Consider the following 288,358-nt stretch of genomic DNA (forward strand, 5'->3'; position numbering starts at 1 on the left):
GGCCTTGTAGGAGATGGTTGAGAATAGAGGTTGTTCCATCTACTTGCTGCAGCTGCATTGACATGCCTGGTAAGCGCGTGGAGGGGTTCTGCATAATGCAAGTGACTCTACATACAACACATACAGCCCAGAGGCTATTTGTAGGTGGTCTGACATAGGTACAGCATAGCCAGGGGAAATTAACCTGCTCTCTTCATAACACAATTTGTCCTCCCTATGAGGTTCTATCATCATTGGGAACATTATCATGGAAGCCCCTGACCCTTTGCATCCTTCTGGGGGGACTTTTTGTGGCACTGTTATATATATATATATATATATATATATATATATATATATATATATATATATATATATACACACACACACACATACATATATACATATACACACACATTTCATTAATTTTACTCTGCAAATTTATTTCCAATTGCAGCCTGCAGGATTTATCTGTATTTTAATACAACAGTGGAGAGCCTTTAGAGATAAGATCTATTGGTATCTCTTTTATACCTATGTTATTTGTAATTTATATGCACAAAGGTTCTTAGAACATTGCTCATGCATATTTTCACTATCAGTAAAGATAAGATATTTTGGTATCTCTTTTATACCATTGTATGAGTGATTTATATGTATGCACATACATTTATCTTGCAGGCGCTGAACATTTATTATGAATATTTGAATTGACTATGCACATTGTATACAGTGTCTCTGCTTATTCTGGACATGGATTTACAAGCATCTAATGTGTATATGTTGGTCTATATATGTGCTGCTCCTTTAGTCAGGAAGGTCACAAAACTAGGTCTAAATATGTGCAAATGCTTAAGCAGGTACATGTATACTAGATCTGATGCTTATGTCATGTACAGATTTATTAAAAGCTTTATATAAAAACTTATGTATAAGTTTCTACATTTTTGGATTCATCCGGAAAAATAGTTCCGTTATATGGACTGATTCTCTTTGACCTTCAAGAGATTGTTATCTTTAAAGAAGAGTCCTCTTTATTGGCTAACGGTCCCATCTAAAAGTTGCGAATGATCCTTCAGAGGCAGCAACCTTTATAAAAGGATTTGGAGAATAGGGGAATAATGTATCACAATATACACTAAGTTTATTAGGGAGAAGGTATCAAAAATCTGCTTATTAATGATTATTATTTGGGTGCAGACGCTGTAACACACATACATTTTCTTCAAATATCTAGAGAGAACTATTGAAGAGGACACAGTAGTGTTCTCTCCAAAAAAAGACAAGGAATTCAGCACTCCATAAAGTTATAAAATAATTAAGTCATTCGACACATTCAAAAGAATTTATTAGATTTATTAAGACCAAGTGTTCAAACGGCTTTTGCGCAACCAAACAATTTCTGGGTCCCCTAAACCAAAACCACACAAGATTAAATAAAATAAAATTTATTATCTCTGCAAACAAAAAGAACCAAAAACACATACATTTAAAAATACAATATGTACATTAAATGCATAGATAAAGCTGGCCAGCTCACTCTGAGTAAATACGATGCAGATAGAAACCTAAGAATAGGCTACAGAATTATCAAGCAACACCCCTACCAGCGGGTAGCCCTGTATATCTACAGGAATCTGCTACCATGGATAATATTGGGGATCCTTGCAAGATAACTCTAAGAATACACAAATGAAAATGGCAACACCTCACTCAGAGGGTAACCCAAACAAACTTGGAAAACTTGTTACCTTGAGAAAAATCTGAGGATCTATACCAGTCACTTGTATACTAAGCAATTAAAGTGAAACAAAGGTTACATGCTTAAAAGGGACAGTCTACACCCAGTATATTTTTTGTTAACTTACTGTTGAATGCCATTTAAACACTGTTTAACATGTCCCTCATCTCTCTGCTTCTATGATGTGCAGGAAAAATTTAAATATCCACTGCTCGTTTGCAGTTAAAAATGGAGGTTAAGCTCCGCCCACCGCTTGGTGTATAGTTTGCTATCTCTAGTGTTACCAATCATGAGCGACTCGTAAATAAGTTTTAACTACCTTGATGTGCATGCGCAGCTGTTATAGAGGAGTGTTTCTGCCTAATCATTCCCCAGAAACTGTATGTTAAGATTTTGTTCCGGCTCTGCATAGTGCTATGCTGTCATAGCGGACGGTAAATGCAGAGCCGCATCAGCTGTGGATAAAGTGAGCAGAGGTAGAACTCTTTGCTGAATCTGCTGCTGGTAGCAAAAATGTTTGGAGGTGAGGGGGATTTCTGTATCACTGTCCCTATCGCTGGCATACCCTGTTATATGTTTCCTGAACGCTCCTGTCCTCAAGCAGCTACGCACAGAAAGCCTTTTGTGAAGGGAGCTGCTGTTACATCTGATCCTTTCTCTTGAAATTCCTATGCCTGTCTCTCGTCACAGCAAACACACACGCTGCTCCAGCTTGCCCTCTGCTTCCTACAACCTCAGTTGTCCGGCTTCACTTAAAGTGGAATAACAAAAATAGGGCTTAGTGTTGACCCTCAAATAATAAATCACCAAACCTACAGACAAGGTTCTGAATCTGTATGAGCACGTTATTGCTGGGGGAGAGATCGAACAGGAGCTTTTAAACAGTCTGGCTAGGATAGTGAGGGGGAGGAGGGGGGTATTAAAATTAAAGGGCTGACAGTGTATTAGATGGTTTGAATCTCCTCATACACTTGATCCATAAGAAATGTGTACTGACTTCAAATTTCCATATGCTGTTAATATATGTTGTGTCTTACACAACTGCAGTGTTGCAAGTATTGTCTTTACAGTTGTGACCTCCTTTCTATCAGGGGTGATATTATCTATCCCATAGATGCAACACTAAGGACTGCCTGCCTTTAAAAAAAAGTCATGTTATTTGTGGGCATAGTTTCTGGAGTTTGCCAGAGTAAACCAAATGTTTATTAAACATGTTACATTCTCCTATCTGAATTGATTCTGCTAATACTAAGCACCTCTGTGTGCATCAAAGTGTGTGTGTGTGTATATTTATGTCTATGTGTGTGTATCTGTATATGTGTGTATGTATTTATGTCTATGTGTGTGTGTATATGTGTGTGTATATGTCTATGTGTGTATCTGTATATGTGTGTGTATAATTATGTCTGTGTATCTGTATATATGTGTGTGTGTATGTATTTATGTCTGTGTGTGTGTATCTGTATATGTGTGTGTATATGTCTATGTGTGTATCTGTATATGTGTGTGTGTATATTTATGTCTATGTGTGTGTAGCTGTATATATGCGTGTGTGTATATTTATGTCTATGTGTGTGTGTGTATCTGTATGTGTGTGTGTGTATATTTATGTGTGTGTATATCTGTATATGTCTATGTGTATCTGTATATGTGTGTGTATATTTATGTCTGTGTGTGTAGCTGCATGTGTGTGTATATTTATGTCTGTGTGTGTATCTGTATATGTGTGTGTGTATATTTATATCTGTGTGTGTATCTTTATATATATATGTGTGTGTGTGTATATGTATGTCTCTGTGTATATGTATGTCTCTGTATCTGTCTGTGTGTGTGTATATATATATATATATATATGTGTGTTATACATACACACATAAAAATGCATTATTTGGATGCATCTACAAGAACAATGCATAGAATGGAAAAAAGAAAACAATGTGTATGTGGTTAAAACTACTGCAGTAATAAACCCTGTAGCATATACGCTATATACATATATACAGACACACATATATATTTACATACACTCACAGATATCTGTAGATACACACATGTATATACTTACACACACATACAAACACAGACATAAACATATATACACATACACGCAGATATATATATATATATATATATATATATATATATCTGCGTGTATGTGTATATATGTTTATGTCTGTGTTTGTATGTGTGTGTAAGTATATACATGTGTGTATCTACAGATATCTGTGAGTGTATGTAAATATATATGTGTGTCTGTATATATGTATATAGCGTATATGCTACAGGGTTTATTACTGCAGTAGTTTTAACCACATACACATTGTTTTCTTTTTTCCATTCTATGCATTGTTCTTGTAGATGCATCCAAATAATGCATTTTTATGTGTGTATGTATAACACACATATATATATATACACACACAGTATATATATATATATATATATATATATATATATATATATATATATATATATATATATATATATATATATATATATATATATATATATATATATATATATATATATATATATATATATATATATATATAAGAAGTCCTGACTGACTGACTCATCATCGCCCAGCTCAAACCATTTAACCTAGAAACGTGAAATTTGGAAGTTACTTTGTTTTTATAACATAGGCACCCACTAAGGAAGGATTTTTGGAAATGACGTCCCTAAGGGAGTGAAAAAGGGGGGTGAACTTTTTCATGAGGATACCAATATTTTAAAAACCGACAATGTTACAGACATGAAAATTGGTATTTAGATTCTCCTTGAAAATAAAGAAACAAGTGTTTTACCATTTCCCAAACATCCACTTAAGGGGGGGGTCAAAAGAGGGGGCGATTTATGAGGATACCTACTGTATATCTCAAAATCAAAGATGTTACAGACATGAATATTTTTATTTAGATTACAAGAATTAACAAAAACACAAGAAGTTCATGTCAGCGAGTGTGCAACATGAAATGGCACACATGTGAGGGCACATGTCGTTGAGAGTGGTTGTTTTTGTTTTTTATATATACAAATCACAAAATCCACGCGAGTGAAGCCACAGGCAACAGCTAGTGTGTGTGTATATATATATATATATATATATATATATATATATATATATATATATATATATATATATATATATATATATATTCTATACACTTAGGTTAATAAAAGCAAATTAAATCCAATGAAGGGTTGAATGGTTGCCTTTGGGCCTGAGAATCCTCCTTTGTCACAGGGTCTCATCCACTTAAGGTGTAATAGTCCTATTACAGCTGAGGGGAGCAAAATAACCCCAGAGCAAGCCACACAGAAATGTAAGCACCATGTTTTACAAACAGTGCGGGGTGATCACAGAGCAGGACCGCTGACAAGCTTGCATTTAATGTATTGTAAGAAGGGTTACTGCCCATTACTAGAGGATCTCACTATCCCTCTAACCAGATTGTGCTCCTGCTCCTCACAGCAGCAGTGTTTACTGAAGCATTTCTAATCTCTGTCCTGAGGGATGCATAATGTTATCAATGGACAGTAGCTACCGACTCAACTATACACTAAATGAGGGGGAGGTTCAAACTGTGTTAAACTTTCATTAGACTTTATTAACAATAATATAATACAATAATATAAATCAATTTTACCAGAGAGATTTTTTTATATGGAAAAAAAATCACAAGTAAAAAGCAAACAGCACTGCCACTAGACAACCACAATAACTATCAATAGTTCTTAGAACTGATGTCGGTGCGGCTACAATAAATGTCCCCTGCATTTCCATCTGAGGCAAAAAACTAAGCATGCACAATTTGAAATAGCTAACTGAAAAATATTAAACGTGCACTGCTAAACTGTCACACAAGAAAAGGACTAACTGGACAAGAAGAAAGCAGTGGGTGGAGCTTGGTGGCCATTTTCAGTTGCTAACAAACGATGATTATTTAAAAGCTTCATGTACTTCTTACAAACCTATAAATGTTTAGACCGTTGCAAAATGCTTGTCTGGTATGTAACAATAAGTATTAAAGAATAAATATTGGGTCTAGACTGTCCCTTTAACATTTTACACTCTGTGTTCGAGAGACAACACCCTGACCAGAGGGTAGCACCAATATTGCAAAAAGGTTCCAGCTACCTTGGTACTAATTAGGGATCTATGTTTCTCTAATAGTAGATGTGTAATCACAGCATTTATAGAAACCACAATTATAGTGCAAGCAATATGGGCTGTTAAGAAATTTGTTAATAGTAAACTCTTCACATCCGCTGTAGCCTTGTTCAAGCTCTAATATGTACAATTTAGTACATTTTCCAGACAGTACATTCCATTATAGAGACTCGTAGGTCCGTGAATACTTTACAGATCACTTCTTGTGCTTGAAATCCTCCTCCTTTTTAGGGTGATGAAAATCCGGATGCGGTGCCTGCTTGCTGCTGCGGTTAGAAAGCTGTGTGCTGCATCGAATACCACTCAGGGGCTGGTTCTCAGCTGTGCAAATGACGTCACATGGCGTATAGTTAGCAACCCCATATGCGTTCTATTTAAACTCAGCCCATAATTCGGATTGGTGAAAGTATCTTAGGTGAAATTGAAACAATGTTTGTTATTGCTCAGATGTAACGAATAGAGCCATTAGTTCTCACATTAGCCATAGTGACAGCAACTTTGTGGTAACATATTATAACCATTTAGGTAGTTTCAAATACAAAAAATTGTTTGCACATATTTAAAGAATATTTACCTCCAGCAAGGCGGATCCAGCGCAAAATAAGCAATGAGAGGCAGAAACCTATTGGTGGTTACTATTAAAATTAACAGCTCAGAGGGAATGACGTCCCATTTTCTACACCATTTCTAAGTTAATACCTTAATGTTATTATACAAATTTTATCCTTTATAAGAAGGGGGCAAAATCTAATTTTTCGTTCAAGCCATTTGGTGACAATGTTTTTAATCTAAATATCCATGCTACTTCTTTCCTAAGCAGCAAATTGTCTATATCGCCACCCCTGCCATGTAAAGAGCATCTTTCAATGCCTATTACTTTTAAATCATCTGTAGAACAGTTGTGGCAAAGTTCGAAATGCAAGGCTATATTACTATTTATAATACCATCTTTTGCATTAGCAATATCATTGCGATGTTCTGTCACTCTGTCCTTCAAAATTCTCTTAGTTTTCCTTGTATAGTAAAGGGGACATACATTATCAGATTTACAGTTAATAAATTGTCTGATTTCATATATTTTCTCACCTGTACTAAACTGTCTAGTTTTTACCATGAATTTACAAAAGACACAGTTACCACATTGAAAACAACCTTGTAACTTCTGTTGTTTTTCAAGCCAATTTTGTGCTTTAGGATTGCGTGAAAAATCGCTCTTAACCAATTTATCTTTTAGATTGGGAGCCCTACGTGCAACTAGTGATGGAAAATCACCCACCACACTTTTAACATTCTCATCTGAGAGTAAAAAATTGCCATTTACTTTTTAGAATATTACGAACTTGGTTCCAGTGTCCATTATATTCAGTAATAAACCTTACCCTATTATCTACTTTTTTCTCCTTTTTGTCAAATAACAGGGAATCTCTATTGGCTTTTAAGGCTTGATTCATCGCAAATTTTACGTTACGTTTTGAATACCCTCTCGCTATAAATCGATTGGCCATTTCTTGTGCATGTATCTTATATTTATTCCTGCTGGAACAATTTCTCTGAAGTCTGAGATATTGTCCAGTAGGGATTCCTCTAATAAGGGACGGTGGATGGTGACTGGAAGCAATTAATGTATTAGTTGCAGTACTTTTTCTATAAATTTCTGTAGTGAGCTTATTACCTTCTTTTTTTATTGTAATATCCAAAAACGGTAACTCTGATGCACTGTACTCATGTGAGAAAAATATATAATTTATTTTTATTCAAATTGGATACAAATTCTTTCAAGAGATCTACAGACCCTCTCCAAAGTATGAATATGTCGTCCACTTATCGACGCCACATTAGTACTGAGGAGGCTATCAGTTCATTAAAATCTTCAAAAGACAGTAAGGAGTTCCCATAAGCCTAGATGTAGGCAGGCATATGAAGGGACGCATGTCGCCCCCATCGCTGTGCCTCTTATTTGTTTATAAAATTTATTATCAAATTTAAACACATTATTTTCCAAGATAAACTTTAGGAGGTAGTCAATTTGATACGCATACTGAATTTCTAATTATACTTTTAGATTCTAGAAAATGTTGTGCTGCTGCAATCCCTAATGGATGGGGGATTGAAGAGTAGCGTGCCTCTACATCTAGGGATACTAGAAGTGTTTCTTCATCAACCTCTATCCCCTCTAGTTGCCTTAATAAATCAGTAGTATCTTGTACAAATGTGGGTAAAGACGAAACAAAGGGTTTTAAATAGCTATCCACATAATTACCAATGTGTTCAGTAACACTACCAATCCCCGAAATTATGGGGCGTCCGGGGGGATCCTGCATATTTTTATGTAACTTTGGAATGCAGTAGAACACTGGTATTTTTGGAAATTTTATGTAAAGATAGTCAAACTCTTTTTTTACTGATGCCATATTTTCTTGCTTTGTTAAGTATATGTAATAATTCACCTTGTATTTTAGTGATGGGACTCTCTTGAATAGGTTGATACTGTTCTTTATTATTAAGTTGTTTTCTCTTGTAAGGTGTATCCAGTCCACGGATCATCCATTACATGTGGGTTATTCTCCTTCCCAACAGGAAGTTGCAAGAGGACACCCACATCAGAGCTGCTATATAGCTCCTCCCCTAACTGCCATATCCAGTCATTCTCTTGCAACTCTCAACAAAGATGGAGGTAGTAAGAGGAAAGTGGTGAAATAGTTTTTTCTTCAATCAAAAGTTTGTTTTTAAATGGTACCGGAGTTGTACTATTTTATCTCAGGCATTTAGAAGAAGAATCTGCCTGCGTTTTCTATGATCTTAGCAGCAGTAACTAAGATCCACTGCTGTTCTCACATATGTCTGAGGAGTGAGGTAACTTCAGAGGGAGAATGGCGTGCAGGTTATCCTGCAATGAGGTATGTGCAGGGATGGAATTGCTAGAAAATGCTGCTGATACCCGATTAATGTAAGTTAAGCCTAAATACAGTGATTTAATAGCGACTAGTATCAGGCTTACTATCAGAGATATATACTCTTATAAATGTGCAATATAAAACGTTTGCTGGCATGTTTAATCGTTTTTATATATGCTTTGGTGATAAAACTTATTGGGGCCTAGTTTTTTCCACATGGCTGGCTTGATTTTTGACTAGAAACAGTTTCCTGAGGCTTTCCACTGTTGTAGTATGAGTGGGAGGAGCCTATTTTAGCACTTTTTTGCGCAGTTAAAATTACAGACAGAGACATTCAGCTTCCCTCAGCAGTACCCTGCATGCTATAGGACATCTGTGAAGGGCTCTAAAGGCTTCAAAAGTTGTGTATTGAGGAAGGTAGGGCCACAGCAGAGCTGTGGCAGTTGTTGTGACTGTTTAAAAAACGTATTTTTCATTTTTTTGATCCGTTTTTTGTATTAAGGGGTTAATCATCCATTTGCAAGTGGGTTCAATGCTCTGCTAACTTATTACATACACTGTAAAAATTTCGTTTGATTTACTGCCTTTTTTCACTGTTTTTCAAATTTTGACAAAATTTGTTTCTCTTAAAGGCACAGTACTGTTTTTTATATTTGCTTGTTAACTTGATTTAAAGTGTTTTCCAAGCTTGCTAGTCTCATTGCTAGTCTGTACAAACATGTCTGACAGAGGAAACTCCTTGTTCATTATGTTTAAAAGCCATGGTGGAACCCCATATGAGAATGTGTACTAAATGTATTGATTTCACTTTAAACAATAAAGATCAGTATATAATGCATATGTGCTGTACAAAATAACAGGCAAAACATACTTTTTTGGAATTTGTGTTAAATGTAACATCTGATATTTTGTTTAACCAGACCCCTAATCCTCCCACTGTTCAATCTGAAAATGTCGAGCGACTCTGTGGCAGGCATTTTCCCACTAGGATCCCCCCCACTGCCTGCAAATTAACACCCTAGAAAAGATGCAGAGTCTGCTATAAAAAAGGAGGGAGGAGGGATTCTAGTTACCATTGCCCTGACTGCCCCTCTCAATCCGGCCTCTGTATCACTGATTGCTTTCGAATATATCACACAGAGTTAAACTTTTAATTTGAAAGCAATCTGTATGTGTTCCTAATTTATTTTATTATTCTGTATTCCTAACTTCATAAATACCCTGACCTTGTCCTGTACCTTTATATGTTAAGCCCATCCACTCTAAGGCCATTATAAGTTATACAAAACAACTAAAATACTCCTTTTAGAATATCCTGAGTTATCCACTTTTGCAAATGGTATGTCATGAGGGGGGTAATTTTCATTCCTGGGCTGCCATACTGTCTCAAAGGCAACATAGGTCCAGAAAATCAATGTGCCAAATTTCTATGCAGACCCAATACTGGGCCCTGTAACTTCCTAAAACCACATAAAACCTGTGCATAGGGGGTATTGTTGCACTCATGGGAGATCACTGAACACAGATATGGGTTTATTATAGCAGTAAAAAATATAATGATGTTGATCTAAATAGAAAAAAGGCAAAGTCTGTGTGAAAAAAAGCAAATAAAAAAAATATGACCACTAAATTTGACCAGGTTTTGTGACTAAGTGGCTACAAAAAAAGACTAAACATAGTCCTTTTTCAATACCCTGGGTTGTCTACTTTTGCAAATGGTATGCCATGGTGGGGTAATTTTCATTCCTGCGCTGCCATGCTGTTTCAAAAGCAACAAAAGGTCCATAAAATCAATGTGCCCAATTTCCATGCAAATTGGCAGACCCTATATTGGGCACTGTAACTTCCTGAAACCACATAAAACCTGTACATAGGGGGTATTGTTGTACTCATGGGACATCGCTGAACACAAAGATGGGTGTATTATAGCAGTAAAACATACAAGGATGATATAAACAGCAAAAAGGCAGTGTTTTTGTGATAAACTAAAACTGAAATATGAATATTACCTTTGGCCAGATGTTGTGACTAAGTGGCTACAAACAAAGACTAAACATAGTCCTTTTTCAATACCCTGGGTTGTCTACTTTTATAAATGGTATGCCATGATGGGGTAATTTTCATTCCTGGGCTGCTATAATGTCTCAAAGAGGACAAATGCCCATAAAATGAATGTGCCAATTTTCCATGTAAATGGGCAGATCCCATATTTGGCCCTGTAACATCTGTAAACCACATAAAACCTGTACATGGGGGGTACTGTTTTACTCTTAGGACATTGACAAACACAAATATGTGTGTTTTATAGCAGTAAAACATAAAAGCTTGATGACAGAAACAGCCAAAGTGCAGTGTTTGTGCAAAAAACGCATTAAAAATAAATGAGCACTACATTTGGCCAGATGTTATGCCTAAGGGGCTTCACAAAAAGATGTGACATGGCCCTTTTGGAATACCCTGGGGTGTCTTCTTTTGAAAATGGTATGCCATGATGGGGTAATTTTCATTCCTGGGCTGCTATAATGTCTCAAAGAGGACATAGGCACAGAAAATTAAGGTGCCAAATTTCCATGCATAAAGACTGAAATGGGCAGACCCCATATTTGGCCCAGTAACTCCTGTAAACCCCGTGAAACCTGTACATGGAAGGTACTGTTGTACTCGTAGGACATTGACAAACACAAATATGTGTGTTTTATAGCAGTAAAACATAAAAGCTTGATGACAGAAACAGCCAAAGTGCAGTGTTTGTGTAAAAAACGCATACAACAAAAATGACCACTACATTTGGCCAGGTGTTGTGACTAAGGGGCTTCACAAAAAGACGTCACATGGTCCTTTTGGAATACCATAGGGTGTCTACTTTTGTAAATGGTATGCCAAGATGGGGTTATTTTCATTCTTGGGCTGCTATAATGTATGAAAGGCAACTTAAGCCCAGAAAATGAATGTGCCAGATTGCTATGTAAATGGGTAGGCCGTATGTTGGGCCTTGTAAATTCCAGAAAACCTGTACAAGGGGGGTATCGTTATACTCATGGGACATCACTTAACACAAGTATGGGTATTTTATTGCAGTAACATATCAGGATGATGATATTCACAATAAAATCATTTGGAAAGCTTCAAATTTCTTAATTTCTCACACTTACTTTGATTTTTTTTTATATAAAATTATAGTTGAGAAATAAATCTTTTATGCCAAAAGAAAGCCCTATCTGTCCTCTAAAAAACAATATATAATTAGTGTGGGTGCACTTAATGTGAAAGGGGTAAATTATGGTTGAAAAGACATAGCTGAAATTCAAGGTTTTGTTTACGTTCAGAACTTGAACAATTGCCTATGTCATGAAAGGGTTAAAAGCAACAATCCCCCACTTTCAAATAATGACAAATACAATACAGCATTGGTTCTATTTTCGGGATTCTGGCAACTCTATAAAGGTGCAATATATTAAAGTGACACTGAACCCAAATTTATTCTTTCGTGATTCAGATAGAATATGCAATTTTAAGCAACTTTCTGATTTACTCCTATTATCAATTTTTCTTCGTTCTCTTGCTATCTTTATTTGAAAAAAGCATCTAAGCTAAGGAGCCAGACAATTTTTGGTTCAGACCTCTGGACAGCACTTCTTTATTGGTGGGTGAATTTATCCACCAATCAGCAAGAACAACCCAGATTGTTCACCCAAAAAAGGGGGGAATTAGAAGGTGGGCACCATAATTAGTGATCACTACAGAATATTTTTTTTTTAAAATTGTGATGACTACACTGAGGACAATAATAATAATAATACAACAACTAAAGCACATACTGGCAGGCCTTCTGCCAGTACCTAAGATGGTGGTGACGGGGGGGAGGGAGAGAGCTGTTTGGGAGGGATCAGGGAGTGGAAGGTGTCCGGTAGGAGGGTAATCTTTACTCTGCAACAAAAGTTAACCTTACAAGCAAATTGATTATCACCTTCTCTATTAGAAATTTCACAGAAGGTGCACAGCTGCAAGTAGTGGCATTCTAATTGACAAAAAACAATGGCAAAGCCATGCATGTCTGCTATTTCTGAGCATAGGGGATTCTAGAACAGCTTTTATAACAATTTGTCATATGACTGCAGTAGTTGTGTATAAATTTCAGTGAGAAACAAAGTTTGCGAAAGTTTTTTATTATTTTATATGAGCTTACCTGGCAGTCAAATAGTAACATCAAACATATCAAAATGGGCCTAGATCAATACCTTGGGTTGTGTGCTTTAGAATTATATATACATTTTCATAGGTAAAATCAAAGGTTCTGTTTAATCAGTGATAGCAAAAATTATAAAAAAAAAAAAAAAAAAAAATCCAGCACTTTGGGCAAGTTTTTTGCTGAGATTCCAGGTAGAGAAGGGGTTAAAATGTTCAATATTTTTATAGTTATTTTGTTCCTACTATTTAAAAAAAAGTGTAAGATGATGCAAAGCGATTTTTTTTAATATAAATTGAAACAGAATTACATACTGAATGTCGGTGCTTTGGGAAGATGAACTAATGAGATATATATAGATAAATAAATGTTTGAAATATAAAAGTATGTCCATGCTATCTATGTACGTTATAGAAAATGACGACCTTTAATGTTATATGATGGAAGTTCTTCATAATCGTGTATTCAGCAACTTCAAGTTATTTACTAAAAGTGCCTGGTCTGCTGATGGGGAAAAAAAAACAAAATATAATTTATAAGGCTATCTTTACAGAAAAAATGGAATTCATCTTTAATAAGTGTAGTATAGTTTAATTACAGCCGTAGAAACTATCTCAGCACGTCCCAATATTTATATGCAAATAGTTTGTATTCTAAATATAGCAGCAGTCACTGCGTTGGAAACGCTATACATACATACAAAGTGATCTTTATCTTACCTTATTTGCGGTGGTAAGGTAGGAACAGGATGACAAATAAGTTCCTGCATGAAGCATGTTGCAGAGTCAATATCAACTGAGAGGGTTTTCCTCTGGGTCTGACTGATAATGTTTGAGTAATATTTTCTGCCATCTGCTATGTTGCAGTACTACTGCCCACATTGTTTCAAATAACTTCCACTCGAAAAATCTAATTATTTACAATATTCGCCCTTTAGTTGTAATGATAGCTAAGGAAAACATATTAGCGTTTGTTCGTAAATTACATTAAAGTATGTGAATTCAAATATTATTTTATATCATATTCTAGTACAAATAATCAGTTATGCATTGCAAACTACCCTTACAACAGTGCTAGTGTAGCTTCAAGACCGATACTCGACTATGCAAATACAGCGGAGCGAAACAACCACTCCCCCTACCAGACTGACACAACAAGGCGCACTGCCCTCTGTGCAATGCATTAGAGTGAATGACTTCACTGAGCACAGTCCGCGCAAGTTCAGGGTGTCAGAGCTCTCGTCGATTGGCTAGGTGAAGTGTATCGTCAGAAGAGACAGCCAATCGAGTCACTGCTCTAGTTTTTCGCCACGAATTTGAAAAAAATAATCTGTTGGATGAGAGAAACGGTCGCAGGGTTTGAGTGTGACACAGCCCGGAGACTGCTATAGAGAACCGGGAGCTATTGGGTGGGAGCAGGCGGTCGTCATGAGGAGAAGGTGAGGTTGCCTAGACTGCGTTAATTAATTAATTCCAGTTGACAGCAATTAAGGTTTTAATTTGTAGTCATCAAGAGATTATGCCGCGGTGCACTTTTCTGAGCCGGACTATCATAGTGACAAACATTCCTTGGCTATTTCAGCAAACCAATATAGCAATATTTTCTGGAATTCATATGATTGCAAAATTGTAATTTGTAAATGTTTAATGGATTCTCTCATTTATATCTAGCAAGCACTAAGCAATAACGTGATTAATTTACTGATTAGTGTTGGGTAGTTCGAGATGCGTTTCTAGTTAGGTAGACAGTTGTCTTGGGGTGCTGGTCACGTGATGCATGCAACACAACACCCAATTTCCTGTGTTTTATTTTCTGCAATGTGACTGGGCCAGTACACCCAATCAGAAACTGTGCTGGATGATTGTTATTGGACATGTGCGGGTGAGTGGACACTAATGTGTAAGAGAGAAATATGGTCTGGCTAACATGTTTAGGGGAACGTGAAATACAACCCAGGGTAGTATGTATCTAAGTAACATTTAGGTTAAATGGTTATTTTTATTATCTCTTCCCAAGAGGAACATGACAACTTTTTTTTTTTTTACACCTACTTGATTCTGTGAAGAGAAGTTGACAAAATATGTAGATGTCAGATTGAAATAATATTTAAAGGCAGGGAGGAACATTATACCTATTGCAATGAGCAAGTGCCTTATAATTGTATACATGAATTGGGATTTATGACATTAATTTGTGTATATGTAATTGTCGGGGATCTTTTCAATAAAGGTGTCTCTTTTACCTGGCAATGAAGAGGTTGATACCCCATTACTGTAATTTCCAATGTGGTTATATTAAATGTAAGCTTTGTATGTGTCAACCTGAAGCTACAATTACATCAACATGGTAGAAGCATACTGGTTCATTCATTTCCAGGATATTTGTATCTGGCACAATGCCACCTGTCTGTAAACCTCCCTAGCTGTGGAATCCGAAACCTGCTGAGATAATGTAGCTCACATTCCTGGGAAGGTAGAACTGGTTTAGTGGAGGGATTGCTGCCTTGTACAAGGGAATGGAAAGCTAATGTTTTAACAAGTGGTGTTATTTTGACCCTTCCTATTCTGCAAGTACAGATCCTACTCATCCTTGTGTGTGTGTTTTAGCCATGTGTTATTGTCAAGAATTATTAGGTGCAGCACAGTACAGATCATGTAAATACCACACATTACGTTCTATGCTTCAGTTAAAAGTAATTTATTAGGAGCCTGGACTACTATCTTACCAAATTTCTTGATGTTTTGATCTAACATGCATGGGGATCAAGTTTTAAATAAAACAAAGGGAGGATTTCTAACCTAATTTTCTCTCAAATTCTCACAGATTTTGTATATTTTATGAGATTTGACACTTTTTTTCATGTGAGGTTTGCTGAAGTTGTAAGATTGTTAAACAAAAGATGAGTTGTACGTTTATAAGAATTCAGAATAGTTGTTCTTTATGGGGAAATATTTACATTTTCTGACCATTTTAAAACTAAAAAAATCTGTTAGAATATTTTATTTTGCATTGCTGCATGCATATTCCTATGTGTTTTTATGTTTGCAGCTCCTTTAATACAGAACTTGACAACTCTTGAGTCAGGAAACCAGACCTACTAAAGTATTATTTCTGGCTCCCCACATTTTAGATTATTTTACTCATGTCTTTATATAAAATCCTACCCTTGTCCTGGAAAAATGTCTGGAGCGCAGTTTAAAGGGACAGTATACACTCATTTTCATATATCTGCATGTAATAGACACTACTATAAAGAATAAGATGCACAAATACTGATATAAAAATCCAGTATAAAACTGTTTAAAAACTTACTTAGAAGCTTTCCGTTTGGCTCTGTTGAAAAGGTAGCTGGAAAGCCCACTGCAAGTGAGAAATAAGACTCCCCCCCTCCCCCTTCTTTTACATATGAAAAGACCCTTTACACAAACAGGAGCAAGCTGAAGTAGATATCCGACGGTATTCACATAAAACTTTGGGGCTTGGTTAGGAGTCTGAAAATCAGAGCAATGTTATTTAAAAATACGCAAAACTTAACATTTATTTAAAATAATAAACTTTATAGGCTATATAAATAGATCATCGACAAAACATTTATGCAAAGAAAAAATGAGTGTATAATGTCCCTTTAAGGACAGCTTGCATGGTTCCAGATGCGTGTTCAGGGGCAATGCAGAGACAAAATCGGATTTGTATGTGGGAGTGCAAATTACCATTGAAAGGCAGCAGAAAGCACCACAAGTAATTTTAAACAATTTTCCAATTTACTTATATTATCAAATTTGCTTCATTATTTTGTTATCCTTTGCTGCAGGACCAACATTGCACTACTGGCAGCTAGCTGAACACAACAAGTTAGCCAATCATATGTGTGCAGGCACCAATCAACAGCTAGCTCCCACTAATGTAGGATATGTGTGTATTAATTTTCAACAAGGGATGCCAAGAGAACGGAGCACATTTGAAAACCGAAGTGAATTTCAAAGTGTCTTAAAATGACATGCTCTATCTGAATCATTCAAATTTAATTTTGACTTTCCTATCCCTTTAAACACTAAATACATTTTATAAGCATAGTATTGAGGTTATTCACGGCCTCCTAATCATGGGTGCCACCATGTTGAAATCTAGCTTTCACTACATTTCAGTGCTGACGTGTTTGCATATGTGAGGTAACTCTTCTTCAGATACCTGCAGCGAAACCTAGGTTCCAAAATGGTGGCACCTCATAATAAGAGGCAGGTCTATGCATTGTATTTAGCGTTTAAAAGCACAATCAACTCCATTTAGCCACCAATCAGCAAGCGCTACCCATGTGCTGAACCAAAGATGGGCCAGTTTGTAAGCTTACATTGATGCTTTTTCAAATAAAGATACAAAGAAATTGATAATAGGAGTAAATTGAAAGTTGCTTAAAATGGCATGCTCTATCTGAATCATGAAAGAAAAAAATTGGGTTCAGTATCCCTTTAACTAATGCTATGAGCCTCTTACTTTTTTGAAAAAGTCTTTCTCTACTTCTGTTCAATCCAGATCTCCTCCATTGACAAAGAAAAACCCCTCCTGGCTGGAGCAGCTTTTTGTTATTATTGTATATAAAAAAAATAATAAAAGAAAAAAAACACAACAGGATTGTTTTGTTTTAATAATCACAACTAGGGTTGCACCGATACTGATACTAGTATCAGTGCCGATACCAAGTATTTGCATGAGTACTTGTACTCGTGCAAATGCACCGATACTTAAACCGATACCTCCAATTCCTACCCATACGCCATCTTGTGGCATTTTTCAAACTGCATGTTCCCATTTCATTTTAAGCTGGAGTGGAGACTTAACTAAAAATTGTTCTGCCAATACAAATTGCTGTTATTTGTATTATTGTACATCAGAGCAGTCATTCAGACAAACCCCTGAAGTACTGGGCAGTTAATAAACTGAGATTTAATGGCCCAAAAATATCTTTCTAACCCATGCAGTAGTGTGAAAAGTGAAAGACTGTTCAGCTTAACGTCAAACGTCCTTGCTGTTAGCAGAAACAGACTTATAGCTGAACATGCAGATATGCTTCTGTACTTGCCACTAACTTTTAAAAAAATATTCTAATTGCTAGATTGCCTGTTATACTACTAGTTCTCCTCTTGCACAATTATGCTCAAAACATACTGTACTCTGAGGAACAACCTTAGCCAGGGCTGGACTGGGGGGGAAAAAAGCAGCCCTGGAAAAATATGAAGACCAGCCCTATTTTCTGTTGAGTCAGTAGAATGCAAATGCCCCATTTTTCTCAAAGAGAATTACTGGGATACTCCTTCCTCAATATTATTTTCAGAATTAAATTATATTACTTTGTATTAAATACAAATGTTAGATTGATGAGTTATATAGGCACCCTACAACCCAATTGCATCCAGTAATCCCCCCCTTTAAATTGTAGCTTTCCAGCCCTAGCTGCTGCAGCTGTTATTTATTGTTGTTATCATTAATATGTTATTGAAATATTTTTATTTATAAACATGTTCTGTAAACTTTGTGACCACAAGCACATAAAACTTTTATTATTTCAAAATGTCTTTTGAGATACAGTTCATAATTATAAAGAAGTGATCTTAAATCATTGCTCTGTAATGTGCTAGGTAAACTGTCATGACATAAAAAAAGTATCGGTAATTGGTATCGGTGAGTATTTGAAAAAAAGTATCGGTACTTGTACTCGGTCTTAAAAAATGGTATCAGTGCAACCCTAATCACAACCCGCTAGATCTCAACGTTGCAGTAAATGTAGCATGCTCTCGGCATCAGCTTTATCCAGCTCAAAAGCAAGCTAAATTTCCTCAATGGATTAATCCAGTGCTTTGTGATTAGTGAACAACCTTGTGACACAGTTTTTAAAAACAAAAAAACGCTGCACCAGCCAGGAGGGGTTTTCCTTTGTCAACGGAGGAGATCTGGATTCAACAGAAGTAGAGAGAGACGTATTTTCAAGGTAAGAGGCTTATTGTACTAATTGTGCACATCCTGCATAATTATGATTTAATACGTTTTTATGTTTACTGTCCCTTTAAGTGCTACCCAGAGAACCTAAAGGGACAATCTACACCAATTTTCATATAACTGCATGTAATATACACTAATGTAAAGAATACTATGCACAGATACTGATCTAAAAATTCAATATAAAACTTTTTAAAAACTTCTTAGAAGTTCCCAGTTTAACACTGTGGATGAGGTTAGGCTGGGACACCTAGTGAAAGGGGCTGGGAATAGCAGAATAGCGCCCCTCCTTCCCTGCATATATAAAGACAGACAACACAAACAAAAGCCAACAGGAGTCTGTAAATGCACGTATATATATATGTGTGTGTGTGTGTGTTTATACACACACACACACACACACTAAAAAAACTAAATCTGGCTCCTAGAATAAAGTTGTTAAGCCCAGACTTACCTTTTCTGCAATGTGCTGTTACTCTGTACCGCACTGGAGTTCAGGAAGGGGGAGGAAATTGAAAAAAGAGGAACATAGCAAATATTTACACTGAGAACGGAACAGTGACACCTGCAGGTAGAAATTAAAAGTGCAGGCAATTTTTTTTTTTTTTTTTTAACTTGCACGGCCGGTCTTTCTCCAGACACACTACAGTTTCTGCAATGAGATCGCACAGTGTTCTGCCTTAGGGTTTGTAGACCTATCTATATGACACTATATAGATATCCTGTTTGCTTTATCTGTCTTCAACAAAAAAAAGCGTGCTCTCGTAAGTATATAATGGAGAAAATCATGCAATGGGGTCAATTTATCAAGCTGCGGCGTACAGGGGTGTACATACGCTCCTCTGTCTGTCGATGCTCGCCTTTGGCGGCTGAATTCCGCTGCCAGAATTTAGCATTGCACAAGAACACAATTTTGTGCTCTTGTGCAACGCCACCCCCTGCCTACGCACAGCCAATCACGGACGAGACCGGGAAGATTTAAATTCACCACCTAAGAGGTGGCTAAGAAGTTACTGAGGCAGCGGTCGGATGAACGCTGCTTCATAAATACGGAGTGCAGGTTCTCACAATTGTAGGGGGCGAAGGCTGGCGAAGCCTTTAAAAATGGACCCCAATATATTATATATATATATTATATTGAGAAAAAGGGGTGGGGTGTGGGCAGGGTTCTTGCCAAAATTCAGTAGATTGCTTCATTAGCTTGAGTATAGAGCTGCAACAACTAATCGGCATAATCGATTATTAAAATAGTTGTCAACAAATTTAATAATCAATTAGTTGGTTTGCAATTAGTTGGTCTGTGCACAGCACCAGCTGCTTTACTTCAATGAGCTCCTTCACATGGTATTGTGTTTTATGGTTATGTCATTAGCCTAAAGGACGTCTACAGACATTTTACTTTTCACTTTTTTAGGACACTAAGTTTTTATTTTTAAGTTTACAACTACCCCTGTCGTATGTGCAACCCAGAAATAAAATAGGAGTCATAATTTGTATTGTTTATATTAAATTCACGGGATTTGGGACTATACTTTTCATGATATAGTGCCGAGCTTGTTATTTACACCTAGCCCTAGATTGATGGCATTTGTTATATGTATTGATGTCACTATTACCTGTTTGCACAATTTTTAGCAGATCCCTTGCTATTGCTGATATGTACTCTATAGATAAATTTGCAAGGCTGTGTCCTTTTACTGATATATAGTCTTTAGCCGTTTTGCCTTTTTTTTTCTCTTCAACCTCTGTAAGTATATGTCTGTTATTTTAAGAGTGGACTATATATTTTTCCTCCTAACCTTATAGATGGTTGACATTTGTGTGTTTAAATGCAAAGTTTCTGAAAGAGTGAATAACAGAATGTTATAAACAGTAATACCTCTTAATTACTAGTTCTACCTCTTTTCAAACAGTTTGTGGTTTTGTTTTGCTTAAAGGGACAGTAAACCTTAAAAATAATGTTATATAATTCTGCACATAGTGCAGAATTATATAACATTACATTAGCCAAACTTTTTAAATCATAATATTCCCTTTTTATTTTGTAAAAATACCGCTGTTTTACAGACCCGCTCTCTGTACTCTGCTGAGCGGGTCTGTTGTTTTTACTGAGCGCATCGGGCCAGCTGTATAGTCACAGCCCGGCCCGACCGCGCCATTAGACACAGTGCAGCTTGCTCCTGTTGTCAGACAGAGCAGGAGCGAGCTGCACTGTGTCTAATGGCGCGGTCGGGCCGGGCTGTGACTATACAGCTGGCCCGATGCGCTCAGTAAAAACAACAGACCCGCTCAGCAGAGTACAGAGAGCGGGTCTGTAAAACAGCTATATTTTTACAAAATAAAAAGGGAATATTATGATTTTAAAAGTTTGGCTAATGTAATGTTATATAATTCTGCACTATGTGCAGAATTATATAACATTATTTTTAAGGTTTACTGACCCTTTAATTATAAAAATGTGCTCTGCTGCTTAAAAAATTGGACCAACAGTTGTTTTAATGTAAAGTTTTAGTCGGAAGTTTATATTTTTAACACTCAGTATGTGGATTTTTTTTTAAATATAGGAAAAAAAATTATTTATTTTTTATCCGATTAATCGAAAAAATTATCGGCTGATTAATCTATTTATGAAAATAATCATTAGTTGCAGCCCTACTTGAGTATATATTCTTTTACATTGTATTTGCTGTTATTTTTTATTAACTGTAAATTGTGGGAAGCTTTCTCTGTTTCAGGACATACAGGTGAAACTCGAAAAATTAGAAAATTGTGCAAAAGTTCATTTATTTCACTAATGCAACCTAAAAGGTGAAACTAATATATGAAAGACTCATTACATGCAAAGCAAGATAGTTCAAGCTGTGATTTGTTGTCATTGTGATGATTATGGCTTACAGCTCATGAAAACCCCAAATCAACAATCTCAGAAAATTAGAATATTACATGCAATCAATAAAACAGGGATTGTACATAAAACAATATCGGACCTCTGAAAAGTATAAGCATGCATACTGTATGTACTCAGTACTTGGTTTGGGCCCCTTTTGCAGCAATTACTGCCTCAATGTGGCGTGGCGTGGAAGCTATCATCCTGTGGCACTGCTGAGGTGTTATGGAAGACCAGGATACTTCAATAGCGGCCTTCAACTCTTCTGCATTGTTCGGTCTCATGTCTCATCTTTCTTTTGGCAATGCCCCATAGATTCTCTATGGGGTTCAGGTCAGGCGAGTTTGCTGGCCAATCAAGCACAGTAATCCCACGGTCATTGAACCAGGTATTGGTGCTTTCTGCAGTGTGGGCAGGTGCCAAGTCCTGGTGGAAAATTAAGTCAGCATCCCCATAGAATTTGTCTGCGGAAGGAAGCATGAAGTGCTCCAAAATCTCCTGGTAGACAGCTGCGTTGACCCTGGACTTAATGAAGCACAGTGGACCAACACCAGCAGATGAGATGACATGGTTCCCTAAATCAACACAGACTGTGGAAACTTCACACTGGACTTCAAGCATCTTGCCGTGTGTGCCTCTCCATTCTTCCTCCATACTCTGGGTCCTTGGTTTCCAAATGAGATGCAAAATTTGCTTTCATCATAAAAGAGGACTTTGGACCACTGAGCAACAGACTAGGTCTGTTTTTCTTTAGCCCAGATAAGACGCTTCTGATGTTGTTTGTTCAGGAGTGGCTTGACAAGAGGAATACGACATTTGAAGCCCATGTCCAGGATCTGTCTGTGTGTGGTGGCTCTTGATGCACTGACTCCAGCCTCAGTCCACTCCTTCTAAAAGTCCCCAACACTTTTGAATGGCCTTTTCCTGACAATCCTCTCCGGGCTGCCGTCATCCCTGCTGCTTGTGCACCTTTTTCTTCCACACTTTTCCCTTCCACATAACTTTCTATTAATGTGCTTTGATACAGCACTTTGGGAACATCCAACTTCTTTTGCAATTACCTTTTGAGACATTTGGTTTTCTGCACAACTGTCAAGTCAGCAGTCTTCCCCATGATTGTGATTCCTACTGAACCAGACTGAGAGACCATTTAAAGGCTCAGGAACCCTTTGCAGGTGTTATGCCTTAATAAGCTGATTAGAGTGGGACACTTTGAGCCTAGAATATTGCACCTTTTCATAATATTCTAATTTTTGTGAGATTGTGGATTTTGGGTTTTCATGAGCTGTAAGCTATAATCATCACAATTATGACAAATCACGTCTCGAACTATCTTGCTTTGCATGTAATGAGTCTTTCATATATTAGTTTCACCTTTTAGGTTGCATTGGTGAAATAAATAAACTTTTGCACGATATTCTAATTTTTCGAGTTTCACCTGTAAGGAATAAAAATAGCAGTAATGCAATGATAATAATTTGCCTTCTAGTGCTGAAAGATTGTGGGAAATTAATTTTGTATGGTATTCCCAAAACTTTGTGTCTTCTCGTATCGCATCTGCTCTATAAGCAGGGCCCTTTAAACTAAAGTTCTATATGTTTTAGATTGTAAGCTTACTTGTATAACCCTTTGCTCATGTTTATGTGTTTTAAAAGTGGGGCTTGACAAATCCTGGAAGTGAGGAGATGATGGTTCCTAACGTTTTGGATTATTCTACACATCTCTATGTACAATATCTTTTATTGGCCCTAATTATTTAAATGGCTGGGTCATCAATATTCTTGCAAACTTGTTAATACAGTGAGTGCAGCAGTGCATATCTGCAGTGAGTAAAATGCACACTAAGTTATTAATCTAGTAGTCATGTATTTTTTATTTTTTATTTTTTTTTAACAAAAGCATTTTTTTAAGTATGTGTTTAACACCATTTCAGGGGTTAAAGGGACAGTCTAGTATTAATTAAACTTTCATTATTCAGATAGGACTTTTAATTTTAATCAACTTTCCAATTTACTTTTACCTTAAAATTTCTTTTGTCTCTTGGTATTCTTAGTTTAAACTAAACCTAGGTAGGCTCATATGCTAATTTCTAAGCCTTTGAGGGCTGCCTATTATCACATGCTTTTTAAATCTCTTTTCAACACAAAGAGACAGAAAGTACACATGGGCCATATAGATAACACTGTGTTCAGGCACAGGGAGTTATTTAAGATATAGCACAAAACAATGCTAAATGCAAGACAATAGATAATAAACAGTCACAGTCATGTGATCAGGGGGCTGGAAGAAGGTTCCTAGATACAAGGTAATCACAGAGGTAAAAAGTATATTAATATAACTGTGTTGGTTATGCAAAACTGGGGAATGGGTAATAAAGGGATTATCTATCTTTTAAAAATATAACAATTCGATGGTAGACTGTCCCTTTAAACAAATAGGTTTGCGTTGTTGCTAATGATGAAATGGCATGCTCTAAAACCTGACTACTTTATAATGCTCCTCATCTGACGCAATTTTCTGTGGAGAACATTAATAGCTTGTTTAATCATATTGGACAAGCTGTATATTGAAAAATGTCAGCTATAAATCAATAGTTTTTGATTGTCTGAATTTCAATAGCTTATAGACAAGATGGTATATTAACTTATTAATTTTACCATGATTTCTTACATCTTTAGATGTTCGTATGTGATCGGGCTTCCAAATCCAGGCAGATACAACTCTTAGAACACTACTCCTGGCTTATAATTTCTACGTATATTTTTATACTTTTTAGCTTGTTGTAAAATTATATATTTGACTCCCCAATTCCGTCAGTCTCTTAAAGGGTCAGTAAAATCAAAATGAATCTCTTTCATGATTGAGAGTGCATGCTTTTTATAGACGACTTTCCAATTTATTTCTATTTAATTTTGCTTCATGCTCTTGGTATCCTTTTGTTGACAAGCATAGATAAGTAGGCTCAGGAGCAGCAATGCACTACTGGGAGCTGGCTGCTGATTGGTAGCTGTTCATATGTGCCTCTTATGATTGTCTCTCCTTATGTGTTCAACTAGTTCCCAATGGTACACTGCTGCTCCTTCAACCAAGAGAATGACGCAAATAGTAATAGAAGTAAATTGGAAACTTGTTTAAAATTGCATGCACTTTTAAAGGGACGGTCTAGTCCAAAAAAAACTTTCATGATTCAGATAGGGCATGTAATTTTAAACAATTTTCCAATTTACTTTGATCACCAATTTTTCTTTGTTCTCTTGGTATTCTTAGTTGAAAGCTTAAAGGGACATGCCACCCACATTTTTTCTTTTATGATTTAGAAAGAGAATGCAATTTTAAACATCTTTCTAATTTACTTATATTATCTAATTTGTTTTATTCTCTTGATATTCTTTGATGAAAAGCATATCTAGATATGCTCACTAGCTGCTGATTGGTTGCTGCACATAGAAACATCGTGTGATTGGCTCACCATGTGCATTGCTTTTTCTTCAAATAAGGATATTTAAAAAATGAAGCAAAATAAATAATGGAAGTAAATTGTAATGTTGTTTAAATTTCTATTCTCTATCTGAATCATGAAAGAAAGATTTTGGGTTTAGTGGCCCTTTAACCTAGGAGGTTCATATGCTAATTTCTTAGACCTTGAAGGCCGCCTCTTAAGAATGCATTTTAACAGGTTTTTCACCACTAGAGGGTGTTAGTTCATGTTTTTCATATAGATAACACTGTGCTCGTGCATGTGAAGTTACCTGGGAGCCATCACTGATTGGCTAAACTGCACGTCTGTCAAAAGAACAAATAAAGGGGTAGTCAGCAGAGGCTTAGATACAAGATAATCACAGAGGTAAAAAATATATAAATATAACTGTGTTGGTTATGCAAAACTAGGTAAGGGGTAAACAAGGGATTATCTATCTTTTAAAACAATAACAATTCTGGTGTAGACTGTCCCTTTAAGTTTGTTAAGCCCTGATCATCATCCATTCCTCAAAAGCTTTTTCTTCAAATTTATATAAAAAATTCATGGAATAAATAACACGCTATGAGATCATCTTGTCTTTAAAAAAACAAGGTGTCTGTGGGTGTGGCCACATAGTATTTACGTCTTTTATTTCTTAACTGCTGCATTCCAATATGACATAGTCATACAGATTTAGTCTAAACCTTGATCCTTTGGAATTATATTTTTGAAAGTTTGTAGAGCAATCCTTTTCAATTTATTTATTCAATAATTGTAATTATTATAGATGTAGAGTAGGGTCCTAAACCATGTTTTGTGGGTTGTTTGTTTTTTAAGCAGAACATGCTGTGATTTGAGATGTCATTGCAGAAAATGCATTATGTCTGCAGAAAGAACAGGACACATTCAGGAACTGTTAGTGCTTTAACTTTGCAGCGCTGCTCCAAACAGACCTTTGCTCTGGCTGCACTGTGTAAGTTTCCCTTAACGCAGCGCATCCACACCAAAGTGCTGTTGGAAGTGACAGTCAAATATGCAGTTGTGCTGCAAAGCAGCATCACATTGATTGTTGACTCCCTAGCCTTTCCCAGTCTGCAAAGCTGTTTTTTTCTGAATGTAAGACGTTCGTATGAGCAATGCACCTTTTTTATCACTACATTTCTCTTAGACCAAGAGAAAAGGAAACAAATTTATTCAAGAGACATTTTACCATTTCTTTTTTTTTTTTTGTCTGCAGTTAATTTGAAATCAAATTTTCAACTGCTGCAATATATTATAAAACTTGAACAATTAATTTATTTCCCAGTTATTCAACACATTGGTGTAACTGCCTAATTTTAAAATTGAATTTCCATCTTAATATGGGAAGAGTCCACAGCTGCATTCCTTACTTGTGGGAAATTCTGAACCTGGCCACCAGGAGGAGGCAAAGACACCCCAGCCAAAGGCTTAAATATCTCCCCCACTTCATCATAACCCCAGTCATTCTTTGCCTTTCGTCACAGGAGGTTGGCAGAGAAGTGTTAGAAGATTTCGGAGTAGTCTCTTATGGAGGGTAGTATTCTTCGAGATGGGACTGGAGTTTTAAGTAGTCCTGTCAGCCTCTCAGTGAGATCATGGATGAATGTTAGAGTCTGGAGAAACCATCCTGACTCATATTAACAACTCCATAGGCAATCAGCCTGTATAGAATCAAGGGTTAATATCTCATTAGGGGGATTATTGAACAGGGGGGGTAATCTTATGTTTATTTGATTTTATGCTGCTTTTATGTGTGAGATGTTATGGGCTTATAGGCTGTTATGGAGGAGTTGTCGTCCAGTGAGGTGCGCACCCTACATATCTCTACACATGCAGTTTACCCGTGGCAATCATCCGTTTAGCATAGAGACGGCAGGACATAAGCCTCCTCTGAGGATTACGGCTCATTCTACGAGAGCAGTGGTTTCCTCTTGGGCCTTCAAAAATGAGGCCTCTATGGATCAGATTTGTAAGGCGGGTACCTGGTTCTCCTTACATACTTTTTAATTATTATTTTTTTTGCAAATTTGATGTTTTTGCTTATGCTGAAGCAGCCTTCTGGGGAGAGGTTTTGCAGGCTGTGGTGTCCTCAGATTAGGGTCTGCTTCTTTTTTCCTTACTGTTAGCATTCTGTGTACTCTAGAGCTTGGGTATATGTTTCCAACAAGTAAGGAATGTAGCTGTGTACTCTTCCCATATTAAGATGGAAAACATAAATTATGCTTACCTGATAATTTCATTTCCATCTGTATGAGAAGAGTCCACCTACCAGCTCAACCCATTTTATTAGGTTGTGATTTCAAAACACAAAATCGGCCAATTCATATACACAAATAAGCCTTAAAAAGCAGATCTCATACATTGTATACTCCTGCAGCTGGTAAAACATGTAATTGGAAAAACAATTTTATAGTATACTGTCCCTTTTAACTTGTCTGCAAATGATAAGTCAGGATCTCTGTATAATAATTTTCCCCATTTGACTGTGTTTTCCCTGACATTAGCAGGGCACTCTTTCAGCAGAGATTGTGGCAAGCACAAAGTTTCATGCATCACACAAGGTGTTAACGCCCTCTACAGTATGGGTGTGTCTACATTTTGGGCTCCCAGGCACTTGCACATTATATTTGTTTACTCTTACTGTCTGGTTAAATCTGCTAGTGTATTACTAATGATTAGTGGGCAAGTGGCATCTCCATTATCAGAGACCCCAAATATTTTCCTCTCTGCTTTCACTCACAGCCCTCTTAAATGCACTTGCGCAGCCATCACTGTCACATCTGTTTTAAATCAACAAACTTCAGAGAATGCGGGAAACAGAAAAAAAGTGACGGGGGAAGCGCTGCTGCTGTTTGTGAAGTATGAGATTAGGGTGAAAGTTTCATTCTGTCAGTTTCACACAAACTCTTCATTGCTGCCCAGGATACACATAGTAATAGAAGCAGGGCTCTGGTGTCCTGTTTTAGGAGCTACTAGCTGCTGATGGATGCCCCTCACTCAGAGAACTAATGTAACAGTATAGATGGTGCCACTAGAGAAATGTGTTAGCTGGGGTTGAGAAGTCTGTGTGCAAGGGACCAGGGTGGATTTGATTTAAATCACAAGTCAGTAAGACCGATTTTTAAATCATGGTTTTCCTTTTTAGAATAATAACTTTTCAGATTACTTTTCTAGTTATATCAGACCATTATATATCAATAGATAGGCATAGATAGATCCTTGAAATGAATGAAATTATTGGGAGGTGAACTTTCTCCAGTTTAATAGATTAATCATTTATATTTGATCAACTTTTAAACTGTACTTTATTGGAAGGAGAAAAATTATGACCTTAAAGGGATACTAAACCCAATTTTTTTTCTTTCATGATTCAGATAAACCATGCAATTTTAAGCAACTTTCTAATTTTCTCCTATTATCACTTTTTCTTCATTCTTTTGCTATCTTTATTTGAAAATCAGGATTGTAAAGCTTCGGCCCATTTTTGGTTTAGCACCTGGGTAATGCTTGCTTGATTGGTGGTTAAATGTAGCCACCATTAAGCAAGAGCTATCCACGGAGCTGAACCAAAAATGGGCTGGCTCTGGAGCTTTACACTCTTGCTTTTCAATTAAAGATAGCAAGAGAACGAATAAAAATTGATAATAGGAGTAAATTTAGAAAGTTGCTTAAAATTGCATGCTTTATATGAATCGTGAAAGAAAAAAATTGGGTTTAGTATCCCTTTAATAATTTAAACAAAACCCTTTGTATAGTTTTTACAAAAACAATAACATTATTTCTCTTGTTAAGTGTATCCAGTCCACGGATCATCCATTACTTATGGGATATTAACTCCTCCCCAACAGGAAGTGCAAGAGGATTCACCCAGCAGAGCTGCTATATAGCTCCTCCCCTAACTGCCATTACCAGTCATTCTCTTGCACCCAACGACTAGATAGGATGTGTGAGAGGACTATGGTGATTATATTTAGTTTTATACCTTCAATCAAAAGTTTGTTATTTTATAATAGCACCGGAGTGTGTTATTCCTTCTCTGGTAGAATTTGAAGAAGAATTTACCTGAGTTTTTACTATGATTTTAGCCGGCGTAGTTAAGATCATATTGCTGTTCCTCGGCCATCTGAGGAGAGGTAAACTTCAGATCAGGGGACAGCGGGCAGATTAATCTGCAAAGAGGTATGTAGCAGCTTATTATTTTCTGACAATGGAATTGATGAGAAAATTCTGCCATACCGATATAATGTAAACTCAGCCTTAAATGCAGTAGCAGCAACTGGTATCAGGCTGTCATGTATGTATATTTTACACTTCAGTATTCTGGGGAATGGCACTTCACTGGAATTATACTGTGTGCATAAGACTTTAGCCTAATTTGCAGGGACTGGCAACAGGCTCTTTAATAACACTTAATTTATGTTAAACGTTTTTTGCTGGCATGTAAAATCGTTTCATTTTCTGAGGTACTGGGTGAATAAAATGTTTTGGGCATTATGTTTTCCACTTGGCAGTTGTTTTATTTAATTTATGACAGTTTACTGATCTCTCTCACTGTTGTGTGTGAGGGGGAGGTCAAAAAATTCAGTCAGAAGCTCATTGTATTTCCTGCATGATCCGGTTCATCTCTACAGAACTCAGGGGTCTTCAAAACTTGTTTTGAGGGAGGTAATCATTCACAGCAGAGCTGTGAGATTGTAGTTGACTGTGATAAAAAACGTTTATTTCTGTAACTTTTTTTTCTGCTATCAGGGTTAGTTATCCTTCGCTAATGGGAACAAGCCTTTGCTAAAATTGTGTTTTTTACAAAGATTTGATGCTATAACCTTTCAGTTTATTAACTTTCAACTGTCATAACTCTTTCTGTGCTTCTTATAGGCACAGTACGTTTTCATATTATAGTAAATTACTTGAAAAGTATTTCCAAGTTGCTAGTTTATTTGCTAGTGTGTTAAACATGTCTGATTCAGAGGAAGACATCTGTGCTATATGTGCTAATGCCAAAGTGGAGCCCAATAGAAATTTATGTACTAACTGTATTGATGCTACTTTAAATAAAAGTCAATCTGTACAAATTGAACACATTTCACCAAACAACGAGGGGAGAGTTATGCCGACTAACTCGCCTCACGTGTCAGTACCTGCATCTCCCGCTCGGGGGGTGCGTGATATTGTGGTGCCGAGTACATCTGGGCGGCCATTACAAATCACATTACAGGATATGGCTACTGTTATGACTGAAGTTTTGGCTAAATTACCAGAACTAAGCGGTAAGCGTGATCACTCTGGGGTGAGAACAGAGTGCGCTGATAATGTTAGGGCCATGTCAGATACTGCGTCACAACTTGCAGAACATGAGGACGGAGAGCTTCATTCTGCGGCTGACGGTTCTGATCCAAACAGATTGGATTCAGATATTTCAAATTTTAAATTTAAGCTGGAAAACCTCCGTGTATTACTAGGGGAGGTGTTAGCGGCTCTGAATGATTGTAACACAGTTGCAATACCAGAAAAAATGTGTAGGTTGGATAAATATTTTGCAGTACTGACGTTTTTTCCTATACCTAAGAGACTTACTGAAATTGTTACTAAGGAGTGGGATAGACCCGGTGTGCCGTTCTCACCCCCTCCGATATTTAGAAAGATGTTTCCAATAGACACCACACGGGACTTATGGCAAACGATCCCTAAGGTGGAGGGAGCAGTTTCTACTTTAGCTAAGCGTACCACTATCCCGGTGGAGGATAGCTGTGCCTTTTCAGATCCAATGGATAAAAAGTTAGAGGGTTACCTTAAGAAAATGTTTGTTCAACAAGGTTTTATATTGCAACCCCTTGCATGCATTGCGCCTGTCACGGCTGCAGCAGCATTTTGGTTTGAGTCTCTGGAAGGGACACTTGAATCGGCTCCATTAGATGAGATTACACACAGGCTTAAAGCTCTTAAGTTAGCTAACTCATTTATTTCAGATGCCGTAGTACATTTAACTAAGCTTACGGCTAAGAATGCCGGATTCGCCATTCAGGCACGCAGAGCACTGTGGCAAGGGCAGACCTTATTCGGGCCCGGATTGAAAGAAATTATCGCTGACATTACAGGAGGTAAAGGCCATGCCCTGCCTCAAGACAGAGCCAAACCTAAGGCTAGACAATCTAATTTTCGTTCCTTTCGGAATTTCAAAGCAGGAGCAGCATCAACTTCCTCTGCTCCAAAACAAGAAGGATCTGTTGCTCGCTACAGACAAGGCTGGAGACCTAACCAGTCCTGGAACAAGGGCAAGCAGGCCAGGAAACCTGCTGGTGCCCCTAAAACAGCATGAATTGAGGGCCCCCGATCCGGAAACAGATCTAGTGGGGGGCAGACTTTCTCTCTTCGCCCAGGCTTGGGCAAGAGATGTCCAGGATCCCTGGGCGCTAGAGATATCTCAGGGATACCTTCTGGACTTCAAATACTCTCCCCCAAGAGAGAGATTTCATCTGTCAAGGTTGTCAACAAACCAAATAAAGAAAGAGGCATTTCTACACTGCGTACAAGAGCTTTTATTAATGGAGTAATCCATCCAGTTCCACGGTCGGAACAGGGACAAGGGTTTTACTCAAATCTGTTTGTGGTTCCCAAAAAATAGGGAACTTTCAGGCCAATCCTGGATTTAAAGATCCTTAACAAATTCCTAAGAGTTCCATCGTTCAAAATGGAGACTATTCGGACAATTTTACCCATGATCCAAAAGGGTCAGTACATGACCACAGTGGATTTAAAGGATGCTTACCTTCACATACCGATTCACAAAGATCATTACCGGTATCTAAGGTTTGCCTTTCTAGACAGGCATTACCAGTTTGTAGCTCTTCCATTCGGATTGGCTACGGCTCCGAGAATCTTCACAAAGGTTCTGGGTGCTCTTCTGGCGGTACTAAGACCGCGAGGAATTGCGATAGCTCCGTACCTAGACGACATTCTGATACAAGCTTCAAGCTTTCAAACTGCCAAGTCTCATACAGAGTTAGTACTGGCATTTCTAAGGTCGCATGGATGGAAGGTGAACGAAAAGAAGAGTTCTCTCTTTCCACTCACAAGAGTTCCCTTCTTGGGGACTCTTATAGATTCTGTAGAAATGAAGATTTACCTGACAGAAGACAGGTTAACAAAGCTTCAAAATGCATGCCGTGTCCTTCATTCCATTCAACACCCGTCAGTAGCTCAATGCATGGAGGTGATCGGCTTAATGGTAGCAGCAATGGACATAAAACCCTTTGCACGCCTACATCTCAGACCGCTGCAATTGTGCATGCTAAGTCAGTGGAATGGGGATTACTCAGACTTGTCCCCTACTCTGAATCTGGATCAAGAGACAAGAAATTCTCTTCTATGGTGGCTTTCTCGGCCACATCTGTCCAGGGGGATGCCATTCAGCAGGCCGGACTGGACAATTGTAACAACAGACGCCAGCCTACTAGGTTGGGGCGCTGTCTGGAATTCTCTGAAGGCTCAGGGACAATGGAATCAGGAGGAGAGTCTCCTACCAATAAACATTCTGGAATTGAGAGCAGTTCTCAATGCCCTTCTGGCTTGGCCCCAGTTAGCAACTCGGGGGTTCATCAGGTTTCAGTCGGACAACATCACGACTGTAGCTTACATCAACCATCAGGGAGGGACAAGAAGCTCCCTAGCAATGATGGAAGTATCAAAGATAATTCGCTGGGCAGAGTCTCACTCTTGCCACCTGTCAGCAATCCACATCCCGGGAGTGGAGAACTGGGAGGCGGATTTCTTAAGTCGTCAAACTTTTCATCCGGGGGAGTGGGAACTTCATCCGGAGGTCTTTGCCCAAATACTTCGACGTTGGGGCAAACCAGAGATAGATCTCATGGCGTCTCGACAGAACGCCAAGCTTCCTCGTTACGGGTCCAGGTCCAGGGATCCGGGAGCGGTTCTGATAGATGCTTTGACAGCACCTTGGACCTTCGGGATGGCTTATGTGTTTCCACCCTTCCCGATGCTTCCTCGATTGATTGCCAGAATCAAACAGGAGAGAGCATCAGTGATTCTAATAGCGCCTGCATGGCCACGCAGGACTTGGTATGCAGATCTAGTGGACATGTCATCCTGTCCACCTTGGTCGCTACCTCTGAAACAGGACCTTCTGATCCAGGGTCCCTTCAAACATCAAAATCTAATTTCTCTGAAGCTGACTGCTTGGAAATTGAACGCTTGATTTTATCAAAACGTGGTTTTTCTGAGTCAGTTATTGATACCTTAATACAGGCTAGGAAGCCTGTTACCAGAAAGATTTACCATAAGATATGGCGCAAATACTTATATTGGTGCGAATCCAAGAGTTACTCATGGAGTAAGGTTAGGATTCCGAGGATATTGTCTTTTCTCCAACATAGGTGTGTCCGGTCCACGGCGTCATCCTTACTTGTGGGATATTCTCTTCCCCAACAGGAAATGGCAAAGAGCCCAGCAAAGCTGGTCACATGATCCCTCCTAGGCTCCGCCTACCCCAGTCATTCTCTTTGCCGTTGTACAGGCAACATCTCCACGGAGATGGCTTAGAGTTTTTTAGTGTTTAACTGTAGTTTTTATTATTCAATCAAGAGTTTGTTATTTTGAAATAGTGCTGGTATGTACTATTTACTCAGAAACAGAAAAGAGATGAAGATTTCTGTTTGTATGAGGAAAATGATTTTAGCAACCGTCACTAAAATCCATGGCTGTTCCACACAGGACTGTTGAGAGCAATTAACTTCAGTTGGGGGAACAGTGAGCAGTCTCTTGCTGCTTGAGGTATGACACATTCTAACAAGACGATGTAATGCTGGAAGCTGTCATTTTCCCTATGGGATCCGGTAAGCCATGTTTATTACGATCGTAAATAAGGGCTTCACAAGGGCTTATTAAGACTGTAGACTTTTTCTGGGCTAAATCGATTCATTATTAACACATATTTAGCCTTGAGGAATCATTTTATCTGGGTATTTTGATATAATAATAACGGCAGGCACTGTTTTAGACACCTTATTCTTTAGGGGCTTTCCCAAAGCATAGGCAGAGCCTCATTTTCGCGCCGGTGTTGCGCACTTGTTTTTGAGAGGCATGGCATGCAGTCGCATGTGAGAGGAGCTCTGATACTTAGAAAAGACTTTCTGAAGGCGTCATTTGGTATCGTATTCCCCTTTGGGCTTGGTTGGGTCTCAGCAAAGCAGATACCAGGGACTGTAAAGGGGTTAAAGTTCAAAACGGCTCCGGTTCCGTTATTTTAAGGGTTAAAGCTTCCAAATTTGGTGTGCAATACTTTTAAGGCTTTAAGACACTGTGGTGAAAATTTGGTGAATTTTGAACAATTCCTTCATGTTTTTTCGCAATTGCAGTAATAAAGTGTGTTCAGTTTAAAATTTAAAGTGACAGTAACGGTTTTATTTTAAAACGTTTTTTGTACTTTGTTATCAAGTTTATGCCTGTTTAACATGTCTGAACTACCAGATAGACTGTGTTCTGAATGTGGGGAAGCCAGAATTCCTATTCATTTAAATAAATGTGATTTATGTGATAATGACAATGATGCCCAAGATGATTCCTCAAGTGAGGGGAGTAAGCATGGTACTGCATCATTCCCTCCTTCGTCTACACGAGTCTTGCCCACTCAGGAGGCCCCTAGTACATCTAGCGCGCCAATACTCCTTACTATGCAACAATTAACGGCTGTAATGGATAATTCTGTCAAAAACATTTTAGCCAAAATGAACACTTATCAGCGTAAGCGCGACTGCTCTGTTTTAGATACTGAAGAGCATGACGACGCTGATATTAATGTTTCTGAAGGGCCCCTAACCCAGTCTGATGGGGCCAGGGAGGTTTTGTCTGAGGGAGAAATTACTGATTCAGGGAACATTTCTCAACAAGCTGAACCTGATGTGATTACATTTAAATTTAAGTTGGAACATCTCCGCATTCTGCTTAAGGAGGTATTATCCACTCTGGATGATTGTGACAAGTTGGTCATCCCAGAGAAACTATGTAAAATGGACAAGTTCCTAGAGGTGCCGGGGCTCCCAGAAGCTTTTCCTATACCCAAGCGGGTGGCGGACATTGTTAATAAAGAATGGGAAAGGCCCGGTATTCCTTTCGTCCCTCCCCCCATATTTAAAAAATTGTTTCCTATGGTCGACCCCAGAAAGGACTTATGGCAGACAGTCCCCAAGGTCGAGGGAGCGGTTTCCACTTTAAACAAACGCACCACTATACCCATAGAGGATAGTTGTGCTTTCAAAGATCCTATGGATAAAAAATTAGAAGGTTTGCTTAAAAAGATGTTTGTTCAGCAGGGTTACCTTCTACAACCAATTTCATGCATTGTCCCTGTCGCTACAGCCGCATGTTTCTGGTTCGATGAGCTGATAAAGGCGGTCGATAGTGATTCTCCTCCTTATGAGGAGATTATGGACAGAATCAATGCTCTCAAATTGGCTAATTCTTTCACCCTAGACGCCACTTTGCAATTGGCTAGGTTAGCGGCTAAGAATTCTGGGTTTGCTATTGTGGCGCGCAGAGCGCTTTGGTTGAAATCTTGGTCGGCTGATGCGTCTTCCAAGAACAAGCTACTTAACATTCCTTTCAAGGGGAAAACGCTGTTTGGCCCTGACTTGAAAGAGATTATCTCTGATATCACTGGGGGTAAGGGCCACGCCCTTCCTCAGGATCGGCCTTTCAAGGCGAAAAATAAACCTAATTTTCGTCCCTTTCGTAGAAACGGACCAGCCCAAAGTGCTACGTCCTCTAAGCAAGAGGGTAATACTTCTCAAGCCAAGCCAGCTTGGAGACCAATGCAAGGCTGGAACAAGGGAAAGCAGGCCAAGAAACCTGCCACTGCTACCAAGACAGCATGAAATGTTGGCCCCCGATCCGGGACCGGATCTGGTGGGGGGCAGACTCTCTCTCTTCGCTCAGGCTTGGGCAAGAGATGTTCTGGATCCTTGGGCGCTAGAAATAGTCTCCCAAGGTTATCTTCTGGAATTCAAGGGACTTCCCCCAAGGGGGAGGTTCCACAGGTCTCAGTTGTCTTCAGACCACATAAAAAGACAGGCATTCTTACATTGTGTAGAAGACCTGTTAAAAATGGGAGTGATTCATCCTGTTCCATTAAGAGAACAAGGGATGGGGTTCTACTCCAATCTGTTCATAGTTCCCAAAAAAGAGGGAACGTTCAGACCAATCTTAGATCTCAAGATCTTAAACAAGTTTCTCAAGGTTCCATCGTTCAAGATGGAAACCATTCGAACTATTCTTCCTTCCATCCAGGAAGGTCAATTCATGACCACGGTGGATTTAAAGGATGCGTATCTACATATTCCTATCCACAAGGAACATCATCGGTTCCTAAGGTTCGCATTCCTGGACAAGCATTACCAGTTCGTGGCGCTTCCTTTCGGATTAGCCACTGCTCCAAGGATTTTCACAAAGGTACTAGGGTCCCTTCTAGCTGTGCTAAGACCAAGGGGCATTGCTGTAGTACCTTACTTGGACGACATTCTGATTCAAGCGTCGTCCCTTCCTCAAGCAAAGGCTCACACGGACATTGTCCTGGCCTTTCTCAGATCTCACGGATGGAAAGTGAACGTGGAAAAGAGTTCTCTATCTCCGTCAACAAGGGTTCCCTTCTTGGGAACAATAATAGACTCCTTAGAAATGAGGATTTTTCTGACAGAGGCCAGAAAAACAAAACTTCTAGACTCTTGTCGGATACTTCATTCCGTTCCTCTTCCTTCCATAGCTCAGTGCATGGAAGTGATCGGGTTGATGGTAGCGGCAATGGACATAGTTCCTTTTGCGCGCATTCATCTGAGACCATTACAACTGTGCATGCTCAGTCAGTGGAATGGGGACTATACAGACTTGTCTCCGAAGATACAAGTAAATCAGAGGACCAGAGACTCACTCCGTTGGTGGCTGTCCCTGGACAACCTGTCACAAGGGATGACATTCCGCAGACCAGAGTGGGTCATTGTCACGACCGACGCCAGTCTGATGGGCTGGGGCGCGGTCTGGGGATCCCTGAAAGCTCAGGGTCTTTGGTCTCGGGAAGAATCTCTTCTACCGATAAATATTCTGGAACTGAGAGCGATATTCAATGCTCTCAAGGCTTGGCCTCAGCTAGCGAGGACCAAGTTCATACGGTTTCAATCAGACAACATGACAACTGTTGCGTACATCAACCATCAGGGGGGAACAAGGAGTTCCCTAGCGATGGAAGAAGTGACCAAAATCATTCTATGGGCGGAGTCTCACTCCTGCCACCTGTCTGCTATCCACATCCCAGGAGTGGAAAATTGGGAAGCGGATTTTCTGAGTCGTCAGACATTGCATCCGGGGGAGTGGGAACTCCATCCGGAAATCTTTGCCCAAGTCACTCAGCTGTGGGGCATTCCAGACATGGATCTGATGGCCTCTCGTCAGAACTTCAAAGTTCCTTGCTACGGGTCCAGATCCAGGGATCCCAAGGCGGCTCTAGTGGATGCACTAGTAGCACCTTGGACCTTCAAACTAGCTTATGTGTTCCCGCCGTTTCCTCTCATCCCCAGGCTGGTAGCCAGGATCAATCAGGAGAGGGCGTCGGTGATCTTGATAGCTCCTGCGTGGCCACGCAGGACTTGGTATGCAACCTTTGAGACGAGACCTTCTTGTTCAGGGTCCGTTCGAACATCCGAATCTGGTTTCACTCCAGCTGACTGCTTGGAGATTGAACGCTTGATCTTATCGAAGCGAGGGTTCTCGGATTCTGTTATCGATACTCTTGTTCAGGCCAGAAAGCCTGTAACTAGAAAGATTTACCACAAAATTTGGAAAAAATATATCTGTTGGTGTGAATCTAAAGGATTCCCTTGGGACAAGGTTAAGATTCCTAAGATTCTATCCTTCCTTCAAGAAGGATTGGAAAAAGGATTATCTGCAAGTTCCCTGAAGGGACAGATTTCTGCCTTGTCTGTGTTACTTCACAAAAAGCTGGCAGCTGTGCCAGATGTTCAAGCCTTTGTTCAGGCTCTGGTTAGAATTAAGCCTGTTTACAAACCTTTGACTCCTCCTTGGAGTCTCAATTTAGTTCTTTCAGTTCTTCAGGGGGTTCCGTTTGAACCCTTACATTCCGTTGATATTAAGTTATTATCTTGGAAAGTTTTGTTTTTAGTTGCAATTTCTTCTGCTAGAAGAGTTTCAGAATTATCTGCTCTGCAGTGTTCTCCTCCTTATCTGGTGTTCCATGCAGATAAGGTGGTTTTACGTACTAAACCTGGTTTCCTTCCAAAAGTTGTTTCTAACAAAAACATTAACCAGGAGATTATCGTACCTTCTCTGTGTCCGAAACCAGTTTCAAAGAAGGAACGTTTGTTGCACAATTTGGATGTTGTTCGCGCTCTAAAATTCTATTTAGATGCTACAAAGGATTTTAGACAAACATCTTCCTTGTTTGTTGTTTATTCCGGTAAAAGGAGAGGTCAAAAAGCAACTTCTACCTCTCTCTCTTTTTGGATTAAAAGCATCATCAGATTGGCTTACGAGACTGCCGGACGGCAGCCTCCCGAAAGAATCACAGCTCATTCCACTAGGGCTGTGGCTTCCACATGGGCCTTCAAGAACGAGGCTTCTGTTGATCAGATATGTAGGGCAGCGACTTGGTCTTCACTGCACACTTTTACCAAATTTTACAAGTTTGATACTTTTGCTTCTTCTGAGGCTATTTTTGGGAGAAAGGTTTTGCAAGCCGTGGTGCCTTCCATTTAGGTGACCTGATTTGCTCCCTCCCTTCATCCGTGTCCTAAAGCTTTGGTATTGGTTCCCACAAGTAAGGATGACGCCGTGGACCGGACACACCTATGTTGGAGAAAACAGAATTTATGTTTACCTGATAAATTACTTTCTCCAACGGTGTGTCCGGTCCACGGCCCGCCCTGGTTTTTTTAATCAGGTCTGATAATTTATTTTCTTTAACTACAGTCACCACGGTACCATATGGTTTCTCCTATGCAAATATTCCTCCTTAACGTCGGTCGAATGACTGGGGTAGGCGGAGCCTAGGAGGGATCATGTGACCAGCTTTGCTGGGCTCTTTGCCATTTCCTGTTGGGGAAGAGAATATCCCACAAGTAAGGATGACGCCGTGGACCGGACACACCGTTGGAGAAAGTAATTTATCAGGTAAACATAAATTCTGTTTTCTACAAGAAGGTTTAGAAAAGGGTTTATCCGCTAGTTCCTTAAAGGGACAGATTTCAGCTCTGTCCATTCTTTTACACAAACGTCTGTCAGAAGTTCCGGACGTTCAAGCTTTTTGTCAGGCTTTAGCTAGGATCAAGCCTGTGTTTAAAACTGTTGCTCCACCATGGAGTTTGAACTTAGTTCTTAATGTTTTACAGGGGGTTCCGTTTGAACCCCTTCATTCCATTGATATCAAGTTGTTATCTTGGAAAGTTCTGTTTTTAATGGCGATTTCCTCGGCTCGAAGAGTCTCTGAGTTATCTGCCTTACATTGTGATTCTCCTTATCTGATTTTTCATTCAGACAAGGTAGTTCTGCGTACTAAACCTGGGTTCCTACCTAAGGTGGTCACTAACAGGAATATCAATCAAGAGATTGTGGTTCCATCTTTGTGTCCTAATCCTTCTTCGAAAAAGGAACGTCTGCTACACAATCTAGATGTAGTCCGTGCCCTGAAGTTTTATCTACAGGCAACTAAGGATTTTCGACAAACGTCTTCCCTGTTTGTCGTTTATTCTGGTCAGAGGAGAGGTCAAAAAGCTTCGGCTACCTCTCTCTCCTTTTGGCTTCGTAGCATAATACGGTTAGCCTATGAGACTGCTGGACAGCAGCCTCCTGAAAGAATTACAGCACATTCTACTAGAGCTGTGGCTTCCACTTGGGCCTTTAAGAATGAGGCTTCTGTTGAACAGATTTGCAAGGCTGCAACTTGGTCTTCTCTTCATACTTTTTCCAAATTTTACAAATTTGACACTTTTGCTTCTTCGGAGGCTGTTTTTGGGAGAAAGGTTCTTCAGGCAGTGGTTCCTTCCGTATAAAGAGCCTGCCTGTCCCTCCCGTCATCCGTGTACTTTAGCTTTGGTATTGGTATCCCATAAGTAATGGATGATCCGTGGACTGGATACACTTAACAAGAGAAAACATAATTTATGCTTACCTGATAAATTTATTTCTCTTGTAGTGTATCCAGTCCACGGCCCGCCCTGTCACTTTAAGGCAGGTAATTTTTCCATTAAACTCCAGTCACCACTGCACCCTATGGTTTTCCTTTCTCTGCATGTTTTCGGTCGAATGACTGGTAATGGCAGTTAGGGGAGGAGCTATATAGCAGCTCTGCTGGGTGAATCCTCTTGCACTTCCTGTTGGGGAGGAGTTAATATCCCATAAGTAATGGATGATCCGTGGACTGGATACACTACAAGAGAAATAAATTTATCAGGTAAGCATAAATTATGTTTTTTCATTTTTATTGGTTGCCCCTCCCTCCTCACACTTAGGTCCTTGTGTAGATCTAGTCCATTTCAAACAATCTTCTATTCATTGAGCTTCTAGATATTTAGGGTTGCACCGATACCATTTTTTTAAGACCGAGTATAAGTACCAATACTTTTTTCCCCCCAAATACTCACTGATACCAATTACAATTTTTTTTATGTCATGTGACTGTTTCTCAAGCCCAATACAAACTAAGAACTGTAACTCAAAAGACATTATGAAATAATAAAACAGTTTTATTTGCTTGTTGTCACAAAGTTGTAAAAACTCAAAGAAATTTCCCAGAACATGTTTATAAATAAATATATTACAATAAAATATATTAAAGTGAATGTCAAGTTACTAATAGTGCCCCACAGCATTATAGACTTTTTTTTTTATAAATTAACAAGGGTTTATTTCATGAAACTTTTTATATGTATATATTTTGCAGAATTTTTACCTATTTACAGCTGCGACAATAAGCGCAGCTCTCCTGCCCGCCCGCCATATTATCAAATTGATTGACAGATGACGATTTGTAAAATAACCAATCCTTTCAAAAGTTAATGGCAAGTTCTTTTTAAAGAACAGAAGAATCTCGGCATGTTCAGCTATAAGTCTGTGTTTCTTTTATCAGTAAGGACATTTGACGCTAAGCCGAACAGTCTTTCACTTTCCACAATACTGCATGGGGCAGAAATATATTTTTGGGTCATTAAATCTGTTTATTAACTGCCCAGTACTTCAGGGGTTTGTCTGAATGTGGTACAGTGATCACTCCCAGGTAGGCTTCCAGCTGTTTAGTAGCAGCTTTTGGAGCACTGCTTTCAGGCGTAAAATAATACAAATAATGGCATTTTTTATTGGCAGAACAGAAGTTACCAATTTTAAAGGGACATTAAACCCAAAAAAATTATTTCATGGTTCAGATAGAAAATACAATTTTAATCAACATTCCAATTTACTTCTATTATCTAATTTCCTTCATTCTTTAGATATCTTTTGTTAAAGAAATAGCAATGCACATGGGTGAGCCAATCACATGAGGCATCTGTGCAGCCACCAATCAGAAGCTACTGAGCCTATCTAGATATGCTTTTCAGGAAAGAATATCAAGAGAATGAAGCAAATTAGTTAATAGAAGTAAATTAGAAAGTTGTTTAAAATGGTATTCTCCATCTGAATCATGAAAGAAAATTTTGGGTTTAATGTCCCTTTAAGTCTCCACTCCAGCTTAAAAACTTGAAGTTTGAAAAAACGCCACAAGATGGCGTATGGGTAAGATCTGGGGGTATCAGTTTAAAGGGACAGTATACCCCAATTTTCATATAACTGCATGTAATAGACACCTATAAAGAATAATATGCACAGATACTGATATAAAAATCCAGTATATGTTATTTAAAAATAAGCAAAACTATATACATTTAAAAAAAAAACTGTATGGGCTATATAAATGGATCATCTACAAAACATTTAGTGTATAATGTCCCTTTAAGTATAGGAGCTTTTGCACGAGTACAAGTACTGGTGCAAGTACTTAGTACTGGTGCAACCCTAAAAGTTAGTATGGGTTGATTCTGTGTACAAAAATTTGCAGGGGAGCTATGGCATTAAAAGGCCAGTAAAATCAAAATTTAGTTTTCATGATTCAGAAAAACCTGCAATTCTCCAATGTTTTGCTTCTTATCTAATTTGCTTCATTCTTTTGGGGTTGGTATCCATAGCTGAACAGTATACATAGGCTCAGAAGCAATGCATTACTTTGAGCTAGCTGCTTTTCACGGTCTTACCCAATATGTTCAGCTAGGCCCCAGTAGAGCATTACTCTCCTTCAACAGGAGATTGAAGCAAATTTGATCTAAGTAAATCTGAAAATTGTATACTTTATCTAAAACCCAAAAGTTTTTTTCTTTCTTTTATGATTATGTCCCATTAAAGGGACACTAACCCAAAGTTTTTCTTTCATGATTCAGACAGAGCATGCAATTTTAAGCAACTTTCTAATTTACTCCTTTTATCAATTTTTCTTCATACTCTTGCTATCTTTATTTAAAAATTAGGAATGTGATGCATAGCAGGCGGCCCATTTTTGGTTGAGAACCTGGGTTATGCTTGCTTATTGGTGAGTAAATATAAGCCTCCATTAAGCAAGCGCTATCCATTGTGCTGAACCTTAAATGGGCTGGCTGCTAAGATTTACATTCCTGCTTTTAAAATAAAGATATCAAGAGAATGAAGAAAAATTGATAATAGGAATAAATTAGAAAGTTGCTTAAAATTTCATGCTCTATCAGAATCACAAAAGAAAAAAATTGGGTTCAGTGTCCCTTTAAGGTCTTTTTTCTCAACTCTGTATGTTCATTTTGTAACATTTTTGCAGTGTGTCTCGCAAAGGGGCGTATACTGCATTTTCATATGGGAAAGAAATGCATACATTACAAAAGTGTAAAATGAAAATCATAATTTAAAAATCAAGCAAAAGGAATAACCATTCACACAGGAAATTTTTTTATTGTTAAGGTGCAAAAATTATTACAAAATTGTTCACCAAAAATTGCACAGGAATACATTGTTTTAAATATCCACAGAAATTTGTAGTTGTAAGAAAAAAAAAATTTGCTCATATGCTAATTTCTAAGCTATTTAAGGCCACCCTCTTTTGACAGTTTATTTACACCTAGACAGCGCTAGTTAATGTGTCATATTGATAACATTGCGCTCACTCCCATGGAATTACCTAGGATTCGGCACTGATTGGCTAAAATCCAGGTCTGTCAAAAGAACTGAAAAAAGTGGTCAGTTTGCAGAGGTTTAGATACAAGGTAATCAGAGGTAAAATATAACAGTGTTGGTTATGCAAAACTGGGGAATTCTATAATATAAAAAGCCAAGTGTGTTTGTCCAAACTACTAGCTGCTGGGAATGATGGACATTGCGCAAAACTATTTACGAGTTAATGGAAACGAGCCCTAAGCCAGTATATGCTGGGTTATGATGCCATCAGCTCTGCATCAGACAGAGTTGTGCTCTTTTAAAAGCGGTGCTGTGTGTTAAGCAGTGGAGAAATCTGCACGTTTAATTTACTTTATTATATATATTTTTAGTTATATTTAATTGCAGCTCCATGCTGCAATCTCATCTTGGGCTATGGATTAAACCAGATACAGTGGTTATTTACATTTAAAAAATACAAGCTAAAGCTGCGGTTTTAAAAACACTGGGAACACACTATCTGCTAATCCACATGTATAAGCTTGTAAGAAGTACATGAAGCAGCCACAAATGGCCGCCAAGCTCCGCCAACGGCTTTCTTCTTGTTTAGTTAGCTGTTTTCTTGTATGACAGTTTAGCAATGCACGCTTTTAATACTTTTCAGTTAGCTATTTCACATGCACAAATCAGCATGTGCAAGTAGGAAAACGTATATAGAATGTGATTGTAGAAACTTAACACACCAAAATTATACACGCAATAGGTGAGCAGATCTTGGTGGCCATTTTCAGCTCCTAACAAACAATGAAAATTTTAATTGTTTCATGCACTACTTACAAACTTGTAGAGGTGGGACCGTTTGCTTCTCTGGTATGTAACAATAAGTAATTAAAATTATGTATTGGGTCTAGACTGTCCCTTTTAAGTGTTAAAGGGACAGTCTACACTAAAATTATTGTCGTTTAAAAAGAGGGATTCTGAGGCCCATTTATCAAGCTCTGTATGGAGCTTGTGGGCCCGTGTTTCTGGCGAGCCTTCAGACTCGCCAGAAACGCAAGTTATGGAGCAGCGGTCTAAAGACCGCTGCTCCATAACCCTATCCGCCTGCTCTGAGAGATCGTACTCAATCGGGTTGATTTGTGGCGATCGGGTTGATTTACACCTCCCTGCTGGCGGCCGTGAGTCTGCAGGGGGCGGCGTTGCACCAGCAGCTCTCCGTATTGCTCTCCGCATTCAGCGATGTCTGTCGGACATGATCCACACTGTCGGATCAGGTCCGACAGACATTTGGTAAATAGGCCTCAATGCCTTTACTAACCGTTCCCTTACTTTGCTCAATCAACATTTATATATTAATAACATTTACACCTCTAAATTTCTGCCTGTTTCAACGCCACTATAGACAGCCTCTTAATCACATGCTTTTGTATTTGCTTTTCACAACAGGAGTCTGCTAGTTCATGTGGGCCATATAGATAACACTGTGTTCATGTACAAGGGGTTATTTAAGATTTAGCACAACACAGTACTAAATGCAAGTCATTGGATAATAAATTAACCATTTGATGACCGGATTAATTTGTCTACATCGGAACAATGTTCCGATGTAATCAAATTGAAATCCTGCGATTGTGCACGCGATTGCAAGATTTCAATGATGGGATCCGGTCGGGGGGGGGGGGGGGGCGCGTCCCTGTGACGCTAGGCACGCCCTCCAGGCCGCGATCACATCATCTGAAGCGCAGTTGGCTTTGGGACAGCTAACGGTTATGACGTTCTATTTCATCGTAACGGCACTGAAGCCCAGTGTAATTATGATGGAATAGAGCGGCGTTAAAAGGTTGTTATGTGATCAGGGGGCTGTCAGAAGATGCTTAGATACAAGGTAATCACAGAGGTAAAACGTATAATAATATAACTGTTGGTTATGCAAAACTGTGTAAAGGATAATAAAAGGATTATCTATCTTTTAAAACAATAAAAAATTATATTGTAGACTGTCCCTTTAAATGTCCCTTTTAAGGGAATATTAACGTTACACACCTCTTTCTTTAGTTTAAAAATGGTGTTTGACCCACGCCCCTAGAGAAGCCTAAAAGCCGGTTGTGGGTTTAGGCAATTTGCAGCATTGGAAAAATCTAAATTACATATTTAGCTTTTTGGCTTCTCTGGGGAGCATGGGACAAGCATAATATTTATGAAAAAATAGAGAGCAAAGAGAGAGAGCGCCTGATAGTGTAATATCGTCAAGGTCAAGCAAGGTACAGGTATAAAAAAATCTCTGCCAAATGGATACTCACAAAGAGCTTGGCACTCGCAAGTAGTGCATGTAGGCGGGCTGACCTTTATACAGTAGTCAGTACACTGAATCTATGGTGGTCGTATCAGAAATCTGTAGTGATAGAAGCAGAAAACACAGAAGACCAATAGTGCAATATCGTCTGGAACCAAAATGGACACAGCATAGGATACAGGGTCAGCAGGGTGTATACTCACAATGGAGTTGGCACTCCCAAGTAGTGCATTAAGGCAGGCTGACCTTCATACAGCAGTCAGCGCGCTGATGGTTAATAGCTGTAATTGGTGGCTGTAGCTGTTATCGGTCTAGGCTTGTCCTCTGCTCACCGGCGTGTGTGTTTGAATATTCAGCTATAGCTGGGCTGTTTAGCTGTAGAAAGTGGATCTTTAAGGTATGCTGTGAACACACCCAAATATGCACCTGCGGCACGTCACAGGCCTCAGGAGACACGGTGCATATAAAATAGTAAGCCACTAAAAATGAGTGACTGAAAAGTATTTATAAAAGAAAATAAAATAAAATAAATTTAAAATAAGGAAGTCAGCGGACAAACTGTTAAGTAAAAATAATAAAAAGGGCTTTTATTTAAGAGCTATAACAACGCGTTTCTCGGCCGATAAAAGCTCACTGGCCGTTTCATCAGGTAAGTGTATAGGTATAGCGGGAAAACCACATTTAAAAATACATAGGAAGGTCACGATTGGTTAAAACATCCACCTATAGCTGACCCAACATATCGTTACATTTAAAATACAATATTTCGCTGACTTCCTAACAAAATAATTTCGTTACATATAATAAGAAAAAGCAAAAATAGTGTATACATGGAAACAATGTTAAAAAATATGATTTAAAAACCACGAACAAAAAACATTTTGTTCTTTAGCTGATTGATGAGCAACTCGTTATTATCCTGTCTTAGAGATGGTCAAAAAATTGTGGGGACAAATGAGGCCACATAAACCATAGAAAATATCCAATTTGTAATTCTACTGCTTTGATAGTATATTAAAATAATACCAGTTTTGATAGAGTCTTAAAAGTCATGTACTGATGTAAGTCGTTGTATTAAGAATGACCATAATAGTGTGTTATGTGAGATAGAATTCTTGTACCTTTCATACATGGTACAATATAACTGATTCTATGTGTTATTGAAAATAAAAATGGTATATATTTATTGTGTTTAATTTGAAAACATCACATTGCAGAGAAAAATATAATATATTATGCCTGTGTAGAATATGCAGATGATAGTGTAGGTAATTTAATAGAATATGTTTATTAGTTAAATGCTGCCAAATCCAAGTTAGAATTAAGCCCTGAAGGCCACAGAGTATTCAACTTGTGAATCCAAAAGGTTTCACGTTGTCTTAATTTAATAATTCTGTTGTAATCTGTTGAAGGGGGTATATAGTCTATGGGATAAAATTTAAAAATTTCAGGATTGCCCTGATGTTTGTTAAGGCAATGTTCTGGTATACTATGTTTGATTTTTTTCTTTTTGCAATTTTTGCAATTGCGTAGATGTTCCCCCCACCTAGTTCTTGCTTTTCTTGAGGTGCGACCCACGTATTGGGCCCCACATATACATTCAAGGACATAAATTACAAAGATGGAATTGCAATTTAAGAATTTTTTGATAGGAAAAATTTCCCCAGTTATTTTTGAGGTAAAATTTTTCATACCAGATGGTATATATTTGCAAGTATTACAGCCTCTTTTTCCACATTTGTAGACTCCTATATGACTAAGAAAATTCGTGTTATTATTGGAATTTTTGTTGCAAAAAATGTGTTTCACTTTTTTACTGGGAGCTAGCTTACCCCTCAGAGTAGGAGCCCGGTTTGGAGTGAAGCAGCCTGCCAGAATTATTGATTTCAACAATTGCATCTATCTATCAATGACTCTGCACTATATGTGAAATCGTTTGTATTGTTTTTTATATATTTTCTGATTTTATTCCACCTATTTTATTTCATCTATTTTAAATAGAAATAACATTGTATCACTTGATTTATATCGTACATTTTTTAGGAGTTGAAGTTTTTGTGAAATACACGTCATTGTTTATGTAAAGTCACTTATCTATTTTTCCTGAACTATACAGTTCCTTAGGTACACTCTTGTGAAAGGATATCCTATATACTTTTTTGTACGAATTTTTATACCATTTTGCACCATCCATTCCACATATATTTTTTTGCACATAATAGTATATTAATATAGCGCACCCTATTGTATGATTTTATATCGTACATTTTTTTCTTCTTCTATAATATTTATGAAACCCAAACTTTTTCTTTCATGATTCAGATAGAGAATACAATTTTAAACAACTTTCCAATTTACTTCTCTATTATAATAATTTAATTCTTTCTCTTGTCATCCTTCATGAAAGGTTTATCTAGGAAAGCTCAAGAGCAGCAAAGAGAACCTAGGTTCTAGCTGCTGATTGGTGGATTCATATATATACAAATTGTCATTGGCTCACCCATGTGTTCAGTTTGAAACTGGTAGTGCATTGCTGCTCATTCAACAAAGCATACAAAGAGAGCTAAAAAAAATGATAATATGAGTAAATTAGAAAGTTGCTTAAAATTGCATGCTCTATCTGAATAACAAAATAAAAAAGTGGGTTTCATATCCCTTTAAAGCAAGGTGTGTGTAAAGTCTCTGTAAGGAGAAACATTTTATTTTCAATTAGCCCTCAAAATGGTGTAAACCAGGAGCTTGTTAAAAAAGAATAAATACCAAAAAAAACGAACTGAATACTAAAATATGTTTCTTTTGTATCCTTTTAGCCAGGTGATAGCTGCAGAGTCTGTGGCATGTTTAAATACAGCGTTGGCTCGCCTGCGAGATATCTGGGAAGAAATAGGAATACCAGAGGACCAACGGCTGCAAAGAACTGATGCCGTGAGAACCCATGTGAATGTAAGCAATTAATCAAGCATACTGCTGTTGTGCATTTGTGTGATTTAGGTGTCAATTTCTGTTTCTTTGGTAACGGTTGCAGTTTGTTTACTTAATTCTGCATATCTTTTCCTGCTTACACAGAATCTTCTTTCAAGCATGATTGAAGAAGAAGAAAACTTGAGGGAGCGTCTTCTTAAAAGTATAGCTGTTTGTCGCAAAGAATTGGACACACTCTGTCTAGAGCTAAGACTTGCTCCCTTTGAGGTGAGAGATTTTTTTTTTATTTTTAATAAGCTGTTTCAGTCAAGGATGCTGGACATTTACAATTTAAAACAAAGGCACCAGAAACACTGTAGAAACCAGGAGAAGTGATCATTCAGTATTTTGTACTGCACAATAGAGAAAAGTTTAGAGAGAGGAAAAAAACAGACCTTGAAAAATGTAAGTTGATTTTTAGGAATCTTTCATCCCAAACCACAATACATTTTTAATGAGTGCATTTACTAAACCATTGGAAAACCCTTCAAATATTTGTTGTCCATCTCCATAAGATAATCTATAGGAAATGCAAATCTTTGTGACAGTGTACTGTAAAATTGTTGCCAATGACTTATACTAGTTGCATAGCTGAAAATGTATGGGAAATGATTCCTTTAGTTATATTTCTTTTGTTTGATGAGGTTAGTCCATAATGATACATAACATGTGGGATATACTTCCCGCCACTAGAAGGAGGCAGAAAACACACAAAAGCTTTAATCCCTCCCACTTATCTCCTCATTTCGTCCTAAGATGATAGGGAGAGTCCACGGCTTCATTCCTTGCTGTTGGGAAATACAACACCTGGCCACCAGGAGGAGGCAAAGACACCCCAGGCAAAGGCTTAAATATCCCTCCCACTTCCTCATTACCCCAGTCATTCTTTGCCTTTCGTCACGTTAGGAGGTGGCAGAGAAGTGTCAGAAAATTCGGAGAGTCCTGAAAAATGGTATCTGCCCTTCTAAATAGGACTGGAGTTTTGAGTAGTCATGACAACCTCTCAGTGAGAGTATTGATGATAGCTAGAGTCTGGATATGCAGGGAAAGTTTTTCTGCGAAACCATCCAGACTACTGCTAACAGCTCCTAAGCAATCAGTGTTGACGAGTTTCACTGCCTGCTTTCTCTCACTCGAATCCATGTCAGGAGCACTGCTATAAGACTGTCACACTTGAGAGGCTGTGTTCTGTTCCACAGCATGGATCCTGGAGGTAAGATCGTTTCAATTTTTACACATAAAACGCTATAACAGGGTCACAGTGTGGCTCCTTTATACCTTGATAGGATCCAGGGTTAATATCCTCTGAAGGGGGTTTATTGAACAGTTGCGGTTAATTAATCAGTGTATTAATTATTTACATGCTGCTTTGTGTGTTTTTTTTCCCCCTGGGCTGATAAAGACTATGTGTTTTTGGCTGGAACAAACAGGTTTCACTTTTAAGTTTCACTTTCGTTTTTGAAAGTGTTGAACAGCTCCTATTACTTGCTGTACTTGTTATAACAGGGGAAGTACTGTCTTGCACTCAATGTGACCGGGTGTTGTCTATGTTCATTTCCTCCATTCCGGTTGAGACTTGAACCTGAGGAGAACGTTTCCTCTGTTAACTGTCTGGGTCTAGGAGGTGGCGAGTGCCTCAGCCATTCGGAGTATGATGGTGCAGTTTTCTATAATAAAAAACATTTTTTATTTGTGTCCTTCTGTGGGTATAACCTGAGCTATGGAGGACTCTGACATGTAAGACGGTTCTCCTTCTGTACTAAACATACCTGTTAATATTGTGAGGAGGCCGTGGTTTTCCTGCCCACTCAATTATGTTCCACATGCCTTAACACCGTTATAAAGTCTAATAATGGAGACAAGCCTGCTAAGGCTCTTAGTTCCTCTAAACTGTCGACCTATCAGGACTCGGCGTCCCATGAGATTTCTACATACGTGCAGTTCCCCATAGCACATCTAATCCTCCATCCGGAGGGGGCCTTCTTCCTGCAGACTTTGTCGTGCAGTTACAAATGGCGGTGTCTGCTGCCCTCAGTGCATTACCTTGCTCTTACAAACGCAAGAGAAAGGTTAAACATATCTCTCTTAACCCGGAGTCATCTAAATATTCATCAGATTTAGCTATTATGTCCCAGTTATCCGATGATGAGTTGACCTCTGTAGCTTCAGAGGGTGAAATGTCTGGGTCGGAGTCCCTAGCGTCTAAACCTCCTGCTGTGGAGGAGCTGTCCTTTTAGATTTAAAATTGAGCACTTGCGTTTTTTATTAACGGAGGTTCTGTCTACATTAGAGGTTTCAGAGGCCGCCCTGCCTGAAGTACCTGTGATACCTAAATTAGACAGAGTTTACGAAGACAGGAAAGTTCCTTTTGACTTTTCCTGTCCTGGTTAAGATGGCTAACATTATTAAGAACGAATGGGAAAGAATTGATTTTTCCTTTTCCCCCCTCATCTACTTTTAAAAAGTTGTTCCCGGACTCTCAACTCGATTTGTGGGGCTCCATTCCGAAGGTTTATGGTGCCATCTCTACGCTTGCTAAACGTACTACTACACCCCTTGAGGGTAGTTCTTCGTTCAGAGAGCCGATGGATAGAAAAATGGAAACTTTTCTGAGAAAGATGTTCCAACATACGGGATTTTAGTTTCAACCGGCGGCTGCAGTAGCCGCGTTTGCTGGAGCGGCTACCTACTGGTGCGACTCTTTGTCCGAACTCATTGAGGTGGAGTCTCCCATCGAGGATATTCAAGACAGAATTAAAGCTCTGAAAATTGCTTATTCTTTTATCTGTGATATGAACATGCAAATTATTCACCTAAATGCAAAGGCCTCTGGCTTTGCAGTCCTAGCCCTCCGGGGCGCTCTGGACTCCGTTATTTCTATGGTTACCGGAGGCAAAGGTGCCTTCCTACCGCAAGATAAGAACAAGTCTGACGACAATCTTCTAATTTTTGTTCTGACAAATCCCAACGACAACAATCCTCCTCCAAACCCGACCAGCCCAAGAGTACTTGTAAGCCGGCACAGTCCTGGAATAAATCCAAGCAGAATAAGAAGCCTGCCGAAAACAAATCGGCATGAAGGGGCAGCCCCCCGATCTGGGACCGGATCGTGTAGGGGGCAGACTGTCTTTTTTTCAGATGCCTGGTTCAGGGACATACAGGATCTGTGGGTCCTGGAGGTGGTATCAAAGGGATACAAGATAGGCAAGGGGCAGATTTCTTCTCTCAAATCTGTCTACCCAGACCAGGGTGAGTTCGGGATCTATCCTACTTAGGAGTTTTTGTCCCGGTGCCTATCGAAGAAAGAAGTTTTATTCAAATGTTTTCGTGGTCCCAAGAAGGAGGGAACTTTCCGCCCAATTCTGGACCTAATGTGCTTAAACAAATTTCTCAGTGTCCCTTCCTTCAAGGTGTGAGACAATAAGGTCCATCCTTCCTTTAATTCACGAAGGCCAGTTTATGACCACTATAGATCTGAAGGACGCTTGCCTTCATGTTTCAATCCACAGGGAACACTTTCAGTTCCTTGCATTCCTGGACCAGCACCTCCAGTTCATTGCCCTTCCGTTTGGCCTAGCTACTGCTCCAAGAATCTTTATAAAGGTTCTGGGGGCTCTTCTAGCCATTGCCAGAACTCAGGATATTGCAGTAGCCCCATACCTGAACGATATTCTGGTGCAAGCACCATCCTTACGTCTTGTGGAAGAATTCTCAGAGTCTCTTCTCAGTCTTCTTCGATCACATGGATGGAAGATAAACTTGGAAAAGAGTTCTCTTATCCCAAGTACCAGGGTGGAATTCCTGGGTACTATAATAGACTCAATATCCATGAGGATATTTCTAACAGACCAGAGACCTTGCAAGCTAACTTCGGCATGTCTTGCCCTTCCGGACCTTCTTGAGTCCCTCTGTGGCTCAGTGTATGGAGGTGATTGGTCTCATGGTGTCCTGCATGGACATCATTCCTTTTGCCAGGTTCCGTCTCAGACCTTTTACAACTGTGCATGCTGAGGCAGTGGAACGGCAATCATTCAGATCTGTCTCAACAGATTGTATTAGACAGCCAGTCGACAGAATCGCTCTCTTCGTGGTTCTGTCCAGATCATCTTCTTAAGACTATCCTGGGAGATTGTGACTACGGACGCTAGCCTATCCGGATGATGAGCTGTTTGGGGTGCCAGGAAGGCACAGGGGTTGTGGACTCAGGAAGAGTCCTTCCTCCTGATCAATATTTTGGAACTACGGGAAATCTTGAAGGCTTGGCCACTTCTGGGTTTCGTCCCAGTTTATCAGATTCCATTCAGACAATATAACCTTGGTGGCTTATATCAACCATCAGGGGGGAATGAGAAGTTCCTTGGCGATGAAGGAAGTATCTCAGATTCTGGAGTGGGCGGAGGCCCACAGCTTTTCGCTGTCAGCGATCCACATTCCGGGTGTGGACAACTGGGAGGCAGATTTTCACAGTAGGCAATCCTTCCATCCAGGTGAATGGTCTCTCCATCCGAGGTGTTTGCAGAGATATGCAGCAAGTGGGGGACGCCGGAGATGGATCTCATGGTGTCTCATTTCAATACCAAGCTACCCAGGTACGGGTCGATGTCAAGGGATCCCCAAGCGGATTTAATAGATGCTCTAGCAGTGCCCAGGAGGTTCAAACTCCTATCTTTTTTTTCCTCCATTACCACTTCTTCTTCGAGTGGTGGCCCGCATCAAGCAGGAGCGGGTATCAGTAATCCTGATTGCTCCATCGTGGCCGCGAAGGACGTGGTTCGCTGATCTAGTGGGGATGTCCTCATTTCCTCCGTGGAAGTTACCTTGTTGCAGAGACCTGCTGATACAAGGTCCATTTGTTCATCAAAATCTAGATTCTCTGAGGCTGACTGCATGGAGATTGAACGCTTAGTCTTAGCCAAGAGAGGTTTCTCTGATCATGTCATTGATACTTTTATTCAAGCTCGTAAACCAGTTACTCAGCGTATCCACCACAAGGTGTGGAGGAATGTGGTTTTTCCTGTCATAGAGTTAAGGTTGCCAGGATCTTATCTTTTCTCCAGGATGGGCTGGAGAAGGGCCTTTCTGCTAGTTCCCTGAGGGGACAGATTTCGTCCCTGTCGGTTTTATTGCACAAGAGACTGGCTGAGCTTCCAGACGTGCAGTCCTTTTTGTTAAGGCTCTGATTAGGATCAGACCTGTGTTTAAATCTGGGGCTCCTCCTTGGAGCCTAAATCTTGTTCTTGTCTTGGAAGGGTCTCTTTTTATTGGCTATTTCCTCTCCTTTTTTTCTTTTTTTTTCATGCAGATAAGGCAGTTTTACGTACTAAATTTAAGTTTTCTTCCTAAGGTTTTGTCAGATCGCAACATCAATCAGGAGATTGCAGTTCCTTCCTTGTGTACTAATCCTTCATCGAAGGAACGCTTACTTCACAATTTGGATGTGGTTTGTCCTATTTTATTTTTCTAGCACCATTTATACCCTAATGTTTCTCTTTTTTTTTTTTTTCCTTGTTCCCTCGGCAGAATGACTGGGGTAATGAGGAAGTGGGAGGGATATTTAAGCCTTTGGCTAGGGTGTCTTTGCCTCCTCCTGGTGGCCAGGTGTTATTTTTCCCAACAGTAAGGAATGAAGCCGTGGAATCTCCCTATCCGGAAGGAAAGGAATTTATCTGGTAAGCATAAATGAGGTTTTCTTCTTAAAACAGGGAGAGTCCACAGCTGCATTCATTACTTTTGGGAAATACAGAACCTGGCCACCAGGAGGAGGCAAAGACACCCCAGCCAAAAGGCTTTAATACTTCCCCAACCTTCCTCATCCTCCAGTGATTCTTTGCCTTTTGTCACAGGAGGTTGGCAGAGAAGTGTCAGAAGATTAGAGTAGTCTCTTATGGAGGTTAGTACTCTTCGAGATGGGACTGGAGTTTTAAGTAGTCCTGTCAGCCTCTCAGTGAGAGCATGGATGAAAGTTAGAGTCTGGAGATGCTAGAGTCCGGAGATGCTAGAGAACCCAAGCTAGTCTCTCTGGGCGTCCTCCTTTTCCTTTAGAAATTGTGGCTGGAGATTCGTTATCTGATCTCCGGGCCTTCTCGATGCTGGGATTTTTTAATCTCTCTTGTCCTTTGGACCTTGCCAGTCGCTCTGTGGTAGTCAGTTCGATTGGTGTAGGGGTCAGGAATTCTGACTGCTCTATTTGGGCATCGACTTGTCTCCCGAGTGATTTTTTCCTTAGGTGGGAGACCTTTCAGTTGGTTGGGAACCTTCCCTTAGCGAGTAGTTGGTTCTTCCTTTATTGGTCAAGGTGTTGTCCACCCCATTCCCCGTTTTCTAGTAGGGGGAAGTTGGTCTGCCCTGCCTTCTGAGTTTTTTCTCTTGTTCCTTTCCTGGAATGTCCTGGTGCAAGTTTGCTAGCTACTCGGTTGGATAGTTCTTTTGGTTTGATGTTTAGTCTAACTGCCTATCCGATTGAAGCCTGCAGCTTTTGTTTGGGGCGTAAATAGATATTACTATTCTGTTCCTGTGCTGCTCCCGTTTTTTGTTTTGTTTTTTGGACCTATAGGTGTTCAGTTTCTCTGTACCAGAAAACTGTCTATGGTAAGATAGTTTTGTTCTACTTTTGTCCTTCCGGGACCTCGGTTCTGGTTAGTTTTACATTGGTTCCTTTTGGATCCATGTAAGTGGTGGTCTGGAATATTTCTTTTCTTTGCTCTCCTCCGTCGGTAGGGTATTCCCCACGGGGCTTTGTCCTCTTGCAGCTCAAACCAATGTGAGACCCTTAACCCCTGATGTAGATTCATTCATTAAGAGGAGATCAGCAGAAAGAAGCTTTGAGCTCACTGAATGAGATATTGGTATAGCAATATCTTGTTATGCCCACAGTTTCCCCCTATGGGATTTCAGCCATAACTACCCTCAGGCATCGCAGAGAACTTGTCCTTTAGCCTCCTGTGTGATTATGATTCTTTATCTAAACTGGCTGCAGAGCTATTCTTGGCAGAGGATCTTCAGAATTGTTTTAAAATCCCTTAAAATGGTTAATGCTTTAATTTGTGATGTAGTTAGTGACATTATCAAAATTGATTTTAAGATTATGTCCATGGCAGTCCTAGCAAGAAGGGCTTTACGGCTAAAGTCGTGATCAGCAGACTTGTTGCCTTAAGACCGTTACTGGAGGAAAAGGGGCTTTTCTCCCTCAAGACAAGAAATTTAAAAAAAATAGAACAAATCGGGTAGCCGTTTTCGTTCCTTTCTTTCTTCAGGAGATCACAAGCCTTCCTCCTCTCAAAAGTCTAAATCCTCCACGTCTGCCTGGAAACCTTTTTCTTCCTGGGCCAAAAACAAGCAGTCCAAGAAGTCCAACTCCAACCCCAAATTTGCATGTAGCTGCGGCCCCCAAACCAGAATCTGTTCTTGTAGGGGGCAGATTGAGTCTTTTTTCAGAAGGCCTGGTTTCATTCGGTTAGAGACCCTTGTGTTCAAAACATCCATATCCCAGGGTTACTAGATAGGCTTTTGATCCAGGCCTCCGCAAGGACGAATTTCATCACTCATGTCCCCAAAAATCCATGTGAAGGCGCACACCTTCATTCAATTTTGTCAAGATCTAGAGGATAATGGGAGTAATTGTTCCAGTACCTGTCTCTCAAAGGGGTCAATGGTTTTATTCCAGCCTTTTCATTATCCCAAAGAAGGAATTAACTTTCAGACCCATCTTAGACTTGAAAACTCTGAACAAGTTTCTTAGGATCCCTACTTTCAACATGGAAACAATCCGCACAATTTTACACTTAATTCAACAGGGTCAATTCTTGTCTATAATAAACCTCAAGGATGCATATCTTCATATTCCTAATCACAGGCATCATCCTCAATTTCTATGATTTGCCTTCCTCAACAAACTGTTCCTTGCCTTTCCTTTTGGTCTAACCACAGCTCCACACATCTCTACAAAATATCTGGCCTGTTAAGGGTTCCGAGGACTGGAGTTGGGAAACATTGCATTAGATCATCAGGCCCATAGATACACATACTAAAATGTTAATTTTCCATTGTTCTATGCTGGGGGCTTGATTTCATCTAAACATTTTAGCTTTTCTATACCCAGTACTTAAAGGGAAATAAAACCAATAATTTTTATTTCATGATTTAGATAGAGCACACAATTTTAAACAATTTTCCAATGTACTTCTATGATCAAATATTTCTTTTTTTCTTGTTATCCTTTGTTGAAAAGCAGGAAGGTAAGTTCAGGAGTGTGCACGTGTCTGCAGTACTATATGGCAGCAGTTTTGCAATAATGTTATAGTGACAGCACTATTTCCTGTCATGTACTGCTCCAGGCGTGCATGCTACCTATCTAGATATTGCTTAAACAAAGAATAACATGAGTACAAAGCAAATTATATAATAGAAGTAAATTAGAAACTTTTTGTATGCTCTATCTGAATCGTGAAGGAAAAATTTTGGGTTTCATATCCCTTTAAATTACTGACATTTTCAGTATTGGTTGTGGGGATGAAACATGATATAACTAGAAAATCAACTATTTAAAATGACAAAATAAAAGGAGCTGTATGTAAACTATTTAACACACTCCAGCAGGTAGAATATATAATTGGGAACACATTTAAAGGGACATGAAACCCACATTTTTTATTTCATGATTTAGAAAGAGCATGTGATTTTAAACAAATTTCTAATTTACTTCTATTATCTAATTTGCTTCATTTTCTTTATAACCTTTGCTGAAAAGCATATCTAGATAGGCTTAGTAGCTGCTGATTGGTAGCTGCACATAGGTGCCTCTTGTGATTGGCTCACCCATGTTCATTGCTATTTCTTCAACACAGGATAACTAAAGATTGAAGCAAATTAGATAATAGAAGTAAATTGGAATGTTGTTTAAAATTGTATTTTCTATCTGAATCGTGAAATAAATATTTTGGGTTTAGTATCCCTTTAAAGGATTACTTTCTGTTATAATTTTTAAGCTAAACAACTAACATATTAAAGTTAATAAACATTAATTAAAACCTACTGACCTATATTTTCTCCAAAACAAAGTTTCATAACATTCTAAAAGTTATATCTTTTATTCCCCGATGATGTCACGTTATCCTGCCCACTATTTTCAGCACTGCATGTTCAAAATACTTAAACCAATAGCTTTGTGTTTAAAGCGCCATTTTGAAACCTAGGTATTGTAAACGGATTGGTACAGAGCAAAGGATACCCACGGAGTGGGTTTGGAAAACTATTAAATTTGCAGACAAGATTTCTGATTTACGGTAGAGATATGTTAATGAAATGCTATTGATAAAAAGCGTGTTTGGGGTAGTTAGTTAGTAACAGGCATAGAAAATATTTACTTACAGTGGCCCTTTAAGGAGAGAAAAAAATTAAGTATTCACGCATCTCCCTCTAGTTCTTTAAAAGCAACGTAGAAAAAATAGGTTTTAGTGGCCCTTTAGTAGTAAAAAAGATTAAATATATTTTAAAATATCTTCTTTTTTTTTTAATCCAGAAATGAAAAGCTGAATCAAATTTCCCTTTAGGGCTAGATTATAAACTAAAGCGATATTTTCGCTCCACTGAGTAATACCAGCACATACTTTCATAGGCTCCAATGGTAGCCTTGTTCTCATGCCATGAGACATGGCATGAGAACGGGGATAGAGTATCCCCTTCCTCAGACCTCTACTCTATCTCCAAAACGTTACATTAAAAAGTGTGGGGGGGTTTTTGAGGAAAAGACCAGTGAGTGCAAGTTCTTGCTACCTATATTCATTGTTTACTAGCACCCTGGCATTTTGACTTTGAAGTGAGAGTGCTCTTCTGTGGGTATATATATATATATATATATATATATATATATATATATATATATATATATATATATATATATATATATATATATATATATATATATATATATATATAGTGTGTTTATACATATATGTATAAAAATTATACTGGAAGAGTAAAGAACGGTACTCACATTCTCTAGAGCTTTGTAGCTCTAGAGAATGTGAGTGCCATTCTTTACTCTTCCAATTTTTTTTTTATTTTTTTTTTAAACCTCCGGACTTCACTATATGTGTTTCTCTTTTTTTCCCTGAGGTTCACCTGCTGTTTGTTACCATCGTGATTACCTACGCTGGGACATTTATCCTTTTTTTGTGCACTATCACATTTGTTTGTTTTGTTTATGTATATAAGCATATACAAATACATTCACCGGCCACTTTATTAGGTACACCTGTTCAATTTCTTGGTAACACAAATTGCTAATCAGCCAATCACATGACAGCAACTCAATGCATTTAGGCATCTAGACATGGTGAAGACGACTTGCTGAAGTTCAAACCGAGCATCAGAATGGGGAAGAAAGGGGATTTATGTGACTTTGAACGTAGCATGGTTGTTGGTGCCAGGAGGGCTGGTCTGAGTTTCAAAAACTGCTGATCTACTGGAATTTTAACGTACAGCCATCTCTAGGGTTTACAGAGAATGGTCCGAAAAAGAGAAAATATCCAGTGAGCGTCAGTTGTGTGAACAAAATGCCTTGAGAATGGGCAGACTGGTTTTAGATTATAGAAAGGCAACAGTAACTCAAATAACCACTCGTTACAACCAAAGTATGCAGAATACCATCTCTGAACGCACAACACGTTGAACTTTGAAGCAGATGGGCTACAGCAGCAGAAGACCACACCAGGTCTCACTCCTGTCAGCTAAACACAGGAAACTGGGGCTACAGTTCACACAGGCTCACCAAACTTGGACAATAGAAGATTGGAAAAACATTGCCAGGTCTGATGAACCTCGATTTCAGCTGCGACATTCAGATGGTAGGGTCAGAATTTGGTGTAGACAACATGAAAGCATGGATCCATCCTGCCTTGTATCAACGGTTCAGGCTGGTTGTGGTGGTGTAATGGTGGGGGGGGGGGGGGATTTTCTTGGCACACTTTGGGCCCCTTAGTACCAATTGAGCATCATTTAAATGCCACGGCCTACCTGAGTATTGTTGCTGACCTTCTGATGGCTACTTTCAGCAGGATAATGCACCATGACAATGAGTTCACTGTACTCCAATGGCCTCCACAGTCATCAGATATCAATCCAATAGAGCACCTTTGAGATGTGGTGGAACAGGAGATTTGCAATATGGATGTGTAGCGGACAACTGCGTGATGCTATCATGTCAATTGGGACCAAAATCTCTGAGAAATGTTTCCAACACCTTGTTCAATCTATGCCATGAAGAATAAAGGCAGTTATGAAGGCAAAAGGAGGTCCAACCCGGTACTAGCAAGGTGTACCTCATAAAGTGGCCGTATATCTACAGGGAACACAGTCCCCATAGACCGCAATGTAAAGGCACGTTTCAGTGTCATTTTTTTTCTAACAGCCACCAGCTTTAGCCCCAAAATACTGCCTAGTCCAGTTATATTTTTTTCGTAAAACAAAAATAAAAAAATACAAATATTTCTCCAACATAGGTGTGTCCGGTCCACGGCGTCATCCTTACTTGTGGGATATTCTCCTCCCCAACAGGAAATGGCAAAGAGCCCAGCAAAGCTGGTCACATGATCCCTCCTAGGCTCCGCCTACCCCAGTCATTCTCTTTGCCGTTGTACAGGCAACATCTCCACGGAGATGGCTTAGAGTTTTTTAGTGTTTAACAAAAACATTAACCAGGAGATTATCGTACCTTCTCTGTGTCCGAAACCAGTTTCAAAGAAGGAACGTTTGTTGCACAATTTGGATGTTGTTCGCGCTCTAAAATTCTATTTAGATGCTACAAAGGATTTTAGACAAACATCTTCCTTGTTTGTTGTTTATTCTGGTAAAAGGAGAGGTCAAAAAGCAACTTCTACCTCTCTCTCTTTTTGGATTAAAAGCATCATCAGATTGGCTTACGAGACTGCCGGACGGCAGCCTCCCGAAAGAATCACAGCTCATTCCACTAGGGCTGTGGCTTCCACATGGGCCTTCAAGAACGAGGCTTCTGTTGATCAGATATGTAGGGCAGCGACTTGGTCTTCACTGCACACTTTTACCAAATTTTACAAGTTTGATACTTTTGCTTCTTCTGAGGCTATTTTTGGGAGAAGGGTTTTGCAAGCCGTGGTGCCTTCCATTTAGGTGACCTGATTTGCTCCCTCCCTTCATCCGTGTCCTAAAGCTTTGGTATTGGTTCCCACAAGTAAGGATGACGCCGTGGACCGGACACACCTATGTTGGAGAAAACAGAATTTATGTTTACCTGATAAATTACTTTCTCCAACGGTGTGTCCGGTCCACGGCCCGCCCTGGTTTTTTTTTAATCAGGTCTGATAATTTATTTTCTTTAACTACAGTCACCACGGTACCATATGGTTTCTCCTATGCAAATATTCCTCCTTAACGTCGGTCGAATGACTGGGGTAGGCGGAGCCTAGGAGGGATCATGTGACCAGCTTTGCTGGGCTCTTTGCCATTTCCTGTTGGGGAGGAGAATATCCCACAAGTAAGGATGACGCCGTGGACCGGACACACCGTTGGAGAAAGTAATTTATCAGGTAAACATAAATTCTGTTTCTCCAACATAGGTGTGTCCGGTCCACGGCGTCATCCTTACTTGTGGGATATTCTCTTCCCCAACAGGAAATGGCAAAGAGCCCAGCAAAGCTGGTCACATGATCCCTCCTAGGCTCCGCCTACCCCAGTCATTCTCTTTGCCGTTGTACAGGCAACATCTCCACGGAGATGGCTTAGAGTTTTTTAGTGTTTAACTGTAGTGTTTCATTATTCAATCAAGAGTTTGTTATTTTCAAATAGTGCTGGTACGTACTATTTACTCAGAAACAGAAAAGAGATGAAGAATTCTGTTTGTATGAGGAAAATGATTTTAGCAACCGTAACTAAAATCCATGGCTGTTCCACACAGGACTGTTGAGAGCAATTAACTTCAGTTGGGGGAACAGTTTGCAGTCCTTTGCTGCTTGAGGTATGACACATTCTAACAAGACGATGTAATGCTGGAAGCTGTCATTTTCCCTATGGGATCCGGTAAGCCATGTTTATTACGATTGTAAATAAGGGCTTCACAAGGGCTTATTTAGACTGTAGACCTTTTTTGGGCTAAATCGATTGATATTAACACTTATTTAGCCTTGAGGAATCATTTATTCTGGGTATTTTGATATAATAATATCGGCAGGCACTGTTTTAGACACCTTATTCTTTAGGGGCTTTCCCAAAGCATAGGCAGAGTCTCATTTTCGCGCCGGTGTTGCGCACTTGTTTTTGAGAGGCATGGCATGCAGTCGCATGTGAGAGGAGCTCTGATACTTATAAAAGACTTCTGAAGGCGTCATTTGGTATCGTATTCCCCTTTGGGTTTGGTTGGGTCTCAGCAAAGCAGATACCAGGGACTGTAAAGGGGTTAAAGCTTAAAACGGCTCCGGTTCCGTTATTTTAAGGGTTAAAGCTTCCAAAGTTGGTGTGCAATATTTTCAAGGCTTTAAGACACTGTGGTGAAAGTTTGGTGAATTTTGAACAATTCCTTCATGTTTTTTCGCAATTGCAGTAATAAAGTGTGTTCAGTTTAAAATTTAAAGTGACAGTAACGGTTTTATTTCAAAACGTTTTTTGTACTTTCTTATCAAGTTTATGCCTGTTTAACATGTCTGAACTACCAGATAGACTGTGTTCTGAATGTGGGGAAGCCAGAATTCCTATTCATTTAAATAAATGTGATTTATGTGATAATGACAATGATGCCCAAGATGATTCCTCAAGTGAGGGGAGTAAGCATGGTACTGCATCATTCCCTCCTTCGTCTACACGAGTCTTGCCCACTCAGGAGGCCCCTAGTACATCTAGCGCGCCAATACTCCTTACTATGCAACAATTAACGGCTGTAATGGATAATTCTGTCAAAAACATTTTAGCCAAAATGAACCCTTGTCAGCGTAAGCGTGGATGCTCTGTTTTAGTTACTGAAGAGCATGACGACGCTGATATTAATATCTCTGAAGGGCCCCTAACCCAATCTGAGGGGGCCAGGGAGGTTTTGTCTGAGGGAGAAATTACTGATTTAGGGAACATTTCTCAGCAGGCTGAATCTGATGTGATTACTTTTAAATTTAAATTGGAACATCTCCGCATTTTGCTTAAGGAGGTATTATCCACTCTGGATGATTGTGAAAATTTGGTCATCCCAGAGAAACTATGTAAAATGGACAAGTTCCTAGAGGTGCCGGGGCTCCCAGAAGCTTTTCCTATACCCAAGCGGGTGGCGGACATTGTTAATAAAGAATGGGAAAGGCCCGGTATTCCTTTCGTCCCTCCCCCCATATTTAAAAAATTGTTTCCTATGGTCGACCCCAGAAAGGACTTATGGCAGTCAGTCCCCAAGGTCGAGGGAGCGGTTTCTACTTTAAACAAACGCACCACTATTCCCATAGAGGATAGTTGTGCTTTCAAAGATCCTATGGATAAAAAATTAGAAGGTTTGCTTAAAAAGATGTTTGTTCAGCAGGGTTACCTTCTACAACCCATTTCATGCATTGTCCCTGTCACTACAGCCGCATATTTCTGGTTTGATGAACTGATTAAGGTGCTCGATAGTGACTCTCCTCCTTATGAGGAGATTATGGACAGAGTCAATGCTCTCAAATTGGCTAATTCTTTCACTCTAGACGCCTCTTTGCAATTGGCTAAGTTAGCGGCTAAGAATTCTGGGTTTGCTATTGTGGCGCGCAGAGCGCTTTGGTTGAAATCTTGGTCGGCTGATGCGTCTTCCAAGAACAAGCTACTAAACATTCCTTTCAAGGGGAAAACGCTGTTTGGTCCTGACTTGAAAGAGATTATCTCTGATATCACTGGGGGTAAGGGCCATGCCCTTCCTCAGGATCGGCCTTTCAAGGCAAAAAATAGACCTAATTTTCGTCCCTTTCGTAAAAACGGACCAGCCCAAGGTGCTACGTCCTCTAAGCAAGAGGGTAATACTTCTCAGGCCAAGCCAGCTTGGAGACCAATGCAAGGCTGGAACAAGGGAAAGCAGGCCAAGAAACCTGCCACTGCTACCAAGACAGCATGAAATATCGGCCCCCGATCCGGGACCGGATCTGGTGGGGGGCAGACTCTCTCTCTTCGCTCAGGCTTGGGCAAGAGATGTTCTGGATCCTTGGGCGCTAGAAATAGTCTCCCAGGGTTATCTTCTGGAATTCAAGGGACTTCCCCCAAGGGGGAGGTTCCACAGGTCTCAGTTGTCTTCAGACCACATAAAAAGACAGGCGTTCTTACATTGTGTAGAAGACCTGTTAAAAATGGGAGTGATTCATCCTGTTCCATTGAGAGAACAAGGGATGGGGTTCTACTCCAATCTGTTCATAGTTCCCAAAAAAGAGGGAACGTTCAGACCAATCCTAGATCTCAAGATCTTAAACAAATTTCTCAAGGTCCCATCGTTCAAGATGGAAACCATTCGAACTATCCTTCCTTCCATCCAGGAAGGTCAATTCATGACCACGGTGGATTTAAAGGATGCGTATCTACATATTCCTATCCACAAGGAACATCATCGGTTCCTAAGGTTTGCATTCCTGGACAAACATTACCAGTTCGTGGCGCTTCCTTTCGGATTAGCCACTGCTCCAAGGATTTTCACAAAGGTACTAGGGTCCCTTCTAGCGGCGCTAAGACCAAGGGGCATTGCAGTAGTACCTTACCTGGACGACATTCTGATTCAAGCGTCGTCCCTCCCTCGAGCAAAGGCTCACACGGACATCGTCCTGGCCTTTCTCAGATCGCACGGCTGGAAAGTGAACGTGGAAAAGAGTTCTCTATCCCCGTCAACAAGGGTTCCCTTCTTGGGAACAATTATAGACTCCTCAGAAATGAGGATTTTTCTAACAGAGGCCAGAAAGACAAAACTTCTGGACTCTTGTCGAATACTTCATTCCGTTCCTCTTCCTTCTGTAGCTCAGTGCATGGAAGTGATCGGGTTGATGGTAGCGGCAATGGACATAGTTCCTTTTGCGCGCATTCATCTAAGACCATTACAACTGTGCATGCTCAGTCAGTGGAATGGGGACTATACAGACTTGTCTCCAAAGATACAAGTAAATCAGAGGACCAGAGACTCACTCCGTTGGTGGCTGTCCCTGGACAACCTGTCACGAGGGATGACATTCCGCAGACCAGAGTGGGTCATTGTCACGACCGACGCCAGTCTGATGGGCTGGGGCGCGGTCTGGGGATCCCTGAAAGCTCAGGGTCTTTGGTCTCGGGAAGAATCTCTTCTACCGATAAATATTCTGGAACTGAGAGCGATATTCAATGCTCTCAAGGCTTGGCCTCAGCTAGCGAGGACCAAGTTCATACGGTTTCAATCAGACAACATGACGACTGTTGCGTACATCAACCATCAGGGGGGAACAAGGAGTTCCCTAGCGATGGAAGAAGTGACCAAGATTATTCTATGGGCGGAGTCTCACTCCTGCCACCTGTCTGCTATCCACATCCCGGGAGTGGAAAATTGGGAAGCGGATTTTCTGAGTCGTCAGACATTGCATCCGGGGGAGTGGGAACTCCATCCGGAAATCTTTGCCCAAATCACTCAACTATGGGGCATTCCAGACATGGATCTGATGGCCTCTCGTCAGAACTTCAAAGTTCCTTGCTACGGGTCCAGATCCAGGGATCCCAAGGCGGCTCTAGTGGATGCACTAGTAGCACCTTGGACCTTCAAACTTGCTTATGTGTTCCCGCCGTTTCCTCTCATCCCCAGGCTGGTAGCCAGGATCAATCAGGAGAGGGCATCGGTGATCTTGATAGCTCCTGCGTGGCCACGCAGGACTTGGTATGCAGATCTGGTGAATATGTCATCGGCTCCACCTTGGAAGCTACCTTTGAGACGAGACCTTCTTGTTCAGGGTCCGTTCGAACATCCGAATCTGGTTTCACTCCAGCTGACTGCTTGGAGATTGAACGCTTGATTTTATCGAAGCGAGGTTTCTCAGATTCTGTTATCAATACTCTTGTTCAGGCCAGAAAGCCTGTAACTAGAAAGATTTACCACAAAATTTGGAAAAAATATATCTGTTGGTGTGAATCTAAAGGATTCCCTTGGGACAAGGTTAAGATTCCTAGGATTCTATCCTTCCTTCAAGAAGGATTGGAAAAAGGATTATCGGCAAGTTCCCTGAAGGGACAGATTTCTGCCTTGTCGGTGTTACTTCACAAAAAACTGGCAGCTGTGCCAGATGTTCAAGCCTTTGTTCAGGCTCTGGTTAGAATCAAGCCTGTTTACAAACCTTTGACTCCTCCTTGGAGTCTCAATTTAGTTCTTTCAGTTCTTCAGGGGGTTCCGTTTGAACCCTTACATTCCGTTGATATTAAGTTATTATCTTGGAAAGTTTTGTTTTTAGTTGCAATTTCTTCTGCTAGAAGAGTTTCAGAATTATCTGCTCTGCAGTGTTCTCCTCCTTATCTGGTGTTCCATGCAGATAAGGTGGTTTTACGTACTAAACCTGGTTTTCTTCCAAAAGTTGTTTCTAACAAAAACATTAACCAGGAGATTATCGTACCTTCTCTGTGTCCGAAACCAGTTTCAAAGAAGGAACGCTTGTTGCACAATTTGGATGTTGTTCGCGCTCTAAAATTCTATTTAGATGCTACAAAGGATTTTAGACAAACATCTTCCTTGTTTGTTGTTTATTCAGGTAAAAGGAGAGGTCAAAAAGCAACTTCTACCTCTCTCTCTTTTTGGATTAAAAGCATCATCAGATTGGCTTACGAGACTGCCGGACGGCAGCCTCCCGAAAGAATCACAGCTCATTCCACTAGGGCTGTGGCTTCCACATGGGCCTTCAAGAACGAGGCTTCTGTTGATCAGATATGTAGAGCAGCGACTTGGTCTTCACTGCACACTTTTACCAAATTTTACAAGTTTGATACTTTTGCTTCTTCTGAGGCTATTTTTGGGAGAAAGGTTTTGCAAGCCGTGGTGCCTTCCATTTAGGTGACCTGATTTGCTCCCTCCCTTCATCCGTGTCCTAAAGCTTTGGTATTGGTTCCCACAAGTAAGGATGACGCCGTGGACCGGACACACCTATGTTGGAGAAAACAGAATTTATGTTTACCTGATAAATTTCTTTCTCCAACGGTGTGTCCGGTCCACGGCCCGCCCTGGTTTTTTAATCAGGTCTGATAATTTATTTTCTTTAACTACAGTCACCACGGTACCATATGGTTTCTCCTATGCTATTATTCCTCCTTAACGTCGGTCGAATGACTGGGGTAGGCGGAGCCTAGGAGGGATCATGTGACCAGCTTTGCTGGGCTCTTTGCCATTTCCTGTTGGGGAAGAGAATATCCCACAAGTAAGGATGACGCCGTGGACCGGACACACCGTTGGAGAAAGAAATTTATCAGGTAAACATAAATTCTGTTTTTTTAAAATGGACTACATATATTTAGGGCCAGTTGGGGCACATTAAAAAAAATAACCAGAGGACTGATCTCTAGTTAAATTTCTGAGCGCTAAATGCTACCGCGACCTCGGGCAAACGATGGCGCAATAATTTAGCGTTTCACTTGTAATCCAGCCCTTAAAGAGATATTCTGGTCAAAACTGAAATGCACATAGATGAATTATATCTTTTAATAGAAACATATTTACTAGAAGCATTTTTTTCCCAATACATTTATATTGCAAACGTTATCACTGTTTTACTGTTGGCATTTTTCTCTGCACGTGCATGTGAGGCATAGCTAGATATTCTCAGTACACCAGCATTTTAAATATTGCAGCTGCTCAGAGCACCAGTGGGGGTTGTATCATATCAACAATGAACAAATTGAGTCATTACCAGATGGTACAAGCACCTTAGACTCTCTGAGCAAGTGCTGGGTTTAAAATCCTTGTGCACGGGGCATACTTAAATACACTTTTGAAACACCTATAGCTTTTGTTAGAAGCATTTTTGCAAATACATGTATATTACAGAAATGCTTCTATTCAAAACTGAAATGACTATATGGTGTGCAATTACGGCTGGTATGTCACTTTTTATTGGGTACAGCATGTTGTTGTTGTTGTTGTTGCTTCTGTAAAGATATATATTATTAATTTTTTTTTAAATTTTTTTTTTTTATTTGAAATTACAGGAGGATGAAGACAGCACAATTTTGCAACTAGAGAAAGATTTAAGAACACGTGTTGAAGTCATGTTAAAGCAAAAAAAGGAAAGAATGCAGGAGCTTAAATCATTAAAGGAACGAGATAATGATTTATGTGATATTCTTTGCGCAACTCCCTTCTACATAGAAACTACCTGCGTTCCAAGCCTGGAGGAACTTGACCAGTTTAGGAGGCATTTGGCGGGGCTATCTGCTGAAAAGGTATGCGAAATGATTACTTTCATTAAAGTGAATGTGAAGTTAAGCTGACTCGGTCACGCCGTTGGATACTTTATTAAAAATTAGCGGTACTTTAATTAATAATTTCTTTCCTAAGAGTCCATGGCTTGAGTAATTACTGTTAGGAATATCACTCCTGGCCAGCAGGAGGAGGCAAAGAGCACCACAGTTAAATTGCTAATTATCATTCCCTTACCCACAACCCCCAGTCATTCTCTTTGCCTTCGGTGCATGGAGGAGGTGGTTTAGGTGTCTGAAATATTTTGATTTAATCTACAAGCAAGTTTTGGGGTATTGCCGTATTTCACGTCATTCCTTGCAGTTGGGTAGTAGTGGCTTTAAAGCAGTTAGGAAAACGCAGTAAGTACCTCTTTACAAGTTCCTAACAATTGCTGCCCTGGGTTAGAAAGCCAGAGTTGGCTACTCTGTTCTATCTTTTTCAAAGGTCTCTGTGAAGAACTGTCTTCTCATACCTTGTAACTGTCTACATGCCGGACAGCGGAGCAGGTAAGTGCTTTTTCTTCCAGTTGGGGAGACCATGCACTTAACACATTAAAAGACACTGCTTTTTTATTGGGACATAGATAATCCTGTTGTATGGGTTACACTCTGGCATGAAGTAGGCATTGTAGCATTTGTGAGACTAACCTTTAAACTCTTTTAAAAAGTAAGTGTAAAATGTTTTTATTATGCTTTATTTTCTGACACACATTTACTTGATACAACAATACAAGTTTAAACTGAAAGTAAGGCTGAATTTTCTATTTCAGCAGCTTATTCATTTCCCCTTTGCTTTAAAATAAAACGATGCAACATTTTAAACTGTCAGGTTTGAAAAACTGTTTTTTTGTTACTCAGTGTACCAGGAAGCTATTTTTAGTGCCTCTCTGTGTCGCAGCAGTAATTTATGCTTGGTAGTTGCGGACACATGACCGGCTTTACTTCATAACGTTTCTGCTGGAAAAATTAGTTTCTTTTGTTAAGTGTAGTCAGTCCACGGGTCATCCATTACTTATGGGATTAAATCTCTCCCCAACAGGAAGTTGCAAGAGGATCACCCAAGCAGAGCTGCTATATAGCTCCTCCCCTCACATGTCATATCCAGTCATTCTCTTGCAAGTCTCAACAAAGGAGGTTGTGAGAGGAGACAGGAGTTTTTTACTTAATTCTTCAATCAAAAGTTTGTTATTTTAAAATGTCACCGGAGTGTGCTGTTTTTTCTCTCAGGCAGTATTTAGAAGAAGAAGATCTGCCTGCGTTTTCTATGATCTTAGCAGACGTAACTAAGATCCACTGGCTGTTCTCGCGCATTCTCAGGAGGGGTAACTTCAGAAAGGGGAATAGCATGCGGGGTCCTCCGCAAATGAGGTATGTGCAGTATAATATTTTCTAGGAATGGAATTGACTAAGAAAACACTGCCGTTACCCATATGATGTAAGTACAGCCTTTAATGCAGTAGTAGCGACTGGTATCAGGCTGTTAAATGTATGCGCAGTTGAGTTATTTTCTAGGGACTAGAATTTGACTGAGAAAATACTGTTAATACTGAAATAAATGTATAAGCCTTAACTGCAGTAGAAGCGACTGGTAGCAGGCTTAGTGATAACTTTACATAACACTGGAAAAGTTGTTTTTAAAACGTTTACTGGCATGTTATTCGTTTTGTGAGGTACTTTGGTGATAAATCTTTTTGGGCATGATTTTTTTCCACATGGCTAACGTTTATTTCTGCATAGAAACCGTTGTAACAGGTCTCCCACTGTTGTAATATGAGTGGGAGGGGCCTTTTTTATCGCCTTGTTGCGCAGATAAAATTCTAGCACAGTCTTCCTGCCTTTTCCTCCTTGATCCAGGACGTCTCCAGAGAGCTCAGGGGTCTTCAAAATTCAATTTTGAGGGAGGTAATCAGTCACAGCAGACCTGTGACAGTGTGTTTGACTGTGAGAAAAACGTTAAATCTAAAATTGATTATCCGGTTGTGGGTATTGAGGGGTTAATCATCCGTTTGCTAGTGGGTGCAATCCTCTGCTGAATTCATACATTTATTGTTAAAATTGTTGGCTATAACTGAATTAGTTCATTGTTATTTCAACTGTGACAGTTTTTTTGTGTTTTTAAAAGCGCTGCTGCGTTTTTTCATATTGCTTGTAAATTCACTGACAGTTTTTTTCCAAGCTTGCTAGCCTTCATTGCTAGTCTGTTAAACATGTCTGATACAGATGAATCTACTTGTTCATTGTGTTTAAAAGCCAATGTGGAGCCCAATAGAAATTTGTGTACCAATTGTATTGATGTTACTTTAAATAAAAGTCAGTCTTTACCGGTAAAGAAATTATCACCAGACATCGAGGGGGAAGTTATGCCGTCTAACTCTCCTCCCGTGTCAGTACCTTCGCCTCCCGCTCAGGAGGTGCGTGAGATTGTGGCGCCAAGTACATCAAGGCCCTTACAAATCACTTTGCATGATATGGCTAATGTTATGAAAGAAGTATTATCTAATTTGCCTGAGTTAAGAGGCAAGCGCGATAGCTCTGGGTTTAGGACAGAGCGCGCCGATGACACGAGAGCCATGTCCGATACTGCGTCACAATTTGCAGAACATGAGGACGGAGAGCTTCATTCTGTGGGTGACGGATCTGATCCGGGGAGACCGGATTCAGAAATTTAAAATTTTAAATTTAAGCTTGAGAACCTCCGTGTATTTCTAGGGGAGGTGTTAGCGGCTCTGAGGCTGACTGCATGGAGATTGAACGCTTGATTCTATCAAAGCGTGGCTTCTCTGAGTCAATTATTGATACCTTAATACAGGCTCGGAAACCTGTTACCAGAAAAATTTACCATAAAATATGGCGTAAATACTTATATTGGTGTAAATCCAAGAGTTACTCATGGAGTAAAGTTAGGATTCCTAGGATTTTGTCCTTTCTACAAGAGGGTTTAGAAAAGGGTTTATCTGCTAGTTCATTAAAGGGACAGATTTCTGCTCTGTCTATTCTGTTACACAAACGTCTGGCAGATGTTCCAGACGTTCAGGCTTTTTGTCAGGCTTTGGCTAGGATTAAGCCTGTGTTTAAGACTGTTGCTCCGCCGTGGAGCTTAAACTTAGTTCTTAAAGTTCTTCAAGGTGTTCTGTTTGAACCCCTCCATTCCATTGATATTAAGCTGTTATCTTAGAAAGTTCTGTTTTTGATGGCTATTTCCTTGGCTCGAAGAGTCTCTGAGTTATCTGCCCTACACTGTGATTCTCCTTATCTGATTTTCCATTCAGACAAGGTAGTTCTGCGTACTAAACCTGGGTTTTTACCTAAGGTGGTTTCTAACAGGAATATCAATCAAGAGATTGTTGTTCCATCATTATGTCCTAACCCTTCTTCAAAGAAGGAACGACTTTTGCATAATCTGGACGTAGTCCGTGCCCTGAAGTTCTATTTACAGGCAATTAAAGATTTTCGTCAAACTTCTTCCCTGTTTGTCGTTTACTCGGGACAGAGGAGAGGTCAAAAGGCTTCGGCTACCTCTCTCTCCTTTTGGCTTCGTAGCATAATACGTTTAGCCTATGAGACTGCTGGACAGCAGCCTCCTGAAAGAATTACAGCTCATTTCACTAGAGCTGTGGCTTCCACCTGGGCCTTTAAAAATGAGGCCTCTGTTGAACAGATTTGCAAGGCTGCAACTTGGTCTTCACTTCACACTTTTTCAAAATTTTACAAATTTGACACTTTTGCTTCTTCGGAGGCTATTTTTGGGAGAAAGGTGCTTCAGGCAGTGGTTCCTTCCGTTTAGAGTTCCTGCCTTGTCCCTCCCATCATCCGTGTACTTTAGCTTTGGTATTGGTATCCCATAAGTAATGGATGACCCGTGGACTGACTACACTTAACAAGAGAAAACATAATTTATGCTTACCTGATAAATTTATTTCTCTTGTAGTGTAGTCAGTCCACGGCCCGCCCTGTCTTTTAAGGCAGACCTTAATTTTAATTAAACTCCAGTCACCACTGCACCCTATGGTTTCTCCTTTCTTGTCTTGTTTCGGTCGAATGACTGGATATGACATGTGAGGGGAGGAGCTATATAGCAGCTCTGCTTGGGTGATCCTCTTGCAACTTCCTGTTGGGGAGAGATATAATCCCATAAGTAATGGATGACCCGTGGACTGACTACACTACAAGAGAAATAAATTTATCAGGTAAGCATAAATTATGTTTCTCCAACATAGGTGTGTCCGGTCCACAGCGTCATCCTTACTTGTGGGATATTCTCTTCCCCAACAGGAAATGGCAAAGAGCCCAGCAAAGCTGGTCACATGATCCCTCCTAGGCTCCGCCTACCCCAGTCATTCTCTTTGCCGTTGTACAGGCAACATCTCCACGGAGATGGCTTAGAGTTTTTTAGTGTTTAACTGTAGTTTTTATTATTCAATCAAGAGTTTGTTATTTTAAAATAGTGCTGGTATGTACTATTTACTCTGAAACAGAAAAGAGATGAAGATTTCTGTTTGTAAGAGGAAAATGATTTTAGCAACCGTTACTAAAATCGATGGCTGTTCCACACAGGACTGTTGAGAGGAATTAACTTCAGTTGGGGGAACAGTGAGCAGACTTTTGCTGCTTGAGGTATGACACATTCTAACAAGACGATGTAATGCTGGAAGCTGTCATTTTCCCTATGGGATCCGGTAAGCCATTTTTATTACAGAGTAAATAAGGGCTTCACAAGGGCTTGTTAAGACTGTAGACATTTTCTGGGCTAAATCGATTCATATATAAACATATTTAGCCTTGAGGAATCATTTAATCTGGGTTTCTTTGTAAAATAATATCGGCAGGCACTGTTTTAGACACCTTATTCTCTAGGGGCTTTCCCTAATCATAGGCAGAGCCTCATTTTCGCGCCGGTATTGCGCACTTGTTTTTGAGAAGCATGACATGCAGTCGCATGTGTGAGGAGCTCTGATACATAAAAAAGACTTTCTGAAGGCGTCATTTGGTATCGTATTCCCCTTTGGGCTTGGTTGGGTCTCAGCAAAGCAGATACCAGGGACTGTAAAGGGGTTAAAGATAAAAACGGCTCCGGTTCCGTTATTTTAAGGGTTAAAGCTTCCAAATTTGGTGTGCAATACTTTTAAGGCTTTAAGACACTGTGGTGAAATTTTGGTGAATTTTGAACAATTCCTTCATACTTTTTCGCAATTGCAGTAATAAAGTGTGTTCAGTTTAAAATTTAAAGTGACAGTAACGGTTTTATTTTAAAACGTTTTTTGTACTTTGTTATCAAGTTTATGCCTGTTTAACATGTCTGAACTACCAGATAGACTGTGTTCTGAATGTGGGGAAGCCAAGGTTCCTTCTCATTTAAATAGATGTGATTTATGTGACACTGAAAATGATGCCCAAGATGATTCCTCAGTGAGGGGAGTAAGCATGGTACTGCATCATTCCCTCCTTCGTCTACACCAGTCTTGCCCACTCAGGAGGCCCCTAGTACATCTAGCGCGCCAATACTCCTTACTATGCAACAATTAACGGCTGTAATGGATAATTCTATCAAAAACATTTTAGCCAAAATGCCCACTTATCAGCGTAAGCGCGACTGCTCTGTTTTAGATACTGAAGAGCATGAGGACGCTGATGATAATGGTTCTGATATGCCCCTACACCAGTCTGAGGGGGCCAGGGAGGTTTTGTCTGAGGGAGAAATTTCAGATTCAGGGAAAATTTCTCAACAAGCTGAACCCGATGTGATTACATTTAAATTTAAGTTGGAACATCTCCGCGCTCTGCTTAAGGAGGTGTTATCCACTCTGGATGATTGTGAGAATTTGATCATCCCAGAGAAACTATGTAAAATGGACAAGTTCCTAGAGGTCCCGGGGCCCCCAGAAGCTTTTCCTATACCCAAGCGGGTGGCGGACATTGTAAATAAAGAATGGGAAAGGCCCGGTATACCTTTCGTCCCTCCCCCCATATTTAAAAAATTGTTTCCCATGGTCGACCCCAGAAAGGACTTATGGCAGACAGTCCCCAAGGTCGAGGGGGCGGTTTCTACTTTAAACAAACGCACCACTATACCCATAGAAGATAGTTGTGCTTTCAAAGATCCTATGGATAAAAAATTAGAAGGTTTGCTTAAAAAGATGTTTGTTCAGCAAGGTTACCTTCTACAACCAATTTCATGCATTGTCCCTGTCACTACAGCCGCGTGTTTCTGGTTCGATGAGCTAGAAAAGGCGATCGATAGTGATTCTCCTCCTTATGAGGAGATTATGGACAGAATCCGTGCTCTCAAATTGGCTAATTCTTTCACCCTAGACGCCACTTTGCAATTGGCTAGGTTAGCGGCGAAAAATTCTGGGTTTGCTATTGTGGCGCGCAGAGCGCTTTGGTTGAAATCTTGGTCAGCGGATGCGTCTTCCAAGAACAAATTGCTTAACATTCCTTTCAAGGGGAAAACGCTGTTTGGCCCTGACTTGAAAGAGATTATCTCTGATATCACTGGGGGTAAGGGCCACGCCCTTCCTCAGGATAGGTCTTTCAAGGCCAAAAATAAACCTAATTTTCATTCCTTTCGTAGAAACGGACCAGCCCCAAGTGCTACGTCCTCTAAGCAAGAGGGTAATACTTCTCAAGCCAAGCCAGCCTGGAGACCAATGCAAGGCTGGAACAAGGGAAAGCAGGCCAAGAAGCCTGCCACTGCTACCAAGACAGCATGAAATGTTGGCCCCCGATCCGGGACCGGATCTGGTGGGGGGCAGACTCTCTCTCTTCGCTCAGGCTTGGGCAAGAGATGTTCTGGATCCTTGGGCGCTAGAAATAGTCTCCCAAGGTTATCTTCTGGAATTCAAGGGGCTTCCCCCAAGGGGGAGGTTCCACAGGTCTCAATTGTCTTCAGACCACATAAAGAGACAGGCATTCTTACATTGTGTAGAAGACCTGTTAAAAATGGGAGTGATTCATCCTGTTCCATTAGGAGAACAAGGGATGGGGTTCTACTCCAATCTGTTCGTAGTTCCCAAAAAAGAGGGAACGTTCAGACCAATCTTGGATCTCAAGATCCTAAACAAGTTTCTCAAGGTTCCATCGTTCAAAATGGAAACTATTCGAACAATTCTTCCTTCCATCCAGGAAGGTCAATTCATGACCACGGTGGATTTAAAGGATGCGTATCTACATATTCCTATCCACAAGGAACATCATCGGTTCCTAAGGTTCGCATTCCTGGACAAGCATTACCAGTTCGTGGCACTTCCTTTCGGATTAGCCACTGCTCCAAGGATTTTCACAAAGGTACTAGGGTCCCTTCTAGCGGTACTAAGACCAAGGGGCATTGCAGTAGTACCTTACTTGGACGACATTCTGATTCAAGCGTCGTCCCTTCCTCAAGCAAAGGCTCACACGGACATAGTCCTGGCCTTTCTCAGATCTCACGGATGGAAAGTGAACGTAGAAAAGAGTTCTCTATCTCCGTCAACAAGGGTTCCCTTCTTGGGAACAATAATAGACTCCTTAGAAATGAGGATTTTTCTGACAGAGGCCAGAAAAACAAAACTTCTAAACTCTTGTCTAACACTTCATTCCGTTCCTCTTCCTTCCATAGCGCAGTGCATGGAAGTAATAGGTTTGATGGTAGCGGCAATGGACATAGTTCCTTTTGCGCGCATTCATCTAAGACCATTACAACTGTGCATGCTCAGTCAGTGGAATGGGGACTATACAGACTTGTCTCCGACGATTCAAGTAAATCAGAGGACCAGAGACTCACTCCGTTGGTGGCTGTCCCTGGACAACCTGTCACAAGGGATGACCTTCCGCAGACCAGAGTGGGTCATTGTCACGACCGACGCCAGTCTGATGGGCTGGGGCGCGGTCTGGGGACCCCTGAAAGCTCAGGGTCTTTGGTCTCGGGAAGAATCTCTTCTACCGATAAATATTCTGGAACTGAGAGCGATATTCAATGCTCTCAAGGCTTGGCCTCAGCTAGCAAAGGCCAAGTTCATACGGTTTCAATCAGACAACATGACGACTGTTGCGTACATCAACCATCAGGGGGGAACAAGGAGTTCCCTGGCGATGGAAGAAGTGACCAAAATCATTCAATGGGCGGAGACTCACTCCTGCCACCTGTCTGCAATCCACATTCCAGGAGTGGAAAATTGGGAAGCGGATTTTCTGAGTCGTCAGACATTACATCCGGGGGAGTGGGAACTCCATCCGGAAATCTTTGCCCAAATTACTCAATTGTGGGGCATTCCAGACATGGATCTGATGGCCTCTCGTCAGAACTTCAAGGTTCCTTGCTACGGGTCCAGATCCAGGGATCCCAAGGCGACTCTAGTAGATGCACTAGTAGCACCTTGGACCTTCAAACTAGCTTATGTATTCCCGCCGTTTCCTCTCATCCCCAGGCTGGTAGCCAGGATCAATCAGGAGAGGGCGTCGGTGATCTTGATAGCTCCTGCGTGGCCACGCAGGACTTGGTATGCAGATCTGGTGAATATGTCATCGGCTCCACCATGGAAGCTACCTTTGAGACGAGACCTTCTTGTTTAAGGTCCGTTCGAACATCCGAATCTGGTCTCACTCCAGCTGACTGCTTGGAGATTGAACGCTTGATCTTATCAAAACGAGGGTTCTCAGATTCTGTTATTGATACTCTTGTTCAGGCCAGAAAGCCTGTAACTAGAAAAATTTACCACAAAATATGGAAAAAATATATCTGTTGGTGTGAATCTAAAGGATTCCCTTGGAACAAGGTAAAGATTCCTAAGATTCTATCCTTTCTTCAAGAAGGATTGGAGAAAGGATTATCGGCAAGTTCCTTGAAGGGACAGATTTCTGCCTTGTCTGTGTTACTTCACAAAAAGCTGGCAGCTGTGCCAGATGTTCAAGCCTTTGTTCAGGCTCTGGTTAGAATCAAGCCTGTTTACAAACCTTTGACTCCTCCTTGGAGTCTCAACTTAGTTCTTTCAGTTCTTCAGGGGGTTCCGTTTGAACCCTTGCATTCCGTTGATATTAAGTTATTATCTTGGAAAGTTTTGTTTTTGGTTGCAATTTCTTCTGCTAGAAGAGTTTCAGAATTATCTGCTCTGCAGTGTTCTCCTCCTTATCTGGTGTTCCATGCAGATAAGGTGGTTTTACGTACTAAACCTGGTTTTCTTCCGAAAGTTGTTTCTAACAAAAACATTAACCAGGAGATAGTCGTGCCTTCTTTGTGTCCGAATCCAGTTTCAAAGAAGGAACGTTTGTTGCACAATTTGGATGTTGTTCGCGCTCTAAAATTCTATTTAGATGCTACAAAGGATTTTAGACAAACATCTTCCTTGTTTGTTGTTTATTCTGGTAAAAGGAGAGGTCAAAAAGCAACTTCTACCTCTCTCTCTTTTTGGATTAAAAGCATCATCAGATTGGCTTATGAGACTGCCGGACGGCAGCCTCCTGAAAGAATCACAGCTCATTCCACTAGGGCTGTGGCTTCCACATGGGCCTTCAAGAACGAGGCTTCTGTTGATCAGATATGTAGGGCAGCGACTTGGTCTTCACTGCACACTTTTACCAAATTTTACAAGTTTGATACTTTTGCTTCTTCTGAGGCTATTTTTGGGAGAAAAGTTTTGCAAACCGTGGTGCCTTCCATTTAGGTGACCTGATTTGCTCCCTCCCTTCATCCGTGTCCTAAAGCTTTGGTATTGGTTCCCACAAGTAAGGATGACGCCGTGGACCGGACACACCTATGTTGGAGAAAACAGAATTTATGTTTACCTGATAAATTACTTTCTCCAACGGTGTGTCCGGTCCACGGCCCGCCCTGGTTTTTTAATCAGGTCTGATAATTTATTTTCTTTAACTACAGTCACCACGGTATCATATGGTTTCTCCTATGCAAATATTCCTCCTTTACGTCGGTCGAATGACTAGGGTAGGCGGAGCCTAGGAGGGATCATGTGACCAGCTTTGCTGGGCTCTTTGCCATTTCCTGTTGGGGAAGAGAATATCCCACAAGTAAGGATGACGCCGTGGACCGGACACACCGTTGGAGAAAGTAATTTATCAGGTAAACATAAATTCTGTTTTTTTCTCCATTTCTTGTGCTGCTTTGTTCTAGGCTGTAGTTGTAGTCCATATCAGTCTCTTCAGTAGAGCTTTGGTGGCTTTAAAGCAATGGGAACTTGTGGGACATAATTCTCACTGCGCCTCCCATGCATTGATGCTACCCTAATCCTGATAGCCTAAATGACTCAGGCTTCATCTTTATCCACAGGGCTATGGGAGGGAGAGGCCCTCTTAAACCTGCTGAGCGAGGACCTCTTAAACCTGCTGAGCGAGGACCTCTTAAACCTGCTGACCGAGGACCTCTTAAACCTGCTGAGCTGCCCTGCTGTTGGGCAGATTTTTAAGGTAAGTGCTGACTTTTTTTATTCTGGGTCTGAAGAAAAAGGATTCAGGACAGAGGAAGTGTAGTATTTTATTGGGACATATATCTCAGCACTGGGGCTGAGGAGATTAGGTGTCTTCTCTGGGGGCTTATATAAACAAAGTATTCAATCACTTGGACCGAGCTGGACAAGAGGGCTCAGGAAGGGTGATTGCTTGGTGTACTACCTAACATCAAAGACGGCATGATACGGTACTACTATTTGCCCCCAGGCTTACAATGAAGGGTTCAGTTATCTCCCGGTGGCCTATCTCTAAAAATTATAATGGCGACCGGGAGAGCGTGTGTGGTAACGCCCACGATGGGCGGGATTATGTTTGGCGCCATTTTTGAGAGGTACAATTTCTAATCTATGGGCTTCACTGCAATGAGTAATCGGAGTTGAGTGCTATCACGCTCACGAGGAGCGGAGCTATGGTTGAGGGCTAGCACAGTATTAAATGCTTTCATTTATGTGGTTCCGGATAGTGCTACAGCTGCGCTCCGGATCTGTATAGGAACATGAAGTTTTAAGTGTGAATGTTTTATGGCATTTAAGTATTGGCACCTCAGCAAGTTTTAACTGAGGTGTAAGTATAGTGCTACAACATTTGCGTGTTAATCTGGCTCATTCCTGCACACAAAGATAAACATTTACTGTTTAAAATTTAAAGAGACCGTAACGTTTTTATATCTGTTAATCTTTATTATAAGAATTTCAACTTTTATTTGTTTAATTCATTCTTTGTTACTTAGGATGGAACAAGAGCACACAAAAAATAGTTACTTTTTAAAATTAAAAAGAGACAGTATATTTTTATTGAAAAATTTCTCTATTTTCTGAACCTACTCCTTCTAAGGCATTTGCTGTTTAGGAGTCTATTGACAATGGTCAATCTATGCCACAAATTCCTCCTATAGTGTCCCACAAAATTTTATGGCCCACATGCAGTACCCTGCGTTTCCTATTACACTCCACCTGGAGTTACTCTGCATTTCATACATTATATGTTTTTCCCACGAGGTAGAAAACATTTCTAGAGGAATTATTTTCAATCATTTAGGAAAATAGAAATTGATTCAATAGTTGCTATTCCGAATGGTTTTTCCCTGTTACCTGAAAGAGGAAGATACTTTGGGATTATCTGAGAGAGAATTCTCAGACTCAGATGGAATAATATCTTTATTTGATGCTGAGGTTGTTTTTCTTTCAGTTTTTTAGCTTAAACACCGCCATTTGTTATTTAAGGAGGTTTTAGCTACCCTGAGTGACTCCGATACTTTCTGTGTAATCTATCCTAGTGCATCCAGTAAATGATAAGGAATGAAAGTCCGCAATCCCTATATTTAAAAAGATGTTTCCCATAGCCGACTCAGCTAAGGAGGCTGGACAAACATTCCCTAGGGTGGAAGGAGTAGTTTCCAGCTTAGCTAAGAGAACTACTATACCCTTAGAGGATAGTTGGATTTTTCAAAGGTCCTACGGACAAAAATTAGAAAAGACCAGGGTTTACAATGGCAACCAGCTGTGTACTTTTCTACCATCACTAGTGCAAGGGTATATTGGTTGGATGCATTGTCTGATGCTACTAAGTCAGAAACTCCTCTGGATGAGATCCAGGATAGGATAAGAGCTTTCAAATCGGCTAATTCCTTGGTTTCGAATTCTTTCCTTCAAGTTATCAACCTGGGAGCATTGGTTTCTCTGTTCCAGTTCAGAGCCTTATGGTTAGAGCCTTTTTCTACGGATGTATGCTCTAAGTCTAAGCTTTTAGCGATTCCTTACAAGGGGAGGACCTTGTTGGGACCTGGCTTGACGAAAATAATCACTTTTTGAAATTTAAAGAATTTCAACCAAAACATTTTTTTAAAAAAAAGTCATAGTAGCCTGCTGATGAATCTAAACAGCATGAAGGACATGTCCCCGATCCGGGACCGGATCTTGTAGGGGGCAGACTTTCCGTCTTCGATCAGGCATGGGTTCGAGATGTTCAGGATCCCTGGGCAATAAAAACAATAGTGTCCCAGGGATACAAATTGGAGTTCAAAGGGTTTTTCCTCCCAGAGGCAGGTTTCTGCTCTCAAGATTCTCTGTGGATCAGACAAAGGGAGAGGCATTCTTACGCTGTGTAGGAGACCTCTCAGACCTGGGAGTGATTGTTCCAGTTCTAATACAGGTACAGGGTCTGGGTTTTTTATCCCAGTCGGTTAGTGGTTCCCAAACAAGAGGGAACCTTCAGACCACCTTTTAGGTTTCAAGAGTCTAAGCAGATTTCTTAGAGTACCGTCCTTCAAAATGGAAACTATTCGTTCCATTCTTCCCTTGATCCAAGAGGGTCAATTTATGACAACAGTGGATTTAAAGGACGCGTACCTTCATGTTCCATTCTCAAGAATCGTCTCAAGAATCGTCTCAAGTTCTAAGGTTTACCTTTCTAGACAAACGCTTCCAGTTAGTGGCTCTTCCTTTCGGTCTTGCCACAGCTCTGAGTTTTCACAAAGGTTCTGGGATCGCTGTTGACATTGCTTCGGTTATGGAGCATTGCAGTGGCGTCCTATCTGGACGACATCCTAGTCCAGACGCCATCCTTTCGGCAAGTAAGATTTCACACGGACATGGTGTTATGCTTCCCGCGATCTCTCGGGTGGAAGGTAAACTTAGAAAAGAGTTCCTTAGTCCGAAGCACAAGGGTAACTTCCTTGGGAACCATAATAGATTCCATTCCTATGGAGATTTTTATGACAAAATGTCAGGAAATCAGAGATTATCGATACTTGTTAGTCATTCAGTCCACTCCTCGGCTTTCAGTGGCTCAGTGCATGTAGATAATAGGGCTGATGGTGGAGGCAATGGACATCATCCCGTTTGCTCGGTTCCATCTCAGACCTCTGCAGTTAAGCATGTTCAGACAATGCATTGGACATTATACAGATTTGTCTCCTCGAATAAAGCAGGAGACAAGAAATTCTCTTCAATGGTGGTTGTCTCTGAATCATCTCTCCCAGGGAACCTGCTTTCGCAGACCACCTTGGGTGATTGTGACAGCAGACGCCAGCCTTCTAGGATGGGAGCAGTCGGGGGCTCCCTAAGGGCCAGAGTCTGTTCTTCCTTTAAACATTCTGGAGCTGAGAGCAATCTATAATGTTCTTTTGGCCTGGCCTCAGTTAGCCTAGGTCCATTTTATCAGATTCCAGTCGGACAAAATAACGTCTGTGGCTTACATCAATCATCAGGGAGGAACGAGGAGTTCCTTACCAATGACAGAGGTATCCAAAATAATTCGTTGAGCAAAGGCCCATTATTGCTGCCTGTAGGCGATCCACATCCCAGGGTTGGACAACTGGGAGGCCGACTTCCTGAACAGGCAGACCTCTCTCCTGGGGGAGTGGGAACTCCATCTGGAGGTGTTTTACAGCCTGATTCTCAGATGGGGTTAGCCGGAATTGGATCTCATAGCATTTTGGCAGAATGCCAAGCTTCCGAGGTTCGGATCAAGGTCAAGGGATTCTAATAGACGCTAATAGACGCCATTGCGGTTCCTTGGAATTTCATTCTTGCATATCTATTCCCTCATTTCGCTTTGCTTCCTCGAGTCATTGCCTGAATGAAGCAGGAGAGGACGTCGGTGATCCTCATTGCCCGGCGTGACCTCGCAGGACTTGGTATGCACACCTGGTGGACATGTCATCTCTTCCACCTTGGAGACTTCCATTGAGGTAGGACCCCCTACTTCAAGGGCCCTTCCTTCATCCAAATTTAGTTCTCTGAAGTTGACTGCCTCGAGATTGAACGCTTAATTCCGTCCATTCAGGAGCCTGTGACTAGAAAGATTTACCACAAGCTATGGCGTAAATATCTACATTCGTGTGAATCCAAGGGCTACTCTTGGAGTAGAGTTAGGATTCCTAGAATTCTGTCTTTTCTCCAAGAAGGTTTGGAGAAGGGTTTATCGGCAAGTTCCTTAAAGGGTCAAATCTACCTTGTCGATTTGGTTACACAAGCGTCTGGCGGAGGTACCAGACGTACAATCTTTTGTCAGGATTAGGCCTGTGTTCAAGCCAGTTTCTCCTCCATGGAGTCAGAATTTAATTCTCAGAGTTCTGTAAGGGGCTCTGTTTGAGCCTATGCATTCCTTAGATATTAAGTTGTTATCTGGAAAGTTTTATTCTTGTTTCTTTTTTTATGCTTGGAGAGTATCAGAGCTCTTGACATTACAGTATAAGTCTCCTTATCTTATTTTCCAGTCAGATAAGGTAGTTCTTACGTACTAATTTAGGATTCTTCCTAAGGTTGTTTCTGATCGAAACATTATTCAGGAGATTGTTGTTCCTTCCTTGTGTCCTAATCCTTCTCAGAAGGAAAGACTTCTGCACAATTTGGTCATGGTCCGTGCTTTAAGGTTTTACCTGCAGGCGACTAAGGACTTTCGTCAGTCTTCTTCTTTGTGGTTTTCTCTGGAAAACGTAAGGGGCAGAAAGCTACGGCTCCTTGTCTTTCTTTTTGGCTGAAGAGTATCTTACGTTTTGCATATGAGACTGCTGAACAGCAGCCTCCCGGGAGAGTTACGGCTCATTCCACGAGGGCTGTCACTTCCTCATGGGAGTTCAAAAATTAAGTTTCTGTGGAGCAGATTTGCATAGCTGCAGCTAGGTCCTCTCTTTACACTTTTTCAAAGTTCTATAAATTTGTCTCGGCTGAGGCCGTTTTTGGGAGAAGGGTTCTTCAAGCAGTGGTGTCTTCCGTTTAGGTTCCCTGTCTTGTCCCTCCCCTATCATCTGTACTCTAGCTTGGGTATTGGATCCCATTAGTAATTAAGATGATCCGTGGACTCATCGTGTCTTAAAAAAGAAAAGAAAATTTATGCTTACCTGATAAATGTATTTCTTTTTTGACACGATGAGTCCACGGCCCGCCCTGTTCTTGTAGATAGGTTGTGGGGTATGTAAACTATCTAAAGACACCTCTGCACCTTGGCTTTTCCTTTCTCTTCCTAACTTTTGTCGAATGACTGGAGAGGGAGGGAAGGGAGTGGCTATTTAACAGCTCTGCTGTGGTGCTCTTTGCCTCCTCCTGCTGTCCAGGAGATGAATATCCCATTAGTAATAAAGATTATCCGTGGACTCATCGTGTCAAAAAAGAAATACATTTATCAGGTAAGCATAATTTTTTTTTTTCTCCATTTCTGGGTGATCCGTTCTTAATTGGTAGCGGTAAGGCACCTTAGTAATTGAGGTTTGGGGTTGCCTGAGGGGTATTTTAGAAGTATTTTATTTTTATTAAATGTTTTTTTCTTAACTTCTCTTACATAATTTTAGCTGGAGATCGATCCTAATTTGGGATAAAATTTAAAGTTTTTTTTTTTCCTTAGTTTATTTTAATATTAAAATCTTAAACGTATCTGTACAAGTTTATTTATTGTTTCACAACATGTCTGATATGGAGCAAGAGCCTGCTCTCATGAATTCATGCTTATTATGTTTAAATGTGCAAATTGCAGCTCCTATGCCGTTTTGTTCTTCATGTGTCAAGAAAACCTTGCAAAATAAAGGTAACATTTTTGAGCCTAATGTCTCTCAGGATGATGCTATTAAAATAATACCTCAGCTTTCTCCTGCTACATCCCAAGCCTCAATGGTGTCACATACAGTGCCCTGCGAATCCTCTATAACTCCTAGTAGAGTTTATTTAAAAGCAGAAGTTGCTGCCCAGGTATCTTCAGCTGTATTTGCGACATTAGCTGCCATTCCCAGATTACAGGCAAAATGCAAGAGGAAATGTAGAAATTCAGAAAGTAAGGTGCTTATCCTCAGTTCTGCTTCCCAAGTTGCCCTTTCTCATAAGTCTGATGAGGAAGATACATTGGGACTTTCTGAGGGCGAAATCTCAGATTTGGATAGTATAATTCCCTCTTCTGAGACTGAGGTGGTATCCTTCAGATTTAAGCTTGAACACATTTGTGTATTGTTATAAGAGGTTTTAGCTACTTTAGATGACTCTGATACCCCTGTCGTTGTCACTCCTACGAAATCTAGTAAACTTAATAGTTTTCTTTGATGAACCTTCCACTTCAGAGGTTTTTCCTGTGCCGGACCGTGCTAGGAAGATTATCTCACAGGAATGGGAGAAACCAGGGGTGTCTTTTTTTTTTTTTTTTTTTTTTTTTTCCCCGTCTCCCATTTTTTCTGTCAGACTCCATTAAAGATCCTTGGTTTACTGTACCCAAAGTTGAAGGGGCCATTTCCACTCGGGCTAAGAGAACCACTATTCCTATTGAGGATAGCTGCTCTTTTAAGGATCCGATGGTCAAGAAGCTGGGGGCTTATTTGAAAAAGATTTATGTTCATCAAGGTCTCCAATGGCAACCTGTGGTGTGTATTGCCACCGTGACTAGTGCGGCATCTTATTCGTTCGACACCTTGTCTGATTCTCTTCAAGTAGAGACTTCCTTGGATGAAATTCAGGATAGGATTAAAGCTCTTAAGTTGGCCAATTCCTTTATTGCAGATGCCATTTTACAGGTTATTAGACTAGGAGCTAAAACCTCTATCGCTGTCCTAGCCCGCGGGGCGTTATAGTTGAAATCCTGGTCTGTGGATGTTTCCTCTAAAGTCAAGCTTCTGGTGATTCCTTACAAGGGCAGCAACTTTGTTTGGACCCGGTTTGGCAGAAATTGTCTCTGATGTTACTGGTGGAAAAGGGTCTTTTTTTACCTCAAGATAAGAAGAATAGGCCTAAAGGACATCAGAGTAATTTTCATTCCTTTCGTAACTTCAGAGGAAAGCCTTCCCCTTCTTCTTCCAAGCAGGAACAATCCAAGTCTTCTTGGAAACCCAATCAGTCTTGGAACAAGGTGAAACAATCAAAGAAAACACACAGCTGATTCAAAATCAGCATGGAGGGTTTGCCCTCGATCCGGGATCGGATCAGGTGGGGGGCAGACTTTCTCAGTTCTCTCAATTCTGGATACAAGATGTCCCAGATCCCTGGACTGTTGACATAGTATCCCAGGGCTACAAATTGGAATTCAAGACTTTTTCTCCCAGAGGCAGATTCCTTCTTTCAAGATTATCTGCAGACCATATAAAGAGAGAGGCGTTCTTGAAATGTATAGAACATCTTTTCTCCCTGGGAGTTAGAGTTCCAGTGCAGGAACAGGGTTTTGGGTTCTACTCCAATCTACTTGTGGTTCCCAAACAGAGGTAACTTTCCGTCCTATACTAGACTTGAAGTGTCTAAACAAGTTTCTCAAAGTTCCATCCTTCATCACCGATTCCCGAGATTTGCCTTTCTGGACAAACATTTCCAGTTTGTGGCCCTTCCATTTGGTCTAGCCACAGCTCCCAGAATTTCTTCAAAGGTTCTGTGGGCTCTTTTGGCAGTGATCTGTTCTCGTTGAATTGCAGTAACACCCTACCTGGACGACATATTTTTTCAGGCGCCATTTTTTTCAACAAGCAAAATCTCACACAGAGGTAGTGTTGTTGTTTTTTCTTCGTTCCTACGGATGGAATGTGAGTCTGGGAAAAAAGCTCATTTTCACCTGCTACAAGAGTAGTGTTCTTAGGTACCATAATAGATTCTCTATTGATAAAGATTTTTCTGACAGAGGTTAGGAAAAACAAATTTTCCTCTTGCCTCTCTCTTCATGCTACTGCTCATCCTTCAGTGGCTCAATTCATTGAGGTAATCAGTCTGATGTGGCTTCCATGGACATCATTCCTTTTGCTCGATTCCATTTGAGAGCTCTCCTGTTGTGCATGCTCAGACAATGGAATGGCGACCATGTGGATCTATCTCAGAGAATTGAGTTAGATCAGTCATCAAGGGATTCTCTCCTGTGGTGGATTTCTCAGGAACTTCTCTCTCAGGGCACATGCTTTTGCAGACCTTCCTGGGTGATCGTGACCACGGATGCCAGCCTCCTTGGCTGGGGAGCAGTCTGGAAGTTGTTAAAAACTCAGAGCCTTTGGACTCGGGGGGGGAGTCTGCTCTTCCCATAAACATCTTGGAGTTGAGGGCAATTTACAATGCTCTATTCGCTTGGCCTCAGTTGTCCTCAGCCCAGTTTTTCAGGTTCCAGTCAGACAACATAACCTCTGTGGCTTACATCAATCACCAGGGAGAAACTCTGATTCTTCAGTGGGCAAGACCCACAATTGCTGTCTATCCACCATCCACATTCCAGGAGTAGACAACTGGGAAGCAGATTTTTTGAGCAGACGGACTTTTCATCCTGGAGATTGGGAACTCCATCCAGTGGTGTTTTCCAGCTTAGTCCTCAAATGGGGGGTGCCGGAGTTGGATCTGATGGTGTCCCGTCAGAAAGCAAAACTTCCAAGGTACGGTTAAAGGTCAAGAGATCCGCAGGGCGTTCTGATGGATGCTCTGGCGGTTCCTTGGGTTTTCAAGTTGACATACCTGTTTCCTCCGTTTGCTCTCCTTCCACTAGTCATTGCTCGTATCAAACAGGAGAGGTCATCGGTTATTCTAATAGCCCCTGCGTGGCCTCAAAGGATCTGGTTTGCAGATCTAGTGGAGATGTCATCTCTCCCACCTTGGAGACTACCTCTGAGGAAGAGCCTCCTGATTCAGGGTCCCTTCCTTCATCCAAATCTCGTTTCTCTGAAGCTGACTGCTTGGAGATTGAATGCTTAATTCTGTCTAAGCGTGGTTTTTGTGTCGGTCATTGAGACCATTATTCAGGCTCGCAAGCCTGTTAATAGAAAGATTTGCCATAAGATATAGTGTAAATATCTTTATTGGTGTGAATCCAAGGGCTACTCTTGGAGTAGAATTAGAATTCCTTGAATTTTATCATTTCTTTAGGAAGGCTTGGAGAAGGGATTTTCAGTCAGTACCCTGAAGGGTCAGATTTCTGCTTTATCAGTTTTACTACATAAACGTTTGGCGGATGTGCCAGATGTGCAATCTTTTTGTCAGGCCTTGGTCAAAATCAGGCCTGTCTTAAAGTCTGTTGCTCTTCCTTGGAGCCTTTACCTTGTTCTTACATTTTTACAGCTGGCTCCGTTTGAGCCGTTGCATTCCATCGACATTAAGTTGTTATCTTGGAAGTTTTTGTTTCTTTTTTGCTATCTCTTTTGCTCGAAGAGTCTCGGAACTCTCAGCTCTTCAGTGTTTCCTTCCTAAGGTTGTTTCTAATAGAAATATCAATCAGGATATTGTTGTTCCCTCTCTGTGTCCTAATCCTTCTTCCAAAAAACGTTTGTTGCACTATTTGGATGTTGTACGTGCTGTTAAATTCTACTTACATGCGACTAAGGATTTTCGCCAGTCCTCTGCCCTCTTTGTCTCTTTCTCTGGGAAACGTAAATGTCAGAAAGCTACTGCTACTACTCTTTCAGTTTGGTTACAAAGTATAATTCGTTTGGCTTATGAGACTGCTGGACAGCAGCCTCCTGAGAGAATTATGGCTCATTCCACAAGAGCTGTTTCCTCTTCTTGGGCTTTCAAAAATGAAGCTTCTGTGGAACAAATTTGCAAGGCTGCAACTTGGTCTTCTCTACATACTTTTTCCAAATATCGTACTTTTGCCTTGGTTAAGGCTTCTGTTGGGAGGCAGGTTCTTCCAGCAGTGGTGCCTTCTGTTTAGGACTGCCTGTCTTGTCCCTCCCTATTTATCCGTGTCCTCTAGCTTGGGTATTGGTTCCCAACAGTAATTACTCAAGCTGTGGACTCGCCATATCTTAGGAAAGATGCTTACCTGATAAATGTATTTCTTTCCTTATATGGCAAGTCCACGGCTTTTCTCAATTTCCCTTCGGTCAAATGACTGGGGGTTGTGGATAAGAGTTATACTTAGCAGTTTAACTGTGGTGCTCTTTGCCGCCTCCTGCTGGCCAGGAATGATATTCCCAACAGTAATTACTCAAGCCGTGGACTCGCCATATCCGAAAAGAAAGAAATTTATCGGGTAAGCATACATTTAGTTTTTTCCTATTACTGCATGTAATAGACACTACTATAAAGAATAATATGCACAGATACTGGTATAAAACCATTTAAAAACTTAGAAGCTTCCAGTTTAGCTCTGTTTGTTTAAAAGGTTACAGGAACACCCACTGCAAGTGGGGAAAATCCAACACTCCCGCCCCTCTCCCGTCCTTTGCAAATGAAAAGACCCTTTACACAAACAGAAGCAAGCTGCAGTAGGTATATGTTGGTATTCTCCTGAAACTTTGGGGCTTGGTTAGGAGTCTGAAAATCAGAGCAATGTTATTTAAAAATGAACATAACTATCCATTTTTTAGAAAGGAAAAAAACCGTATGGGCTATATAAATGGATAATCTACAAAACATTTATGCAAACAAAAATCTAGTGTATAATGTCCCTTTTTAAGTGTACATTATTAAACTACCATAATCATCCTTCTCTTCTGGGCCACAGTGCAGTCTGCAACTGTTTTCCTGTACACATTCTAACACAGTTTGTCCATTAGGTACGGAGGGAAGCAGAATTTGTAAACACCAAAAAGCAGATAATTCTGTGCATGGAGGAATTGGATTACCTCCCTGATACCAGTTTTGAACGGGATGTCGTGTGTGAAGAAGAAGAAGCTTTTTGTCTTTCAAAAGAGAATTTGGCTGCTTTGCAACAGCTCCTATTTCAGGTAAGTAATATGGCGCATGTGTGTTTAGTGAGAGGTTTCTCTGTTACTTAGACAGATTTTTACTTGAATTTATATAGACTAACTCATTGTATGTTGCTGTTCCCCGCCTCCCTGTAGTCATGGGTGCCACCATGTTGAAATGTAGATTTCACTACATTCCAGTGCAGACCTGTTTCATCAAAGCAACACCCATGGTTAGAGGTCGGTGCATGAAGTGTATTTAGTGCCCCTTTAACAAATATATACCAGGTTGGTACAATCTGTTGCAACTATATATCTGCACTACACTACTTTGTGCTGCAGTCTCAAGCCCTGGCATTTAAAGGGTTCTCCAGCTTAGAAAGAAATTGCAGTTCAGACTTCACTGGGGCTGAACTCCCTGAAATATTAAAAAGAAAAAGGGCAGAACTCTCCAGCACTGCACAATCTTTCTCGTTTCTATATAGGGATAGACAAACCCAGTGCAATACACAACATTGCATGATATGAGAGTTTTGCTACACTTACTTTGTATTTTATATTACTTTATACTTTAGATTGGGTCTTTTCAGCTTTATAAAATTTTAAGCTTTGTACTTTAACATTTATATTTTAATTCATTTAGATTGATTTATCTTTAACAAATTAGGATCATACTTTGTATATTTCTGTGTAGTTTTTCTTTCTATCTCTATCATCTCTATCTCTCTCATGTTCTAAGCATTTTAAGCAAGCTTGTCTCACTGATTTTGTCTCAACAGCTGTATGCAGGTGAGGTTTGCTCAAAATTCACAATACACTTATTTTAATTAATAGAAACATAATATATACTAAAATATAGACAAAGGCAAGTTTAATTGTAGTGAAAACATTTGTTTAATTTGGAATTGATGCAAACAGAGCCTTTATATCAGTCATATGGGTTCTCCAGTTACCTTCTCGCTCCCATTTGAAGAGCTTCATTACTTTCTATAGAAGGCATTTCATCTCTCAGGGATTTCCAGGTTCATATCCTTTTCTTCGAAAATTCAGTGAGTTCTGCCCCTATGAAGTCTGCTCTATAATCTCTCTCCAAACTAGAGAACGTTTGATTATCTGGCCCATAGAAAGTAATGATGCTCTCTGGGAAACTGAAGCTGACAGTTTTTCAGTTTTAATTTAAATTAGTCATGTAATCTAATTTGTAAAAGATAGACACATATATACAAAGTTTTTTTAGCCTAATTTGTTAAAGCTACACAGAAACTGTAATGGCATAATCAGAAGTTGTAAAATCACAATTCTAAATACACTGTATTTACAAGATAAAATACAAAATAGAAAGTGCAAAGTTTAATGTAATAAAATTGAATCTGAAGTGTTAAAGGGACACTAAACCCAATTTCTTTTTAATGACACGATGAGTCCATGGATCATCTTAATTACAATTGGGAATACCACTCCTGCCCTGCAGGAGGCGGCAAAGAGCACCACAGCAAAGCTGTTAAATATCACTTCCCTTCCCTCCCAACCCAGTCATTCTCTTTGCCTACGTTAGTGCTAGGAAGTGGTAAAGTTAGGTGTTATTTTAGATTCTTCAATCAAGAGTTTATTTTTAAAGTGGTGCAAGATTGTGCTGCTTTGTCCTAGGCTGTAGCCGTAGTCCACATCAGTCTCTTCAGTAGAGCAGTGGTGGCTTTAGAGCAATGAGAACTGGTGGGACATAATTCTGACTGCGCCTCTCATAGATTTTATGCTGCCCTTATTGTGAAGACCTGAGGGGAAATACTCTGTCTCTTTTGTTCCACAGGCCTATGTGAGGGAGAGGACATCTCAATCCGGGTGAGATGCCTTGCTGTCGGGCATTGGTCAGGTACGTGCTTACTTTAATTATTTCTGGATCAATCTGAAAAAGTGGGCACTATATTTACTTAGAGGAAAGAAAGGGCAGTTTCTCTTGTAAGGTGTATCCAGTCCACGGATCATCCATTACTTGTGGGATATTCTCATTCCCAACAGGAAGTTGCAAGAGGACACCCACAGCAGAGCTGTCTATATAGCTCCTCCCCTAACTGCCATATCCAGTCATTCTCTTGCAACTCTCAACAAACATGGAGGTAGTAAGAGAGAAGTGGTGAAATGTAGCTGTTATTTTGCTTCAATCAAAAGTTTATTATTTTTAAATGGTACCGGAGTTGTACTATTTTGTTCCAGGCAGAAAAATAGAAGAATCTGCCTGTGATTTCTATGATCTTAGCAGGTTGTAACTAAGATCCATTGCTGTTCTCACACATGATTGAGGAGAGAGATAACTTCAGCTGGGGAATGGCGTGCAGGTTATCCTGCTATGAGGTATGTGCAGTTAAGATTTTTCTAGAAGATGTGAATGCTAGAAAATGCTGCTGATACCAGATTTATGTAAGGTAAGCCTGAATACAGTGATTTAATAGCGACTGGTATCATGCTTACTTTCTGAGGTAATACTCTTTTATATTTACAATATAAAACGTTTGCTGGCATGTTTAAACGTTTTTATACATACTTTGGTGATAAAACTTTATTGGGGCCTAGTTTTTTCCACATGGCTGGCTTAAATTTGCCTAGAAACGGTTTCCTGAGGCTTTCCACTGTGTTACTATGAGTGGGAGGGGCCTAATTAAGCGCTTTTTTGCGAAGTAACTTTTACAGACTGAGACATCCAGCTTCCTCCAGGAGTCCCCTGAATGCTATAGGACATCTCTAAAGGGCTCTTAGGCTTTCCAAAATCGTTTGTTGGGGAAGGTAGGCCCACAGCAAGGCTGTGGCAGTTTGGTGTGACTGTTAAAAAACATCTATCGTTTTTTTTATTCGTTTTTTTTAACTAAGGGGTTAATCATCCATTTGCAAGTGGGTGCAATGCTCTGTTAGCTTATTATACACACTGTAAAATTTCGTTTGATTTACTGCCTTTTTTCACTGTTTTTCAAATTCTGACAAAATTTGTTTCTCTTAAAGGCACAGAACCGTTTCTTATATTTGCTTGTTAACTTGATTTAAAGTGTTTTCCAAGCTTGCTAGTCTCATTGCTAGTCTGTACAAACATGTCTGACATAGAGGAAACTCCTTGTTCATTATGTTTAAAAGCCATTGTGGAACCCCCTCTTAGAATGTGTACCAAATGTACTGATTTCACTTTAAGCAATAAAGATCATATTCTGTCTTTAAAAAATTTATCACCAGAGGAATCTGACGAGGGGGAAGTTATGCCGACTAACTCTCCCCATGTGTCAGATCCTTTGACTTCCGCTCAAGGGACTCACGCTCATATGGCGCCAAGTACATCTAGGGCGCCCATAGCGTTTACTTTACAAGACATGGCGGCAGTCATGGATAATACACTGTCACTGAATTTAGAGGAAAGTGAGATAGCTCTGGAGTTAGACGAAATACAGAGCATACTGACGCTTTAAGAGCTATGTCTGATACTGCCTCACAATATGCAGAAGCTGAAGAAGGAGAGCTTCTTTCTGTGGGTGATGTTTCTGACTCAAGGAAGATGATGCTACCTGATTATGATATCTCTACATTTAAATTTAAGCTTGAACACCTCCGCGTGTTACTCAGGGAGGTTTTAGCTGCTCTGAATGACTGTGTTACAATTGCAGTGCCAGAGAAATTGTGTAGACTGGATAAATACTATGCAGTGCCGGTGTGCACTGATGTTTTTCCAATACCTAAAAGGTTTACAGAAATTATTACTAAGGAATGGGATAGACCAGGTGTGCCGTTCTCTCTCCCTCCTATTTTTAGAATTTTTTTTCCAATAGACGCCACCACACGGGACTTATGGCAGACAGTTCCTAAGGTGGAGGGAGCAGTTTCTACTCTAGCAAAGCGTACTACTATCCCTGTCGAGAACAGTTGTGCTTTCTTAGATCCAATGGATAAAAAGTTAGAGGGTTACCTTAAGAAAATATTTATTCAACAAGGTTTTATCCTACAGCCCCTTGCATGCATTGCTCCTGTCACTGCTGCTGCAGCGTTCTGGTTTGAGTCTCTGGAAGAGGCTTTACAGGTAGCGACTCCATTGGATGACATACTTGACAAGCTTAGAGCACTTAAGCTAGCCAATTCTTTTGTTTCTGATGCCATTGTTCATTTGACTAAACTAACGGCTAAGAATTCTGGTTTTGCTATCCAGGCGCGCAGAGCGCTATGGCTTAAATCATGGTCAGCTGACGTTACTTCAAAGTCTAGGCTGCTTAACATTCCCTTCAAGGGGCAGACCCTATTCGGGCCTGGTTTGAAGGAGATTATTGTTGATATCACTGGAGGAAAAGGTCATGCCCTTCCTCAGGATAGGTCCAAATCAAGGGCCAAACAGTCTAATTTTCGTGCCTTTCGAAACTTCAAGGCAAGTGCGGCATCAACTTCCTCTAATGCAAAACAAGAGGGAACTTTTGCTCAGTCCAAGACGGTCTGGAGACCTAACCAGACTTGGAACAAGGGTAAGCAGGCCAAAAAGCCTGCTGCTGCCTCTAAGACAGCATGAAGGAACGGCCCCCTATCCGGTAACTGATCTAGTAGGGGGCAGACTTTCGCTCTTCGCCCAGGCGTGGGCAAGAGATGTCCAGGATCCCTGGGCGTTGGAAATTATATCCCAGAGATATCTTCTGGACTTCAAGGCTTCCCCCCCCAAAAGGGAGATTTCACCTTTCACAATTATCTGCAAACCAGATAAAGAGAGAGGCATTCTTACACTGTGTACAAGACCTCCTAGTTATGGGAGTGATCCATCCAGTTCCGCAGACGGAACAAGAACAGGGGTTTTATTCAAATCTGTTTGTGGTTCCCAAAAAAGAGGGAACCTTCAGACCAATTTTGGATCTAAAGATCTTAAACAAATTCCTCAGAGTTCCATCATTCAAGATGGAGACTATTCGTGCCATCCTACCTATGATCCAGGAGGGTCAATACATGACTACAGTGGATTTAAAGGATGCTTATCTTCACATTCCGATACACAAAGATCATCATCGGTTTCTCAGGTTTGCCTTCCTAGACAGGCATTACCAGTTTGTAGCTCTTCCCTTTGGGTTAGCTACAGCCCCAAGAATTTTTATGAAGGTTCTGGGGTCGCTTCTGGCGGTCCTAAGGCCGCGGGGCATAGCAGTGGCCCCTTATTTAGACAACATCCTGATTCAGGCGTCAAACTTCCAAATTGCCAAGTCTCATACGGACATAGTGTTGGCATTTCTGAGGTCGCATGGGTGGAAGGTGAACGAGGAAAAGAGTTCTCTATCCCCCCCCCCCCCTCACAAGAGTTTCCTTCCTAGGGACTCTGATAGATTCTGTAGAAATGAAAATTTACCTGACGGAGTCCAGGTTATCAAAACTTCTAAATTCCTGCCGTGTTCTTTATTCCATTCCTCGCCCTTCGGTGGCTCAGTGCATGGAAGTTTGCACGCCTACATCTCAGACCGCTGCAACTCTGCATGCTCAGTCAGTGGAATGGGGATTACATAGATTTGTCCCCTCTACTAAATCTGGATCAAGAGACCAGGGATTCTCTTCTCTGGTGGCTATCTCAGGTCCATCTGTCCAAAGGTATGACCTTTCGCAGGCCGATTGGACAATTGTAACAACAGATGCCAGCCTTCTAGGTTGGGGTGCAGTCTGGAACTCCCTGAAGGCTCAGGGATCGTGGACTCAGGAGGAGTCGCTCCTTCCAATAAACATTCTGGAACTAAGAGCGATATTCAATGCTCTTCAGGCTTGGCCTCAGCTAGCGACAATGAGGTTCTTCAGATTTCAGTCGGACAACATCACGACTGTGGCTTACATCAACCATCAAGGGGGAACAAGGAGTTCCCTAGCGATGTTAGAAGTCTCAAAGATAATTCGCTGGGCAGAGATTCACTCTTGCCACCTATCAGCTATCCATATCCCAGGTGTAGAGAACTGGGAGGCGGATTTTCTAAGTCTACAGACTTTTCATCCAGGGGAGTGGGAACTCCATCCGGAGGTGTTTGCACAATTGGTTCATCGTTGGGGCAAACCAGAACTGGATCTCATGGCGTCTTGCCAGAACGCCAAGCTTCCTTGTTACGGATCCAGGTCCAGGGACCCCAAGGCAACGCTGATAGATGCTCTAGCAGCGCCTTGGTCCTTCAACCTGGCTTATGTGTTTCCACCGTTTCCTCTGCTCCCTCATCTGATTGCCAAAATCAAGCAGGAGAGAGCATCGGTGGTCTTGATAGCGCCTGCATGGCCACGCAGGACTTGGTATGCAGATCTGGTGGACATGTCATCTTTTCCACCATGGACTCTGCCTCTGAGACAGGACCTTCTACTTCAAGGTCCTTTTAACCATCCAAATCTAATTTCTCTGAGGCTGACTGCCTGGAGATTGAACGCTTGATTTTATCAAAGCGTGGTTTCTCTGAGTCGGTCATTGATACCTTAATTCAGGCACAAAAGCCTGTCACCAGGAAAATCTATCATAAGATATGGCGTAAATATCTCTATTGGTGTGAATCCAAGGGCTACTCCTGGAGTAGTTAGGATTCCTAGAATTTTGTCCTTTCTACAAGAGGGTTTGGAGAAAGGATTATCGACAAGTTCCTTAAAGGGTCAAATTTCTGCCTTATCTATTTTGTTACACAAATGTCTGGCAGATGTTCCAGATGTGCAATCTTTTTGTTAGGCCTTGGTCAGGATCAGGCCTGTGTTCAAGCCAGTTACTCCTCCATGGAGTCTGAATTTAGTTCTTAAAGTTCTTCAAGGGGCTCCGTTTGAGCCTATGCATTCCTTGGATATTAAGTTATTATCTTGGAAAGTTTTATTTCTTGTGGCTATTTCTTCTGCTCACAGAGTGTCAGAGCTCTCGGCTTTGCAGTATGAGTCTCCTTACCTTATTTTTAATTCAAATAAGGTAGTTTTACGTACCAATCAGGTGATTGTTGTTCCTTCCTTGTGTCCTAATCCTTCTTCTCAGAAGGAGCGGCTTTTACACAATTTGGGCGTGGTTTGTGCCTTAAAGTTTTACCTGCAGGCGACTAAGGATTTTTGTCAGTCTTCTGCTTTGTTTGTGGTTTTCTAAGGAAAACTTAAGGGACAGAAGGCTACGGCTACTTCTCTTTCTTTTTGGCTGAAGAGTATCATACGTTTTGCATATGACACTGCTGGACAGCAGCCTCCAGAGAGAGTTACAGCTCATTCCACAAGGGCTGTTGCTTCCTCATGGGCATTCAAAAATGAAGCTTCTGTGGAACAGATTTGCAAGGCTGCAACTTGGTCCTCTCTTCACACTTTTTCAAAATTTTAAAAATTTGACACTTTTGCCTCGGCTGAGGCTGCTTTTGGGAAAAGGGTTCTTCAACCAGTGGTGCCTTCCGTTTAGGTTCCCTGTCTTGTTCCTCCAGTATCATCTGTGTACTCTAGCTTGGGTATTGATTCCCAATAGTAATTAAGATGATCCATGGACTCATTGTGTCATTAAAAAGAAAATTACCTGATAAATTTTATTTCTTTTTTGACACAATGAGTCCACGGCCTACCCTGTTTTTGTAAGACAGGTTGTTGGTATTATAAACTTCAGACACCTCTGCACCTTTTGTCGAATGACTGGGTTGGGAAGGATGGGAGGTGATATTTAACAGCTTTGCTGTGGTGCTCTTTGCTGCCTCCTGCAAGGCAGGAGTGGTATTCCCAATAGTAATTAAGATGATCCGTGAACTCATTGTGTCAAAAAAGAAATACATTTATCAGGTAAGCATAAATTTTCTTTTTTTTCTTTCATAGTTCAGATAAAGCATGCAATTTCAAGCAACTTTCTAATTTACTCCTATTATCAATTTTTCTTCGTTCTCTTGCTATCTTTATTTAAAAAGCAGGAATGTGATGCATAGGAGCCGGACCATTTTTGGTTGAGAACCTGGGTTATGCTTGCTTATTGGTGGGTAAATGTAAGCCTCCAATAAGCAATTGCTATCCATGGTGCTGAACCTAAAATGTGCTGGCTGCTAAGATTTACATTCCTGCTTTTAAAATAAAGTTAGCAAGAGAACAAAGAAAATTTCATAATAGGAATAAATTAAAAAGTTGCTTAAAATTGCATGCTCTATCTGAATAATGAAAGAAAAAATTTGGGTTCAGTGTCCCTTTAAGTGAAATAGAATAGAAAGCACAAAGTGTAAATGCAGCAGAACTCTTATGTCACGCTGTGCTATAGTGCATTTGCCTTGTCTCTCCTTTACATACAGAAATACAGGGAACGCCCTGTGAAGAAGTAAAGCAAAAATCTGCCTTTTGTAAATTTCACTAGGTATCTCACAGTGCTGGAGGATCATTTTAGATTATCTCACCTGAGTGGAAAGGTTTTGAATATCAGGGCCTCAGTGTCTGGTATTTGAGAGCTGTGACTCCCACACCAGTGGGAAGTGCAGATGCTGTGGTAGTTTAGAATGCAGTTAGCCGCATGCACCTTTACAACTGCACCATTGCACATCTATGTGCATGCATGTTACTATGTATTTGTGCATGGGAATAAAATATATAAGCACATATAATATACAGCACCTCTGTCAGTTTACATCTAATCTACAAGTTTGCCCCTGTTATTATTAAATTGATTTATTTTTTAAACAAATGTAGCTGGAAGAACGGAAAATAAAAAATCAAGTCTTATGTGAAGACCTGCGGGCTAAAATTGTTGAACTGTGGGATAGACTTCAGAGTTCTGAAGAAGAACGGAATGCAATTGATATGTACCTGACCGGATCAAAACCAAGTGTCATTAAAGCGGTAAGAGTTATTGTTGCATTCTTAGATCTTGTAGGTATCTTGTAATAGAACTTTCCTTTTCAACACTGATTTTACTGTGAGAATTACCTGCTGCATTATAGTGCTAAGCTTTTTTTTACCTTTTTCCCTATATTTATTTAAGAATTGTATTTATTGTTACAGTTACAAGAAGAAGTTGATCGTCTTCAAGAGCTCAAGTTGCAAAACATAAAACATGTTATTGAGGCAATTAGGAAAGAGATAATCTTGTATTGGGACAAATGTTTCTACAGCAATGAGCAACGGCAAGCATTTGCTCCTTTATATGATGGTTTGTATTTCATATTTATTTATATGAATCTTTATTAAAGGAATACTAAACCCACATTTTTTCTTTCATGATTCGGATAGAACATGCAATTTTAAGCAACTTTCTAATTTACTTTGCTTTGGTTTGTAAAGCATTTTCATTGCTCTTGAGAAAGACGGCTGGGACCGTTGAAACGCTTTTGCGTTGAGCCAAATAAAGACAAACTTTTTTACTGAATCTGTGATATTGTCTTTTCATATTGGGAAGGAGCCGGTAACCTGCAATATACACTGTGAGTAGATATTCACCTTTGTATGGTGTATTGTCTGATATTTCAGCACCATTATTTTGCACCTAGAGTTATACAACCGAGGAAGGAAAGGAAGATACCAACGACTGATACAACCTGAACCAGCGCCTCCAGCTAGCACACCATTTCTAATTTACTCCTATTTATTTTTCTTCGTTCTTTTGGTATATTTATTTGAAAAGCAGGAATAAGAGTTTAGGAGCCGGCCCATTTTTGGTTCAGCACCTGGGTAGCGCTTGCTGATTGGTGGCTAAATGTAGCCACCAATCAGCAAGTTCTATCCAGGATACTGAACCAAAAATAAGCCGGCTCCTAAGCTTTCATTCTTGATTTTTCAAATAAAGATAACAAGAAAAAGATGAAAAATTGATAATAGGAGTAAATTAGTTGTTGCTTAAAATTGCATGCTCTATCCGAATCATTAAAGAAAATATTGGGGTTTAGTATTCCTTTAACATACACACATATTGCATAAATTATGTCATTTGCAAGACAGTATTGCTTTAACGCTAACCATATTCACTTTTTATTAGAGAACTACAGTGAAGATTTACTTTGTCTCCATGATGCTGAGATTGATAATATAAAGCAATACTATGAGGTGCACAAAGAACTATTTGAAGGTGTGCAAAAGTGGGAAGAGAATTGGCGTCTCTTCTTGGAATTTGATGTAAGTAAATGTATAGCATTGCAGAGTAATAAACCAAAGCACTATTCCATACAAGGTAGCGTGGCAATCTGAGGGCAGGTTTTTAGTGCTTGGTGGCCAACAAAAGGGGCGATGCAGAAAATAAGATGTAGTACAATAGTTTATTTTTCTTAACAAAAAGACCCAATCAGTTAAAAGGGCATCAAAGTAATAAACAATCATGGTTAAAATAGAGCATGTCGTTTTAAGAAACGTCTCAATTTATTTATTTTCTCTTGGTCACATTTGTTGAAAGCATACCTAGTTAGATTCCAGAACAATAATGCACTATGTGGAACTGCCTGGTGATTGGCTACACACATATACCACTTGTGATTGGCTTTCAAGTGTTCTGCTATGTCGCATTAGTTTATTGATACTCCGTAGCTGGCTTTATATATGTGATTAACCACTTTGCAGAAGAGGCAGAATGCAATCTTAAGTTATCAGTATGTCTTCTCCCCTATCTAGCTGTAAGCTACACTGAGAATTTTTTTTTTAATAAGCCTGTTTCTTTTTATGTTTTCTTTGGTTTATCATATATTTTTTTACAAAGGTGTACTGTTTCCATATCTCTTTTAATTGGCATTATCAGGTGAAAACTGCAAAATGATGCACTCTGTACTACCTTTTATGGCTGTGACTAGTTTTGTCTATGGACTAAAGCCCAGATTGGCTCCTCCAAATAAAGCAACTGGTGGGGGTGGTGTTTTGGCTATTGAAAAAATATTGATATATAAATATAAATATATATATATCCTGACTGATCAACGCCCGGCTCAACCTGTTTATCCTAGGAACATGAAATTTGGAAGGAACATTTTTTTTTTATGATGTAGGCACCCAGTAAGGAAGGATTTTTGGAAATTATGTCCCTAAGGGGTTGAAAAGGGGGGGGTAAACTTTTTTGAGGATACCTATAGCTCAAAAAACGACAATATTACAGATGTGAAAATTTAGTATTTAGATTCTCCTTCAAAAATAAAGAAACACGTGTTTTACCATTTACCCAAAATTCACTTAAGGGGGGTCAAAAGAGGAGGGGGCTGATTTATGATGATACCTATATCTCAAAAACTGACAATGTTACAGATGTGAAACTTGGTATTTAGAGTGTCCTTGAAAAATAAAGAAAACCGGTGTTTTACCATTTTAATCCACTTAAGGGGGGTCAAAAGCGGGGGGGGGGGGCTGATTTATGAGGATACGTATATCTTAAAAACAGACGATGTTACATACATGAAAATTGGTGTTTAGATTCTCCTTGATAACTAAACACGTGTTTCTTTCCTATGACATATAGAGTCCACAATGTAATTCCAATTACTAGTGGGATATTCAACTCCTGGCCAGCAGAAGGAGGCAAAGAGCACCCCAACAAAGCTGTTAAGTCTAACTGCCTTTCCCATAACCCCCAGTCATTCTCTTTGCCTCTGTCAATGGAAGTTGTGCAAAGTTGGTGTATGAACATTTTTAATACTTTTATGGGTACTTTTCCCTGCAAGCAAGGATTGGGGTCTTGCTGTGTCCATGTCAATCTCTTGAGTAAGAGTAGTGGTGGCCTTTAGCAATTAAAAGGCAGCGAGGAAGTCTTTGCTTTACTTTTAACACTTTGTTACCCCTTTGCAGAAAGTCAGAGTTGGTTACTATGTTCTTTCTTTTCCTACAGGTCTATGGTAGGGAGTGGAGCCCTGCCACACCTAAGGATCAGCATCTATCATGCTATTGGATCTAAGGTAAGTGCTTTTGCCTTCTAGGTACAGAAGGACAACAGCACTTAGGTGGTTAATCCTCTTTTCAGATCCTTCATTTGGGACTTAATACTCCTTATTAGTTAAGGAGTAATATAAAGGACATGGCACTTGGGTATTTTTATTAGTATGAGTAAGGTCAGTTCATATGAGGAGTTTCACTTGGCATGGAGAGTGTAGGGGTTAACAGTAAAGAAGTTCTTTATTTGTTACCTCCCATTTAATTACATTTCTTGGTTAGAGGCTTACATTTTTATTTGACATTGGGCTACCGGATTAACATATATTCAGTTTAAGGGTCTTCATAATTTAGCCGTTTCCTTTTTAATACAAGGAGAGTCCACAGCTGCATTCATTACATGTGTGAAAAGCAGAACCTGGCCACCAGGAGGAGGCAAAGACACACCAGCCAAAGGCTTAAATACCTCCCCCACTTTCCTCATCCCCCAGTCATTCTTTGCCTTTTGTCATAGATCTGTCTAAACAGATTTCTCTGGAAAACCGGTCGAGAGAATCGCGCTCTCTCTGTGGCTTTGTCCACATCACCTGTCCCAAGGGACATCCTTTTTGAGATCATCCTGGGGGAATGCGACTACGGACGCAAGTCTGTCAGGATGGGGAGCTGTTTGGGGCGCCAAGAAGGCACAGGGCCTGTGGACGCTGGAGGAGAGCTCTCTCCCGTAGACCTGATGGATGTGTATTTATTGTTCCCATGTTAGAGATCTTCTCAAGTTCTGAGTTTAGTTATCCTAGAAAGACTTTTAGGTCTTGGAACATTATATGGATCATGTTCATCCTTCCTTCGAACTAACTCTCTTCACGATATCTTGTCCAATCTTCTTTCCCATGGATGGGAAATTAATCTGGAGAAAAAGTTATCTTGTTCCAGCTACAAGGGTGTTTTTAATGGGGATCTTATTAGATTCTCTATCTAGGAAAGGATTTCTATCAAAAGTCAGATATTCAAGGATTATTCCTTTTACTCTCTCAGCAGTCTTCTGCCCGGCCAACAGCAAGCACTGTTGGTCTGGTAGATAGCTTAGCCATTTTGCAGTGTACCACTTTGGCCTAGTTGGTATACTTACGTGCTTGCAAGCAGGAGCTTAAGAGGTCGATTCCACCTGCCATTTTGCAACCTTTGGGTTGTAAAGTTCCTAATTTCCTCTTTTTTAATAGAATCTCCCTGTTACCACCCCTTCTCGGTCTATGCACCTGCTCAATGATTTGAAACCTAAGTTGCGAAATTTGATGTTTAGCTTTAATAAAATTATGTGCTACCGGGGCATCTAAATCCCCCCTCTTGATACTAGATTTGTGTTCGTTCATTCTTTCACGTGCCTTGCGTGTCGTCTCACCCACATAAAGCAGCCCACATGGGCATTTGATGAGGTAAATAACATATTCGCTATTACAGTTGCAAATTGTCAAATTTTCTTCCTGTATGTGGGTGAAAGAAAGCCGCACCTTTTATCATGTTTCCACCGCTAAAGCAACCCAAACACGGGTAACAACCTTTATTGGCACTTGTAATATACCTAGTGCCACCAGCCTTAGCTGTGCCAACATAATTTTTCATCAGTTTGTCCCTAAGGGAAGGAGCACGTCTGAATGCAGGCATGAAAACCTCTTTTGAAGGCCTTAATATCGGGGTTACACTCATACAGAATATGCCAGTGCTTCTTCAAGATACTCAGCACCTTTTTACTTTGTCTATTAAATTCTGTAGTAAAAGTTATTCTCCTGACCCCTCTTTCTCCAACATAGGTGTGTCCGGTCCACGGCGTCATCCTTACTTGTGGGATATTCTCTTCCCCAACAGGAAATGGCAAAGAGCCCAGCAAAGCTGGTCACATGATCCCTCCTAGGCTCCGCCTACCCCAGTCATTCTCTTTGCCGTTGCACAGGCAACATCTCCACGGAGATGGCTAAGAGTTTTTTGGTGTTTAAATGTAGTTTTATTCTTCAATCAAGAGTTTGTTATTTTAAAATAGTGCTGGTATGTACTATTTACTCTGAAACAGAAAAGAGATGAAGATTTCTGTTTGTAAGAGGAAAATGATTTTAGCAACCGTTACTAAAATCTATGGCTGTTTCCACACAGGACTGTTGAGATGAATTAACTTCAGTTGGTGGAAACAGTGGGCAGACTTTTGCTGCTTGAGGTATGACACATTTCTAACAAGACTTGGTAATGCTGGAAGCTGTCATTTTCCCTATGGGAACCGGTAAGCCATTTTCTTAGTTTAGTATAAGAATAAAGGGCTTCACAAGGGCTTTAAAGACTGGTAGACATTTTTCTGGGCTAAAACGATTACTTCATAAGTATATTTAGTGGATTATAACTATAAATAGTTCTTTTAATCTTGGGGATGTATTAAAAAAACGGCAGGCACTGTATTGGACACCTTTTTCACTGGGGGCCTTTTCTAGTCATAGGCAGAGCCTCATTTTCGCGCCACTAATGCGCAGTTGTTTTTGGAAAGCAAGGCATGCAGATGCATGTGTGAGGAGCTAAGAACCACTGAAAAAGCTTATTGAAGGCGTCATTTGGTATCGTATTCCCCTCTGGGCTTGGTTGGGTCTCAGCAAAGCAGATACCAGGGACTGTATAGGGGTTAAATGTAAAAACTGCTCCGGTTCCGTTATTTTAAGAGTTAAAGCTTTCAAATTTGGTGTGCAATACATTTAAGGCTTTAAGACACTGTGGTGAAATTTTGGTGAATTTTGAACAATTCCTTCATACTTTTTCACATATTCAGTAATAAAGTGTGTTCAGTTTAAAATTTAAAGTGACAGTAACGGTTTTATTTTAAAACGTTTTTTGTGCTTTGTTATCATGTTTATGCCTGTTAACATGTCTGAACCATCAGATAGACGATGTTCTGTATGTTTGGAAGCCAAGGTTCCTCCCCATTTAAATATATGTGATGAATGTGACATAGTGTCCAAACAAAGTAGGGACAATGATGCCACTGATAATGATGTTGCCCAAAATGATTCCTCAAGCGAGGGGAGTAAGCATGGTACTGCATCTTCCCCTTCTGTGTCTACACCAGTCTTGCCCACACAAGAGGCCCCTAGTACATCTAGTGCGCCAATCCTTCTTACTATGCAACAATTAACGGCTGTAATGGATAATTATATTAAAAACATTTTGTCCAAAATGCCCACTTATCAGAGAAAGCGCGATTGCTCTGTTTTAGATACTGAAGAGCATGAGGACGCTGATGATAATGGTTCTGACATACCCTCACACCAATCTGAAGGGGCCAGGAGGGAGGTTTTGTCTGAGGGAGAAATTTCAGATTCAGGAAAAATTTCTCAACAAGCTGAACCTGATGTTATTACTTTTAAATTTAAATTAGAACATCTCCGCGCTCTGCTTAAGGAGGTGTTATCTACTCTGGATGATTGTGACAATTTGGTCATTCCAGAGAAGTTATGTAAGATGGACAAGTTCCTAGAGGTCCTGGTGCCCCCCGTTGCTTTTCCTATACCCAAGCGGGTGGCGGACATTGTAAATAAGGAATGGCAAAGGCCCGGCATACCTTTTGTTCCTCCCCCTATAGTTAAAAAATTATTTCCTATGGTCGACCCCAGAAAGGACTTATGGCAGACAGTCCCCAAGGTCGAGGGGGCGGTTTCTACTCTAAACAAACGCACTACTATCCCTATAGAAGATAGTTGTGCTTTCAAAGATCCTATGGATAAAAAATTAGAGGGTTTGCTTAAAAAGATGTTTGTTCAGCAAGGTTACCTTCTACAACCAATTTCATGCATTGTTCCTGTCACTACAGCAGCGTGTTTCTGGTTCGAAGAACTAGAAAAGTCGCTCAATAAAGACTCTTCGTATGAGGAGGTTATGGACAGAGTTCAAGCACTTAAATTGGCTAACTCTTTTATCTTAGACGCCACTTTGCAATTAGCTAGATTAGCGGCGAAAAATTCAGGTTTTGCTATTGTGGCGCGCAGAGCGCTTTGGCTAAAGTCTTGGTCAGCGGATGTGTCCACAGAAACGGACCTGCCTCAAATTCTACACCCTCTAAGCAAGAGGGTAATAGTTCTCAAACCAAACCAGCCTGGAGACCGATGCAAGGCCGGAACAAGGGTAAGCAGGCCAAGAAACCTGCCACTGCTACTAAAACAGCATGAAGTGTTGGCCCCCGATCCGGGACCGGATCTGGTGGGGGGCAGACTCTCTCTCTTTGCTCAGGCTTGGGCAAGAGATGTTCAGGATCCTTGGGCGCTAGAAATAGTTTCTCAAGGTTATCTCCTGGAATTCAAGGAACTACCCCCAAGGGGGAGGTTCCACAGGTCTCAATTGTCTTCAAACCAAATAAAAAGACAGGCATTCTTACATTGTGTAGAAGACCTGTTAAGAATGGGAGTGATTCATCCTGTTCCATTAGGAGAACAAGGGATGGGGTTTTACTCCAATCTGTTCATAGTTCCCAAAAAAGAAGGAACATTCAGACCAATTTTAGATCTCAAGATTCTAAACAAATTTCTCAGGGTTCCATCGTTCAAGATGGAAACCATTCGAACAATTCTTCCTACCGTCCAGGAAGGTCAATTCATGACCACGGTGGATTTAAAGGATGCGTATCTACATATTCCTATCCACAAGGAACATCATCGGTTCCTAAGGTTCGCCTTTCTGGACAAGCATTACCAGTTTCTGGCACTTCCATTCGGATTAGCCACTGCTCCAAGGATTTTCACAAAGGTACTAGGGTCCCTTCTAGCGGTGCTAAGACCAAGGGGCATTGCAGTAGTACCTTACTTGGACGACATACTGATTCAAGCGTCGTCTCTGTCAAAAGCAAAGGCTCATACGGACATTGTCCTAGCCTTTCTCAGATCTCACGGGTGGAAAGTGAACATAGAAAAAAGTTCTCTGTCCCCGTCAACAAGAGTTCCCTTCTTGGGAACAATAATAGACTCCTTAGAAATGAAGATTTTTCTGACAGAGGCCAGAAAATCAAAACTTCTAAGCTCTTGTCAAGTACTTCATTCTGTTCTTCTTCCTTCCATAGCGCAGTGCATGGCAGTAATAGGTTTGATGGTTGCGGCAATGGACATAGTTCCTTTTGCACAAATTCATCTAAGACCATTACAACTGTGCATGCTCAGACAGTGGAATGGGGATTATACAGACTTGTCTCCGACGATCCAAGTAGATCAAAGAACCAGAGATTCACTCCGTTGGTGGCTGAACCTGGACAACCTGTCACAGGGAATGAGCTTCCGCAGACCAGAGTGGGTCATTGTCACGACCGACGCCAGTCTGGTGGGCTGGGGCGCGGTCTGGGAACCCCTGAAAGCTCAGGGTCTATGGTCTCGGGAAGAATCTCTTCTCCCGATAAACATTCTGGAACTGCGAGCGATATTCAATGCTCTCAAAGCTTGGCCTCAACTAGCAAAGGCCAAATTCATAAGGTTTCAATCAGACAACATGACGACTGTTGCATATATCAACCATCAGGGGGGAACAAGGAGTTCCCTGGCGATGGAGGAAGTGACCAAAATAATTCAATGGGCGGAGAATCACTCCTGCCACTTGTCTGCAATCCACATCCCAGGAGTGGAAAATTGGGAAGCGGATTTTCTGAGTCGTCAGACTTTCCATCCGGGGGAGTGGGAACTCCATCCGGAAATCTTTGCCCAAATAACTCAATTATGGGGCATTCCAGACATGGACCTGATGGCGTCTCGTCAGAACTTCAAGGTTCCTTGCTACGGGTCCAGATCCAGGGATCCCAGGGCGACTCTAGTAGATGCACTGATAGCGCCTTGGACCTTCAACCTAGCTTATGTATTCCCACCGTTCCCTCTCATTCCCAGGCTGGTAGCCAGGATCAATCAGGAGAGGGCTTCGGTGATCTTGATAGCTCCTGCGTGGCCACGCAGAACTTGGTATGCAGACCTGGTGAATATGTCATCGGCTCCACCATGGAAGCTACCTTTGAGACAGGACCTTCTTGTTCAAGGTCCATTCCAACATCCGAATCTGGCTTCACTCCAACTGACTGCTTGGAGATTGAACGCTTGATTTTATCAAAGCGTGGGTTTTCAGATTCTGTCATTGATACTCTTGTTCAGGCTAGAAAGCCTGTAACTAGGAAAATTTACCATAAAATATGGAAAAAATATATTTGTTGGTGTGAATCTAAAGGATTCCCAGGAACAAGATAAAAATTCCTAAGATTATATCCTTTCTACAGGAGGGTTTGGAGAAAGGATTATCTGCAAGTTCTTTGAAGGGACAGATTTCTGCTTTATCTGTTTTACTTCACAAAAAACTGGCGGCTGTGCCAGATGTTCAAGCTTTTGTTCAGGCTCTGGTTAGAATCAAGCCTGTTTACAAACCTTTGACTCCTCCTTGGAGTCTCAATTTAGTTCTTTCAGTTCTTCAAGGGGTTCCGTTTGAACCCTTACATTCCGTAGATATTAAGTTACTATCTTGGAAAGTTTTGTTTTTGGTTGCAATTTCTTCTGCTAGAAGAGTTTCAGAGTTATCTGCTCTGCAGTGTTCTCCTCCTTATCTGGTGTTCCATGCAGATAAGGTGGTTTTGCGTACTAAACCTGGTTTTCTTCCGAAAGTTGTTTCTAACAAAAACATTAACCAGGAGATAGTTGTGCCTTCTTTGTGTCCGAATCCAGTTTCAAAGAAGGAACGTTTGTTACACAATTTGGATGTAGTTCGTGCTCTAAAATTCTATTTAGAGGCTACAAAGGATTTCAGACAAACATCTTCTTTGTTTGTTGTTTATTCTGGTAAAAGGAGAGGTCAAAAAGCAACTTCTACCTCTCTCTCTTTTTGGCTTAAAAGCATCATCCGATTGGCTTATGAGACTGCCGGACGGCAGCCTCCTGAAAGAATCACAGCTCACTCCACTAGGGCTGTGGCTTCCACATGGGCCTTCAAGAACGAGGCTTCTGTTGATCAGATATGTAAGGCAGCGACTTGGTCTTCACTGCACACTTTTACCAAATTTTACAAATTTGATACTTTTGCTTCTTCTGAGGCTATTTTTGGGAGAGAGGTTTTGCAAGCCGTGGTGCCTTCCATCTAGGTGACCTGATTTGCTCCCTCCCATCATCCGTTTCCTAAAGCTTTGGTATTGGTTCCCACAAGTAAGGATGACGCCGTGGACCGGACACACCTATGTTGGAGAAAACAGAATTTATGCTTACCTGATAAATTACTTTCTCCAACGGTGTGTCCGGTCCACGGCCCGCCCTGGTTTTTTTAATCAGGTCTGATGAATTATTTTCTCTAACTACAGTCACCACGGTATCATATGATTTCTCCTATGCATATTCCTCCTTTACGTCGGTCGAATGACTGGGGTAGGCGGAGCCTAGGAGGGATCATGTGACCAGCTTTGCTGGGCTCTTTGCCATTTCCTGTTGGGGAAGAGAATATCCCACAAGTAAGGATGACGCCGTGGACCGGAACACACCGTTGGAGAAAGTAATTTATCAGGTAAGCATAAATTCTGTTTTTTTCTTAGTCCTTCTGTTATAGATTAAATCTTGTCTGGACCGCCCTTCACCTTTTTTCAAGTTACATTCAATCACATAATCAGGATAACCCCGATCACTAAACAATTGACCCATTTCTATGAGTCTCTGGTTAGATAAAACCGGATCAGATACAATTTTCTTTACCCTCAAGAGCTGACTATAGGGAAGAGAATTCAATAACGCAGGTGGGATGAGCACTCTCATAACGCAAAAGATTATTGCGATCAATAGGTTTTCTAAAAATATTTCTTATCCACCAGTTGCACATTTTCTAGTTTAGATAAAAAAAATCATCAGTATCCCTAATATAAGATTGGGAAGATATCACAAAGAGTCTCAAAATTCTATCGAGAAATATGGCAATATTTAAAAAAAATGGAATTAGTGCTTGCCACAATTGGTCTCCCAGGAGGAGAATATATTTCTTACAAAGGCAGGTAAGCACCTCAGCAACGCTAAGCTGAGTTGTAGAGTTGTCTGGAAGTTATTTTCGGGGCTAGGGTGTAATTTTAATAGCAGAAAAATAAATCAGCTATTTTGTTAGTTTAAAAATTAAAGGAACAGTAACAAATTTTTTGTTTTTGGGGGGATATTTTGTCTATTACTCCACCTGGAGTTACCTTGCAAGACATTGCTTCCCTAATGTCATCAGCGGTATCTGATGTGTTGTCTGCTTTTCCCATACTGCAGGGAAAGCGCAAGAGGAAATTTAATCAATCTGTGAATAAGGTTGCTGACACAGTAGTGGATATTCCAAATGTTTCTTCCCAGAAACCTGTAGAGGAGGATACTTCGGTAGCATCTGAGGGTGAAATCTCAGACTCAGACAGTGCTATACCTTTAACGGATACTGAAGTTGTTTCTTTCAGGTTTAAGCCTGAACACCTCCGTTTGTTACTTGAGGTTTTAGCTACCCCGGACGACTCCGACGATGCTGTCGTAATCAATCCTAAGAAGTCTAGTAAACTAAACAAGTATTTTGACGTGCCCTCCATGGTGGAGGTATTTCCTGTACCAGATAGGGCTACAGAGATTGCTAAGGAATGGGAGAGACCGGGTATCCCTTTTTCTCCATCCCCTATATTTAAAAAGATGTTTCCTATAGAAGATTCTATCAAGGAGTCTTGGCAGATGGTACCCAAAGTGGAAGGGGCAATTTCCAAGCTAGCCAAGAGAACAACTATTCCCATAGAGTATAGTTGTTCCTTTAAGGGTCCTATGGATAAAAAGTTATAGGGGTTACTCAAGAAAATGTATGTACACCAGGGTTTACAATGGCAACCTGCGGTTTGTATTGCTACTGTCTCTAGTGCGGCAGCATAATGGTTTGGTGCGTTGTCTGATTCTATTCGGACAGACACTCCCCTCAAAGAAATCCAGAATAGCATAAAGGCCCTTAAGTTGGCCAACTCTTTTATCACGGATGCTTCCCTTCAGGTTATTAAGCTGGGAGCTAAGATTTCTGGTTTTGCCGTATTGGCCCGCAGAGCTTTATGGTTAAAATCTTGGTCTGCATATGAATCATCTAAGTCTAAACTTTTGGCAAGTCCTTACAAGGCAAAGACCTTGTTTGCGATGGGTTTGACTGAAATAATTTCTGACATTACTGGAGGAAAGGGCCATTTCCTCCCTCAGGATAAGAGAAATAAAGAAAAGGGACGTCCAGAGTAATTTTCATTCCTTTTGAAATTTCAAGGAAAATCCTTTCACTCCCTCTTCCAAGCAGGAGCAGTCCAAGCCTTCCTGGAGGCCCAATCAGTCTTGGAACAAGGGAAAACCATCCAAAAAGCCTGCTATTGAATCAAAAACAGCTTGAAGGGCTCTTCTGGCCTGGCCCCAGTTAGCCTCGGCCTGGTTCATCAGGTTCCAGTCGGAACAATATAACTTACATCAACCAACCATGGCTTACATCAACCATCAAGGAGGAACTCGAAGTTCCTTGGCCATGACAGAGGTAACCAAGATCATTCAGTGGGTGGAGACCCACAATTGCTGTCTCTCTGCAATCCACATCTCAGGAGTGGACAACTGGGAGGCGGACTTCCTTAGCAGGCAGACCTTTCACCCGGGGGAGTGGGAACTCCATCCGGAAGTGTGTTGCAGCCTGATTCTCAAATGGGGTCAGCCGGAATTGGATCTCATGGCATCTCGGGCAGAATACCAAGCTTCTGAGGTACGGGTCAAGGGACCCTCAGGCTGTACTGATAGTCGCTCTGGCGGTACCTTGGAATTTCATTCTCGCTTACCTATTTCCTCCGTTCGCTCTTCTACCTCAGGTCATTGCTCGAATCAAGCAGGAGAGGGCATTGGTGATCCTCATTGCACCTGCGTGGCCTCGCAGGATTTGGTATGCAGACCTGTTGGACATGTCATCTCTTCCACCTTGGAGACTTCCGTTGAGGAAGGACCTTCTACTTCAAGGGTCCTTCCTTCATCCAAATCTAGTTTCTCTGACGCTGACTGCTTGGAGATTAAACGCTTAATTTTATGAAAGCGTGGATTTTCGGAATCGGTCATTGAGACCATGATTCAGGCTCGAAAACCTGTGACTAGAAAGATTTACCATAAGATATGTCGTCAATATCTATATTAGTTTGAATCCAAGGGCTACTCTTGGAGTAGAGTTAGGATTCCTGTCCTTTCTCCAAGAAGGTTTGGAGAAGGGTTTATCGGCAAGTTCCCTAAAGGGTCAAATATCGGTCTTGTCTATTTTGTTAGGTAAATGTCTGGCGGACGTCCCAGGCGTGCAATCATTTTGTCAGGCCTTGGTCAGGATCAGGCATGTGTTCAAGCCAGTTACTCCTCCCTGGAGTCTTAATTTAGTTCTTAAGGTTCCTCAAGGGGCTCCGTTTGAGCCTATACATTCCTTAGATATTAAGTTGTTATCTTGGAAAGTTGTGTTTCTTGTTGCTATTTCATCTGCTCGTAGAGTGTCAGAGCTCTTGGCATTACAGTATGAGTCTCCTTACCTTATTTTTCATTCGGATAAGGTGGTTTTGCGTACTAAGTTAGGGTTTCTCCCTAAAGTAGTTTCAGACCGGAACATTAATCAGGGGATTGTTGTTCCTTCCTTATGTCCTAATCCTTCTTCTCAAAAGAGACGGCTTTTGCACAATCTGGACGTGGTGCATGCATTCAAATTCTATTTACAGGCGACCTAAGGATTTTTGTCAGTCTTCTGCTCTTTTTGTGGTATTCTCTGGGAAACGTAAGGGGCAGAAAGCTTCAGTTACTTCTCTTTCTTTGTGGCTGAAGAGTATCATTCGCTTTGCCTATGAACTGCTGGACAGCAGCCTCCTGAGAGAGTTACGGCTCATTCTACGAGGGCTGTTTCCTCTTCCTGGGCATTCAAAAATGAAGCTTCTGTTTAACAGATTTGCAAAGCCGCAACTTGGTCCTCTCCACACTTTTTCAAAATCAAAGGTTACAGTGGCAACCTTCAGCGAGTATTGCTACGGTTGCGGGAGCTGCATCTTATTGGTGCGATGCACTGTGTGATCTTATTATACAGGAAACTACAGTAGAGGATATCCAAGATAGGATCAAAGCTCTCAAATTTGCCAATACCTTTATCTGTGATGCCAATATGCAGATAATTTGTCTGGGAGCTAAGATGTCTAGCTTTACGGTTCTAGCCCGCAGGGCTCTGTGGTTAAAATCTTGGTCGGTCGATGTCTCTTCTAAGGCCAAGCTTTTGGCTTTACCTTAAAAGGGAATGACTCTGTTTGGACCTGGTCTGGCAGAGATCATTTCGGAGATTACAGGTGGAAAGGGATCTTTCCTACCTCAGGACAATAAAATTAGACCTTTGTAACTTTAAGGGATAAAAGTCTTCCTCTTCTAAACCATATCAACCCAGATCTTCTTGGAAATACAACCAGCCCTGGAACAAGGGAAAACAAAACAAGAAGCTTTCTGCTGATTTAAAATCAGCATGAAGGTTCCGCCCCTGATTCCAGTGTGAATCTGGTGGGGTGCAGGCTTTCTCTTTTTTGTCAAGCCTGTATACGCGATGTCCCAGACCCTTGGTTGATGGATATAGTATCCCAGGGTTACAGAATGGGATTCAAGTCTTGCCCTCCAAAGGGCAGACTGTCCTCAAACCAAATAAAGAAGGAGGCCTTCTTAAACTGTGTAAAAGACCTATACTCTCTGGGTGTTATTGTTCCTGTCCTTTTAGTAGAACAAGGTCTAGGATTCTATTCAAATCTATCTGTGGTTCCCAAAAAGGAGGGAACTTTTCGGCCCATTCTAGACCTCAAGTGTCTCAAGAAATTCCTCTGGGTTCCGTCCTTCAAGATGGAAACTATTTGTTCCATTCTTCCTTTGGTACAGGAAGGTCAGTTTATGACAACCATAGATCTGAAGGACGCATGCCTTCGTGTTCCTATTTACAGGGAAATACCATAAGTATCTGAAGTTTGCAATTCTGGACAAGCACTTGCAATTTGTTGCACTTACATTTGGTCTGGCCAGAATATTCACAAAGGTTTTGGGGGTGCTTTTGGCTGGGATCAGATCCCAGGGAATTGCTGTAGTGCCTTATCTAGACAACATCCTGGTCCAGGCGTCATCTTTTCAACTAGCCCAATCTCATACAGAAATGCTGTTGTCTTTTCTACGTTCCCATGGGTGGTATATTTGGAGAAAAGTTCTCTTGTTCCATCTACCAAAGTGTGTTTCCTAGGGACTATAATAGATTCCCTGTCCATAAAGATTTTTCTGACAGAGGTCAGAAAAAGACCAGATTCTTGCTTCTTGCCTTTCTCTCCAGTCTGCTTCTCGTCCATCTGTGGCCCAGTGCATGAAGGTGATTGGTCTGATGGTGGCATCCATGGAAATTATTCATTTTGCTCTGTTCCATCTACGACCGCTGCAGCTTTGTATGCTCCATCAATGGAACGGAGATCATTCAGATTTATCTAAGTTGATAAATCTGGACCGTCTAACAAGAGAGTCTCTCTCTCGTAGTGGGTGTCACAGGAACATCAGTCTCGGGGCACTTCTGAGACCATCCTGGGAAATTGTGACTACAGATGCCAGCCTGTCAGGCTGGGGAGCTGTTTGGGGCCCTCTAAAGGTTTAGGGCCTGTGGTCTCGGGAAGAGTCCTCTCTCTTACCATAAACATCTTGGAGTTGAGAGCTATCTTCAATGCCCTATCAGCTTGGCCTCAACTGACGTTGGTCTTGTTTATTAGATTCCAATCGAACATCACCACATCAGTGGCTTACGTCAACCACCAGGGAGGGACTTGAAGTTCCTTTGCCATAAAGGAGGTGACTCGCATTCTGCAATGGGCAGAAACCCACAATTGTCTCCTATCTGCCATCCACATTCCAGGAGTGGACAACTGGGAAGCAGATTTCTCTTGTTAGGTGTATCCAGTCCACGGATCATCCATTACTTGTGGGATATTCTCCTTCCCAACAGGAAGTTGCAAGAGGATCACCCACAGCAGAGCTGCTATATAGTTCCTCCCCTAACTGCCATATCCAGTCATTCTCTTGCAAGCTCTCAACATAGCTGGAGGTAGTAAGAGGAAAGTGGTAAAATATAGTTAGTTTTTTCTTCAATCAAAAGTTTATTGTTTTTAAATGGTACCAGAGTGTACTATTTTATCTCAGGCAGCATTTAGAAGAAGAATCTGCCTGCGTTTTTCTATGATCTTAGCAGAAGTAACTAAGATCCACTGCTATTCTCACATATGTCTGAGGAGTGAGGTAACTTCAGAGGGAGAATGGCGTGCAGGGTATCCAGCAATAAGGTATGTGCAGTTAAGTTTTTCTATTGATGGAATTTGCTAGAAAATGCTGCTGATACCGGATTAATGTAAGTTAAAGCCTAAATACAGTGATTTAATAGCGACTAGTATCAGGCTTGCTATCAGAGGTATATACTCTGATTAATGTGCAATATAAAACGTTTGCTGACATGTTTAATCGTTATTATATATGCTTTGGTGATAAAACTTATTGGGGCCCAGTTTTTTCCACATGGCTGGCTTTATTTTTGCCTAGAAACAGTTTCCTGAGGCTTTCCACTGTTATAGTATAAAAGTTACAGTTGGTGCAGTTAAAATTACAAACTGTGACATTCAGCTTCCCTCAGCAGTCCCCTGCATGCTATAGGACATCTCTGAAGGGCTCAAAAGGCTTCAAAAATAGAAGCTGTGGCAGTTGTTATGACTGTTTAAAAAACATATTTTTCGTTTTGTTAATCTGTTTTTCTTCTGTTATGTGTGATCAGTCCACGGGTCATCATTACTTCTGGGATATAACTCCTCCCCAACAGGAAATGCAAGAGGATTCACCCAGCAGAGCTGCATATAGCTCCTCCCCTCTACGTCACTCCCAGTCATTCATCAAGTCATTCATCAACCATCAAGGAGGGACAAGAAGCTCCCTAGCAATGATGGAAGTATCAAAGATAATTCGCTGGGCAGAGTCTCACTCTTGCCACCTGTCAGCAATCCACATCCCGGGAGTGGAGAACTGGGAGGCGGATTTCTTGAGTCGCCAGACTTTTCATCCGGGGGAGTGGGAACTTCATCCGGAGGTCTTTGCCCAAATACTTCGAAGTTGGGGCAAACCAGAGATAGATCTCATGGCGTCTCGCCAGAACGCCAAACTTCCTCGCTACGGGTCCAGATCCAGGGATCCGGGAGCGGTTCTGATAGATGCTTTGACAGCACCTTGGAACTTCGGGATGGCTTATGTGTTTCCACCCTTCCCGCTGCTTCCTCGATTGATTGCCAAAATCAAACAGGAGAGAGCATCAGTGATTCTAATAGCGCCTGCATGGCCACGCAGGACTTGGTATGCAGATCTAGTGGACATGTCATCCTGTCCGCCTTGGTCTCTACCTCTAAGACAGGACCTTCTGATACAGGGTCCATTCGAACATCAAAATCTAACTTCTCTGAAGCTGACTGCTTGGAAATTGAACGCTTGATTTTATCAAAACGTGGTTTTTCTGAGTCGGTTATTGATACCCTGATACAGGCTAGGAAGCCTGTTACCAGAAGGATTTACCATAAGATATGGCGTAAATACCTATACTGGTGCGAATCCAAAGGTTACTCCTGGAGTAAGGTTAGGATTCCTAGGATATTGTCCTTTCTACAAGAAGGTTTAGAAAAGGGTTTATCGGCTAGTTCATTAAAGGGACAGATCTCAGCTCTGTCCATCTTGTTACACAGGCGTCTGTCAGAAAATCCAGATGTCCAGGCCTTTTGTCAGGCTTTAGCTAGGATCAAGCCTGTGTTTAAAACTGTTGCTCCGCCATGGAGTTTAAACCTTGTTCTTAACGTTCTACAAGGAGTTCCGTTTGAACCCCTTCATTCCATTGATATAAAGTTGTTATCTTGGAAAGTGTTATTTTTAATAGCTATTTCTTCGGCTCGGAGAGTCTCTGAGTTATCAGCTTTACATTGTGATTCTCCTTATTTGATTTTTCATTCAGATAAGGTAGTTCTGCGTACAAAACCTGGGTTCTTACCTAAGGTAGTCACTAACAGGAACATCAATCAAGAGATCGTGGTGCCTTCCCTGTGCCCGAATCCTTCTTCAAAGAAGGAACGTCTTCTACACAATCTGGATGTAGTTCGTGCCCTCAAGTTCTACTTGCAGGCAACTAAGGATTTTCGACAAACGTCTTCCCTGTTTGTCGTGTACTCTGGTCAGAGGAGAGGTCATAAGGCTTCGGCTACCTCTCTCTCCTTCTGGCTTCGTAGTATAATTCGTTTAGCCTATGAGACTGCTGGACAGCAGCCTCCTGAAAGAATTACAGCTCATTCTACTAGAGCTGTGGCTTCCACTTGGGCCTTTAAGAATGAGGCCTCTGTTGAACAGATTTGCAAGGCTGCAACTTGGTCTTCGCTTCATACTTTTTCCAAATTTTACAAATTTGACACTTTTGCTTCTTCGGAGGCTATTTTTGGGAGAAAGGTTCTTCAGGCAGTGGTTCCTTCTGTATAATGAGCCTGCCTATCCCTCCCGTCATCCGTGTACTTTTGCTTTGGTATTGGTATCCCAGAAGTAATGATGACCCGTGGACTGATCACACATAACAGAAGAAAACATAATTTATGCTTACCTGATAAATTCCTTTCTTCTGTTGTGTGATCAGTCCACGGCCCGCCCTGTTTTTTAAGGCAGGTAAATATCTTTTAAATTATACTCCAGTCACCACTTCACCCTTGGTTTCTCCTTTCTCGTTGATTCTTGGTCGAATGACTGGGAGTGACGTAGAGGGGAGGAGCTATATGCAGCTCTGCTGGGTGAATCCTCTTGCATTTCCTGTTGGGGAGGAGTTATATCCCAGAAGTAATGATGACCCGTGGACTGATCACACAACAGAAGAAAGGAATTTATCAGGTAAGCATAAATTATGTTTTTGTATTAAGGGGTTAATCATCCATTTGCAAGTGGGTGCAATGCTCTGCTAACTTGTTACATACACTGTAAAAATTTCGTTAGTTTAACTGCCTTTTTTCACTGTTATTTCAAATTTTGGCAAAATTTGTTTCTCTTAAAGGCACAGTAACATTTTTTTATATTGCTTGTTAACTTGATTTAAAGTGTTTTCCAAGCTTGCTAGTCTCATTGCTAGTCTGTATAAACATGTCTGACATAGAGGAAACTCCTTGTTCATTATGTTTAAAAGCCATGGTGGAACCCCATAGGAGAATGTGTACTAAATGTATTGATTTCACTTTAAACAATAAAGATCAGCTGTTATCTTTAAAAGAATTATCACCAGAGGATTCTGACGAGGGGGAAGTTATGCCGACTAACTCTCCCCACGTGTCGGATCCTTTGTCTCCCGCTCAAGGGACTCACGCTAAAATGGCGCCAAGTACATCAAAGACGCCCATAGCGATTACTTTGCAGGACATAGCGGCAATCATGGATAATACCCTGTCAGCGGTATTAGCCAGACTGCCTGAATTCAGAGGAAAGCGCGATAGCTCTGGGGTTAGACGTAATACAGAGCGCACAGATGTTTTAAGGCCCATGTCTGATACTGCGTCACAATATTCAGAAGCTGAGGAAGAGCTTCAGTCTGTGGGTGACGTCTCTGACTCGGGGAAACCTGATTCAGATATGTCTACTTTTAAATTTAAGCTTGAGAACCTCCGGGTGTTGCTTGGAGAGGTTTTAGCTGCTTTGAATGACTGTGACACAATTGCAGTGCCAGAGAAATTTTGTAGACTGGATAAATACTATGCGGTGCCGGTGTGTACTGACATTTTTCCAATACCTAAAAGGTTTACAGAAATTATTACTAAGGAGTGGGACAGACCCGGTGTGCCGTTTTCCCCCCCCTCCTATTTTTAGAAAAATGTTTCCAATAGACGCCACCACACGGGACTTATGGCAGACGGTCCCTAAGGTGGAGGGAGCAGTTTCTACTTTAGCAAAGCGTACCACTATCCCTGTCGAGGACAGTTGTGCTTTTTCAGATCCAATGTATAAAAAATTAGGTTACCTTAAGAAAATGTTTATTCAACAAGGTTTTATCCTGCAGCCCCTTGCATGCATTGCTCCTGTCACTGCTGCTGCGGCGTTCTGGTTTGAGTCTCTGGAAGAGGCCTTTCAGACAGCTACTGCATTGACTGAAATACTTGACAAGCTTAAAACACTTAAGCTAGCTAATTCTTTTGTTTCTGATGCCATTGTTCATTTGACTAAACTAACGGCTAAGAATTCTGGATTCGCCATCCAGGCGCGTAGGGCACTATGGCTTAAATCTTGGTCAGCTGACGTGACTTCAAAGTCTAAATTACTTATCATTCCTTTCAAGGGGCAGACCCTATTCGGGCCTGGTTTGAAGGAAATTATTGCTGACATTACTGGAGGTAAGGGTCATACCCTTCCTCAGGACAGGGCCAAATCAAGGGCCAAACAGTCTAATTTTTGTGCCTTTCGAAACTTCAAGGCAGGTGCAGCATAGACTTCCTCTGCTACAAAACAAGAGGGAACTTTTGCGCAATCCAAGCCGGCCTGGAAATCTAACCAGGCCTGGAGCAAAGGCAAGCAGGCCAGAAAGCCTGCTACTGCCTCTAAGACAGCATGAAGGAACGGCCCCCTATCCGGCAACGGATCTAGTAGGGGGCAGACTTTCTCTCTTCGCCCAGGCCTGGGCAAGAGATGTTCAGGATCCCTGGGCGTTGGAGATCATATCTCAGGGATATCTTCTGGACTTCAAAGCTTCTCCTCCACAAGGGAGATTTCACCTTTCAAGATTATCTGCAAACCAGATAAAGAAAGAGGCATTCTTACGCTGTGTGCAAGACCTCCTAATAATGGGAGTGATCCATCCAGTTCCACAGATGGAACAAGGACAGGGATTTTATTCAAATCTGTTTGTGGTTCCCAAAAAAGAGGGAACCTTCAGACCAATTTTGGATCTAAAGATCTTAAACAAATTCCTCAGAGTTCCATCGTTCAAAATGGAAACTATTCGGACAATCCTACCTATGATCCAGGAGTGTCAGTACATGACCACAGTGGATTTGAAGGATGCTTACCTTCACATACCGATTCACAAAGATCATCATCGGTTCCTAAGGTTTGCCTTTCTAGACAGGCATTACCAGTTTGTGGCTCTTCCCTTCGGGTTAGCTACAGCCCCAAGAATTTTTACAAAGGTTCTGGGGTCTCTTCTGGCGGTCCTAAGACCATGGGGCATAGCAGTGGCCCCTTATCTAGACGACATCCTGATACAGGCGTCAAACTTCCAAATTGCCAAATCTCATACGGACATAGTGTTGGCATTTCTGAGGTCGCATGATACAGGCGTCAAGCTTTCAATTTGCCAAATCTCATACAGAGATAGTTCTGGCATTCCTGAGGTCGCATGGGTGGAAAGTGAACGAAGAAAAGAGTTCTCTATCTCCTCTCACGAGGGTTTCCTTCCTAGGGACTCTAATAGATTCTGTAGAAATGAAAATTTACGTGAGTCCAGGTTATCAAACCTTCTAAATGCTTGCCGTGTTCTTCACTCCATTCCGCGCCCCACGGTGGCTCAGTGCATGGAAGTAATCGGCTTAATGGTAGCGGCGATGGACATAGTGCCATTCGCACGCCTGCATCTCAGACCGCTGCAATTATGCATGCTCAGTCAGTGGAATGGGGATTACACAGATTTGTCCCCTCTGCTAAATCTGGATCAAGAGACCAGAGATTCTCTTCTCTGGTGGCTATCTCGGGTCCATCTGTCCAAAGGTATGACCTTTCGCAGGCTAGATTGGACAATTGTAACAACAGATGCCAGCCTTCTAGGTTGGGGTGCAGTCTGGAATTCCCTGAAGGCTCAGGGATCGTGGACTCGGGAGGAGAAACTCCTCCCAATAAATATTCTGGAGTTAAGAGCAATATTCAATGCTCTTCTAGCTTGGCCTCAGTTAGCAACCCTGAGGTTCATAAGATTTCAGTCGGACAACATCACGACTGTGGCTTACATCAACCATCAAGGGGGGACCAGGAGCTCCCTAGCGATGTTAGAAGTCTCCAAGATAATTCGCTGGGCAGAGACTCACTCTTGCCATCTATCAGCGATCCATATCCCAGGTGTAGAGAACTGGGAGGCGGATTTTCTAAGTCGTCAGACTTTTCATCCGGGGGAGTGGGAACTGGTGTTTGCTCAATTGGTTCATCGTTGGGGCACACCAGAATTGGATCTCATGGCATCTCGCCAGAACGCCAAGCTTCCTTGTTACGGATCCAGGTCCAGGGACCCAGAAGCGACGCTGATAGATGCTCTAGCAGCACCGTGGTTCTTCAACCTTGCTTATGTGTTTCCACCGTTTCCTCTGCTCCCTCGACTGATTGCCAAAATCAAACAGGAGAGAGCATCGGTGATCTTGATCGCGCCTGCGTGGTCACGCAGGACCTGGTATGCAGACCTGGTGGACATGTCATCCTTTCCACCTTGGCCTCTGCCTCTGAGACAAGACCTTCTACTACAAGGTCTTTTCAATCATCCAAATCTAATTTCTCTGAGACTGACTGCCTGGAGATTGAACGCTTGATTTTATCAAGGCGGGGCTTCTCCGAGTCAGTCATTGATACCTTAATACAGGCACGAAAGCCTGTAACCAGGAAAATCTACCATAAGATATGGCGCAAATATCTTCATTGGTGTGAATCCAAGAATTACTCATGGAGTAAGGTTAGGATTCCTAGGCTATTGTCCTTTCTCCAAGAGGGTTATCAGCTAGTTCTTTAAAGGGACAGATTTCTGCTCTGTCTATCCTTTTGCACAAGCGTCTGGCAGAGGTTCCAGACGTCCAGGCATTTTGTCAGGCTTTGGTTAGAATTAAGCCTGTGTTTAAACCTGTTGCTCCTCCATGGAGCTTAAACTTGGTTCTTAAGGTTCTTCAAGGAGTTCCGTTTGAACCCCTTCATTCCATTGATATCAAACTTTTATCTTGGAAAGTTCTGTTTTTGATGGCTATTTCCTCGGCTCGTAGAGTCTCTGAGTTATCTGCTTTACAATGTGATTCTCCTTATCTGATTTTCCATACAGATAAAGTAGTTCTGCGTACAAAACCTGTGTTTTTACCTAACGTAGTTTCCAACAAGAATATCAATCAAGAGATTGTTGTTCCATCATTGTGTCCTAATCCTTCTTCAAAGAAGGAACGTCTTTTACATAATTTGGACGTAGTCCGTGCTTTAAAGTTTTACTTACAAGTGACTAAAGATTTTCGTCAAACATCTTCCCTGTTTGTTGTTTACTCTGGACAGAGGAGAGGTCAAAAGGCTTCGGCAACCTCTCTTTTTGGCTTCGGAGCGTAATACGCTTAGCCTATGAGACTGCTGGACAGCAGCCCCCTGAAAGGATTACAGCTCATTCTACTAGAGCTGTGGCTTCCACCTGGGCCTTTAAAAATAAGGCTTCTGTTGAACAGATTTGCAAAGCGGCAACTTGGTCTTCGCTTCATACCTTTTCAAAATTTTACAAATTTGATACTTTTGCTTCTTCGGAGGCTATTTTTGGGAGAAAGATTCTACAGGCAGTGGTCCCCTCCGTTTAAGTACCTGCCTTGTCCCTCCCTTCATCCGTGTACTTTAGCTTTGGTATTGGTATCCCACAAGTAATGGATGATCCGTGGACTGGATACACCTAACAAGAGAAAACATAATTTATGCTTACCTGATAAATTTATTTCTCTTGTGGTGTATCCAGTCCACGGCCCGCCCTGTCCTTTTAAGGCAGGTCTAAATTTTAAACTACAGTCACCACTGCACCCTATGGTTTCTCCTTTCTCGGCTAGTTTTGGTCGAATGACTGGATATGGCAGTTAGGGGAGGAGCTATATAGCAGCTCTGCTGTGGGTGATCCTCTTGCAACTTCCTGTTGGGAAGGAGAATATCCCACAAGTAATGGATGATCCGTGGACTGGATACACCACAAGAGAAATAAATAAATTTATCAGGTAAGCATAAATTATGTTTCTCTTGTTAAGTGTATCCAGTCCACGGATCATCCATTACTTATGGGATATTAACTCCTCCCCAACAGGAAGTGCAAGAGGATTCACCCAGCAGAGCTGCTATATAGCTCCTCCCCTAACTGCCATTACCAGTCATTCTCTTGCACCCAACGAATAGATAGGATGTGTGAGAGGACTGTGGTGATTATACTTAGTTTCATACCTTCAATCAAAAGTTTGTTATTTTATAATAGCACCGGAGTGTGTTATTCCTTCTCTGGTAGAATTTGAAGAAGAATCTACCTGAGTTTTTCTATGATTTTAGCCGGAGTAGTTAAGATCATATTGCTGTTTCTCGGCCATCTGAGGAGAGGTAAACTTCAGATCAGGGGACAGCGGGCAGATTAATCTGCAAAGAGGTATGTAGCAGCTTATTATTTTCTGACAATGGAATTGATGAGAAAATTCTGCCATACCGATATAATGTAAACTCAGCCTTAAATGCAGTAGCAGCAACTGGTATCAGGCTGTCATGTATGTATATTTTACACTTCAGTATTCTGGGGAATGGCACTTCACTGGAATTATACTGTATGCATAAAACTTTAGCCTAATTTGCAGGGACTAGCAACAGGCTTTTTAATAACACTCAATTTATTAATGTTAATCTTTTTTTGCTGGCATTTAAAATCGTTTAATTTTCTGAGGTACTGGGTGAAAAAATGTTTTGGGCACTATTTTTTTCCACTTGGCAGTCGTTTTATTTAATTTATGACAGTTTACTGATCTCTCTCACTGTTATGTGTGAGGGGGAGGGGCCTTTTTTGGCTCTTTTGCTACGCATCAAAAAATTCAGTCAGAAGTTTATTGTCTTCCCTGCATGATCCGGTTCATCTCTACAGAACTCAGGGGTCTTCAAAACTTGTTTTGAGGGAGGTAATCACTCACAGCAGAGCTGTGAGATTGTAGTTGACTGTGATAAAAAAAAAACGTTTATTTCTGTATTTTTTTTTTTATTTTTTTTTCTGCTATCAGGGTTAGTTATCCTTTGCTAATGGGAGCAATCCTTTGCTAAAATTGTGTTTTTTACAAAGATTTGATGCTATAACTTTTCAGTTTATTAATTTTCAACTGTCATAACTTTTTCTGTGCTTCTTATAGGCACAGTACGTTTTCATATTATAGTAAATTACTTGAAAAGTATTTCCAAGTTGCTAGTTTATTTGCTAGTGTGTTAAACATGTCTGATTCAGAGGAAGATATCTGTGCTATATGTGCTAAAGCCAAAGTGGAGCCCAATAGAAATTTATGTACTAACTGTATTGATGCTACTTTAAATAAAAGTCAATCTGTACAAATTGAACATATTTCACCAAACAACGAGGGGAGAGTTATGCCGACTAACTCGCCTCACGTGTCAGTACCTGCATCTCCCGCTCGGGAGGTGCGTGATATTGTAGCGCCGAGTACATCTGGGCGGCCATTACAAATCACATTACAGGATATGGCTACTGTTATGACTGAAGTTTTGGCTAAATTACCAGAACTAAGAGGTAAGCGTGATCACTCTCGGGTGAGAACATAGTGCGCTGATAATATTAGGGCCATGTCAGACACTGCGTCACAATTTGCAGAACATGAGGACGGAGAGCTTCATTCTGCGGGTGACGGTTCTGATCCAAACAAACTGGATTCAGATATTTCAAATTTTAAATTTAAGCTGGAAAACCTCCGTGTATTACTAGGGGAGGTGTTAGCGGCTCTGAATGATTGTAACACAGTTGCAATACCAGAGAAAATGTGTAGGTTGGATAAATATTTTGCGGTACCGGCGAGTACTGACGTTTTTCCTATACCTAAGAGACTTACTGAAATTGTTACTAAGGAGTGGGATAGACCCGGTGTGCCGTTCTCACCCCCTCCGATATTTAGAAAGATGTTTCCAATAGACGCCACCACACGGGACTTATGGCAAACGGTCCCTAAGGTGGAGGGAGCAGTTTCTACTTTAGCTAAGCGTACCACTATCCCGGTGGAGGATAGCTGTGCCTTTTCAGATCCAATGGATAAAAAGTTAGAGGGTTACCTTAAGAAAATGTTTGTTCAACAAGGTTTTATATTGCAACCTCTTGCATGCATTGCGCATGTCACGGCTGCAGCAGCATTTTGGTTTGAGTCTCTGGAAGAGACACTTGAATCAGCTCCATTAGATGAGATTACACACAAGCTTAAAGCCCTTAAGTTAGCTAACTCATTTATTTCAGATGCCGTAGTACATTTAACTAAACTTACGGCTAAGAATTCCGGATTCGCCATTCAGGCACGCAGAGCACTGTGGCTAAAATCCTGGTCAGCTGACGTTACTTCTAAATCTAAATTGCTTAATATACCTTTCAAAGGGCAGACCTTATTCGGGCCCGGGTTGAAAGAAATTATCGCTGACATTACAGGAGGTAAAGGCCATGCCCTGCCTCAAGACAGAGCCAAACCTAAGGCTAGACAGTCTAATTTTCGTTCCTTTCGTAATTTCAAAGCAGGAGCAGCATCAACTTCCTCTGCACCAAAACAGGAAGGAGCTGTTGCTCGCTACAGACAAGGCTGGAGACCTAACCAGTCCTGGAACAAGGACAAGCAGGCCAGGAAACCTGCTGCTGCCCCTAAGACAGCATGAATCGAGGGCCCCCAATCCGGGAACGGATCTAGTGGGGGGCAGACTTTCTCTCTTCGCCCAGGCTTTTGGGCAAGAGATGTCCAGGATCCCTGGGCGTTAGAGATCATATCTCAGGGATACCTTCTAGACTTCAAATTCTCTCCCCCAAGAGGGAGATTTCATCTGTCAAGGTTGTCAACAAACCAAATAAAGAAAGAGGCGTTTCTACGCTGCGTACAAGATCTTTTATTAATGGGAGTGATCCATCCGGTTCCGCGGTCGGAACAAGGACAAGGGTTTTACTCAAATCTGTTTGTGGTTCCCAAAAAAGAGGGAACTTTCAGGCCAATCTTGGATTTAAAGATCCTAAACAAATTCCTAAGAGTTCCATCGTTCAAAATGGAAACTATTCGGACAATTTTACCCATGATCCAAAAGGGTCAGTACATGACCACAGTGGATTTAAAGGATGCTTACCTTCACATACCGATTCACAAAGATCATTACCGGTATCTAAGGTTTGCCTTTCTAGACAGGCATTACCAGTTTGTAGCTCTTCCATTCGGATTGGCTACGGCTCCGAGAATCTTCACAAAGGTTCTGGGTGCTCTTCTGGCGGTACTAAGACCGCGAGGAATTGCGGTAGCTCCGTACCTAGACGACATTCTGATACAAGCTTCAAGCTTTCAAACTGCCAAGTCTCATACAGAGTTAGTACTGGCATTTCTAAGGTCGCATGGATGGAAGGTGAACGAAAAGAAGAGTTCTCTCTTTCCACTCACAAGAGTTCCCTTCTTGGGGACTCTTATAGATTCTGTAGAAATGAAGATTTACCTGACAGAAGACAGGTTAACAAAGCTTCAAAATGCATGCCGTGTCCTTCATTCCATTCAACACCCGTCAGTAGCTCAATGCATGGAGGTGATCGGCTTAATGGTAGCAGCAATGGACATAGTACCCTTTGCACGCCTACATCTCAGACCGCTGCAATTGTGCATGCTAAGTCAGTGGAATGGGGATTACTCAGATTTGTCCCCTTCTCTGAATCTGGATCAAGAGACAAGAAATTCTCTTCTATGGTGGCTTTCTCGGCCACATCTGTCCAGGGGGATGCCATTCAGCAGGCCGGACTGGACAATTGTAACAACAGACGCCAGCCTACTAGGTTGGGGCGCTGTCTGGAATTCTCTGAAGGCTCAGGGACAATGGAATCAGGAGGAGAGTCTCCTACCAATAAACATTCTGGAATTGAGAGCAGTTCTCAATGCCCTTCTGGCTTGGCCCCAGTTAACAACTCGGGGGTTCATCAGGTTTCAGTCGGACAACATCACGACTGTAGCTTACATCAACCATCAGGGAGGGACAAGAAGCTCCCTAGCAATGATGGAAGTATCAAAGATAATTCGCTGGGCAGAGTCTCACTCTTGCCACCTGTCAGCAATCCACATCCCGGGAGTGGAGAACTGGGAGGCGGATTTCTTAAGTCGTCAGACTTTTCATCCGGGGGAGTGGGAACTTCATCCGGAGGTCTTTGCCCAAATACTTCGACGTTGGGGCAAACCAGAGATAGATCTCATGGCGTCTCGACAGAACGCCAAGCTTCCTCGTTACGGGTCCAGATCCAGGGATCCGGGAGCGGTTCTGATAGATGCTTTGACAGCACCTTGGACCTTCGGGATGGCTTATGTGTTTCCACCCTTCCCGATGCTTCCTCGATTGATTGCCAGAATCAAACAGGAGAGAGCATCAGTGAGTCTAATAGCGCCTGCATGGCCACGCAGGACTTGGTATGCAGATCTAGTGGACATGTCATCCTGTCCACCTTGGTCGCTACCTCTGAAACAGGACCTTCTGATCCAGGGTCCCTTCAAACATCAAAATCTAATTTCTCTGAAGCTGACTGCTTGGAAATTGAACGCTTGATTTTATCAAAACGTGGTTTTTCTGAGTCAGTTATTGATACCTTAATACAGGCTAGGAAGCCTGTTACCAGAAAGATTTACCATAAGATATGGCGCAAATACTTATATTGGTGCGAATCCAAGAGTTACTCATGGAGTAAGGTTAGGATTCCGAGGATATTGTCTTTTCTACAAGAAGGTTTAGAAAAGGGTTTATCCGCTAGTTCCTTAAAGGGACAGATTTCAGCTCTGTCCATTCTTTTACACAAACGTCTGTCAGAAGTTCCGGACGTTCAAGCTTTTTGTCAGGCTTTAGCTAGGATCAAGCCTGTGTTTAAAACTGTTGCTCCACCATGGAGTTTGAACTTAGTTCTTAATGTTTTACAGGGGGTTCCGTTTGAACCCTTTCATTCCATTGATATCAAGTTGTTATCTTGGAAAGTTCTGTTTTTAATGGCGATTTCCTTGGCTCGAAGAGTCTCTGAGTTATCTGCCTTACATTGTGATTCTCCTTATCTGATTTTTCATTCAGACAAGGTAGTTCTGCGTACTAAACCTGGGTTCCTACCTAAGGTGGTCACTAACAGGAATATCAATCAAGAGATTGTGGTTCCATCTTTGTGTCCTAATCCTTCTTCGAAAAAGGAACGTCTGCTACACAATCTAGATGTAGTCCGTGCCCTGAAATTTTATCTACAGGCAACTAAGGATTTTCGACAAACGTCTTCCCTGTTTGTCGTTTATTCTGGTCAGAGGAGAGGTCAAAAAGCTTCGGCTACCTCTCTCTCCTTTTGGCTTCGTAGCATAATACGGTTAGCCTATGAGACTGCTGGACAGCAGCCTCCTGAAAGAATTACAGCACATTCTACTAGAGCTGTGGCTTCCACTTGGGCCTTTAAGAATGAGGCTTCTGTTGAACAGATTTGCAAGGCTGCAACTTGGTCTTCTCTTCATACTTTTTCCAAATTTTACAAATTTGACACTTTTGCTTCTTCGGAGGCTGTTTTTGGGAGAAAGGTTCTTCAGGCAGTGGTTCCTTCCGTATAAAGAGCCTGCCTGTCCCTCCCGTCATCCGTGTACTTTAGCTTTGGTATTGGTATCCCATAAGTAATGGATGATCCGTGGACTGGATACACTTAACAAGAGAAAACATAATTTATGCTTACCTGATAAATTTATTTCTCTTGTAGTGTATCCAGTCCACGGCCCGCCCTGTCACTTTAAGGCAGGTAATTTTTCCATTAAACTACAGTCACCACTGCACCCTATGGTTTTCCTTTCTCTGCATGTTTTCGGTCGAATGACTGGTAATGGCAGTTAGGGGAGGAGCTATATAGCAGCTCTGCTGGGTGAATCCTCTTGCACTTCCTGTTGGGGAGGAGTTAATATCCCATAAGTAATGGATGATCCGTGGACTGGATACACTACAAGAGAAATAAATTTATCAGGTAAGCATAAATTATGTTTTTTCTGAGCAGACAGACCTTTCATCCCGGGGAGTGGGCTCTCCATCCGGAAGTGTTCTCTCAGATATCCCGCAAGTGGGGGGTACCAAAATTGGATTTGATGGCGTACCGTTGCAACGCCAAGGTTCCAAAGTACAGTTCAAGGTCAAGAGAATCCTCAGGCCTTTCTGATAGATGCTCTAGCGGTTCCTTGGGTGTTCTCTCTGGCTTGTGTTTCCTCCGTTTGCTCTCCTTCCACAAATCATTGCTCGTATCAAACAGGAGAGAGCATCAGTGATCCTAATAGCAGAGTATCTGAGCTCTCAGCTCTGCAGTGTGATTCCCTCACCTTATTTTTCATGCTAATAAGGCGGTCCTTCATACTAAATTGGGTTTTCTCCCGATGGTAGTATCAGATCAAAACATTAATTGGGAAATTATTGTTCCTTTCTTTTGTCCTAATCCTTCTTCCCAAAAGGAACGTATTTTGCATAACTTGGATGTTGTGCGGGCGCTAAAATTTTGCTTAAAAGTTACTAAAGATTTGGAAAGCGTAAGGGTCAGAAGGCCACTTCTACTTCTCTTTGTCTCTGGTTGAGAGGTTTGATTTGTTTGGCTTATGAGACTGCTGGACAGCAGCCTCCTGAGAGAATTACGGCTCATTCCACTAGGGCTGTGTCCTTTTCTTGGGCTTTCAAAAATGAAGCTTCTGTGTAACAGATTTGCAAGGCGGCATCATGGTCCTCGCTGCATACTTTTTCAAAATTCTACAAATTTGATACTTTTGCCTTGGCCAAGGCTTCTTTTGGGAGAAAGGTTCAAGTGGTGGTATCTTCTGTTTTGGTCCTCCAGCCTTTTTTCTTCCTTCCTGTTAATTCCGTGTCCTCTAGCTTGGGTATTGGTTCCTACTAGTAATTGGAATGACGTTGTGGACTCTCCATGTCATAGGAAAGAAAACAAAATTTATGCTTACCTGATAAATTTATTTCCGGACATGGAGTATCCATGACCCCGCCCTCTTTTCTCATTCTAATTTTGCATTTTTATTCTGTAAACCTCAGGAACCTTTTTCACCCTTGTGTTTCTTTCTTTTCCATTTCCTTCGGCTGAATGACTGAGGGTTATGGGTAAGGCAGTTACACTTAACAGCTTTGCTGGGGTGCTATTTGCCTCCTCCTGCTGGTCAGGAGTTGAATATCATAACAACGTTGTGGACTCTCAATGTCCGTAAAGAAATAAATTTGTCTGGTAAGCATAAATTTTGTTTTTACCATTTCTCCAAAATTCACTTAAAGTCAAGTCCAAAAAACCCTTTTATGATTCAAATAGGGCATGCAATTTTAAAAAACTTTCCAATTTACTTTTAGCACCAATTTTGCTTTGTTCTCTTGATATTCTTAGATAAAAGCTAAACCTAGGAGGTTCATATGCTAATTTCTTAGACCTTGAAGGCCGTCCCTGCATTTAACAGTTTTTCACCACTAGAGGGCGTTAGTTCATGTGCTTTATATAGATAACATTGAGCTCATGCACATGAATTTACCGCAGAGTGAGCACTGATTGGCTAAAATGCAAATCTGTCAAAAGGACTGAGATAAGGGGGCAGTCTGCAGTGGCTTAGATACAAGGTAATCACAGAGGTAAAACCTGTATTATTATAACTGTGTTGGTTATGCAAAACTGGGGAAATTAAGGGATTATCTCTTTTAAAACAACAAAAATTCTGGTGTTGGCTGTCCCTTTAAGGGGGTGAAAAGGGGGGCTGATTTGTGAGGATATCTATATCTCAAAAACGGACGATGTTACAGCCGTGAAAATTGGTATTTAGATTCTCCTTGAAAAATAAAACACGTGTTTTACCATTTCCCAAAGATCCACTTAAGGGGGGTCAAAAAACAAAGATGTTAGACATGAAAATTGGTATTTAGATTGCGAGAAACACAGAGAATTAACGAAAATTCAAGAAGTTCATGTCAGCGATTGTGCAACCGAACGGGCACACATGTGAGGGCACGTCTTTGCGAGTGGTCAGATTTTCCGCTATATTTTTTTTACAAACCACAAAATCAATGCGAATGAAGCCGTGGGCAACAGCTAGTATTATGTAAGAAGACAACAGAAATATCTGCTAATTACAGTGTGTTTACTGTTCCTTTTAACATATTTTTGCATATTTTTAACACAAAATAAAATAATCTGTATTTTTAGAGGATGGTTTATTCTTTCTCATGCCCAGGGTGATTTTAATCCACCACCTCTAGGGTGACAAGGAGGTTAGGAAGTAACAGTCTTAAAGGGACATAGAATCCAACCTTTTTTTTTTTTTTTATCTATGATTCAGAAACTTTCCAATTTACTTCTATCAAATTATTTCTGTATCCTTTGTTAAAGGATCATTAATGCACTACTATACTAGGAGCTAGCTAAACACATCAGGTGAGCCAAGGACAAGAGGAACAATTAGTGCACTGCTGCTTTTGAGCCCTCATACCATATAGAGAATAAAGCAAATTAGATCTGCATTATCTTTAAGATTAAAGGAAAAGTCTCGTCAAAATTAAACTTTCATAATTCAGATAGGGCATGCAATTTTTAAACAACTTTCCAATTTAATGTTATCAAATTTGTTTTGTTCAATTTGTATTCTTTGTTGAAGGCTAAACGAAGGTAGGCTCATATGCTAATTTCTAAGACCTCGAAGGCTGTCTCTTATCTCAGTGCATTTTGACAGTTTTTTGCAGCTAGACAGTGCTAGTTCATGTGTGTCATATAGATAACATTGTGCTCAATCCAATGGAGTTCTGTCAAAAGAACTGAAATAAGGTAGCAGTCTGCAATTGATACAAGGTAATCACAGAGGTAAAAAGTGTATTAATATAACCATGTTGGCTGTACAAAACTGGGGAATGGGTAATCAGGAATTATCTATATTTTAAACTATAAAAAATCTTGAGCAGACTGTCCCTTTAACCACCCTTTATGTGAAGAAGTGCTTCAGCAAGTTACTCCTGAACCTTCCACCCGTCGTCATGAGATCAAGACCTCTTGTTCTAGTATTGCTCTCTTTATGGAAAATCTGTTTAAGTGCCTTAAAGGGACTTGAAACCCAATTTCTCTTGTTAAGTGTATCCAGTCCACGGATCATCCATTACTTGTGGGATATTCTCCTTCCCAACAGGAAGTTGCAAGAGGATCACCCACAGCAGAGCTGCTATATAGCTCCTCCCCTCACTGCCATATCCAGTCATTCTCTTGCAACTCTCAACAAAGATGGACGTAGTAAGAGGAGAGTGGTGTATTATAGTTAGTTTTTTAACTTCAATCAAAAGTTTGTTATTTTTAAATGGTACCGGAGTGTACTGTTTCATCTCAGGCAGCATTAGAAGAAGAATCTGCCTGTGCTTTCTATGATCTTAGCAGAAGTAACTAAGATCCATTGCTGTTCTCACATATTCTGAGGAGTGAGGTAACTTCAGAGAGGGAATGGCGTGCAGGTTTTCCAAATAAGGTATGTGCAGTTAATATATTTCTAGGGATGGAATTTGCTAGAAAATGCTGCTGATAAGTAAAGCCTTAAATGCAGTGATAGCGACTGGTATTAGGCTTATTAATAGAGATACATACTCTTATAAAAGTGTAATATAAAACGTTTGCTGGCATGTTTAATCGTTTTTATATATGTTTGGTGACAAAACTTATTGGGGCCTAGTTTTTTTCCACATGGCTGGTTTGATTTTTGCCTAGAAACAGTTCCTGAGGCTTTCCACTGTTGCAATATGAGTGGGAAGGGCCTATTTTAGTGCTTTTCTGTGCAGCTAAAAATACTGACAGAGACATTCAGCTTCTTCCTGCATGATCCAGGACATCTCTGAAGGGCTCAAAAGGCTTCAAAGTCGTGTTTGAGGAGGGTAACAATCACAGTAGACTGTGGCAGTTGTTGTGACTGTGTTTAAAAAACGTTTTTGTCATTTATTATTCTGTTTTTGTTATTAAGGGGTTAATCATCCATTTGCAAGTGGGTGCAATGCTTTGCTGACTTGTTACATACACTGTAAAAATTTTGTTAGTGTAACTGCCTTTTTTCACTGTTATTTCAAATTTTGTCAAAATTTGTTTCTCTTAAAGGCACAGTAACATTTTTTATATTGCTTGTTAACTTGCTTTAAAGTGTTTTCCAAGCTTGCTAGTCTCATTGCTAGTCTGTACAAACATGTCTGAAACAGAGGATACTTGTTCATTATGTTTAAAAGCCATGGTGGAGCCCCATAGGAGAATGTGTACTAAATGTATTGATTTCACCTTAAACAGTAAAGATCAGTCTTTATCTATAAAAGAATTGTCACCAGAGGGGTCTGTCGAGGGGGAAGTTATGCGGAATAACTCTCCCCACGTGTCGGACCCTTCGCCTCCCGCTCAAGGGACGCACGCTAATATGGCGCCAAGTACATCAGGGACGCCCATAGCGATTACTTTGCAGGACATGGCTGCAATCATGAATAATACCCTGTCAGAGGTATTATCCAGATTGCCTCAATTGAGAGGCAAGCGCGATAGCTCTGGGGTTAGACGAGATACAGAGCGCGTAGATGCTGTAAGAGCCATGTCTGATACTGCGTCACAATATGCAGAACCTGAGGACGGAGAGCTTCAGTCTGTGGGTGACATCTCTGAATCGGGGAGACCTGATTCAGAGATTTCTAATTTTAAATTTAAGCTTGAGAACCTCCGTGTATTGCTTGGGGAGGTATTAGCTGCTCTGAATGACTGTGACACAAGTGCAGTGCCAGAGAAATTGTGTAGGCTGGATAAATACTATGCAGTGCCAGTGAGTACTGATGTTTTTCCAATACCTAAAAGGCTTAAAGAAATTATTAGTAAGGAGTGGGATAGGCCCGGTGTGCCCTTTTCCCCACCTCCTATATTTAGAAAAATGTTTCCAATAGATGCCACTACACGGGACTTATGGCAGACTGTCCCTAAGGTGGAGGGAGCAGTTGTGCTTTTTCAGATCCAATGGATAAAAAAATTAGAGGGTTACCTTAAGAAAATGTTTATTCAACAAGGTTTTATTTTACAGCCCCTTGCATGCATTGCGCCTGTCACTGCTGCGTCGGCATTCTGGTTTGAGGCCCTGGAAGAGGCCATCCATACAGCTCCATTGACTGAAATTGTTGACAAGCTTAGAACTCTTAAGCTAACGGCTAAGAATTCGGAATTCGCCATCCAGGCGCGTAGGGCGCTATGGCTCAAATCCTGGTCAGCTGATGTGACTTCAAAGTCTAAATTACTCAACATTCCTTTCAAGGGGCAGACCTTATTCGGGCCTGGTTTGAAAGAAATTATTGCTGACATTACTGGAGATAAGGGTCATACCCTTCCTCAGGACAGGGCCAAATCAAAGGCCAAACAGTCTAATTTTCGTGCCTTTCGAAATTTCAAGGCAGGTGCAGCATCAACTTTCTCTGCTTCAAAACAAGAGGGAACTTTTGCTCAACCCAAGCAGGCCTGGAAACCTAACCAGTCCTGGAACAAGGGCAAGCAGGCCAGAAAGCCTGCTGCTGCCTCTAAGACAGCATGAAGGAGCGGCCCCCTATCCGACAACGGATCTAGTAGGGGGCAGACTCTCTCTCTTCGCCCAGGCGTGGGCAAGAGATGTTCAGGATCCCTGGGCGTTGGAGATCATATCTCAGGGATATCTTCTGGACTTCAAAGCTTCTCCTCCACAAGGGAGATTTCACCTTTCAAGATTATCTGCAAACCAGATAAAGAAAGAGGCATTCCTAAGCTGCGTACAAGATCTCCTTGTAATGGGAGTGATCCATCCAGTTCCGCGGACGGAACAAGGACAGGGGTTTTATTCAAATCTGTTTGTGGTTCCCAAAAAAGAGGGAACCTTCAGACCAATTTTGGATTTAAAGATCCTAAACAAATTCCTCAGAGTTCCGTCATTCAAGATGGAAACTATTCGAACCATTTTACCCATGATCCAAGAGGGTCAGTACATGACCACAGTGGACTTAAATGATGCCTACCTTCACATTCCGATTCACAAGAATCATCATCAGTTCCTGAGGTTTGCCTTTCTAGACAGGCATTACCAATTTGTAGCTCTTCCATTCGGGTTGGCTACAGCCCCAAGAATTTTTACAAAGATTCTGGGCTCACTTCTGGCGGTCCTAAGACTGCGAGGCATAGCGGTGGCTCCTTACCTGGACGATATCCTGATACAGGCGTCAAGCTTTCAATTTGCCAAATCTCATACAGAGATAGTTCTGGCATTCCTGAGGTCGCATGGGTGGAAAGTGAATGAAGAAAAGAGTTCTCTATCTCCTCTCACGAGGGTTTCCTTCCTAGGGACTCTAATAGATTCTGTAGAAATGAAAATTTACCTGATGGAGTCCAGGTTATCAAACCTTCTAAATGCTTGCCGTGTTCTTCACTCCATTCCGCGCCCCACGGTGGCTCAGTGCATGGAAGTAATCGGCTTAATGGTAGCGGCGATGGACATAGTGCCATTCGCACGCCTGCATCTCAGACCGCTGCAATTATGCATGCTCAGTCAGTGGAATGGGGATTACACAGATTTGTCCCCTCTACTAAATCTGGATCAGGAAACCAGAGATTTTCTTCTCTCGTGGTTATCTCGGACCCATCTGTCCAAGGGTATGACCTTTCGCAGACCAGATTGGACAATTGTAACAGATGCCAGCCTTCTAGGTTGGGGTGCAGTCTGGAACTCCCTGAAGGCTCAGGGTTCATGGACTCAGGAGGAGAAACTCCTCCCAATAAATATTCTGGAGTTAAGAGCAATATTCAATGCTCTTCTGGCTTGGCCTCAGCTAGCAACACTGAGGTTCATCAGATTTCAGTCGGACAACATCACGACTGTGGCTTACATCAACCATCAAGGGGGAACCAGGAGTTCCCTAGCGATGTCAGAAGTCTCCAAGATAATTCGCTGGGCAGAGACTCACTCTTGCCACCTGTCAGCGATCCATATCCCAGGTGTAGAGAACTGAGAGGCGGATTTTCTAAGTCGTCAGACTTTTCATCCGGGGGAATGGGAACTCCATCCTGAGGTGTTTGCTCAATTGGTTCTCCGTTGGGGCACACCAGAATTGGATCTCATGGCGTCTCGCCAGAATGCCAAGCTTCCTTGTTACGGATTCAGGTCCAGGGACCCAGAAGCGGCACTGATAGATGCTCTAACAGCGCCTTGGTTCTTCAACCTGGCTTATGTGTTTCCACCGTTTCCTCTGCTCCCTCGTCTGATTGCCAAAATCAAACAGGAAAGAGCATCGGTGATATTGATAGCGCCTGCGTGGCCACGCAGGACCTGGTATGCAGACCTAGTGGACATGTCATCCTTTCCACCATGGACTCTGCCTCTGAGACAAGACCTTCTAATACAAGGTCCTTTCAATCATCCGAATCTACTTTCTCTGAGACTGACTGCATGGAGATTGAACGATTGATCCTATCAAAGCGTGGCTTCTCCGAGTCAGTAATTGATACCTTAATACAGGCACGAAAGCCTGTCGCTAGGAAAATTTACCACAAGATATGGCGTAAATATCTTCATTGGTGTGAATCCAAGAATTACTCATGGAGTAGGGTTAGGATTCCTAGGATATTGTCCTTCCTCCAAGAGGGTTTGGACAAAGGATTATCAGCTAGTTCTTTAAAGGGACAGATTTCTGCTCTGTCTATTCTTTTACACAAGCGTCTGGCAGAAGTTCCAGACGTTCAGGCATTTTGTCAGGCTTTAGTTAGAATTAAGCCTGTGTTTAAACCTGTTGCTCCTCCATGGAGCTTAAACTTGGTTCTTAAAGTTCTTCAAGGGGTTCCGTTTGAACCCCTTCATTCTATTGATATCAAACTTCTTTCATGGAAAGTTCTTTTTCTGATGGCTATTTCGTCGGCTCGAAGAGTCTCAGAGTTATCTGCCTTACATTGTGATTCTCCTTATCTGATCTTTCATTCAGATAAAGTTGTTCTGCGTACAAAACCTGGGTTTTTACCTAAGGTGGTTTGTAACAAAAATATCAATCAAGAGATTGTTGTTCCATCATTATGTCCTAATCCTTCAAAGAAGGAACGTCTTTTGCATAATCTAGACGTAGTCCGTGCCTTGAAGTTTTACTTACAGGCTACTAAAGATTTTCGCCAAACATCTAACCTGTTTGTTGTTTACTCTGGACAGAGGAGAGGTCAGAAGGCCTCGGCAACCTCTCTTTCTTTTTGGCTTCGGAGTATAATCCGTTTAGCCTATGAGACTGCTGGACAGCAGCCTCCTGAAAGGATTACAGCTCATTCTACTAGAGCTGTGGCTTCCACCTGGGCCTTTAAAAATGAGGCCTCTGTTGAACAGATTTGCAAGGCTGCAACTTGGTCTTCCCTTCATACTTTTTCCAAATTTTACAAATTTTATACTTTTGCTTCTTCGGGGGCTGTTTTTGGGAGAAAGGTTCTACAGGCAGTGGTTCCTTCCGTTTAAGTTCCTGCCTTGTCCCTCCCATCATCCGTGTACTTTAGCTTTGGTATTGGTATCCCACAAGTAATGGATGATCCGTGGACTGGATACACTTAACAAGAAAAAACATAATTTATGCTTACCTGATAAATTTATTTCTCTTGTAGTGTATCCAGTCCACGGCCCGCCCTGTCCTTTTCAGGCAGTTCTAAATTTTAGTTAAACTACAGTCACCACTGCACCCTATGGTTTCTCCTTTCTCGGCTTGTTTCGGTCGAATGACTGGATATGGCAGTGAGGGGAGGAGCTATATAGCAGCTCTGCTGTGGGTGATCCTCTTGCAACTTCCTGTTGGGAAGGAGAATATCCCACAAGTAATGGATGATCCGTGGACTGGATACACTACAAGAGAAATAAATTTATCAGGTAAGCATAAATTATGTTTTTTTTTTCTTTCATGATTTAGAAAGCGCATGCAATTTTGAACAACTTTCTAATTTACTTATATTATCTCATTTGTTTCATTCTCTTGATATTCTTTGCTGAAAAGCATATCTAGATAGGCTCAGTAGCTGCTGATTGGTGGGTCCACATAGATGCTTCGTATGATTGGCTCACCCCTATGCATTGCTATTTCTTCAACAAAGGATATCTAAACAATAAAACAAATTAGATAATAGAAGTAAATTTGAATGTTGATTAAAATTACATTCTCTAACTGAATCATGAAAGAAAAATGTTGGGTTTAGTGTCCCTTTAATACATTTGAAAGTTTATGTCATATTAGCTCTTTCCCTTCTCTCCTCTAAGCTATACTTAATTAGGTCAATGAGCATGCATAATCATAGATCATATACTATTCTATAGCCAAGTGTTATATCTGCCTGACATGATACAGGATTTTATGGATTGAATGTTTTTAATTAATCTTATTCTCCTCCCTTAAGAAAAAAGCAACAGACCCAAACAGATTTATGAACCGAGGTGGTAATCTTTTAAAAGAAGAAAAGCAAAGAGCAAAGCTGCAGAAAATGCTCCCAAAGGTATACATATGTTTAAAGGGCCATTGCCCTTTCTAATCTTATAACTGATAGCTGCTTTGTTAATACAACTGATACAAGTGTTTTGACTGTCTCTAGTTAGAAGAAGAGTTAAAACTTCGTATTGCCGGATGGGAGCAGGAGCAAGCAAAACAGTTCACTGTTAATGGGAAGAACTTCATGGATTATGTTGCAGAACAATGGGAGATGTTTCACCAAGACAAAGAGCGAGAAAAACAGGAGAGGGTAAGTGTCATGCAATCAAATAAAACTCCAGTGTATCTGGGGCTATTCCGTTTTACATTGTGGATTTACACCCTTATTATTTTGGGAAATTGTAAAATATATTTGTAGTAGTTTAAAAAAAAAAACAACATACAGTTCAGGAGATTTGTGTTCATAAAAGAGACATAAACCCAAATGTCTTCTATTATCTAATTAGCTTTGTTCTTTTGATATCCTTTGTTGAAAAGCATATTTAAATAGGCTTAGTTGCTGATTGGTGGCTTCACATAGGTTCCTCAAGTGATTGGCTCACTCTGTATTCTCTATTTGTATCATTAAAGAAAAATTTTAGGTTTCATGTCCCTTTTTAAAGTGTAAATTATTTTATTTTTATTTTTTTCAGTTACAAAAAAAGAATCGCCAACTAGAAAAGGAGATGTTTTATGGGAGTATCCCTAAAACCCCTACCAAACGAAGAGTGCTTGGATCCACTACTCCAGGAAAAATGCGTAAGGTATGGTTTGTTTTTGTTTATTGCTTACTGAATGGAATCCCAATATTTTCTGCATTTCATTTACAGAAGAAATTATACAATTCATAATGGTTTTGATATCTAGCATCCACATAGTATAAGTTCTGTGAATGTAGTGCAGTGAGTACATTTAAAGGGACATAGTACGCAAATGTTGAAGCATTTGAAAGTGATGCAGTATATCTGTATAAAGCTGACTAGAAAAATATTGCCTAAATATATATCTATGTAAAAAGGGAAGATATTTTACCTCAATTTCCTCAAACACACCCACTGTAAAGGGACTTTAAGCAGCCAATCAGGATTCTAGTCCCAGGACTTGCAAGGGAGCGTGCATCTGGCATGTACAGGCACAGTCCTTTTGTTTCCCTCTGCCGTTAAAGGGGCGTTTACTATAAAATATTGTGAGATTTCAGTGCAATCTTATGAGATCAGTGAAATCTTATGAGATCAGTGAAATCTTATGAGATCAGTGAAATCTCATGAGATCACAGTGTGATGGAACTGTTCAGAGGGCACTTACATAGAGATGTTCATGTGATATTTTCTTGTCAGATTTTTACAGTTATGCTGCATCACTTTCAAGTGATTTAGCATATGGGTATTATGTCCCTTTAATACTTAAAATATACATACATAGATACATACAAGATCAAAACTGGTGTGTGCATGATGTGCTATGACAGAGAGACTGACTGTAGTGGATTTCATTCTATAATTTTGTTGGTGTCCTGGACTCATAAGTTCAGTTTTTCCAGTGTTTGTAATAGTAACCCTAAAGTTACATATTTAAGCAAGTAACTCTCTTTATTTTTAAATAATTGTTATTTTGTGCATTGTATTAAATATAATGTTGTTTTGTATTTATTTACCTTCAATAGATACAATGCCCAAACGTCTAACATTCTAGTCTGCTACATTTATTTTAAGTTAATATCTGTACTGCATGTGCTATTGTTATGCATGTTCTCCTAGCATCTAATTTTGCTTGCATTAACTCTGCCTGCTTTCCCTTCAGCTTAATGGCACTTCCATCTCCAGTTCTGCTTCCAACAGCACCCTTCGCTCTGCATTCAGTGGGACTGTTTGTCACTCCCCTGTATCACGTCCACCCCTGTCTGGTGGCAAGGTTAGTTATTAGCATTGCATTGTTTATTTCATTAGTCATATTTTGGGTCTATTGTAGTTTCTACTTTTAAACAATTTATTAGGGTCCTTGTAGAAATGATTTAATTACCTGTGTGTATACAATGCATGGTTATCATTTCTATAGGATTCTGTATTTAGTGAATGCATACATACCAGAACAAGACTAGCTCTGTTGCAAAATATGATTATAAAATAACATAAACTATTCTAATAGTGAGTATAATTAATGAAAATATAGTATATTGCCATTCTTATCTACACGCTAATATGACCTAAAATCATATTCTAAAAGTGTATCATACTTCAAGCATATGATAGTGTAGTGTTTCCATGCCATGTTTCTGATGACATCCAAGAGGGTTTGGTTTGAGATTTATACAAGGAAACATTGGGTGCTATCAATCAAATGTCTACTATTTTTGACAAACCCACTTAAAGTGACCCTGGGCAAAGTTTACCTAAAGGAGATTGGGGAAAACAAACGTGGACTCCCTGTCCAATGTGCTTAGAGTGATATGGTTGCGCCTCACTGCCGAGGCCCACAGAAGGCCAAAAAGATTGTCTGGAGTTGCCATGTTACTTGTTCAGAGGAGGATTGTCTGGTATTTCGGGGGTTGGACTAACCTTGTTAGGAGGGATCAGATTAATATACTTCCGGAAAGTTCTCCTCTGGGAAAAGCACAATTGGGCTAAAAGAGGTTTCTCCCAGGTGGTAACTCCCCATTAAACAAGCTACTGAGTTGTTAGTAGTTCTTGGTTGTGCGCTTCTTACTCTGTATATTTTTTAAAACTAGAAAAGTATCGACCATAATGGAGGTTTATCATAAACCAATGATGAAGATTCTTACATTCTTAATGTTATATTGAAAGTGAGCTTGTTTTTGTTACAGTATAGGGATGTGAATCTTCAAAAGACCACAATATTGGTATTGATTCTAGGCATACAAGGAAATTTAAATCGGGAATCCTTAGCTCTTTTTATTTATTTATTTATTAGTATTATTAGTATTTAAATGACTTTATGGTGTTTAAGTTCTATGATAAATTAAAGTCATAGTTTCAGACTAGTACTTCATCTATCAATTAACCTTGGCTGTGTCTATATATAGTATATATTGTTTGTTTGTTTTTTAATCGGTCTGTATTGTACCTCTCCAGTGTAATGTATCTTTGTTTTTCTTCTTTAGCCTGGACCATCTTCACGGACTCCAAGCAGAGTTTTCAAAACACCCCAGACAAGAAGGCTAGAGAACAAAGAAAATATTTCCCATTTAAATGGAACCGCCATGAGCGGTGGGTGCCATCTCCAAATTCCTGCCCAACGTAACATCAGCGTTAACTCTGTTGCCAGCACCTATTCTGAGTTTGCGGTAATTCAATTTTTATAACAAAACAAGACAAAAATAATCAGATCACTTAAAAGCACACAGTCAGGAAAGAATAGAAATACAACCAGTATAGCAAGACTAGCTTTAAAGTTATAGGGAAAAACAGATTCCATGCTAAATACTATGCATAGGTTCACCAATAAGCTTAATAATGGGGAAGATTATATGGACAGTTCTTTGTAACGAAAGAATAAAAACTTCTTATCTTAATCGTCCATATTTAAGGTCAGAGTAGTTAACTTGGTCCCTTCTTAGGGTTACAGGGGGTTCTTTACTCTCCACTGTCGGCTGCTCCTTCCCAATCACAGGATAAGATATTGAACAGATTCTGTGGGAATACACAAGAAAGAATGACGCCTCCTAGTGTAATAAAGTTTACACAATATACAATCCAACCAAATGTAAGACAGGTTCTCACAATGGGGGCAGCACCCACTCGTGCTTAGTAACAGCTACTGGGATCTCTGTGTCCCAGCTCACTGGTCCTTGGAATCGGCACACCTCTGTTCTAGGCGTCTCCTCAAGGAAGGATACTCAGGCTCTGTCAGGTGATGATAATATAAAATACACTTTTATTTAAAATGTAATATAAAACCACAGTGTACAGCAGTAGCACTATGTAATATAATCATGCAACGCGTTTCTCAGCTTACACGCTGTTTCATCAGGCGTATCATATCATACAAAGCTAAACTTATGGTCTTAAAATGTGTATGCATAGTATGCAACGATTTTATGTCCTTGTTAATGACAATTTCTTTCCTAAGACATGGAGAGTCCACAACGTCATTCCAATTACTAGTGGGATATTCACTCCTGGCCAGCAAGAGGAGAAAAAGAGCACCACAGCAAAGCTGTTAAGTGTCACTTACCCATAACCTCTAATCATTCTATTTGCCTCTGTCAATGAAGGAGGTGAAGTTTGGTGTCTGAAGATATTGATTCCTTTTTTGGGTACTTTTCCCTGCAAGCAAGGATTTGAGTTTAGCTGTGTTCACGTCAATCTCTTGAGTAAGAGTAGTGGTGGCTTTTAAGCAGTTAGAAAGTAGTGAGGTGGTCCTTGCTCAGATTTCTAACATATTTGCTGTCTTTGGTATAGAAAGCCAGAGTTGGTTAGTCTGTTATTTCTCCAACATTGGTGTGTCCGGTCCACGGCGTCATCCTTACTTGTGGGATATTCTCTTCCCCAACAGGAAATGGCAAAGAGTCCCAGCAAAGCTGGCCATATAGTCCCTCCTAGGCTCCGCCCACCCCAGTCATTCTCTTTGCCGTTGCACAGGCAACATCTCCACGGAGATGGTTAAGAGTTTTTTGGTGTTTAAATGTAGTTTTTATTCTTCTATCAAGTGTTTGTTATTTTAAAATAGTGCTGGTATGTACGATTTACTCTGAAACAGAAAAGGATGAAGATTTCTGTTTGCAAGAGGAAGATGATTTTAGCAGACAGTAACTAAAATCGATTGCTGTTTTCACATAGGACTGTTGAGATGAAGTAACTTCAGTTGGGGGAAGCAGTTAGCAGTCTTTTCTGCTTAAGGTATGACTAGCCATATTTCTAACAAGACCATGTAATGCTGGAAGGCTGTCATTTCCCCTCATGGGGACCGGTAAGCCATTTTCTTAGTCAAACATAAAAGAATAAAGGGCTTAAAAAAGGGCTAAAAAACTGGTAGACATTTTTATGGGCTAAAACGATTGCTTTATTGGGGCATATTATGCAGATTCTAGCTAACAATTGGCATTATAATCTTGGGGAACGTTTAAAAAAAACGGCAGGCACTGTGTTGGACGCCTTTTCTTCTGTTATGTGTGATCAGTCCACGGGTCATCATTACTTCTGGGATATAACTCCTCCCCAACAGGAAATGCAAGAGGATTCACCCAGCAGAGCTGCATATAGCTCCTCCCCTCTACGTCAGTCCCAGTCATTCTCTTGCACCCAACGACTAGATAGGATGTGTGAGAGGACTATGGTGATTATACTTAGTTTTTATGACTTCAATCAAAAGTTTGTTATTTTACAATAGCACCGGAGCGTGTTATTACTTCTCTGGCAGAGTTTGAGGAAGAATCTGCCAGAGTTTTTTACTATGATTTTAACCGGAGTAGTTAAGATCATATTGCTGTTCTCGGCCATCTGAGGGAGGTAAAGGCTTCAGATCAGGGGACAGCGGGCAGATGAATCTGCATTGAGGTATGTAGCAGTTTTTATTTTCTGAATGGAATTGATGAGAAAATCCTGCCATACCGTTAAAATGACATGTATGTATACACTTCAGTTTTCTGGGGATGGTATTTCACCGGAACTACTCTGCTAAAGGTCACTAATACTTTTAATAACTATTTATCATGTTAAACGTTTTTGCTGGAATGTAGAATCGTTTACATTGCTGAGGTACTGTGTGAATAGATATTTGGGCATTATTTTCCACTTGGCAGTTTTTTGCTTGTAATGTGACAGTTTCGTTTCTCTTCACTGCTGTGTGGGAGAGGGAGGGGCCGTTTTTGGCGCTCTTTACTACGCATCAAAAAATTCCAGTCAGTCACTTTTATTTTTCCTGCATGATCCGGTTCATCTCTGACAGATCTCAGGGGTCTTCAAACTTCTTTGAAGGGAGGTAACTTCTCTCAGCAGAGCTGTGAGAATTCTTATAGTGACTGTGCATAAAAACGTTGCTTTGTACTTTTTATGTCAAATTTAATTATTGTTATTTTACTAATGGGAACAAACCTTTGCTAAGAGTTGTGTTGTTTTAAAGTTTGATGCTATAACTGCTGTTCAGTTCATTATTTCAACTGTTATTTAATCGTTTAGTACCTCTTTGAGGCACAGTATTTTTTTGCTAAAAAAGATTATAACCAAGTTGTAAGTTTTTTGCTAGTGTGTTAAACATGTCTGACTCAGAGGAAGATATCTGTGTCATTTGTTCCAATGCCAAGGTGGAGCCCAATAGAAATTTATGTACTAACTGTATTGATGCTACTTTAAATAAAAGTCAATCTGTACAATGTGAACAAATTTCACCAAACAGCGAGGGGAGAGTTATGCCGACTAACTCGCCTCACGCGGCAGTACCTGCATCTCCCGCCCGGGAGGTGCGTGATATTATGGCGCCTAGTACATCTGGGCGGCCATTACAGATAACATTACAAGATATGGCTACTGTTATGACTGAAGTTTTGTCTAAATTACCAGAACTAAGAGGCAAGCGTGATCACTCTGGGGTGAGAACAGAGTGCGCTGACAATGCTAGGGCCATGTCTGATACTGCGTCACAGCTCGCAGAGCATGAGGACGGAGAGCTTCATTCTGTGGGTGACGGTTCTGATCCAAACAAATTGGACTCAGATATTTCAAATTTTAAATTTAAATTGGAGAACCTCCGTGTATTACTAGGGGAGGTCTTAGCAGCTCTTAACGATTGTAACACCGTTGCAATACCAGAGAAACTGTGTAGGTTGGATAAATACTTTGCGGTACCGGCGAGTACTGACGTTTTTCCTATACCTAAGAGACTAACTGAAATTGTTACTAAGGAGTGGGATAGACCCGGTGTACCGTTCTCACCCCCTCCAATATTTAGAAAGATGTTCCCAATAGACGCCACCACTAGGGACTTATGGCAGACGGTCCCCAAGGTGGAGGGAGCAGTTTCTACTTTAGCTAAGCGTACCACTATCCCGGTGGAGGATAGCTGTGCTTTTTCAGATCCAATGGATAAAAAGTTAGAGGGTTACCTTAAGAAAATGTTTGTTCAACAAGGTTTTATATTACAACCCCTTGCATGTATCGCGCCGATTACGGCTGCGGCAGCATTTTGGATTGAGTCGCTGGAAGAGAACCTTAGTTCATCTACGCTAGACGACATTACGGACAGGCTTAGAGTCCTTAAACTAGCTAATTCTTTCGTTTCGGAGGCCGTAGTACATTTAACTAAACTTACGGCTAAGAACTCAGGATTCGCCATACAGGCACGTAGGGCGCTGTGGCTAAAATCCTGGTCAGCTGATGTGACTTCTAAGTCCAAATTACTTAATATACCTTTCAAGGGGCAGTCTTTATTTGGGCCCGGTTTGAAAGAAATTATCGCTGACATTACAGGTGGTAAGGGCCACGCCCTACCTCAAGACAAAGCCAAAGCTAAGGCTAGACAGTCTAATTTTCGTCCCTTTCGGAATTTCAAAACAGGAGCAGCATCAACCTCCACTGCACCAAAACAGGAAGGAGCTGTTGCTCGTTACAGGCAAGGCTGGAAGCCTAACCAGTCCTGGAACAAGAGCAAGCAGGCCAGGAAACCTGCTGCTGCCCCAAAGACAGCATGAACCGAGAGCCCCCGATCCGGGACCGGATCTAGTGGGGGGCAGACTCTCTCTCTTTGCCCAGGCCTGGGCAAGAGATGTTCAGGATCCCTGGGCTCTAGAGATCATATCTCAGGGATACCTTCTAGACTTCAAATTATCTCCCCCAAGAGGGAGATTTCATCTGTCAAGGTTGTCAACAAACCAGATAAAGAAAGAAGCGTTTCTACGCTGCGTACAAGATCTGTTATTAATGGGAGTGATCCATCCGGTTCCGCGGTCGGAACAAGGACAAGGGTTCTACTCAAACCTGTTTGTGGTTCCCAAAAAAGAGGGAACTTTCAGGCCAATCTTAGATTTAAAGATTCTAAACAAATTCCTAAGAGTTCCATCGTTCAAAATGGAAACTATTCGGACAATCTTACCCATGATCCAAGAGGGTCAGTACATGACCACAGTGGATTTAAAGGATGCTTACCTTCACATACCGATCCACAAAGATCATCACCGGTACCTAAGGTTTGCCTTCTTAGACAGGCACTACCAGTTTGTAGCTCTTCCATTCGGACTGGCTACGGCTCCAAGAATCTTCACAAAGGTTCTGGGTGCCCTTCTAGCGGTACTAAGACCGCGAGGGATTTCGGTAGCTCCGTACCTAGACGACATTCTAATACAAGCTTCAAGCTTTCAAACTGCCAAGTCTCATACAGAGTTAGTTCTGGCATTTCTAAGGTCGCATGGATGGAAAGTGAACGAAAAGAAGAGTTCTCTTTTTCCTCTCACAAGAGTTCCATTCTTGGGGACTCTTATAGATTCTGTAGAAATGAAGATTTACCTGACAGAAGACAGGTTAACAAGGCTTCAAAATGCATGCCGCGTCCTTCATTCCATTCAACACCCGTCAGTAGCTCAATGCATGGAGGTGATCGGCTTAATGGTAGCGGCAATGGACATAGTACCTTTTGCACGCCTACACCTCAGACCGCTGCAATTATGCATGCTAAGTCAGTGGAATGGGGATTACTCAGATTTGTCCCCTACTCTGCATCTGAATCAAGAGACCAGAAATTCTCTTCTATGGTGGCTTTATCGGCCACACCTGTCCAGGGGGATGCCATTCAGCAGGCCAGACTGGACAATTGTAACAACAGACGCCAGCCTACTAGGTTGGGGCGCTGTCTGGAATTCTCTGAAGGCTCAGGGACTATGGAATCAGGAGGAGAGTCTCCTTCCAATAAACATTCTGGAATTGAGAGCAGTTCTCAATGCCCTTCTGGCTTGGCCCCAGTTAACAACTCGGGGGTTCATCAGGTTTCAGTCGGACAACATCACGACTGTAGCTTACATCAACCATCAGGGAGGGACAAGAAGCTCCCTAGCAATGATGGAAGTATCAAAGATAATTCGCTGGGCAGAGTCTCACTCTTGCCACCTGTCAGCAATCCACATCCCGGGAGTGGAGAACTGGGAGGCGGATTTCTTGAGTCGCCAGACTTTTCATCCGGGGGAGTGGGAACTTCATCCGGAGGTCTTTGCCCAAATACTTCGACGTTGGGGCAAACCAGAGATAGATCTCATGGCGTCTCGCCAGAACGCCAAACTTCCTCGCTACGGGTCCAGATCCAGGGATCCGGGAGCAGTTCTGATAGATGCTTTGACAGCACCTTGGAACTTCAGGATGGCTTATGTGTTTCCACCTTTCCCGCTGCTTCCTCGATTGATTGCCAAAATCAAACAGGAGAGAGCATCAGTAATTCTAATAGCACCTGCATGGCCACGCAGGACTTGGTATGCAGATCTGGTGGACATGTCATCCTGTCCGCCTTGGTCTCTACCTCTAAGACAGGACCTTCTGATACAGGGTCCATTCAAACATCAAAATCTAACTTCTCTGAAGCTGACTGCTTGGAAATTGAACGCTTGATTTTATCAAAACGTGGTTTTTCTGAGTCGGTTATTGATACCCTGATTCAGGCTAGGAAGCCTGTTACCAGGAGGATTTACCATAAAATATGGCGGAAATACCTATACTGGTGCGAATCCAAAGGTTACTCCTGGAGTAAGGTTAGGATCGCTAGGATATTGTCTTTTCTACAAGAAGGTTTAGAAAAGGGTTTATCAGCTAGTTCATTAAAGGGACAGATTTCAGCTCTGTCCATCTTGTTACACAGACGTCTGTCAGAAAATCCAGACGTCCAGTCCTTTTGTCAGGCTTTAGCTAGGATCAAGCCTGTATTTAAAGCTGTCGCTCCACCATGGAGTTTAAACTTAGTTCTTAACGTTTTACAGGGTGTTCCGTTTGAACCCCTTCATTCCATTGATATAAAAATGTTATCTTGGAAAGTTCTGTTTTTAATGGCTATTTCCTCGGCTCGAAGAGTCTCTGAGTTATCAGCCTTACATTGTGATTCCCCTTATCTGATTTTTCACTCAGACAAGGTAGTTCTGCGTACTAAACCTGGGTTCTTACCTAAGGTAGTCACTAACAGGAACATCAATCAAGAGATTGTTGTACCATCCTTGTGTCCAAATCCTTCTTCAAAGAAGGAACGTCTTCTACACAATCTGGATGTAGTTCGTGCCCTCAAGTTCTACTTGCAGGCAACTAAAGATTTTCGCCAAACTTCTTCCTTGTTTGTCGTTTACTCTGGACAGAGGAGAGGTCAAAAAGCTTCTGCTACCTCTCTCTCTTTTTGGCTTCGTAGCATAATACGTTTAGCCTATGAGACTGCTGGACAGCAGCCTCCTGAAAGAATTACAGCTCACTCCACTAGAGCTGTGGCTTCCACTTGGGCCTTTAAGAATGAGGCCTCTGTTGAACAGATTTGCAAGGCTGCAACTTGGTCTTCGCTTCATACTTTTTCCAAATTTTACAAATTTGACACTTTTGCTTCTTCGGAGGCTATTTTTGGGAGAAAGGTTCTTCAGGCAGTGGTTCCTTCTATATAATGAGCCTGCCTATCCCTCCCGTCATCCGTGTACTTTTGCTTTGGTATTGGTATCCCAGAAGTAATGATGACCCGTGGACTGATCACACATAACAGAAGAAAACATAATTTATGCTTACCTGATAAATTCCTTTCTTCTGTTGTGTGATCAGTCCACGGCCCGCCCTGTTTTAAGGCAGGTAAATATCTTTTAAATTATACTCCAGTCACCACTTCACCCTTGGTTACTCCTTTCTCGTTGATTCTTGGTCGAATGACTGGGACTGACGTAGAGGGGAGGAGCTATATGCAGCTCTGCTGGGTGAATCCTCTTGCATTTCCTGTTGGGGAGGAGTTATATCCCAGAAGTAATGATGACCCGTGGACTGATCACACAACAGAAGAAAGGAATTTATCAGGTAAGCATAAATTATGTTTTTTAGTCTGGGGCCTTTCTAGTTATAGACTGAGCCTCATTTTCGCGCCATTACTGCGCAGTTGTTTTTGGAAAGCAAGGCATGCAGATGCATGTGTGAGGATCTAAGAATCACTAAAAAAGCTTCTAGAAGGCGTCATTTGGTATCGTATTCCCCTCTGGGCTTGGTTGGGTCTCAGCAAAGCATATAGCTGGGACTGTATAGGGGTCAAATTTAAAAACGGCTCAGGTTCCGTTATTTTAAGGGTTAAAGCTCTGAAATTTGGTGTGGAATACTTTTAATGCTTTAAGACACTGTGGTGAAATTTTGGTAATTTTTGAACAATTCCTTCATACTTTTTCACATATTCAGTAATAAAGTGTTTTCTGTTTGAAATTTAAAGAGACAGTAACGGTTTTATTTTAAAACGTTTTTTGTGCTTTGTTGACAAGTTTAAGCCTGTTTAACATGTCTGTACCTTCAGATAAGCTATGTTCTATATGTATGAAAGCCAATGTGTCTCCCCATTTAAATTTATGTGATAATTGTGCCATAGCGTCCAAACAAAGTAAGGACAGTAATGCCACAGATAATGATATTGCCCAAGATGATTCCTCAAATGAGGGGAGTAAACATGATACTACATCATCCCCTACTGTGTCTACACCAGTTTTGCCCACACAGGAGGCCCCTAGTACATCTAGTGCGCCAATACTTATTACCATGCAACAATTAACGGCTGTAATGGATAACTCCATAGCAAATCTTTTATCCAAAATGCCTACTTATCAGAGAAAGCGCGATTGCTCTGTTTTAAACACTGAGGAGCAAGAGGGCGCTGATGATAATTGTTCTGACATACCCTCACACCAATCTGAAGGGGCCATGAGGGAGGTTTTGTCTGATGGAGAAATTTCAGATTCAGGAAAAATTTCTCATCAAGCTGAACCTGATGTTGTGACATTTAAATTTAAATTAGAACATCTCCGCGCACTGCTTAAAGAGGTGTTATCTACTCTGGATGATTGCGACAACTTGGTCATTCCAGAGAAATTATGTAAGATGGACAAGTTCCTAGAGGTTCCGGTGCCCCCCGACGCTTTTCCTATACCCAAGCGGGTGGCGGACATAGTAAATAAAGAGTGGGAAAAGCCCGGCATACCTTTTGTTCCCCCCCCCCCCCCTATATTTAAGAAATTATTTCCTATAGTCGACCCCAGAAAGGACTTATGGCAGACAGTCCCCAAGGTCGAGGGGGCGGTTTCTACTCTAAACAAACGCACTACTATTCCTATCGAAGATAGTTGTGCTTTCAAAGATCCTATGGATAAAAAATTAGAGGGTTTGCTTAAAAAGATTTTTGTACAGCAAGGTTACCTTCTACAACCAATTTCATGCATTGTTCCTGTCACTACGGCTGCGTGTTTCTGGTTCGAGGAACTTGAAAAGTCGCTCAGTAGAGAATCTTCATATGAGGAGGTTATGGACAGAGTTCACGCACTTAAATTGGCTAACTCTTTTGTTTTAGATGCCGCTTTGCAATTAGCTAGATTAGCGGCGAAAAATTCAGGGTTTGCTATCGTGGCGCGCAGAGCGCTTTGGCTAAAGTCTTGGTCAGCGGATGTGTCTTCCAAGACAAAACTGCTTAACATCCCTTTCAAAGGTAAAACATTATTTGGACCAGATTTGAAAGAGATTATTTCAGACATCACTGGGGGAAAGGGCCACGCCCTTCCACAGGATAGGTCTTTTAAGGCTAAAAATAAGCCTAATTTTCGTCCCTTTCGCAGAAACGGACCAGCCTCTAATTCTGCATCCTCTAAGCAAGAGGGTAATGCCTCACAGCCCAAACCAGCCTGGAAACCAATGCAAGGCTGGAACAAGGGTAAGCAGGCCAAGAAGCCTACCACTGCTACCAAAACAGCATGAAGGGATAGCCCCCGATCCGGGACCGGATCTAGTGGGGGGCAGACTCTCTCTCTTTGCTCAGGCTTGGGCAAGAGATGTTCAGGATCCTTGGGCGCTAGAAATAGTTTCTCAAGGTTATCTCCTGGAATTCAAGGAAGTACCCCCAAGGGGAAGGTTCCACAGGTCTCACTTATCCTCAAACCAAATAAAGAGACAGGCATTCTTACATTGTGTAGAAGACCTGTTAAAGATGGGAGTGATACATCCAGTTCCAATAAGAGAACAAGGAATGGGATTTTATTCCAATCTGTTCGTAGTTCCCAAAAAAGAGGGAACATTCAGACCAATTTTGGATTTGAAGATCCTAAACAAATTTCTCAGGGTACCATCGTTCAAAATGGAAACTATTCGAACGATCCTACCCACCATCCAGGAAAGTCAATTTATGACTACCGTGGATTTAAAGGATGCGTACCTACATATTCCTATCCACAAGGAACATCATCCGTTCCTAAGGTTCGCTTTTCTGGACAAGCATTACCAGTTTGTGGCACTTCCATTCGGATTAGCCACTGCTCCAAGGATTTTCACAAAGGTACTAGGGTCCCTTCTAGCGGTTCTAAGACCAAGGGGCATTGCAGTAGTACCTTACTTGGACGACATCCTAATACAAGCGTCGTCCCTGTCAAACGCAAAGGCTCATACGGACGTCGTCCTAGCCTTTCTCAGATCTCACGGATGGAAGGTGAACAAAGAAAAAAGTTCTCTGTCGACAAGAGTTCCCTTCTTGGGAACAATAATAGATTCCTTAGAAATGAGGATTTTTCTGACAGAGGTCAGAAAATCAAAACTTCTAAGCTCTTGTCAAGTACTTCATTCTGTTCCTCGTGCTTCCATAGCGCAGTGCATGGAAGTAATAGGATTGATGGTTGCAACAATGGACATAGTTCCTTTTGCACGAATTCATCTAAGACCATTAAAACTGTGCATGCTCAAACAGTGGAATGGGGATTATACAGACTTGTCTCCGAAGATTCAAGTAGATCAAAAGACCAGAGATTCACTCCGTTGGTGGCTGACCCTGGACAATCTGTCCCAGGGAATGAGCTTCCGCAGACCAGAGTGGGTCATTGTCACGACCGACGCCAGTCTAGTGGGCTGGGGCGCGGTCTGGGAATCCCTGAAAGCTCAGGGTCTATGGTCTCGGGAAGACTGAGAGCGATATTCAATGCTCTCAGAGCTTGGCCTCAACTAGCAAAGGCCAAATTCATAAGGTTCCAATCAGACAACATGACGACCATTGCATATATCAATAATCAGGGGGGAACAAGGAGTTCCCTGGCGATGAAAGAAGTGACCAAAATAATTCAATGGGCGGAGGATCACTCCTGCCACTTGTCTGCGATCCACATCCCAGGAGTGGAAAATTGGGAAGCGGATTTTCTGAGTCGTCAGACATTCCATCCGGGGGAGTGGGAACTCCATCCGGAAATCTTTGCCCGAATAACTCAATTATGGGGCATTCCAGACATGGATCTGATGGCGTCTCGTCAGAACTTCAAGGTTCCTTGCTACGGGTCCAGATCCAGGGATCCCAAGGCGACCCTAGTAGATGCACTAGTAGCACCTTGGACCTTCAACCTAGCTTATGTATTCCCACCGTTTCCTCTCATTCCCAGGCTGGTAGCCAGGATCAATCAGGAGAGGGCCTCGGTGATCTTGATAGCTCCTGCGTGGCCACGCAGGACTTGGTATGCAGACCTGGTGAATATGTCATCGGCTCCACCATGGAAGCTACCTTTGAGACAGGACCTTCTTGTTCAGGGTCCATTCGAACATCCGAATCTGGTTTCCCTCCAACTGACGGCTTGGAGATTGAACGCTTGATTTTATCAAAGCGTGGGTTTTCAGATTCTGTAATAGATACTCTGATTCAGGCTAGAAAGCCTGTAACTAGAAAAATTTACCATAAAATATGGAAAAAATATATCTGTTGGTGTGAATCCAAAGGATTCCCATGGAACAAGATAAAAATTCCTAAGATTCTCTCCTTTCTACAAGAAGGTTTGGAGAAAGGATTATCTGCTTTATCTGTCTTACTACACAAAAGACTGGCAGCTGGGCCAGATGTTCAAGCATTTGTTCAGGCTCTGGTTAGGATCAAGCCTGTTTACAGACCTTTGACTCCTCCCTGGAGTCTAAATCTAGTTCTTTCAGTTCTTCAAGGGGTTCCGTTTGAACCTTTACATTCCATAGATATTAAGTTACTATCTTGGAAAGTTTTGTTTTTAGTTGCAATTTCTTCTGCCAGAAGAGTTTCAGAGTTATCTGCTCTGCAGTGTTCTCCGCCCTATCGGGTGTTCCATGCAGATAAGGTGGTTTTGCGTACTAAGCCTGGTTTTCTTCCGAAAGTTGTTTCTAACAAAAATATTAACCAGGAGATAGTTGTACCTTCTTTGTGTCCGAATCCAGTTTCAAAGAAGGAACGTTTGTTACACAATTTGGACGTAGTCCGTGCTCTAAAATTCTATTTAGAGGCTACTAAAGATTTCAGACAAACATCTTCTTTGTTTGTTGTTTATTCTGGTAAAAGGAGAGGTCAAAAAGCGACTTCTACCTCTCTTTCCATTTGGCTTAAAAGCATTATCCGATTGGCTTATGAGACTGCCGGACGGCAGCCTCCTGAAAGAATCACAGCTCACTCCACTAGGGCTGTGGCTTCCACATGGGCCTTCAAGAACGAGGCTTCTGTTGACCAGATATGTAAGGCAGCGACTTGGTCTTCACTGCACACTTTTGCCAAATTTTACAAATTTGATACTTTTGCTTCTTCGGAAGCTATTTTTGGGAGAAAGGTTTTGCAAGCCGTGGTGCCTTCCATTTAGGTGACCTGATTTGCTCCCTCCCTTCATCCGTGTCCTAAAGCTTTGGTATTGGTTCCCACAAGTAAGGATGACGCCGTGGACCGGACACACCAATGTTGGAGAAAACAGAATTTATGCTTACCTGATAAATTACTTTCTCCAACGGTGTGTCCGGTCCACGGCCCGCCCTGGTTTTTTAATCAGGTCTGATGAATTATTTTCTCTAACTACAGTCACCACGGTACCATATGGTTTCTCCTATATATATTTCCTCCTGTCCGTCTGTCGAATGACTGGGGTGGGCGGAGCCTAGGAGGGACTATATGGCCAGCTTTGCTGGAACTCTTTGCCATTTCCTGTTGGGGAAGAGAATATCCCACAAGTAAGGATGACGCCGTGGACCGGACACACCGTTGGAGAAAGTAATTTATCAAGTAAGCATAAATTCTGTTTTCTTTTTCTACAGGTCTTTGTTAGGAGTATGTGTCCTTTCACACCTTTTGTGAGCTGTCTTCCTGCCGGATTTGCAGGTAAGTGCTTTTGTCTTCTAGGTCTTGGAGACTTGCACTTAAAGAGACAGTATACACTCATTTTCATATAACTGCATGTAATAGACACTACTATAAAGAATAAGATGCACAGATACTGATATAAAAATCCAGTATAAAACTGGTTAAAAACTTACTTAGAAGCTGTCAGTTTGGCTCTGTTGAAAAGGTAGCTGGAAAGCCCACTGCAAGTGGCAAATAAGACACTCCCCCCCTCCCCCTTCTTTTGCATATGAAAAGACCCTTTACACAAACAGGAGCAAGCTGGAGAAGGTAGCTGACAGTATTCAAATAAAACTTTGGGGCTTGGTTAGGAGTCTGAAAATCAGAGCAATGTTATTTAAAAATAAGCAAAACTATACATTTATTTTAAAAAAAAACTTTATGGGCTTTATAAATTGATCATCTACAAAACATTTATGCAAAGAAAAAATGAGTGTATAATGTCCCTTTAAGAGGATTTCTCTGCATTATTTATTTGGGACATGCTAAATCCTTAGTAAAGGTTTTTATTTAGGCAGTGTGCAATCACATCAAACGTATGTGACAGGAGACTTAAGGGTTAATCTTCCTTTATGGGTATAAAGGCGTTAACTTAAAATCTGTGGCTCATTTTATTTATTAAGACTCTGTGTGGGTCTTATTGGGACTTGTGTCAGTTTTTTTTTTTTTGTCAGCACAAGGTTTCAGAGTGAGAACGGCAGACTTAGGACTGAATGTGTCAGTTTACTGTTCGGTCTTAAACGGCTGCTGAAACACTCACTTTTATTTTGATGCACAGTTTAATTTTCAGCCAGTCAAATGACTCCATCTCTTCCGCTCTCAGATCTGATCTGTGCGGCGTCGGCTGTGTTAGTCGAATCTTTTAGTCTTCCCTGTGAGACCGTCAGATTTATTCTGACAAGATTTTTTGTACTCCGGAGGGGCAGGTAGGGCACCTCAGTCTGCTGAGGTGTAGAGGTCCTTAATTAGGGGTATGTTTTTGAGTGCAAATTCGCTCTGAGTAAATTGAAAGTGACAGTGTCATTTTTAAAAATGTATTTTTACTAGTCATTCCTGTATCTCTTGGAATCTTTTAAGCTGGAGTTTGTTCTAATGGACAAATGTGTGTGTGTTTTGAGACCCAAATTGTGTTACCCGTTCAATGTTGTTCCTCATGTCTAGATTAAACGTTGAAATGTAAAGATAAATTTCTTGTTTCTGAGCCTAATGTCTCTCAGGATGATGCTGTTCAGGCAATGCCACAGCTTTCTCCTCATTGGCATCACATACAGTGCTCTGCTGTTCCTCTCAGCCTCCTGGAGTTTATTTGCCATCAGATTTTGCTGCACAGATATCCTCTGCGGAATCTGTGGCATTATCTGCTGTTCCTATGTTAGGAAAACGCATGAGGAAATCTAAACATTTGTCAGATGGTAAGGTGTCTGTCACATCTGCTGCCGTGAAGATGGACCGTCCTAATAAGTCTGATGAGGAGGATACTTCGGTAGCCTCTGAGGGTGAAATCTCAGATTCTGACAGTATAATTCTTTTGTCTGGTGCTGAAAAAGTAAACTTCAGATTTAAGCTTGAACACCTTAGTTTACTGTTAAAGGAACACTCAATCAAAATTAAACTGTCATTATTCAGATAAAACATGCCATTTTAAACAACTTTCCAATTTACTTCCATTAACTAAATGTGCACAGTCTTTTTATATTTAAATGTTTTGAGTCATCAGCTCCTACTGAGCATGTGCAAGAATAAGTGTGTATGCATTTGTGAATGGCTGATGGCTGTCACATGGTACGTGTATGCATTTGTGATTGGTTGATGGCTGTCACATGGTACAAGGGGAGTGGAAAAAGATAACTTTTAAAATTGTCAGAAAAAAAATCTACTACTCATTTGAAGTTCAGATTAAGTGCTATTGCATTGTCTTGTTATCTTGCATTTGTTGATTATACAAGTGTTGACTGGCCCTTTAAGGGAGGTACTGGCTACTTTGGACGACTCTGACTCTCCTGGTGCTGTCAACCCTAAGCTATCTAGTAAACTTAACAAATACTATTATGTTCCTTCCTCTGTGGAAGTGTTTCCTGTTCCAGACCGTGTGACAAAGATTATTACACAGGAATGGGAGAAGCCAGGGGGATACCTTTCTCCCTGTCTTTAAAAATATGTTTCCCGTTGCTGACTCCATTAGAGATTCATGGCGCACGGTGCCTAAGGTAGAAGGGGCTCTTTCTACTCTGGCTAAGAGAACTACAATCCCTATTGAGGATAGCTGTTCCTTTAAGGATCCCATGGACAAAAAGCTGGAGGCTTTCCTAAAGAAAATGTATGTTCATCAGGGGTTTTCATGGCAACCTGCAGTTTGTATTGCTACAGTAGCAAGTGCAGCATCTTATTGGTGCGATGCCTTGTCAGAACTGATTTTAGAGGACACTCCATTGGAGGAGATCCAGGATAGAATTACGTCTCTTAAACTAGCCAATTCCTTTATCTCTGATGCTAACATGCAAGTCATTAGACTGGGAGCCAAGACGTTGGGCTTCACTGTCCTAGCCCGCAGACCTCTGTGGTTAAAACATGGTCAGCTGATGTTACCTCCAAGTCCAAGCTTCTGTTGCTACCTTACAAGGGTAAGACCCTGTTTGGTCATGGTCTGGCGGAGATAATTTCTGAAATTATGGGTGGAAAGGGGCCCTTTCTACCACAACACAAGAAGACCTAAAGGACGTCAAAGTCATTTTCGTTCCTTTTGTAACTTCGAAAGTCAAGTCTTCCTCTCCTTCCTCCAAGCAGGAGCAGTCCAAGTCTTCTTGGAAACCCAATCAATCTTGAAATAAGAGAAAGCAATCAAAGAAGCCCTCTGCTGAGACTAAGTCAGCATGAAGGGTCTTTTTTCGGTCAAACATGGATAAGATGTCCCAGATCCTAGTATCTCAGGGGTACAAAATAGAATTCAAATCTCGTCCTCCCAAGGGCAGATTTCTCCTCTCAAGGTTATCAGGTAAAAAGAGAGGCATTCTTAAAGTGCGTTCAGGACCTTTCCTTTCTGGGACTGATTATTCCAGTAAGAGAACAGGGTCTAGTATTTTATTCAAATCTGTGGTTCCCAAAAAAGAGAGAACTTTTTGACCCATTTTAGACCTAAAGTGTCTCAACAAGTTTCTCAGGGTACCGTCTTTCAAAATGGAAACCATTTGTTCCATTCTTTCTTTGGTCCAAGAGGGGGTCAGTTCATGACGACCATAGACCTGAAGGACGCATATCTTCATGTTCCCATCCACAGGGATCATCTCCAGTTCCTGAGATTTGCATATCTAGACAAGCACTTTGTTTGTGGCTCTTCCGTTTGGCCTTGCCACCGCTCCCAGAATCTTCTCAAAGGTTCTAGGGGCTCTCTTGGCAGTTGTCAGGTCTCAGGGAATTGCGGTGGCACCTTACCTGGACGACATATTGGTTCAGGTGCCCTATTTTCAACAAGCAAACTCATACAGAGATCTTGTTGTCTTTTCTATGTTCCCATGGATGGAAAGTGAATCTGGAGAAGAGTTCCCTTGTTCCAGCTACAAGGGTGGTTTTCTTAGGGACCATAATAGATTCCCTATCTATGACGGAGGTCAGAAGATCCAAGCTTCTCACTAATCTTTCTCTACAGTCTACTGTTCGGCCATCAGTGGCCCAATGTATGGCGGTATTTGGTCTGATGGTCGCTTCCATGGACATCATTACCTTTGCTCAATTCAATTTGAGATCTCTGCAATTATGTATGTTCAGACAATGGAACAGAGACCATTCGGATCTATCTCCAAAGATAGATCTAGACCAGTTGACAAGAGACTCTCTCTCGTGGTGGATTTCTCAGGATCATCTGTCTCGGGGCACATGCTTCCGGAGACCCTCCTGGGTGATTGTGACCACAGATGCCAGCCTGCTAGTCTGGGGAGCAGTTTGGGACTTGTTAAAGGCTCCGGGCCAATGGACTCAAAAGGAGTCTTCTCTTCCAATAAACATCTTGAGTTGAAAGCGATCTTCAATGCTCTGATGGCCTGGCCTCAGTTGTCCTTAGCCCGGTTTATCAGCTTCCAGACAACATCACCTCAGTGGCTTACATCAACCACCAGGGAGGAACTCGGGAGTTCCTTGGCCATGAAGGAGGTGACTCTCATTCTGCAGTGGCTGGCAGCTTACAATGGTCTTTTATTTGCCATCCACATTCCAGGAGTGGACAACTGGGAGGCGGATTTCCTGAGCAGACAGACCTTTCATCCCGGGGAGTGGGCTCTCTATCCGGAGGTGTTCTTCAGGTTAACCCTCAAGTCGGAGGTGCCTGAGTTGGATCTGATGGCGTTTCGTCAGAACGCCAAGCTTTCAAAGTACGATTCAAGGTCAAGAGATCCTCAGGCCGCCCTGATAGATGCTCTGGCGGTTCCTTGGGACTTCAGTCTAGCATACCTATTTCCTCTGTTTTCTCTTCTTCCACAAGTCATTGCTCGTATCAAACAGGAGAGAGCATCTGTAATTCTAATAGCTCCTGCATGCCTCACAGGATCTGGTTTGCGGACCTAGTGAAGATGTCATCTCTTCCCCCTTGGAGATTACCTCTAAGGAAGGACCTTCTAACTCGGGGACCTTTCCTCCATCCAAATCTCGTTTCTCTGAAGCTGACTGCTTGGAGATTGAACGCTTAGTTCTGGCTAAGTCTGTCATTGATACTATGATTCAGGTTTGCAAGCCTTTTTTAACTGTAAGATTTACCTTCAGGTATGGTGTAAATACCTCTACTGGTGTGAATCAAAGGGCTACTCTTGAAATAGGGTCAGGATTTCTAAAAAAAATTCTTTTTTCCAGGATGGTCTGGAGAAAGGGTTGTCAGTCAGTTCTCTGAAAGGTTAGATTTCTGCATTATCTATTCTTTTACATAAGCGTCTGGCGGATGTGCCAGATGTTCTCTTTTTGTCAGGCTCTGGTAAGAATCAGGCCTGTGTTTTAAATCTGTTGCTCCTCCTTGGAGCCTTAACCTAGTTGTTAGAGTTTTGCAGCAGGCTCCGTTTGAGTCAATGCGTTCCATAGATATTAAGCTGTTATCTAGGATTTGTTTCTTATTGCTATTTCTTCTGCTCAGAGAGTTTACAAAATCTTGACTTTGCAGTGCGATTCACCTTACCTTATTTTTCATGCGGATAAGGCGGTCCTTCGTACTAAATTGTGGTTTCTCCCTAAGGTGGTTTCGGATAGAAATATTAATCAAGAAATTGTTGTTCCTTCTCTTTATCCTAATCCTTCCTCATAAGGAACATCTGTTGCACAACTTGGATGTGGTGCACGCTCTAAAATTCTACCTACAGGCTACTAAGGATTTTCGACAGTCTTCTGCCCTGTTTGTTTGTTTCTCTGGAAAGCGTAAGGGTCAGAAGGCTACTTCTACTTCTCTTTCCCTCTGGTTGAGAAGTATGATTTGTTTTGCTTATGAGACTGCTGGACAGCAGCCGCCTGAGAGACTTACAGCTCATTCCACTAGGGCTGTCTCCTTCTTGGGCTTTCAAAAATGAAGCTTCTGTGGAACAGATTTGCAAGGCTGCAACTTGGTCCTCTCTGCATACTTTTTTCTAAATTCTACAAATTTGATACTTTTGCCGTGGCTGGGGCTTCCTTTGGGAGAAAGGTTCTTCAAGCGGTTGTGCCTTCTGTTTAGGTTCGCCTGTCTTATTCTCCCTCTCTGTTCATTCCGTGTCCTCTAGCTTGGGTATTGGTTCCCACTAGTAATTGGAATGACGTTGTGGACTCTCCATGTCTTAGGAAAGAAAACAAAATGTATGCTTATCTGATAAATGTATTTATTTCCGGACATAGAGAGTTCACATCCCCACCCTTTAAATTAGACAGTAATTTTTTACTAAACCTCAGGCACCTCTACACCTTTGTGTTATCTTCTTTTTCCATTTCCCTTCGGCTGAATGACTAGGGGTTATGGGTAAAGCAAGTGACACTTAACAGCTTTGCTGTGGTGCTCTTTGCTGCCTCCTGCTGGTCAGGAGTGAATACCCCACTAGTAATTGGAATGATGTTGCGGACTCTCCATGTCCGGAAAGAAATTTACCAGGTAAGCATACATTTGTTTTTACTATATACTAAACAACATTCTAACATCATGTAACTAGAAATCCAGTGGAAGATGTGTATATAAGTCTTGCAGGATTCATTTTTGAAATTTATAAAATGAACCTTGAACTTTTAGTATTTTATTTGTGGGGGGAAATTGCACAAGAGCAATATAAAGCGCTAAACAGATAATAAATGTTTTCATTCGTATTCTGTATTTATAGAGGGACTCTACATATACTGACTCTACAAGTACACATTCCAGGTCTGTATACACCACAGTCCCAGAACCTAGTGCATGCCTATGGGATCTTTAAAAAGCTGCCATTTTAGTCTTTACTCTATCCCTTTTTTCATGCACCATAACACAGTAGAAGTATCAGATACTTGTACTTTGGACCTGAATTAACCCCAATTCCAACTTACTTAAAATAAACCTTGTATTTACACACAGCTTGCTCAACTCTTAGATTCTTACATGTCTTCTAGTTTACAAGCTGATTCAGGGAAACACATTCTACACACTCTATTCATCCTGACTGTGTTGCTCAATTTGATCCATGCTGTGCTGATAATTTGCTTGACATTATTAACTTTTTATGTATGTTTTAATGTTTTACACTTCACCTTTTGTTTTACATATATTATCTTGTTTTGGGTTTTGCTGAACCATTAACCATTTTAATATTTTCTGCTTCCCTTCTTTTTAACCCTTGTGCTTTTTTTAAGCTTATTTCCATTAATTTAAAGGGACAGTAAAGTCGAAATTTAAATGTTCAGGAATCAGAGCATGCAATTTTAAACAAAACAACTTATTTACACCTGTTATCAAATGTGTTTTTCTTTCCTAAGACATGGAGAGTCCACAACGTCATTCCAATTACTAGTGGGATATACACTCCTGGCCAGCAGGGGGAGGCAAAGAGCACCACAGCAAAGCTGTTAAAGGGACATTATACACTCATTTTTTTCTTTGCATAAATGTTTTGTAGATGATCTATTTATATAGCCTATAAAGTTTTTTTTTTTTGAAATGTATAGTTTTGCTTATTTTTTATTATAACATTGCTCTGATTTTCAGACTCCTAACCAAGCCCCAAAGTTTTAGGAGAATACCGTCAGGTACCTACTCCAGCTTGCTCCTGTTTATGTAAAGGGTCTTTTCATATGCAAAAAAAGGAGGATGGGGGAGTGTCTTATTTCCCACTTGCAGTGGGCTTTCCTGCTAGCTTTTGAACAGAGCTAAACTGAGAACTAAGTAAGTTTTTAAACAGTTTTATACTGGATTTCTCTTGTTAAGTGTATCCAGTCCACGGATCATCCATTACTTGTGGGATATTCTCCTTCCCAACAGGAAGTTGCAAGAGGATCACCCACAGCAGAGCTGCTATATAGCTCCTCCCCTCACTGCCATATCCAGTCATTCTCTTGCAACTCTCAACAAAGATGGATGTAGTAAGAGGAGAGTGGTGTATTATAGTTAGTTTTTTAACTTCAATCAAAAGTTTGTTATTTTTAAATGGTATCAGAGTGTACTGTTTCATCTCAGGCAGCATTACAAGAAGAATCTGCCTGTGATTTCTATGATCTTAGCAGAAGTAACTAAGATCCACTGCCGTTCTCACATATTCTGAGGAGTGAGGTAACTTCAGAGGGGGAATGGCGTGCAGGTTTTCCTGCAATAAGGTATGTGCAGTTAACATATTTCTAGGGATGGAATTTGCTAGAAAAATGCTGCTGATACCGGATTAATGTAAGTTAAGCCTTAAATTCAGTGATAGCGACTGGTATCCGGCTTATTAACAGAGATACATACTCTTATAAAAGTGTAATATAAAACGTTTGCTGGCATGTTAATAGTTTTTATATATGTTTGGTGACAAAACTTATTGGGGCCTAGTTTTTTTCCACATGGCTGGCTTGATTTTTGCCTAGAAACAGTTTCCTGAGGCTTTCCACTGTTGTAATATGAGTGGGAGGGGCCTTTTTTACTGCTTTTCTGTGCAGCTAAAAATACTGAAAGAAACATTCAGCTTCCCTCTGCATGATACAGGACATCTCTGAAGGGCTCAAAAGGCTTCAAAGTCGTGTTTGAGGAGGGTAACAATCACAGTAGACTGTGGCAGTTGTGACTGTGTTTAAAAAACGTTTTTGTCATTTATTATTCTGTTTTTGTTATTAAGGGGTTAATCATCCATTTGCAAGTGGGTGCAATGCTCTGCTGACTTGTTACATACACTGTAAAAATTTTGTTAGTGTAACTGCCTTTTTTCACTGTTATTTCAAATTTTGTCAAAATTTGTTTCTCTTAAAGGCACAGTAACGTTTTTTATATTGCTTGTTAACTTGCTTTCAAGTGTTTTCCAAGCTTGCTAGTCTCATTGCTAGTCTGTACAAACATGTCTGAAACAGAGGATACTTGTTCATTATGTTTAAAAGCCATGGTGGAGCCCCATAGGAGAATGTGTACTAAATGTATTGATTTCACCTTAAACAGTAAAGATCAGTCTTTATCTATAAAAGAATTGTCACCAGAGGGTTCTGTCGAGGGGGAAGTTATGCCGACTAACTCTCCCCACGTGTCGGACCCTTCGCCTCCAGCTCAAGGGACGCACGCTAATATGGCGCCAAGTACATCAGGGACGCCCATAGCGATTACTTTGCAGGACATGGCTGCAATCATGAATAATACCCTGTCAGAGGTATTATCCAGATTGCCTGAATTGAGAGGCAAGCGCGATAGCTCTGGGGTTAGACAAGATACAGAGCGCGTAGATGCTGTAAGAGCCATGTCTGATACTGCGTCACAATATGCAGAACCTGAGGACGGAGAGCTTCAGTCTGTGGGTGACGTCTCTGAATCGGGGAGACCTGATTCAGAGATTTCTAATTTTAAATTTAAGCTTGAGAACCTCTGTGTATTGCTTGGGGAGGTATTAGCTGCTCTGAATTACTGTGACACAATTGCAGTGCCAGAGAAATTGTGTAGACTGGATAAATACTATGCAGTGCCGGTGAGTACTGATGTTTTTCCAATACCTAAAAGGCTTACAGAAATTATTAGTAAGGAGTGGGATAGGCCCGGTGTGCCCTTTTCCCCACCTCCTATATTTAGAAAAATGTTTCCAATAGATGCCACTACATGAGACTTATGGCAGACTGTCCCTAAGGTGGAGGGAGCAGTTTCTACTTTAGCAAAGTGTACCACTATCCCGGTTGAGGACAGTTGTGCTTTTTCAGATCCAATGGATAAAAAATTGGAGGGTTACCTTAAGAAAATGTTTATTCAACAATGTTTTATTTTACATCCCCTTGCATGCATTGCGCCTGTCACTGCTGCGGCGGCATTCTGGTTTGAGGCCCTGGAAGAGGCCATCCATACAGCTCCATTGACTGAAATTGTTGACAAGCTTAGAACTCTTAAGCTAGCTAACTCATTTGTTTCTGATGCCATTGTTCATTTGACTAAACTAAAGGCTAAGAATTCCGGATTTGCCATCCAGGCGCGTAGGACGCTATGGCTCAAATCCTGGTCAGCTGATGTGACTTCAAAGTCTAAATTACTCAACATTCCTTTCAAGGGGCAGACCTTATTCGGGCCTGGTTTGAAAGAAATTATTGCTGACATTGCTGGAGGTAAGGGTCATACCCTTCCTCAGGACAGGGCCAAATCTAAGGCCAAACAGTCTAATTTTCGTGCCTTTTGAAATTTCAAGGCAGGTGCAGCATCAACTTCCTCTGCTTCAAAAAAAGAGGGAACTTTTGCTCAATCCAAGCAGGCCTGGAAACCTAACCAGTCCTGGAACAAGGGCAAGCGGGCCAGAAAGCCTGCTGCTGCCTCTAAGACAGCATGAAGGAGCGGCCCCCTATCCGACAACGGATCTAGTAGGGGACAGATTCTCTCTCTTCGCCCAGGCGTGGGCAAGAGATGTTCAGGATCCCTGGGCGTTGGAGATCATATCTCAGGGATATCTTCTGGACTTCAAAGCTTCTCCTCCACAAGGGAGATTTCACCTTTCAAGATTATCTGCAAACCAGATAAAGAAAGAGGCATTCCTAAGCTGCGTACAAGATCTCCTTGTAATGGGAGTGATCCATCCAGTTCCGCGGACGGAACAAGGACAGGGGTTTTATTCAAATCCGATTCACAAGAATCATCATCAGGTCCTGAGGTTTGCCTTTCTAGACAGGCATTACCAATTTGTAGCTCTTCCATTCGGGTTGGCTACAGCCCCAAGAATTTTTACAAAGGTTCTGGGCGCACTTCTGGCAGTCCTAAGACCGCGAGGCATAGCGGTGGCTCCTTACCTGGACGACATCCTGATACAGGCGTCAAGCTTTCAAATTGCCAAATATCATACAGAGATAGTTCTGGCATTCCTGAGGTTGCATGGGTAGAAAGTGAACGAAGAAAAGTGTTCTCTATCTCCTCTCACAAGGGTTTCCTTCCTAGGGACTCTTAATAGATTCTGTAGAAATGAAAATTTACCTGACGGAGTCCAGGTTATCAAAACTTCTAAATGCTTGCCGTGTTCTTCACTCCATTCCGCGCCCCACGGTGGCTCAGTGCATGGAAGTAATCGGCTTAATGGTAGCGGCGATGGACATAGTACCATTCGCGCGCCTGCATCTCAGACCGCTGCAATTATGCATGCTCAGTCAGTGGAATGGGGATTACACAGATTTGTCCCCTCTACTAAATCTGGATCAGGAAACCAGAGATTCTCTTCTCTGGTGGTTATCTCGGGCCCATCTGTCCAAGGGTATGACCTTTCGCAGACCAGATTAGACAATTGTAACAACAGATGCCAGCCTTCTAGGTTGGGGTGCAGTCTGGAACTCCCTGAAGGCTCAGGGTTCATGGACTCAGGAGGAGAAACTCCTCCCAATAAATATTCTGGAGTTAAGAGTAATATTCAATGCTCTTCTGGCTTGGCCTCAGCTAGCAACCCTGAGGTTCATCAGATTTCAGTCGGACAACATCACGACTGTGGCTTACATCAACCATCAAGGGGGAACCAGGAGTTCCCTAGCGATGTCAGAAGTCTCCAAGATAATTCGCTGGGCAGAGACTCACTCTTGCCACCTGGCAGCGATCCATATCCCAGGTGTAGAGACCTCCTAGTAATGGGAGTGATCCATCCAGTTCCGCGGACGGAACAAAGACAGGGCTTTTATTCAAATCTGTTTGTGGTTCCCAAGAAAAAGGGAACCTTCAGACCAATCTTGGATCTAAAGATCTTAAACAAATTCCTCAGAGTTCCATCATTCAAAATGGAAACTATTCGGACCATACTACCCATGATCCAAGAGGGTCAGTACATGACCACAGTGGACTTAAAGGATGCCTACCTTCACATACCGATTCACAAAGATCATCATTGGTTCCTAAGGTTTGCCTTTCTAGACAGGCATTACCAATTTGTAGCTCTTCCCTTCGGGTTGGCCACTGCCCCGAGAATTTTTACAAAGGTTCTGGGCTCACTTCTGGCGGTTCTAAGACCGCGAGGCATAGCGGTGGCTCCGTATCTAGACGACATCCTGATACAGGCGTCAAGCTTTCAAATTGCCAAGTCTCATACAGAGATAGTTCTGGCATTTCTGAGGTCGCATACGTGGAAAAGAGTTCTCTATCACCATTCACAAGAGTCTCCTTCCTAGGGACTCTTATAGATTCTGTAGAGATGATAATTTACCTGACGGAGTCCAGGTTATCAAAACTTCTAAATGCTTGCCGTGTCCTTCATTCCATTCCACGCCCGTCAGTGGCTTAGTGCATGGAAGTAATCGGCTTAATGGTAGCGGCGATGGACATAGTACCATTCGCGCGCCTGCATCTCAGACCGCTGCAATTATGCATGCTCAGTCAGTGGAATGGGGATTACACAGATTTGTCCCCTCTACTAAATCTGGATCAGGAAACCAGAGATTCTCTTCTCTGGTGGTTATCTCGGGCCCATCTGTCCAAGGGTATGACCTTTCGCAGACCAGATTGGACAATTGTAACAACAGATGCCAGCCTTCTAGGTTGGGGTGCAGTCTGGAACTCCCTGAAGGCTCAGGGTTCATGGACTCAGGAGGAGAAACTCCTCCCAATAAATATTCTGGAGTTAAGAGTAATATTCAATGCTCTTCTGGCTTGGCCTCAGCTAGCAACCCTGAGGTTCATCAGATTTCAGTCGGACAACATCACGACTGTGGCTTACATCAACCATCAAGGGGGAACCAGGAGTTCCCTAGCGATGTCAGAAGTCTCCAAGATAATTCGCTGGGCAGAGACTCACTCTTGCCACCTGTCAGCGATCCATATCCCAGGTGTAGAGAACTGGGAGGCGGATTTTCTAAGTCGTCAGACTTTTCATCCGGGGGAATGGGAACTCCATCCGTAGGTGTTTGCTCAACTGATCCATCGTTGGGGCAAACCAGAACTGGATCTCATGGCGTCTCGCCAGAACGCCAAGCTTCCTTGTTACGGATCCAGTTCCAGGGACCCGGGAGCGACGCTGATAGATGCTCTAGCAGCTCCTTGGTTCTTCAACCTGGCTTATGTGTTTCCACCGTTTCCTCTGCTCCCTCGACTGATTGCCAAAATCAAGCAGGAGAGAGCATCAGTGATTTTGATAGCGCCTGTGTGGCCACGCAGGACCTGGTATGCAGACCTAGTGGACATGTCTTCCTTTCCACCATGGACTCTGCCTCTGAGACAGGACCTTCTAATACAAGGTCCTTTCAATCATCCGAATCTAATTTCTCTGAGACTGACTGCATGGAGATTGAACGCTTGATTCTATCAAGGCGTGGCTTCTCCGAGTCAGTCATTGATACCTTAATACAGGCACGAAAGCCTGTCACCAGGAAAATCTACCATAAGATATGGCGTAAATATCTTTATTGGTGTGAATCCAAGAATTACTCATGGAGTAAGGTTAGGATTCCTAGGATATTGTCCTTTCTCCAAGAGGGTTTGGACAAAGGATTATCAGCTAGTTCTTTAAAAGGACAGATTTCTGCTCTGTCTATTCTTTTGCACAAGTGTCTGGCAGAGGTTCCAGACGTCCAGGCATTTTGTCAGGCTTTGGTTAGAATTAAGCCTGTGTTTAAAACTGTTGCTCCCCCGTGGAGCTTAAACTTGGTTCTTAAAGTTCTTCAGGGAGTTCCGTTTGAACCCCTTCATTCCATTGATATTAAACTTTTATCTTGGAAAGTTCTGTTTTTGATGGCTATTTCCTCGGCTCGAAGAGTCTCTGAGCTATCTGCCTTACAATGTGATTCTCCTTATCTGATTTTTCATGTAGATAAGGTAGTTCTGCGTACCAAACCTGGGTTTTTGCCTAAGGTGGTTTCTAACAAGAATATCAATCAAGAGATTGTTGTTCCATCATTGTGTCCTAATCCTTCAAAGAAGGAACGTCTCTTACATAATCTGGACGTAGTCTGTGCCTTGAAGTTTTACTTACAAGCTACTAAAGATTTTCGCCAAACATCTTCCCTGTTTGTCGTTTACTCTGGACAGAGGAGAGGTCAAAAAGCTTCGGCAACCTCTCTTTCCTTTTGGCTTTGGAGCATAATTCGCTTAGCCTATGAGACTGCTGGACAGCAGCCCCCTGAAAGGATTACAGCTCATTCTACTAGAGCTGTGGCTTCCACCTGGGCCTTTAAAAATGAGGCCTCTGTTGAACAGATTTGCAAGGCTGCGACTTGGTCTTCGCTTCACACCTTTTCAAAATTTTACAAATTTGATATTTTTGCTTCTTCGGAGGCTGTTTTTGGGAGAAAGGTTCTTCAGGCAGTGTTTCCTTCCGTTTAATCCTGCCTTGTCCCTCCCATCATCCGTGTACTTTATCTTTGGTATTGGTATCCCATAAGTAATGGATGATCCGAGGACTGGATACACTTAACAAGAGAAAACATAATTTATGCTTACCTGATAAATTTATTTCTCTTGTAGTGTATCCAGTCCACGGCCCGCCCTGTCCTTTTAAGGCAGGTCTAAATTTTAATTAAACTACAGTCACCACTGCACCCTATGGTTTCTCCTTTCTCGTCTTGTTTCGGTCGAATGACTGGATATGGCAGTGAGGGGGGAGCTATATAGCAGCTCTGCTGTGGGTGATCCTCTTGCAACTTCTTGTTGGGAAGGAGAATATCCCATAAGTAATGGATGATCCGTGGACTGGATACACTACAAGAGAAATACATTTATCAGGTAAGCATAAATTATGTTTTTTCTAATCCCAGTTCCTCTCCTCCATTGCTATTCCCTTGAACCACCCTTAACATGTAAGCCTAAGACCCCTACTGTTTGCAGGTCACCTTCATAAGAGCTGACTACAACAGTGCAACTCTTGGCAGGGCCCTCTACCCATATTATCCCTATAAATCTTACCTTGTATATCGCCTATGTTTATAGTGCTGCAGAATCTGTGGCTCTAAAATTCTATCTCCAGGCTACTAAAGATTTTCAACAGTCTTCTGCCCTTTTTGTAGTATTTGCTGGCAAACGTAGGGGTCAGAAAGCCACGTCAACTATTCTTTCTTTTTGGTTGCAAACTGTCATTTGCTTGGCTTATGACACTGCTGAGAGGATTACGGCTTATTCAACTAGGGCTGTTTCTACTTCCTGGGCCTTTAAAAACAAGGCTTCTGTGGAACAAATTTGCAAGGCTACTTGGTCCTCGTTATATACATTTTCCAAATTTTCCAAATTCAATGTTTTTGCCTCAGCTGAGGCTTCCTTTGTGAGAAAAGTTCTTAAAGCGGTGGTGCCCTCAGTTTAACTCCGCCTGTCTTGTTTCTCCCTTTCCATTCTGTGTCCTCTAGCTTGGGTATTGGTTCCCACTATTAATTAGAATGGTTTTGTGGACTCTCCATGCCATTGGAAAGGAAACAAAATGTATGCTTACCTGATAAATGTATTTCTTATTAATTAAATTATTTTCTTTCCTGGCATGTAGAGTCCACAACCCACCCTTGACTAAAATATAAGACGGCTTATTGTTATAGTTGTTTTTTTCTAAACTTCAGGCACCTCTATACCCTTGTGTCCTCTTCTCTTTCTATATTCCCTCAGCTGAATGACTGGGGGCTTATGGGAAGTGGGAGGGATACTTAAACATTTTCTGGGGTGTTCTTTGCCTCCTCCTGGTGGCCAGGAGTTGAATTCCCACTAGTAATTAGTATGGTTTTGTGGACTCTCCATGCCAGGAAAGAAAAGAATGTAAAAAATTACAATGTAATAAAATACAAGAAAACAAGGATACTTGCATAAAATTGAAGATCCACAAATGTAGCTTGTCCAGTATCTTAAATCTGGCCAGACTGAATGACAAAAGATAAATAACTGTATTTCTTTCCTAAGATATGGAGAGTCCACAACGTCATTCAATTACTAGTTGGAATATCACTCCTGGCCAGCAGTAGGAGGCAAAGAGCACCACGGCAAAGCTGTTAAGTGTTACTCCCCTACCCATAAACCCCAGTCATTCTCTTTGCCTCTGTCAATGGAGGAGGTGATGTTTGGCGTCTGAAGAAATGAATTCCCTTTTCAGGTACTTTTCCCTGCAAACAAGGATTTGGGTTTAGCTGAGTTCACGTCAATCTCTTCAGTAGAGGAGTGGTGGCACATTGCTGCCCATGGTCCAGAAAGCCAGAGTTGGTTACTCTGTTCTTTCTTTTTCTACAGGTCTCTGTAAGGAGTATGTGTCCTTTCACGCCTTGTGAGCTGTCTTCCTGCCGGACAGCTAGACTGCAGGTAAGTACTTTTGTCTTCTAGGTCTTGGAGACTTGCACTTCAGAAGAATATGTCATATGCAGTAGATGGGGACATTTTTAAAATCCTTTATACAGGATTTTCTTTGGCAGTGGGCATGCACATTGTGGATGTTCAGACTAGGGATTAATCTTCCTTTCTCCAACATAGGTGTGTCCGGTCCACGGCGTCATCCTTACTTGTGGGATATTCTCTTCCCCAACAGGAAATGGCAAAGAGCCCAGCAAAGCTGGTCACATGATCCCTCCTAGGCTCCGCCTTCCCCAGTCATTCTCTTTGCCGTTGCACAGGCAACATCTCCACGGAGATGGCTCAGAGTTTTTTGGTGTTTAAATGTAGTTTTATTCTTCAATCAAGAGTTTGTTATTTTAAAATAGTGCTGGTATGTACTATTTACTCTGAAACAGAAAAGAGATGAAGATTTCTGTTTGTAAGAGGAAAATGATTTTAGCAACCGTTACTAAAATCGATGGCTGTTTCCACACAGGACTGTTGAGAGGAATTAACTTCAGTTGGGGGAAACAGTGAGCAGACTTTGGCTGCTTGAGGTATGACACATTTCTAACAAGACTTGGTAATGCTGGAAGCTGTCATTTTCCCTATGGGATCCGGTAAGCCATTTTCTTAATTTTCAATATAAGAATAAAAGGGCTTCACAAGGGCTTTAAAGACTGGTAGACATTTTTCTGGGCCAAAACGATTACTTTATAAGCATATTTAATGGTTTATAACTTTGGAGAGTTATTTTAATCTTGGGAATTTTATTAAAAAAACGGCAGGCACTGTATTGGACACCTTTTTCACTGGGGGCCTTTTCTAGTCATAGGCAGAGCCTCATTTTCGCGCCACTAATGCGCAGTTGTTTTTGAGAAGCAAGGCATGCAGATGCATGTGTGAGGAGCTCAGATCCACTGAAAAAGCTTATTGAAGGCGTCATTTGGTATCGTATTCCCCTCTGGGCTTGGTTGGGTCTCAGCAAAGCAGATACCAGGGACTGTATAGGGGTTAAATGTAAAAACGGCTCCGGTTCCGTTATTTTAAGAGTTAAAGCTTTCAAATTTGGTGTGCAATACTTTTAAGGCTTTATGACACTGTGGTGACATTTTGGTGAATTTTGAACATTTCCTTCATACTTTTGCGTATATTCAGTAAAAAAGTGTGTTCAGTTTAAAATTTAAAGAGACAGTAACGGTTTTATTTTAAAACGTTTTTTGTGCTTTGTTATCAAGTTTATGCCTATTAACATGTCTGAACTATCAGATAGACGATGTTCTGTATGTTCGGAAGCCAAGGTTCCTCTCCATTTAAATATATGTGATGAATGTGACAAACAAAGTAGGGACAATGATGCCACTGATAATAATGTTGCCCAAAATGATTCCTTAAGTGAGGGGAGTAAGCATGGTACTGCATCATCTCCTTCTATGTCTACACCAGTCTTGCCCACTCAGGAGGTCCCTAGTGAATCTAGTGCGCCAATCCTCCTTACTATGCAACAATTAACGGCTGTAATGGATAATTCTATTAAAAACATTTTAGCCAAAATGCCCACTTATCAGCGAAAGCGCGACTGCTCTGTTTTAGATACTGAAGAGCATGAGGACGCTGATGATAATGGTTCTGACATGCCCTTACACCAGTCTGAAGGGGCTAGGGAGGTTTTGTCTGAGGGAGAAATTTCAGATTCAGGAAAAATTTCTCAGCAAGCTGAACCTGACGTTATTACATTTAAATTTAAATTGGAACATCTCCGCGCTCTGCTTAAGGAGGTGTTATCTACTCTGGATGATTGTGACAATTTGGTCATTCCAGAGAAATTATGTAAGATGGACAGGTTCCTAGAGGTCCCGGTGCCCCCCGAAGCTTTTCCTATACCCAAGCGGGTGGCGGACATTGTAAATAAAGAATGGGAAAGGCCCGGCATACCTTTTGTCCCTCCCCCTATATTTAAGAAATTATTTCCTATGGTCGACCCCAGGAAGGACTTATGGCAGACAGTCCCCAAGGTCGAGGGGGCGGTTTCTACTCTAAACAAACGCACCACTATCCCTATAGAAGATAGTTGTGCTTTCAAAGATCTTATGGATAAAAAATTAGAGGGTTTGCTTAAAAAGATGTTTGTTCAGCAAGGTTACCTTCTACAACCAATTTCATGCATTGTTCCTGTCACTACAGCAGCGTGTTTCTGGTTCGAGGAACTAGAAAAGTCGCTCAATCAAGCATCCTCTTATGAGGAGGTTATGTACAGAGTTCAAGCACTTAAGTTGGCTAACTCTTTTACCTTAGACGCCACTTTGCAATTAGCTAGATTAGCGGCGAAAAATTCAGGTTTTGCTATTGTGGCGCGCAGAGCGCTTTGGCTGAAGTCTTGGTCAGCGGATGTGTCCTCCAAGAACAGATTGCTTAACATCCCTTTCAAGGGGAAAACGCTGTTTGGCCCTGACTTGAAAGAGATTATTTCAGACATCACTGGGGGAAAGGGCCACGCCCTTCCTCAGGATAGGTCTTTTAAGGCTAAAAATAAAACAAATTTTCGTCCCTTTCGCAGAAACGGACCAGCCTCAAATTCTACATCCTCTAAGCAAGAGGGTAATTCTTCTCAAACCAAGCCAGCCTGGAGACCGATGCAAGGCTGGAACAAAGGTAAGCAGGCCAAGAAGCCCGCTACCGCTACCAAGACAGCATGAGATGCTGGCCCCCGATCCGGGACCGGATCTGGTGGGGGGCAGACTCTCTCTTCGCTCAGGCTTGGGCAAGAGATGTTCAGGATCCTTGGGCGCTAGAAATAGTTTCTCAAGGTTATCTCCTGGAATTCAAGGAACTACCCCCAAGGGGAAGGTTCCACAGGTCTCAATTGTCTTCAGACCAAATAAAAAGACAGGCATTCTTACATTGTGTAGAAGACCTGTTAAAAATGGGAGTGATTCATCCTGTTCCATTAGGAGAACAAGGGATGGGGTTTTACTCCGATCTGTTCATAGTTCCCAAAAAAGAGGGAACATTCAGGCCAGTTTTGGATCTCAAGATCCTAAACAAATTTCTCAAGGTCCCATCGTTCAAGATGGAAACCATTCGGACAATTCTTCCTACCATCCAGGAAGGTCAATTCATGACCACGGTGGATTTAAAGGATGCGTATCTACATATTCCTATCCACAAGGAACATCATCGGTTCCTAAGATTCGCCTTTCTGGACAAGCATTACCAGTTTGTGGCACTTCCATTCGGACTAGCCACTGCTCCAAGAATTTTCACAAAGGTACTAGGGTCCCTTCTAGCGGTGCTAAGGCCAAGGGGCATTGCAGTAGTACCCTACTTGGACGACATTCTGATTCAAGCGTCGTCTCTACCACAAGCAAAGGCTCATACGGACATTGTCCTAGCCTTTCTCAGATCTCACGGGTGGAAAGTGAACGTAGAAAAAAGTTCTCTATTCTCGTCAACAAGAGTTCCCTTCTTGGGAACAATAATAGACTCCTTGGAAATGAAGATTTTTCTGACAGAAGCCAGAAAATCAAAACTTCTAAGCTCTTGTCAAGTACTTCATTCTGTTCTTCTTCCTTCCATAGCATTCATCTAAGACCATTACAACTGTGCATGCTCAGACAGTGGAATGGGGATTATACAGATTTGTCCCCGACGATCCAAGTAGATCAGAGGACCAGAGATTCACTCCGTTGGTGGCTGACCCTGGACAACCTGTCCCAAGGGATGAGCTTCAGAAGACCAGAGTGGGTCATTGTAACGACCGACGCCAGCCTGGTGGGCTGGGGCGCGGTCTGGAAACACCTGAAGGCTCAGGGTCTATGGTCTCGGGAAGAATCTCTTCTCCCGATAAACATTCTGGAACTGAGAGCGATATTCAATGCTCTCAAGGCTTGGCCTCAACTAGCAAAGGCCAAATTCATAAGGTTTCAATCAGACAACATGACGACTGTTGCATATATCAACCATCAGGGGGGAACAAGGAGTTCCCTGGCGATGGAAGAAGTGACCAAAGTAATTCAATGGGCGGAGCTTCACTCCTGCCACTTGTCTGCAATCCACATCCCAGGAGTGGAAAATTGGGAAGCGGATTTTCTGAGTCGTCAGACATTTCATCCGGGGGAGTGGGAACTCCATCCGGAAATCTTTGCCCAAATAACTCAATTATGGGGCATTCCAGACATGGATCTGATGGCGTCTCGTCAGAACTTCAAGGTTCCTTGCTACGGGTCCAGATCCAGGGATCCCAAGGCGACTCTAGTAGATGCACTAGTAGCGCCCTGGACCTTCAACCTAGCTTAAGTGTTCCCACCGTTTCCTCTCATTCCCAGGCTGGTAGCCAGGATCAATCAAGAGAGGGCTTCGGTGATCTTGATAGCTCCTGCGTGGCCACGCAGAACTTGGTATGCAGACCTGGTGAATATGTCATCGGCTCCACCATGGAAGCTACCTTTGAGACGGGACCTTCTTGTTCAAGGTCCGTTCGAACATCCGAATCTGGCATCACTCCAACTGACTGCTTGGAGATTGAACGCTTGATTTTATCAAAGCGAGGGTTCTCAGATTCTGTCATTGATACTCTTATTCAGGCTAGAAAGCCTGTAACTAGGAAAATTTACCATAAAGTATGGAAGAAATATATCTGTTGGTGCGAATCGAAAGGATTCCCATGGAACAGGGTAAAAATTCCTAAGATTCTATCCTTTCTACAAGAGGGTTTGGAGAAAGGATTATCTGCAAGTTCTTTGAAGGGACAGATTTCTGCTTTATCTGTTTTACTTCACAAGAAGCTGGCGGCTGTGCCAGATGTTCAGGCTTTTGTTCAGGCTCTGGTTAGAATCAAGCCTGTTTACAAACCTTTGACTCCTCCTTGGAGTCTCAATTTAGTTCTTTCAGTTCTTCAAGGGGTTCCGTTTGAACCCTTACATTCCGTAGATATTAAGTTATTATCTTGGAAAGTTTTGTTTTTGGTTGCAATTTCTTCTGCTAGAAGAGTTTCAGAGTTATCTGCTCTGCAGTGTTCTCCTCCTTATCTGGTGTTCCATGCAGATAAGGTGGTTTTGCGTACTAAACCTGGTTTTCTTCCGAAAGTTGTTTCTAACAAAAATATTAACCAGGAGATAGTTGTGCTGTCCGAATCCAGTTTCAAAGAAGGAACGTTTGTTGCACAATTTGGATGTAGTTCGTGCTCTAAAATTCTATTTAGAGGCTACAAAGGATTTCAGACAAACATCTTCCTTGTTTGTTGTTTATTCTGGTAAAAGGAGAGGTCAAAAAGCAACTTCTACCTCTCTCTCTTTTTGGCTTAAAAGCATCATCAGATTGGCTTATGAGACTGCCAGACGGCAGCCTCCTGAAAGAATCACAGCTCATTCCACTAGGGCTGTGGCTTCCACATGGGCCTTCAAGAACGAGGCTTCTGTTGATCAGATATGTAGGGCAGCGACTTGGTCTTCACTGCACACTTTTACCAAATTTTACAAATTTGATACTTTTGCTTCTTCTGAGGCTATTTTTGGGAGAAAGGTTTTGCAAACCGTGGTGCCTTCCATCTAGGTGACCTGATTTGCTCCCTCCCATCATCCGTGTCCTAAAGCTTTGGTATTGGTTCCCACAAGTAAGGATGACGCCGTGGACCGGACACACCTATGTTGGAGAAAACAGAATTTATGTTTACCTGATAAATTACTTTCTCCAACGGTGTGTCCGGTCCACGGCCCGCCCTGGTTTTTTAATCAGGTCTGATGATTTAATTTCTCTAACTACAGTCACCACGGTATCATATGATTTCTCCTATGCAAATATTCCTCCTTTACGTCGGTCGAATGACTGGGGAAGGCGGAGCCTAGGAGGGATCATGTGACCAGCTTTGCTGGGCTCTTTGCCATTTCCTGTTGGGGAAGAGAATATCCCACAAGTAAGGATGACGCCGTGGACCGGACACACCGTTGGAGAAAGTAATTTATCAGGTAAACATAAATTCTGTTTTTATTGGGACGTTTTTCCTCTTTGGGCTAATTTTGTTGAAATACTTAATTAGTATGTGTGTGGCTAATGTTTTATACAGGGATTTATGTATAAACTTAAAATTTGGCAGTTGGTTTTCTTTGCTTGCTTAGCTCGAACAGGCGAACTGACAAACTGCTTGAGTTTTAAACCAGCTGCAGCTACTTGCATCTTATGTTGTAGGCAGAGGGAAACGTGCGCCTTTTACTTCCTGCATAGTTTCCTCTTCCTGCCGGTCATGTGACTTCTCTCTGATGTCGAATATTCGCGGAGCGGCGTCATTGAATTTCAGTCTATTTAGTGTCAATCTACTATACGATCGTTTTAGACACTTCTGGCAGCCAAATTGTGGTATTAAAAATTCTTAAAGTGACCGTGTATTTAAAAAATTTCTACAATTTGGGGAATTTTTTATTTAGTATTATGGACCAAGACTCAAATGCTTGTAATGCCTAGAGGCACAAATTGTTTTGCCTATGCAATTCTGTGCTGCATGCTTAGCTAGAACACTTCAAATTAAAGATAAATGGTTGCCCTCTGAACCCAATTTCTCAGGATGATGCTGTTCAGGCAATGCCATTGCTTTCTCCTCAAACGTCCCAAGCCTCTATGACGTCACATACAGTGCCCTGCAGTTCCTCTCAGCCTCCTGGAGGAGTTTATTTGCCTGCAGATTTTGCTGCACAGGTATCTTCTGCGGCATAATCTACTTTTCCTATGCTGGGAAACGCAAGAGGAAAATTAGACATTCAGATAGTAAGGTTTCTGTTCCACGCAGGTTGCCCTCCCTCATAAGTATTATGAGGAGGATACTCTGGTAGCCTCTGAGGGTGAAATCTCAGATTCGGACAGTATTATTCCTTCATCTGATACTGAAGTAAACTTCAGATTTAAGCTTGAGCACCTTTGTGTACTGTTAAAGGAGGTATTGGCTACTTTGGACGACTCCGATACTTCTGTCGTCCCTTCCTCTGTGGAAGTTTTTCCTGTCCCAGACCGTGTGACGGAGATTATTTCACAAGAATTGGAGAAGCCAGGGATTCATTTCTCCCTGTCTCCCGTATTTAAAAAGAGGTTTCCTGTTGCTGGCTCCATTAAAGATTCATGGCGCACGGTGCCTAAAGTAGAAGGGGATATTTCTACTCTGGCTAAGCGAACTATGATCCCTATAGAGGATAAATGCTCCTTTAAGAATCCCATGGACAAAAAGCTGGAAGCTTATTTGAAGAAGATATATGTTCATCAAGGTCTTCAATGGCAACCTGCAGTTTGTATTGCCACAGTAGTAAGTGCGGCATCTTATTGGTGCAGCATCTTGTCTGAATCAATTTTAGCAGAGAGACTGTTGGAGGAGATACAAGATAGGATTAAGGCTCTCAAACTAGCCAATTCCTTTATTCCTAATGCTAACATGCAAGTTATTAGACTGGGAGCCAAGATGTCTGCTTCACTGTCCTAGCCCGCAGGGCATTGTGGCTAAAATCTTGGTCAGCTGATGTTACCTCTAAGTCCAAGCTTCTGACGCTTCATTACAAAGGGAAGACCTTGTTCGGACCTGGTCTGGCAGAAATCATTTCTGATATTACGGGTGGAAAAGGGTCTTTTCTACCGCAAGACAAGAAGAACAGACTCAAAGGACGTCAAAGTAATTTTTGTTCCTTTCGTAACTTCAAAAGTCTTCCTCTCCCTCTTCCAAGCAGGAGCAGTCCAAGTCTTCTTGGAAGCCCAATCAGTCTTGGAATAAGGGGAAGCAATCAAAGAAACCCTCAGCTGAGTCTAAGTCAACATGAAGGGTCGGCCCCCGGTCCAGGTTAGGATCAAGTGGGGGCAGACTTTCCCTGTTTTTTGTCAAGCGTGGATACGAGATATCCCAGATCCTTGGGCTGTGGACAAAGTATCTCAGGGTTACAAAATACAATTCAAAACTTTTCCTCTCAGGGGAAGATTCCACCTCTCAAGATTATCTGCAGACCAGGTAAAAACTGCGTTCAGGACCTTTCCTCCCTGGAATTGATTGTTCCAGTAAGGGAACAGGGTCTAGGATTCTATTCAAATCTGTTTGTGGTTCCTAAAAAAGAGGGAACTTTTCGACCAATTTTATACCTAAAGTGCCTCTACAGGTTTCTCAGGGTACCGTCCTTCAAAATTGAAACCATTCGTTTTATTCTTCCTTTGGTCCAAGAGGGTCAGTTCATGACGACCATAGACCTGAAGGACGTGTATCTTCATGTTCCCATCCACAGGGATCATCACAAATTCCTGAGATTCGCTTTTCTAGACAAACGCTTTCAGTTTGTGGCTCTTCCGTTTGGACTTGCCACAGCTTACAGAGATCTTGTTGTCTTTTCTACATTCCCACGGTTAGGAAGTGAATCTGGAAAAGAGTTCCATTGTACCAGCTACAAGGGTGGTTTTCTTAGCAACCATAATAGATTCTCTGTCTATGAAAAATTTTCTGACAGAGGTCAGAAAATCCCAAATTATCTCCTCTTGCCTCAATGTATGGAGGTAATTGGTCTGATGGTCGTTTCCATGGACATCATTCCCTTTGCTCGATTCCATTTGAGAGCTCTGCAATTATGCATGCTCAGACAATGGAACGAGACCAGTCAACAAGAGACTCTCTCCCATGGTGGCTTTCTCAGGGCCATCTGTCTCAGGGCACATGCTTCCGGAGACCTTCCTGGGTGATTGTGACCACGGACACCATCCTGCTAGGCTAGGGTGCAGTCTGGGACTCGGGAGGAGTCTGCTCTCCCCATAAACATATTGGAGTTGAGAGCGATTTACAATGCTCTGATGGCTTGGCCTCAATTGTCCTTGGCACGGTTTATCCGGTTTCAGTCGGACAACATCAACTCAGTGGCTTACATCAACCACCAGGAAGGAACTCAGAGTTCCTTAGCCATAAAGGAGGTGGCACGGATTATTCAGTGAGCGGAAGCTCACAATTGTTGTCTATCTGCCATCCACATTCCTGGAGTGGACAACTGGGAAGCGGATTTCCTGAGCAGACAGACATTTCATCCCGGGAGTGGGCTCTCCATTCAGAGGTGTTCTCCAAGTTAACCCTCAAATGGGAGGTGCCGGAGATGGATCTGATGGCGTCTCGGCAGAACACCAAGCTTCCATGGTATGATTCAATGTCAAGAGATCCTCAGGCCGCTCTGATAGATGCTCTGGCGGATCCTTGGGATTTCGGTCTAGCATACCTGTTTCCTCTGTTGCGTTTCTTCCACGGGTTATTTCTCATATCACACAAGAGAGAGCGTCAGTAATTCTAATAGCTCCTGCATGGTCTTGCAGGATCTGGTATGCAGACTTAGTGAAGATGTCTTCTCGGCTGCCTTGTAGGTTGCCTCTGAGGAAGGACCTTCTAACTCATGGTCCATTCCTCCATCCAAATCTCATTTCTCTGAAGCTGACTGCTTGGAAATTGAATGCTTAGTTCTGTCTAAGCGTGTATTTTCTGTGTCGGTCATTGAGACCATGATCCAGGCTCGCAAGCCTGTTACTATAAAAATTTACCATAAGATATGACATAAATACCTTGTTTGGTATGAATCTAAGGGCTACTCTTGCAGTAGGGTCAGGATTCCTAGAATTTTGTCTTTTTTCTTCAGGAAGGTCTGGAGAAAGGGTTGTCAGTCAGTTCTCTGAAAGGTCAGATTTCTACAAGCTTCTGGCGGATGTGCCAGATGTTCAATCTTTTTGTCAGGCCCTGGTCAGAATTAGGCCTGTGTTTAAAGGATTACTTTCTGTTATAATTTTTAAGCCAAACAACTAACATATTAAAGTTAATAAACATTAATTAAAACCTACTGACCTATATTTTCTCCAAAACGAAGTTTCATAACGTTATAAAAGTTATATCTTTTATTCCCCGATGATGTCACGTTATCCTGCCCACTATTTTCAGCACTGTGTGTTCAAAATACTTAAACCAATGAAATTGTGTTTAAAGCGCCATTTTGAAACCTAGGTATTGTAAACGGATTGGTACAGAGCAAAGGATACCAACAGAGTGGGTTTGGAAAACAATTAAATTTGCAGACAAGATTTCTGATATACGGTAGAGATATGTTAATGAAATGCTATTGATAAAAAGCGTATTTGGGGTAGTTAGTTGGTAACAGGCATAGAAAATATTTACTTACAGTGGCCCTTTAAAGCTGTTGCACCTCGGAACCTTAATCTTGTTCTTAAAGTTTTGCAGCAGGCTCCGTTTGAGCCAATTCATTCCATAGATATTAAGTTGCTATCTTGGAAGGTTTTCTTTCTTATTCCTATCTCTTCTGCTCGGAGAGTTTCGGCACTCTCAGCTTTGCAGTGTGATTCACCTTATCTTTAATGCGGTTAAGGCGGTTCTTCGTACCAAATTGGGGTTTCTTCCTAAAGTGATTTCGGATTGAAATATTAATCGGGAAATTGTTGTTTCTTCTCTCTGTCCCAATCCTCCTCCTCATAAAGAACGTCTGTTGCACAACTTGGATGTTGTGCATGCTCTAACATTCCACCTACAGACGACTAAGAATTTTTGCCAGTCTTCTTCCCTGTTTGTTTGTTTCTCAGGAAAGCGTAAGGGTCAGAAGGCTACTTTTACTTTGCTTTCCCTCTGTTTGAGAAATAGGATTAGTTTTGCTTATGAGACTGCTGGACAGCAGCCTCCTCAGAGAATTACAGCTCATTCCACTAGGGCTGTCTCCTCTTCTTGGGCTTTCAAAGATGAAGCTTCTGTTGAACAGCTTTGAAAGGCTGCAACTTGGTCCTCTCTGCATACTTTTTACAAATTTGATACTTTTGAGTCGGCTGAGGCCTCTTTTGGGAGAAAGGTTCTTCAAGCGGTGGTGCCTTCTGTTTAGGTCTGCCTGTCTTGTTCTTGCTCCCTGTTCATTCTGTGTCCTCTAGCCTGGGTATTGGTTCCCACTAGTAATTGAATGATGTTGTGGACTCTCTTATTCTCTTATCTCTTATTAAGACAGTTATTTTTGACTAAGCCTCAGGCACCTTTCCTTTGTGTTATTCTTTTTCCATTTCCCTTCGGTCGAATGACTGGGGATTAGGGGTAGTAGAGTGACACTTAACAGCTTTGCTGTGGTGCATTTTGCCTCCTACTGCTGTCTAGGAGTGATATTACCATAGATATTAAGTTGCTATCTTGGAAGGTTTTCTTTCTTATTCCTATCTCTTCTGCTCGGAGAGTTTCGGCACTCTCAGCTTTGCAGTGTGATTCACCTTATCTTTAATGCGGTTAAGGCGGTTCTTCGTACCAAATTGGGGTTTCTTCCTAAAGTGATTTCGGATTGAAATATTAATCGGGAAATTGTTGTTTCTTCTCTCTGTCCCAATCCTCCTCCTCATAAAGAACGTCTGTTGCACAACTTGGATGTTGTGCATGCTCTAACATTCCACCTACAGACGACTAAGAATTTTTGCCAGTCTTCTTCCCTGTTTGTTTGTTTCTCAGGAAAGCGTAAGGGTCAGAAGGCTACTTTTACTTTGCTTTCCCTCTGTTTGAGAAATAGGATTAGTTTTGCTTATGAGACTGCTGGACAGCAGCCTCCTCAGAGAATTACAGCTCATTCCACTAGGGCTGTCTCCTCTTCTTGGGCTTTCAAAGATGAAGCTTCTGTTGAACAGCTTTGAAAGGCTGCAACTTGGTCCTCTCTGCATACTTTTTACAAATTTGATACTTTTGAGTCGGCTGAGGCCTCTTTTGGGAGAAAGGTTCTTCAAGCGGTGGTGCCTTCTGTTTAGGTCTGCCTGTCTTGTTCTTGCTCCCTGTTCATTCTGTGTCCTCTAGCCTGGGTATTGGTTCCCACTAGTAATTGAATGATGTTGTGGACTCTCTTATTCTCTTATCTCTTATTAAGACAGTTATTTTTGACTAAGCCTCAGGCACCTTTCCTTTGTGTTATTCTTTTTCCATTTCCCTTCGGTCGAATGACTGGGGATTAGGGGTAGTAGAGTGACACTTAACAGCTTTGCTGTGGTGCATTTTGCCTCCTACTGCTGTCTAGGAGTGATATTACCATAGATATTAAGTTGCTATCTTGGAAGGTTTTCTTTCTTATTCCTATCTCTTCTGCTCGGAGAGTTTCGGCACTCTCAGCTTTGCAGTGTGATTCACCTTATCTTTAATGCGGTTAAGGCGGTTCTTCGTACCAAATTGGGGTTTCTTCCTAAAGTGATTTCGGATTGAAATATTAATCGGGAAATTGTTGTTTCTTCTCTCTGTCCCAATCCTCCTCCTCATAAAGAACGTCTGTTGCACAACTTGGATGTTGTGCATGCTCTAACATTCCACCTACAGACGACTAAGAATTTTTGCCAGTCTTCTTCCCTGTTTGTTTGTTTCTCAGGAAAGCGTAAGGGTCAGAAGGCTACTTTTACTTTGCTTTCCCTCTGTTTGAGAAATAGGATTAGTTTTGCTTATGAGACTGCTGGACAGCAGCCTCCTCAGAGAATTACAGCTCATTCCACTAGGGCTGTCTCCTCTTCTTGGGCTTTCAAAGATGAAGCTTCTGTTGAACAGCTTTGAAAGGCTGCAACTTGGTCCTCTCTGCATACTTTTTACAAATTTGATACTTTTGAGTCGGCTGAGGCCTCTTTTGGGAGAAAGGTTCTTCAAGCGGTGGTGCCTTCTGTTTAGGTCTGCCTGTCTTGTTCTTGCTCCCTGTTCATTCTGTGTCCTCTAGCCTGGGTATTGGTTCCCACTAGTAATTGAATGATGTTGTGGACTCTCTTATTCTCTTATCTCTTATTAAGACAGTTATTTTTGACTAAGCCTCAGGCACCTTTCCTTTGTGTTATTCTTTTTCCATTTCCCTTCGGTCGAATGACTGGGGATTAGGGGTAGTAGAGTGACACTTAACAGCTTTGCTGTGGTGCATTTTGCCTCCTACTGCTGTCTAGGAGTGATATTACCACTAGTAATTGAATGACTTTGAGGACTCTCCATATCCGGAAAGAAAAATGTTTTTGTCATATAGTCTGGCCAGACTTAAATGTACATAAAAAAAGAAATTTCTTTCACGATTCTGATAGAGAATACAATTTTAAATAAAATTCCAATTTACTTACTTTATTTAATTTGCTTCATTTATCAGATATCCTATGTTGAAAAATAGCAATGCACATGGGTGAGCCAATCACACAAGGCATCTATACAGCCACCAATCACAAGCCACTGAGCATATTTAGTTATGTTTTTCAACAAAAGAATAGAGAATTAAGCAAATTAGATCATAGAAGTTATTTGGAAAGTTTTTTTTTTTTAATAATGCATGCTCTTCCTAAATCATGAAAGAAAAAAAATGAGTTTCATGTCCCTTTAAGATAATGGACAAGCTACATTTGTGGATCTTAAATTTTATGCATGTATGCTTGTTTTTTGTATTTTATTTAATTGTAAATATTATATTTTTTAAAAGTATTGTTTAAGTGCCATCTATTGTTTCTATTGATATCTTTAAAAGCAGACCATAAAATATCACATGAACATCTCTCTAAAAAAAAGTTTGTGGGCAGTTATTCTTCAGCTATGCAGTTTACTGTTATCTGCAAAGTGAAAAAGCATCCAAGTTCACACTTTGCTTTACTGTGATCTTGTGGGATTCCTTAATCTGAGGTTTAAAGTGTCTGTCTAGTTCCAGGGCTTGCATAGTGATTTTATAAGGAAATGTTGAGGTAAAATATCTTCCTTTTTTTTCCAACAGAGATGTTCACAAGATATTTTGTAGTCCACATTTTACTGATATGCTGCGTGTCTTTCAAGTGATACTGCATTTAGGTAATGTGTCCCTTTTTTAAAGGGGCATATATATTTTTATTTATTTTCATATGCAGAATTAACAGCAGCAAGTAAGTACTGTTTATGCTAATACCTTTCACTTGTGCATCACTGGAGTAAAGCAATCATTTCTGTTACTGTCAGTGTTTAAATGCTTTTGACACTTAGCAGGAAATGCAGTGTGTTAACACTCCTCAAAGTTGTAAAAGTCTTGGACAAATTTAATGTAATTGCACTTAATATATTTCCGTGAGCTATAGCTAACCTCTTGCACTTTTGTTCTAATGTTTGTATATTGGTACATAACAGAGCAAATCATCAGCACATAAAAAAAATATATATTTTTAAATTATCCTGATAGAATTTTTAGCTAGCTTTTTATGTTGCATGTTTTTACCATGCATTATATATAAATTTAACACTTGCAGAACTATCGGCACTCAGTCCATTACATGGCTTCTAAAACAAGTAATATGTACTGTCAGTTGAATCAATTGTTTTTTAAAATGTTCTCTTTCCTATAGTTGTAGCAAAATGTGTTTTGTTCCTTTTTTGCTTTAGGACACTCTGTGTATGTGTGTGTATTCTGATTGACCTGACACCCCAAGGTCTTTATACACCATAATACAAGACACATGAACATTTTATATGCAGGCTATATTATTCCATATTGAAAAGGTTTTATAGACACACATTAAGAGTTCTCCTTTGAAGAAAGTTATCCTAAGTAATTTGCTGCTATATCCCCTTCCTCTCTAACTGGCACTTGTATAATGTGAAGGAATAAGCGGGAGATGGAGTGTCCTAAAAAATTACTTCAGGGAGTTAGGTAGCAATTTACAATTTGGATTACAATTTACAAATGGCTTACAATTTGCATTAAAAACTTTTGAAATACATATAATGTCATGTTTTAATAGGCGTCAAAGCAATTCATTTCTTTTATAAGTGTGAAAAAACATTATTCATGTTTTTATTTTATTTTTTAAATAAAATATTTAAAGGAATACTAAACACAATTTTTTTTTTCCTTCTTTAATGATTTAGATAGAACATGCAACTTTCTAATTTACTCCTTTCATTCCAATGGCATGGAGAGTCCACAATTCCATTTAATTACTGTTAGGAATTCAGCTCCTGGACACCAGGAGGAGGCAAAGACACCCCAGAAAAGCTTTAAATATCCTCCCACTTCCCACAATCCCCAATCATTCTTTGCCTTCCTGACACGGAGGAGTGCGAAGATAGTGCTTTGAAGAAATATTGAACTAAGTCCTTTAATGGGTAGCTTCCCTTTCAAGACAGGACTGGGTAAATGCTGTGTCCATGTAAGAGTTTTGGTAGCGGTTAGCTGCTAGAGGTCGCAGAGTAGTCTGTTATCTCTCCAGCAATCTATGCTAATCCCCCACCCGGCAACCAGGGTTAGTTACTTTGCTTTCCTTTCATCTAAGGTCCCCGTCAGAAGTATGGATGGATCTTTTAGACCTGGATGTGCCATGTCTGCGATCAACCTCTGAGGGAAGTCCCAATTTCTTTCATATAGGTGGCGAGAGTCCACAAGCTAGTTACTGATGGGCTATACATTCCTACTAGGAGGGGGCAAATTTTTTCAAACTTTAAATGCCTATAAATACACCTCCCACCTCACTCATACCTCAGTTTTAAAAACTGTGCCTCCTTAGGAGGTGGTGAAGCATGATGTGCTTGATTTCTTCTGTGAAAGGTGCTTCTAAGCATATTGAAGCCCAGTTCCTCTCTAAGTGCAGTGTTTGTCTTGAGGGATGTTAAGTGAGTATTGCCTGATGATACCATGATTTCGCCTATGGGAAAACTTTTCATAAGGCTATCTGTAAATCGGTCGCAGTAATTCATCTGCTGCCTCCCTTAATAGATCGACAATATACTCTTGTACCATTACCTCTGCTGATATGTTTCAGTACTGGGTTGGCTGTCTGCTATATGTGGATGGGTGTCTTAAAGGTAAGTATGAAAACACTCTCAGCTATGGATTAGGCACTTTTTAAGTAAAGTTGTGTATATATATATATATATATATACAGGTAGCCCTCCGTTTACGCCGGGGTTAGGTTCCAGAAGGAATGGTTGTAAATCGAAACAGTTGTGAATTGAAACCCAGTTTATAATGTAAGCCAATGGAAAGTGAGGGAGATAGGTTCCAGGCCCCTCTCAAAATTGTCATAAGTAACACCTAATACATTATTTTTAAATCTTTGAAATGAAGACTTTAAATGCTAAACAGCATTATAAACCTAATAAAATAATCACACAACACAGAATGTATAATTAAACTAAGTTAAATGAAGAAAAACATTTGCTAAACAGCATTATAAACCTAATAAAATAATCACACAACACAGACTTAACTTGCATTTTTCTGCAAACAGTTCTTTCTATGCATTCCAATCTGAACTGATTTATAGACAGGAAGATCTTGTTCCTTTGAAATCTGCTCGATAGCTCAGGTCTGGTTAAACTGATTCATTTCAGCTTGCTTGGCTTTGCTGCAACACAAGCGGACAGCTCCACCTACTGGCTATTTTAATAAATGCACTGCTACTCAATCCTTTTCAATAGCAGTCACATGACTGGAAAAAAAGGTTGTTATTCTGAAACGGTGTAAATTGAACCGTTGTAAAACGAGGGCCACCTGTGTATGTATGTGTATATATATATATATATATATATATATATATATATATATATATATATATATATATATATGCCTTGAGTCAGTTGTTTAGTGTTCCTTATATATTATAGCTGCAAAACAGTTTTATTTTTTTGTTTTTTTTATTTTAAAACTTATCTTATGTCTGGGCATGTCTTTTCCAAAAAAAAAAATTTGACATGTTTATATAGCTCCTCCCCTCACTGCCATATCCAGTCATTCTCTTACAACTCTCAACTAAGATGGAGGTCGTAAGAGGACTGTGGTGTTTTATACTTAGTTTATTTCTTCAATCAAAAGTTTGTTATTTTTGAATGGTACCGGAGTGTACTGTTTATCTCAGGTAGTATTTAGAAGAAGAATCTGCCTGCGTTTTCTATGATCTTTGCAGAAGTAACTAAGATCCTTTGCTGTTCTCACATATTCTGAGGAGTGAGGTAACTTCAGAGGGGGAATAGCGTGCAGGTTTTCCTGCAATAAGGTATGTGCAGTTAAAATATTTTTCTAGGGATGGAATTTGCTAGAAAATGCTGCTGATATTGAAGTAATGTAAGTAAAGCCTTAAATGCAGTGATAGCGACTGGTATCAGGCTTATTAATAGAGATACATACTCTTATAAAAGTGTATTTTAAAACGTTTGCTGGCATGTTTAATCGTTTTTTACATATGTTTGGTGATAAAACTTATTGGGGCCTAGTTTTTTCCACATGGCTGGCTTGAATTTTGCCTAGAAACAGTTCCCTGAGGCTTCCCACTGTTGTAATATGAGTGGGAGGGGCCTATTTGGGCGTTTTTTTGCACAGCAAAAATTACAGACACAAACATCCAGCTTCTTCTTGCATGATCCAGGACTTCTCTGAAGGGCTCAAAAGGCTTCAAAAGTCGTATTGAGGGAGGTAAAAAGCCACAGTAGAGCTGTGGCAGTTGTTGTGACTGTTTAAAAAACGTTTTTGTCATTTGTTATTCCGTTTTTGGTATTAAGGGGTTAATCATCCATTTGCAAGTGGGTGCAATGCTCTAACTTATTACATACACTGTAAAAATTTCGTTAGTGTAACTGCATTTTTTCACTGTTATTTCAAAATTTGGGAAAATTTGTGTTTCTTAAAGGCGCAGTAAAGTTTTTTATATTGCTTGTAAACTTGTTTTAAAGTGTTTTCCAAGCTTGCTAGTCTCATTTCTAGTCTGTTTAAACATGTCTGACACAGAGGAACCTACTTGTTCATTATGTTTGAAAGCCATGGTGGAGCCCCATAGGAGAATGTATACTAAATGTATTGATTTCACCTTAAACAGTAAAGATCAGTCTTTATCTATAAAAGAATTATCACCAGAGGGTTCTGTCGAGGGGGAAGTTATGCCGACTAACTCTCCCCACGTGTCAGACCCTTCGCCTCCCGCTCAGGGGACGCACGCTAATATGGCGCCAATTACATCAGGGACGCCCATAGCGATTACCTTGCAGGACATGGCTGCAATCATGAATAATACCCTGTCAGAGGTATTATCTAGATTGCCTGAATTAAGAGGCAAGCGCGATAGCTCTGGGGTTAGGAGAGATACAGAGCGCGCAAATGCTGTTAGAGCCATGTCTGATACTGCGTCACAGTTTGCAGAACATGAGGACCGAGAGCTTCAGTCTGTGGGTGACATCTCTGACTCGGGGAAACCTGATTCAGAGATTTCTAATTTTAAATTTAAGCTTGAGAACCTCCGTGTATTGCTTGGGGAGGTATTCGCTGCTCTGAATGACTGTAACACAGTTGCAATTCCAGAGAAATTGTGTAGGCTGGATAGATACTATGCGGTGCCGGTGTGTACTGAGGTTTTTCCTATACCTAAAAGGCTTACAGAAATTATTAGGAAGGAGTGGGATAGACCCGGTGTGCCCTTTTCCCCACCTCCTATATTTAGAAAAATGTTTCCAATAGACGCCACTACACGGGACTTATGGCAGACGGTCCCTAAGGTGGAGGGAGCAGTTTCTACTTTAGCAAAGCGTACCACTATCCCGGTTGAGGACAGTTGTGCTTTTTCAGATCCAATGGATAAAAAATTGGAGGGTTACCTTAAGAAAACGTTTATTCAACAAGGTTTTATTTTACAGCCCCTTGCATGCATTGCGCCTGTCACTGCTGCGGCGGCATTCTGGTTTGAGGCCCTGGAAGAGGCCATCCAGACAGCTCCATTGAATGAAATTATTGACAAGCTTAGAACGCTTTAGCTAGCTAACTCATTTGTTTCTGATGCCATTGTTCATTTGACTAAACTAACGGCTAAGAATTCCGGATTCGCTATCCAGGCGCGTAGGGCGCTATGGCTTAAATCCTGGTCAGCTGACGTGACTTCAAAGTCTAAATTACTCAACATTCCTTTCAAGGGGCAGACCTTATTCGGGCCTGGCTTGAAGGAAATTATTGCTGACATTACTGGAGGCAAGGGTCATACCCTTTCTCAGGACAGGGCCAAATCAAAGGCCAAACAGTCTAATTTTCGTGCCTTTCGAAATTTCAAGGCAGGAGCAGCATCAACTTCCTCCGCTTCAAAACAAGAGGGAACTGTTGCTCATTCCAGACAGGCCTGGAAACCTAACCAGTCCTGGAACAAGGGCAAGCAGGCCAGAAAGCCTGCTGCTGCCCCCAAGACAGCATGAAGGAACGGCCCCCTATCCGGAAACGGATCTAGTGGGGGGCAGACTTTCTCTCTTCGCCCAGGCGTGGGCAAGAGATGTTCAGGATCCCTGGGCGTTGGAGATCATATCTCAGGGATATCTTCTGGACTTCAAAGCTTCTCCTCCACAAGGGAGATTTCATCTTTCAAGGTTATCAGCAAACCAGATAAAGAAAGAGGCATTCCTAAGCTGTGTGCAAGACCTCCTAGTAATGGGAGTGATCCATCCAGTTCCGCGGACGGAACAAGGACAGGGCTTTTATTCAAATCTGTTTGTGGTTCCCAAGAAAGAGGGAACCTTCAGACCAATCTTGGATCTAAAGATCTTAAACAAATTCCTCAGAGTTCCATCATTCAAAATGGAAACTATTCGGACCATCCTACCCATGATCCAAGAGGGTCAGTACATGACCACAGTGGACTTAAAGGATGCCTACCTTCACATACCGATTCACAAAGATCATCATTGGTTCCTAAGGTTTGCCTTTCTAGACAGGCATTACCAATTTGTAGCTCTTCCCTTCGGGTTGGCCACTGCCCCGAGAATTTTTACAAAGGTTCTGGGCTCACTTCTGGCGGTTCTAAGACCGCGAGGCATAGCGGTGGCTCAGTATCTAGACGACATCCTGATACAGGCGTCAAGCTTTCAAATTGCCAAGTCTTATACAGAGATAGTTCTGGCATTTCTGAGGTCGCATGGGTGGAAAGTGAACGTTGAAAAGAGTTCTCTATCACCACTCACAAGAGTCTCCTTCCTAGGGACTCTTATAGATTCTGTAGAGATGATAATTTACCTGACGGAGTCCAGGTTATCAAAACTTCTAAATGCTTGCCGTGTCCTTCATTCCATTCCACGCCCGTCAGTGGCTCAGTGCATGGAAGTAATCGGCTTAATGGTAGCGGCAATGGACATAGTGCCATTTGCGCGCCTGCATCTCAGACCGCTGCAATTATGCATGCTAAGTCAATGGAATGGGGATTACTCAGATTTGTCCCCTCTACTAAATCTGTATCAAGAGACCAGAGATTCTCTTCTCTGGTGGCTTTCTCGGGTCCATCTGTCCAAGGGTATGACCTTTCGCAGGCCAGATTGGACGATTGTAACAACAGATGCCAGCCTTCTAGGTTGGGGCGCAGTCTGGAACTCCCTGAAGGCTCAGGGATCGTGGACTCAGGAGGAGAAACTCCTCCCAATAAATATTCTGGAGTTAAGAGCAATATTCAAGTCTCCTAGCTTGGCCTCAGTTAGCAACACTGAGGTTCATCAGATTTCAGTCGGACAACATCACGACTGTGGCTTACTTCAACCATCAAGGGGGAACCAGGAGTTCCCTAGCGATTTTAGAAGTCTCAAAGATAATTCGCTGGGCAGAGTCTCACTCTTGCCACCTGTCAGCGATCCACATCCCAGGCGTAGAGATCTGGGAGGCGGATTTTCTAAGTCGTCAGACTTTTCATCCGGGGGAGTGGGAACTCCATCCGGAGGTGTTTGCTCAACTGGTCCATCATTAGGGCAAACCAGAACTGGATCTCATGGCGTCTCGCCAGAACGCCAAGCTTCCTTGTTACGGATCCAGGGACCCGGGAGCAACGCTGATAGATGCTCTAGCAGCTCCTTGGTTCTTCAACCTGGCCTATGTGTTTCCACCGTTTCCTCTGCTCCCTGGACTGATTGCCAAAATCAAACAGGAGAGAGCATTGATGATTCTGATAGCGCCTGCGTGGCCACGCAGGACCTGGTATGCAGACCTAGTGGACATGTCATCTCCTCCACCATGGACTCTGCCTCTGAGGCAGGACCTTCTAATACAAGGTCCTTTCAATCATCCAAATCTAATTTCTCTGAGACTGACTGCATGGAGATTGAACGCTTGATTCTATCAAGGCGTGGCTTCTCCGAGTCAGTCATTGATACCTTAATACAGGCTCGGAAGCCTGTCACCAGGAAAACTACCATAAGATATGGCATAAATATCTTTATTGGTGTGAATCCAAGAGTTACTCATGGAGTAAGGTTAGGATTCCTAGGATATTGTCCTTTCTCCAAGAGGGTTTGGACAAAGGCTTATCAGCTAGTTCTTTAAAAGGACAGATCTCTGCTCTGTCTATTCTTTTGCACAAGCGTCTGGCAGAAGTTCCAGACGTCCAGGCATTTTGTCAGGCTTTGGTTAGGATTAAGCCTGTGTTTAAAACTGTTGCTCCCCCGTGGAGCTTAAACTTGGTTCTTAAAGTTCTTCAGGGAGTTCCGTTTGAACCCCTTCATTCCATTGATATTAAACTTTTATCTTGGAAAGTTCTGTTTTTGATAGCTATTTCCTCGGCTCGAAGAGTCTCTGAGTTATCTGCCTTACATTGTGATTCTCCTTATCTGTTTTTTCATTCAGACAAGGTAGTTCTGCGTACCAAACCTGGGTTTTTACCTAAGGTGGTTTCTAACAGGAATATCAATCAAGAGATTGTTGTTCCATCATTGTGTCCTAATCCTTCTTCAAAGAAGGAACGTCTCTTGCATAATCTAGACGTAGTCCGTGCCTTGAAGTTTTACTTACAGGCTACTAAAGATTTTCGTCAAACATCTGCCCTGTTTGTCGTTTACTCTGGACAGAGGAGAGGTCAAAAAGCTTCGGCAACCTCTCTCTCCTTTTGGCTTTGGAGCATAATACGCTTAGCCTATGAGACTGCCGGACAGCAGCCCCCTGAAAGGATTACAGCTCATTCTACTAGAGCTGTGGCTTCCACCTGGGCCTTTAAAAATGAGGCCTCTGTTGAACAGATTTGCAAGGCTGCGACTTGGTCTTCGCTTCACACCTTTTCAAAATTTTACAAATTTGACACTTTTGCTTCTTCGGAGGCTGTTTTTGGGAGAAAGGTTCTACAGGCAGTGGTTCCTTCCGTTTAAGTTCCTGCCTTGTCCCTCCCATCATCCGTGTACTTTAGCTTTGGGGTTGGTATCCCACAAGTAATGGATGATCCGTGGACTGGATACACTTAACAAGAGAAAACATAATTTATGCTTACCTGATAAATTTATTTCTCTTGTAGTGTATCCAGTCCACGGCCCGCCCTGTCCTTTTAAGGCAGGTCTAAATTTTAATTAAACTACAGTCACCACTGCACCCTATGATTTCTCCTTTCTCGTCTTGTTTCGGTCGAATGACTGGATATGGCAGTGAGGGGAGGAGCTATATAGCAGCTCTGCTGTGGGTGATCCTCTTGCAACTTCCTGTTGGGAAGGAGAATATCCCACAAGTAATGGATGATCCGTGGACTGGATACACCACAAGAGAAATAAATAAATTTATCAGGTAAGCATAAATTATGTTTTTTCAATTATATTTTTTGTTACAAAGCTATATGTATCACTGCTTATTCAATGCTTCCTTTTTTGTATATAAGCACTGTTTTCCACTCTCAAGCCTGCAATATATAGGAACATAGATATAAAATTGCAAACTATTTATTATTCTTGGCATTCTTTTAGAATTCCTAGGATTCTACAGTTTCTTCAGGATGGTTTGGATAAAGGTTTGTCTGCCAATACTTTTAAAGGACAAATCTCTGCTCTTTCTGTTTTATTTCACTGAAAGATTGCTAATCTTCCTGATGTTCACTGTTTTGTATAGGCTGTGACTCGTATCAAACCTGTTATTAAATCTATCTCTCCTTGGAGTCTAAATTTGGTATTAAAGACTTTGCAGGCTCTTCCTTTTGAGTCTATGCATTCTTTGGACATTAAACTACTTTCTTGAAAAGTGTTATTTCTCTTGGCTATATCTTCTGCTAGAAGAGTTTCTGAATTGTCTGCTCTCTGTTGCGAGTCTCCTTATCTGATTTTCCATCAAGATAAAGCTGTTTTGTGGACTTCATTTAAATTTTTGCCTAAATTTGTGAATTCTAACAACATTAAAGTGAATGTCAATTTAACATGACATCCTTAACGGCATTGTATAGACTTGTAAAAATTAGCATCAGTTTAATTCATGAATTTTTTAAAATCGATTTTACTGCACCGCCGATAAGCGCAGCTCCCCATCCTCCATACTGTCTAATTGATTGACAGAAGACGATTCTTCAAACAAAGAATCCTCACTTCCAAGGATTAGTTGAGTTGTTTGAAGAATCATCATCTGTCAATCAATTGGACAGTATGGCGGGCAAGAGATCTGCACTTATCGGCGGTGTAGTAACAAGGTAAAAATTTAATAAAATATATCTATTAAAAAAAATTCATGAATTAAACTGATGCTAATTTTTTCAAGTCTATACAATGCCATAAGGATGTCATGTTAACTTGACATTCACTTTAATAGGGAAATTATTGTTCCTTCCTTGTGTCCTAATCCTAAGAATACTCTTGAAAGGTCTTTACATTCTTTGAAAGTTGTAAGAGCTTTGAAATATTATGTTGAGGCTACTAAAGATTTCAGAAAGACTTCTAGTCTATTTGTTTTTTCTGGTTCCCGAAAAGATAAGAAAGCCTCTGCCATTTCTTTGGTATCTTTTTTGAAACTTCTGATTCACAAAGCTTATTTGGAGGCGGGGCAGTCTCCGCCTCAGAAAATAACAGCTCATTCTACAAGTTCAGTTGCCACATCTTGAACTTTCAAGAATGAAGCTTCATTTGATCAAATCTGCAAAGCAGCCACTTGGTCTTCTTTGCATACATTTACAAAATTTTACCATTTTTACGTTTTTGCTTTTTCTGAAGCAGCTTTTGGTAGAAAGGTTCTTCAGACAGCTGTCTGTCTGATTCTAGTGCCTATGATTTAATTTTTAAGAAAACTTAATTTTTTTATTTAATGTCTCAGTGGAAATGTTGTTTTTATTTCACCCCTCCCTCTATAGTTACTTGTGGACTTCCTCATCTTGGGTAATATATCCCATCAGTAACTAGATCGGGTACTTTCGCCACCTATATGAAAGAAAACATAATTTCTTCTGTTAAGTGTGATCAGTCCACGGGTCATCATTACTTCTGGGATATTAACTGCTCCCCTACAGGAAGTGCAAGAGGATTCACCCAGCAGAGCTGCATATAGCTCCTCCCCTCTACGTCACTCCCAGTCATTCTCTTGCACCCAGCAACTAGATAGGTCGTGTGAGAGGACTATGGTGATTATACTTAGTTTTATATCTTCAATCAAAAGTTTGTTATTTTAAAATAGCACCGGAGTGTGTTATTACCTCTCTGGCAGAGTTTGAGGAAGAATCTACCAGAGTTTTGCTATGATTTTAGCCGGAGTAGTTAAGATCATATTGCTGTTCTCGGCCATCTGAGGAGTGAGGTAAACTTCAGATCAGGGGACAGCGGGCAGATGAATCTGCATAGAGGTATGTAGCAGTTTTTATTTTCTGACAATGGAATTGATGAGAAAATCCTGCCATACCGATATAATGTCATGTATGTATACTTTACACTTCAGTATTCTGGAGAATGGTACTTCACTAGAATTACACTGTAAGAAAGACATAAAGCTGTTTAATAACTAGAGATTATGTTTAACGTTTTTGCTGGAATGTAAAATCGTTTTCATTTGCTGAGGTACTGAGTGAATAAATGTTTGGGCACCATTTTTCCACTTGGCAGTTGCTTAAATCTGTTTTTTCTGTCAGTTTCTGTTCTCCTCACTGCTGTGTGTGTGGGGGAGGGGCGCTTTTACTATGCATCAAATATTTCAGTCAGCAACTCATTGTATTCCCTGCATGATCTGGTTCATCTCTACAGAGCTCAGGGGTCTTCAAAACTTATTTTGAGGGAGGTAATTTCTCTCAGCAGAGCTGTGAGAATTATAGTTTGACTGAAATAAAAACTTTTATTCTGTAATTTGTTTCCTGCTTTCAGAAATTGTTATCTTTGCTAATGGGATTAAACCTTTGCTAAAGTTGTGTTGTTTACAAGGATTGAGGCTATAACTGTTTCAATTTATTAATTTTTAACTGTCATAGATCTTCTGTGCTTCTTAAAGGCACAGTACGTTTTAATATTATTCTAATTGAATTGTATTTCCAAGTTGCAAGTTTATTTGCTAGTGTGTTAAACATGTCTGATTCAGAAGATGATACCTGTGTCATTTGTTGCAATGCCAAAGTGGAGCCCAATAGAAATTTTATGTACTAACTGTATTGATGCTACTTTAAATAAAAATCAATCTGTACAAATTGAACAAATTTCACCAAACAACGAGGGGAGAGTTATGCCGACTAACTCGCCTCACGTGTCAGTACCTACATCTCCCGCTCAGAGGGAGGTGCGTGATATTGTAGCGCCGAGTACAGCTGGGCGGCCATTACAAATCACATTACAGGATATGGCTACTGTTATGACTGAAGTTTTGGCTAAATTACTAGAACTAAAAGGTAAGCGTGATCACTCTGGGGTGAGAACAGAGTGCGCTGATAATATTAGGGCCATGTCAGACACTGCGTCACAGGTGGCAGAACATGAGGACGGAGAACTTCATTCTGTGGGTGACGGTTCTGATCCAAACAGACTGGATTCAGATATTTCAAATTTTAAATTTAAACTGGAAAACCTCCGTGTATTACTAGGGGAGGTGTTAGCGGCTCTGAATGATTGTAACACAGTTGCAATACCAGAGAAAATGTGTAGGTTGGATAAATATTTTGCGGTACCGACGAGTACTGAGGTTTTTCCTATACCTAAGAGACTTACTGAAATTGTTACTAAGGAGTGGGATAGACCCGGTGTGCCGTTCTCACCCCCTCCGATATTTAGAAAAATGTTTCCAATAGACGCCGCCACACGGGACTTATGGCAAATGGTCCCTAAGGTGGAGGGAGCAGTTTCTACTTTAGCTAAGCGTACCACTATCCCGGTGGAGGATAGCTGTGCTTTTTCAGATCCAATGGATAAAAAGTTAGAGGGTTACCTTAAGAAAATGTTTGTTCAACAAGGTTTTATATTGCAACCCCTTGCATGCATTGCGCCGATCACGGCTGCAGCGGCATTCTGGATTGAGTCTCTGGAAGAGAACATTGGTTCAGCTACTCTGGACGACATTACGGACAGGCTTAGAGTCCTTAAACTAGCTAATTCATTCATTTCGGAGGCCGTAGTACATCTTACTAAACTTACGGCGAAGAATTCAGGATTCGCCATTCAGGCACGCAGGGCGCTGTGGCTAAAATCCTGGTCAGCTGATGTTACTTCTAAGTCTAAATTGCTTAATATACCTTTCAAAGGGCAGACCTTATTCGGGCCCGGGTTGAAAGAGATTATCGCTGACATTACAGGAGGTAAAGGCCATGCCCTGCCTCAGGACAAAGCCAAAGCCAAGACTAGACAGTCTAGTTTTCGTTCCTTTCGTAATTTCAAAGCAGGAGCAGCATCAACTTCCTCTGCACCAAAACAGGAAGGAGCTGTTGCTCGCTACAGACAAGGCTGGAAACCTAACCAGTCCTGGAACAAGGGCAAGCAGACTAGGAAACCTGCTGCTGCCCCCAAAACAGCATGAATTGAGGGCCCCCGATCCGGGATCGGATCTAGTGGGGGGCAGACTTTCTCTCTTCGCCCAGGCTTTGGCAAGAGATGTTCAGGATCCCTGGGCGCTAGAGATAATATCTCAGGGATACCTTCTGGACTTCAAATACTCTCCTCCAAGAGAGAGATTTCATCTGTCAAGATTGTCAACAATCCAGACAAAGAAAGAGGCTTTTCTACGCTGCGTACAAGAGCTCTTGTTAATGGGAGTAATCCATCCAGTTCCACGATCGGAACAGGGACAGGGGTTTTACTCAAATCTGTTTGTGGTTCCCAAAAAAGAGGGAACTTTCAGACCAATCCTGGACTTAAAGATCCTAAACAAATTCCTAAGAGTTCCATCGTTCAAGATGGAGACTATTCGGACAATTTTACCTATGATCCAAGAGGGTCAGTACATGACCACTGTAGATTTAAAAGATGCTTACCTGCACATACCGATTCACAAAGATCATTACCGGTACCTAAGGTTTGCCTTCCTAGACAGGCATTACCAGTTTGTGGCTCTTCCATTCGGATTGGCTACAGCGCCAAGAATCTTCACAAAGGTTCTGGGTGCTCTTCTGGCGGTACTAAGACCGCGGGGAATCTCGGTAGCTCCATACCTAGACGACATTCTGATACAAGCTTCAAGCTTTCAAACTGCCAAATCTCATACAGAGTTAGTGCTGGCATTTCTAAGGTCACATGGATGGAAGGTGAACGAAAAGAAAAGTTCACTCGTTCCACTCACAAGAGTTCCCTTCCTGGGGACTCTTATAGATTCTGTAGAAATGAAGATTTACCTGACAGAGGACAGGCTATCAAGACTTCAAAGTGCTTGCCGCACTCTTCATTCCATTCAACACCCGTCAGTGGCTCAATGTATGGAGGTAATCGGCTTAATGGTAGCGGCAATGGACATGGTACCCTTTGCACGCTTACACCTCAGACCACTGCAACTGTGCATGCTAGGTCAGTGGAATGGGGATTACTCAGACTTATCCCCTTCTCTGAATCTGGATCAAGAGACCAGAAATTCTCTTCTATGGTGGCTTTCTCGGCCACACCTGTCCAGGGGGATGCCATTCAGCAGACCAGACTGGACAATTGTAACAACAGACGCCAGCCTTCTAGGTTGGGGTGCCGTCTGGAATTCCCTGAAGGCTCAGGGACTATGGAGTCAGGAGGAGAGTCTCCTGCCAATAAACATTCTGGAATTGAGAGCAGTTCTCAATGCCCTCCTGGCTTGGCCCCAGTTGACAACTCGGGGGTTCATCAGGTTTCAGTCGGACAGCATCACGACTGTAGCTTACATCAACCATCAGGGAGGGACAAGAAGCTCCCTAGCTATGATGGAAGTATCAAAGATAATTCGCTGGGCAGAGTCTCACTCTTGCCACCTGTCAGCAATCCACATCCCGGGAGTGGAGAACTGGGAGGCGGATTTCTTAAGTCGTCAGGCTTTTCATCCGGGGGAGTGGGAACTTCATCCGGAGGTCTTTGCCCAAATACTTCGACGTTGGGGCAAACCAGAGATAGATCTCATGGCGTCTCGACAGAACGCCAAGCTTCCTCGTTACGGGTCCAGATCCAGGGATCCAGGAGCAGTCCTGATAGATGCTCTGACAGCACCTTGGGACTTCAGGATGGCTTACGTGTTTCCCCCCTTCCCGTTGCTTCCTCGATTGATAGCCAGAATCAAACAAGAGAGAGCATCAGTGATTCTAATAGCACCTGCGTGGCCACGCAGGACTTGGTATGCAGACCTGGTGGACATGTCATCCTGTCCGCCTTGGTCTCTACCTCTGAAACAGGACCTTCTGATACAGGGTCCCTTCAAACATCAAAATCTAACTTCTCTGAAGTTGACTGCTTGGAAATTGAACGCTTAATTTTATCAAGACGTGGGTTTTCTGAGTCAGTTATTAGTACCTTAATACAGACTAGGAAACCTGTTACCAGAAAGATTTACCATAAGATATGGCGTAAATACCTACATTGGTGTGAATCCAAAGGTTACTCTTGGAGTAAGGTTAGGATTCCTAGGATATTGTCTTTTCTACAAGAAGGTTTAGAAAAGGGTTTATCTGCTAGTTCATTAAAGGGACAGAGCTCAGCTCTGTCCATTCTGTTACACAAACGTCTGTCAGAAGTTCCTGACGTCCAGGCTTTTTGTCAGGCTTTGGCCAGGATTAAGCCTGTGTTTAAAACTGTTGCTCCACCATGGAGTTTAAACCTTGTTCTTAATGTTTTACAGGGCGTTCCGTTTGAACCCCTTCATTCCATTGATATAAAGTTGTTATCTTGGAAAGTTCTATTTTTAATGGCTATTTCCTCGGCTCGAAGAGTCTCTGAATTATCAGCCTTACATTGTGATTCTCCTTATTTGATTTTTCATTCGGATAAGGTAGTCCTGCGTACTAAACCTGGGTTCTTACCTAAGGTAGTTACTAACAGGAATATCAATCAAGAGATTGTTGTTCCTTCTTTATGCCCAAATCCTTCTTCAAAGAAGGAACGTCTACTGCACAACCTGGATGTAGTCCGGGCTCTAAAATTTTACTTGCAGGCAACTAAGGAATTCCGACAAACGTCTTCTCTGTTTGTCATTTACTCTGGGCAGAGGAGAGGTCAAAAAGCTTCCGCTACCTCTCTTTCTTTTTGGCTTCGTAGCATAATTCGTTTAGCTTATGAGACTGCTGGACAGCAGCCCCCTGAAAGAATTACAGCTCATTCTACTAGAGCTGTGGCTTCCACTTGGGCCTTCAAGAATGAGGCCTCTGTTGAACAGATTTGCAAGGCTGCAACTTGGTCTTCGCTTCATACTTTTTCCAAATTTTACAAATTTGACACCTTTGCTTCATCGGAGGCTATTTTTGGGAGAAAGGTTCTTCAGGCAGTGGTTCCTTCTGTATAAAGAGTCTGCCTATCCCTCCCGTCATCCGTGTACTTTTGCTTTGGTATTGGTATCCCAGAAGTAATGATGACCCGTGGACTGATCACACTTAACAGAAGAAAACATAATTTATGCTTACCTGATAAATTCCTTTCTTCTGTAGTGTGATCAGTCCACGGCCCGCCCTGTTTTTAAGGCAGGTAAATATTTTTTAATTTATACTCCAGTCACCACTTCACCCTTGGCTTTTCCTTTCTCGTTTGTCCTTGGTCGAATGACTGGGAGTGACGTAGAGGGGAGGAGCTATATGCAGCTCTGCTGGGTGAATCCTCTTGCACTTCCTGTAGGGGAGCAGTTAATATCCCAGAAGTAATGATGACCCGTGGACTGATCACACTACAGAAGAAAGGAATTTATCAGGTAAGCATAAATTATGTTTTATGTAAGAACTTACCTGATAAATTTATTTCATGGTGGTGAGAGTCCACGAGACCCACCCATTTTTTGGGGGTTATGATTTTTTGTATAAAGCACAATATTTATCCTGTTCCTCTTTTTTATGTTTTTTCTCCTTATACACCTCACTAACTTGGCTATACATTAAACTGAGGTATGAGTGAGGTGGGCGGTGTATTTATAGGCATTTGAGGTTTGGGAAACTTTGCCCCCTCCTGGTAGGAATGTATATCCCATCAATAACTACCTTGTGGACTCTCGCCACCATGAAAGAAATTAATTTATCAGGTAAGTTCTTACATAAATTATGTTTTTCTTTCTATACTTGGGAAGATATCTCTGGGGCACGACAGAAGGTGTACTGGTGGGCACTGGTTATCTCTATAGAGGTATTTAAAGAATCTAGAGGTCTCTTTAAGAAATCCTACGATCTATAGGGGCCGAATATAGACCCTAGCAAGAGGGTAATTTTCCCTATCTGGGAGAATAGCCTAAGACTTTGTCTTTCAGTCTGAGATCTCAGCCTTTGTGGGGAGTGTGCGCTGTAAGATGTGAGGGTCGGTGAATGGCCGCCATTTGCTCACTCTCTGGTCCTCTCGCTTACCGCTGTGTTTCTTGGGCTGTGGCGGTCATTTCCTCTAGAAGGAGATTTTTTTTCCGCAATGTGTAGTGTGTTTAAGTTTAGGACCATAGTATGCTTGTTACTGCACATTTCTTCTGTTATGTGTGATCAGTCCACGGGTCATCATTACTTCTGGGATATAACTCCTCCCCAACAGGAAATGCAAGAGGATTCACCCAGCAGAGCTGATATAGCTCCTCCCCTCTACGTCAGTCCCAGTCATTCTCTTGCACCCAACGACTAGATAGGATGTGTGAGAGGACTATGGTGATTATACTTAGTTTTTATGACTTCAATCAAAAGTTTGTTATTTTATAATAGCACCGGAGCGTGTTATTACTTCTCTGGCAGACTTTGAGGAAGAATCTACCAGAGTTTTTGTTATGATTTTAACCGGAGTAGTTAAGATCATATTACTGTTCTCGGCCATCTGAGGGAGGTAAAAGCTTCAGATCAGGGGACAGGGGCAGATGAATCTGCATTGAGGTATGTAGCAGTTTTTATTTTCTGAATGGAATTGATGAGAAAATCCTGCTATACCGTTATAATGACATGTATGTATACACTTCAGTATTCTGGGAATGGTACTTCACCGGAACTACTTTGTTATAGGTCACTAATCTTTTTAATAAGTATTATATCATGTTAAACGTTTTTGCTGGAATGTAGAATCGTTTACACTGCTGAGGTACTGAGTAAATAAATGTTTGGGCTTTATTTTCCACTTGGCAGTAGTTTATTTTGAATTGTGACAGTTTCGTTTCTCTTCACTGCTGTGTGTGAGAGGGAGGGGCCGTTTTTGGCGCTCTTTGCTACGCATCAACAATTTCCAGTCAGCTATTATTTTTCCTGCATGATCCGGTTCATCTCTGACAGATCTCAGGGGTCTTCAAACTTCTTGAAGGGAGGTACATTCTCTCAGCAGAGCTGTGAGAATTTTTTATATTGACTGTGGATAAAGACGTTACTCAGTAATTTTTATGTCAAATTTAGTTATGTTATCTTACTAATGGGAACAAAACCTTTGCTAAAAGTTGTGTTGTTTTAAAGTTGATGCTATAACTGTTCTCAGTATATTATCTCAACTGTCATTTAATCTTTAATCGTTTAAGTACCTCTTTGAGGCACAGTACGTTTTTGCTAAAAAAGACTATAACCAGGTTGCAAGTTATTGCTAGTGTGTTAAACATGTCTGACTCAGAGGATATCTGTGTCATTTGTTCCAATGCCAAGGTGGAGCCCAATAGAAATTTATGTACTAACTGTATTGATGCTACTTTAAATAAAAGTCAATCTGTACAATGTGAACAAATTTCACCAATCTGCGAGGGGAGAGTTATGCCGACTAACTCGCCTCACGCGGCAGTACCTGCATCTCCCGCCCGGGAGGTGCGTGATATTATGGCGCCTAGTACATCTGGGCGGCCATTACAGATAACATTACAAGATATGGCTACTGTTATGACTGAAGTTTTATCTAAATTACCTGAGCTAAGAGGCAAGCGTGATCACTCTGGGGTGAGAACAGAGTGCGCTGACAATACTAGGGCCATGTCTGATACTGCGTCACAGCTTGCAGAGCATGAGGACGGAGAGCTTCATTCTGTGGGTGACGGTTCTGATCCAAACAGATTGGATTCAGATATTTCAAATTTTAAATTTAAATTGGAGAACCTCCGTGTATTACTAGGGGAGGTCTTAGCAGCTCTCAATGATTGTAACACCGTTGCAATACCAGAGAAACTATGTAGGTTGGATAAATACTTTGCGGTACCGGCGAGTACTGACGTTTTTCCTATACCTAAGAGATTAACTGAAATTGTTACTAAGGAGTGGGATAGACCCGGTGTGCCGTTCTCACCCCCTCCAATATTTAGAAAAATGTTTCCAATAGACGCCACCACTCGGGACTTATGGCAAACGGTCCCTAAGGTGGAGGGAGCAGTTTCTACTCTAGCTAAGCGTACCACTATCCCGGTGGAGGATAGCTGTGCATTTTCAGATCCAATGGATAAAAAATTGGAGGGTTACCTTAAGAAAATGTTTGTTCAACAAGGTTTTATTTTGCAACCCCTTGCATGTATCGCGCCGATTACGGCTGCGGCAGCATTTTGGATTGAGTCTCTGGAAGAGAACCTTAGTTCATATACGCTAGACGACATTATGGACAGGCTTAGAGTCCTTAAACTAGCTAATTCATTCATTTCGGAGGCCGTAGTACATTTAACCAAACTTACGGCTAAGAACTCAGGATTCGCCATACAGGCACGTAGGGCACTGTGGCTAAAATCCTGGTCAGCTGATGTTACTTCTAAGTCCAAATTACTTAATATACCTTTCAAGGGGCAGTCCTTATTTGGGCCCGGTTTGAAAGAAATTATCGCTGACATTACAGGAGGTAAGGGCCACGCCCTACCTCAAGACAAAGCCAAAGCTAAGGCTAGACAGGCTAATTTTCGTCCCTTTCGGAATTTCAAAACAGGAGCAGCATCAACCTCCACTGCACCAAAACAGGAAGGAGCTGTTGCTCGTTACAGGCAAGGCTGGAAGCCCAACCAGTCCTGGAACAAGGGCAAACAGGCCAGGAAACCTGCTGCTGCCCCAAAGACAGCATGAACCGAGAGCCCCCGATCCGGGACCGGATCTAGTGGGGGGCAGACTTTCTCTCTTCGCCCAGGCCTGGGTAAGAGATGTTCAGGATCCCTGGGCGCTAGAGATCATATCTCAGGGATACCTTCTAGACTTCAAATTATCTCCCCCAAGAGGGAGATTTCATCTGTCAAGATTGTCAACAAACCAGATAAAGAAAGAAGCGTTTCTACGCTGTGTACAAGATCTGTTATTAATGGGAGTGATTCATCCGGTTCCGCGGTCGGAACAAGGACAAGGGTTCTACTCAAACCTGTTTGTGGTTCCCAAAAAAGAGGGAACCTTCAGACCAATCTTAGATTTAAAGATTCTAAACAAATTCCTAAGAGTTCCATCGTTCAAAATGGAAACTATTCGGACAATCTTGCCCATGATCCAAAAGGGTCAGTACATGACCACAGTGGATTTAAAAGATGCTTACCTTCACATTCCGATCCACAAAGATCATCACCGGTATCTACGGTTTGCCTTCCTAGACAGGCACTACCAGTTTGTAGCTCTTCCATTCGGATTGGCTACGGCCCCAAGAATCTTCACAAAGATTCTAGGTGCCCTCCTGGCGGTACTAAGACCGCGAGGGATTTCGGTAGCTCCGTATCTAGACGACATTCTAATACAGGCTTCAAGCTTTCAAACTGCCAAGTCTCATACAGAGTTAGTTCTGGCATTTCTAAGGTCGCATGGATGGAAAGTGAACGAAAAGAAGAGTTCTCTTTTTCCTCTCACAAGAGTTCCATTCTTGGGGACTCTTATAGATTCTGTAGAAATGAAGATTTACCTGACAGAGGACAGGTTAACAAAACTTCAAGATGCATGCCGTGTCCTTCATTCCACTCAACACCCGTCAGTAGCTCAATGCATGGAGGTGATCGGCTTAATGGTAGCGGCAATGGACATAGTTCCTTTTGCACGCCTACACCTCAGACCGCTGCAATTATGCATGCTAAGTCAGTGGAATGGGGATTACTCAGATTTGTCCCCTACTCTGAATCTGAATCAAGAGACCAGAAATTCTCTTCTATGGTGGCTTCATCGGCCACACCTGTCCAGGGGGATGCCATTCAGCAGGCCAGACTGGACAATTGTAACAACAGACGCCAGCCTACTAGGTTGGGGCGCTGTCTGGAATTCTCTGAAGGCTCAGGGATTATGGAATCAGGAGGAGAGTCTCCTTCCAATAAACATTCTGGAATTGAGAGCAGTTCTCAATGCCCTTCTGGCTTGGCCCCAATTAACAACTCGGGGGTTCATCAGGTTTCAGTCGGACAATATTACGACTGTAGCTTACATCAACCATCAGGGAGGGACAAAAAGCTCCCTAGCAATGATGGAAGTATCAAAGATAATTCGATGGGCAGAGTCTCACTCTTGCCACCTGTCAGCAATCCACATCCCGGGAGTGGAGAACTGGGAGGCGGATTTCTTGAGTCGCCAGACTTTTCATCCGGGGGAGTGGGAACTTCATCCGGAGGTCTTTGCCCAAATACTTCGACGTTGGGGCAAACCAGAGATAGATCTCATGGCGTCTCGCCAGAACGCCAAACTTCCTCATTACGGGTCCAGATCCAGGGATCCGGGAGCGGTTCTGATAGATGCTTTGACAGCACCTTGGAACTTCGGGATGGCTTATGTGTTTCCACCCTTCCCGCTGCTTCCTCGATTGATTGCCAAAATCAGACAGGAGAGAGCATCAGTGATTCTAATAGCACCTGCATGGCCACGCAGGACTTGGTATGCAGATCTAGTGGACATGTCATCCTGTCCGCCTTGGTCTCTACCTCTAAGACAGGACCTTCTGATACAGGGTCCGTTCAAACATCAAAATCTAACTTCTCTGAAACTGACTGCTTGGAAATTGAACGCTTGATTTTATCAAAACGTGGTTTTTCTGAGTCGGTTATTGATACCCTGATACAGGCCAGGAAGCCTGTTACCAGAAAGATTTACCATAAAATATGGCGTAAATACCTATACTGGTGTGAATCCAAACGTTACTCCTGGAGTAAGGTTAGGATCTCTAGGATCTTGTCCTTTCTACAAGAGGGCTTAGAAAAGGGTTTATCGGCTAGTTCATTAAGGGGACAGATTTCAGCTCTGTCCATCTTGTTACACAGGCGTCTGTCAGAAAATCCAGACGTCCAGGCCTTTTGTCAGGCTTTAGCTAGGATCAAGCCTGTGTTTAAAGCTGTTGCTCCACCATGGAGTTTAAACTTAGTTCTTAACGTTTTACAGGGTGTTCCGTTTGAACCCCTTCATTCCATTGATATAAAATTGTTATCTTGGAAAGTTCTGTTTTTAATGGCTATTTCCTCTGCTCGAAGAGTCTCTGAGTTATCAGCATTACATTGTGATTCTCCTTATCTGATTTTTCACTCAGACAAGGTAGTTCTGCGTACTAAACCTGGGTTCTTACCTAAGGTAGTTACTAACAGGAATATCAATCAAGAGATTGTTGTTCCATCCTTGTGTCCAAATCCTTCTTCAAAGAAGGAACGTCTTCTACACAATCTGGATGTAGTTCGTGCTCTCAAGTTCTACTTGCAGGCAACTAAAGAGTTTCGTCAAACTTCTTCCCTGTTTGTCGTTTATTCTGGACAGAGGAGAGGTCAAAAAGCTTCTGCTACCTCTCTCTCTTTTTGGCTTCGTAACATAATACGTTTAGCCTATGAGACTGCTGGACAGCAGCCTCCTGAAAGAATTACAGCTCATTCCACTAGAGCTGTGGCTTCCACTTGGGCCTTTAAGAATGAGGCCTCTGTTGAACAGATTTGCAAGGCTGCAACTTGGTCTTCGCTTCATACTTTTTCCAAATTTTACAAATTTGACACTTTTGCTTCTTCGGAGGCTATTTTTGGGAGAAAGGTTCTTCAGGCAGTGGTTCCTTCTGTATAAAGAGCCTGCCTATCCCTCCCGTCATCCGTGTACTTTTGCTTTGGTATTGGTATCCCAGAAGTAATGATGACCCGTGGACTGATCACACATAACAGAAGAAAACATAATTTATGCTTACCTGATAAATTCCTTTCTTCTGTTGTGTGATCAGTCCACGGCCCGCCCTGTGTTTAAGGCAGGTAAATATCTTTTAAATTATACTCCAGTCACCACTTCACCCTTGGTTACTCCTTTCTCGTTGATTCTTGGTCGAATGACTGGGACTGACGTAGAGGGGAGGAGCTATATCAGCTCTGCTGGGTGAATCCTCTTGCATTTCCTGTTGGGGAGGAGTTATATCCCAGAAGTAATGATGACCCGTGGACTGATCACACAACAGAAGAAAGGAATTTATCAGGTAAGCATAAATTATGTTTTTGTAGAGAAGGGAAGAATTGCTACTGCAGTCTCTTGTGTATGTTAACTCATTCCTCTGTCTTTTCAGAGCGAAGTCCACAGGGCAGGTGCCTTTATTGATGGTGGATATTAAGGCTTTCTTTGTCATGGGGCCGTAATACCTTATTCCCTTTATTTTTTTACTTGGCCCCGTAAGATGTGGGGTATACTGTTGGATCTATGGCAGCAGTGCTTATTAAATGTTTTTTGCTGCCATCCACCCGTCGTCCTTCTATCTACCACTATACATACCTCAGGGTGGATCGATGTGGGAAGTTTAGCAGATATCTTTACCCAAATCTCCCTGCTGGTCCCCAACCCTTAGTTAGGAGCGTGACTATGAGGGAACATTCATTGTACCGCTAGTCTGAAGCGGGGTTATCATGTAGCCCTCATCCTTTCTAGTCAGTATTTTCTACACGCAGCACCATTTTATATAACGGTACTCAGTGTGCTGCGAGTGCGACTCTTCCCGCCACTGTCGGCGTATTTTGTGCGCTTTGAGAGACTGGTCTTAGCAAAAAAAAACACAAAAACATTCAAATGCTTTGTGTCTTCCTACCAGACCGGATCTGGTTTGGTTATTGGATATTTGCCTCGCTCGCATTCCAGTTATTATTATACATGCGTTCGCTATCGCACCTTTAGTTTTGCCTATGCTTTGCTCTGTTGCACCATTTTATTCCCTGTAGCGTTGGTTGCCATGAGAATGTAGGGTTTAGGCCTCTGGGCATGTATAGGCATTTTACTGATGTTATATGCAATAGGTGCTGGCACAGAGGGGGGGCTTTTCAGTAAGAGTGTTCATGTAACACGATGCTACTGATTATTTTTCCCGGTCTGTATCAGTTGCCTGTACAGACAGTGGGTGATGTTCATCCACTTTTCCTTCTAAATACAGGGAGAGTCCACAGCTGCATTCATTACTTGTGGGAATACAGAACCTTGCCACCAGGAGGAGGCAAAGACACCCGAGCCAAAGGCTTAAATACCTCCCCCACTTCCCTCATCCCCCACTCATTCTTTGCCTTAAGTCACAGGAGGTTGGCAGAGAAGTGTTAGAAGTTTTTTCGGAGTAGTTGCTTATGAGAGGTACCTGCCCTTTGGGATGGAACTGGAGTTTTAAGTTGTCTTGTCAGCCTCTCAGTGAGAGCATTGATGAAAGTTAGAGTCTGGAGATGCAGTGAGAGAGTTTCTGCAAAACCATCCAGACTCGGATTAACAGCTCCTATAAGCAATTAGCGTTGTCCAGTTTCGTTGCCTGCTTTCTTCACTCAAGTCCATGTCAGAGGCGCTGCAACTATCTGTCACACTTGAAGGACAGTGTTGCTGTTCCACGGATTGAATTTCGGTAAGATTGTTTCATTTTTACACACGTTAACAATAGACAGGTTTTCAGTGGACGCCTTTACCTTTATGGAATCAAGGGTTAATGTCCCCTGAGGAGGATTGTGAACAGTGGGTCTTTTTAATCATGTGTGTTATGCGATTCTGACTGCGTATGTGTAAGGTTTTTTGGCTCTTAGGCTGATACGGAACATACAGGTTATATAACTGCGCAGTTTTTTAAGCTGGCCCACTTTTCCTAGAAGTGGCAGTCCCGCATGAGGCACCATGTGACGGGGTGTAGTCACGTCTTGTTTTCCATTTCCGTATCCTGACCGGGTGACTGCGGAGAAGAGTTAATTTCTCTACCTGTCTGGGTCACAGGAGGTGGTGAATGCCCCAGCCATTGGGGGTGTAGGTGCCAGTGTGTTTTTTTTGTCTAAAACTATTAACTGAAATTATGGAGGTGTCTGATATTCTAGAGGATTCCTCTGATACAGATTTGGATACCTGTGTATGTTGTGAGGCGGACCAGGTAGACCAGCCTGCTCAATTATGTTCCATATGCCGCAATAGGGTGTTATCTTCTAACAATGTGAAGATGTTAGAGACCACTGAGCCATCTACCTCTGAGGATTCCTCGTCCCATGAGGTGTGTGTACCCTAGAATCTTATCCTACACATGCAGTTTCCCTAAGTGCCATTACTCCTTCATCTGAGGGAGACTTTTTTTCACTGGGGGTTACTGCGCGTTTTCGCACGGCCATCTCTATGGCTTTAGTCAGTTTGCCTTACCCGCCTACGAATCGAAGGGTTAATCCATGCTCTTCTACACATGGGCCGTCTTGTAAAGTGACGATTGTGCCAGATATTTCATCTGGGGGTGCTGTTCCCTCTGAGGCCTCAGAAGTGGAGCCTCTGGGGTTGGAATTGCCAGAAATTATTGCTCCGACGAGGAGGATTTGGCTTTTAGACTTAAAATGGTACGCCTACGTTTACTCCTGAGAGAGATTTTGGCGATGTTAGAGGTTCTCAGTCCTTATCCGTCAGCTGGACCTCAGTCCTCCTTTATCGTCTCTATGTATATAGTTATAGAATCCTCCCGAGCTCTATGGGGGATTTGTGTTATACACAGGCAGGACCTGTTGGTTTTGCACACCCTTTTGAAATCCTTTTGATGCATTTAACCATTCTTTTCTAATCTGTCTCGCATAGTTTTTGTTTTTAGGAGCTCAGGGTTCTTGTGGAAACTCTTTTGGAGTTTAGTCTATTGGATTGTTTTATGGTTATATCGACTTTGATGGTCGAAATGGATGTCTTCTGATGGATGCTTATAAATCTCTCGTCGGGGTGATGTTCCCTCGATTTTATAGATATGAAAGTTTAAGCCTCAAAGCCAGTTTTTTATATTTGTTTATTTTCAGTTCCTAGCACTGCTGATACTTAAGTTTTTGTTCTTCATGACAGACGTGTCGTACTCTTGATGACGGGCAGGACCTGTTTTGGGTAATAGTTCAGTCTGTTATTCCTTTCTAATATAGAGGAGCCTTTTCTAATTATTATGGTTCGGGCAAAGTGTGCCCTTCTATACCGAAGGACAGGCAGGACCTGTCTTAGGTTCTTCTGGAGGGGCCCTTGATGCTGAATCATATGGGTCCGGGGATCCTAGAGGCCGGAGTTGAGCTTTTCATTCCGTTTTTTTCTGGACTAGGGGACTTTTGGAGACTTTTACCAGTACTCTTCGTAGTGTCATACACTGTGGGTGAATGGCCAAATTAGGGAGGGTTTTTTCTTGTCCTCCTGGCTCCGATGATCTTTAAGCAGAGCCTTTTTTGATCTCTTAGTTCAGAGAGAATCCACGGTTTTCTCTACCTGAATTTCGGAAGCAGGTTATCTTTCCTATCTAAACGGTCCAGTATAGTCTGGTACTTTTCTCGATGGAACTAGATGGTGGTTGATGGAATCGGGCGGCTGTCGCTGGATGTTCATTTAAATCATGCTCACTGACAGGGCCCACACAAGGCCAAAATTATCACCTGGGGTTGCCATATTCCTCGTTTGGAGGATTGCCTGGTATTTTGGGGCTGGACTGTACTTCTATTAGTAAAAAATGATTACTGTTGGCATACGCACATATGCTGCGAGTGCCCCATACACCAGTATTCAAACACTACACCTTACAGTGGCTTGTAGGAAACAAATTTAGTCTACAAGGACACTATACAGTCCACTGCCAATTCTGAGTTTCAATACTGGTGTACGGGCCCTCATAGGATATGTGCTAATGCCACTGAAAAAAAACAGTAAACTTTTACTAGAAGCATTTTTGCTAATGGAAGTATATTGCACAAATTATTCTATTTAAAATTTAAATTCACCCATGCATATTTAAATTTTGACCTTCCTGTCTCTTTAAGCTTGATTGGACTTTTGTATACTTTAGGAAAGTTCTCCTCTTTGAAAGGCACAATTAGGCTAAAAGAGGTTGCTCCTAGGTGGGTGACCCACAAAAGAACAAAATCCTATGCCATTGTTTGTTCCTGGTTGTATACCTTATATAACTTTTACTGATTTAGTTTAGTTTGTATTTTGCATAATAAAAGCAACACAAATCCCCTACAAATGTATGTTGCATGGTACAAAAGCCTCAGAATATACACTTGAAAAATTAAGCCTGCAATCCTGCCAAGCAGTTTCTCTTTTACCAGGAATAATTCACGTACAAAAATTTGTTTTTATTTTACTCTTAAATTGATAACTAGAAGTGGAATCAGAGTAATGAAAGTAAATGCCCATGGACCTGCAATTTTTGGGATTTTTTTTCATTAATAATAAATTTAAAAAAAACTTTGCAGGATATGATTTAATATTTCCTTAAAGGGTGCTTTTTTCTGTACTTATATTCATTTTGTATTTTCCCTACAGCGAGAACTTTCAAAAGCTACAAAATCTAACCCCAACACCAGAATCCTGAACTCTACCATCACGAATATGCCAACATAACATCAGGAGCCACTGCCACATCAGAGTAAAGAACCAAGCTAAGACTTATCGTACAGTGCATGTGGTTTTGACTGAAATCAAACTTATTGCAAATTGAATTCTATTGGTTCTTGGAGGGGAAAAAAGAAAGACGTTTCCTTTCTCCCTCTATTGGACTCCTTACTGGAGAAACCCTGCACCAGCGGTCACATTATTTGCTTTGAATTAAAAGCTAGTGACCATGCAAGTTTTGCACTCTTAACCTCATCTCCTTAGCATATATTTTAATGAACTGTAGCTTTAAAATGTAATCTACAAACTACCCACAAATTAAATAGATGCTCACACAATGGTAGTTTGCATATATAGCCTCTGCAATTTACGTTTTACTGTAAAATAAATATTCTGATTCTTTTATATGAATTTTATGGCTACAATCATCACTGCAATGTTTAATGTTTATTTGTATATATACGGTTTTTGTTGTTTTTTTTTTAGGTTTAAAATAATCAAACACTTTGGCACCTTTTTTTGTTGATGTCACTACATCTGTCCCACAAAGCTTTTTTTTTTCTTTTTAATTTGTCCAAATGAATACGGATTTCACATAATGTGGCAGTCTGTGAAGCAGAAAGGCCTCTTACTACCTGGGTACACAATACTACACTACAATAACATAGTTCCCTATAGTAATAATTGCTTCATATACTGCTATTTTATCAACACTTATACTTTGTATATACTGACAATAGTTAATTTATAGCACTTCAAAAAAAAAATCTGCATTTTTAATCTTTTAGAGATATTTTTAGCATAATTTTGTTAACTTTCTTTCAAGGTTGGGCTGAAGAAAATATTACTGTAGCTACATAGGAAGAAAGTGTCTTACAGTTAATGAGTGATATTGTGACATTTTCTTTCCTAATAACATTGTTCCATTCTTTACACTGGTACTTATAAACTGCCTAGAAAGAACTGTAGTGAAGACATTTTAACTGTAAAGCTTGTAGTGTAGAAGGGGCTAACACAATGACAATAGGACTATCAAATGGAAAATATAAAATATAGCAACTATGGATAAACTCCAGTTTTTGCTCAAGGCCATGGAGCCTTTTAGTGAACAGTGTGAAATTTTAGCAAAGCTTATTTTATGGTGTGTGCTGTTTATGCAGGGATCACCCCTTTACTCTGCTTAGAGAGTAGTCTGTTTATGCCAACTAATGATTTATAGATTTCCAGCATCAGCTGAGATCACAGCTTTACTAGAGCTTCAAATTTACACTATATCAAGATTCCGTGTAAAATCCTAATGTGCATGCTATTAATATCCTCTGCAAGTGCAGAGAGAGAAATTCAGTCACTATTTCATTGTAATGCATTATTCTGCCTAAGGTTTGCTGTAATCAGGTGATAGTGCTAATATCCCAAATTCCTTATGACCCATGAAATAAGCAGATGCACTATGGCACGCATCAGTAAAAAACATTTTTCCCATATGGGGAACTCTTAACTGGAATTGAGTAAAGAAAAATACAAGTGGAGTTTTCCAAAACTCCATTTCATTTCAAATGATTACGGTAGGGTTGGAATTTTAGAAGGGTATTATTCTATCAAAGTCATTAACTATTTTTATGTGGTTGAGTATACATTTTAGTCCTTGCCAGATTACCAATTACAATGTATTTGTCTTTCTAAATTATGTTGATCTAACTCTTGTGTAGAACTTGTCTATTCTGTACTGGACTCTCTTCGTTATGTATGGTATTAAGCTACCATGATTTCAGACATGTTCAGTAATTTCATTTGAATATTTAGAGGGGAAAAAAAGCTTTGTGGCAAATGCACATGGTGCATTACCTTTGTATGTTTCGTCTTTGTACAGTTCTTGTATAGTAAATTAAATATCTATCTACACCCTGTGCTCTCCTGTGTATTATTTGCTTAAATAAGGCTTATTGCCTAGTTTTAAATTGTATTAAAACAATTGAAATGTGCCTGAAGCATTTATCACATCTAACAGTAAACGTTTTGTGGATGCAAACGTGAGGGTTTGCTTGGAAGTTATATGACTGCATCTGGTTATTTTGATACAGTATGAAAATGTGCTCAGCTCAGCACTGCTGGGACTGATGTTGGTCAGATAATCGCAACTGGTTCTGCAGAGACAAACAGAGGGAAATGCATGCCTTTTAATCGCTGCAGTGGTCAGCAGTTCAGTTTGAAGAACGATTTGTGGGCAACTATACATTTGTTAACTGGGAACTGATGTTTAAAATCCAACCCCTTGTGATAAATAAGAGCATTAAAAGAAAGTAAAACATTTTGAGATTGTAATATACAGTTTTAATTTCTTTCATGTAATTAGCAAGAGTCCATGAGCTAGTGACGTATGGGATATACATTCCTACCAGGAGGGGCAAAGTTTCCCAAACCTCAAAATGCCTACAAATACACCCCTCACCACACCCACAAATCAGTTTTACAAACTTTGCCTCCTATGGAGGTGGTGAAGTAAGTTTGTGCTAGATTCTACGTTGATATGCGCTCCGCAGCAGGTTGGAGCCCTGTTTTCCTCTCAGCGTGCAGTGAATGTCAGAGGGATGTGAGGAGAGTATTGCCTATTTGAATTCAATGATCTCCTTCTACGGGGTTTATTTCATAGGTTCTCTGTTATCGGTCGTAGAGATTCATCTCTTACCTCCCTTTTCAGATCGACGATATACTCTTTTATATATATACCATTACCTCTGCTGATTTTCGTTTCAGTACTGGTTTGGCTTTCTACAACATGTAGATGAGTGTCCTGGGGTAAGTAAGTCTTATTTTCTGTGACACTCTAAGCTATGGTTGGGCAATTTTTTATAAAGTTCTAAATATATCTATTCAAACATTTATTTGCCTTGACTCAGGATGTTCAACATTCCTTATTTTCAGACAGTCAGTTTCATATTTGGGATAATGCATTTGAATAAAACAATTTTTTTCTTACCTTAAAAATTTGACTTTTCCCTGTGGGCTGTTAGGCTCGCGGGGACTGAAAATGCTTCATTTTATTGCGTCATTCTTGGCGCGGACTTTTTTGGTGCAAAATATTTTTTCAGTTTCCGGCGTCATACGTGTCGCCGGAAGTTGCGTAATTTTTGACGTTCTTTTGCACCAAAAATGTTGGCGTTCCGGATGTGGCGTCATTTTTGCCGCCAAAAGCATTTAGGCGCCAAATAATGTGGGCGTCTTATTTGGCGCTAAAAAAATATGGCCGTCACTTTTGTCTCCACATTATTTAAGTCTCATTTTTTATTGCTTCTGGTTGCTAGAAACTTGTTCACTGGCATTTTTTCCCATTCCTGAAACTGTCATTTAAGGAATTTGATCAATTTTGCTTTATATGTTGTTTTTTCTATTACATATTGCAAGATGTCCCATGTTGAAGCTGAGTCAGAAGATACTTCTGGAAAATCGCTGCCTGGTGCTGGAGCTACCAAAGCTAAGTGTATCTGCTGTAAACTTTTGGTAGCTGTTCCTCCAGCTGTTGTTTGTATTGAATGTCATGACAAACTTGTTAATGCAGATAATATTTCCTTTAGTAAAGTTACATTACCTGTTGCTGTTCCATCAACATCTAATACTCAGAGTGTTCCTGATAACATAAGAGATTTTGTTTCTAAATCCATTAAGAAGGCTATGTCTGTTATTCCTCCTTCTAGTAAACGTAAAAAGTCTTTTAAAACTTCTCATTTTTCAGATGAATTTTTAAATGAACATCATCATTCTGATTCTGATAATGGCTCTTCTGGTTCAGAGGATTCTGTCTCAGAGGTTGATGCTGATAAATCTTCATATTTATTTGAAATGGAATTTATTCGTTCTTTACTTAAAGAAGTCCTAATTGCATTAGAGGATTCTGGTCCTCTTGATACTAAATCTAAACGTTTAGATAAGGTTTTTAAATCTCCTGTAGTTATTCCAGAAGTTTTTCCTGTTCCTGGTGCTATTTCTGAAGTAATTTCCAGGGAATCGAATAATTTGGGTAATTCATTTACTCCTTCTAAACGTTTTAAGCAATTATATCCTGTGCCATCTGACAGATTAGAATTTTGGGACAAAATCCCTAAGGTTGATGGGGCTGTCTCTACTCTTGCTAAGCGTACTACCATTCCTACGGCAGATGGTACTTCCTTTAAGGATCCTTTAGATAGGAAAATTGAATCCTTTCTAAGAAAAGCTTACTTGTGTTCAGGTAATCTTCTTAGACCTGCTATATCTTTGGCGGATGTTGCTGCAGCTTCAACTTTTTGGTTGGAAGCTTTAGCGCAACAAGTAACAGATCATAATTCTCATAGCATTATTATTCTTCTTCAACATGCTAATAATTTTATTTGTGATGCCATCTTTGATATCATTAGAGTTGATGTCAGGTATATGTCTCTAGCTATTTTAGCTAGAAGAGCTTTATGGCTTAAAACTTGGAATGCTGATATGTCTTCTAAGTCTACTCTGCTTTCCCTTTCTTTCCAGGGTAATAAATTATTTGGTTCTCAGTTGGATTCTATTATCTCAACTGTTACTGGAGGGAAAGGAACTTTTTTACCACAGGATAAAAAATCTAAAGGTAAATTTAGGTCTAATAATCGTTTTCGTTCCTTTCGTCACAACAAGGAACAAACGCCTGATCCTTCATCCTCAGGAGCGGTATCAGTTTGGAAACCATCTCCAGTCTGGAATAAATCCAAGCCTTTTAGAAAATCAAAGCCAGCTCCTAAGTCCACATGAAGGTGCGGCCCTCATTCCAGCTCAGCTGGTAGGGGGCAGATTACGTTTTTTCAAAGGAATTTGGATCAATTCCGTTCACAATCTTTGGATTCAGAATATTGTTTCCGAAGGGTACAGAATTGGCTTCAAGATAAGGCCTCCTGCAAAGAGATTTTTTCTTTCCCGTGTCCCAGTAAATCCAGCGAAGGCTCAAGCATTTCTGAAATGTGTTTCAGATCTAGAGTTGGCTGGAGTAATTATGCCAGTTCCAGTTCTGGAACAGGGGCTGGGGTTTTATTCAAATCTCTTCATTGTACCAAAGAAGGAGAATTCCTTCAGACCAGTTCTGGATCTAAAAATATTGAATTGTTATGTAAGGATACCAACATTCAAAATGGTAACTGTAAGGACTATCCTGCCTTTTGTTCAGCAAGCGCATTATATGTCTACAATACATTTACAGGATGCATATCTGCATATTCCGATTCATCCAGATCATTATCAGTTTCTGAGATTCTCGTTCCTAGACAAGCATTACCAGTTTGTGGCTCTGCCGTTTGGCCTAGCAACAGCTCCAAGAATTTTTACAAAGGTTCTCGGTGCCCTTCTGTCTGTAATCAGAGAACAGGGTATTGTGGTATTTCCTTATTTGGACGATATCTTGGTACTTGCTCAGTCTTCACATTTAGCAGAATCTCATACGAATCTACTTGTGTTGTTTCTTCAAGATCATGGTTGGAGGATCAATTTACTAAAAAGTTCATTGATTCCTCAGACAAAGGTAACCTTTTTAGGTTTCCAGATAGATTCAGTGTCCATGACTCTATCTTTGACAGACAAGAGACGTCTAAAATTGATATCAGCTTGTCGAAACCTTCAGTCACAATCATTCCCTTCGGTAGCCTTATGCATGGAAATTCTAGGTCTTATGACTGCTGCATCGGACGCGATCCCCTTTGCTCGTTTTCACATGCGACCTCTTCAGCTCTGTATGCTGAACCAGTGGTGCAGGGATTACACAAAGATATCTCAATTAATATCTTTAAAACCGATTGTACTACACTCTCTGACGTGGTGGACAGATCACCATCGTTTAGTTCAGGGGGCTTCTTTTGTTCTTCTGACCTGGACTGTAATCTCAACAGATGCAAGTCTTACAGGTTGGGGAGCTGTGTGGGGGTCTCTGACGGCACAAGGGGTTTGGGAATCTCAGGAGGTGAGATTACCGATCAATATTTTGGAACTCCGTGCAATTTTCAGAGCTCTTCAGTCTTGGCCTCTTCTAAAGAGAGAATCGTTCATTTGTTTTCAGACAGACAATGTCACATCTGTGGCATACATCAATCATCAAGAAGTATCTTGAATTCTGGTTTGGGCGGAATCCAGCTCCTGTCTAATTTCTGCGGTTCATATCCCAGGTATAGACAATTGGGAAGCGGATTATCTCAGTCGCCAAACGTTGCATCCGGGCGAATGGTCTCTTCACCCAGAGGTATTTCTTCAGATTGTCCAAATGTGGGGACTTCCAGAAATAGATCTGATGGCCTCTCATCTAAACAAGAAACTTCCCAGGTATCTGTCCAGATCCAGGGATCCTCAAGCGGAAGCAGTGGATGCATTGTCACTTCCTTGGAAGTATCATCCTGCTTATATCTTTCCGCCTCTAGTTCTTCTTCCAAGAGTGATCTCCAAGATTCTGAAGGAATGCTCGTTTGTTCTGCTGGTAGCTCCAGCATGGCCTCACAGGTTTTGGTATGCGGATCTTGTCCGGATGGCCTCTTGCCAACCGTGGACTCTTCCGTTAAGACCAGACCTTCTGTCGCAAGGTCCTTTTTTCCATCAGGATCTCAAATCCTTAAATTTAAAAGGTATGGAGATTGAACGCTTGATTCTTAGTCAAAGAGGTTTCTCTGACTCTGTGATTAATACTATGTTACAGGCTCGTAAATCTGTATCTAGGGAGATATATTATAGAGTCTGGAACACTTATATTTCTTGGTGTCTTTCTCATCATTTTTCCTGGCATTCTTTTAGAATTCCGAGAATTTTACAGTTTCTTCAGGATGGTTTGGAGAAAGGTTTGTCTGCAAGTTCCTTGAAAGGACAAATCTCTGCTCTTTCTGTTCTTTTTCACAGAAAGATTGCTAATCTTCCTGATATTCATTGTTTTGTACAAGCTTTGGTTCGTATAAAACCTGTCATTAAGTCAATTTCTCCTCCTTGGAATTTGAATTTGGTTCTGGGGGCTCTTCAAGCTCCTCCGTTTGAATCTATGCATTCGTTGGACATTAAATTACTTTCTTGGAAAGTTTTGTTCCTTTTGGCCATCTCTTCTGCCAGAAGAGTTTCTGAATTATCTGCTCTTTCTTGTGAGTCTCCTTTTCTGATTTTTCATCAGGATAAGGCTGTGTTGCGAACTTCTTTTGAATTTTTACCTAAGGTTGTGAATTCCAACAACATTAGTAGAGAAATTGTGGTTCCTTCATTATGTCCTAATCCTAAGAATTCTAAGGAGAAATCATTGCATTCTTTGGATGTAGTTAGAGCTTTGAAATATTATGTTGAAGCTACTAAGAATTTCCGAAAGACTTCTAGTCTATTTGTTATCTTTTCCGGTTCTAGGAAAGGTCAGAAGGCCTCTGCCTTTTCTTTGGCATCTTGGTTGAAATCTTTAATTCATCATGCTTATGTCGAGTCGGGTAAAACTCCGCCTCAAAGGATTACAGCTCATTCTACTAGGTCAGTTTCTACTTCCTGGGCGTTTAGGAATGAAGCTTCAGTTGATCAGATTTGCAAAGCAGCAACTTGGTCTTCTTTGCATACTTTTACTAAATTCTACCATTTTGATGTGTTTTCTTCTTCTGAAGCTGTTTTTGGTAGAAAAGTACTTCAGGCAGCTGTTTCAGTTTGAATCTTCTGCTTATGTTTTCAGTTTTTTTCATTATAAAATTTAAACTTTATTTTGGGTGTGGATTATTTTTCAGCGGAATTAGCTGTCTTTATTTTATCCCTCCCTCTCTAGTGACTCTTGCGTGGAAAGATCCACATCTTGGGTAGTCATTATCCCATACGTCACTAGCTCATGGACTCTTGCTAATTACATGAAAGAAAACATAATTTATGTAAGAACTTACCTGATAAATTCATTTCTTTCATATTAGCAAGAGTCCATGAGGCCCACCCTTTTTGTGGTGGTTATGATTTTTTTGTATAAAGCACAATTATTCCAATTCCTTATTTTTTATGCTTTCGCACTTTTTTCTTATCACCCCACTTCTTGGCTATTCGTTAAACTGATTTGTGGGTGTGGCGAGGGGTGTATTTGTAGGCATTTTGAGGTTTGGGAAACTTTGCCCCTCCTGGTAGGAATGTATATCCCATACGTCACTCTTGCTAATATGAAAGAAATGAATTTATCAGGTAAGTTCTTACATAAATTATGTTTTTTATAGTAAAAATTTAGCCTATCATTATTATCTCCCATTTTCATTGTGGATATTTCAATTGCCTCCACAAGCTTTATTCTAAACAGTGGTTGTTTGATCACTGTAGTAGCTTTTCTATATATAGGCTTTCTCCAACATAGGTGTGTCCGGTCCACGGCGTCATCCTTACTTGTGGGATATTCTCTTCCCCAACAGGAAATGGCAAAGAGCCCAGCAAAGCTGGTCACATGATCCCTCCTAGGCTCCGCCTACCCCAGTCATTCTCTTTGCCGTTGTACAGGCAACATCTCCACGGAGATGGCTTAGAGTTTTTTAGTGTTTAACTGTAGTTTTTATTATTCAATCAAGAGTTTGTTATTTTAAAATAGTGCTGGTATGTACTATTTACTCTGAAACAGAAAAGAGATGAAGAATTCTGTTTGTATGAGGAAAATGATTTTAGCAACCGTTACTAAAATCCATGGCTGTTCCACACAGGACTGTTGAGAGGAATTAACTTCAGTTGGGGGAACAGTGAGCAGTCTCTTGCTGCTTGAGGTATGACACATTCTAACAAGACGATGTAATGCTGGAAGCTGTCATTTTCCCTATGGGATCCGGTAAGCCATGTTTATTAAGATAGTAAATAAGGGCTTCACAAGGGCTTATTAAGACTGTAGACTTTTTCTGGGCTAAATCGATTCATATATTACACATATTTAGCCTTGAGGAATCATTTAATCTGGGTATTTTGGTAAAATTATATCGGCAGGCACTGTTTTAGACACCTTATTCTTTAGGGGCTTTCCCTAATCATAGGCAGAGCCTCATTTTCGCGCCGGTATTGCGCACTTGTTTTTGAGAGGCATGACATGCAGTCGCATGTGTGAGGAGCTCTGATACATAGAAAAGACTTTCTGAAGGCGTCATTTGGTATCGTATTCCCCTCTGGGCTTGGTTGGGTCTCAGCAAAGCAGATACCAGGGACTGTAAAGGGGTCAAAGTTAAAAACGGCTCCGGTTCCGTTATTTTAAGGGTTAAAGCTTCCAAATTTGGTGTGCAATACTTTTAAGGCTTTATGACACTGTGGTGAAATTTTGAACAATTCCTTCATATTTTTTCGCAATTGCAGTAATAAAGTGTGTTCAGTTTAAAATTTAAAGTGACAGTAACGGTTTTATTTTAAAACGTTTTTTGTACTTTGTTATCAAGTTTATGCCTGTTTAACATGTCTGAACTACCAGATAGACTGTGTTCTGAATGTGGGGAAGCCAGGGTTCCTTCTCATTTAAATAAATGTGATTTATGTGACAATGAAAATGATGCCCAAGATGATTCCTCAAGTGAGGGGAGTAAGCATGGTACTGCATCATTCCCTCCTTCGTCTACACGAGTCTTGCCCACTCAGGAGGCCCCTAGTACATCTAGCGCGCCAATACTCCTTACTATGCAACAATTAACGGCTGTAATGGATAATTCTATCAAAAACATTTTAGCCAAAATGCCCACTTATCAGCGTAAGCGCGACTGCTCTGTTTTAGATACTGAAGAGCATGACGACGCTGATGATAATGGTTCTGAAATGCCCCTACACCAGTCTGATGGGGCCAGGGAGGTTTTGTCTGAGGGAGAAATTTCAGATTCAGGGAAAATTTCTCAACAAGCTGAACCCGATGTGATTACATTTAAATTTAAGTTGGAACATCTCCGCGCTCTGCTTAAGGAGGTATTATCCACTCTGGATGATTGTGAGAATTTGATCATCCCAGAGAAACTATGTAAAATGGACAAGTTCCTAGAGGTCCCGGGGCTCCCAGAAGCTTTTCCTATACCCAAGCGGGTGGCGGACATTGTAAATAAAGAATGGGAAAGGCCCGGTATACCTTTCGTTCCTCCCCCCATATTTAAAAAATTGTTTCCTATGGTCGACCCCAGAAAGGACTTATGGCAGACAGTCCCCAAGGTCGAGGGAGCGGTTTCCACTTTAAACAAACGCACCACTATACCCATAGAAGATAGTTGTGCTTTCAAAGATCCTATGGATAAAAAATTAGAAGGTTTACTTAAAAAGATGTTTGTTCAGCAAGGTTACCTTCTACAACCAATTTCATGCATTGTCCCTGTCACTACAGCCGCGTGTTTCTGGTTCGATGAGCTAGTAAAGGCGGTCGATAGTGATTCTCCTCCTTATGAGGAGATTATGGACAGAATCCGTGCTCTCAAATTGGCTAATTCTTTCACCCTAGACGCCACTTTGCAATTGGCTAGGTTAGCGGCTAAGAATTCTGGGTTTGCTATTGTGGCGCGCAGAGCGCTTTGGTTGAAATCTTGGTCAGCTGATGCGTCTTCCAAGAACAAACTACTTAACATTCCTTTCAAGGGGAAAACGCTGTTTGGCCCTGACTTGAAAGAGATTATCTCTGATATCACTGGGGGTAAGGGCCACGCCCTTCCTCAGGATCGGTCTTTCAAGGCCAAAAATAAACCTAATTTTCGTCCCTTTCGTAGAAACGGACCAGCCCAAAGTGCTACGTCCTCTAAGCAAGAGGGTAATACTTCTCAAGCCAAGCCAGCTTGGAGACCAATGCAAGGCTGGAACAAGGGAAAGCAGGCCAAGAAACCTGCCACTGCTACCAAGACAGCATGAAATGTTGGCCCCCGATCCGGGACCGGATCTGGTGGGGGGCAGACTCTCCCTCTTCGCTCAGGCTTGGGCAAGAGATGTTCTGGATCCTTGGGCACTAGAAATAGTCTCCCAAGGTTATCTTCTGGAATTCAAGGGGGTTCCCCCAAGGGGGAGGTTCCACAGGTCTCAGTTGTCTTCAGACCACATAAAAAGACAGGCATTCTTACATTGTGTAGAAGACCTGTTAAAAATGGGAGTGATTCATCCTGTTCCATTAGGAGAACAAGGGATGGGGTTCTACTCCAATCTGTTCATAGTTCCCAAAAAAGAGGGAACGTTCAGACCAATCTTAGATCTCAAGATCTTAAACAAGTTTCTCAAGGTTCCATCGTTCAAAATGGAAACCATTCGAACAATTCTTCCTTCCATCCAGGAAGGTCAATTCATGACCACGGTGGATTTAAAGGATGCGTATCTACATATTCCTATCCACAAGGAACATCATCGGTTCCTAAGGTTCGCATTCCTGGACAAGCATTACCAGTTCGTGGCGCTTCCTTTCGGATTAGCCACTGCTCCAAGGATTTTCACAAAGGTACTAGGGTCCCTTCTAGCGGTGCTAAGACCAAGGGGCATTGCAGTAGTACCTTACTTGGACGACATTCTGATTCAAGCGTCGTCCCTTCCTCAAGCAAAGGCTCACACGGACATAGTCCTGGCCTTTCTCAGATCTCACGGATGGAAAGTGAACGTGGAAAAGAGTTCTCTATCTCCGTCGACAAGAGTTCCCTTCTTGGGAACAATAATAGACTCCTTAGAAATGAGGATTTTTCTGACAGAGGCCAGAAAAACAAAACTTCTAAACTCTTGTCGGATACTTCATTCCGTTCCTCTTCCGTCCATAGCGCAGTGCATGGAAGTGATAGGTTTGATGGTAGCGGCAATGGACATAGTTCCTTTTGCGCGCATTCATCTAAGACCATTACAACTGTGTATGCTCAGTCAGTGGAATGGGGACTATACAGACTTGTCTCCGAAGATACAAGTAAATCAGAGGACCAGAGACTCACTCCGTTGGTGGCTGTCCCTGGACAATCTGTCACAAGGGATGACCTTCCACAGACCAGAGTGGGTCATTGTCACGACCGACGCCAGTCTGATGGGCTGGGGCGCGGTCTGGGGATCCCTGAAAGCTCAGGGTCTTTGGTCTCGGGAAGAATCTCTTCTACCGATAAATATTCTGGAACTGAGAGCGATATTCAATGCTCTCAAGGCTTGGCCTCAGCTAGCGAGGGCCAAGTTCATACGGTTTCAATCAGACAACATGACGACTGTTGCGTACATCAACCATCAGGGGGGAACAAGGAGTTCCCTGGCGATGGGAGAAGTGACCAAAATCATTCAATGGGCGGAGACTCGCTCCTGCCACCTGTCTGCAATCCACATCCCAGGAGTGGAAAATTGGGAAGCGGATTTTCTGAGTCGTCAGACATTGCATCCGGGGGAGTGGGAACTCCATCCGGAAATCTTTGCCCAAATCACTCAACTGTGGGGCATTCCAGACATGGATCTGATGGCCTCTCGTCAGAACTTCAAGGTTCCTTGCTACGGGTCCAGATCCAGGGATCCCAAGGCGACTCTAGTAGATGCACTAGTAGCACCTTGGACCTTCAAACTAGCTTATGTATTCCCGCCGTTTCCTCTCATCCCCAGGCTGGTAGCCAGGATCAATCAGGAGAGGGCGTCGGTGATCTTGATAGCTCCTGCGTGGCCACGCAGGACTTGGTATGCAGATCTGGTGAATATGTCATCGGCTCCACCATGGAAGCTACCTTTGAGACGAGACCTTCTTGTTCAAGGTCCGTTCGAACATCCGAATCTGTTCTCACTCCAGCTGACTGCTTGGAGATTGAACGCTTGATCTTATCAAAGCGAGGGTTCTCAGATTCTGTTATTGATACTCTTGTTCAGGCCAGAAAGCCTGTAACTAGAAAAATTTACCACAAAATTTGGAAAAAATATATCTGTTGGTGTGAATCTAAAGGATTCCCTTGGGACAAGGTTAAGATTCCTAAGATTCTATCCTTCCTTCAAGAAGGATTGGAAAAAGGATTATCTGCAAGTTCCTTGAAGGGACAGATTTCTGCCTTGTCTGTGTTACTTCACAAAAAGCTGGCAGCTGTGCCAGATGTTCAAGCCTTTGTTCAGGCTCTGGTTAGAATCAAGCCTGTTTACAAACCTTTGACTCCTCCTTGGAGTCTCAACTTAGTTCTTTCAGTTCTTCAGGGGGTTCCGTTTGAACCCTTACATTCCGTTGATATTAAGTTATTATCTTGGAAAGTTTTGTTTTTGGTTGCAATTTCTTCTGCTAGAAGAGTTTCAGAATTATCTGCTCTGCAGTGTTCTCCTCCTTATCTGGTGTTCCATGCAGATAAGGTGGTTTTACGTACTAAACCTGGTTTTCTTCCAAAAGTTGTTTCTAACAAAAACATTAACCAGGAGATAGTCGTGCCTTCTCTGTGTCCGAAACCAGTTTCGAAGAAGGAACGTTTGTTGCACAATTTGGATGTTGTTCGCGCTCTAAAATTCTATTTAGATGCTACAAAGGATTTTAGACAAACATCTTCCTTGTTTGTTGTTTATTCTGGTAAAAGGAGAGGTTAAAAAGCAACTTCTACCTCTCTCTCTTTTTGGATTAAAAGCATCATCAGATTGGCTTACGAGACTGCCGGACGGCAGCCTCCTGAAAGAATCACAGCTCATTCCACTAGGGCTGTGGCTTCCACATGGGCCTTCAAGAACGAGGCTTCTGTTGATCAGATATGTAGGGCAGCGACTTGGTCTTCACTGCACACTTTTACCAAATTTTACAAGTTTGATACTTTTGCTTCTTCTGAGGCTATTTTTGGGAGAAAGGTTTTGCAAGCCGTGGTGCCTTCCATTTAGGTGACCTGATTTGCTCCCTCCCTTCATCCGTGTCCTAAAGCTTTGGTATTGGTTCCCACAAGTAAGGATGACGCCGTGGACCGGACACACCTATGTTGGAGAAAACAGAATTTATGTTTACCTGATAAATTACTTTCTCCAACGGTGTGTCCGGTCCACGGCCCGCCCTGGTTTTTTAATCAGGTCTGATAATTTATTTTCTTTAACTACAGTCACCACGGTATCATATGGTTTCTCCTATGCAAATATTCCTCCTTAACGTCGGTCGAATGACTGGGGTAGGCGGAGCCTAGGAGGGATCATGTGACCAGCTTTGCTGGGCTCTTTGCCATTTCCTGTTGGGGAAGAGAATATCCCACAAGTAAGGATGACGCCGTGGACCGGACACACCGTTGGAGAAAGTAATTTATCAGGTAAACATAAATTCTGTTTTTAAAAGGGTTGTATCCTTGAACCACACAGCAGCATACATTTTAAAAGGATATGAAACCCATATTTCTTTTACAAGATATGACGAGTCCACGGATTTCATTCTTACTTATGGGATTACTCCTCCTGTTTAGCAGGAAGTGGCAAAGAGCACCACAGCAGAGCTGTATATATAGCTCCTCCCTTCCCTCCCACCCCAGTCATTCTCTTTGCCTGTGTTAGTGATAGGAAGAGGTAAAGTGAGGTGTTAGTTTAGATTCTTCAATCAAGAAGTTTTTTTATTTTAAAATGGTGCCAGTGAGTACTATTTTTCTCAGGGAGAAATCGTCCGTCTATAACTTCCCAAGAGGAGTGGAGACATCTTATTTTCTGCCCTAATGTTTATGATCTTTGCAAATGTTATCTAAGATCCTACTTGTTCCCACAGAGCAGTTGAAGGTAGTGTAAAGAAACATCTTCAGTGTGGAGAACTGTGTCATGCTACAAGCAACATTGAGGTATGTTAAGTCATTTGTTTCTGGGGAGGCTTGATACATCAGAACAGGCTGACATTATCCCCTAACTGGGGAGGGGTAATCAGTATGCACTATAGGAAAAATGGTGTACCTGGAATTACCTTTTATTTTGCTTATTTAAGAGTGTGCTTGGTGTTTTCACTTTAAATATTCTGTGTGGGCTGACGCTGGGAGATGCGGTTTGCAGGGCTGACATTATTATGGCTCATAACTGGCCTGACAGAGATCGATAGCTGTTGCACTTGTATTATGTAAAGTGCGTGTACAAGAGGGACACATGGCGTTTTTTGTATAAAATTGGAAGACAGACATGCTGTTTTGTCATCTCATGCGGGTCTCAGTACGGCTTGAGTTATGCCCACGGTGGGCGGAGCCTATTTTCGCACGCTCAGCAGCGCAGTGTTCTTCCAGATCGGTAGGCTCCGGTGGGGCCTAAGTCAGTTTTGCACTCGTTAGGTACAGAGAGACTTGGGAGCGCTTCTTCTGGTGGATCAGTGCGATCCGGGGGCAGGTAGGCTCCGCAGCAGAGCTGTGGCGAGGTGCAGGGGCCTGAAGTGTGTTAAAATTTTAATTAAAGTTGACAAAAACTGATATATAACTTTTTTCCAAGAACGGAGCAATATTAAGTTACTTTGGGCACATAAGGGCACTTTTTATTGTTGCGAAAGTTGTTTTGACTGATTGCAGAAAAATTGTTGCGCTTTTATTATTTAAAGGCGCAGTACATTTTTTTAGTTCAAAATTTTTGGCTATGTAATTTGACTTCAGAGCTCAATATATAAGTAAAGAACGACTATTATTGCTATTGCTAGTCTGTTTAACATGTCTGAACTTGAGGAAACTACTTGTTCTATGTGTTTAGATGCCATTGTGGAACCCCCTCTTACTTTTTGTCCCTCATGTACTGAAAGGGCCTTACAATGTAAAGAGCAGATTTTCTTTAAGGAAAGTGTGCCTAAGGATGATTCTCAGTCTGATGAGAATCAGGGTATGCCGCTACTTTCTCCCCAAGCGTCACGACCTTTAACGGCTACCCAAGCGACGCCGGGTTCTTCAACCGCGTCTACTTCATTTACTCTGCAGGATATGGCTGCAGTTATGTAATCTACCCTTACAGAGGTTTTATCCAAGTTGCCAGTGTTACAGGGCAAACGCAGCAGGACAGAAGTCAATGTGAATACTGCGACCTCTGATGCTTTGTTGGCTATTTTCGATGTACCCTCACAGGGATCTGAATTGGAGGTCAGGGAACTTCTGTCTGAGGGGGAACTTTCCGATTCGGGAAGTGTGTTACCTCAGACGGTTTCGGACGTCATGTCCTTCAGCTTTAAGCTTGAACACCTCCGTCTGTTACTTCGGGAGGTTTTAGCAATTCTGGATGACTGTGACTCTATTGTGGTACCACCAGAGAAATTGTGTAAGATGGACAAATACTTAGAGGTGCCTGCTTACTCTGTTTTTCCGGTTCCTAAGAGAATCTCGGAAATTATTACGCGGGAATGGGAAAGACAGGGTATCCCGTTCTCACCTCCTAATTTTAAGAAAATGTATCCCATATCTGACACTGTTCGGGACTTTTGGCAAACAGTCCCTAAGGTGGAGGGAGCTATATCTACCCTGGCTAAGCGTACAACTATTCCTATTGAGGACAGTTGTGCTTTCAAAGACCCTATGGATAAGACATTGGGGGGTCTTCTAAAAAAGTTATTTATTCATCAGGGTTTCCTTTTACAACCGATGGCCTGCATTGTACCAGTTACCACTGCGGCGGCCTTCTGGTTTGACGCCTTGGAAGAGTCTCTTAAGACTGAGACTCCTTTAGAGGACATTTTAGATAGAATTAAGGCTCTTAAGCTGGCTAATTCTTTTATTACGGATGCCGCCTTTCAGATTGCAAATAAGCGGCTAAGAATGCCGGATTTGCCATTTTAGCGCGTAGAGTGTTATGGTTAAAATCATGGTCTGCTGATGTGTCATCTAAGTCAAAGCTTTTGGCTATTCCTTTCAAAGGAAAGACCCTATTCGGGCCTGACTTGAAAGAAATAATTTCTGACATTACGGGAGGTAATGGTCATCTCCTACCTCAGGATAGAGCAGCTAAACTAAGGGGTAAACCAAAATAATTTTCGGTCCTTTCGGAACTTCAAAGGAGTCCCTTCTTCTTCCTCTTCTTCCGCTAGACAGGAAGGGAATTTTGCTCAGGCCAAGTCCGTCTGGAGACCCAACCAGGCTTGGAACAAGGGTAAACAACCCAAGAAGCCCGCTGCTGCTATCAAGACAGCATGAAGGGGCAGCCCCCGATCTGGGACCGGATCTAGTAGGGGGCAGACTTTCTCTCTTTGCCCAGGCTTGGGTAAGAGATGTTCAGGACCCCTGAACACTGGAAATCGTGTCCCAAGGGTATCAACTGGAATTAAAAAATTCTCTCCCAAGGGGGAGGTTTCTTCTTTCACGATTGTCTGTAGACCAGATAAAAAGAGAGGCGTTCTTATGTTGTGTAAAAGACCTCTCTATTCGTCCCATTCCAATACTGGAACAGGGGCAGGGGTTTTACTCAAATCTTTTCGTGGTCCCCAAAAAAGAGGGCACGTTTCGACCTATTTTAGATCTAAAAAGTCTAAACAAGTTTCTCAGAGTCCCATCCTTCAAGATGGAGACTATTCAAACAATTCTGCCATTGATCCAGGAGGGTCAATATATGACTACCGTGGACTTGAAGGATGCATATCTTCATATTCCTATCCACAAGGATCATCACCAGTTCCTAAGGTTTGCCTTCCTGGACAAACATTTTCAGTTTGTGGCTCTTCCCTTCGGGTTGGCCACAGCACCCAGGATCTTCACGAAGATTCTAGGGTCACTTCTGGCGGTTCTCAGGCCACGGGGCATTGCAGTGGCGCCTTATCTGGACGATATTCTGATCTAGGCGTCGTCTTACCATCTGACAAAATCTCATACAGACATGGTTCTGTCCTTTCTGAGGACTCATGGGTGGAAGGTGAACCTAGAAAAGAGTTAATTACTTCCACAAACAAGGGTTCCATTCTTGGGAACTCTAATAGATTCCTTATCCATGAAAATTTTCTTGACAGAGGTCAGAAAGTTAAAGATTCTGAATACATGCCGAGCCCTTTAGTCCAATCATCTGCCATCAGTGGCTCAGTGCATGGAGGTAATTGGATTGATGGTGGCGGCAATGGACATCATTCCGTTTGCTCGTTTTCATCTCAGACCACTACAACTGAGCATGCTCAGGCAGTGGAATGGAGATTATGTAAATGTGTCTCCTCAGATAGATCTGGATCAGGAGACAAGAGACTCTCTTCTTTAGTGGTTGTCGCCGGATCATCTGTCCCAAGATACGTGCTTCCGCAGACCCTCATGGGTGATAGTGACAACGGAGGCCAGTCTACTAGGTTGGGGTGCAGTCTGGAATTCCCTGAATGCTCAGGGTGTGTGGACTCAGTCGGAGTCTCTACTTCCAATCAATATTCTGGAATTGAGAGCAATATTCAGTGCGCTTCAGGCTTGGCCTCAGTTGGCTTCAGCCAAATTCATCCGTTTTCAGTCGGACAACATCACGACTGTGGCTTACATCAATCATCAGGGAGGAACAAGGAGTCCCTTAGCGATGACAGAAGTATCCAAGATAATTCGATGGGCGGAGGCTCACTCTTGTTCTCTGTCGGCAATCTACATCCCAGGGGTGGACAACTGGGAAGCGGACTTTTTAAGCAGACAGATGTTTCATCCGGGGGAGTGGGAACTCCATCCGGAGGTCTTTGCCACCCTGATTCTCAGATGGGGCAGACCGGAATTGGATCTGATGGCGTCTCGTCAGAATGCCAAGCTCCCAAGATACGGATCCAGGTCAAGGGATCCTCAGGCCGAATTGATAGATGCCTTGGCAGTGCCTTGGTCGTTCAACCTAGCTTATGTGTTTCCACCGTTTGCTCTCCTTCCCCGGGTGATTGCACGAGTCAAACAGGAGAGGGCTTCGGTAATTCTAATTGCGCCTGCGTGGCCTCGCAGGACTTGGTATGTCGATCTGGTGGACATGTCCTCTCTGCCGCCGTGGAAGCTTCCATTGAGGCAGGACCTTCTCATTCAGGGACCCTTCCTTTAATTTCTCTGCAGCTGACTGCTTGGAGATTGAACGCTTGATTTTATCTAAGCGGGTGTTCTCTAAATCGGTCATTGATACTTTGATTCAGGCACGTAAGCCTGTCACTAGAAAGATCTACCATAAGATATGGCGTTAATATCTTTATTGGTGCAAATCCAAGGGCTACTCATGGAGTAGAGTTAGGATTCCTAGGATTTTATCTTTTCACCAAGAAGGATGGGAGAAAGGGTTGTCAGCAAGTTCCTTAAAAGGACAAATTTCTGCTTTGTCGATTTTACTACACAAGCGTTTGGCAGATGTTCCAGACGTTCAGTCTTTTTGTCAGGCTCTGACTAGAATCAAGCCTGTGTTTAGACCAATTGCTCCACCCTGGAGTTTGAATTTTGTTCTTAATGTTCTTTAAGGGGTTCCGTTTGAACCTATGCATTCCATAGATATTAAGTTGTTATCTTGGAAGGTTTTATTTTTGGTTGCTATTTCTTCTGCTCGTAGAGTTTCTGAGCTTTCAGCGTTACAATGTGACTCTCCTTATCTTATTTTCCATTCTGATAAGGTGGTTTTACGTACTAAACCTGGTTTTCTTCTTAAGGTTGTTTCTAATAAGAATAGTAATCAGGAAATTGTTGTTCCTTCATTGTGTCCTAATCCTTCTTCTAAGAAGGAGCGTTTGTTGCATAACTTGGACGTGGTCCGTGCCCTAAAGTTTTATTTACAGGTGACTAAAGAATTTCGTAAAAAGGAGGGATAAGAGAGCGCTGAAAACAGAGGGGGAGATGCCACACCCACAGAAAACAGGATGATATCAATAATCCACAGAAGAGTATTGAAAAAAGAGAATATGTAAATAAATAATCTTCCTGCGCTAAAATCAGAGAAAATCTGAAACTATAACTCAATCTGTAGGGGTGGTAATAAAAAATATCTCAGTATTTAAAAAAATCAATTTAATTCTGACTAAAATCAATTTGATTTAAAGCATAAAAATAGATAATACTATTTAGACAGACAAAAAGTATAATTCATAAATTCACTGCTTATATTGTATAAAATTCATATGAAGGAGCAGAGATAATACATAAAAGAAGTTAATATATAGAGTGAGTTAGTATAGAAATGGTAAGAACAGATTAAAGCAGAACACAATATAAGCACAATATGATTAAAACACACTAAAAAGATTAAAACAAGCAAAATAAGCTCACAGTCGTAGCTGCACAGAATACACAGCAAGGTGTTAAAATATAGCACACAATGAGAGCAGAAACAAGGTTATAAATCCTTTGGATTAGTGCCGTTATTTCAAACAGCCTATATGCAAGCAGATATGGCTTTAGTACAGGCAGACAGAGTTTTGCATAGAGTTGTTAGCATAGAATTTTTAAGCAAGCAATAGCGATATGTGGATGCTAAAAATGATTAGTATGCACTTTGGACAGATCCGTAAGTCTTGTATCTCTTTGCAGGTGAGTCCACTGCTAAGGCTTACAAGATAATCCTCCAAAAATGCTTCATAGGGTTATTCTATAGTGTGTAAATAAAAACTTTTCTCAGAGGTATGCTGGTGTTATAACGTACAAAGTACTATTCCAAACTTACAGTTTCAGTTTGCCTTGAGCTGTTCGGTATGACTGGGACGCCTTGCCTGCCGTTTGCTGAAATTTTTTCCGTCCGGTCCCTTCTCACAGGGAATCAAAGCAGAAGGTCTGACGTATCAGACTATGGTGGCAGTTTCAGTTTGCCTTGAGCTGCTCGGTATGACTGGGACGCCTTGCCTGGCGTTTGCTGAAATTTTCTTTGTCCTGTCCTTTCTCTTGTTAAGTGTATCCAGTCCACGGATCATCCATTACTTGTGGGATATTCTCCTTCCCAACAGGAAGTTGCAACAGGATCACCCACAGCAGAGCTGCTATATAGCTCCTCCCCTCACTGCCATATCCAGTCATTCTCTTGCAACTCTCAACAAAGATGGACGTAGTAAGAGGAGAGTGGTGTATTATAGTTAGTTTTTTAACTTCAATCAAAAGTTTGTTATTTTTAAATGGTACCGGAGTGTACTGTTTATCTCAGGCAGTATTTAGAAGAATAATCTGCCTGCATTTTCTATGATCTTAGCAGAAGTAACTAAGATCCATGGCTGTTCTCACATATTCTGAGGAGTGAGGTAACTTCAGAGAGGGAATGGCGTGCAGGTTTTCCTGCAATAAGGTATGTGCAGTTAATATATTTCTAGGGATGGAATTTGCTAGAAAAATGCTGCTGATACCGGATTAATGTAAGTTAAGCCTTAAATGCAGTGATAGCGACTGGTATCAGGCTTATTAACAGAGATACATACTCTCATAAAAGTGTAATATAAAACGTTTGCTGGCATGTTAATCGTTTTTATATATGTGACAAAACTTATTGGGGCCTAGTTTTTTTCCACATGGCTGGTTTGATTTTTGCCTAGAAACAGGCTTTCCACTGTTGCAATATGAGTGGGAAGGGCCTATTTTAGTGCTTTTCTGTGCAGATAAAAATACTGACAGAGACATTCAGCTTCCCTCTGCATGATACAGGACATCTCTGAAGGGCTCAAAAGGCTTCAAAGTCGTGTTTGAGGAGGGTAACAATCACAGTAGACTGTGGCAGTTGTGACTGTGTTTAAAAAACGTTTTTGTCATTTATTATTCTGTTTTTGTTATTAAGGGGTTAATCATCCATTTGCAAGTGAGTGCAATGCTCTGCTGACTTGTTACATACACTGTAAAAATGTTGTTAGTGTAACTGCCTTTTTTCACTGTTATTTCAAATTTTGTCAAAATTTGTTTCTCTTAAAGGCACAGTAACGTTTTTTATTTTGCTTGTTAACTTGCTTTAAAGTGTTTTCCAAGCTTGCTAGTCTCATTGCTAGTCTGTACAAACATGTCTGAAACAGAGGATACTTGTTCATTATGTTTAAAAGCCATGGTGGAGCCCCATATGAGAATGTGTACTAAATGTATTGATTTCACCTTAAAGGGACACTAAACGATTGAAAAAACTTATTTTAAATCCCTCTATCAATCTTTGATATTAATATTTGTAATTGGCTTTGCTTGTCATATTATTACCATTCTCTCTATATTCTGCTTCAAAAATAAATTGAATTCCAAACCCACCGTTATAAGCTTTGGTTTGAAGAACGAATAATTCATGATAACCTGAGTTATCAAGATGGCCGACTTTGTCCGTACTGCGCATGCGCGATCTATCTTACATGTCATCCTCTACAACAAGCCGTATCCTGTGTGAATGAATAGCTATTCAATCGCTAGGATTTTGTATAGCGCATGCGTTGTGCCAGTAGTTCATTTGCTTTACTGAGGAATCAAAGCGGCTATCTGCGCATGCACGAAACAATGGGTGACGGAACAATGCGATAATTATATGCACGAAAATGCATTGTGATTGGAGACATAATTTTGTATTGAAGGCAGCATAAAAGGGGGTTTGGCTTTGATTACGTTTTTGCTAAAATAATATATATAGTTTTATAACGATTATAACGCTCGTTTTAAGGTCAAAGTGGGTAAGTTTTGATATTTGAGTTGTGTAGATTCGTTTGTGATGATTTATTTATATGCAAAAATTGAAACTTTTGGAATCCTTTAAACAGTAAAGATCAGTCTTTATCTATAAAAGAATTGTCACCAGAGGGGTCTGTCGAGGGGGAAGTTATGCCGACTAACTCTCCCCACGTGTCGGACCCTTCGCCTCCCACTCAAGGGACGCACGCTAATATGGCGCCAAGTACATCAGAGACGCCCATAGCGATTACTTTGCAGGACATGGCTGCAATCATGAATAATACCCTGTCAGAAGTATTATCCAGATTGCCTGAATTGAGAGGCAAGCACGATAGCTCTGGGGTTAGACGAGATACAGAGCGCGTAGATGCTGTAAGAGCCATGTCTGATACTGCGTCACAATATGCAGAACCTGAGGACGGAGAGCTTCAGTCTGTGGGTGACGTCTCTGAATCGGGGAGACCTGATTCAGAGATTTCTAATTTTAAATTTAAGCTTGAGAACCTCCGTGTATTGCTTGGGGAGGTATTAGCTGCTCTGAATGACTGTGACACAATTGCAGTGCCAGAGAAATTGTGTAGGCTGGATAAATACTATGCAGTGCCGGTGAGTACTGATGTTTTTCCAATACCTAAAAGGCTTACAGAAATTATTAGTAAGGAGTGGGATAGGCCCGGTGTGCCCTTTTCCCCACCACCTATATTTAGAAAAATGTTTCCAATAGATGCCACTACACGGGACTTATGGCAGACTGTCCCTAAGGTGGAGGGAGCAGTTTCTACTTTAGCAAAGCGTACCACTATCCCGGTTGAGGACAGTTGTGCTTTTTCAGATCCAATGGATAAAAAATTAGAGGGTTACCTTAAGAAAAGGTTTTATTTTACAGCCCCTTGCATGCATTGCGCCTGTCACTGCTGCGGCGGCATTCTGGTTTGAGGCCCTGGAAGAGGCCATCCATACAGCTCCATTGACTGAAATTGTTGACAAGCTTAGAACTCTTAAGCTAGCTAACTCATTTGTTTCTGATGCCATTGTTCATTTGACTAAACTAACGGCTAAGAATTCCGGATTCGCCATCCAGGCGCGTAGGGCGCTATGGCTCAAATCCTGGTCAGCTGATGTGACTTCAAAGTCTAAATTACTCAACATTCCTTTCAAGGGGCAGACCTTATTCGGGCCTGGTTTGAAAGAAATTATTGCTGACATTACTGGAGGTAAGGGTCATACCCTTCCTCAGGACAGGGCCACATCAAAGGCCAAACAGTCTAATTTTCGTGCCTTTCGAAATTTCAAGGCAGGTGCAGCATCAACTTCCTCTGCTTCAAAACAAGAGGGAACTTTTGCTCAATCCAAGCAGGCCTGGAAACCTAACCAATCCTGGAACAAGGGCAAGCAGGCCAGAAAGCCTGCTGCTGCCTCTAAGACAGCATGAAGGAGCGGCCCCTATCCGACAACGGATCTAGTAGGGGGCAGACTCTCTCTCTTCGCCCAGGCGTGGGCAAGAGATGTTCAGGATCCCTGGGCGTTGGAGATCATATCTCAGGGATATCTTCTGGACTTCAAAGCTTCTCCTCCACAAGGGAGATTTCACCTTTCAAGATTATCTGCAAACCAGATAAAGAAAGAGGCATTCCTAAGCTGCGTACAAGATCTCCTTGTAATGGGAGTGATCCATCCAGTTCCGCGGACGGAACAAGAACAGGGGTTTTATTCAAATCTGTTTGTGGTTCCCAAAAAAGAGGGAACCTTCAGACCAATTTTTGATTTAAAGATCCTAAACAAATTCCTCAGCGTTCCGTCATTCAAGATGGAAACTATTCGAACCATTTTACCCATGATCCAAGAGGGTCAGTACATGACCACAGTGGACTTAAAGGATGCCTACCTTCACATTCCGATTCACAAGAATCATCATCAGTTCCTGAGGTTTGCCTTTCTAGACAGGCATTACCAATTTGTAGCTCTTCCATTCGGGTTGGCTACAGCCCCAAGAATTTTTACAAAGGTTTTGGGCTCACTTCTGGCGGTCCTAAGACAGCGAGGCATAGAGGTGGCTCCTTACCTGGACGATATCCTGATACAGGCGTCAAGCTTTCAAATTGCCAAATCTTATACAGAGATAGTTCTGGCATTCCTGAGGTCGCATGGGTGGAAAGTGAACGAAGAAAAGAGTTCTCTATCTCCTCTCACGAGGGTTTCCTTCCTAGGGACTCTAATAGATTCTGTAGAAATGAAAATTTACCTGACGGAGTCCAGGTTATCAAAACTTCTAAATGCTTGCCGTGTTCTTCACTCCATTCCGCGCCCCACCGTGGCTCAGGGCATGGAAGTAATTGGCTTAATGGTAGCGGTGATGGACATAGTGCCATTCGCGCGCCTGCATCTCAGACCGCTGCAATTATGCATGCTCAGTCAGTGGAATGGGGATTACACAGATTTGTCCCCTCTACTAAATCTGGATCAGGAAACCAGAGATTCTCTTCTCTGGTGGTTATCTCGGGTCCATCTGTCCAAGGGTATGACCTTTCGCAGACCAGATTGGACAATTGTAACAAGAGATGCCAGCCTTCTAGGTTGGGGTGCAGTCTGGAACTCCCTGAAGGCTCAGGGTTCATGGACTCAGGAGGAGAAACTCCTCCCAATAAATATTCTGGAGTTAAGAGCAATATTCAATGCTCTTCTGGCTTGGCCTCAGCTAGCAACACTGAGGTTCATCAGATTTCAGTCGGACAACATCACGACTGTGGCTTTCATCAACCATCAAGGGGGAACCAGGAGTTCCCTAGCGATGTCAGAAGTCTCCAAGATAATTCGCTGGGCAGAGACTCACTCTTGCCACCAGTCAGCGATCCATATCCCAGGTGTAGAGAACTGGGAGGCGGATTTTCTAAGTCGTCAGACTTTTCATCCGGGGGAATGGGAACTCCATCCGGAGGTGTTTGCTCAATTGGTTCTCCGTTGGGGCAAACCAGAATTGGATCTCATGGCGTCTCGCCAGAACGCCAAGCTTCCTTGTTACGGATCCAGGTTCAGGGACCCAGAAGCGGCACTGATAGATGCTCTAGCAGCGCCTTGGTTGTTCAACCTGGCTTATGTGTTTCCACCGTTTCCTCTGCTCCCTCTTCTGATTGCCAAAATCAAATAGGAAAGAGCATCGGTGATATTGATAGCGCCTGCGTGGCCACGCAGGACCTGGTATGCAGACCTAGTGGACATGTCATCCTTTCCACCATGGACTCGGCCTCTGAGACAAGACCTTCTAATACAAGGTCCTTTCAATCATCCGAATCTACTTTCTCTGAGACTGACTGCATGGAGATTGAACGCTTGAGCCTATCAAAGTGTGGCTTTTCCGAGTCAGTAATTGATACCTTTAATACAGGCACGAAAGCCTGTCACCAGGAAAATTTACCACAAGATATGGCGTAAATATCTTCATTGGTGTGAATCCAAGAATTACTCATGGAGTAGGGTTAGGATTCCTAGGATATTGTCCTTCCTCCAAGAGGGTTTGGACAAAGGATTATCAGCTAGTTCTTTAAAGGGACAGATTTCTGCTCTGTCTATTCTTTTACACAAGCGTCTGGCAGAAGTTCCAGACGTTCAGGCATTTTGTCAGGCTTTAGTTAGAATTAAGCCTGTGTTTAAACCTGTTGCTCCTCCATGGAGCTTAAACTTGGTTCTTAAAGTTCTTCAAGGGGTTCTGTTTGAACCCCTTCATTCTATTGATATCAAACTTCTTTCATGGAAAGTTATTTTTCTGATGGCTATTTCTTCGGCTTGAAGAGTCTCGGAGTTATCTGCCTTACATTGTGATTCTCCTTATCTGATCTTTCATTCAGATAAAGTTGTTCTGTGTACAAAACCTGGGTTTTTACCTAAGGTGGTTTCTAACAAGAATATCAATCAAGAGATTGTTGTTCCATCATTATGTCCTGATCCTTCTTCAAAGAAGGAACGTCTTTTGCATAATCTAGACGTAGTCCGTGCCTTGAAGTTTTACTTACAGGCTACTAAAGATTTTCGCCAAACATCTAATCTGTTTGTTGTTTACTCTTGACAGAGGAGAGGTCTGTCTCTTTCTTTTTGGCTTCGGAGTATAATCCGTTTAGCCTATGAGACTGCTGGACAGCAGCCTCCTGAAAGGATTACAGCTCATTCTACTAGAGCTGTGGCTTCCACCTGGGCCTGTTGAACAGATTTGCAAGGCTGCAACTTGGTCTTCCCTTCATACTTTTTCCAAATTTTACAAATTTGATACTTTTGCTTCTTCGGAGGCTGTTTTTGGGAGAAAGGTTCTACAGGCAGTGGTTCCTTCCGTTTAAGTTCCTGCCTTGTCCCTCCTATCATCCGTGTACTTTAGCTTTGGTATTGGTATCCCACAAGTAATGGATGATCCGTGGACTGGATACACTTAACAAGAGAAAACATAATTTATGCTTACCTGATAAATTTATTTCTTTTGTAGTGTATCCAGTCCACGGCCCGCCCTGTCCTTTTCAGGCAGGTCTAAATTTTAATTAAACTACAGTCACCACTGCACCCTATGGTTTCTCCTTTCTCGGCTTGTTTCGGTCGAATGACTGGATATGGCAGTGAGGGGAGGAGCTATATAGCAGCTCTGCTGTGGGTGATCCTCTTGCAACTTCCTGTTGGGAAGGAGAATATCCCACAAGTAATGGATGATCCGTGGACTGGATACACTACAAGAGAAATAAATTTATCAGGTAAGCATAAATTATGTTTTCTCGTAGGGAATCAAAGCAGAAGGTCTGACGTCTCAGACTATGGTGGCCTGGTTGAGCCAAAAACAGAAGCAACGCGTTTCGGTTTACACCTTTCTCAAGCTTCTGGTTTGACACTTCGCTGTAGACCTTCTTTTATAGCGGAGCAGTAAGTCTGATTGGAGGACAAACGCTTGTGTGACTCATGAGCTTATAGTCATTGAATCCCCATATGTGGGTTTGCGGATATCCTATGCAATGCATAGGTATGCAAAACATATATAGTATATTGAGGTACAAAACCTACGTATTTACACAAATGGCTAAAAAATACATATTCGGTGGGATGGCTACAAAGACATAAAAAAAAAAAATATGAAAAATCAAAGATAAGAAAAAGAAGAGGAAATTATATTAAATTTAAAAACAGCAATAAAAACCATGCAACTCATATTCAGCAATGAAACAGAAAGTAGTTGCTCCTGCAGCGGAGTACTATATTCATTTATAGCAATACTACATAAACATCTAGTGGGCTCTTAATTTATATGTATAAATCCCATATATATAAATAAAAAGGAAAGACTTTTAGTTTTTTTTTTTATTACATTATGGATTGATTTCTAGTGGTTTTTTAAGTGGTCAATAAGTTAGGAACTTCTTTTGCACTTAGGACATTCTTTCTTTCCTTTTTATATATATGGGATATATACATATAAATTAAGAGCCCACTAGATGTTTATGTAGTATTGCTATAAATGAATATAGTACTCTGCTGCACAAGGAGCAACTACTTTCTGTTTTATTGCTGAATAAGAGTTGCGTGGTTTTTATTGCTGTTTTTAAATTTAATATAATTTCCTCTTCTTTTTCTTATCTTTGATTTTTCATTAAAATTGTGTTTTTTATGTCTTTGTAGCCATCCCACCGAATATGTATTTTTTAGCTATTTGTGTAAATACGTAGGTTTTGTACCTCAATATACTATATATGTGTTGCATACCTATATATTGCATAGGATATCCGTAAACCCACATATGGGGATTCAATGACTATAAGCTCATGAGTCACACAAGCGTTTATCCTCCAATCAGACTTACTGCTCCGCTATAAAAGGAGGTCTACAGCGAAGTGTCAAATCAGAAGCTTGAGAAAGGTGTAAATCGAAACACGTTGCTTCTGTTTTTGGCTCAACTAGGCCACCATAGTCTGAGACGTCAGGGGCCTGATCCGATATACAGCGTCGCCCGCAAAAGCTGGGTTTGGTATCCTATATACGTCGTAACCTAGAAGTTACGCTCGTATATTTCTGCCTTCGCACCGTAGTTTTTTGGGCCATAGACAGGTATACCAAATCCGTGCATAACCTAACGCATGCGCAATGTCTATCTACCTGTCAACCGCGATCCCCCGCCGCAATCCCTTATAAAGTGTTTAACCCCTAAACTGCCGCTCCCGGACCCAGCCGCCAGCTACATTATTTACCCCCTAATGTGAGCCCCTTACACCACCGTCATCTACATTACGTACCCCCTAATGTGAGCTCCTACCCCGCCGCCAGCTATATTAAAATTATTAACCTCTAATCTAATCCCCCTACCCTGCCGCCAGCTATATTAAATTATTAACCCCTAATCTAATCCCCCTACCCCGCCGCCAGCTATATTAAATTATTAACCCTTAATCTAATCCCCCTATATCGCCGCCAGCTATATTAAATTATTAACCCCTAATCTAATCCCCCTACCCCGCTGCCAGCTATATTAAATTATTAACCCCTAATCTAATCCCCCTACACCGCCGCCAGCTATATTAAAATTATTAACCCCTAATTTAATCCCCCTACCCCGCCGCCAGCTATATTAAATACATTAACCCCTAATCTAATCCCCCTAAAGTAATCGCCTCTATTACCAGCCCTTAAAAGGGCCTTTTGCGTGACATTGCCCCAAAGTAACAGCTCTATTGCCAGCCCTTAAAAGGGCTTTTTGCGGGGCTTTGCCCCAAAGTAATCAGCTCTTTTACCAGCCCTTAAAAGGGCTTTTTGCGGGGCATTGTCACAAAGTAATCAGCTCTTTTGCATCTAATCTAAATCCCCCTACTCTGCCGCCACCTATAATAAATGTATTACCCTCTAATCTAATCCCCCTACACCGCCGCCAGCTATATTAACTATATTAACCCTAATTATATTAGGGTTAATATAGTTATTATATTATATATATTAACCCTAATTATATTAGGGTTAATATCATTATTATATATTAACTATACTAACCCTAATTATATTAGGGTTAATATCGTTATTATATTATATATATATATTAAGTATAATAACCCTATCTAACTCTAACACCCCTAGCTAAATTCTTATTAAAATAAATTAATTAATATTATTAATTAAAATATTTCTATTTAAATCTAAATACTTACCTATAAAATAAACCCTAAGATAGCTACAATGTAATTAATAATTACATTGTAGCTATTTTAGGGTTTATATTTATTTTACAGGTAACTTGGTATTTATTTTAACTAGGTACAATAGCTATTAAATAGTTAATAACTATTTAATAGCTACCTAGTTAAAATAATTACCAATTTACCTGTAAAATAAATCCTAACCTAAGTTACAAATACACCTACACTATCAATAAATTAAATAAACTACAAATATATAAACTAAAATACAATTAAATAAACTAAATTACAAAAACAAACAAACACTAAATTACAAAAAATAAAAAAAATTACAAGAATTTTAAGCTAATTACACCTATTCTAAGCCCCCTAATAAAATAGCAAAGCCCCCCAAAATAAAAAAATTCCCTACCCTAAACTAAATTACAAAAGTTAACAGCTCTATTACCAGCCCTTAAAAGGGCTTTTTGCGGGGCATGCCCCAAAGAAATCAGCTCTTTTGCCTGTAAAAAAAAAAACACAATACCACCTCCCAACATTACAACCCACCACCCACATACTCTTACTCTAAACCCACCCAAACCCCTCTTAAAAAAACCTAACACTAAGCCCCAGAAGATCTCCCTACCTTGAGTCGTCTTCACCCAGCCGGGCCGAACTCTTCATCCAAGCGGCAAAGAAGTAGTCTTCCATCCGGCGATGTCTTCATCCAAGCGGCAAAGAAGAGGTCCTCCATCGGGGCGAAGTTTTCTTCCAAGCGGCATTTTCAATCTTCTTTCTTCAGCCCTCCGACGCGGAACATCCATCTGGCCCGACGACTGAATGACGAATTAAGTTTCCTTTAAATGACGTCATCCAAGATGGCGTCCCTCGAATTCCGATTGGCTGATAGGATTCTATCAGCCAATCGGAATTAAGGTAAGAAAATCTGATTGGCTGATTCAATCAGCCAATCAGATTCAAGTTCAATCCGAATGGCTGGTCCAATCAGCCAATTAGATTGAGCTCGCATTCTATTGGCTGATCGGAACAGCCAATCTCTGAAGAAGCGCATGTGACATGGGCGAAACATGTCAGATGGTTTAGGCTGCTCCAACTAAACTACCATTCAAGAGAATAAACTCTATTTGCACTGACTATCTGTCCGGATTTTGTTCTCTTTTTTTCTGTTAATTCATTTAATATAGGTTGCGGCGGTATAGGGGGATTAGATTAGGGGTTAATTCATTTAATATAGCTGGCGGCAATGTAGGGGGATTAAATTAGGGGTTAATAATTTAATATAGCTGGCGGCGGGGTAGGAGCTCACATTAGGGGGTATTTAATGTAGCTGGCGACGGGGTAGGAGCTCACATTAGGGGGTAGTTAATGTAGCTGGCGGCGGGGTAGGAGCTCACATTAGGGGGTAGTTAATGTAGCTGGCGGCGGGGTAGGAGCTCACATTAGGGGGTAGTTAATGTAGGTGGCGGCGGGGTCCAGGAGCGGCGGTTTAGGGGTTAATAACTTTATTAGGTGCGGAGGGGTCTGGGAGCGGCAGTTTAGGGGTTAATACATTTTTTATTATTAGGAGAGTGAGGGGGGATAGCGGATAGAGGGGTATACATGTCGGGCTATGTTTGGGAGGCGTGTTAGACAGTACGGGAGCTTTAATAACTTAGTCAGGTTTTGTAGGTGCCGGCAGTTTCTAAAGTGCCGTAAGTCACTGGCGACTCCAGAAATTTGTACTTATGCAGATTTCTGGTCATCGCTGGTTTATCCGACTTACGGCACTTTAGCATCTGACGGCGCCGTATATTGGATAGCTCGAGTTGCGAGCTGAAACTACAGGTGGCGGGGGTTCCCTCGCTTGCGCCGCAAACTACAATCTATATCGGATTGCCCCAGACCTTCTTCTTTGATTCCCTACGAGAAGGGACCAGACAAAGAAAATTTCAGCAAACGCCAGGCAAGCCGTCCCAGTCATACCGAGCAGCTCAAGGCAAACTGAAACTGCCACCATAGTCTGATACGTCAGACCTTCTGCTTTGATTCCCTGTGAGAAGGGACCGGACGGAAAAAATTTCAGCAAACGCCAGGCAAGGCGTCCCAGTCATACCGAACAGCTCTAGGCAAACTGAAACTGTAAGTTTGGAATAGTACTTTGTACGTTATAACACCAGCATACCTCTGAGAAAAGTTTTTATTTACACTCTATAGAATAACCCTAAGAAGGATTATCTTGTAAGCCTTAGCAGTGGACTCACCTGCAAAGAGATACAAGACTTACGGATCTGTCCAAAGTGGATACTAATCATTTTTACCATCCACATATCACTATTGCTTGCTTAAAAATTCTATGCTAAAAACTCTATGCAAAACTCTGTCTGCTTGTACTAAAGCCATATCTGCTTGCATATAGGCTGTTTGAAATAACGGCACTACTCCAAAAGATTTATAACCTTGTTTCTGCTCTCATTGTGTGCTATATTTTAACACCTTGCTGTGTATTCTGTGCAGCTACGACTGTGAGCTTAGATTGCTTGTTTTAATCTTTTTAGTGTGTTTTAATCATATTGTGCTTATATTAATTGTGTTCTGCTTTAATCTGTTCTTACCATTTCTATACTAACTCACTCTATATATTAACTTCTTTTATGTATTATCTCTGCTCCTTCATATGAATTTTATACAATATAAGCAGTGAATTTATGAATTATACTTTTTGTCTGTCTAAATAGTATTATCTATTTTTATGCTTTAAATCAAATTGATTTTAGTCAGAATTAAATTGATTTTTTAAATACTGAGATATTTTTTATCACCACCCCTACAGATGAGCTATAGTTTCAGATTTTCTCTGATCATAGCGCAGGAAGATTATTTATTTACATAGACTAAAGAATTTCGTCAATCATCCTCTTTATTTATTGTTTTTTCTGGAAAGCGTAGGGGCCAGAAAGCTACGGCTACCTCTCTTTCTTTTTGGCTGAAGAGTATCATCCGTCTGGCATATGAGACTGCTGGCCAGCAGCCTCCTGAAAGACTTAAAGGGACACTAAACACCTAATGCAGATTCTGCAAACTAACTTCTGCTGTCAGTCCATAAATATACTACAAATTTAGTAATAAAGAATTTTTAAGCAGTCTGTGCAGCTTACCCCTATTGTATTCAAGAAAAGTGTTGTTAAACAGAATGGTGATACTGAGCTCAGTGCTGCTATGTGTGCTGCCATGTTGTAACGCACGTTGCTCACAGGCACAGTAGTCATGTGATGCACATGAGGATTACCAGAATGCTCTCTCTGTAATTAGCTTTATAAACATTTTTCATATGTGCCTCATATTTATATAAATAAATATTCTGTTGTGCATGCATTTATTAATTTCAAAGAACTTTTTCTAAGCTAGAAGAAATATGTCTGACTGCACTATTGAGTGCACGGCTAGAGGAACTGTTGTTTTAGTTAATAGCAACAGCTGATGCTACAGGCAGGGGAAAGGAATGAGCTGAAAATTTAGTTACTACTTTGCAGTTTAAAACTGTTTAATACCTTACATTTTTTGTAAGAAACAAGTATAGATCTTGCAGGCTCTGGCAATATTCAGCTCTCTTCTTACAACGGAGCATGCCACTCCCCCCTCCTTCCTCCCCCCTCTGTGTATCTACATGGAGAGGGGAGGAAGGAGTGGCATGCTCCGTGGAAGAAGAGAGCTGGATAACACTGCAATTACATTTACTAGAAGATTTATGCACAAGTGCAAGAAGATTTATGCACTTGTGCATAAATCTTCTAGTAAATGTAATTGCAGTATAGTAAATGTAATTGCAGTGTTATCCAGCTCTCTTCTTCCACGGAGCATGCCACTCCTTCCACCTCTCTCCATGTAGATACACAGAGGGGGGAGGAAGGAGGGGGGAGTGGCATGCTCCGTTGTAAGAAGAGAGCTGAATATTGCCAGAGCCTGCAAGATCTATACTTGTTTCTTACAAAAAAGTAAGGTATTAAACAGTTTTAAACTGCAAAGTAGTAACTAAATTTTCAGCTCATTCCTTTCCCCTGCCTGTAGCATCAGCTGTTGCTATTAACTAAAACAACAGTTTGTCTAGCCGTGCACTCAATAGTGCAGTCAGACATATTTCTTCTAGCTTAGAAAAAGTTTTGAGTTCTTTGAAATTAATAAATGCATGCACAACAGAATATTTATTTATATAAATATGAGGCACATATGAAAAATGTTTATAAAGCTAATTACAGCACTCAGACTTAGCACCACTGTGAGAGAGCATTCTGGTAATCCTTCTATAATTTTAATAACATTATCTGCCATGCACAATCACGTGACTGCTGTGCCCATGTAGCAATATGGTGGCCTACATAGCATCACCAAGCAGCAGATCAGCAGTCTAATTAAAGGGGGTAAACTGAGCGGCAAGAATAGGGATTCATGATTACTTTGTTATTATTAGTAAATATAAGTTAGCTTAAACAATTTTTAGAAGGTGTTATAGGTCCCTTTAAGGCTCATTCCACTAGGGCTGTGGCTTCTTCATGGGCATTTAAAAACGATGCTTCTGTTGAACAGATTTGCAAGGCTGCAACTTGGTCGTCTCTTCACACTTTTTACAAATTTTATACTTTTGCTTCATCTGAGGCTGTTTTTGGGAGACAGGTTCTTCAAGCAGTGGTGCCTTCCATTTAGGTTCCTGTCTTGTCCCTCCCTTTCAGCCGTGTCCTATAGCTTTGGTATTGTATCCCATAAGTAAGGATGAAATCCATGGACTCGTCATATCTTGTAAAAGAAAAGGAAATTTATGTTTACCTGATAAATTTATTTATTTTACGATATGACGAGTCCACGGCCCACCCTGTCATTTCTAAGACAAGTATGTACTTATTTCTCTTGTAAAGGTGTATCCAGTCCAAGGTTCATCCATTACTTGTGGGATATTCTCCTTCCCAACAGGAAGCTGCAAGAGGACACCCACAGCAGAGCTGTCTATATAGCTCCTCTCCTAACTGCCACCCCCAGTCATTCTCTTGCAGCTCTCGACAAGAAAGGAAGTATCAAGAGAGATGTGGTGACAGTGTAGTTTTTACCTTCAATCAAAAGTTTGTTATTTTTAAACGGTACCGGCGTTGTACTGTTTTACTCTCAGGCAGAAATTAAAAGAAGAATCTGCCTGGAGGTTTGATGATCTTAGCGGTTTGTAACTAAGGTCCATTGCTGTTCTCACACATAACTGAAGAGTATGGGAAAACTTCAGTTGGGGGGACGGTCTGCAGATTGCCTGCTTTGAGTTATGTTCAGTATATTTTTTTCTAGAGAGATGATAAGGTCTAGAAAATGCTGACAGTGCCTGGTATATTTAAGGTAAGCCTGATACAGTGATTTAACAACAACTGGGATCATGCTTGCAAAAAGAGATAATATTCATATTAATTCTTATATTACTTAGTGTAAAAACGTTTGCATGATTTATAAAAATAAAAACGTTTTTTCTCTGAGGGTGATAAATCTTTATTTGGGGCCTAGTTTCCACATGGCTTGTTAGATTACTCCTAGGAGTATTTTTTTAAGGCCCTCTGACTTTGAGTGCATGGTGGGAGGGGCCTATTTTAGTTTTCAGTCTGAGACATCCAGCTTCCCTGAAGGAGTTCTCTGACTTATAGGACCTCTATAGAGGGTTTTGTTCCTGCAAAAATAGTTTTTAAGGGCAGGTAGGAGCCATAGCAGAGCTGTGGCAGTGTGTTAGACTGTTTGTTAACAGGTTTAATGTTTTTCTAATTCGTTTTTGGGCCTGAGGGGTTAATCATCCATTTGCAAGTGGGTGCAATGCTGTTTTAGTCCCTTATACACACTGTAAAAATTTCGTAGAGTTTACTACTTTTTTTTCACTGTTTTGCAGTTTATGTGGTAGTTTTTTTTCTCTTAAAGACACAGTACCGTTTTTTATTATTGCTTTTTTCACATTTATTAAAGTGTTTTCCAAGCTTGCTGGTCTCATTACTAGTCTGTTAAACATGTCTGACATAGAGGAAACTCCTTGTTCATTATGTTTAGAACCCCTCTTAGAATGTGTACCAAATGCACTGACCTTTCTATAAGTTTTAAAGATTTATCACCTGAGGTTTCTGATATTGACAAAGGGAGGTTATGCCATCTAGCTCTCCCCACGTGTCAGAACCTATAACTCCCGCTCAAGGGACGCCAAGTACATCTTGCGCGTCCAATGCGTTTACTTTACAAGACATGGCGGCAGTTATGAATCATACCCTCACAGAGGTATTGTCCAAACTGCCAGGGTTACAAGGAAAGCGAGACAGCTCTGGGGCTAGAACAAATACAGAGCTCTCTGACGCTTTAGTAGCTATGTCTGATATACCCTGACAATGTACAGAAGCCGAAGCAGGAGAGCTTCTATCTGTGGGTGACTTCTCTGATTCAGGGAAGGCGTTACTTCAGTCTGACTCTGAAATGACAGCATTTAAATTTAAGCTTGAATACCTCCGCATGTTGCTCAGGGAGGTTTTATCGACTCTGGATGACTGTGACACCATTGTAGTCCCAGAGAAATTGTGTAAAATGGACAAATACTTTGCAGTGCCTGTTTACACTGATGTTTTTCCAATCCCTAAGAGGTTTTCAGAAATTATTACTAAGGAATGGGATTGACCAGGTGTGCCGTTCTCTCCCCCTCCTGTTTTTAAGAAAATGTTTTCCTATAGATGCTGCTACACGGGACTTGTGGCAGACGGTCCCTAAGGTGGAGGGAGCAGTCTCTACCCTAGCTAAGCATACAACTATTCCTGTCAAGGACAGTTGTGCTTTCCTAGATCCTATGGATAAGAAATTAGAGGGTTTCCTTAAGAAAATCTATATACAACAAGGTTTTATTCTCCAGCCTCTTGCATGCATTCCACTTGCTGAGAGACAAGGTATGGGCTGAGTTAGATCTGAGACCTGGGACTAGTACTCAAGTTTGATGATCAGCTATCCTGTCCCGGGAAGAAGAACAACAGTACAATTATTGCGAACTGGGATTATCTTATTCGCAATAAAATTGACTGCTTATGAGGTTAAATTAATCACATAGTTATTGTTTAAAAGCTTAAGTTGTGTTTTTTTTTTCTTAGTTTTAATGTTCTGTCTCATAATCTTACCTTTTGGGACAATTGGCAATGCCAGAATTATAAATGCTTCTTATGTCATTGTATTGAGGTGTTTCAGTGGGCAGACGTATACTAGTAAGTTACTAGAATAATTTTAGTAAGTTACTAGAATAATTTTCATTGTCTTCACCCCCTCCTATTCTCTAAGCTAGGGTAATAGGATATCTCATATGGCTAAAGTTTACATATGATATTGCCACATATATGACATTCTACTAATATATCTGAGTCCCATTAATATAAGGTCCTAGTAGCATACTGGAGATGCTTAAACATAGCCTTTTTCCCCTGGGGCTAGCGGCCGTAGCCATAGGGGAGACAGCATCAAGAAAACCTTAAATAACACAGGTTGCATAGTATTTACTATATGGGAAACTGTCTGTACTCACTTAATCTATATAGGGCCTAGTGTCAGGATATGTTTTATTTAAAGTCAACATCCCTGACTCAGTATACACACCTCAACAGAGAGAGATGGAACTGGGGATTCCAAAGCTATAAATCTATGTCAATTAATCCTTTAATCCCCTTTGTTCACTGGGACTTAGCTGAATACCCCATAAGACACTTTCAACCTCCACCAATCTTATAATATGGCTTTTGCATGTTATATATTTGCTTTAATAATTGCCTGCAGTCGCCTCAGACTAATAGGACCCAGGCTCGGTTTATGTAAAGGTCTAGGAGAGAACTTAATGAAGAAAGAAACCTTAAGGTACATGCTTATTTGTCAAATATGCTGTTAATATTTGAAACCCTGTTTGCTGTATTAACTAAGATTTTTTTTTTTTTTAAAGATGGGGATGTTCCTTGCTTATTTTTATATGAAGAGAGATGTCCGCTGTCCCTTATACCCTCGCCCTCAATATTCCTCGCCCTCCCCCTCACAGATATGTGTGCCTGTAACTTTTGTTTATTTTACATAAAGTTCTAGCAGCTAAGGTGACCCATTAGTTACTAGCTTAACTCCCCGATACTCTTCGACAATTTAAAAGAAGCTCTATTACTTTACTTTTCTTTGTGTTCTAAAGTAGAAAATTAGGTCCCGTCTATGAGATCCAAAAGTGGTCTCCTTTACTCAAGATACCCCCCTGTAAGTTAGCTCCATAATTGGAAGGACCAAAAGTGTCCTCTAGTGTCATGTTGGGGGGTGGAACACTGGTTGGCATAATAGCTGTACAATATTTTTGGGGATCTTGATTTTGTATTTTGTGCAACATATTCTGTACCATTCTTATGCCTTATTATTTTCTTTTTATATATGTATGCCGTGTATTGAACCTCAAATAAAATTATATAAAAAAAAAAATGTTCTAAAATAAACATAAAAAGAAAAAAGAACATACAATTTTAAACAACTTTCCAGTTAACTTATTTCAGGAGGAATACCCTTTATATTATAATGTTGCTTAAATAGAAAGCTATATTTAAGATAGATTTTCCTCAAAAGGCATTTTATTTTATAAAATATCTGATTTTAAATAATTGAGTTTTTATTCACCCTAATTCATTCCAAAGGTGCACAATGGGGTTGCCTTAATAGACTTCACTTATTGTCTTTATGGACTACACTTTGTGCACTGGGGAAAAGTCATACTATGCATTCTGGTAGGTAGTGATCTCCTGGCATCCAACACACCCACATTCGTCAATCAGGCTCCAAAATAGTGAAGTGTGATTTATCACTTCAGTGGCATTGTGTTTTACACCATTCCAGTCGATTTGAGGTCTGTTTTCCCCTCCGATAGCTGCTACTGAAAGACAGAGGGGACATTGGAGTATGGGGTAGTGACACAATTACTCCCAGTGTGGAGTTAGTCATAAGCCTGCCACAGGTGTCGTGGGGACTGGTCCCTTAGCCTCCTCCTGTTGGGTCGTCAAGATACTCCATACAGTGATCCTCTGCTGTGAGCTACACAAAGGGCTCTTTACTGGAAGCAGGCATTTCTGCAGTGGGTAAGCACAGTAGAATGGATGCAGTTCAGGTAAGTAAATTTTCAGTTTGCATTTACATAGCCCACCGGCTATTAGTAGGTACATTATAGCCAGGGGACACATTTATTAGACCGTTTACATCACTTCATAGACTTTTGTAGTCTATGCATGACTTTGTATAATGTTTTTAAGAGATGACACTGTGCTGTGGAACCTCTTAGTGATTTTTGTTTTGTACTACTTTGCGCTTTTTTTTTTTTTTTTATCAAGCACCTTACCTTAAAGGGACAGTCGACAATATAATTTCCATCTTAATGGGAGGAGAGTCCACTGCTTCATTCATTTACTTGTGGGAATTAAGAACCTGGCCACCAGGAGAAGGAAAAGACACCTCAGCCAAAGGCTTAAATACCTCCCCCACTCCCCTCATCCAGTCATTCTTTGCCTTTCGTCACAGGAGGTTGGCAGAGAAGTGTCAGAAGATTCAGAGTAGTCTCTTATGGAGGGTAGTACTCTTTGCAATGGGACTGGAGTTTTAAGTAGCCCTGTCAGCCTCTCAGTGAGAGCATGGGTGAAAGTTAGAGTCCAGAGATGCAGCTAGAGTATTTCTACGAAACTATCCCGACTCAGATTTACAACTCCTTAAGCAATCAGCGTTGACGAGTTTCGCTGCCTGCTTTCTGCTCTCAAGTCCATGTCAGGAGCGATGCTACTAACCTGTCACACTTGAAAGACCATGTTCCTGTTCCATGGCGTAGATTCTGGTAAGATTGTGCCATTTTTTATACATGTATGATAACGCTAGAAGACAGGGTCACAGTGGTACTCCTTTTATCTGTATAGAATCAAGGGTTAATATCTCCTGAGGGGGATTATTGTACAGGGGGGAATAATCTTAAATGTTTATTTGATTTTATGCTGCTTTATGTGTGAGATGTTATGGGCTCATGGGCTGTTATGGAATATACAGGTTTCACTTTCACTTTGAGAGTCATGCAGCTTACAAGCTTGGCGCTCTTTTTCTCATAGCAGAGACGGTCCTGCATTGTGCACCATATGATTTTTTCCTTACCAGGTGTCTATCAGAGAGGAGTCCTAACTCTCTGTACTGTTTGGGTCATGACTCATAGGAGGTGGTGAGTGCCCCAGCTATTGGGATATAAGGTGCAGTTTTTTTGTTTGTTTTTTAAATAAAATGTTTTATTTTCTGTAGTTCTCTGGTTATTTCTAATGAGTAATTCCTGTTTATATTGTGAGGAGGCCTTAGTTCCACCCTCTCAAATTATGTTCCATATGCCTTGATAATGTGATATCAAACATGTTTGATACCACTGAGCCGTCCACCTCTGAGGAGTTGTCGTCCAGTGAGGTGCGTACCCTACATGCTTATCTCTCTACACATGCAGTTTCCCGTAGCATTGCTGATCCTTCACCTGGAGGGGGCCATTTTGTCACCAGACGTTACTGCACAGCTCAGACGGCGGTGTCTGCGGCCTTTAATGCTTTACCTCGCCCTGCTAAGCGCAAGCGAAAGGATACATATTCCACTCCTTCCCAGAGTACATCAGATAATTTATTGGATTTAACTGATAGGGTTATCTAAGGATGAAGTTCTTTCTGAGGCTTCAGAGTATGAACATTCTGGGTCGGAGTCTGCTGCCTCTAAACCCCCGGCTGCGGAGGAACCAGGCTTTAGTTTTAAGAATTTGTGCTTTTTTCTAAAGGAAGAGCAAGATTAAATGCTTTAAGAATTCAGTGATTCCAGAGGCCAAATTGCCTGAGGAATAGTGATGTTGTGAACATAAAATTTTGGGTTTGCGAACGGCGAACTTCCGCAAAAGTTCGCGAACGGGTGAACCGCCATAGACTTCAATAGGCAGCCGAATTTTAAAACCCACAGGGACTCTTGCTGGCCACAATAGTGATGGAAAAGTTGTTTCAAGGGGACTAACACCTGGACTGTGGCATGCCGGAGGGGGATCCATGGCAAAACTCCCATGGAAAATTACATAGTTGATGCAGAGTCTGGTTTTAATCCATAAAGGGCATAAATCACCTAACATTCCTAAATTGTTTGGAATAACGTGCTTTAAAACATCAGGTATGATGTTGTATCGATCAGGTAGTGTAAGGGTTACGCCCGCTTCACAGTGCGCAGTATAGGTGATATACCTGCCCTGAGCATGCTTTGCAGACCAGGTATCAGTGGTCAGATGGACCCTTGCCCCAACACTGTGTGCCAGGCATGCCATTATAGCAGACTTATATGGTTTTGGCGTTGCTTTTTGGTAATTAGAAGGCTGCTAAATGCCACTGCGCACCACACGTGTTTTATGCCCAGCAGTGAAGGGGTTAATCAGGGAGCATGTAGGCAGCTTGTAGAGTTAATTTTAGCTTAAGTGTAGTGTAGTAGACAACCCAAAGTATTGATCTAGGCCCATTTTGGTATATTTAATGCCACCATTTCACCGCCAAATGCGATCAAATAAAAAAAAATTGTTCACTTTTTCACAAACTTTAGGTTTCTCACAGAAATTATTTACAAACAACTTATGCAATTATGGCATAAATGGTTGTAAATGCTTCTCTGGGATCCCCTTTGTTCAGAAATAGCAGACTTATATGGCTTTGGCATTGCTTTTTGGTAATTAGAAGGCTGCTAAATGCCACCGCGCACCACACGTGTTTTATGCCCAGCAGTGAAGGGGTTAATCAGGGAGCATGTAGGCAGCTTGTAGAGTTAATTTTAGCTTAAGTGTAGTGTAGTAGACAACCCAAAGTATTGATCTAGGCCCATTTTGGTATATTTAATGCCACCATTTCACCGCCAAATGCGATCAAATAAAAAAAAATTGTTCACTTTTTCACAAACTTTAGGTTTCTTACAGAAATTATTTACAAACAACTTATGCAATTATGGCATAAATGGTTGTAAATGCTTCTCTGGGATCCCCTTTGTTCAGAAATAGCAGACTCATATGGCTTTGGCGTTGCTTTTTGGTTATTAGAAGGCTGCTAAATGCCACTGCGCACCACACGTGTTTTATGCCCAGCAGTGAAGGGGTTAATTAGGGAGCATGTAGGCAGCTTGTAGAGTTAATTTTAGCTTAAGTGTAGTGTAGTAGACAACCCAAAGTATTGATCTAGGCCCATTTTGGTATATTTCATGCCACCATTTCACCGCCAAATGCGATCAAATTTAAATTTATTTTATTTTTTTCGCAATTTTAGGATTCTCACTGAAATTATTTACAAACAGCTTGTGCAATTATGGCACAAATGGCTGTAAATGCTTCTCTGGGATCCCCTTTGTTCAGAAATAGCAGACATATATGACTTTGGCATTGCTTTCTGGTAATTAGAAGACCGCTAAATGCTGCTGCGCATCACACGTGTATTATGGAAAGTCTGCCAGTACTAAAATAAAAGGTTTTTAAATTATTTTTTTTTATAGCATATTTACATATGCTGTGGTGTAGCATCCCCCCTTAGCCCCCAATCTCCCTGATCCCCCCAAAACAGCTCTCTGACCCTCCCCATCTGCCTTATTGGTGGCCATCTTGGGTACTGGCAGCTGTCTGCTATTATTTCACAGTCAAAAAAGTGTTGTTTTTTTTAAATGTACACTACTGTTACACCAGATATGAGTGGTGGCACTGGGCAAGTGGGCAGTGGCGGTTCTAGACAAATTTTACTGGGGGGGCCAAGGTGGGGCCAGTGTTTAATCAGAGGGGCACATTAAAAAAACAAAAACAAATTATATTTAAACATAACAATGACTTTCATGCAGATAGATATTATGACTTTAGTTTATACACATACCTATTTCTATAGAGAGTTTTGCAGACATTTATTGTGCCCTATAATATATATGGCAACATAATTCTAGGCAACTTATTTTGATGCTGATACAATATAAAACTATATCATCACTATGCATGGGAACTACTGCATGAGTGCTGCAACATTAATATAACATTGCTCAGTAGCTCAGTAATATTAATAAAAATGATCATCAACCTTTTAGCTCTCTCACATCTAATCTCTATAAATTTAGTGGTGGCAGGCTTGCTCATTTCAAATAAATCATCAACCTTAGCTCTCTCACATCTAATATAGCAGCCAAATAAGTTATTTGGCTTCTATATAATAGATGTGAGAGAGCTAAAGTTGATGATTTATTTGAAATGATCAAGCCTGCCACCACTAAATTTATAGAGCCCCATGATGAAGACTAGCAGCTACAGAAGTTAAGATCATGTTAAGGCAGTGTATATCATCATATCTATGTTATTATATCAGACCACCAGTATATATGATAACATAAGGTTAGACTAGCACAGCAAATATTTAATTTTAAACAGTTTGAATGGCAATCATATGTCATACTCATACATAACATATGCATGCTAATAGCATAGGAATGAGAATCATCTCGACTGTTGTCTCCTCACAAAATCAGACACAATTTAAGGAAGCCATTTAGCCAGGTCTCAGCATCTGAAGAATCAAGACAAGGGCACTAGGGGCTGGGCAGAAATTGAACAATAACTAAGTAGCCCACAGGATGAATTGAAAATGTTATGTGGGAGTACTTAACCGACACAGAAACTTATGGAACTGTCATCATGTGTTTATTCAGCTCAGCTAGCTAACTAATTAATTAGATCGATCAATGTCAGTCTGCCCTCTCAGCTCTCCTGCCTGTCTGTTCTCTACTCTAAGTTACGATCTAACTATGTTGTTGTCAAAAACATAGTTAGATCGTAACTAAGAGTACTAGAGAAGAGAACAGAAAGGCAGGAGAGCTGAGAGGGCAGACTGACATTGATTTTTGTTTTCCTGCCAGACGTGACGGTGCACTGCTTGCTATACTTTCTTTGACATGAAAGTACTTACTGCTACATGAGTTAGGCTCCCCAAGTCCCCGCACCGCAGAGCAGACCACACCTAACGATCACTGATCCTGGATCACTCAGTGTGACTGTGAGTCAGACTTAGTCTCCAGCCCGGCTGCCATCCACACTTCTAACTTCTTCTCATCTAGGCTAACCGCGGCATGGGAGATCAGTTCACGTGCGTGAGCGTGAAGCCATGTGGTCTAACACAGAAACTAGCTGGTCACGTGACTGCTCGGCGGTAAGCCGCCGGTGACGCCTGTCTGTCAAACTCAAAATATATATTTTGTAAAGCTACTAGCTACATATTTGGGCAGCTGTGGGTCTGTATAATATGCATATATTATTAATGTATAAAAAATAAAAATAATATTATCAGACACCATTTCAGGGGGGCCACAGGGGGGGCCGGGGACATTTTTACAGGGGCACCGGCCCCTGTAGGCCCCCCTGTAGAACCGCCCCTGCAAGTGGGTACAGTATACGCAGTGAGCCTGACACACACGCTGGCAGGCAACTGCAATTAGATTACACAGAAAAAAAAAAAAAAGCAGACTGATGTTCTAGCCCTAAAAAGGGCTTTTTGGGGTGCTGTCCTTACAGCAGAGATCAGATGAGTCTTTCAGGACTGTAGTGGACACTGAATACACTAGCCTAGCTATCGATTTCCCTATTAAATCAGCAGCAGCTACACTGTCCCTCCTCTCACTAAGAATGCAGCTTCCGAATGAATCTAAAATGGATGCTGTCCAGGAGGTGGGAGGGTCTGGGAGGGAGGGTCTGCTGCCGATTGGCTGGAATGTGTCTTCTGACTGTGAGGTACAGGGTCAAAGTTTACTCAATGATGAGGAATAGGGGGCGGCTCAAACATCGCATATGTTCGCCATCCGCGGCGAACGCGAACATGCTATGTTCGCCGGGAACTATTCGCCGGCGAACTATTCGCGACATCACTACTGAGGAACCTTTGATTCCTAAATTGGATAGAGTCTGTGGACAGGGTGGTACCTTACCCTTCCCTGCTCCTGTTAGATGGCAAACAATATTAAGAATGAATGTGAGTTCCACTCTTCTCCCTTTAACAATTTGTTCCCGGTCCAGGACTCTCAATGCAGTTGTGAGGTTCCGTCCCTAAAAGGGATGGCGCTATCTTCACCCTTGCTAAACGTATTACTGTCCCATTTGAGAATAGCTCTTCATTTTCGGAGCCCATGGATAAAAAATGGAAACTCTGTTAAAAAAGTTGTTTCAACATACAGGATATTTGTTTCAACCAGAGGCGGCTGTTGCCGCGGTTGCTGGAGAAACTACCTTCGGGTATGACTCCTTATAGGATTGATCAGGGTGGCGAGGTCCTCTCGACATTATTTAGGAAATGATTTACAGTCTTGAGGGTTGCTACTTCTTTTATTTGTGATGTTATTATGCAGATTATTCGCCTGAATGCTAAGGTTTCAGCTTTTTCTGTTCTGGCCCATCAGGCTCTGGCTGAAGTCATGGTCTGCGGATATGACTTCTAAGTCTAGACTTTTTTCCCTTCCCTTTAAGGGAATAATTTTGTTTGGTCTGGGCCTGGACTCAATTACCTCTATGGTCGCAGGGGGCAAGGGCGCCCTTCTACTGCATGATTATATGAACGAGTCTAAGGGAGAATTTCGTTCTTCTCGTTTGAATAAAGCCCATGTCAGCAGTCCTCCTCTAACCTGAGCAAACCAAGAGCTCTTGGAAGTTGGCTTAGTCTTGGAATAAATCCAAGCAGAACAAGAAGCCTGCCAAGTCTAAGTCGGCATGATCGGGCGGTCCCCGGTCCTCTTCTGGATCGTGTAGGGGGCAGACTGTCGCTCTTTCAGTCGCTTGGTTCAGGGATGTGCAGGATCAATGGGTACTGGAGGTCACAGCTCAGGGTTACAGATAGGTTTCTAGTCTCTGCCACCCAAGGGCAGTTTTCTCCTCTCTCTTCTGTCTTCCTGATCAGAAAGGAGGGAAGCTTTCTGGGGTGCGTGCGGGATCTGTCCTCTTAAGAGTTATTGTCCCGGTGCCTATCGCCGTGAGAGGTTTGGGATACTATTGAAACCTTTTCGTGGTCCCAAAGGGGGAGGGAATTTTCCATCCGATTGGGACCTAAAGTGCTTGAGCAAGTTTTTAAATGTCCCGTTGTTCAAGAGGGAGACAATACGTTAATTCTTCCCCTCGTTCGAGAAGGGCAGTTTATGACCACGATAGATCTGAAGGATGCTCCCTTCATGTACCAATCCTCAAGGACCACTTCCAGTCCCTAAGGTTTACGTTCCTTGGACCAGCACTTCCAGTTTATTGATCTTCTGTTTGGTCTAGCTGGTATAGTGGTGAGCATAGCTACCTTCCAAGTAGTTGACCCAGGTTGATTCCCGGCCAACGCAGCATTCTCCAAGAAATTTTTCGGAGAATGGACCATTCGGAATCTCTCCTCTGTCTTCTTTGATCCCATGGATGGAAGATAAACCTAGAGAGAATTCTCTTGTATTAAGTACCAGGGTAGAATTCTCTAGTACTATAATAGACATGAAAACATTACTGGCAGGCCATAGACGTTGCAGGCTAGCTTCAACATGTCTTGCTCTCCAGACCTCCTTAGGGCCATCTGTGGCTTGGTGTAGGGAGGTAATTGGTCTCATGGTGTCCAGCATGGACATCCATTTCCTTTGCCAGGTATTACCTCAGACTGTTGCAACTGTGCATGCTGAAGCAGTGGAACGGTGATCATTCGGATCTGTCTCCACAGATTTCTCTGGACAACCTATCAAGAGAATCGCTCTCTTGGTGTTTTTGTCCGGATCTCTTGTCCCAAGGGATGTCCGCCTCAAAACCATCCTGGGTGATTGTGACTATGGTTGCGAGTCTGTCAGGATGGGGGCTGTTTGGGGTGCCATGAAGGCACAGGGTCTATGGACTCTATGGCTCCTTTCCGATCGCATTTTTGATCTTCAGGCAATATACAATGCTCTGAAGGCTTGGCCTCTGATGGGTTCGTCCCAGTTAATCAGATTCCAATCAGACAATATATCCTCGGTGGCTTCCATCAACCACCAGGGGGGAATGAGAAGCTCCCTAGCTATGAGGGAAGTATCTCGGTTTCTGGAGTGGGCGGAGACCCACATTGTTTGCTGTCAGCGATCCACATTCCGGGTGTGGACATCTGGGAAGTGGATTCCTGAAGCAGACATTCCTTTCATCCGGGGAATAGGCTTGCCATCCCGAGTGTTGGCGGAGATTTGCCAATGGAAGATCTTATGATGTCTCAATACCAAGCTTCCCAAATATGGGTCAAGGTACAGGGATCCTCAGGCGGAGCTAACGGAGGCATTAGCGGTGCCTTGGAGGTTCAATCTAATTTATCTTTTCCGGCCATTACCACGACTTCCTAGTGTATTGTTTCGAATCAAGCAGGCGTCAGTGATACTGAGGGCTCTGTCTGGCCATGAAGGATATGATTCACGAACTAGTGGGGATGCAGTTATCCCCTCCATGGAAGTTACCTTGTTGCAGGGATCTGCTGACCAAGGTCTCTCTTTATGTCTAGATCTCTGAGGCTGACTGCTTGGAGATTGAACTAGTCCTAGCCAAGAGAGGGTTTTCTGAGAGTGTTATTTTATTCTCAGGACCTACTTATTCTGTTCTCCAGGATGAATTGGAGAAGGGCTTTTCTGCAAGTCCCCTGAGGGGACAGATTTCGGCGCTGTCTGTGTTACTGCACAGTTGGTTTGCTGAGCTTCCTGATGTGCAGTCACTTGTTAAGGCTCTGCTAGGATCAAACCTGTGGTTAGATCTATTGCTCCTCCTTGGAAGGTTCCTTTTCTACGGGCTATTGCTTCTGCGTTCAGAATTGGTATGATTACTGCCTTGCAATGCGTCCCTCCTTATTTGGCTTTCCATGCTGATAAGGCTGTTCTACGAACCTAGTTAGGTTTTCTTTCTAAGGTTGTGTCAATTTGCAACATCAATCAAGAGATTGTGGTTTCTTCCTATGTCCTACGTTTTTCTTCGTCGAAGGGACATTTTCAGTGTAATTCTAGATGTGGTTTGTGTCTTGAAGTTCTATCTTCAGACCATGAAGGAATTTAAACACATTTCTTTCTCTGTTTGTTCTCTTTCCGGGAAGCGTGGGGGTCAGAGGGCCTCTTCGACTTCCTTATCTTTTTGGCTGAGGAGTGTACTCCGTTTCGCATTGAGACAGCGGGACATAAGCCTCCTCTGAGGATTATGGCTCATTAAACTAGAGCTGTGTGGCCTCTTCTTGGGCCTTAAGAACGAAGCTTCTATGGAGTAGTTTTGTAAGGCGGCTTCTTGGTCCTCTTTATGTACTTTTGCAAGATTTTAAAAATTTGATGTTTTTGCTTCGGCGGATGCAGCTTTTGGGAGAAAAGTTCTGCAGGCTGTGGTGCCCTCACTATAGGGTCCGCCTCCTTTTTCCCTCCCGTTTTTTTCATTCAAGTGTACTCTAGAGCTTGGGTATTTGTTCCCACAAGTAATGAATGAAGCAGTGGACTCTCCTCCCATTAAGATGGAAAACAAATTATGCTTACCTGATAATTTAATTTCCATCTGTGGGAGGAGAGTCCACTGCTCCCGCCAGTTCCTCCGGGAGGCGGACCTAAATTTAATATTATTCTTCTGGCACCATTTATACCCTGATATTTCTCCTACTGTTCCTTGTTCCCTTGGCAGAATGACTGGGGGATGAGGGGAGTGGGGGAGGTATTTAAGCCTTTGGCTGAGGTGTCTTTACCTCCTCCTGGTGGCCAGGTTCTTAATTCCCACAAGTAATGAATGAAGCAGTGGACTTTCCTTCCACAGATGGAAATTAAATTATCAGGTAAGCATAATTTATACATAATATCTATACAAAATGTGCTAGATGTTACAGCAACAATTGGTACAGAAATGACCAGAATACTCCCCTCTGAGTAGACCACTGCCTTCTATCAGTCTCTCCCTAAAGACTGTTATGGATAAGAGGATAAGGAATATAGAGGCGCTTGTCTGGTCTTGTCTGAAGCTTCGATTCAAGCTCTGAGAAATTCAGAGTCCGGCTTCTTAATTTAAATGTAACGTGTTGAGTACAATCTCTTGATTCAGATATAACTGTGAATAATAAAGTTTGCATTCAGGGTGTAGTCATACACTATGTGTATAATGTGTAGTATACTCACTCTGAAATAATCGGAATCCGGCTCCACCTGTAGTGCTTCTGATTGCTGGTAAAAAATTCCAAAAGGCAGCAAGCAAATATTTGTTTAAAAAACAAACATTTATTAAAATGTCACTATGGACCAACATAAAAAGCTCTCGAATGGCTCTACGCGTTTCAACGATATATTCGTCTTTCTCAAGAGCAATAAAATTTGAAAGTGCTGCCTTTGGATTTACACAGGTGCTTTTTATACAGGTAAATTAGATGTTCCTCTTCCGGTTTCCCCAGAATCAGACTCACAAAATAACAGTAATCACCGTATATACTAACTTCTATATTATACCCATCCGATTCCTATATCAATAAATGCCTTTAGTAAGTAAATTTTTGTATGCGTAAATGCGCTAAAGATCAATTTGGAACTTTGCTGTTTATAAATCGGATGAGTATAAGCTGGCCTACGTAACCTCCATCCCGACCAATCAAAATGAATTTCAGAGAAGTTCCCTTTCGAGTCCTTTGTGTCGTCAGTTCCAAAAAATCCAAAGGCAGCACTTTCAAATTTTATTGCTCTTGAGAAAGACGAATATATCGTTGAAACGCGTAGAGCCATTCATGAGATTTTTTTTATGTTGGTCCATAGTGACATTTTAATAAATGTTTGTTTGTTAAACGAATATTTGCTTGCTGCCTTTTGCCCTTTAAGCATTTATTTTATACTTTATTTTTATTATCGCCACCCCCACCCCCCCCCCCCCCCCGACTGCTACCGAGCTGCACTTCAGGCTGCAATAGCTTTTTCAATGTACAGATAGAATTTGTAATACTTTTTCTGCACTAGGTGCCTGCCTTTCTCCTATATTGGTGTATCCGGTCCACGGCTTCATCCTTACTTGTGGGATATTCTCAATCCCTACAGGAAGTGGCAAAGAGAGCACACAGCAGAGCTGTCCATATAGCTCCCCTCAGGCTCCGCCCCCCAGTCATTCTCTTTGTCGCTCTAACAAGTAGCATCTCCACGGGAGGGTAAAGAGTTTGTGGTGTTAGATTTGTAGTTTTTATTTCTTCTATCAAGAGTTTGTTATTTTAAAATAGTGCCGGCTTGTACTATTTACTCTGAAGCAGAAAGTGATGAAGATTTCTGCTGAGAGGAATATGATTTTAGCACCAGTAACTAAAATCCATTGCTGTTCCCACGCAGGACTGTTGAATACCGGAGAACTTCAGTGGGGGGGGGGCAGTTTGCAGGCTTAACTGCTTCAGGTATGATCAGTCATTTTTCTAACAAGACCAAGTAATGCTAGAAGACTGTCAGAAATCCCCTCAGGGATAGGTAAGCCATTTTTCTCAGACTCTGTATAAAATGATGGCTTAAATTAAGGGCTCAAAGCTGGTTGACACTTTTGTGGGCTTAATCGATTGCTTTATTAGCATGATTCAGTATGAATAGGGTGTTTTTGAGACTTTTAAAACACTTGTGGAATTTATTTTGGCGCCTGGCACTTATTTAGACACCTAACCTAGTCAAAAAGGCCCCACCACTCTGGAATCAAGAGGGAGGGGGCCTACTTTTTGCGCCTCAGTTGCGCAGTTGTTTTTGCTAGACAGTTCATGCAGCTTCACGTGGGGAGTCCAGAGACTTCAGAAAGGACTTCAGAGAGGCTTATTTCTTACTCAAATAATCCCTAAGGAAGGTAAAAGCCACAGTAGAGGCTGTTGCATTGTGCTGTAGTGTTTTTAACCGGTTAACTGCTGTTCTTAGCTCCGGTTTGGGCATTAAGGGGTTAATTGGTCTGAAGATTTGTGTGCAATCTTTTCAAAGCATTAAGACAATGTGGTGAAAATTTCATTAAAATTTGATGGTTATTTGATGTTTTAGTAATAAAGTGTGCACTTTTATTATTTAAAGACACAGTAACGTTTTTTCAAAAATTATTTTTTATGCATTGTAGTGCTGTCTAAGTCTGTCAAACATGTCTGACCCTTCAGATAGCCTTTGTTCTGTATGTTTAAAGGCCAAGGCGGTGCCCCCATTAAATTTATGTGTGAAGTGTGCTATAGCGTCCAAACAGCTTAAGGACCGTACAGTCACGCTTAGGGATGTAGACCAAGATGATTCTTTAGCTGAAGGTAGTGAGGATAGTCCGCTATCCTCTCCTTCTGTGTCAACACCAGCTATGCCCGCGCAAGCGATGCCCAGTACATCTAGCGCACCGATTCCTGTTACCTTACAACAATTAGCAGCAGTAATGGATAATTCTCTCGCAGCATTTTTATCCAAACTGCCAACTTTTCCAAGAAAGCGTGATAGCTCAGTTTTAAATACAGAAAATGAGCAAGCAGACGCAGCAGATAATTTATCTGTATTACCCTCACATAAATCTGACTTGGCGGTGAGGGAGGGCCTGTCTGAGGGAGAAATTTCTGATACAGGAAAGGTTTCTCAGCAGGCAGAGCCAGATACCATAGCATTTAAATTTAAGTTAGAACACCTCCGCGCCCTGCTTAAGGAGGTCCTAGCTACACTTGATGATTGTGACCCTTTGGTGGTCCCAGAAAAATTGTGTAAAATGGACAAATTCTTAGAGGTCCCAGTACACACTGATGCGTTTCCGATACCTAAGAGGGTGGCGGATATCGTGACTAGGGAGTGGGAGAGACCAGGTGTACCTTTTGTTCCCCCTCCTATGTTTAAGAAAATGTTCCCCATTGTTGACCCAAGAAGGGACGCGTGGCAGACGGTCCCTAAGGTAGAGGGGGCAGTTTCAACACTAGCTAAGCGCACGACTATACCAATAGAAGACAGTTGCGCTTTCCTATGGATAAAATATTAGAAGGTTTACTTAAGAAAATTTTTGTTCAACAAGGTTTTCTTCTTCAACCAATTTCTTGCATTATTCCTGTAACCACTGCAGCGGCTTTTTGGTTTGAGGAACTAGAAAACTTGCTCCAGAAGGAGACTTCTTATGATGAAGTCATGGACAGAATTCACGCCCTGAAGTTGGCTAATTCTTTCATTACAGATGCCGCTTTTCAGGTAGCTAAATTAGCGGCGAAAAATTCTAGTTTTGCAATTGTGGCGCGCAGAGCGCTTTGGCTAAAATCTTGGTCGGCGGATGTGTCGTCCAAAACAAAATTGCTTAATATTCCTTTCAAGGGTAAGACCCTATTCAGGCCAGAGTTAAAAGAAATTATTTCAAATATCACTGGGGGAAAGGGCCATGCCCTCCCACAAGATAGACCTTTCAAAGCTAAAAATAAATCTAATTTTCGTTCCTTTCGCAATTTCAGGAACGGACCTGCTTCTACCTCTACAGCCACTAGGCAAGAGGGTAACGCATCCCAGCCCAAACCAGCATGGAAACCATTGCAAGGCTGGAACAAGGGTAAACAGGCAAAGAAGCCTGCTGCTGCTACCAAGACAGCATGAAAGGATAGCCCCCGATCCGGGACCGGATCTAGTAGGGGGCAGACTTTCTCTCTTTGCTCAGGCTTGGGCAAGAGATGTTCCGGACCCCTGGGCGCTACAAATTGTCTCTCAGGGGTATCTTCTGGAATTCAAGGACCTTCCTCCAAGGGGAAGGTTCCACATGTCTCGTTTATCTTTAGACCAGATAAAGAGACAGGCATTCTTACGTTGCGTAGAAGACCTTCTAAAAATGGGAGTGATACACCCAGTTCCAACAGCAGAACAAGGACTGGGTTTTTACTCAAGCCTGTTTGTAGTTCCCAAAAAGGAAGGAACTTTCAGGCCAATCCTGGATTTAAAAATCCTAAACAAATTCCTCAGAGTTCCATCATTCAAAATGGAAACCATTCGGACAATTTTACCAATGATTCAGGAGGGTCAATATATGACTACCGTGGACTTAAAGGATGCGTACCTGCATATTCCTATCCACAAAGATCACCATCAGTTCCTGAGGTTCGCCTTTCTGGACAAGCATTACCAATTCGTAGCCCTTCCCTTCGGATTGGCCACTGCTCCCAGAATTTTCACAAAAGTGCTAGGGTCCCTTCTAGCGGTGCTAAGACCAAGGGGCATTGCAGTAGCACCTTACCTAGACGACAGCTTAATACAAGCGTCGTCCTTTCGCAAAGCAAAGGCTCATACGGACATGGTTCTAGCCTTTCTAAGGTCTCACGGGTGGAAGGTGAACATAGAAAAGAGTTCTCTGTCCCCGTTCACAAGGGTTCCCTTCCTGGGAACAGTAATAGACTCGGTAGAAATGAAGATCTTTCTGACGGAGGTCAGGAAGTAAAAATTTTTGAACACTTGTCGAGTTCTTCATATCATTCCTCAACCCTCCGTAGCTCAGTGCATGGAGGTAATAGGACTAATGGTTGCGGCAATGGACGTGGTTCCTTTTGCTCGAATTCATTTAAGACCACTGCAATTGTGCATGCTCAAACAGTGGAATGGGGATTATGCAGATTTGTCTCCCAAGATACAAATGGACCAGAAAACCAGAGACTCACTCCTCTGGTGGTTGTCTCAGGATCACCTGTCTCAGGGAATGAGTTTCCGAAGACCGGAGTGGATCATTGTCACGACCGACGCCAGCCTCTTAGGCTGGGGTGCGGTCTGGGAGTCCCTGAAAGCTCAGGGTCTATGGTCTCGGGAAGAATCTCTTCTCCCGATAAACATTTTGGAATTGAGAGCGATATTCAATGTGCTCCAGGCCTGGCCTCTACTAGCGGAGGCCGAATTCATCAGATTTCAGTCGGACAACATGACGACTGTAGCGTACATCAATCATCAGGGAGGAACAAAGAGTTCCCTGGCGATGAGGGAGGTATCCAAGATCATCAAATGGGCAGAGGATCACTCCTGCCATCTTTCAGCAATTCACATCCCAGGAGTGGACAACTGGGAAGCGGATTATCTGAGTCGTCAGACTTTCCATCCGGGGGAGTGGGAACTTCACCCGGAGGTTTTTGCCCAGTTAACTCAACTATGGGGCCTTCCAGATCTGGATCTGATGGCGTCACGTCAGAACTCAAAAGTTCCACGTTACGGGTCCAGGTCCAGGGATCCCAAGGCGACATTGGTAGATGCCTTAGTGGCGCCTTGGTCGTTCAATCTAGCTTATGTCTTTCCACTGTTTCCTCTTCTCCCCCGGCTAGTAGCCAGGATCAAACAGGAGAAGGCTTCGGTAATTCTGATAGCTCCTGCGTGGCCACGCAGGACTTGGTATGCAGACCTGGTGAATATGTCATCGGTTCCACCATGGAAGCTACCTTTGAGGCAGGACCTTCTAATCCAAGGTCCATTCAAACATCCAAACCTAGTTTCTCTGCAACTGACTGCTTGGAGATTGAACGCTTGATTCTAGCTAAGCGTGGGTTTTCGGAATCAGTTATAGATACTCTGATCCAGGCTAGAAAGCCTGTCACCAGGAAAATGTACCATAAGATATGGCGGAAATATCTTTGCTGGTGCGAATCCAAGGGTTACTCATGGAGTAAGATTAGGATTCCAAGGTTACTATCTTTTCTCCAAGAAGGATTGGAGAAAGGTTTGTCAGCTAGTTCCTTAAAAGGACAGATATCTGCTCTGTCTGTTTTGTTACACAAGCGTCTGGCTGCAGTGCCAGATGTTCAGGTGTTTGTACAGGCTTTAATCAGAATCAAGCCTGTTTACAGACCTGTGGCTCCTCCATGGAGTCTAAATTTAGTTCTTTCAGTTCTTCAAGGAGTTCCGTTTGAACCTCTACATTCCATAGATATCAAGTTACTATCTTGGAAAGTTTTGTTTTTGGTAGCTATTTCTTCTGCTAGAAGAGTTTCTGAATTGTCTGCTTTGCAGTGTAATTCACCCTATCTGGTGTTCCATACAGATAAGGTCGTTTTACGTACCAAACCTGGTTTTCTTCCAAAAGTTGTTTCCAATAAGAATATTAACCAGGAAATAGTTTTTCCTTCTCTGTGTCCTAATCCAGTTTCTAACAAGGAACGTCTGTTACACAACCTTGATGTGGTTCGTGCTTTGAAGTTTTATCTAAAAGCAACTAAAGACTTCAGACAAACATCGTCCTTGTTTGTTGTCTATTCTGGCAAGAGGAGAGGTCAAAAAGCGACTGCGACCTCTCTGTCTTTCTGGCTGAAAAGCATCATCCGATTGACTTATGAGACTGCTGGAAGGCAGCCTCCTGAACGAATTACAGCTCACTCTACTAGAGCTGTGGCTTCCACATGGGCTTTCAAGAATGAGGCTTCTGTTGAACAGATCTGTAAGGCAGCGACTTGGTCTTCACTGCATACATTTACCAAATTTTACAAATTCGATACTTTTGCTTCTTCGGAGGCTATTTTTGGGAGAAAGGTTTTGCAAGCAGTGGTGCCTTCCGTTTAGGTTACCTGACTTGTTCCCTCCCTTCATCCGTGTCCTAAAGCTTTGGTATTGGTTCCCACAAGTAAGGATGAAGCCGTGGACCAGATACACCAATGTAGGAGAAAACAGAATTTATGTTTACCTGATAAATTTCTTTCTCCTACGGTGTATCTGGTCCACAGCCCACCCTGGCATTTTGGTCAGGTTTAAATTTATTTTTGTAAACTACAGTCACCACTGCACCCTATGGTTCTCCTTTTTCTCCTAACCGTCGGTCGAATGACTGGGAGGGCGGAGCCTGAGGGGAGCTATATGGACAGCTCTGCTGTGTGCTCTCTTTGCCACTTCCTGTAGGGATTGAGAATATCCCACAAGTAAGGATGAAGCCGTGGACCGGATACACCGTAGGAGAAAGAAATGTATCAGGTAAACATAAATTCTGTTTTTGCTGTGAACACGCTACTACTGAGGTGGTGATCGGATCCGAACAGCTCACAAGTCCTGCACTACTTATAGTTATGCTATAACTTTGAGGGAGTAAGATTGCCATAAAATTCCAAGAGTATAATTTTTATTTTTTTCTAACTTAATACTTAATTTGCTAATTGGGTTCTTATTTGCAAACTTTTGTTTTGCAAAGATTTGTTTTCTTTCTAATGGCAATGAGAGTCCACAAATTCATTCATTACCTATTGGGAAATACTTCACCTGGCCACCAGGAGGAGGCAAAGACTCCCCAACAAGGCTTTACATATCCCTCCCACTTCCCCTACCCTCCCAGTTGTTCTTTACCTCATTTCACGGAGGTCGGCAGAGAGAGGTGCTCTGCTGAAGATTTTTTATTGTCCTCATATGGATTGTTTCCTTCAAGAAAAGGCAGGAGCTGGTAGAAACCATGTAATTCTCTTAGTAGAGTATTGTGTCTGTTAGCTGCTGGTGGTCGTAGGGAAGTTCCCATACCACCTCCAGTTATTCTGAGCTATTCTCTCTTTCTTACAGAAAAACTGTTGCTAACACTGAGTTAATCTGTTCTACAGGACCCAGACTGGAAGAAGGTTTTGACCTGGTAAGTCCTGGACCTTCCCTTTGCCACCCTATATGCTTGTTGCCTAAGTTGGGGACTAGTTGAGTTTAAGATAACTCTGGGAAGGGGTAAGACTAACTATTGGCTAGTCAGAATCTATTACTAATAGTCATAGTTATACATGAATAAATGGCCAAACATATAAGTCCATATAGATGAACAGAGTGTGCACACTTGTTTTATAAAGCTTGTAGAAGACATAAACTAAAAATAAGAGCTTGCGGTTCCTGTATATAAAGTCAGCCGTGCTCTACAAAGGCGACTATAGAGCTGTTATATTTTGTAAATCCCCCAAATATCAGCTGAAGTGTTCACTTCAAACAAATGCTGTGTGCTTCATTCAGAGGCTGTGTGATGTATGCAGCGTGAGTGTGTCTTAGCTCGTTATCCTCACTGTTATCGTATGTACTGGCAATTCCCTTGCTTATGCACTTGAACGAGTTAAAGTAGTTATACACAACATGAATGTGTTCTTAAACCCACTGAAGTCTGTGGGGGCTGATGACCGTTACTGTGAAGAAGCCACTACACTTCAACGCGTTTCACCCGAAGACTTTATCAAGACATAATGAAGCCTTATTTCAGGGGTCATTTTAAACACCTTTCTATGCTCTTATTAGTTGAAGTTTGAATATAACCTTATGTATATTTAACCTTTTTAAGGCCGTTATGGCATTCTATTCCGGCCTAACCACGCTGGGCTTTAGCGTCGTTAGGACAGAATAGAACGTCCTAGCCGTTTGGCTGTCCTGAAGCCAACAGCGCTTCCTGAATGGGATCGCGGTCTGGGGGGCGTGCCTAGCGTCATAGGGATGCCTCCCTGACCTGATCCCATAACTGAAATCTCACAATCGCAGGATTTCAGTTAGTCTACATCAGAACGTTGTTCAGATGTAGACAAATTGACCCTATTATTAAAGGGTTAAAAGGATATACTGCTTCTTACCTCAGCCATATTAGTCAAAGTAATTTCCATAGAAAAAAAAAGTTGATGTTTAATTGAATAGTATGGTTAGAGAAATAAAGAATATAACATATAAACTGAAACATAAAAGAAAAATGTATAATGAAGAAATATATATAGTGAAAAAATACTAAAAATAAAAGTAAATTAAAAGTAAATAAAAAAAACTAAAAATTTATATAAAACATTAAAATGTGATAAAATACATATATAAAAAGAAAAAAGTTAATTTAGTGAAAATATTTGTGTGTAAATGGATGTACTGTCCTAGATTTCTCCTCGAGTTCTTATTTTTCCAACAAAACACCTCAGAAAGAAGAAACAGAGGGGAGCAATAGTGTAATCCTATTATGAGAACCAACTGCAAAATTAAGTTTTTCATTACTCACGTGATTCTAAGCTTTTACCTAGCTCTATCGTATTGGGGCAATGTTATGTACACAACTAGCCACACCTCCGGTATATCTTAAAATAAATTTATTTTGTTAAAATAACAATCCCCAAAAATATTTTTGAGGACAAAACAATATGTCTTAATACCAAATTGTCCCTTCATTTGGCCCAGGATTGATAAATGTTCCGACACGTGTTTCGGCTTTCCTGGCTTTTTCAAGGATACATTTTTCTCAGTATTGCCAAAAAACATCCCATTTGATCTCCTATTGGTTCCCTGTTGTATGATGTTCCTATGTAATACTGGATTAAATTTAAAATTTGCGAATTTCTCGTCATATCGGCCGTTACGTTTCTGTTTTCCTGACCTACGTCACTTTCGGTATTACATGTCACTTCTTGTTTGTCAGTCATATTTGTAGTTCTTTATTATCCGGCAGCCACATTTGTTTATATGTTAACAATTAAGGGTAACAACATTAAATATAAAATCGTTTCATAAAATTTGCATAACATATAATAAAATTAGAAATATAAAAAAAACGGAAAAAAAAATGAATGTTTATAAAATATTGCCCCATAAAAATGGTTCTTGGAACAATATGTAACCAAGACCATATATACAAAATAATAGATATTTATTTCCTTTTACTTTACTTAATCAAGAATTGTTGTTCCATCCCTTTGCCCCAACTCCTCTTGCTACTAGGGAGTTTCGTCAATCTTCTTCCTTGTTTGTTTTGTATTCTGGTAAGCGCAAAGAGCAGAAGTCCACTGCTGTTACTTTATCCTTCTGGCTCAGAAGTCTGATTTGTATGGCGTATTTAGAAGTGGGCCAGCATCCTCCATCTCGCATTACAGCACATTGTACCTGTGCAGTGTCCTCTTCATGGGCCTTCAAGAATGAGGTGTCTGTGGAATAGATTTGTAAGGCTGCTGCTTGGTCCTCATTACGTACTTTAACAAAATTGTACAAATTTGGTGTTTTTGCCTCAGCTGAGTCGTTTTTTTGGAGAAAGGTTCTTCAAGCGGTGGCGCCTAGTTCTTAGGACTACCTTTCCTACCTTTCCTACCTTTTCCCTCCCTATTCATTTCATGTCCTCCACAGCTTGGGTTTTAGTTTCCCAGTAGATAATAAAAGAATATTTGGACTCTCACTGCCATTAGAAAGAAAACATAATTTATGCTTACCTGATAAATTATTTTCTTTCTTGGCAGTGAGAGTCCATGAACCTGCCCTGAATTAATGTAGTGGCGGAAGTCTTTTGGCACCTTTATACCCCTTGTATCTCTCTACTTTTGCTTATCCTCAGCTTGAACTACTCGAGGGTAGGGGAAGTGGGAGGGATATGTAAAGCCTTGTTAGGGGGTGACTTTGCCTCATTCTGGTGGGCAGGTGAAGTATTTCCAAATAGGTAATGAATGAATTTGTGGGAAAGAATTTATCAGGTAAGCATAAATTATGTTTTTATGCCTCTTCATGGTGAGGTTGACCAGTTTTTCATTATTTATTACCAATCACCTGCTATTCTCAGATTTTTTCTGAATCTATACTGTGGTGTATTCACTTGTATTAATTTACATTTATATGTCTGTATTACTTTTCTACTATGAAGCATACAGATCCCAATACTGTAAACATAGATTCTTTAGAGGGTACATCCACTGATTTTGCTATTCAGTTTAATTGTGTATTGTGCAAACTCTTTGCTATTGTACCCCCAGCACAACTTTGCAATCTTGCATGGATCACCTAAAGCATGCCAATCAATCAAAGAGTGCCCTTGTCTCTAAAGGATGTTGTCCTCCATTTCTTTGCAAGGGAATTCTTTATATTTTGCTCCAGGATTTAAAGATTTTGTGTGCTCTGTTTCTGAAATATTGGCGACTATGCCTCCTTCAAGTAAGCTTGAAAGATCTATGTCTGATAATCAACCTACTGTAGGCTTATCTTCCATTCTGAATCGCAGTTAGAGCAGCTAAAAATCTTCTCAAGGATTCAAATTCAGACACGTCAGATCAGTCATCTGAAAAAAACTCAGATTTCTCTTCTTTCATGTTCAAACTGGAGCAACTTCTTACATTACTAAAGGAAGTTTTATATACAGTACGTTAGGAGTCCAAGATTCTGAACCAGCTGAAGAAAGGTCCATTAAGCAATTGGATCTAATTTTCAAATCTGCTGGTAAAGCTCCTGAAGTTTTCCAGTACCTGGGGAAATTACTAAAATAATTACCAAAGAGTGGTCTAGGCCTGGTATTCCTTATAATCTAAATGATAAATTTAAGATGTGTTACTGTTACTGTCTTCTAATTTAGAACTTTGGGAGAGTATAATTAAGGTAACCAGGGCCATTTCCACGTTGGCAAAGCAAACTACTATTCCTTAAGTTTAGAGGATGTTACTTCCTTTAAGGATCCTATTGACAGAAAATGTGGAGTCTATTCACAAAAAGGATTGTCGGCAAACGTGTTTCTTATTCAGATCAGCTGTTAGTATAGCCTGTGCTGCAGCAGCCTCTACTATTTTGTGTGACAGTTTATCTGAACAGATTTTTTATCAATGATGACGACTTGCAACATTGTCTAGATCTTATCAGATCAGCCACTGCACTCATCTGTTATGCAATTTTTAAAATTATCAGGATTAACGTAAAAAACCATTAGCTGTTTTGACCAGAAGGGCTTTGGGGCTGAAATAATGGTCAGCTGACATGGTTTGCAAGACCAGACTTTTGACTCTTCCTTTTTAAGAAAATATTTTATTTGGTCTGAGTCAGGCTAAATTTCTCCCCTTAGAACCTTAATTTGGTTTTAAGAGTTTTACAGGTCTCTCCATTTGAACTTATGCATTCTTTAGATATTCAGCTTCTGTCTTGGAAAGTTCTGTTTCTTTTAGCAATTTCTTCTGCCAGAAGAGTTAACAAATTGCCTTCTCTTATCTGGTTTTTCACCAAGATAAGGCTGTTTTAAGAACTACATTTGACTTTTTTTGCAAAAATAGTTTCTTTGGACAACATCAATAGGGAAATTGTAGTTTCTCCTCTTTGTCCTAATCCGAAATATTCTGAAGAAAGACTTTAGATTTAGTTAGTATTTTAAAGTTTTATCTACAGGCTCCAAAGGATTTTAGACATTCCTATATTTGTTCATTTATTTCTCTGGTACTCGCAATGGTTAGAAGGCCATGGCCGTAACTTTAGCTTCTTGGTTAAAGCTATTAATACACAGGGCTTACTTGGAGGTGGGAAAGTCTCCCTCCAAAGCTCATCACTGCTCACTCTACTTCCTGGGCATTTAGAAATAAGGCTTCAGTAGAAAACAATTGGAAGGCAGCTACATAACATCATTACATACCTTTACTAAATTCTACCACTTAGATGTTTTTGCTTTTTCTAAAGTGTCTTTTGGTATGGAAATTAGGTGTTTGGGAGGATACATTTTTTTATTTAAAAAAAAAAAGGCAAAATACTTGCAAAATACACAGTTTGGATATTAGTTCCCAGAAGTAATGGCTTGCGGACTAACAACACAACTTATGAGGTGAGAGTCCACGAAGCCCGCCAAATTTATATAATTTAGTTACATTTCCTGACATTTCTAGTTTTGTACCTCATTTTCCCCTGCTCTGTCCTTTCCTACTTCTCCTTGCTTGGCTATACATAAGACTAACCTATCAGCGAGGTGGGAGGGATTGATTATTTGTGGAGTTTTGGGAATCTTTGTCTCCTCCTTGTGGCCAGAAATTGAATACCAGAAGCAATGGACTTGTGGATTCTTACCACCATGAAATACATTTATCAGGTAAACATAAATAGTTTTTTATGCCTGAATGTATCCTTCTTTTCTGTGTCAGCCTTCTAATACTGAGACACCCTCTGAAATGGGCTGAGCAGAGATCTCATCCTGACATGCCCCTCTCCAATAGCATTCACTTTCTCTGAATTTCAAATGAGCAGTAGATTTTTTTTTTAACACATTTTTAAAATCTGCATTAAGGGGATGGTTCCGGTGGGAGGAGCTAGCTATGTGCTGACCTAGTGAGGTGCTCATGAAGAGCGCATTGTTCGAACGGCCCATTAACCGACAGAATTCCTTGGCCATAGGGGCATCTGAGGCCTGGAAACTTGTGCAGACGCCCAGGGTGCACGAGTGAAGTCGGCTCCAGAACTGCAAAAACAGGCTAAGTTGCCAGGGTACTTCTGAGATCTGCATCGGCAAAACAAACAGAGCAACTCTATCAGAGTACTCGCTGGGGAGCCCGGCGCTGCCACAGTCAAGACGGAGGATGGGTGAACCCTGGAATACACAGGGGAAAGCTGGGACAAGCTACAACGACCTATCTATTCTACTAGAGGAGCAGGAAAGGCCATATCTGACCCAGGAAACACACGGGCAACAGAGGAGGCCGCCGTTTAGGCCATCAGCACCCGAATAGGAACCTGATACCCGCGGAGCTGGGGACAGAGCTTGAAAGTGTGAGGTAGCACGGATTCCGGTGAAGACGCCTTGACTAGAGCTGCACCCACGGGCTGGGACGCGGCCGGCTGTGAGTCCGCACCAAGAACAAGTATCCCATTTTTTGTTTTACCTCTAATTATCTAACTGAGACATAATCATTCAATATCTTGCTACGCTAGTATGCCTTATTGAGATCACCAGCTAACCAACTAACTTAACGGTCCTAAGTGAACTACACTAAGTATTCCAGTGGGATATAACAGGACTATCTTTGCTAGCTTTTGCTCTATTGCATACCTTTTGCTATCTCCTTGTCTTTTGACAAAGTACTGTCTCTCCCTGAACGGGAACTATATTCAAAGCTGCACCAGAGAGAGGGGCTAAAGGGTTAAAGCTATACTGGCCTGGAGGTTAACCTGACCCCTCTCAGTATCGCAAGCGTGGCACTTTCTACAAATTAACAGACTGAGTCCTTGCAGGAAAAATAACTCAAATAAAGCTATACCCAATGTATATGTTGAGTACATGTTTGAGAGTTCATATGAATTGGTCTTTTTTTTTTTTCCCCCACAGTCTTTTAGGTCATTCATGTTTATGATTAATCTCTGAGTCTATATGATCAACATACTAATAGCTACAGCTGTTTCCCAGCTAATACATCTCCCAGTGACCTGTAATCACTTGTTTCTCTATAAGTAGTGAAAATAGCGACTCTGCTGTGATCAAAATTGTTTTTTTTTGGTTATGAACTCAATGGATATTAAATATCTCTGCATTTTCAAAGTGTTGGAAAATTTCTGCTATTAAGTGTTTTCTCTAAAAGTACTGGTCTTATGGGGGCTGTTGCTATTAACCTCGAAATAGAGGCTTAAAGGGACATTATACACATTTTTTCTTTGCATACATGTATAGTTTTTCTTATTTTTAAATAATATTGCTCTGATTTTCATTGCTCTGACTCCTAACAAAGCCCAACGTTTTATGAGAATACCGTCAGTTACCTACTCCAGCTTGCTCCTGTTTGTGTAAAGGGTCTTTCTTTCATGTAATTGGCAAGAGTCCATGAGCTAGTGACGTATGGGATATACAATCCTACCAGGAGGGGCAAAGTTTCCCAAAACTCAAAATGCCTATAAATACACCCCTCACCACACCCACAATTCAGTTTTTACAAACTTTGCCTCCTATGGAGGTGGTGAAGCAAGTTTGTGCTAAGATTTCTAAGTTGGCATGCGCTTCTCAGCATTTTGAAGCCCGATTCCTCTCAGAGTACAGCGAATGTCAAAGGGATGGCAAGGGAGTATCACCTATTGAATGGAATGATTTCCCTAACGGGGGTCTATTTCATAGGTTCTCTGTTATCGATCGTAGAGATTCATCTCCTACCTCCCTTTTCAGATCGACGCTATACTCTCATATACCATTACCTCTACTGATAACTGTTTCAGTACTGGTTTGGCTATCTGCTATATGTGGATGGGTGTCTTTTTGGTAAGTATGTTTTTTTATTACTTAAGACACCCCAGCTATGGTCTGGCACTTTTATGCATTTATATAAAGTTCTAAATATATGTATTGTACTTATATTTGCCATGAGTCAGGTTCATGTATTTCCTTCTGCAGACTGTCAGTTTCATATTTGGGAAATAAAACATATTAAGAAATATTTTTTTCTTACCTTGGGTTTAGTCTTTTTTGAAATTGACTACTTTTTACTCTTTCAAATTGTGGGCAGCATTAGACGCGGGTGCACCAAATGCTAGACTTTATTGCGTCATTCTTGGCGCGAGAATTTTTTGGCGCGAAAAGTACGTCCATTGACGCAAGTTCATCACTTCGGGCGTCGTCGTTGACGTGGAAGTCTTACACACGTTTGCGTCGTTAGTGACACAAGTGTGTCATTTCCGGATATTGTTGGCGCCAAAAATTTTTCTCTTACGTTGTGCGTCATACTTGGCGCCAAATTTGTCATTAGTTTTATACCCCATTGCTGTTTGCCTTTCTCTATGTCAGAGGGCTATTCTGTTTGCTTTTGTTCCCATTCCTGAAACTGTCATATAAGGAAATTGATAATTTTGCTTTATATGTTGTTTTTTCTTTTACATACTGCAAGATGTCTCAATCTGATCCTGCCTCAGAAGTATCTGTTGGAACGTTGCTGCCTGACATCGGTTCTACCAAAGCTAAGTGCATTTGTTGTAAGATTGTGGAAATTATATCTCCGAATGTCATTTGTAATAGTTGTCATGATAAACTTTTACATGCAGAGAATGTATCTATCTGTAATAGTACATTGCCAGTTGTAGTTCCTTCAACTTCTAAAGTACATGATATACCTATGAATTTTAAAGAATTTGTTACTGATTCTATTCAGAAGGCTTTGTCTGCATTTCCGCCTTCTAATAAATGTAAAAGGTCTTTTAAAACTTCTCAAAGTTGATGAAATTTCAAATTACCGGAAACACAATGATTTATCCTCCTCTGATGAGGATCTATCTGATTCAGAAGATCCCTCCTCAGATATTGACACTGACAAATCTACTTATTTGTTTAAAATAGAGTATATTCGTTATTTGTTAAAAGAAGTGTTAATTACTTTGGATATTGAGGAAGCTAGTCCTCTTGACATTAAGACTAGTAAATGTTTAAATGCTGTTTAAACCTCCTGTGGTTACTCCAGAGGTTTTTCCTATTCCTGATGCTATTTCTGATATGATTTCTAAGGAATGGAATAAGCCAGGTACTCCTTTTATTCCTTCTTCAAGGTTTAAAAAATTATATCATTTACCAGCAATTTCTATGGCTCCAAAATCTAAGGAAAAAACCCCCAACATTAGCAGAAATACAGACACAAGCTTAGTAATGACTGAGGAAACGCAGGCAAATAACTTGGACAATCAACATTTACTACAGCAAATTGCTGACTTAATGACCCCACAACTAGAAGGGATCAGAAAGGAAGTCTCTTCTTTAACCTCAGAGATTAGAATTTTTCATCTAGGCTGACAGAAGCAGAGACTAGAATCTCTAGCCTGGAAGATGAAATATTTACTATGAATAATGATTTACTGATGCAAGGAAAAGAGGTGGCTGCCCTGCGTGCAAGAACAGAGGACCTTGAAGACAGGTCAAGAAGAAATAATATTAAAGTAATAGGACTGCCAGAAAGTGCAGACTATAGAGATCTCCTGTCTTTTGCATCTGTGCAGCTACCCCAAATCCTAGGTTTAGGGGACGCGTTACCCTTATCTGTAGAAAGAGCCCATCGAATGTGCCCAATAAGGAAGGACAATACAAGTCGACCTATTATGATAAAATATCTTAACTTCCAGGATAAAGTTAACGTATTTAGAAGTTATCGTAAATTGGCGAGTGTAAAATTGACCAATCCAAGATTTTACTTTTTCAGGATTACTCAATTGAGACTGCTTCTAAAAGAAAGGAAATTGCACTGTTCTGCACTCACTTAATGCAAATTTTAATGCTAGACTCCTCTACCCGGCAAGAATTTAGCTCTCTATAAATAGTGTAATAAAAATGGTCAACGGGAACCTGTGGATGACAGATGGAAGAGGCGCCTCATGGGACAAGTATCGTTTTAGACAGCAAAGGGACACACATAAGCGGCGAGCCCCCCACACAGAGTGTTACTCACAAGAGCGGCGGTACAAACGTGTACCCAGACAGGCAGGACGGAACCAAAAGTCGCCCGTCAGACAGGCGTAAGCTCGGTACGCTAGGCAAACGTCACTCAGCAAGCAGCGTCAGAGTAAACCCAGCAGGGGAACCAATAGAGTCAGATAAAAACAAGCGTCACACCTATCTATCTGTTTGTACTCAATAAATGTATCTCTGAGTACATCACACCTGCCTGTTTTCTATTACCATTGCCGCTGGAGAAATTTGGTTACGTTCCTGATCCCCTTTGGAGGTCCGCTGTGTCGAGTTCCCTTCGACTCTATTGGTTCCCCTGCTGGGTTTACTCTGACGCTGCTTGCTGAGTGACGTTTGCCTAGCGTACCGAGCTTACGCCTGTCTGACGGGCGACTTTTGGTTCCGTCCTGCCTGTCTGGGTACACGTTTGTACCGCCGCTCTTGTGAGTAACACTCTGTGTGGGGGGCTCGCCGCTTATGTGTGTCCCTTTGCTGTCTAAAACGATACTTGTCCCATGAGGCGCCTCTTCCATCTGTCATCCACAGGTTCCCGTTGTCCACTCATCATTCCTGAGAGAGCTGCCTGGATTGCCGTTTGCCGAATCCGCCATTAGCCATATGCTGTGATCATTTGCGCACTTCTATAGAGACTCTGTGTGCTATCTCGGTTCTCTTTAATCTAGCTAATAAAAATGGTAAATAATACTGAGGAGGCACACTTATTATTTAAAGAATTGAAATTGGAATAGGAGATGGATAAGATAAAACAATCTAGATAGAGAAATCTGAAAAAAATATGTTCTAATGAAGTTCAGGACTAAATTCCATGTTTTTAACATTTGTGTTCCTTTTTATTTATTTTTTTCTTCCTTTTCCTCCTCCCTGCCCCTCCCACCTTGGTGTCTCTTGCTAAGGTCATGGGTAAAAAATTAAAAAAAAAAATTATATAAATGTCAAAGAAAATTTAAATATATTATCATGGAATGTGGGGGGGGGAGATTACATCCCCAATAAAATGGAAAAGGATATTAAAACACTTAAATAAATTCAATTCCCAGATAGCACTAGTTCAGGAGACGCATTTAAAAATGTCTGAAATTGCCAAACTTAAAACTTTCTGGGTAGGGGATATTATATTTACACCTTACTGCAGCCGGAAAAAAAGGGGTATGTATTCTCTTCCAAAAAATGTGACCTTTAACATTATTACGCAAGATTATAGATCCCATGCCAGATTTATAATAATAGAACTTGAGATTCAGGGCCTAAATTTAGTACTCTGTAATGTGTATGCTCCCAATAAAGAAGACCCAGCATTTTGGGGGAGGATAAGAACAAAACTTATGAGCTTTAATGGGAAAAAAATCATAGTGGCAGGAGACTTTAATATGGCCCCAAATATAAATGTAGATAGATTTTCAGTACTTGGAGGTGGGAAAGTCTCCCTCCAAAGCTCATTACTGCTCACTCTACTTCCTGGGCATTTAGAAATAAGGCTTCAGTAGAAAAAAATTGGAAGGCAGCTACATGACATCATTACATACCTTTACTAAATTCTACCACTTAAATGTTTTTGCTTTTTCTGAAGTGTCTTTTGGTATGGAAATTAGGTGTTTGGGAGGATACATTTTTTTATTTTTTAAAAAAAAAAGGCAAAATACACAGTTTGGATATTAGTTTCCAGAAGTAATGGCTTGCGGACTAACAACACAACAGTAGCACAAACTACTCCTAGTCCCAGAAGGAATAAAAACTTTAAAATATCTCACTCAAGGCCTTAAATTACAGGATATCTGGCATCAGCAAAACCCTGACAAAAGAGTTTATACTTGTGAGTCAAAGATGCATGGATCCTTTTCCCAGATAGATCTCTTTTTGATATCCAAGAATCTTATGGGAAACATGATAAAATCAGACATCAAAGAATTTCTTATCTCAGACCATGCAGTTATTTCTTTACAAATACAAAATTATACCCCTCAACCCTCTGGATTCTTGTCTTTCTTTTTTCCTAGATATCTGTCAGAGAATTTCAATTTTAATAATTGGCTTAAGGAAAAATGGAAAAAAATTCTCTTATAACAGAGAAGCCTTAGCTAAACCGGAAATTTGCTGGGAGACTTTCAAAGCCTTTATCATTGGGGAAATCCTGGCATATCTTTGTAAATGGAAAAAAATATATAAACAGTGGGATATAGAGCTGGCAAATCAGGTTAAAAATAGCTATGAAAGATATATTGGGGTACCAACAAAAGACTCCTGGGAAAAAAGTAAATTTATGCTTACCTGATAAAATTATTTCTTCTATGATACGACGAGTCCACGGATTCATCCTTTACTTGTGGGATATTATCCTCCTGCTAACAGGAAGTGGCAAAGAGCACCACAGCAGAGCTGTCTATATAGCTCCTCCCTTGACTCCACCACCCCAGTCATTCGACCGAAGGTATAGGAAGAAAAATGAGAAACTAAAAGGTGCAGAGGTGACTGAAGTTTTAAATAAAAAAATATAATCTGTCTTAAATTAACAGGGCGGGCCGTGGACTTGTCGTATCATAGAAGAAATCAATTTATCAGGTAAGCATAAATTTACTTTTCTTCTATAAGATACGACCGAGTCCACGGATTCATCCTTTACTTGTGGGATACAATACCAAAGCTACAGGACACGGATGAACGGGAGGGACAAGACAGATACCTAAACAGAAGGCACCACTGCTTCAAGAACTTTTCTCCCAAAAATAGCCTCCGAAGAAGCAAAAGTATCAAATTTGGAAAATTTGGAAAAGGTATGAAGGAAAGACCAAGTGCAGCCTTACAAATCTGTTCAACAGAAGCATAGTTTTTAAAAACCCATGTGGAAGCCACTGCTCTAGTAGAATGAGCCGTAATCCTTTCAGGAGGCTGCTGTCCAGCAGTCTCGTATGCCAAACGGATGATGCTTTTTAGCCAAAAAGAAAGGAGGTAGCCGTAGCTTTTTGACCTCTACGTTTTCCAGAATAGACAACAAACAGAGAAGATGTTTGACGGAAATCCTTGGTCATCTGCAAGTAAAACTTCAGGGCATGCACCACGTCCAAGTTATGTAACAGACGCTCCTTCTTAGAAGAAGTGTTAGGACACAGGGAAGGAACAACAATTTCCTGATTAATATTCTTATTAGAAACAACCTTAGGAAGGAATCCAGGTTTGGTACGCAAAACCACCTTATCAGAATGGAATATAAGATAAGGCGAGTCGCATTGTAATGCAGATAACTCAGAAACTCTTCGAGCCGAAGAGATAGCAACTAAAAACAGAAGTTTCCAAGATAGAAGTTTAATATCTATGGAATGCATAGGTTCAAACGGAACCCCTTGAAGAACTAAATTCAAACTCCATGGCGGAGCAACAGGTTTAAACACAGGCTTAATTCTAACCAAAGCCTGACAAAACGACTGAACGTCTGCCAGACGCTTGTGTAGTAAGATTGACAAAGCAGAAATCTGTCCCTTTAAGGAACTAGCTGACAACCCCTTCTCCAATCCTTCTTGGAGAAAGGACAAAATCCTAGGAATCCTGATCTTACTCCATGAGTAGCCTTTGGATTCACACCAATAAAGATATTTACGCCATATCTTATGATAAATCTTCCTAGTGACAGGCTTTCGAGCCTGAATCAAGGTATCTATGACAGACTCAGAGAATCCTCGCTTAGATAAAATCAAGTGTTCAATCTACAGACAGTCAGCTGCAGAGAAACTAGATTTGGATGTTTGAACGGACCCTGAATGAGAAGGTCCTGTCTCAGTGGCAGTTTCCACGGTGGCAGAGAAGACATTTCCACCAGAGTGAGTCTCTGCCCATCGAATGATTTTGGAAACCTCTATCATCGCTAGAGAACTCTTTGTTCCCCCTTGATGATTGATATACGCTACAGTCGTGATATTGTCCGACTGGAATCTTATGAATTTGGCCGAAGTCAGCTGAGGCCACGCCTGAAGCGCGTTGAATATCACTCTCAGTTCTAGAATATTTATTGGAAGGAGAGCCTCCTCCTTAGTCCACACACCCTGAGCCTTCAGGGAATTCCAGACTGCACCCCAGCCCAAGAGGCTGGCGTCCGTCGTCACTATGACCCATGCTGATCTGCGGAAAAACATTCCCTGGGTCAGATGATCCTGTGACAACCACCAAAGAAGAGAGTCTCTGGTCTCTTGATCCAGATTTATCTGAGGAGATAAATGTGCATAATCCCCATTCCACTGTCTGAGCATGCATAGTTGCAGTGGTCTGAGATGCAAGCGAGCAAACGGAACTATGTTCATTGCCGCTACCATTAGTCCAATTACCTCCATACACTGAGCCACTGACGGCCGAGGAATGGAATGAAGTGCTCAGCAGGTGGTTAAGATCTTTGATTTTCTGACCTCCGTCAGAAAAATGTTCATGTCTACCGAGTCTATCAGAGTTCCTAGGAATGGAACTCTTGTGAGAGGGACAAGTGAACTCTTCTTTATGTTCACCTTCTATCTGTGAGATCTTAGAAAAGCCAACACGATGTCCGTGTGAGATTTGGCTAGCTGGTAAGTTGACGCCTGAATCAAGATATCGTCCAGATAGGGCGCCACTGCTATGCCCCGCGGCCTTAGCACCACCAGAAGGGACCCTAGCACCTTTGTGAAAATTCTGGGAGCTGTGGCCAACCCGAAAGGAAGGGCCACAAACTGGTAATGCTTGTCCAGGAAGGTGAACCTGAGGAACCGGTGATGATCTTTGTGGATAGGAATGTGAAGATACACATCCTTCAAATCCACGGTAGTCATATATTGACCCTCCTGGATCATTGGCAAAATTGTCCGAATGGTCTCCATCTTCAAGGATGGGACACTGAGAAATTTGTTTAGAATTTTGAGATCTAAAATAGGTCTGAAGGTTCCCTCTTTTTTGGGAACCACGAACAGATTGGAGTAAAACCACTGCCCCTGTTCTGCTTTTGGAACTGGGCAGATTACACCCATGGTATATAGGTCTTCTACACAGTGTAAGAACGCCTCTCTTTTTGGCCCGAATAGGGTCTTACCTTTGAAAGGAATAGCTAATAGCTTAGATTTTGATGACACATCAGCAGACCAGGACTTAAGCCATAACGCTCTATGCGCTAAAATGGCAAAACCTGAATTTTTTGCCGCTAATTTAGCCAGTTGAAAAGCGGCATCTGGAATAAAAGAATTAGCTAGCTTGAGAGCCTTAATTCTATCTAAAATAATCATCTAATGGGGTCTCAACCTTAAGAGACTCCTCTAGAGCCTTGAACCAATAATCAGCTGCAGTAGTTACAGGAACAATGCACGCTATAGGTTGTAGAAGGTAACCCTGATGAATAAACAATTTCTTTAGAAGACCCTCTAATTTTTTATCCATAGGATCTTTGAAAGCACAGCTGTCCTCAATAGGTATAGTTGTACGCTTAGCCAGTGTAGAAATAGCTCCCTCCACCTTAGGGACCGTCTGCCACGAATCCCGAATGGTGTCAGATATGGGAAACATTTTCTTAAAAGTAGGAGGGGGAGAGAACGGAATGCCTGGTCTATCCCATTCCTTAGTAACAATGTCCGATATCCTCTTAGGGACTGGAAAAACATTAGTGTAAGAAGGGACCTCTAGATATCTATCCATTTTACACAATTTCTCTGGTGGAATTATAATAGGGTCACAATCATCCAGAGTCGCTAAAACCTCCCTGAGCAACAAGCGGAGGTGTTCAAGCTTAAACTTAAAGGCCGTCATATCTGAGTCTGTTTGAGGAAACATCTTTCCTGAATCAGAAAGCTCTCCCTCAGACAGCAATTCCCCCACCCCCAATTCAGAACATTGTGAGGGTACATCGGAGATAGCCAATAAAGCGTCAGAGGGCTCAGCATTTACTCTAACACTGGACCTACTGTGCTTCCCCTGCAAACCAGGCAGTTTAGATAATACCTTAGTGAGGGTAGTAGCCATAACTGCGGCCATATCTTGCAGGGTGAAAGAATTAGACGCACTAGAAGTACTTGGCGTTGCTTGGGCGGGCGTTAAAGGTTGTGACACTTGGGGAGAAGTAGATAGCATAACCTGATTCTCTTCTGACTGAGAATCATCCTGAGACATACTTTTATCAGCTAAAATATGTTCTTTGCAATGTAAGGCCCTTTCAGTACATGGACACATTTTAAGTGGGGGTTCCACAATGGCTTCTAAACACATGGAACATTGGCTTTCCTTAATGCCAGACATGTTAAACAGGCTAGTAATAACCACAAACAGGCTTGAAAACACTTTATTTAGTGAAAAAATAACAATCTGAAAAAACAGTACTGCGCCTTTAAGAGAAAAAAAAGCATACAATTTTTCCAAAACTGCCTTAAAAAAATTAAATTATCTAAATTTTATGATAAAAGCATCCCAACTGTTCAGCTAAGTTTGCCCCACAAGGAAAGGAATACTTAACCCTTATCAGAAAAACGTTGTGCTATAAAATGTTTATTTCAATAAAAAACACCCCCTGCACCTCCCCACAGCCCTGCTGTGGCGCCTACCTGCCCTCAGGGGTCTGCACAATCGGATTAAACCTTCGATTTGGCCCAATACTGTTCTAAAAGGCGCACCGGAGTTGGAGCTTGCTGCTTGCCTGGGAAAAACAACTGCGCAACTGAGGCGTGAAAATAGGCCCCACCCATCTCACTCGATGTCTCACAGCCTAAAATAACCGCACCAGAGCGGTCTAAAAACTAGCCATGTGAGTTCATATACCCCTAAATGAAGCCATGTGTACCCTCTTATATCAATAAAGTATAAAAAAAACGTCTCTCATAAAAAACGTTATCTGTAACTCTCAGTCATGAAAACGTTTGCCCACAAACATCATAACATCAGTGTCAACCATTTTTTATAGCCCAATATGCAAGTTCAGTAATACCCCTCTTTATACTTTAGGATTACTGCTTACCCTTTCTCTCATGGGGATACTGTCAGCCAATTCTGAAATAACACAGTCTCTCTAGAAAAAAATGACTAAACATACCTCATTGCTTATAGCATGAAAAACGTTCCTCACACTGAAGTTTCTTAAGTACTCCTCAGCCATTCTGTAGGAACTGCTCTGGATCTTAGTAACAACTGCTAAGATCATCAGCCTCCAGGCAGGAGTCTTCATACATCTGCTGCCTGGGAGAAAATAGTACACACCAGCTCCATTTAAAATCAAAAACTCTTGCTTGAAGAAATAAAAACTAACATTTTATCACCTCTTTCACTTTACCCTTCCTATTACTTAGAGTAGGCAAAGAGAATGACTGGGGGATGGAGTCAAGGGAGGAGCTATATAGACAGCTCTGCTGTGGTGCTCTTTGCCACTTCCTGTTAGCAGAAGGATAATATCCCACAAGTAAAGGATGAATCCGTGGACTCGTCGTATCTTATAGAAGAAATATTCTTTAAGTAGACAGGAGAGAGAACTGTTCTTAAAACAAACATTTACAGGAGGACAGAAGACAGAAATTTAGGTACAGGAGTAGCTTTGGAAGATCTGCCAAATTTCTCTCCATTCTGATTTAAAACTACAGTGACCATAATTCTATTTTAACTCTCAAAGAAAATAAACAGAGAATCTATGATCAAAAAAAAAGATGAGAGGCTTTTTTTTTTTAAGTACTATCAAGGAATATATGCAAAAAGAAAGATAAATATTCAGAATAAAGAGAAATTTTGGTCTAGATGTTATACTCCTAGAATTAATCCACAAGAACTTTTAGAACTAAACTCCCCTATTACTATAGAGGAGGTACTATAGCATATTCACTTAGCTAAGGCAGGTAAATCTCCAGGACCCGATTTCATACCAGCGGAACTATACAAATCTCTAAAAGAACAGATTGCCCCTACACTAGTTAATCTTTTTAACCAATACTTAAACAAAATAAAGACCCTGAAAATATAAGCTCCTACAGGCCCTTCTTAACAATGATTGATTATAAAATTATTATGTCTATTTTAGCACATCGACTTAAAAAATATCTTGGCTCTTTGATTGAAGAAGATCTAGTGGGGTTTATGAAGGGTAGAAACATCTCTAACATTATTTGTAGGGTGCTTACAATTATGGAATATTTTTGGAACAAGGAGAGAAAAACATATTTATTTGAAATGCAAGAATGTAAGTTCATATGCCAGCCCATTTTTGGTGAACAACTTGGGTTGTCCTTGCTGATTGGTGGATAAATTCATCCACCAATAAAAACACAATTTATGCTTACCTGATAAATTTATTTCTCTTGTGGTGTATCCAGTCCACGGATCATCCATTACTTGTGGGATATTCTCCTTCCCAACAGGAAGCTGCAAGAGGATCACCCACAGCAGAGCTGTCTATATAGCTCCTCCCCTTCCTGCCACCTCCAGTCATTTGACCGAAGACAAGCAAGAGAAAGGAGAAATTATAGGGTGCAGTGGTGACTGTAGTTTAAAAATAAAATATACCTGCCTTAAAATGACAGGGCGGGCCGTGGACTGGATACACCACAAGAGAAATAAATTTATCCGGTAAGCATAAATTATGTTTTCTCTTGTAAGGTGTATCCAGTCCACGGATCATCCATTACTTGTGGGATACCAATACCAAAGCTAAAGTACACGGATGAAGGGAGGGACAAGGCAGGAACTTAAACGGAAGGTACCACTGCCTGTAAAACCTTTCTCCCAAAAATAGCCTCCGAAGAAGCAAAAGTATCAAATTTATAAAACTTTGAAAAAGTTGGCAGCGAAGACCAAGTCGCCGCCTTGCAAATCTTTTCAACAGAGGCCTCATTTTTAAAAGCCCATGTAGAAGCCACAGCTCTAGTAGAATGAGCTGAAATCAATTCAGGAGGCTGCTGGCCAGCAGTCTCATAAGCTAAGCGTATTATACTTCTTAGCCAAAACGAAAGAAGTTGCCGAAGCCTTTTGGCCTCTCCTCTGTCCCGAGTAGACAACAAACAAAGCAGATGTTTGACGAAAATCTTTAGTAGCTTGTAAATAAAACTTTAAAGCACGAACCACGTCAAGATTGTGTAATAGACGTTCCTTCTTTGAAGAAGGATTAGGACACAATGACGGAACAACAATCTCCTGATTGATTTTCTTATTAGATACCACAAGGTAAAAACCCAGGTTTGGTTCGCAAAACTACCTTATCTGCATGGAAGATCAGATAAGGGGAATCACACTGTAAGGCAGATAACTCGGAAACTCTACGAGCCGAGGAAATAGCTACCAAAAACCGAACTTTCCAAGATAAAAGCTTGATATCTATGGAATGAAGAGGTTCAAACGGAACCCCTTGGAGAACTTTAAGAACCAAATTTAAACTCCATGTCGGAGCAACTGGTTTAAACACAGGCTTGATTCTAACTAAAGCCTGACAAAACGCCTGAACGTCTGGAACATCCGCCAGACGCTTGTGCAAAAGAATAGACAGAGCAGAAATCTGTCCCCTTAAGGAACTAGCTGACAATCCCTTTTCCAATCCTTCTTGGAGAAAAGATAATATCCTGGGAATCCTGACTTTACTCCATGAGTAACCCTTGGATTCACACCAATAAAGATATTTACGCCATATCTTATGATAGATTTTCCTGGTGACAGGCTTTCGTGTCTGAATTAAGGTATCAATAACTAACTCGGAGAAGCCACGCTTTGATAAAATCAAGCGTTCAATCTCCAGGCAGTCAGTCTCAGAGAAATTAGATTTGGATGGTTGAAAGGACCCTGAAGTAGAAGGTCCTGTCTCAGAGGCAGAGTCCATGGTGGAAGGGATGACATGTCCACCAGATCTGCATACCAAGTCCTGCGTGGCCACGCAGGTGCTATCAAAATCACTGATGCTCTCTCCTGCTTCATTTTGGCAAACAGACGAGGGAGCAGAGGAAACGGTGGAAACACATAAGCCAGGTTGAAGGACCAAGGCGCTGCTAGAGCATCTATCAGCGTTGCCTTGGGATCCCTGGACCTGGATCCGTAACAAGGAAGTTTGGCGTTCTGGCGAGACGCCATGAGATCCAGTTCTGGTTCGGACCCAACGTTGAACCAATTGTGCAAACAGCTACGGATGGAGTTTCCACTCCCCCGGATGAAAAGTCTGTCGACTTAGAAAATCCGCCTCCCAGTTCTCTACACCTGGGATATGGATAGCTGATAGGTGGCAAGAGTGAATCTCTGCCCAACGAATTATCTTTGAAACTTCCAACATCGCTAGGGAACTCCTTGTTCCCCCTTGATGGTTGATGTAAGCCACAGTTGTGATGTTAGAAGAATAAAGATAGATGTGGGATAAGCGCTCTAAAGATAGAGCTAACCAACTTATAGTTTAGATTATACAATGAAATAACTGGAGAAAAAAAATGTTACTAAGAACAAAGTATTTTTATATATAATAGATTTATATAGCGGTTTAGGCAAATATCGTGTTAACACATACACAATTTACTAAGGATGCCGGCATCTAAAAACAATAATAAAACATCATAAATGTATTAAAAAATGCATTAAAAAAACAAAGGGAATCGGCCGATACTTGATTTCTAAATAATATAAGATAGACAGTAGAAATATATCTATCTATAAACTTGTTAAGGCAGATGACTTTGGTCACAATAATCTTAACGCTTAGATTAGACAGTTAGTATGTCAAGGCACAGTACATGAAGAAAGCGTCTAATTTGTTAGCCGTTAGGAGTGACTGTGGGTGATACGACGTGAAATTTGAACGTCACGTCACCTGACTAATAGTTTTCCTCCAATTCCTGGATTCAGTGGTTATTTGAAAACATATATTTCTTTAAAAAAGTATATATGTATATATATGTCCCAGTTGAGGAATATACAATTGTATCAAAGTGTGATTAGAATATAGCAGTTAGTAACAATACTTGCAAGTGTCCGATATCCAATAATCTTTTCCAAATTGTAGCGAGTTGTTGTATCCGCGGCTTTAGATTATGTGAAATGTTGATCTGTTCTTTTTCATCCGTTCTTTTTCATCCGTTTTTTGTCTGTTTTTTCAGTGAAGCTCCTAAGCACTTAGTTGTGTTAACACGATATTTGCCTAAACCGCTATATAAATCTATTATATATAAAAATACTTTGTTCTTAGTAACATTTTTTTTCTCCAGTTATTTCATTGTATAATCTAAACTATCAGTTGGTTAGCTCTATCTTTAGAGCGCTTATCCCTCATCTATCTTTATTCTTCTAGCAATAGTCTGAAATTTGAGATTTTTCAGACAACATAAGGGATTTAAGCATTAACCATTTGACTAGCACTCACACCACCCTTCTTTCTCTTACAGTCGTGATGTTGTCCGACTGAAATCTAATGAACCTCATTGTCGCTAGCTGAGGCCAAGCTTGAAGAGCATGGAATATCGCTCTTAGTTCCAGAATGTTTATTGGGAGGAGGGTCTCCTCCTGAGTCCACAATCCCTGAGCCTTCAGGGAGTTCCAGACTGCCCCCCAGTCTAGAAGGCTGGCATCTGTCGTTACTATTGTCCAATCTGGCCTGCGAAAGGTCATACATTTGGACAGATGGACCCGAGATAGCCACCAGAGAAGAGAATCCCTGGTCTCTTGATCCAGATTTAGTAGAGGGGACAAATCTGTGTAATTCCCATTCCACTGACTGAGCATGCAGAGTTGCAGCGGTCTGAGATGTAGACGGGCAAACGGCACTATGTCCATTGCCGCTACCATTAAGCTGATTACTGCCATACACTGAGCCACCGAAGGGCGAGAAGTAGAATAAAGAACACGGCAAAAATTTAGAAGTTTGGTAACCTGGTCTCTGTCAGGTAAATCCTCATTTCTACAGAATCTATCAGAGTTCCCAGAAAGGAAACTCTTGTGAGAGGGGATAGAGAACTCTTCTCCTCGTTCACTTTCCACCCGTGCGACCTCAGAAATGCCAGAACTATGTCCGTATGAGACTTGGCAATTTGGAAATTTGACGCCTGTATCAGAATGTTGTCTAAATAGGGGCTACTGCTATGCCCCGCGGCCTTAGGACCGCCAGAGGTGACCCCAGAACCTTCGTAAAGATTCTTGGAGCTGTAGCTAATCCAAAGGGAAGAGCTACAAACTGGTAATGCCTGTCCAGGAAGGCAAACCTGAGAAACCGATTATGATCTTTGTGTATCGGAATGTGAAGATAAGCATCCTTTAAATCCACTGTAGTCATGTATTGACCCTCCTGGATCATAGGTAGGATGGTACGAATAGTCTCCATCTTGAGTGAGATCTAAGAT

General features: G+C 41.3%; 1 protein-coding gene across 4 annotated transcripts; it reads left to right on the forward strand.

Moving 5' to 3' along the window:
* The first annotated feature begins 14,320 nt into the window (after positions 1 to 14,320).
* Positions 14,321 to 212,427, forward strand: PRC1 (protein regulator of cytokinesis 1). Of its 4 annotated transcripts, XM_053717707.1 has the most exons (15): positions 14,321 to 14,412; positions 48,656 to 48,788; positions 48,912 to 49,034; positions 67,965 to 68,198; positions 89,083 to 89,253; positions 97,846 to 97,995; positions 98,158 to 98,305; positions 99,128 to 99,264; positions 137,422 to 137,517; positions 137,614 to 137,760; positions 138,143 to 138,253; positions 139,290 to 139,400; positions 140,608 to 140,790; positions 160,085 to 160,125; positions 210,457 to 212,427. In XM_053717707.1, the coding sequence occupies exons 1-15, from the start codon at positions 14,402 to 14,404 to the stop codon at positions 210,503 to 210,505; spliced, it is 1,845 nt and encodes a 614-aa protein (XP_053573682.1). In that variant the 5' UTR covers positions 14,321 to 14,401; the 3' UTR covers positions 210,506 to 212,427. The 4 variants fall into 4 exon arrangements, with proteins under 4 accessions (XP_053573682.1, XP_053573683.1, XP_053573685.1 ...); XM_053717708.1 differs by lacking the exon at positions 160,085 to 160,125; XM_053717710.1 differs by lacking the exon at positions 160,085 to 160,125 and having other exon boundaries at positions 140,608 to 140,713.
* Positions 212,428 to 288,358: the final 75,931 nt, after the last annotated feature.

This window comes from Bombina bombina, chromosome 6, assembly GCF_027579735.1.
Source record: "Bombina bombina isolate aBomBom1 chromosome 6, aBomBom1.pri, whole genome shotgun sequence".
Classification (NCBI taxonomy): Eukaryota; Metazoa; Chordata; class Amphibia; order Anura; family Bombinatoridae; genus Bombina; species Bombina bombina.

What these genes read in the sequence shown, in the direction of transcription:
- PRC1 (XM_053717707.1), top strand. An exon ending in AGCGAGAAAAACAGGAGAGG is followed by an intron (nt 137,761 to 138,142) that starts GTAAGTGTCATG and finishes TATTTTTTTCAG; the next exon opens with TTACAAAAAAAGAATCGCCA. An exon ending in CTCCAGGAAAAATGCGTAAG is followed by an intron (nt 138,254 to 139,289) that starts GTATGGTTTGTT and finishes CTTTCCCTTCAG; the next exon opens with CTTAATGGCACTTCCATCTC.